The sequence below is a fragment of the Rhinolophus sinicus genome, linkage group LG11, assembly GCF_036562045.2.
Source record: "Rhinolophus sinicus isolate RSC01 linkage group LG11, ASM3656204v1, whole genome shotgun sequence".
NCBI lineage: Eukaryota > Metazoa > Chordata > Mammalia > Chiroptera > Rhinolophidae > Rhinolophus > Rhinolophus sinicus.
Window position 1 is genome coordinate 57,834,314 of NC_133760.1, and position 232,352 is coordinate 58,066,665.

The 232,352-nt window shown below is 46.9% G+C and overlaps 3 protein-coding genes, 5 long non-coding RNA genes and 2 gene segments (V, D, J or C); 2 read left to right on the top strand and 8 right to left on the bottom strand.

Moving 5' to 3' along the window:
• The first annotated feature begins 12,734 nt into the window (after positions 1-12,734).
• On the top strand, positions 12,735-27,362 carry TRPV6 (transient receptor potential cation channel subfamily V member 6). 2 transcript variants are annotated; one of them, XM_074315258.1, is made up of 15 exons: positions 12,735-13,126; positions 20,841-20,938; positions 21,102-21,224; positions 21,579-21,716; positions 22,001-22,099; positions 22,218-22,393; positions 22,848-22,994; positions 23,079-23,291; positions 23,602-23,688; positions 23,775-23,851; positions 24,107-24,272; positions 24,603-24,669; positions 24,983-25,251; positions 26,349-26,455; positions 26,622-27,362. In XM_074315258.1, the coding sequence occupies exons 1-15, from the start codon at positions 12,879-12,881 to the stop codon at positions 26,896-26,898; spliced, it is 2,292 nt and encodes a 763-aa protein (XP_074171359.1). In that variant the 5' UTR covers positions 12,735-12,878; the 3' UTR covers positions 26,899-27,362. The 2 variants fall into 2 exon arrangements, with proteins under 2 accessions (XP_074171359.1, XP_074171360.1); XM_074315259.1 differs by lacking the exon at positions 12,735-13,126 and adding an exon at positions 19,498-19,623.
• A 53-nt stretch (positions 27,363-27,415) lies between these two features.
• EPHB6 (EPH receptor B6) lies at positions 27,416-41,995 on the bottom strand. 4 transcript variants are annotated; one of them, XM_019715366.2, is made up of 17 exons: positions 41,702-41,995; positions 34,292-34,489; positions 33,946-34,010; positions 32,921-33,677; positions 32,072-32,227; positions 31,498-31,848; positions 31,269-31,393; positions 30,914-31,076; positions 30,585-30,699; positions 30,286-30,338; positions 29,969-30,088; positions 29,604-29,851; positions 29,193-29,366; positions 28,556-28,705; positions 28,101-28,294; positions 27,821-27,976; positions 27,416-27,741 (listed from the first exon to the last, which is right to left on the bottom strand). In XM_019715366.2, the coding sequence occupies exons 2-17, from the start codon at positions 34,389-34,391 to the stop codon at positions 27,633-27,635; spliced, it is 3,036 nt and encodes a 1,011-aa protein (XP_019570925.2). In that variant the 5' UTR covers positions 34,392-34,489; positions 41,702-41,995; the 3' UTR covers positions 27,416-27,632. The 4 variants fall into 4 exon arrangements, with proteins under 4 accessions (XP_019570925.2, XP_074171358.1, XP_019570926.2 ...); XM_074315257.1 differs by having other exon boundaries at positions 31,269-31,381; positions 41,702-41,981; XM_019715367.2 differs by having other exon boundaries at positions 29,193-29,363; positions 41,702-41,981.
• Positions 40,667-231,713, top strand: LOC141567572 (uncharacterized). 3 transcript variants are annotated; one of them, XR_012490335.1, is made up of 5 exons: positions 40,667-40,733; positions 53,454-53,548; positions 228,808-229,005; positions 229,215-229,394; positions 231,372-231,713. It is a non-coding gene; the product is annotated as an uncharacterized LOC141567572 (long non-coding RNA). The 3 variants fall into 3 exon arrangements; XR_012490333.1 differs by having other exon boundaries at positions 229,215-231,713; XR_012490334.1 differs by lacking the exon at positions 40,667-40,733 and adding an exon at positions 42,189-43,363 and having other exon boundaries at positions 229,215-231,713.
• Positions 79,212-84,710, bottom strand: LOC109436619 (T-cell receptor beta chain C region). The segment is given in 6 exon segments: positions 79,212-79,430; positions 79,649-79,755; positions 79,910-79,927; positions 80,346-80,738; positions 84,054-84,171; positions 84,657-84,710. Coding segments are annotated over 6 exon segments (711 nt in total).
• On the bottom strand, positions 88,116-148,625 carry LOC109439431 (T-cell receptor beta chain C region). 2 transcript variants are annotated; one of them, XR_012490330.1, is made up of 9 exons: positions 111,992-112,091; positions 111,580-111,867; positions 106,821-106,837; positions 102,793-102,800; positions 94,442-94,476; positions 89,395-89,787; positions 88,957-88,974; positions 88,696-88,802; positions 88,116-88,375 (listed from the first exon to the last, which is right to left on the bottom strand). It is a non-coding gene; the product is annotated as a T-cell receptor beta chain C region (long non-coding RNA). The 2 variants fall into 2 exon arrangements; XR_012490329.1 differs by lacking the exons at positions 94,442-94,476; positions 102,793-102,800; positions 106,821-106,837; positions 111,580-111,867; positions 111,992-112,091 and adding an exon at positions 148,562-148,625.
• Positions 93,108-94,432, bottom strand: LOC109439429 (uncharacterized). The gene is made up of 3 exons (XR_012490336.1): positions 94,307-94,432; positions 93,708-93,938; positions 93,108-93,133 (listed from the first exon to the last, which is right to left on the bottom strand). It is a non-coding gene; the product is annotated as an uncharacterized LOC109439429 (long non-coding RNA).
• Positions 99,243-102,567, bottom strand: PRSS2 (serine protease 2). Its single transcript, XM_019719730.2, has 5 exons — positions 102,485-102,567; positions 101,337-101,496; positions 100,094-100,347; positions 99,594-99,730; positions 99,243-99,451 (listed from the first exon to the last, which is right to left on the bottom strand). Exons 1-5 carry the CDS (start codon positions 102,522-102,524, stop codon positions 99,299-99,301), a joined length of 744 nt encoding a protein of 247 aa, XP_019575289.2. The 5' UTR covers positions 102,525-102,567; the 3' UTR covers positions 99,243-99,298.
• LOC109439427 (uncharacterized) lies at positions 159,533-161,399 on the bottom strand. The segment is given in 2 exons: positions 160,909-161,399; positions 159,533-160,781 (listed from the first exon to the last, which is right to left on the bottom strand).
• On the bottom strand, positions 164,309-167,201 carry LOC141567570 (uncharacterized). Its single transcript, XR_012490331.1, has 3 exons — positions 166,954-167,201; positions 165,093-166,857; positions 164,309-164,994 (listed from the first exon to the last, which is right to left on the bottom strand). It is a non-coding gene; the product is annotated as an uncharacterized LOC141567570 (long non-coding RNA).
• Positions 224,053-225,513, bottom strand: LOC141567571 (uncharacterized). Its single transcript, XR_012490332.1, has 3 exons — positions 225,225-225,513; positions 224,983-225,059; positions 224,053-224,802 (listed from the first exon to the last, which is right to left on the bottom strand). It is a non-coding gene; the product is annotated as an uncharacterized LOC141567571 (long non-coding RNA).
• Positions 231,714-232,352: the final 639 nt, after the last annotated feature.

Below are 232,352 nucleotides of genomic sequence, written 5' to 3' on the forward strand. Positions count from 1 at the left end.
GACAGATCACACGAGCATGCCTGCATACACACAGGTACATGGGTGGCAGGGTTTCTAAAAGTGCCAGCCACTGTGATCCCTCTTCTTTTCTTTCACAACGGAAGCACTTCCTCTCCTGCAGAAACCTAACCTCCATCTGTGTTCCAGATGCAGTTTTCTTTCTGTCTCTTCAGTCAACTGTGTCCATCAGTGTCTTCTCTACTCTTCTCAAGTGTGTATCTTCATCCTCTCCCTCTCCACTAGCTTTAGTCACATTCTGTTCATTTCCATCTTCAAACAAATTGCACACATCCTCCACCTCACCCCCACCTCTCCTTTCAGGGACAACTGCCCCATCCTTGTTTTGCTTCCTCTTCGGGGCCAAATTTCTTAAAAGGGACTCCATGGTCCAGTGACCTCACACTGAGTCCTCAAGGCATCTGACCTTACCTGTCCATGCTAGTGCTATGACTCTCACCAAGGTTATCTACCTACCTGGAGCTGAGTCCACTGAACGCTCACAGTCTTGCTTGAGCTCTCTGTAGCTTTCGGATGAGAGTCAATCACTCCTCACGTCACTACTTGCCTCCCGCCACACACTCCCACCATTCTCTCTGCTTCTCTCCTACCAATCCCTTACATATTTCTGGTCTACCGGCTCTCTGCTTTTCTAACCCTCAACTACCATAGATGGCATTAAAATGCACGTACTTGTGCTTCCCAATGCCCTATCTTCAGTTTAGATCTGTCTCCTGAGCGCCAGGTATGAACAGCTTGGACGCCTATCTATTTGTTGGACAGCTGCACCTGGATATTCTACAGACACCTCAAGCTCAACATGTCCCAAACTGAACAGCGTCTCGTCCTCACCAAACCTGCTTCTCCACCAGTGTTCTCAAGCCAGTAATCGGCAAAGTTGCCTCAGCCAGACTCCTGTAGGCTTCAGGTACACGTCTGTCCCAACTCTCTTATCCAATAAATCTCAAGTCTTGGGGATTCTATTGCTGAAAATGTCTCCTTTGGAAAAGAACTTATTTTGATTAAGAATACATGACATGATTGAAAATTCAAACAGCACACAAGATGTATGGGGAATAAAAGCTTTCCTACCTCTGTCCCAGCCCTTCAGGGATATTCACTTAGGAAAGTTTGTTACTTATGCTTCCAAAAATGCTCTATGCATATCTAAGCATATGTATGTATATATTCCTTTTTAAAACCCCTCTAGTAGTACAGTGTACTAGAAAAACAGTTCTTGCGTGTTTCACTTAATATGTTTTGAGGACTGTTCCATGCTAATATAACATGAAACACACAAAACAAAAACCGAAAACCAGCCTTGCCTTTGTCTCTGCCTCTTTGAACTGTGTTGCTGTTCTAAAACGGACCACCGTCATCTCCTGCCTGAATTACCGAGGTAGGTGCCTACCTACTGTCTTTGCTTGCAGTCTTGGTGCGCTCCAGTCCATAGTCCACACAACAGCCTAAACAATCTGCTTCAAACGCAACTCCTGCCTCAAACTGTGGTCTTCTGAAAGCCCTTCCATGGGCCGACCGCTGGCAGCCCCCAGCCTCTTGCACTCTGTGTCTCCCAGCTGGATTAGTATTAGTTGTTCACCAGTGCAATAGCCTTCTTCTTCTTGGCCCTCACAATTGCCAGGCCTTTCTACCTTTTTGCACCCATCCCCCCTCCCATTCATTCTATTGTTCTCAACTTAGCCATCATACATTGGGTTGTGTGGGTGGGGTGGGGGGGGAGGTGTCCCTGACCCATAGGCCAGGTGAGAATCCACCTGCTCTGTTTCCAGCCCACCTGTATTTTCTTTTTGTTGCACATCCTGCACTTTATTGTACTGACTTGTTGAAATGTCCATCTTCTTTAGTAGACTTTGAGCTCCAGAAAGACAAAGGTGACGTCCATCTCATTCATCACTGTGTTCCCAGTGGGTGGCATAATTCCTGGTACAATGTAGTACGTAATAAATATCCATTCACGGAATCCATGAATGATTGACCTGTCTTTATTCTAAGTTCTCCCAGTGGCCACACTTGGTTGTTTTCCCACCTGTCAAAGTGGTAAAAAATAAAAAAATAAAAAAATTAAAAAAAAAAAAGCCTGCCTTTGAATGGGGTTGTAATAACTAAAAATGGGCAGAGAGTATGGGTGAAAACTTCTTGGATAGGAATAACATGAATCTGTGTATGTGAGAGAGACAGACAGAGAGAAAAGGAGGAGGAAGAGGGAGAAGAGAAGATGAGGGATATTATGAGGAAGAAGACAAGAAGGGAAGAACCCCAGCAGCAGAGCTCTGAGCCAGATCTTACCAAACCGTCTGGTGTGTGTTATCTTCTGAAAGAAGCGTTCGAGGCAATCTACAGGAATCGACGTCTGCCCTCAGGAGCCTGGATGAGAAAAGAGAAGAAGCAAGCACAGCCGCTCCGCACCACACGCAGACAGGGTAAGGGAACCCCGTGCCAAGGGGTTCAAGTGGCTGGCAGATGTCCTGGTCCTGACAGGTTTACTGATGGGACTCTGGAGACGAGGGTGGGGAATAGAGAAAACTGCTGTTCCTGCCGCAGGGATCCCCCAAACGGTTGCCGGCAGCTTTGGGAAGGAATGGCAGGGGTCAGTGTCCCTCTGCACTGAAGGAATGCCGGAAAAGGTCTGGGTCCTGAGACTGAGGGAGGGCAGAAGCGACAGGAGAGGCTGGTGAACAAAGGACTAACGTTGTAGGTCCCTGGGTGGAAAAATGGAGCTGGAGGGAAAGTAAACCATGGCGTGCTCAACGTGCCTTTGCACACCTGACTTCACACAGTGGAAATCGGAGAAAACACCTTGACATGGGCTCAAAGGTTTGACCCCACTTCTCCAGGTCAGGCCTACCTGTTTCTTAAAAGCGAATGGGGAAAAAATTGAGAAATGTGCAAGGAAAGAAATACTTTGACAGTAACACTGAGTGGGTTGTGTAACGTGGAGGGCAGCCAGGCAGGAGCCACCTGGGGTAGGGCTGGACACACCTGCTTCCTTTGCTTGTACCATTTCTTTGTTATCCTGGTACTGAGGAGGCGGTGGTTATAGCCATGGGGCCCCAGGGAGCGGGGGCTTGTGCAAGGCCAGGCTGCAGCTGGAGGGACTGACGGTGCACGTCCCCACTTACCTGTGCAGCGCTGGGCATCTGTGAGAGTGGGTCTGCTTGTATGTGCATACGTGCATGCAAATGGCTCTTAAAGGGCTGCTCCCTTTTCAACAGTGCTTTCACTCCTTCCTGCCTTCTGCTGGAGTGAGTTGCTTGCTTAAGTGCTTCCTGTTCAAGCTGTGGAATCAACTGAGGGGTTTGGCCCAAGGTTCCTCCAAGGACACCATCAGTGCCACCCCCTCCCACCACTGACTTCATTGGCCACTGGCTCTCTTGGGTTCCGGGCTAACCTGAGGACCACTCAGTTTGCCTCTGCCAACTCTCATTTCCATCAGCATCCCCCTCGGACAGCCAGGGCCCTTTAGGTGTGAGGTGTACAGGTGAAAATCCAGGTTCAGTTTGCTGCTTTGCTGTGCTATTAGCTGATGATTTCTGATTTATCTACCCACCATGGTTATGAAAAACTAGTAGCAGCATGCACACGGGTCACTAACATTTTACCGATGGAGGGAGTTGTTTTCACAGTATCTCTGCCTTCCCCTGGTTCACCTCTGTTATGCTTTCACTTCCTCTGCTTTCCCTCATCCCTCTCCAGGCACTGCATCCCTGTGGCATGAAGGTGACCTCTGACACAGTCCTTTGAGATGCTCCTCTGCCCTGGGTCAGAGAGTGACCCCCAAATGCATGGCTGGTCTCTTTCCCCAGAACCGTCAGACTCGGTCCCTCCTCTCCCCATATAAACCAGGTCTGGAGAGGACAGTGGCCAATTGTTCTGTCTTTTCCTGGGCAAAAGGCTCGGTCTGCCTCTTCATCTTCTGTATCATTCCATGTGTGAACCTGGTGGGCAAGAAGGAGACAGCTCCCGGGCCCTCCAGGCCTTAGGTCAGTGATCACCTCCTGGCCCTGGGTCCCAGACCAGCCAGGAGGGGGGCTCAGGATTCAAGGGCGGGATGGAGGGCGTGGGTGCAGCCACAGGTGCCTTTCTGCACACACACACCACACCCTCCCGTTCACTCCAGCTGCTTCTCACCTCCCACCTTCAACAGGCCAATTAGTCTTTCAGGGCAGAAGTCAGTGTCTCTCTGTGTGTGGGCTGGGGATTGACAAACACCCTCCCCCATCCCAGGACACACACATGCACACTTGCCTGCCACCTCCCGTTGTTCCCCTGTCACCTTCTGGGCCTCTCTCTTGTACACTGACCCACCTTTGCCTTTGGGTCTTAGGCAAGGAAATGCACCCACGAAATAGCTTGCAGTTTCCTGGGCACAGATCATTCTCCATAGAACACTATTTAACGTACACTTCACGCCAGGAACTCTGAGAGGGAGAAAGAGGAACTCCAAGGGGTTTAGCCTCTGCCTCTCAGGGTCTGCCAGCGGGGGAGACGGGCAGGTACAGGAACATGTTGAGGCAATTCTCTTCTTTACACGAAGTGCATGGAAAAAGGCAGGTGGGAGCGCAGAGGAGGCTGGCACGAGCCCCGGCTGGGTGAGGATGGTTGCAGAGGGAAGAGAGAGCATGACATTTGAGCTGAGCTTCCAGGGACGAGCTGTATCGAAGTTTATACACCAGCTACTTCCTGTGAGGTACCTTCCTGAACCAGGCCGGACGACGTGGTTACCGAGCCTGATGTGGGGGAATGCCATAGAGCCAATTTCCTGCTCGCTTCAACAGCGAACAAGGGAGCTGGAACTCAACAGTGTCTTTGGGAAGGAAAGAGGGTAAGGGCCTTGGGAGGAATGATACAGAAACCCACCCTGTGGAGGTGTTAAGAGTCTGAGGTTGGATCTGCTCTGGGCTCATGGGAGGATTTGCCCACAGGAGGGTAAGCTGGTCATTGAAAGGTCCCCAAGACCCCCAAATAGCAGCCGACAACAGGACCAAGGGAATAAGAACACAGGCTGCCTCCCACACCTCTCATCAAGTTCTCACCACCAGCCTGAGCAGAAGTGGTTGTTATTCTCCTTTTCCAGACTGGCACCGAAGGCGTGAAGAAGGTGAGGGCCCAGCACAAGGTCAGGTAACTATGACTTGTGCTCATTCTGTAGACGGGAAACTGAGGCTCAGAGGTCTCTTGACTGGCAATTACCAGTTTGACTTTGAACCCCAATTGTCTGGCCTCAAGGCCAGTGCTGCTTCCACTCCAAGACTCGGGGCCCCCGGGACAAGACAGCTCCAACATCTCTACCAGAAAGCTATTTCCTGGATGTGTTCAATTTCAAACACTCCCACCCACGCAGATACAATAAAGCCAATGACTTGCATTCATATGATGCTGTACGGCATATAAAGTCTTGTCATGTCCCGTATCTTTAACCCTAACAACCACCTGTGGAGTTAAATAGGGCAAGATGGCTGTTCTCAGTTTACAGACAAGGAAGCTGATTCTCGGAGAGATTGTATGGTTGATGTCACAGATGTCATATGTGCAGAGCAGGACAATAACCCAGAGCCTCTGGGCACCTGGAGAGACCTGTCACCACAATAGCTCCCTCACCTGCCTGTATGGACGGATGGACAGATCCCACGTAGCCGGGGCACCACCCTCTCCACCAAGTTGGCAGCGAGGGCCAGCACAGAGGGTGGAATTCAGAGATACGTGTGCCATGCTAGCTCACAGGCACCTGCACACCTCTGACACTAAACGCTTTAGTCCACCCATCAGCCACCCTTAGTGAGGGCACACACCTCAGCCACAGAATCACACGCTGGCACCTGCAGTGTAGACGGTGGTGGGTGGCCCTCTGCCCTGCAGTTTCCTTCTGCCCTCTCTGGTCTGCGCGCAGGGGTTTGAAGCCCAACCCTGACTGCCTAATGGTTCCTGACTTCCCTGTAGCTTGGGGACACATGTAAGTCAGCTCTTGTTTCTGGGAACTTCAGCCAGGCCAGAAGAAGGGGGGAGGAGTCAGGGAGGGGGAGCCAGGACACAGCATGTGGGTAACGGGCTGATTCCTATCAGGAGATCACAGCGTGCGCTATCAAATGCTGAAATACGCCTGACATTTACACTCTGACCTGCACGGGGTCCCACTCAGAGGGCACTGAGTGCAGACGGCCTGTGCAGGGGGGCAGGCCAGGTGGGGGAGGTGCATGCAGGGTAGTGTCTCGTACTTTCTTTCCTAATGCGTGTTATTGTAGTGGCTGGCCAGGGACCTCCTGCTCCTGCTGCCTAGGTAGGTCCAGAATTGCCCAATAGCTATCTGGAGGACACATTGTTTGGCTCCAGCCCCTCCCTTGTACCCAGGTGGGGCACCACCTCTTGGCCCCCTGGTTCCCGGCCTCTCCACCCTCCTCTCAGCTCCCACCACGCCCTGCTTAGGCATCTACCACAGACTCTGCCCGGCCCCTTGTGTCCCAGCCTGGCACTGCCTGCAGTCCTGGGGTGGCCCACCCCTTCCCGCAGGCTGCTCTGTCCCTCGGCAGAGCTATGTATAAGCCTGGCTGTGGGGCCAGCCGCCCCAGGTCTGCCTCTTGGGTGTCAGGCCCCAGGCCCCAGGCCCCCAGTGGTTGCTCCTTCTCTGTCCTGCCCCTTCCCTCCTCCTGAATGCCTTCCCCTGCCTCTCAGCCCCTGCCATCAGGAGGAAGCGGCTGCCTGCTCCCCCACCCCCACCCCACCCCACAACCCCAGCTGTCTGCAGTCAACAATTGCCCCGACTTTTAGCACAAGTCTGGCATTTTGCTTGGTTTTTGTGACAGCAGTAGTGGAGTGTCTGGGTGAGTTCTTGTGCTAAACAGATAGAATTTGAAAGAGTTCTTCTCACCACCCCGTTGCCCTTTCATTGAGTTTGTTGGAGTGGGGAGAGGAAAAGAATAAGAAATGCAGGAGGGTACAAACTGAGGAAAGGTGGCCGATGAAACGCTGCCATTGCAAGGCTCCTGCTGGAGGAAGCTGTGGTTTCCAGTTTGAACACATGTTTTTGGAAAAGGGTTTTGCTTTTGGTTTGGGGTTTTAATAGCGATGATCTGATTTGGGATTATTATGGCTAAATCCTGTCTCCTCAGCCACAAACCAATCTGTTTACTCTAGGCTTAGTGGTCTCACCTGCCCTGAGCCCAGCATCCCAGTACGCAGAGCAGAATGGACCAGACTGGAGAGCCAGCCTGCTCCCGCCTTGTCAGAAGGGCCACACACCTGGTCCTCAGCCCTGTCTCTGGGGAGACCCCCATGGTGGAGGGCTGTGGCTTCTCTTTACCCAGAACGACCGGGGTCACAGGCTAGAGCATGATCAGAAGCCTTGTGTCCCCATGTTCTGCTTGCCTGCCTTCTCGCTCTCCTCTCTGCTTGATGGAGATCTGCCCTTGTGATGCAGAGACCAAAAAAGATGGAATTCATCTGAGAGATAAAAGCCCTTTCTGATATGAGGTGCCCTGAGCTCCAGCCTTTCCTCGGGTAGAAGCAGAGGGAGGCTGCTTGGGGTTGCAGAGCGTGTTCAAAGGAACAGGGACACGTAACGGTCCTTATTTTTGCAGATCGGGAAACTAGAAGGTAAAATGACTTGGCCAGGGCCAAACAGTGGTTTCTGGTCGCACCGGGGTTGGAATGTAGCCGTCCTGATCACACACCGTTGCTCTGTTTGTTTTGCCTCTTCCAGAAGCCAGCCTCATGGTTCATTCACCATATTTGGCAAGCTCTTTGGCGTCTGTGCACACTCAGGCTTAGTTCCTGGTAGACTTCTTTGGTGCCTGAAATAAAGGAGTTTGGGATGAGGTAAGTTGGGATGGAAGAGACTGGGGGAGGCAGCAGAGCAGAGGGGTCCAGAAGAAGGCCTCGGGGTCTGGGAGGAAGAAAGAGAAAGGGAGGAAGGGAAAAGAGGTTTGGGAAGCATGGCTGTGGTCTTTCACACCCTCCTGCACACTGTCCTATCTCCAGAGGGGCCAGGCTGGGACTATGAGCACAACTCCAGCCTACGGAGACCTTGAGAGAGAGTCAGAGTCAGGTCAGAGCTCGGTGGGGCTCTCTCCAGCACTCGGTCCCTTTTCTGTCACTTCCTAGATGTGAAGATATTGGGAACAAGATGCTCAAAATAATTGAGAGGGTGAGAGAGAGACTGCAAATCGAGGGAGACCTCTCAAGGCCGGATCAGATCATCTTCCCTGCAGAGGTGGGGCGGGAAGGGAGGGGTCCTGGCTGATAGGGGAGGATGCTCCCTTACCTCCTACATCCCACACATCTTACACCCATATGCCCATCTATGTCCTTAGGCACATTCTGCAAAGGGGTAAGCATCCAGAAGGACCAATGCTTGTGAATTTTAAAGCCTACAGACTCTTAGGACAATGCCAGAACACAGACACATGTGCATACATCCCTATTTGGACACAGTGCTGTGATACACTGATTTATTTCACATAAAACATGCCATGCATACACATATGTTAAGTAATGTGCACACGCAGAGGTGAGAATGTGCAACTGGCTGCATGGTTCCCTTTGTCATGGTCCCTGCTGTCCCCCACTCCCCACCCCCCATGCCCCAACCCCATGCCCCATTTCCACCACCAACTCAGCTTCTCAACCATCTTCCTTTTGGCTGTCCCCAGATCTTTTCAAGAAAGCCTGGAGAACCTGAGATTCCCCCATGATGTGAGCGCTTAGGCGGATTCAAGAATGAGGCTGGAGAGGCTGGAGGAAATGAGGGCAGAGGGATGGAGCTACAATTAGGAACTGGGGAAAAGTGCATGATCGTTCTGCAACAACTAAGTCCTGACCTGTGAAAGCTGAAGGGCCTGTGTGTGCACATGTGGCTCGTAGACCTTTGGAGTAATGAGTTTCAGTTGCAAAGGACCTCGGAGTTTCTAGGACCAACTGTTCACCAAATAGCCAGCACTAGGGCTCCCAGTCAGACATCTTAGCAGTCTACCATCCTCCCCGAGCCCCCAGGCAGTGACGTAACGTGTGCTTGCTCCCTGGTGATCTGTCACCGCTCCTGTGTAGGCTTTATGAGCTGGCACACGGGGCTCGTGAACCCAGTGACTGGAACAAACTCCAAGCTGAGTGAGCAGTGGTTTTGACCTCACTGCCCTGTGCCAGCTCTGTCATCACAGCCCCTTGGCCTGCCTAGCCAGCCCTGCTCAGACAACGGAGCTACGGAGACACCCTCCAAGAGGGGGTAGGGAGCAGGGATGGCGTGATGCAGGAAGCTGAGCAAGGAAACAAAGAGACAGCGATAAGGGAAAGAAGAAAAAGAAACCTAGGGTTCTATAGAGAGACCACTGAGAGCCATGGACGCAGATACAGACACACCCCATATCATACCCACACAACTATGCACATGTGCATACACACATACCTCACACACATAGACCACAACCACACACACACGTACGTGCACACACACATACCTCACACACATGCACTAGCACAGAGACCTTAAGACCAAGCGAGCAGACACAATTGCAGAGAGGTGGTGAGAGAGGAAAACTAGAGGGAAACATAGAAAGACATGGAACAAACAAAAAGAGGGAAAAGACCAGCAAAATAAATAAATAAATAAATAAATAAATAAATAAATAAATGTATACATATACATATATATGCAATTTTTTGCCCTAAATCAGTGGTTCTCATAGAGAGTGGGTTTTGCTGACCCTCCCCACACCCAGAGGAAATCGGGCAATGTCTAAAGACATTCTTGATTGTCACAACTGAGCCAAGGGGGATGCTATTGTCACTCAGTGAGTGGCGGCTAAACATCCTACAATGCATAGGAACAGCCCTCACACTAGAGAATTATTTGTTCCAAGATGTCAGCAGTGCCCAGGTTGAGAAACGGTGCACAAAATGCAGAATCAGCATCAGGCAGCTCCTACACCCCCAAGGCAGGCTGTGCCCGGTCCTGCAGAGACTGACACACACATATGTGGCATCTCCCTGACGCCCTTCAGCCCCCGCCAGTGTGGCCCTCAGAAGAGTCCAGTCCTAATCTGGCTGCCCCGCTGCCCCTGCGTTGAATCCCGAGGACCTAACTTTTGCTTTGAGTTCGAGCTCAGCCCAAGGCAGGAAGAGCTGGTCAGAGGCCTTCTGTCATTCTTGACCTCGTCCAGACCCAGTCCAGGCCAACCCTCCAGGCCTTCTTCCCTCATGGACACTGACCTCTTCATTCCCCCAGGGCTGGGTCAGAGACCAACTGCCATGGGGTCAGGGACAGACTGGACATCAGTCACCTCAAGTCCATCTGCTCGTCGTTAAGAGATGGGACGATTGAGAGGGCAAATGACTTGCCCAGAGTCATAAAAGTCTCCTTAAATTTGGAATCTGGGCAAGGGGCCTTGGAGAGGGTGTGATGGCAGGTCTGACCCGATGAGGCGAGCAACTGTGACCATCGTCCCATGGGTTCCAGTCTCGCTCTCACTCCCCTCGTCCCCTCACCTACAGCCTCCTGTATTTGGACACTCGAATCTGGGCCTCTGGGTTGCAGAACCAACCGAGTCCTCCCCTGTTGGGAGGTGCTGCCCAGCACAGCCGTGGAGTAGGCCAGGGCGCCATGCCGAGCTCCTCAAGAGAAGAGGAGTTCCAGGGCAGCCAGGACCGCTCCTGTCCCCTCAGAGCCAGCAATCCTGGAGGTCCAGGGAATGTGGCTGTAAGGTGTGACGGGAGCTGTGGGAGCAGTGTGACGCAGCGCGTGGCCCCTCTTCCCCACTGTCCAAGCACACGCTGTTGGAGCCAAGAGTTGAGAGGGCACTGTTGGCAGAAGCTTGTGTCTGGCAAACTGCCCCCTCCCCTCCCAGCCCTTCACACCCATTTTGAGTCTGTTCTAAATTTCCCATTTGTCCTGGTGACGCACGCAGGGGCCGCAGCAGGTGGCAGAAGCTGGGGAAGGAAAGGGAGGTTTGGAATGACTGTGTCCACCTGTAGCCTTCCTCCTCCACGTGCAAATACCTCATTGCCTTGTCCTCGCGCCCACCAGGGACTGAACTGGGGTCTTCAGCTGGAGCCCAACAGCACAGAGAAGGTGGGTGGGTCAGCAGGCAGACAAACGCTGGCTTAATGGGCGCAAAGGTCCTGGGTTCAAGGTTTGGGTTCTAGCACCTTCCCGTCAACCAGCCTGAACCCACTGACCCCAGGGTGGGTGGGGAAGGCAGTGAATCAAGTTGCACTGTTTGCTCAGGGTGCTATGGCCTGGCCTTGGGCCCAACAGCTGGAACAGGTGGCCTGCTTTCCCTTCAGATTTGAGGGCGGCCCTCCTACACCCCACCCACAGAGACGCCCCACCCTGCACCTAAGCTTCTTCTTTCCCCTACACACAATCACACTCTCTCACACACACACACACATGCTCACACATGCACATGTCACACACACATACACACTCTACTCACTGGGTCCGTCAGCCCTCTGAATCAGGGACAGGTAGGACAAAAACAGACTGGTGCTAGTGGGTGTCCCACGCGTACCTGGGACTCTAAATGCCCACTCAGGCCCCAGGCCACCAGCTCCTGGTTGCCATGGGACTTTGCATAAGCCAGGGCCTCTGTTTCTTTCCAGTGTACCGTGTTTCCCCGAAAATAAGACCTAAGTGATCTTCACACAGCCTCCCAGCTCGCTCATATCGGGATTGTATGTCATCAGACCAGGACGGGCTGTGCTTTCTGCCATCCTCCTTTGCCGTGACTGAGCAGGTCCCTTCCCCTCCCTGGAACTCTATTTGCCAGTTGGAATGAGGGAGTGAGTCTGAACCTGGCCTCTGCCACTGAATGGCTGTATGACCCTGCGTGATTCACTTTGCCATTTTGAGTTTTGTTTTCTTCCCTTATCAGTAAAATGCAGATAATAATACCTGCCTCACAGGTATGACGTGAGCTTACCTGGGAATACTTAGTAGTTAAGGGCCCAGCAGGCTATCGCGAGCGGAGCGGACGAATTAAGTGTTGCTTCCACTAAGTATTTGCAATTTAGTATAACTTAGCAGAGTTCCTTGTTCATCTGAAATTCAAAGTGAACTAGGCACCCTGTATTTTTTTTTGGCAAGCCACTACATATATGCCATGCTGGGGAGGGTCTTTAGACGTTCATAGGGTCTGCAACGTGTCCAGGGGCCAAATCCTGCCCACAACTCCATATTACGCACTAGCCCGTGAGCTAAGAATGAATTGTACATCTTGAAAGGGTTGTGAAAAAGAAGAAGAATGTTGTCAGAGACTGGATGCCTGGGCTTGCAAAGCTTAAAATTTTTACCTTTACTATCTTGGCCCTTTACAGAAAAGGTTTGCGAACCCAGGGTTGATGAGGGGACTGAGAGTTTTCCATATTTGTATACGTGTCCTGGGCCAGGTGAGAGATTAAACTGGAAGAGTCAAGAGAAGCTGATTCCCCACAGGAAAGGGGGGAGGGCCAGGTGAGAAAGGTGGGCCCACTCACTGCTCACTCCCCTCAGACTGACTCCTCTCTCCCCACTCACTGCCTTGAGTCTCTCAGCCTAGTCTGATCTGTCCAGGTCTTGCTATAAATGTCACCAGTCCCAAAGTCCAGGGGAGGTCTCTCCAGTCTCTTTGAAGGCCTCCCCTCCCTGGACTGGCCTGGGGGCAGGGAGAGACCTCAGGAAGGAGTTTACGCAAGGCCCAGATGGCAGGCAGCTCTGCTGGCCTGTCTCTTTAAATCTCAGGTAATTTGGGAGGAGGGAGGGGAGTTTGTCTGCACAGCTCCTGCAGGAGGAGCCCAGAGAGGGAGTCCCAGCTCTTCCAAGTGTAACAAATTCAGAGTCCTCTGCAGTCTGATTGGGCGCCTTCGCAAGACTCCTGTGGGGGCCAGGGAGGTAGGAGATGGGCCCGCTACAGGGAGAGGGCAGGCCCGCCCTTGGGGAGGCCACTGTGGCCCCAAGGCTGAGTCCGGTCCAGGTGTGGCCTCGGCCTCAGCCCCACAAGGAGCCCGCTCTACAAGACATGGGGTTGCCGCTGCCCAAGAAGAAGGGGTTCGTTCTCTGCCTGTGGAGCAAGTTCTGTAGATGGTTCCAGAGACAGGAGTCATGGGCTCAGAGTCGAGATGAGCAGAACCTGTTGCAGCAGAAGAGGTAAGCCTCAGTCTGCTGCCTCCCCCCCCCCACCATGTGTGTTCCTCACCCCCTTCCCTTCCTTACCCTCCCGCCTCCCCCCTCATCCCTCTCTTCTTTGTTTGGCACCTCTGTCTGGACAAACTGTGCTTCCAGGCCTGGCTCCTTGGGAGCATTTTGTCTCAAGAGTCTTGGCCTGTGGGGCCCCAGGATACCAGGTGGAAGAGGAGGGGCTGGTCTGCACACAGGTGTTTGCTATCTTAAGACCCAGTGCAATTATGCAGGCTTCTTGTGAATACAGTTGACCCTTGAACAATGGGGGGGTTAGGGGCACTGAGTGTGTGCAGTGGAAAACCCACGTATCACTAGGGTCAGCCCTGTGCTTACGCAGATGCCCAACGGCCAGCTGCCCCGGGCAGTTCAGGCTTCAGCTGTGAGGGTCGACTGGACAGGGGTCAATTGAACTGAGTGGGGCAACTGAAAAAAAAAAAAAATCCAGTTGTAAGTGGTCCCACACCATTCAAACTCAAATTGTTTAAGGGTCGACTACTCCCCTAAAGGCCAGGCTCCGTGCTGGGTCTTGGAAGCATTGCAGCATCATGGAACCTCCACCAAAGAGGTGATGGTGGGTCAGAACAATGCTTTATATCTCTACTCCCTGCCGTTGGGGCAGTCTCTCCAGCAGAAACATGTAGCACATATACAGACGCATGTGGGAATGAATGAATGATTGAATTAAGCAGAGAGGATCTGCAGACTCTAGAAACCCCCCCAGAAGACAAAAGGTAATCATGGTGATCATTCCATGTATGTATTGCATCTGCCATTGACCATGGTCCTGCTATAGGCCAGACCCAGATGAAGACGCACAAAGCTGAGTGAGACTTTATTATTGTCTAGAACTTATTGTTGTCTATTGGGGGAGAGGGGCACGGGCAACTGGCCAAAATATGCTTAGGACAGAGGCTCACCCACTCCTGCATCCAGGCTGTAAACTTTGAGAGGCTCTAGAGTTTGAGCCCTAAGGAAATCTCACGTGTTGGTTTCCAGCCCCTAAAAACTTCCCTGAACTCATGTGATGCTCTCCCTGCCTCCACGCCCACCCCACACCCCCTTGGCAGCTTGGAGAGGGAGGGGAGATGGAGAAAGCTTGAAGCCATCCCTGTGTGTGGTCTCCTCTCCAAAGTCTCTATGGATCGCCCCACCCACGTGGGGGTGAGCCTGAAGGGAGTCCTCCTCTTGGGGTTTTCCCTGGGCCCCTAAGAGGGCAGACACTATGTTGATTCATAGGGAAAAGCCTAAGATTTTTGTGTCTGAGGGGCTTTCTCCACCTGCAAATGCAGGGGCTTGCTTGAGCTCCACCCGGAGGGAGGCTAAGAAGCCACCTGCAGCTCCTGTGGTTTTTCATTTCTCAAGGATTCTGGGCTGGGGATATGCTCCTTTTCTCAGTTTTGGCTTCCTGTCTCTCACACCAGCCACCCACCTCTGTCCCCCAGGCCTGGGAGAGTGGGGGCTGAGCACATGTTTGGCTGATGACATCTTGAGGAAACAGAATGGTATTGTTGTTGCAGACTAGGCCCTCACTGGCCCCACGCATCCCCTTCCCACTCCTAGGACCCCAGGGCTGGGGAGCCAGGCGCAGAACACAGAAAGGCCTAGGGGCTTGGAAGGGGTGGTAGAGGTTCCCTGTGTGCCCAAGTGAGGCGCAGACAGAGTGAGGGCTCACAGGGAGTGGGCGGCTTTCACGTGCCTTTTCTGCTCTGTTTCTTCTTAAGACCAGCTGGTGGGCCTCCTCTTGTGCCGTGGGCTAGAAAGGCCTTACGTCACCACTTTGAGGGATCCCACTCCATTCCCTGAGCTCTCCCCTGACTCCATAGCTCCTCGGCCCTTTTCTTCCCAAACACCAGGAGCCTGGAGTATTGTCTGCACTCTGGGCTGGCAGTCCCAGGAAGGACCCTGAAATGGCCAGGAAGGGGAGTGGTCTAGGCTGGGCAGTCACCCAGCCTAAGGGGAGATGCGGGCAATTAGATACATATGAGATAACCATGTAGTGTGAGGACAATATGGTCAGGTCAGGAGGTGAGCTGATGGAAGAAAGCAGTAAGCCATGTTACCGGCACCAATCTTATATAATCCCCAACCCAGCTGGGGGAGGGAGGGCCTTTATCCCCTGTGAAGGAGGCAGGCCCAGAGGGAGCAAGTGGTGAAGTCAGGATTTGTGCCCAGGGCTCAGAGGGGGATTCTGGTTGGGGCTGGGGGGATTGCAGGGGCATGGGACATGGTCCAGGGAGAAGGGAAGACTTTATGGTCTCTCCAGGATGGCGTTCCACTTTCTCGCTGGTAGGCTTTGCTGGGGTCTCAGTCACGCAGCCCCCTCTGCACAAATCAGCATCATTGCCATCCAAGCTGAACTCTCTCCCCTTTCTCCAGCATCAGCTCTCCCTGGGTTCTGAATTGTCTTCTTTCCTGATGTTCAGTGCACTGAACGTTTATTGTGCACTAAACGTTTATTGAGCAGAAAGCTCTCTGCTAGGTTTCCAGGACATGAATATGCCACCTTCTCCGCTGTCTCAGAGCTCACGTTCTCATGGGCGAAATACACCAATACACACCTACTTGGTGATGCTTGGTGAGTGTCCTAAGCTGGGAGTCAGCTGTGTCATCGTTGCTCAGAGGAGGACGCTGCGGTATCTGATTGCGGCTGGTGAGGGGTGTGCTGGACAGTTTCCAGGCACTGGCTCACCTGAGCTTCACACCTGACCCCCTTGCTGGCACGTTCTCCCTCCCACTAGTCGACAGGAAGGCAGTGACACTGGAGGTCCTCCTCTGTGTAGATGTACATGTATGTGAACCGACATGTCTGTGAAAAGGAAGCCCTGGGACTCTCCAGCATATTAGGACTCCCTGGCTTAGTAAATGCACACACATGCGTACTTGCAGGCACAAGTGTCTACCTACGCACGTGACAGAGTTGTGGCAGGTAGAAAGGCAGCCCTGCTCCAAGTCTGGAAATAGCCACTTTCCTGGAAGCTTTGAACCTCATCTCATTGCCAAGAACTTGACCTGGAGGGGGGGCGGCCCACCGGTAACCAGTGTGTTCCTCCCCACGCATGGCTGCTGCTTCCGTCATCTGTGGTCACCGCTCTGGGCTGGCCCCCTCCCCAGAGAAAAACTGGGAAGAGTCATGAAACTAGAAGAACCACATAATTTAGTGGTGAAAGCCTGAGGCTAGGTTCTTGGCGAAGCGTTCTGCCTGTAACTCTGTGTGATCTTCCAGCAAGGATTTGGCTATTCTGCCTCAGTTTCCTTTGCTGAAAAACAGAAGAATTATTCAGCCTGTGTGGCAGGGCTGTCAGGAGCAAAAGGGATAATAAGCAAGAGGCTGATTTAGAAGCTGAAAAGCACATTTAACCAATAGGATTACTGTGATGGAAAAACGCACAGTAGCTAAAAGGCAACTGCCATGATGGCGGGAGCTAGAAGGGGCTGTGAACTACCTCCTGTGAGAACCGTATCCATCCCAGAACCGTACTCTGAGCTGCCATGTTGTCTGAGCCCTCCCCATCCCAAACGGCACCCTCCTCTGAGAGGGTGCTTATGGAGAAACCAGGAGGACCCACACATGTCTATCCAATCTCCTGAGCCTCTTTTAACACCGTTTCCAATCTTGATGAACACAAGAATGGGGACAGAGAAATGACAAGTGAGGCACTAGGCCCAGCTCTGCCTGTGACTTGTTAGGACAAGTCACTTCAGGACTCCAGGCCTCTTTCTCCATGTGTCATATGCACAGATTAGACTCGTTTTCTAGGGACTTCCCTGCTCTAAAATTCTGGTTTGATTTCTCCTGCAGACACTCTTGCTCCTGCCTAGTTTCCCAGCGACCTCGTGTACCCTGCACACACACAGGCATATACACATGCTCAGGAATGGACGAAACGAGGATGGGGTGGCGGGAACTATGAGAAGAAAGTGAGAGATCCTCACTCGGTGGCCAGAGGGAAACCTGAGGGAAGATCAATGATTTGTTTACGCCACACACAAAAATGTCCTAGGTTTTATGCCAGGAATCCTGTAGTAGGGTTTCCACCAGTCTAATATGGAACTAGACCGTGCTATTTGATTAATAATTGCCCAGCAAAATGAAAACAGTCCAAATCCCACAAACATCTTTCATATTGTTATAATTTCAGGTTTGCACTATAATTTCTTGTTGCTACTTAATGAGTGGGCGCTTCAAAGGCTTCACCATTTTGTTTCATGATTTTTTTTTTTTAATAATTTAAAAAATTTTTTATTGGGGAATATTGGAGACCAGTCTGTTTCTCCAGGGCCCATCAGCTCCAAGTCGTTGTCCTTCAACCTAGTTTTGGAGGGCGCAGTTCAGCTCCAAGTCCAGTTGCCATTTTCAATCTTTAGTTGCAGGGGGCACAGCCCACCATCCCATGTGGGAATTGAACCGGTGACCTTGTTGTTAAGAGCTCGCGCTCTAACCGACTGAGCCATCTGGCCACCCCCTTGTTTTGTAAGAAAACATGTATAGGGCATTTCTCACTCTTTTTAATATGAAGTACCCATTTTTTAAAAAAAGTGGATAATGAATAATTATATCTGAGTCAATATACCTTGGCACGATTGACAGGTTGGGCAGGGAAATTCTTTGTTATGGGAGGCTGCCTGTGTGAGATGCTTAACAGCAAACCCCCCACCCCTGCTACCCACCAGGAGCCAGTAGCACCCCTTCCCCCAGCTGTAACAATGGGAAATCTCTCCAGACATTGCCAAATGTCTTGGAGAGGGGTCCAGGGATCACCCATGGTAGAGAATCACTACTCTACACCACTTTTGTAAATAGGGGTTCCTGGTAGTAATGTGAAGTGTTCTATTAAGTAAAGTGAGGTTTTCCCCTGGAAAGGAGAGAGTATAATCTCACCATTCAAACAGGAAGATGTATCTCCCCTTCTTCCTGCCCTAGGGAGGTATCTGGCGGAGATGTGGTGAAGATGTGTAGATTTTGCTCCAGCTCTAAACTTCTGTGCTGAGTTGCTATGGAATAAAATACCAGTGCCTCAGGCACAAGAATCATTGGATGGGTCTGTTCTTGCACCTTTTTTATGAGGGCCAAGAGTAGTCAGGGTTCTGGGGTCCCCCTTACCACCAAGAATGTGAGCAAGGGCTTCCTCTGCTGTCCCCTTGTGGCCCTATGGTGCTATTGCAAGTAATGGCTCTGCCTGATCCCCTCGGAACCATCCACGTGCCGCCCACCCTTTTGCTGGATTCTGGAGTTTGCCAACCAGAGGAGATTTTGCAGCTCTCTACAGACCTTGCTGGGTTGGGTCCTAAGCTGGTTCTCCACCCAGAGTGTGGTCTGCCTTGGGTTGCCAGATAAAATACAGGACACTGTGTTAAATTTGAATTTCAGATAAACAATAAGTTATTCGTGTAAGTATGTCACAAATATTGCACGGGACAGACGTACACTAAAAAACAGTATTTCTTTTGTGTCTAAAATTCAAATCTAACTGAGCATCCCGTATTTTTATTTGGTAGATCTGGCAAGCCTGGGTTGGACTGTAAGTAGCGCCTTGGCCCTCCAAAATGCACTAGGGTCATCAACAGAGGCAAGAAAAGAAACACAGAGAAGGTTTGTGGGGGACATTTACTGGCTTTCGTGATGTGTGGGGACCAAAAGGGAGATATATATATATATATATAATCTTGGCTTGCCACCAACTAGCCTCCCCACTCATACCCTAGGAGGCAGGGAGCTATTGACAAAGCTGGAAATATGACAAGGATCCAGCTCTAGCTTTGCCATTCCGTTTCACACATTTAGTCCAAGTGGGGCACAAAACTGGATGCTAATTGGAGGAGGGCAGGGAAAGGACACAGTGATGAGAAAACGGCTGATCTCCGCCTTCTAGTACCCCTGGTACAGAGGACGAGGCAGACACCAATGCTTCCTGGGGAGGGCTGTGCGTGTGCTTGTGTGTGTGTGAATAGTGCTGGCTCTAGAATATGTACAGAGGAGACTTTGGGCCAAAATGTGAAGCTGCTGCTGCTGGTGGTGCTGGTGGTGAAGGGGGGTTGGGAGGAAGGTATAACAAACTTGTTTTGCAGCTATGTTTGCATACCAAGCATACTATTTTTTACTTAGATTATATGTTTGCTTAAGGTTGGCTTAGGGGGTGGCCAATGAAAATAATAAGGAGAGACGGTAAAGCCAAACCACCTTTTGGCACTGCTACTAATTCATTCATTTTACAGAGGTTGGGAATGTCTACCATATGCTGGGCACAGATCCCAGGAACACAGAGGAGACAATGAATGGGGTGGGGGTAGGAGTTAAATTTCAGCCGGGAGGAGCGTTATGGCGCAGGCACAGAGTGGCAAGCTCTGGGGCAGAGAGGCCACAATGCTGCGTGGGAGGAGGAGAGCGCGGAAAAGTAATTGTGCAAAGACTGCGAAGGACCTCTGGGTTCCTGCTCCTGGACCATTTGAGGACCCGCTGGACCTTCGTAAGCTGTGATTGCATTTGCCAGCTTTGGGAAGGATGGTCTGGGGGTACACAGGGTATGGAGAAACTAGGTACGAGAGTATTTTGCTAACTTTGGGCTGGAGAATAAGGACATTGATTAACAAGGGGCAGACAGGATGAGGAGGTAGGGATTGAACGGAGAGATAATTAGATGATGAATTGGCAGGGCTGACATGGAATGACGGACGCCCGTATTCTGGGACATGGGACTCTCCGATCACCCTCCTACCCCCAGTGCTGGAATTGATTTCCTGCCACGACCATATGGCAGTGTGTGAGCTCCTATCTGGGTCTTTTTATTTGTCACATAATTGGCCATCTCTGAATAAGTAGGGTTATTTCATTCGCTCCTATCGAAAGACCAAATGGCTCTGGGCCGAGAGAGAAAATTGAATGGAAGGGGTCTCATGTGTCTTGGTTGGAGTAAGTTTTGATTTAAAAAAAAAAAAGGTTTTTATGTTCATTGTAGGAATAAAACTCGAGAGAGGATTTGGAGAGGCAACAGAAGAACATTTTTGCTGAAAGCAAGTGAGAAGCAGCTAGGAAGCAGGAAGAGACTAAGGGGCCAGGAAAACAAAAAAGATGCTCTGTTGCTTCTGGATTGAGGCCTGAAGCTGCTGCTGTCGGGAGGAAAGGGCCAGGATCAAAGGGTTTTGTTGAGGTCTAGGAAGGAGAGCATCACAAAACAGGGAGAAAATCTGCTAACGTCTACATGTTGACTTCCTCCACAAATAAGCCAGAGGAATTCCTTGTACTTCTAGTCCTTGAAAACAAGGCTTATCATGGAGGGTAATCTCAGGACACTTGGTGAAGCTGATTCAGGGCTGTCCAGAAGTCAGTAGGTCAGGAGGTGAATGGGTGTTTGAGTAAGACTTCTCCCGCGCATACCTGATATGCACAGATAACACATTCACACACATTCTAGTGCCCGTACCTGGGGGTAGGGAACCATTCACTGACATTCTCCCACACAAGTGAAAAGGGGGAAAGTTGGTTTGGATTGAACGAATGGTCAGGAAAAAAGAGATCAGGCAACCCATTTGCACCCCAGTGACCTCACTTCCCTGCACCAGGGACCTTGGGGTTCATTGTCACCGAGGTACATGTATTTGCATAGGACGGAGCAAAGCCATCACCCCTTGTTCCACCACTGGGCATGCTCACTGTCACCCCCTTTCTGATCCCATTCCCTTGTAGGATCTTGGGGTGTCCTCTCCTTCTAGCAGCCAAAGAGAACGATGTCCAGGCCCTCAACAAGCTGCTCATGTACCAGCCCTGTGAGGCACACCAAAGAGGTAAGGAAGCAGCAGAGCCTGCAGTGCCACCCTCCTCCTGGGCCGGCCCATGCCCGTGGCTCCCCAGCACAGCCCAGAACCTTCTGCTGTGGGCCCCCAATCACTATGGTCCCTATTCCCCTGCTCAGAGGCACCCCATGCCTCTTCTTTCTGTCAATGCCAGGAGCGCTGGGGGAGACAGCGCTGCACGTAGCGGCCCTCTATGACCACCTAGAGGCGGCCATGGTTCTGATGGAAGCAGCCCCAGAGCTGGTCAAGGAGCCCATGACGTCTGAGCTGTATGAGGGTGAGGAGCCAAGGGGCTGGTGAGGGAGGGAAGAGGAGACCTGCTGGGTATTTCAAGCCGAACTCTGTGGTGGGTAATTTGGGGAAACCAAAGGGGGGGATCTGAGCCCCCCTACTCTTTATATCCCTTCTCCATCTCCTTTGTCCTCCTTACTGTACGTCATTAGGGCACCGACCCCCTGAAGTGGAGAGGCCTGGAGAGTGGGCAGCAGCTGGATCCCCTGGGCACCTTGCCAGTCCCAGGGCTCTCTGTCCCCACACCTCAGGCTGCCCTAGTGTAGGACCATGTGTAGATGTGGGGCCCCCTGCAGGATCCTGGGGACAGACCCATGACTGAGGGCTCCCCCTGAACCAGGTCAGACTGCACTGCACGTAGCCATCGTGAAACAGAACATGAACTTGGTGCGAGCCCTGCTTGCCCATGGGGCCAGCGTCTCTGCGAGAGCCACAGGCACAGCTTTCCACCTCAGTCCCCACAATCACCTCTACTTTGGTGAGAGCCAGGGCCAGGACCAGGGCCGGGAGGAAGGGGAGGTGGGCGGTGGGCAAGAGCCAAGGGAGGGTGGGCTGAGGCGGGCTCCGTGCTGGGGACGCTGGTGTGCGGGGTCAGCCCTAACAGGGCTCGAGGCCAGAACGGCCCTCTGCACCCTCCCTGCCTGTGCTTCTGCTAACAAGTGTCCCCGGGCCCAGAGCTGAGATGTGGGGAGGAGGAGGCGGTCACTCGGGGAGACTGCCGGCCCTGCCTGCACTCACGCCATGGAGCCTCTGCGTCCCCAGGGGAGCACCCGTTGTCCTTTGCCGCCTGCGTGGGCAGTGAGGAGATGGTGCGGCTGCTCCTTGAACACGGAGCTGACCTCCGGGCCCAGGACTCCCTGGGTAGGTGCTGGGGGTGGGAGACAAGGGGCCGGGACAACGGGCAGGCATAGCCTGGGCTGGGCGTGGGGAACACCAGGGCCTTGGGTCCAGCGGCCACGTGACCCCCGTGTCCCCCCAGGAAACACCGTGCTCCACATCCTCATCCTCCAGCCCAACAAAACCTTTGCCTGCCAGATGTACAACCTGCTGCTGTCGTACGACGGGCGTGGGGCCCACGGGCAGTCCCTGGACCTGGTGCCCAACCACCAGGGCCTCACCCCCTTCAAGCTGGCCGGAGTGGAGGGCAACACCGTGGTGAGGGACCCCGAGCCCCACGCTGTCCTAATGACCCGCATTCTATACTTCTAGCCCTTTGAGGAACCAGATGTGAACGCTCATCCCATTTACAGATTGGAATTCCTGTCTCAGCCTGTCTCTCTTGACCTGTCTTGCCCGTGTTCTCTCCCCTGAGGTGTTGGGGGCTGAGTCTAGGTCCCGCCCTGGGTGGTTTATAACGGCCACGTCCACCTGCCCTTCACAGAGCAGAAGCCCTCCAGCCTCTCACCTGCTCCTTCCAAGCTCTGGAAGGAGTTATGGGGGAGACAGAGAGGACCAAGGCAACAGCGTGTATAGGGTTCTTCTGCCCAAAGGCTGGCCATTGAGTCAAGAGCAACTATGCTCTTCAGGGGTGCCGTCCTCCCGGACACAGTGGCTTTCTGTGACCCCTCCCTTCGCCTGCGCCTCCTGACTCAGCTCCCCCCTCCCTTAGATGTTCCAGCACCTGATGCAGAAGTGGAAGCACAGCCAGGGGACATTTGGGCTGGTGACCTACACCCTCTATGACCTCACGGAGATCGACTCCTCAGGGGATGAGCCATCGCTGCTGGAACTTATTGTCACCACCAAGAAGCGGGAGGTATGGGGGTCTTCAGGTTAGAAAGCAACTGGGCAGGGATGTCAGCGTTTCTGAGCCGCTTGCCCTGTTCTCCTCCGGCCACAGGCTCGCCAGATCCTGGACCAGACGCCCCTGAAGGAGCTGGTGAGCCTCAAGTGGAAGAGATACGGGCGGCCCTACTTCTGCTTGCTGGGTGCCTTGTACGTGCTCTATATAATCTGCTTCACTATGTGCTGCATTTACCGCCCGCTCAAGCCCAGGACGGATAACCGCACCCAGCCTCGGGACAACACACTCCTGCAGCAGAAGCTACTTCAGGTGAACCCCCAGGAGCATCAGAGCTTTGGGGCAGGGCCAGCTCTCTGCCCGTTGTCAGACTTGTATCACTTTCCTGTCCTACAACCCACATCTCTTCCCTCACCCAGGTCTCAAATACATAGGCACAAACTACATGCACACAGAAACACTTGTGAACTCAAAGGGCAGAGGTTGAGATGGGCAAACCTAACGGGTTAAAAACAATTGGACAGGGCTGGTGACCCTCTACAAGGGACAATGCTTTCCATCCAGGGGCAGGTGGGGCAGGTACATGGAAGCCCTGAATGCTCTGACGATGTGTCTCCCCCAGGAGGCCTACGTGACCAGACAGGATGGCGTCCGACTGGTGGGGGAACTGGTGACTGTCATTGGAGCTGTGATCATCCTGATCTTAGAGGTGCGGTGTGCTCAGGGTCTGGGATGGGGCTGTCGGCCCCACGGGCCCAGCCTGAGCCCCAGCTACAAGTGCCTGTGTCTCTCCAGATCCCAGACATCTTCAGGGTGGGGGTCACTCGCTTCTTTGGACACACCATCCTTGGAGGGCCGTTCCATGTCCTCATGTGAGTCTCCTTCCTCTCGCCCCCATCCTGTCCCTCACTGGGGCTCGTCTCGCTCCCTGGCTTCCTGACCCCTGAAGAACCTTAACCCCAGAGGTGCATCTCCTGTGATGTGTGTGTGTATGTGTGTGACCCTGTGTATTGAGCTTGCGAAGGCTGAATCTGACTGTGTGGGTACTATCTCCGTCCCACGCTTGCTCTTGGGTGCCCAGGAAGATCCCAGACCCACTCACTCTCCCCTCCCTGCTCTTCCCCCAGTGTCACCTATGCTTTCATGGTGCTGGTGACCATGGTAATGCGGCTCACCAACACCACCGGGGAGGTGGTGCCCATGTCCTTCGCCCTGGTGCTGGGCTGGTGCAATGTCATGTACTTCGCCCGAGGATTCCAGATGCTGGGCCCCTTCACCATCATGATCCAGAAGGTCCGTGCCTCACCCCAAGCTTCCTAGATAAATGTCCTAGAGAAGGGGCTGTGAACATTTCTGTAAAGGGCCTGATCTAGGGATCTCAGGCTTTGTGAGCCACACTTAGTCTCCATTGCTTACTCTTCTTTTCCTCCTTCTCTTCTTTTTTTTAATCCTTTAAAAATGCAAAACCATTCTCAGTTCAAGGGCCATACCAAAATAGGCCATGGTTGGCCAACCTTGTCCTAGAGGGTAGCTGTGAGTTCTCATGGTTTAGACCTGTTAGAGGCTTGAAGGGGCTGTGACTCAAGTGACAGGTGTGTTCTCCCTCCCCTCTCCCCCTTCTAGATGATTTTTGGTGACCTGCTGCGATTCTGCTGGCTGATGGCTGTGGTCATCCTGGGCTTTACCTCAGGTAAATCATCCATTCAGGATGGGGGCCGTGAGAGGGAGAGGGTGGAGGAGCCTAGAGCACAAAATGGCTCAGATAAGCTTGGGGAAGGCAGGAGGGAAGGGAAAACTGGGAATGTTAGGGAGAGGTGGCTCTTGGGATCAGGATGAGCCATCTAGAAAATAAGGCAACATGAGAGCCCAAAGTTGTTGAGCGACGAAGGGCTGGGATGGTGCTATCGGAGGTGAGAGAAACAGGCAGCGGAGAGCTGGCCTGGGTTCAGTCATGCCCATGGTTCCCCTCAACATGGTAACTCTCACCCCCTTGGGTGGAGCAGCCTTCTATATCATCTTCCAGACGGAGAACCCCGATGAGCTGGGACATTTCTACAACTATCCCATGGCTCTGTTCAGCACCTTCGAGATGTTCCTCACCATCATCGATGGCCCCGCCAACTATGACGTGGACCTGCCCTTCATGTACAGCATCACCTATGCTGCCTTCGCCATCATCGCCACGCTGCTCATGCTCAACCTCCTGATAGCCATGATGGGTGACACGCACTGGCGGGTGGCCCACGAGCGGGATGAGCTCTGGAGGGCTCAGGTGCGCCCCCTGGTGGCCGGGAGACTTAGTGCCAGTCATTCCCTTCCTGCTGAGGACAGGGACACATTCAGGTAGAAGCAGGATATTTTGACCCTACATCTGTTTGGATGGCTATTGCACAGTACACAGAATAAGGCAAAGTGTACAGAAGAACTGGATTAGCAATACCACCAAGCAATACTGGGATAGCTGAAAAGATCCCTCAGTTTGCTCAAAAATTAAAAAACCCTCAGTCTTTTCTAGAATAATCAAGAAGACATAAATCAAGAAATAAGGCTAATAGGTATGCAAGTGGCATTCAGTAAATTTTGTGGCTGAATAAAAAGCTGGAGTACCACATCTTTTTGGCAATATTTAAGTCTTCAAAATTTGACCCAGAAAAATAACACGTTAAAAATAATGCCACAAAAACTCCCTATAGCAGCAGAAATCATGTTCAGCCAGAGCATCGTGATGGGGACAAAAGACCATTAAATGCATCACATCATCATTTAAAAATATACGCAGAAAATAATTTATCTCAGCAAAATAATTTCAGCAAAATAAAAATGGAAATGGCACAAACTGGATGGCACTTAAGGGTGCTTTGTAGAAAATGGAGTTTAAAAAACCCAAACTGGCTAAATGGAATTTGCTCAGGAAAATATTTTTTCCATGCAAATGTACTATTAGATTTCTCAGTAGGATGCTTGCATTTATAAACAGTCAGTATGTCTGTAGGGTCAAAATATGCTGTAGCCCCGAGGACCTCTCTCTGTTTGCTTTGCTCACCTTCCTGTTCTCCTTGGAGTGAGGTCGCTTAACCTCTTGCAGGACCCGCCTGGCATCAGCATGGGTGTCGGGTCACTGGGCAAAGAACTGTGGGGCTCACGTCCCATTGACTCTCCCACAGAAAGGGGTCGACAAAGATGACACCACCAGCACCACCGTCAGCTTAGGGGTGCTGTTTGTCACCTCTGTGAAACCATGAGCTCCTGTGTCTCCTAGCTGTTGCTTAAACTGTCATCCCTCTGTCTGGCACCCTCTCTTCTCCCAGCCCTTCCTCTCCGTCCATACCCAGCCTGGTCTCTGACTTTCCCTTCTGTCCCCCCACGTAGGTCGTGGCCACCACGGTGATGCTGGAGCGGAAGCTGCCTCGTTGCTTGTGGCCTCGCTCGGGGATCTTCGGGCGAGACTATGGGCTGGGGGACCGCTGGTTCCTGCGGTGAGTGAGTGTGGGGCTGGCCTCTGCTCAGACCCCCTCCTGCTCCCGGGCCCTGTGCCACACTAGCAGCAGATAAGGGAAAGGCCCGCTGTGCTGGGGATGCCTTACAGGCAGCAGACACCCCCCCCTGGCCTTGGCTACCTCTCAAGTCCTCTGCTCTCCACAGGGTGGAGGACAAACAGGATGTCAACCAGGAGCGAGCCCGGCGCTACGTACAGGCTTTCCACAAACGGGGCTGGGACAACTCAGACAAAGATTCCGAGAAACTGCAGCCCCGCCGCCCCTCCGGCCCCCACCTGCCCCTTCCTGCCCCCTCAGTGTCACAGAGCATGTCTCGAGGCAACACCCACTGGGGGAAACTTCGGCAAGGGACCCTGAAGACCGAACTGAGGGGGGTGGTCAACAAGGGCCTGGAAGAGGAGGGCTGGGAATATCAGATCTGAGCCTGCGTTCTGGCTTCGGTTCCCAGCAGGCGCTCTCCTTGTCCTGGGAATGTTACAAAAGCGAAACCCAAAATACCTAGATATCTCACCCTCCCAGGTCGAGGGGGAAAGGAGGAGAATAGTTGGGAAGACCTGTGCCCCAGGTCTCCTGTACTCCTTCAGCTCCGGAGCAAAGGGAAAGCCAGAGGGGTGGCCGGCACCCCCTCTTTGGCCCTAATGAAGGCTCCCTGCACTGTCAGAGCAAAGCACTTTAAGGGTAGGCTTGCCACCTCTGGCATCGTCTCTACCCCAGTGTCAGAGCGGGAAGGGGGAGAGCCCTGCCCCATGGGGGGGGCCTCCAGAGAGTTGTGGGGGAGGTTTGTGGAGGACGTGTGTGAGTGAGGGGACAGATACTACTCTGGGGGTGGGGTGAAGCTGGTGGAGTCTTGTCACCTTCTACCTTCCAATAAACGTGTTCCCTGCTCTGTGGTGTCACCTTCCTAGCCTTTCACTGCAGACTGAGGCCTCACCACACCGCCAACTTGCAAAATCCTTTCTTTCCCTTTAATATGGAGAGGGAGGGAGGGCAGGAAAGGGGCAGAGGGCAGGGGAAGGAAGCCTCCAGAGGGTTGCGTTGAGTGTGCAGAGCACGAGGGGCCAAGATGGAAACTGGCTCCCGTCTCCCACGTCCCTCCTTGGACCTGTGTCCGGGGCTGGGTCCTAAGCATTGTCAGTTCACAGCTTCCTGCCAGGGCCTAGACCTCCACTGAGCCTGGCTGCCTCAGGTGCCGCTGAAGGAGCTGGATGTTGTGTAGTAGCTTCTTCTGGTGGCCGGCGAGAGTGATGCCCAGGGCAGGCAGGTCTCTGGGGGGAAGCAGTGGATTAAAGCTGGGCCAGCAGCTCCAACATCCCAGGCTCCCCCGGCCCGTCTCTCCCTGCTTACTCCAGGCTGAGCTGAGCCACGTCACTGAAGGTGCAGAGACCAAACCTGGAGAAGTTGTCCTGATAGCACTCCAGTCCGATGGCCGAAAGCCAGGCCTGCGGTGAGTCCAGAGAAGGAAAGTCCAGGGCCACAGGGTTCAGAAGGGCCTGAGATGGTCTAAGGGGGGAGGGGCCGGCAGGTCAAAGTCCCCTCTTTCTTCTAGCCCCCCATTCCTCCGTTTTCTTTTTGGTTTGCATCTACCCTCCCTGGCTTTCCCAGGCTCCAGCCCTAAGCTCCAGACCTGTCCTGGGGGCTCCCGCCAGCCTGCAGAGTGTCTGGCTTGCGGATCATCTTGTCAAATGCAGCCACCAGCTGGTCAAAGTGAGGCCGCTGGATACGGTCCTTCTGCCAAGTGTCCAGCATAAGTAGATGTAGTCCAGGAGGACAGCCTGGAGGCGGGGGCAGCCGGAAGTCCTGCTCTATTGCATTTAGCACCTGGGAGTTGGAGGAAGAATATGGTGAGGGGAAGCTATTGCAAGTGGAAGGGAGTATATTGTTAGGTAAGAGGGTGGGCTGGGATCAGGGGGAGCAGGAGGTTACAGTGGAGAAAGAGCTTAAAAATACAGGAAACAGCCATGAGATCTTAGGGTGGGAATGGATTAGTGAATGGAGGTCTCAGAATGTGTGAGTCTATGAGGCTGGAGGGTTGGAGGGATCGCGAGTGGGGAATCACCAATGTCTAGGTCAAGAGCTCACCTCCTGGTCACTCATGTCCCAGTAGGGCCGTTCTCCATAACTCATCACTTCCCACATCACGATCCCAAAGCTCCAGACATCACTGGATGTTGTATGTTTTCCGTGGGCAATGACCTCTGGGGCTGCCCAGCGAAGCATACAACCTGGGCCCTGAGGGGTAGGGTCAAAAGTAACAATAGCGAGAATCCCAGCGATAGTCACATTTATTGAGCAACTACTTTGTGCTCAGACGTGAATCAAGGGTTTCACATCAAGCACCTCTCTGAATCCTCATAACAACCCTGTAGGGTAGATATTATCTCCAATATTAGATGCAGAAGCTGAGGCACAGGGAAATGTGAATGTGGGCAAAGTCAGAGCTTGGGGGACACGGTCAGGATTTGTACTCAGCTTCTCCGACTGGAGTCTATGGTCATTAGGGGAATTGCAGGAGATGGCTCTAGGTTTTGGGGGGTCTCCTGCCTTCCCCAGTTCCTGAAATCCTTCCATGTCCCCCTGGCTTCTATCCTGGATGGAGCACAGGTGAGCTCCAGTCCTTCAGACACAATGATATGCCATCTGAGGTCCCCACCCCAGGTTCCGGTTCACCTTCCAGCACCTGATGAAGGATGCAGAGCCCCTGGGGTTGTGTTCTCACCTGAGGGCTGTGGCCAAGACGGGCTACTTTGCACACCAGGTGGCTGTTCACCAGCACGCTGTGGGCAGAGAGCATGCGATGGACGAAGGTGAAGCTGGACAGGTACTGCATGGCAGCAGCCACTCCCCGCTGCATGGCCACCAGCTGCAGGCTGCTGAACTGGCCCTCCCGCTGCTGAGGGGCAGGAGTCAGAGGTCAGCAACAGGGTGGGGAACCTGGACGCATGTACAGCAGACATTAGCATGAAAGGGCGAGGGGATCTGGGACTCAGAAAATGGTCTGGGAATGAAGGCTGAAGACCACCGAGGGTGGGTGGGAGGGAGCGAAGATACAGGGCCATGCGTCTGGAATACCTGAGAAGCACGCTTTACCAGACCCCAGGGCCTCCTCCTTCCCCCGGGTGGGACTCACCCTGAGGAAGCTGTCCAGGGGGCCCAGCTCCATGAGCTCCGTCAGCACCATCAGGGGCCGGCTCTTGGTGACCACGCCCTCCAGCCGCAGGATATTGGGATGCTGGAACTGACCCAGCAATGCGGCCTGGCCTAGAAAGGTCATCTGTAGGCTCTCGGCACCTCCGGTCCACAGGGCCTGGATGGCCACAGCCTGCTCCCGCCGTCCCCGGGGCTGCAGCCGGCCCCTGCGCACTTCTCCAAAAGAGCCTGGGAGGACAGGTGTAGGCTGGGGGTGGGTGGTGGTCAAGGAAGGACCATGGGCTCACGGTATCCGGCCATGTTTACAAGGAATGCTGCTCAGCCCTCCCTTTGCCCCCACAATACCTGCCCCAATGACCTCCTCGATCTTGATATATGCAGGGTCTACCTCCCGGGCAAATTCTCGGATGGCCTGGCAGGGGTCCTCGTATGTGGATGGGTCGATGTAGTACTTCACCCCAAGCCCTGTAGGTGTATGGTGTGCGTTAAGAGGGTGTGGCACAAGGCTGGACTGCCCACACACCACAGGCATGCCCTCTTACTTGCAAAGACGGTGCCAAGGAGCTCCCCTCAACCTTGGGGGATCCCAGCCTTGCCTGGTGTGCTCTTGGCCCGAGCCCCCAGCTTTTGTCTGTGCACCCCCCCCACCCCAACCGCCTCACCTGGGCTGCTGTACTGTTGCAGTTGCTCTGTGTAGCCTGTCTGACGCCGCTTCCTGCGGGACAAACCAGTGTCCTGGAATGACACTCCCATTTCCTCTCACTTCTGCCCCCCACACAGGCTGCTGTCTAGCCAGGAGTCTGTGCAGTGAGGGATATCAGGCTGGGTCCCTCCTTCCCACCCCCACATGGGCCCGGGGAAGGGGCTGGGTGGTGGAGGTTTCTCCAGCAGCCTTGGAGCTGCCAGGACTGGAGGTCATGAGACAGAGTGACGGGAGGGGGCATGGCGGGAAGGGGCTCACCTCTGGAAGACAATAGCTAGGACGGTGATGGCCGCCAGCAGGAGGAAGGCCAAGGCCCCCAGGATGGACCCAATCACCAAGGAGAGGCGCTCCGGAAGCTGGGCAGACAGCTCACCTGAGGAACCAGCCACCCAGGATCACAGGAGGGCAAGGCCTTGCATGAGCACCCTCCCACCCATCCACAGAGCCGACAGTCAGTGCTCAGCTACTCGGTCTCTCCGCAGAGTCTGTACTCTGGAGGGTTCTGGGAGAGGGTGCAAGGCCTGGAAGGCCCCTGGGCCTCTCCTCACGACTCCAGTGTCTCCCGGTCCATCCAGGCTTCCTCTCACCTTGAGGCAGCGTCTGGAAGTAGACCTTGCCCCCGTAAGGGCCGTGGCCTGAAGCGGTCCTTGCCCGCACCTGGAAACCATAGATGTGGCCAGGGCTTAGCTGCGTCACAGTTGCCGTGTTGGTCTCGCTGGTCAGGGTGAAGGAGTGGGATTCGTCTTCTGCCTGGGGGTGACAGCCACTCACTCCCTGCCAGCAGGTCCCAGCCCTTCACCCCTGCTCCTACCCCCGACTGCTTCCGGGACCTCCCACCTTGTGCAGGCCTACTGGGCACCTCTCCTGATCCCACCACCTGTAGCCTCACTATACAGCACTGCAAGCTCCCCGCAGCCCGGCTGGGCTGTCCCATCCCCCCACCTGGTCATAGTAGCGCAGCTGATAGTCCAGGATATTCCCGTTGGTCTGGTCTGGCTGCGGCCAGGACACCGTGATGCTGTTGGGTGCCCGGCTTACCTGGTGCACCGCGGGGACTGCAGAGGGAACTGAAGTTGGGGGTTAGTAGGGGGTTTCCGGGGACCAGGAGGCAGGAGAGGGGGAGGGGCCCTAAGGAGGCGAGGTAAGGCCTCAGGCGGAGGAAAAGGCTCACCCGCGTGGCTGGTGCTGACATTAATGGCTGCAGCCTGGGGAGGGTCGGGGCTGAGCTCTGACACCCCGTTGACAGCCTGCACCTCCAAGATGTAGGGTACGTGTGCCCGAAGTCCCCCGACTAACACTCGGCTCTCCGTCAGGCCCCTCTGGCGGGGGTCGAAGTGCACCTCATCCCTGCAGCGGCGGCAAGCGCCCCCGCTCCGGGGCTCCTGGGGGCTTCCACACTCCTTGCACACGACGTTGAAGAGCAGGTCCCCTCGGCCCCCCAGCTCCTGGGGCAGGCGCCAGTGCAGCATGAGTGCTGAGCCTTGCACCTCGAACCAAAGCTCCCGGGGAGCCGAAGGAGGGCCTGGGGAGGCGGGCGGGTGCGAGGAGAAACGGCCACGAACAAGGGAGTTAATAGAGTAGGAGTGATTGCGGAAGGGAGGGGACAGAAAGAAAGGGGTGGAGCCAGGAAGCCGAGGAGACGAGGCGCGAGGCAGGTGAGGCAGGGACGGATGGGGGAGGACGCCAAGAACTCAAGGCCCCACTCCCAGCCTTGTTTCTACCTCTGGGGCAGGTGGGGGACTCACCAGTGCAGGGGGCCTCTGGGGGGTCGGAACTGGCCCGGTAGAAGCCCCCAAGGCAGGGGCACATGGGGGCCGCAGGGTAGGAGGCGTGGCTGCGGGCAGGGCACGGTGAGCAGGGGGCATTCCCAGACAAGGCCTTGTAGGAACCCTCAGGGCAAGCTGAGGAACAGAGTGGAGGCTTGGCTCACTCCCCCCACCCTCCCCTGAGCCCCACACAACTCACAAAGGGTGAGTTCCTCATTTCTTCCCGGGATGCAATCCTCACCTGTCTCTTCCCTCTTCCCCTCCCTCGGGCAGAGATTAGTCTGCCATTTCACTGGGGGTGGAATTGCATTTCCACTGATGGAAAAAGTGAGGTGGGCGGGGGCTACGGGCAGGTCAAGCACCAGATGTAGGTGTCTGTAGGCTTGATTGCATAACCTCCCTCTGCAGAATCTGTCTCCTTAGCCCAAAGCCAGACCCAGTGCCTTCTGCCTGCCTCCCAGTCTCACCTGCCCTGGGACGACCCCCACCCCAAAGACAGGGCAAGTGCGGACAAAGGACCGAATCCCAAGATCACCCAGGAGTTCAACTCCTTTTGATGCCCTTCACTTCTCATGCCTGCAGCAGCCCTAAGAGCGTCAGCGATGGCTGTGGAAGTCTGCAGAAGGTTTTAGAAATTTCAGATGAGTGGATGAGAGCAACTTTGTGTGCTTTAGGAAATCAATCTGGAAAGAACGGGAGTCCATTCCTAAAAGAGCTTATTCCTGACCTTTTGGGGATAAAACTGAAGCTTGGGGTGTGCAGGAAAGGAGCCCTAAGGTCGAGGCAGGTGGGCAGATCCAGACCAAGAGCAAGGAGATGGGCTCTCACCTTGGCAGGCCTTGTCTCCACGCGCAGGCTGGTGCCCGGGCTGGCAGCGGCAGCCCCCAACGGCTACCATCCACTTGCCCTCCCCGTTGCAGTGCAGCCTGGGGGAGCTGCTCCCTGCCTGGCCCCCACCTCCATCGTCCTCTGGCTCTGCATGAGCCACACAGGTGCCCACGGCTGCCACCAGGGAGGCACCCCCGGCGCCACTGGCCTGTGTCTCAGGGAAGGAGGCGAAAGTGCGGAGCACAGAGGGGCAGGCGTGGGAGAAGAGCTTGACGGCCACAAGAGCCAAACAGGCCCCAGTATCCTGGAAGGCCACATAGAAGCCCCGCTGGGTCAGGGGGCCAAAGCTTCGCTCTTTGACGTTCAGCTGCAGCCCAGCCCGAGGCCCAGGCCCCCCATGGGGCCCCACGGCCCAGGCCGAGGTGGCAGGGAAGCTCTCATCTGCTGCAATGGTGTCCACCTTGGTCCAGTGTTTGAGATGCCAGGCTGAAAGGCTGTCGGGGCTGTCGGGCTCCTCGGCTTGCCGGTAGTAAAGCGTGAAGGTCTCCCGGCAGGTGCCCCCTGCCACACCCAGGCTGGAGCATGCCCGCACGGAGAAGTGGAGGCGGATGTGTGCCCTCTGGGCACCTCGCCGCTCCACAAAGTGTGTCTGCAGCCAGTTGTCCTGCCCGGTGCCTGGTGGGGCCCCTGCCACGTGGCAGGCCTCAAAGGTCCGCGTCAGGCGTCTCTGGTCGTCCAGAACGCTCACTTCATCCCACTGCAGGGAGGGCAGGGCCAGGAGACTATGTTAGCTGCTCAGGGCTTGGAGGGTGCAGGAAGTTGGGGGGGAGGCATATCTCTTCCACTGAGATTTAAAATTAATGACGTGCAGAGCAGGGTGAGGATACCCCCCAAAATCCTGTTCCTCTGGAGGAAAGGAGTGTTATTCCATTAGTCCCTACCCAGGGTTTCCTTCCTGAATTCTACAGTCTAGGGAGCAGGGTGAGGGAGGGGCGATGGGTTCAGAAATGCAAGAGTGCACTCACCCCACCTGGTGGGTAGGTGAGCCAGCCAATCTCAGATGTCTCTCCAGTGGTGTCCAGCAATACCTCTGCCCAGAGATAAGAAGGGGCATGAAATGGCCAAGGCGCCCGCCAGGTCTGCTAGCCCCCACCCCGTTCCCATGAAGAAGAAAGAATTTCCCTCCCTGGTCTATGTAATTCACCAGCAGGAGCACGGCTGTCCATGGAGAGCCTTTCTCTGAAACCGTCCCCACTCCTTTTCCCCTTTTGATGTCTTCACTCTTCTGCCTTTTCTGAATCGTTCCCATTTCCCACCCATGTTGAGTCTCTACTGGCAGGTGGTGGTTCTCTGGTGCCCTCTCCCTCTTACCTTCCAGTGCCAGAACGGACGACACCAGGATGAATACCCAGAGACTCCACACCATGCCCACTACTCCGCTCCCTGACCGGGCAGCACCCTCAGCAGCCATGGGGCATCTTCAGGGCTCCCACCATTGCTCTGGCCACCACCCTGCTCCCAGGCAGGGCGGCTGCTTCACAAGATTGGGGCCTGCACCAAGCTTGCTTCCTAGGGAGACACAGGACCAGAAGTTGCTGGTGGAAGGTAAATGCATTGCTTCATAGATGGCCCAGGCTCCAAAACCTGACCCTGTGCCTCCTGTTATAGCTCGCAAACGGTCTCAGCACCAACTGTGGGGTGACAGCCAAGAGGGCCCTGACTCTCTCCTGGCCTGTGCCAAGTCCACCATCTTGGAGGGCCATGTGCAGGGTTGCTCCCTCCCTGCATTTGTTCCTCATGACCCTTTCTCTAGAGCACAGGGCAGTTAGTTCTGGGCCAGTCTTACCCTTTTCTTCTGGAAGGAGCTATTCTAATTCTTTCTCTTTATTTACTCACTTCTTTTCCTCCTACAGCCACCTGTATTGAAAACCGGGAGCTTCTTCTCATTAAAAGCAAGTGGGTTAAAAGCTACTCCTTCCCCGGGGACACATGATCCCCCCTCTCCCCAACACCCCTGGACACTCTAGACATTTCAGAGAGGCAGTGAAGCAAGAGGGGCTGCAGAAGGAGAGCTGTGGGTTATGACGAAAGGGTGGGTGCAAGAACAGATGCAAAGAACATAGGTGTAAAGATTCCATCTGAGGAAGAGTCAGTATTGAGAAGGGACAGAGCTATGTAGGTCTGGCATACCTACATTTCAGGAACAAAGGTCCTCGCTCCACAAGGGGCACATTTTTTTTCCTGGGGCTTACAGAAAAATAAATGTATGTCTTAAATAGATGCAAAGATGCTTCTCGATTGCTCACCAGGAAAGGAAGTCATGTTGCAACAAACAGTGACATGCTATTTTGTCCTATGAGATTAATAATGCAGTGGGTTAGAGAAGGTGTGGAAACATAGGCTCTCTTACATTCACTGTGCTTACAAGTTCAAATTGGTACATCTTTTTGGAAGGACAACTGGTGATGTCTGTCTAGCAGCTTCACTTCTAAGAATATGTCCTTTGGGTACCGTGTACTTGGATCTGTTTGCACAGATGTTCAAACAAGGATATTCACTGTAAAATTATTTGTAAAGGAAAAGACTGTAAAGTAACTATTCATCGTTAGGAAGATAGTTTATAGGGCTGTAGAGTACAGCATAGGGACAATAGTCAATAATATTATAATAACTATGTATGGTGTCAGATGGGTACTGAACTTATGGGGGCTTCACTTCGTAAGGTATATAAATGTCTAACCACGATGTTGTACACCTGGAACTAATATGATATTGTATGTCAAGTATAATTGAAAAATATTTTTAAATTATAAAAAAAAATTTTAGTCCTATTCCTTTTGAAGGCACAACCATCAAAAGGAATAGGGCTACTGTTTATGCACTGAAAATAATTTCCGAATGAAAGTCCAGTGCAGAACAGTGTAAGGCATGTTCCTGATTGGTTATTTAAGGACACACATATCCATACTCATGTGTGGGTCATTATGATGGGTAGATAAAACCTGGGAAAAAGGTGAAGGGACAGGACGGGAGCTGGTGCAAAGAAGGTTCACTGTCAGTGTAGTCCCTTTAATTTTTGTATTTTAAAAATCTTGGATATATAATTGAGACCTCTGAAAAATTGCTTTGAATCTGTAGATAATTAACTGTTTAGTAAAATGAATCGAAATGGTATTCATGCTCCCAAAATGATTTCTCCAACTATGTAATAAGCTATCCTTTTATATAAAATGCCCCCGAGCCTTTAAAAGTAAGTAAAGCCTGCAGGCTACAAGCACATGACTGGGAGGCATGGCTACCTCACGGTCACAGGGACAACAAACAGGCTCAGTCCTCCTTTTGCTCCTTGGTCTAGAGATTAGTGGTGACCTATCTCTTTCCTGGTGACTGAGCCTCAAAAGTCCGTTGCGTGGTCAAGAGCAGGAGATCGCATTTATTTCTGTTGGGAAGAAAACAAGCGGCATGTTGCTCAAAAGGCACAGGACTGAGAGTAAAAGAGAAAGGAAAAAAAGAAAGAAAGCCAGTTGAAAGTTGGAACCCTTTTCCTTCTGGATACAGTTGAAAACGACACATTTCACAGTGAAGCTAAAATCAACCTATTAAACTATATTTAACTTTGATGAATATGAAAATCATGATTTGATTTCTACTAATCTATTTTTTTCCTGGTAATGCTGGCTATACTGTAAGATGAAGCCTTCAGTGTTATCTCCACGTGATTACCACGAAAAGATACCGTTTCTACATCTGTATGGGCTGACGTGAGGTGGGTCTCTGCCTACTAGCCACTGACATTTACCTTTCATGCTTCTAGAACCCTATTTGGGAAACAGAGAGTTCAACTTAGGGCATATGGAGGCAGGAAAAAAACATTTCCAAATCATCACATGGTACCCCTTAAACTCACACAATGTGATATGTCAACTATATCTCAATAAAGCTGGGGGGGTGGGGATAAAGCATTTCCATAGGGCAAATCATTCCTAAGAAACATAGGTTCTTTGCTAATACTGTCCCAAATGCTACTAGAATGATTCACAGATTAAATACATGCTTCCAAGAGACACAGGGAGATCATGAAGTGAAAAGCACGGCCCCATCACCAAGGACTGTTTAATAAATATCCCGAGGTAATTCACATTGTAGGTGCACCCCCAAAGTCTCAATGGCTTAACTTAGAGACATGCCTGATACACCAAAGCTGACCAGATTCTGTCCAGAGCTAGAGTCTTTAGGAGCGTGCTTTCAAGAACTGAAAATGCCAGCACAAAGTCTTGAAACAATGAAGACTATTATACCATTGGCCCAGCAGATATTCTTTAAAATAGCCTCTTTCAGTCAAAGCATGGATGGATTCCGGAATCTGTACAAAGGAGAAACTATTAAGCGTTGTGTTTTCCTAAAGTGACAACTAGACAAATGATCATGGAGAAGGAATAATAAACATTTTAGATACCTGTCAATGAATTGTTGGAAGGGCAGCAAAATATGAGAGAGAAGATGCACTGCAGATCATATCAGCGGTGCAGTAATGGAACATTCTAGAAGATGAGGATTGGCAAAGCATTAGCTTTGATGACCCACAATACAAGTAGCACCGTGGCTTGTGGCTGTTATAGGGCGTGCATGCATAGCTTTAGCAGGCATCTCAATGACAACATGAAGCTGGCCTCTCTCCAGAAGTTCCAGAAAAGAGCAATTATGAAGTTAAAGCCACTCGGCTTCTGTTGTCAAGAGGAATCAGAAAGAAAAGAATAAAATGGAGACATTGCCTGTGGATTGCCACTTTAGCAATTTTCAAAAATTTTACTAAGAACAAAGATATTCATTAAAAAGAAATGGTTGAAGACCATAAAGTACCCAGAAATGTATGTTTGCTGTTTGATGAGGACATATTTTAGATTCGGATCCAGAAGACTGAAGGTTATAAACAGGTTTCTTCAGAAAAAAATTGTGGCTGAGTAAGAGGAGGCAGTTAGGTCCATTCTCACTCATCAAATGAACCAGATACATTCAAATCTTTTTGTCATAGAAAGAATCTGAGTGTATCTCTACGGCTAAAATAAAAATATGGAAAGAAGAAACTTTATTAAGCTATGAAAGAAATTTCTGTCAACTAATTCCTACCACTGCAGATTCTTTTGAAATGAGTTTCAAAGGCAGAAATATAAGTGACAAGAACAGAGCTACTCCACACACATGTCTGAAACACTAAACAAGCAGGACTTAGAACTTATTTTCAAAGATGCCTTCAGTGGCTGAGGACTAGGGACATCTTCCGGCATTTGGTCCAGGAGTGCACTCTGGGAGTAGCCAAACCCATCCCTACGTCCACATCCACATCGAGGGAGAAAGGCCTCTGCAAAGCAGGGTCCCTTGCTCTTCCTTGTGGCCTGCTTGAGATTCCTCTATCTTTTCCAACTCGTGAAAGGAATTGGCAAGTGTTTAGAAATCCTCCAACCCATGAAAGAGCAGAAAACTTAATCAGGAAAACTGTCAAATTTCAGATGTGTACATGCTTTTAAAATATAAAACACCAGAAGCAGCAGAAATGTGGATGTAAAAGGATAGCTCAGAAAATGAGACTGATTAGACAAACTTTCCTACGACAAAAATTGCATTCTATGACTTCCCTTTTTTTTTCTCTGCTCCTTTTCTGGATGTATCATTTTGTATCTTCTTTATACAGTTGAGACACTTACATCTACAAGCCTGTTACATTTCTTTGGTTTACAAAAATATGACAGTTTCTTAGGCATCAAGATTGTATTTTGTTTTCAGAAACTGGCAAAGATTAAAGATGTGTGGAATCGCAGCTTACAAATCACAGCTTATGAGTTTAGTTACCTATAAAAATGCAAGATTTAAAAATAAGTAAATCTGTAAGAATTTCAAAAGTTCACTGTGCTCAAATCGAAATGCTAAATATGATCATTTTTATGAACAAACCAAGCTGACGTAATATAGTTTATGAACCACAATCCACAGAGTGAATTTCTAAAAAGTAAATAATATAAGCCAAATAAGCTTGGAAGGAAGTATAGCAGAAATATCTCAGGCCATTAAAATTGGTTACTATAAGAGATAGAAATGCAGGAATGAGGAGCAAGGTATTAACTTTGTCTTACACATATTTAAATTGTTTTTCTTGTTACAGTGAGCATATCTTATTTTTTATAATTACTAATCTTTACAAGCTTTTAAAATTACTCATCTTTAAAAATAGAAACAAAAAAATGGAAATATTTATAAAACTTCGACTAGTATAGCATGTATTCAAAATATCTAGAAATTTTCATTTATAAGAAGAAAGCAGAGATGGAGAGGTAGTAGTTGATGGAAATCAAATGAGCAAAATATTGTCAACCATAAATGCAAAATAACTTTTATCCCTGGATTTTCTTTAAGCTTCTCTCCTAAGAAGTTCAAGTTGTCTCACTGATAACATCATGTTTCTTTTACAGGATGTCAAGCACAGAAGTGTGACTTCAAAGGGAAAGAGGAGACCAGAGGGGACTGGACACCCGGAACACACACAGGAGGGGCAGTGCTGCAAACTGAGCCCAGACAGGAACATTCAATGAGGCAAAGTAGGTGGTGGGGGACAAGGGGCGCGGGAAGGTCCCAAGGGCAAAGGGGCTGATGGTTTTATGTCTGGTGTGGTTGCTGAGCTGGTCCTCACACCTGTTAGCCACAGGATCAGTGTGGGAGGGGTCAGGACCACAGGCCCTGCCCTCTGTCCTGTTCTGCAGCTGTTAAACGCCCAGGAAATTCCAGTATAATCCTTGCTCAGCTTAATGCTGCAGCCTCTCCCCTTTAATCTTCACCTTGGACATGGTCTCAGAAGCTGTCTCCTGGAGCTCTGGCCTCCTGCCTTGAAAAAGATCCCACTGGCCTTTACAGGGGCATCCAGAGCAGACAGTGAGGAGGTGGCTGTCCTCTGGCGCTTTAGCTCCTTTGCCTGGCTGGAGACGATAATTTGTGGATTACCTTGTAGAAGACACTCCTGTATCCCGTGAGGCCTCCAGCCCCTGAGAATGTATCCCGGAGTACACAGATGCTATCAAATGTGCCTCCCTCCCACTGTAGAACTGGGGGAGGCTCTTAAGATACAGGCAGCGTCTGGGTTTAGCCCGACCGCCACTTAGAATGAGCCATTCTGGCTGTGCACTGACTGGGGACATGCGTGGCTCTGGAAAAGAGCATAAGGGAGGGTGTTGGGGCAGTCGGTACATGTGCACAAAGGATGAGTAAGTGGAAGATGGTGGAAGACAGCCCATGAGTGCCAGGACCATACCTGGGAGAGCAAGTATGAGAGTGTGAGGGAGTGTATATGAGGTGAGATGGGTGTGGAGCAGGACGGTGGATGCTGGGAGGTGTGTGTGCAAACATGCACCTCTGTGCAGAACACAAATGGTCCTCAGACACCCATGAGCCCTCACCCTGGGTCTGTCCGACTCCACCCCTGGTCTGCCTGTGAACTGCTTTCTACCCTACAAATTGCTTCTGCAGAAACACCTGGGCTGGGAGGGGGAGGTAAGCAGGGAAGTCAAGGAAGGCTGCAAAAGCCCCCAAACCCCGCCACCCCCACCCACTCAGTGAGGAGTGCTGTGTGGACAGGGCCCAGGGCCTAGCTCAGGAGATGGTGATGAGCTCGGGGAGAGCAGCTGGCCTGGGGGAGGAATGGTCCTGCCCTTCCCATTCTCAGCCCATCACTGCCTGTTGTTCCCCAGCATCCTGGTGACACAGCCATCTTCTTGCATCCTGAATGAACCAATAGACTTCAAAGGAGTCCTCCTCCCTAGGCCACTAGGTAGGTACAGAGAAGCCCCCACCCTAATCTTCCTGGGACAAAAAGGGCCATTGCCCTGAAGGAGCCCAGTGGCCCCTCTGAACAGTACTCAGTGTGTCTCAATCCCCCAGTGCCCCATTACTTGGACAGTTTCCCTGCAGTGCCCACAGTCCCACGGCCCCTTTCCCACTGAACGGGCTTCTCCCCTTCCAGAGCCTGAGTCAAGTTCCCCTGGCGATGGAGGACCTGGCCCAGGTTAACTGATTGGGAACAGGCCCAGCCTCTTCTCCCCACGGGCACTGCCAGGGACATTACAACATCGGCAATGCTGGGCTCTCGCCAGCTCCCCCAGGGAAGGGAGGAGAGAGGGTACCAGACAGCCAAGATTGGTGGGTGGGGGTGTGGGGCCGCCAGGGCCAAGCTCCCAGACGGAACGAGAGGGGGCGGGGCTGGGGCAGCAGCAAGCAGTAGACTTTGGTGCAACTTGGGGAGCACGAACCAAGCCTTCCCGCCACCCCCAGGCTTACCTGTGGTGATGGGGGTGGGGAGCAGGAGAGCTGTGGAAGCTGGGGGCAGGGGTGGGATTAACCTCCTTGCTTCCCCAGCTCCACCAAAATTGGAGAGATGCTACTGGCGGGGTGGGCAACCCTCTTCAGAAGGCTGGGAGCCTGGCCTCGGCAAGGGACCCCTATAGCAGGACCGCCGAGGGGTGTCTCTGCAAACAGTGGGGATCCAAGCAGCAAGTGTAATGGGGGTGTCAAGGAGGCTGCTCGGAGGGGACGGCGGAGCCAGGAGGGCCAGGTCCACACCCCTCACGAACCCCGCTCTCGCCCTGGAGGGGTACTCGGCACTACCCCAGAATGCCCCCTAGGATCTGCAGAGGCCCTGTCTGGAGGGCCCCACGACTTTTGCAAACCTTAATCCCTCTGTCCCCAGGCACACCGCCCCCCCACTCTCCAACACGCCTGCAACCCCAGGGCTCCCCTTACCGTCGGCCACAGGTTCGCAGGTCTGCGCCCCCCGAGGCCCCGCAATCGCCCGGCGCCGCCCACGTCTCTGCTCGGGTGCGGTGACCCAGCTCCCCGCTGCCCAGGTCCTCCCGCGCCACGAGTCTCTGGGGCTCCCGGGCGGTGGCTGGCGGCCGGAGCTGCTCTGGAGGCGGGGCGCCGGAGATAGTCCGGGGACCGCGTCGCGCTCTCCGTCGCCGCGCTGGGTCGCGGATCCCGCCGCCCGCGGCTCTGCTCCGGAGCGGCTGCTGGAGCGATCGCAGCCCGGCCCGCCCCTCCGCGTCCCTCCCAGCCCGGCCCGCCCCTCTCCGGCCCCCGCGGCCGCCCTCGCTCTCCCCTCTTCCGGGGAACCGAGCCCGCCTTCCCGGCCCAGACGGCGAGAGCGCGGGGAGAGTGAGGTGGCGGCGCGGGGCGGAGGGACGTGGGCACGGAGGGTGGCACGCGCGAGGGGCCTGGAGAAGGCGGGGATCCGAGCGCCTGGGAGATGCGTTTAAAACCCCTGGGATGAGCGCGGGCTCAGGACCCCGGGAGAGCAAGAGGTGCCCAGAGCGGGGCGGGGCAGGACAGCAGCCGGCCCAGACACCGCGCCCTCTCCCCTCCTTGCTTTTCGGCTTCAACTCTAGGAACTAAACCCACTGTTTTAGTTACTCTGGTTTGAACTCAGGTGGGCGTGAGCTGAGAAAAAAAAGGAAAAGCAGGGGGTGGAGAGAAAGACAAACTGAGAAATCGCGCAGGGTACTGGGATGGTGGGGGTGCAGAGGCAGCAAAGAAGGGGGCGTCTGGGGATGAAAGTGTCTCTGATCTAGCGTTCAACTCTTCTCCCTGTTCGTGACCTTGGATCTTTGTCATCGTTGGGGTTTCAGACTCCACCCTCCCCAAAGGGCAGGGAAGCCTGGGTACCCACTAGGAGGGGAAGTCCTGAGGTCGGTGCCCGGATTTGCATGGCCCGGGCAAGTCGCTGCACCTCTGCGTGCCGCCTTTCTGGCCTGCTCCCCAGAGAGAACCGCCCCCACAGGAATTAGAGGCGGTGGAAGGGACTCAGCGGGTGCCTGGAAGGAAGGATTGAGGAACGACGGGGGCGTAGCGAGGCAAGATGTTTCCGCCCACCCCTAGTCTCTGCTCAAAGCCGGGGCAGGATTGGGGGTCTATTGTTCGCGTCCTACTGCGCTCAGCTGGAGCGTTCCCACGAGGTGTTGCTACCACCTGCTGGTTCTTTCTGGGAACACAGCCACCTGGTGGAATTCCCTCTGGCCTTTTCTTCACACTCCCCATATCACCCTGGCCCATCTTACTCTCCAAAGTCCTTCATTTAGTCAAGACACGTTTATTAAAGGACTAGCTGCAAATGGGCTGATCCATACTGGTACTTAGGGAGCCTTCGGAAACCGAGGAAAATTGTGAAAGAGATCTGTGAGCCAACAAACACGATAAACAAAACAATGAAACTCATTAGGAGGCACCTGGGAGAAACAAACAGGCGTTAATGAATTGGCTGAATGAGTGATAGAGGGGAAGATAAAGGCGGCTGAACAAGTCCACACTTGGCAAGGAGGCTGTTCGCTCCCAATATCTGGAGTTAATTAATAAACCTAATGATGTTGGATGATTCTGCCTTTGGACATCTTAATAAGTCCATTTGCACTGGTGAGTCTAATGATACTTTGTTTCTTTTATTTGCTCTGAGACTCAGTGGTAGAGAATTGGCTTCATTTCCAAATCAGTTATCTCCAAGGCTTTCACAGACTTTTGTGAAACCTGAATTTACATTACATACGGTATTATATAACTTGTGGTCCTAGATGTATTAGCAATAGGATGATTGCCAGAAAGCTATGGGTATATTGAGACTATTTTTAAAGCATATATAATTTATGTTAAAAAATTAAAGTATCGACCAAACCAAAACATAGAAGTTATTAATACTTTATAAAATCCAGAAATTCCAGTAGTGATTTGCAACACATCATGTATTGACATGATAGTAAAAATATCTCTACTCCTTTCTAATGTCTGACATATCTCATTGTTTGCACTACCTATTACATGCCTATAATATGATATTAAGTTTTTGTTATTAGAGACTTATGTAATTAGTTATTTTTCTTTGGTTAATAAAATTTGAGAGGCATCCAGCCCTCAAAGAAAGCTGCATTGTCCTCTGGAGGGAAAGAGGTTTAAACTTGTGATTATAATTGGCTCTGTATCATAATTTCTTACGCATTATCAAACTGAATTTTAAAGGTAGGTGGATAGCACAGAATGCATTGTGATGTTATGCTTCCTGCCATCTGCAGCTGTTAAAAAGCAAAGGAATGAATTCCTTTTGAAAGTGGAACATAAATCTTCATTATAATCAGTGCCTGGCACGTATTAGGCATTTAGAGGTGGTTTAGAGTAAGTGAATAAAAATAATAGTATTTAAACTTGTTCTGTGCTGAAGGACAGGACTTAATAAAGTTTGTGGTCCACGAAATTCATTGTCTTGGGACACACCCACCTATAATGTAAATTTGGAACCAAAAGAGGCTCCCTAGTGGAAAACTCCAGGTGCTTTGGGATGGCTCTGATTGGCTCTTCTCCTCCTCATCTTTATTTTGTTTTCGTTTTTTCCTGTTTTTTGCCTCTTTCTTGGGCTTTTCTCTCTTCAGCATCAGTCACTCCCCAAGGATACACCATGTCTTCTTCCGTATTTCCCTTTAGAACAGCTAATGCAAGCTGATGTTATTATAAACAAGAAACTTTATAAGTAATTTCAGTGCTAAGAATTCTAGTAAAAAGCAATAAAGGAATTTGCTTTATTGCCCCAGACCTCTTGTTCCAAAACATTAATTATAGCTCTAGATACACAAACCCACAGGGGCCGGGCCCTTCCCGGAACTGTCTGGAGGCCCTATGGCCTCCCGGTGCTATACTTCCCCAAAGCTGGAGGCTGGTCTCAAAATATTTTATCCAATAAAAGTTCCCAATGCCCATTTATACAACTGAATCTTCCCCCCCCCCCGCCCCCATTGTTTAGAAGCTTCTGGAGTGTGCTAGGGTTCTCCCACAGTAGTGGCTTGTTTTGAGGACAACGCTCGATTTGTAGATGAATGGTGATTGATCCTGAATGCTCAGTGGATATGAGCAATCTTCACAGTTTACCATGAGAGCCTTCGCTTTGACATGACGTTAACCAAGCAATAAGAAAAAGACGTTTGGAAGTATTAGTGCACAGAGAGAAAGAAGAGGGCTCCTTTGTCATAACAGAATGCGTTGTCAGTTAGAGATTGATGTCAGCTGCGTGCAACAGAAAAGTTATACAGCAGTGTGTTAAACAAATTGTGCAATCCGGGAATGTCATGGAAGCCCCAAGTCCACAAGACTTAGGTTTCCGTCCCTCCATCTTTAGGATGAGGCCTTGTTCTCAGGTTCTCAGCCTGTCAGCCCGAGCTCCAGATGTAATGTCTATTAGTTTCAGTCAAGAAAAAGATGGGCACAGAATGAAGGGCATGGATTCAGCTGAGTTAACACCCCTTAAAGAACCTTTCTGGAAGCTCCACCCAGTAACATATCCTTAGATATTTAGGCCAAGACTGTGTCACATGATACTCCCTCCCTGTGAGGGACTGGGAAATGCAGGTTGCACTGAGCAAAATTAAAGTTCAGTTAGTAAGAGGAGAGAAAGAATATTCCAGAGGCAACCAGCAGCCTCTGCCACAAATTACCTAGCACGATCACAATGACCTACATCTTTTCCTGCAATCTATGAGGATGAAGGCTTTTCACAGGACATCCTTGCCAGTATTTCCACTTCCCCACACCATCATCTTTAATACGTGTTTTTAATGTGCAAAGATGATTCCTAGGGAGTCAGTGGAGTGAATGGAAACGCTAAAAGCCTCCTCTCACTAAAATAACTATGATGTCAACTCAAGAAAAATAACAATCCTTCTGCAGTTACTCATATCAACAATAAGGGTTGAAAAGATCCTAGATCTTTCTAGGACTTTGGCAGGACAGGGTTGCTAGTGACCCATACCACTCTACTTTTTCCCTTGACTGTGCTGGGTCTGCTCCCTTCACATGCAGACAGGAGATGCGATGATGTGCTACATGGAACAGGTGGTCCCACAACCGGCTCTTCTGTCACACGCAGCATGTGTTCCATCTCTGGTCCTGGATAGTGTTCTCTGAAACATCTACATTGCCCCAGACAGGAAGGGTGACCTGCCTTATTCCAAGGTCTGCCTCTAGCTCTAGATGTGGCTCGATCATTTCCTGGTTCTCGGCCTGCCGGGTATTTCCTTGTTTTAGTCTCTCTCTCTCTCTCTCTCTCTCTCTCTCTCTCTCTCTCTCTCTCTCTCTCTCTCGTTCTCCATTCATATAGGATTCTGGAATCTATCCCATCAGACCTGTAAGCACCAATATCAAAGGGAACAAGTCAATATCAAGAACAAGTAAACAACAGCAACAAAACTTGAGCTCTTTTAAAAATCTGAGGCAAAGTGGAAATGGAGTAAAGACACAAGAGTTTAAAGGAAAAGTTCCACTTTATATTCTTAGTGAGTTAAAAACAGATACGGAAACTATTTATAAAGGTTGGGGGATAAAAGGGAGTGAAAAAAAACCAAGAAAAGCACAATGGCCATAACAAAACCTTAGTCGTGCAGAAAGAAAAAACTGACAAAACTCCAGGAAAAATAAACCGGTGAAATATATCATGAACCTGGGAAAGATATTTAAGATGTGAGACATGCATAGATTATTTTTTTAAATAACAAAGTAGGTAAAAGTCTGGACAATACAATAGGGAATTCTAACCTTAAAATGACAATAATTCCAGAAAGAAGACAGATCAAATACACAAAAATAAAAAATAAAAAGGCAAAATTAAAGAAATTTATTTTATCATCTGGCCCATATTAAGTACTCAAAAAATACGCATTAAATGGTGGAGCTAACTAAAAGAAAAGTCAGGAGACTGAAAATTTAGAGGTTTTGTGATCTTCTAAGAAAAACTGATAAGCAGAAATCAATGCCAAGATATAGTCTGGTAAAAGTTTTACAGTCATTGCTGTGTAAGTTTACAAATAACACACAGTTTACTTTTAATAAGAGTTAAAAACACATTCGTATTTCTTCTCTGGGGCACTGATTAATAAATAATGCCCTCAGGGTTTTCAGAAGAAAATGATAAAACACTATTGACCAGCTTCTGGAAAAGCGTCTCAACTCTTCTCCTTGGCTACCCCAAATGTTGAGGCTGAGAAGCTGAATAATTGCCCTCCTAGCCTTTCTCACAGTTAGGAGTGGATACCAGACTTAATTTTATTGCACCAGAAGAAAATAGAATTCTGTTGGGGGAGCTTCTGGATTTCTGATAAAAAGATACAAATAAAAAGATACTATCTCCTTTGTCTTGCTTTGTAATCATACCTTGGACATTGTACTGGTTTCTTATCAATGACACACACACACACACACAAACAAGAAAAACCCATTGTAGTGGCTTTAAACAACACAAATGTCAGAAGTCCGAAATGTGTCTAAGTAGGCTCAAAAAATCAAGGTGTAGACAGAACTGCGGATCCTTTTGGAAGCTCCAGGGAGAACTATTTTCCTTTCTTTTCTAGTGCGACCTCTAGAGGCCACCGCATTCCTTAACTCATAGCCAGCAATATTGACTTCTGCTCCCTCTTCCACTTATAAGGACCCTTGTGATTAGACTGGGCCCCCCCAGATAATCCAGGATGATCTCTCCCTCTCAGGGTCAGTTCAGTAGCAACCTTAATTTCCCCTTACCACGTAAACTAACACAACAGATTCCAAGGATGAGGAGGTGGCCATCTTTGGGGACCATTATTCTGCCGACCACAGGCTTGTAGGCCATATTGGCAGCTGAGCCAAAGCCTGCAACTACATACACTTCTTGTTACGTGAGAAAAATAAACATCTGGAACTGTGATTTTTGTTTTGTTTTGTTACCTGCAGCTTCATACTTCCCTATTGGAGATAGACTCAAATATTATCTCCCCAGCCAAGGGCTTATTCTTTGCAAAAGGCAAGATGAGGTCATTCTCAGAGCTGCAAACTCTTAGAGCATTCATCACTCAAGTCTGTTTTCCAGCAAGACACAGTACAAACGTTCTCTGAACAATTAAGAGATGAATAAGCAATTGCATTCTTTATTAGGGAAGTTGCGATTGAGGAAAATTGGTTATAATCACGGAAACTATCTAAAATTGTAGGATAAATAAAATAAAAAAAACAAAATGCAAGCCTGCAAATTACTAAGAAATAAAAAGAGGAAAATTAAGTTAGTGAAGGTAATTGTGGAAACAAAAGTAACATACTCAATGTAAATATAAAATGAAAGTCTTTTTTTTTCTAATGAAGATTTTATTTTCTTTACTTTTTTTAAAGAAAATTTTAAACTCCAGATTAGTACAATGCAAAATACGAAAGGAAAATAGCAAAGATGAGCATGTCATCAGTAGTACCGTCTTTGACTTCCATGAAAGGAAATCAATAGTTATTGTTGGCATAATTGGGTAAAAAGAATTTCAATGTTTTAAGATAATCCTGTAAGATTATCTTTAAAATAGGGTGTTAACCTTATAAATCATAGATAAAAGCAAATAGATATAGTCGATTGCTCCAAAGGCAAAATAGATAAAAGATAACAAGAAAGCATTAAAATAGAGAAAGTGTAATTAAAGTGACAGATGTAAAACGGGGTACAATGTCTTAATGAGCATAATAGTCTAGAATAATTTCTATGGTAAGTCAGTAGCATAAGTATGTTGTGAAATTTCTTCATGTAGCAAGTAACAAAAAGGCTCACATTTCATAATATACTTAAATGAATTGTCTTTTGCATTTCTAGATATGCTTGTATAAATGACACAGTATTTGGGGGACAGTTGACCTTTTAGTTTCTTACATAAAAATGGGACCATCAGTGACTGTACAAAATAACACTGCTAAAATTAAATATGTAACTTTGAAATATTTAAACGTGGAGTTTAAATAGTCATACACATACATAAATACGAACACATCCACATACAATTGGAAGGAGAAAATTGCCACCTCTCTTCCTCTTCTACCTGTCTTTCTCCCTGTACCTTCACAACCCAAGGAGAAATGGGAAGATGATGTTGACATATCTACAAAATTGATTAGGCTCTTATGAGCGGTACTTTCAAAGCTTCACCTGAGTCTTTGTGTAGCTAAAGCAGCAATCATGAAAAGGGATGAAACTTAGAAATGAGCTCGCTTTTTATTTATTATTAACCCAAGGGAATGTGGTATGAAAGTGGGAGATGATTTTTAAAAATCATGGATTATCACATTTAAATTCAACAAAAATATAGGCTTAAAGGCTTTAATCACTTTAAATGAAAACATGAAACGGTTTATTTCCATATTGGAAATCAGAGTAAATTTCTTAACTGGATCATGTTCATTCATTCCATTCAAAGTAGATTAATGAAGTAGAGACATTTGACAGATAATGTAAGATGTTAAATAAAACTAGTATAAATTACAGAAATTTCCCATGTTAACTCTCATTACATTCTTTCTGACAACACTAATTTCCTCCTTTTCTCTCCACAAACCTTTTAATTGCCTAGAAGAAGCTTTTCTAACACTGCTCTTTATAATAGTGTAATTACTAATTTTATTATGGGCAAGGTGGGCTTCACTAATTAAATAATTAGGTTCTTCCTCCTTATTGTAATTTAGTTCTGTACTATCCATGAGAATTAATGTTTGACCTTGTGAGTTGTGCTTTTCTGAATCACTGCTACCAGCTGGATACTAGAAGAAAAACGGCATATTTATAACTCTCACTGGTTGCAAGATGAAGAAAGAGAATGGGTTTAATCCCACCGTATATTATTCTGCTGGAGACCCCAGAGTAAAGTAAATAATTCATTATCTCCCCCAACAGAGATTTTAAATATCAGATGAATGTAATGCAGCATGTATAAGATAAACAGAAGAATGAGATTATGCTACATTCTTGAAAAGAAAGTCAATACTTACTATGGCTCAAAATCATCTTTCTACTTAGAGGGATTTCTCTCTCTTTTGTCATCTAGGTAACTTCTGTTCATTCTTAAAATCTCAGCTCACAGTTCAGATATAGACCTTCACATATTTGGTCCATTGATTTTTTGACAAATGTGCCAAGAACATTGAGTAGGGAAAGGACAGTCTTTTCAACACCTGGATATCTACAAGCAAAATACTGAAGTTGGATTCTTATATTATACACAAAAAGTAACTCAAAATGGGTCAAAGACCTAACCTTACTCCTAGAAAAAAGCTTTGGGGAAAATCTTCATGACCTTGGATTTGGCAATGATTTCATGGACATGTCACCAAAAGCACAGGCACCAAAAGAAAAAAATAGGTATGGACTTAATCAAAATTAAGAACTTTATTTATCAATGAATACTATCAAGAAACCAAAAAGACAACCCACAGAATGGGAGAAATTATTTGTAAATTATATATCTGATAAGTGATTAAAATCCAGAATATATATATTTAAACAACAACAACAACAACAAAAAACTTCTAAAACTCAACAACAGAAACCAAAAAACCCAACTCAAAAATGGATGAGGGAATTGAATAGACGTTTCTCCAAAGAAGATATACAAATGTCCACTAAGCACAAGCAAAAATGCTCAACATCATTTTTGTCATTAGGGAAATGCAAATCAAAACCACAACGAGATACCACCTGATGCTTACTAGAATGGCTATAATTTTTTTTAAATGGAAAATAACAAATGTTAGTGAGGATGTGGAGAAATTGGAACTCCCATGTATTGCTGGTAGGAATGCAAAATGGTGCAGCTACTATAGAGAACAGTTTGATAGTTTTCTCAAAAGTTAAACATAAAATGACCACATGACCCATCAATCTCACTCCTAGGTATGTATCCAAAAGAATTGAAAGCAGAGACTGGAACAGATGTGTGTACACCCATGTTCATAGCAGCATTACTCACAATAGCCAAAAGGTGGGAACAACCCAAGTGTCCATCAACAGATGAATGGATAAAAAAAAATGTGGTGTATACATATAACGGAATGTTATTCAGCCAGAAAAAGGAATGACATTTTGATACATGCTACAACATGGATGGACCTTGAAAATGTTATGCTTAGTAAAATAAGCCAGATGTAGAAGAGCAAATAATGCATAATTCCAGTTTTATGAGGTAGCTAGAATAAGCAAATTCACAGAAACAGGAAATAGAATAGAGGTCACCAGGCGCTGGGAGGGAGGGAGGGTTATTGTCTAATAGAAACAGAGTTTTCATTGGGGAAGATGAAAATGTTTTGGGTATAGACAGTGGTTCACAGTATTGTGAACATATTAAATATCACTAAATTGTGGTTAAAATGATAAATATTAAGTTATGTATATTTTACCAAAAGGAAAAAAAGTCTCAGCTCACAGATGGCTATTTCGGGGAAACCTTCTGAAATACTCACAGAGACTGTGCTTTTTCTTTCATCATATTTATCTTAGTTTGTAAATATGTATATATTTTGTGTGGTTTTTGAGGAATGTCTTTCTCTTCCCCCAGACTCTCCGCTCCATAATGATTTCCATGTCAGGTTTGCTTATGTATTTTCCAACAGTGTCTAGCCCATTGAAATCATTTGGTATTCAAGTTTTTATTGAATTAATTTTTCCAATATTAAGGAAACCAAAATACAACCTTGAGCTTCACCCACATTGCAATATCTAAATGTTTCCTAGCCATGATGTTTATAGAGTTGACTAATTTTAATAGGTCATTTAAAAATATAATTTAGCAAATGTGGCATGACTAGGCCACACACAAATAGATAGAGAAACAAATCTAATTATTCTATTGTTACAGCATGTAATTATCCATGGTCAAATTATAGATTGTAGAAAGGATAATTGTTTCTAATGGTCTCCAAGAGCCATCATTTTCTTTAATTTGAATCTGGTAGGAATTAAGTGAGGTAGCTGATTAGAAAGGGTACAGCGACACATTTTGATTTTAGGTAATTCATTCTGAAGACTAATAATCATGGTAAATAAACAAACTTGTCTATGAGAATCTACATATTTTGTAGGCGGCTGCAGATAACTAGCAGAGTGGGTTAGTATTATGGACTTTTATATCTAATAATTTGCAATAACTTTTTGTGCAATTGCTAATAAATAGTCCAAACGGTGAACAAAATAAAGAGAGTGAGATTTGCTCCTAGCTTTCTTTTTCTTCTTTTTCTCATTTGACTAGAAAGTTTAAGATTTTAGGATAGCTTCTTCAGTGAATACTTTAGATTCTGAATACCCAGAAGAATATTGGCAAATTTTTATTCTGTAAGCATTTTTATTTTTATTATTATTATTATTTTTTTTTTGTAAGCATTTTTATAATGCAATTCTCCTTCCAAAGGCAGGTTGACCACCCCCTTTTTATTTTTGCTGATTATTGTATGTATATGTAAATTTGGGTCTGGGGGCTTGAGCAGTGTTCAATTGCTTTACGTACTAAAGTGTTGAATGTGTAGGGGTTTGTGTTTATTTTTAAATAGCAATGAGATGGAAATGTTAGGATACCAAAGGGAAAAAAAGCAGTCAAAAGGGATCACAATTTCCTGTCAATAAATTGTACTGGTCAAAAGAGAAGCAGCTGTCATCTCCACTACTTCAGGACTCTTGTGTCATCGGTGACTCTGGTGGGGGTTGGGGGTAATAACAACAGGGGCATTAGTTAGTGGTGGCCCCAGAGCTGGATCTCCCAGGCTCTTATTTTACCAGGAAAGAGAGAGTGTATCATGGTCATAATGTTACTTTGCCTGGGATAGAACGATTATGTTTGTTTCTCTGGGAAAATCTACCAACAATTCTTTTTTGTCTTACTTGAGCTATTAAAAGATCACTTCCTAATTTACTAATGAAGCAAACGTGTAAACTAACAAGATTCTTAAAGAAGGTATTGGTACAAAATGACATGTATCTTTAAGGAAAGGATGCATGAATGAGTTACTTTCTTTATATCATGGTCATAATCTCTTCGTACCTCTGTTCTTTTTTCCTAACATGTAAAAAATGTTACCACATGGAGGGCCACTTGGAGATTTTCATGTAGAATCTGAGCTAGAAGGGCGAGGATCTGGAGAAATAGAAAAGACACAATAAAGCTAGAGGTAGAGAATGGGACGGGGGTCTACGTGACTAGGTTCCCCCAGGGTTTGCAGTTAGAGATAACCTGTGTCATATCCAGGTCAAGAAGCTTCATAGACAGGTGTGCTTTATCTGTGTTCTCTTTTCTTTTTACTGAATTGATATAGAAAAGTAGAAGTGTTAGAAGAAAAGAAAAGAGGGTCTTTGGCGTCAAGTAGGAAAGAATTCAAATCTGAGCCGATATAGAGTTTAAAGTGAAAGTACATTTATTTAACAGAGAGTAAGTAAGAAAACAAAGAACACCCTTAGACAGAGTGGCCGTCTCTGGTCGCAAATAATACAGGGAAGGGGCATGAGGATTCTTTTAGACAATCCCAGAACACCATCCTCGCTGGAACCTTGAAGATGGAAAAAATTGGCTAAGGATGGGTCACTTTCTTAATTGCATATTGGAAGGAATGAAAAGATACCAAACTAAACTGATAAACTATAATAAAGTAAAAAAAGATGACTCAGAAAAAGGATACAAGTTGTTTTATTTTGTTTTCTTTTTATATAAAGGCCAGCGCGTATCTTTGTGGTCAAGAAGCTCACCTGGGCAGCTCCTTCTATGTGAGAGACCTCAGACGACCCAATGATTCTCATTGTCACGAAAGGTAAGGAATGGAAGGATCGCGTGTGACTTGGTATTTTTGGTCAAGTCTGGAAGTGACATATGTTTCTGCTCACATTCCACTATTCAGAACTAGTTATCCGGCCTCATCTAGATGTGAGGGAACTGGGAAATGTACTTTTCTTGCACTCCTAAGAGGGTGATAAAATGGTTTGATAAATCTATAGCATTGTCTTTGCCACCGCTGTTTTTTTTTTAAATATCGCCTGATATTTGGTCATCCGATCATATTTATGAAAAAAAATATGTTGATTGTTACCTGTAACCGACAACATTGCCTCTGATAGCAGGGGCCTCTTCTCTGCAGGAGAAAACTAACTCAAGCACCCCGTTGGTGGGTGTGGTGTGTGGATGGGCAAGCTTTCTGCTCAGATAAGCAAGCTGGCAACCTCTTCTCTGGACGCCACTGCCCCTCCTAGGTTAACAGTTTCATTCCTGTGGAAGGTGTTTTGCCAGCTTCCTGTTATAGACATTTTCCTTAAACATATTCAGACATGTGGGAGGTCAGAAGGGAGGCTCTGACTCAGCAGCCGTTGAACATGCATGTAGCTTTCATCCCACTGTCTTGTGTGGAGTCTTTCTCACGCTGTCTGCACCCTGTGGCTCTGAGGGCCTCTGGAAGACAGCACTGCCTCACCTGCTGCTCTCTCCCCCTACCTGTACTGAGCTGTGTCTCTCTCCACTCTGATTTATATATCACTTCGGCTGGAGCCACCTTTGGTCTTTCTGAAACTCCTAAAATCTTGTTTGGCTATCGATATTCTCTGTATCGTTAAATAATCTTAAACAAGTTTTTGCACTATGAAAAACGTGCCGTTTTGCAGTACACTGACTAACTGGTTGAACATGTAGCTCATTTCAGTATTGTTTTTGGCAATTATAAACAAGTCTGCAGTACACCTTTTTGCACCTGGGGTGCTAAATGTCTGATGATTTTCTTAGCTCAAATTCCTTGAAGTGGAATTGCTGACTCAAAGACTGTTTGCTTTTTCAATGACTTCATATATGTCTAGCAAATTGCCCTCTGGAAATATCATGCTGTCTTCTAAGCCCATCAGCAGTAGGTATTATCATTAAAAATATCTTTACTAATAATATATTTATGCCAGTAGCACTTACGAACTGGGTATCTTTGTTTCCTTGACTGTAAAATACGGCCTGGGTATTAAAGTCTTGTAAAGATTACACATGTACCTCATACATGCCTATCACAAACTAAAACGCGGGCTCGGTTTTGTTTTAAAAAATGATAAATTATTTAAAAGATAAAAGAACCGGCTGGTTGTCTCTCAGGGTCCATTGAACATGTTATGGGGGATTAAATGAGATAATATATGTAAAAGTACACAGAAGTGGTATATATGTAATATATAAGTGTTAAAGATCATTGTTCTCTCTCTTAATCGGAGCCCCTTGAATGCAAGGGTATTCTAAATCCAAAGTCCTAGCTGGGACACAGGGGAAGCATGTGGATAGCATCTGAGCTTGGGGGCAGATGGTAGGACTGACCCATTACTGAGGAAAATCAAAGAGACCAACAAAAGATTGACCTCCGGGAATTTACTTCCCCTTGGCCAAGCATTCCGATTTTCTTTTGATGACAGATTTATCTGAGCATCTGTGTGTGAGCAATTTATTTGTAAGACTGCTGTCATCTCCTCCCTGTACACCATCCCTGTGGCTAAGTGATTTTCTGCTCACCCCCACTCTCACGCCGTGTTTATATGAATTTGACCCAGGTACAGAGAGGACACGTTTCTGGTTCACGCAAGAGCTCTGGGAATTTTGAGAACAAGTTGGCAGGAAGGAGGGGACAGAGTTTTGAAAAAGAATAAAGAGAAAAGAATGAGCATACTGAGTTGTGAATATGTAAAGGGCTAAACCTGGCTATGGAAAGCTGAATATAAAATACTGGAAAGTTAGATCCAGAAATCATAGAAAAAAGGAAAATTTGGGTTGAACAGGGAGAATAATTGTCCAGACGTGCCTCTGCCTTGACCTTTTCTGTACATGTAGGATCTTTGGGATGAAATACTGGCTACAGAAAGCATTTTACATTAAGAGCCTTATTTTTCTGCTTTCTCTTTTCTTTCTTTTCCCTCTGCTTTTCCTGTCCCGGAGTGCACCCTAGGCAGTTAAATGAAGCCATTGTTTTACATCACGTTCAGCTCTAAAATACATTTGATTGTCACCAGACCCCACCCCCCCCCACACACACACAGTCCTTGCATTCTGCTTTGTTTCCCCCACCTGTGGCCTGAAATCAACTCTGAGCATTTTCCATGTGCTGCCTTATGAAGTAAATGAGCCAGGCAAGGGTCAAAAAACACGGCTGTCCATTCTGAGTGTACACCAATTAGGTTATGCATTCTTCTGCTGCTAAGAGATGTTAAAAGTCATAGCTTAAACCAAAAAAATAAAAAATAAAAATGTTTTTTTCCCATTTGAATAAAAGAAGCCCAGAGTGAAACTGTCTAGAGCTGGTAAAAAGCCTGGGCTTTGGCAAGATGGAGGTTCATTTCTCTTTCACGTAAAAGCCTGAATGTGAGTAATTCAGGGCACTTTAGAACTTGCGTAATTACAAGGACCTGAGAACTCCTTCCCTCCCTTCCATCCTTCCTTCTTTCTTTCTTTTTCCTTTCTCTTCCCTATCCCTTTCTGTCTATATTTGGCACATTCCAGCTGCATTTATCTGGTTGTACATGTCTCAGAGATTATTAACTTATTTATCTGTATTTAGCATCTTATGAATGTTGCTCGCATCTACACTTAGTTTCTTTACCCTCTTTATTTGCTTTCTTGTCTCTATAACAGATTCTAACTTTCTCATGTAACAATAGATAAATGTCAGGTATGTTGTTTATGTAAATAATATGGCATATGCACGTGACAAACATCTTTTACTTTCTTCTCTCTTGGTTTTTCATTACATCAAAATTTTTGAAGTCTAGACCCGTTGTCCTATAGCAGCTTTTTACTTTGATCTTTATCTTCTCATTCTATACTATCCTTGGACTTGGGACATTGTCAGGAAGAAATACGGGCCTTCCCCTGACCTAGACAAACCTTTGCAGTTAGTGAAAATATCACAATAGGGGCTTCTACTTTGTACTGTTGTTTTCTTTCCTAAGGATAGTCGTTAAGCCTGGGGGTAGTGGCCACACCTTGGGCTTTTATGAAACACACAGCAGCCAACTCTTTCTCTGTGTGTGTTTTCCACATGGTGACACAGCCTTCTTGTGGATCTTTCCTCAGCTATGACATCAAGGACATGAGGGACCGTTTCAAGGAGAACTGGAGGAGGGAGACTTTATAACTGGTATCTTATTGATGACCTTACTCACCCATTAGGGGACCTTGCCTCATCTTCACTCTGCTCACCTTTCAAAATCCTTAGGAAAGGATGGAGCGTTACTTCTGCAAGATCAAACCCCCGCAATGCAGGAACTCCTAGGTTACTCAAATTTCTTTACTTGGCTTCCATCAAGCATTGGGCCGTATTAAATGTAATATTTATGTCTTTATGGGTAGAGAGGTATTGTATTTAAATATACTTCAAATATAAATATTTTAAGGAGTGAGGTTTCACAGACATACTTAGATACTATGCTCGTTGTTTTTTACCACTGTGATCAAATGAAGTAATGATATCTTTAGGAGACTTCTAGCTTAAGAGAAAAAAGCAGGAGGAGGTTCTTGATTGAAATGCATATCCTAGGCCTTATTTGGGCCCTGAATATATCTTTGACTGACTTCTAGCAGCATCTTATGCTTTATTCAATCAACCGGTTTTCCTTGGACAATGTTCCTAGAAATCTTGTTTTTTCACATCCGTGTAACCCTGATCATATGCTTTTTTCTAGCTCCTAAATTCTACAGATGCAGACCGTGGATGTCTTCTGCCTAAGGGTGTGTGTGTGTGTGTGTGTTTGCTTCTCTTGTTTTGTTGTAACAGCTCTCCAAGCAATTTGTTTCTCTGGGTATGCTCTTGGAATCTTATTTTATTTCTAGAATCATAGAATCTAGAATCATTCAAAGAATAGGCCCATGTTTACTTACATTTAAAAACAAATTTCATTTCAAAAGATATGATTGGTCATTCAGTCCCATCTTCCTTCCACTGGTTGATGACTCCATGTTCTGGGACATTCTGAGTGCATTTATGGATCATTCTAGCACCGGAAGCATGCTTCTATTATATAACAACGTCTGGTAACGGTAAATACTCATTAAGTGTTTATTCTTCTTATTAACATTATTTTTGTACGTTGATTCAACTTTGGATTTATTTTTCTTTTCATATTCCCTGATCCCTTCACAAGTTTTCCTTTGATCATTTTTGTCTTTGCTTACAGGCCCTTAATTCGTGGAGTCCTTTGGGAATCCTGAAATTCTCAGTTTCTGTGAAATTCCCATTGCCTTTCAAATATTTGAAATTCTTAAGACTGCAAATGTACATGCTAGCAAAAAAAAAAAAAAAATACCAGTTTCAATTTTCCTTTGTTAAACACTCTTGTGAAGAGGAAAATTAAATTTTTCATCTCTTGCCTCCAATCCTAGCTTTTTCCTGTTTCTCTATCCATGGGGGAAGCAAAAGATGGTTCTTTTCCCTGATACGACACACCATCATTAAGAGCTCTGGAGCCAGACCGCCTGGGTTGGTTTCTTGGCTCAACTAAGTACTTGCTAATCTAGTGACCGTGGGCAGAATTATCTAACCCATCTGTGCTTTCTTATGTGTGGAGTCAGGGTGATAATGAAGGTCTCCTCAGCAGAGGGTCTCCGTCAGGATTAAGTCGTTAAACATTTCTCCACTCAGAACACAGCCTGAGGAAGAAAGAGTCAGCACTGATAGACATTAGGGGAACCACTGTGGTCTGCAAAGCAGCTGTGATAATCCCCACTGTTCTCGGTTTACGACGAGAAGTAATGGAGTGGAGTACATTAAACACATGAGCTTCGTTGTCGGTCCACATTAGATGGAACCCAGAGGTTGCCTGTGTTGTGTGACCTTGGACATGTGATTTAGTTTCTCCAAGACCCAATGTCCTCATTTGTTAAATGCAACAAATACCCACTACTTCTCAGGGTTACACAGCTTCTCCTTAGTGGTGATAATGTATGAAAACAACTAGATTGCATCTGGACACAACTCTTCCTCATATGTTATCTGTTAGAAAAAAGAAATTGCCCATTCCTTATATCTCTTCAGCCCACTAATTTTTAAACTTGTCTTGGGAATTCCCTTGTCATTGATTTTCAATTTGCATATGAAGTTGATTTTTTTTTTTTTTTTTCATGAGACACTTTCTTTAGCAACTGTTTACTTCCCTGGAACTTTTCCGAACTGCTTCTTCTCAACTTCCTTTAAGGAAGAGAGAACTCAATTATAATCTAGCACATAACTTTTAACAGAGCGCAGCAAGATTTTAAACGAAGATATAAATGAAGCTTCTCCTATCCTCGTTGCTCTTAGTCACATAGTCAAGAATTGACATACCTGACAGGTCAAATAATTGTTGCTATTGATGTGACTCATTACCATCTTACATTCGGAATCTTAGGGCGTGCGCGTGAGAGAAAGTGTGTGTGTGTGTGTGTGTGTGTGTGTGTGTGTGAGTGAGCGTGTATGTTCATTGGCCTCTCCCCTCTTGAACTTGATTTTCCCGCTTTGAGGCACCTTGCTCTGGGGATGGCAGCAACCGGACACCCCAGTTCTCATTTTGACTTTCCCCCGAATGGCTCTCCTTTTTGTCACCTGCCCAAATGTTTTCATTATCCCAATGAACCACACCCAGAGCTCAGAGCACCACCCTTTCTTTCACCCTGGTGGTTTTGCCTCGGCTCTTTGCCATCTTGGTGGTAGCTCCCAGTCTCATCCTGTGGTTGTTGACACCATGCAGTTGGTACCTGCTCTGTTGTACATACTGTTTTGTTTTTTCCTCAAGTTTTTTCTAGCATCACATCCTTGCCCTGTCTAGCTCTCCCCTTTCCAGACTGCTCCTCCCCCTCTTTCAGGCTCTCCAAAACCAACACCATAGGAGGGGCCCTGGTGGGTGGCGGTCGGACTGGCTGTACTTGCGGCCATTTTCATCACTCTTCCTCTGCTCGTCATTATTTGAAGTCCTTGCCTTTTATGTCCACAGCCCTCCTGAAATCTATAGCTTAGCATCCTCTGCTGACCCATTTTCAAATCCTAAGATGACTCAGTAAGTGATTCATGTTCTTTTCTCTAGTCTGCTCCCGCCCCCATCTGGCCATCATTTATGGGCTCAGGCTGCCTACTGAGTAGCCCCGCCAGAGCCTAGATCTTATACCACTTGGGCAAACACCGAATGCCTTTGTCGTCTTACAACACGATTCTTTCTCAATATCTTTTCTGTCACCATTTCCAATCCACATATTCTCTCTTCCTCTCTCAGTCACTCATAACATTCCTTCTGTTTCTCTCTCTTATTCGTCCCTCACTGGACATCCCGAGTTTCTGTCTGTCTGAACTGCTCTGCACATTGTTTGCTGCTGTTCTCAATAGGTATTTACTATGAACTGAAGAGAGGAAGATGGAGTTTGAGTCGAATGACCATAATTCACTTAGTTACCTGCTCAAATAAGTGAAGTGGGTTGAGCTGCGGCTCGGTCGACAGTACTCAACACACATTATGTGACTACATCTACCTAAAAAAACATAAACACTGCAAATCTAACAAAGCTCTCTCGATACTTCCCTCACCTGCTTTATTTCTCAGAAATAACCATTATTATCAATCCAGTGTGCATTTCTTCAGCCCTTTTTCTTTCTCTATATTTGCATTCCTTACTAAAATAAGCTACTTTGGAATGGAGAGCAGGCACCCACCCGATTATTACTGGCTGAATAAATGAATGTGTATGTGTGTGTGCACGTACACACACACACAAACTGCTCTGCATATGCATTTTGCTATAAATCACATTGCTTTATACATATTATTTGGCAGCTTGCTTTTTTTACTTAATAGCATATCTTGGGAATATTTTCATGGTACCACATACTGCTCTATTGCATTCAACAGTACTGCTGCTTCGTATTTTATGTGTATAGATATTTGTTTGTCCATTCCTTACTGGTGGATATTTACATATTTCCTATATTTGCCATTTACAGACAATGCTATAACATTAATACTGGCAAAATTTTCTGCCTCCCTGTACATGTATTTCTATGGAATTGTTTCTTTGAAGGGAATTGCTGATTAAAATATCATGTGCATTTTTAATAAATGTGGCCAAATTACCTTCCACAAAGACTGTAGCAGTTCATATTGTAGTTGTGGGTGAGAATATGTATTTCCCCACATGCTTACCAATGTCAGATGTTATGGATTCCTTTCATTTTGCTGATCGGATGGGTGAAATGGTGTTTGCTTTTAAAAATATTCGTATTTCACTGATCATTAGTTAGATTAATCATCTTTCAGTATGTTTGTTTTGGCCTTCTTCATTGTGAGTCTGACCTTTATACATTTTTTGTTCTTTTTCTCCTATTTCAGAGGAAGAAATTTCCCTTTGTTGGTGTCCAGGAATAAATTCCTCGTGCTTCCGTCTGTCTCAATTGTCTTCACTCTTTGACATCTCCAGTTTTCCTGTTTTCACAGATTTCTTCCTCTTGGCTTTCAAGCACAATCAGATTGCAGTCATGTGGGGATAAAAGACTTTACTCAACTCTACTGTTCCCTTGAATGCTTCTCTTATCCTCTGCACTCCCATACTTGTCAAATGAGTACTCCACGTCTGCTGCTCTCACGGACTCTAATCACGGATACTAGTGATTTTACTCAGTCCTAATTTCACTGACCTTTCTATATCTCTTTAAATCCTGTTACTATTTCTTTTGAGTCACAGACGTCTCTTAACTTCCAGGTGCCACCCCATTTCTCTTCTTACCTCTAGGATTACCTTTTTTCTTCACATTCTTTTCTTCCTTTGCCAAAAAAAGTTGCATTTTCAGCAATTCCTAATTTTAGACTTTGTTCTTTACCTTCCTTGTGACTTTGGAGATCTCATCCATTCCAAATGTTTCAACTATTATCTTTATAGAAAAGACTCCCAAGTTCGTATCCTAGTCCTGAGGTCTCATTAAAAATCTGTTTTTTTTGTGTGTGTTTTTTTTTTACTTTACTTTTTCCCATTGAATTGGACCACTGTAACTTCAGGAACAGAATACTAAATTATATTTATTGTTGCCCTCTGTCCCAAACTAATTCTTATAATTTTACCAATTTTTGTGGATAACAAAAGGGAGAAAACCTTGTTTTCTAAGTAGCAGAATTCTCCCTAGATAGAGACTTATTTTGTCTATAAAATATTTTAATGAGTCAATTTTGGTGAAGGGGGATAAGTGAGAGGGTGACATCAGAAAAAATCAAGCTTATATACGAAGAGATGGTCGTGAACTTGCTTTCCAACTGGGGCTGATCTGCTATCACACTTTTGTTTTGCTGGATATTCTCTTCAAGAGCTGAATTGTCTGGGACAATAATGAGGATGGGAGTGGCTGTGGAAAGAAAGAGGAGGAAAAATGTAGCTGGCATCCAGAATGGAAATTTGGCAAAATACCAGGCGTGTTTAAGAAGGATTTTATGAAGCTTTTCACTTGGTATAGGTTGACAATATTTTCCTTTCAGAACCCTAAAGCTATTCCTTCACTGTCTTTGTGCTTGTTCTGTTTTTATCAAAAAACCTTTTATCTTCCTTGTTCCATTGTACAAAACATGTCTTTATTTTCTGCTGCTTTTAGGATCTTCTCTCTGACAATACTTTTGAGTGTGTGTATATATTTCGTGTGCTTGGGTTTTGTCAGGCTTCTTGGATCTCTGGGTTTAGAGTTTTATCAACTTGGAAATTTTTCAGTCATGATTTCTTCTAGTTTTTTCTTTCTTCTCATCTCTCTCTTCTTCCTCTGAGACTTCAACAAATGTATTAGACCATTTGATGTCCTATAACTCATTGGTGGTCTGTTCACTTTTCAAAATTTCTTTTTTCCTCTATTCATTTGGGTTTGTTTTTAATGCTATACCTTTGCATTCATTAACATTTTCTTTTGCATTTTCTAATCTGCCTGTGTCGCTGGGTGTCAAATGCATTGACAACTGTTGTTTTATATATTTTGTCCCTTACTTCATTTTGGCTGGAAGTAGAAGATCAATTATTTTTAAAGAGATTTAAAAAAGCAAAACAAAATGCTGTTTTCATATTTATTACATACTTCTTGATATTCCATCAGTAATAGCCTATAGCTGGCTTGTAGCAACTCAAGAGACCCAATTGTTCAATATTCAGAAATTTTGTGAGCCAGTTGTTAAACTGTTGGTAGCTGTTTCTCTGTTGTAGAATTTCCCCATACGCTGATATTTAAGCTTTAGGGAATTTTACTATACCCTATATTCATGCATTATCTTCCACTCTCTCTAAACTAACCTTCCTATTATCCTTTACTTAGTATGTCCTAAACTCTTAGTCTCTCTACCTTTGCTCATGCCATTCCTCCTTTCTTGCTTTTTGCTATATGATTTTTTTCTCAGCCTAAAGCTCTATGCCAACTCAGACCCTTAAATGAAAGTTACACTGAGCATTGTAACTGGAAGTCATGTCTTTCTTGACCATACTTTTTAGGGCTTTTCCTGCTTAGGTTTTGCTAAGCTTCTTGGATCTGTAGGTTGGTATTATTTATCAAATCTGGAACATTTTGGCTATTATTTTGAAAACTGTTTTCAAAATAAACAGTTTTATTCTCTTTCATGTTCTTTTCTCTAGTCTGCCCCCACCCCCGCTATCTGGCAATCATTTATAGGCCCAGGCTACCTACTGAGCCCATAAATCTATCCTGTATTTCAGAGACTCCAATTAGAAGTGTCTTAGACTGTTTGGTATTATCCAAGAGGTCACAGAGGCTGTTTTCTTTCTTTTTTATTTTCAGCCGTCTCCCCCTCACTCCTTGTGTTTTGACAGTTTCTCTTGCCCTGGTTTCACGTTCACTTTTCTTCCGCAGTGTCTAATCTCATGTTAAGCTTATCCAGCAGTTGTTTTCATTTCAGATATTTTATTTTTCAATTCTAGAAGTTGTATTTAGTTATTTTTAGACTTTCTATTTCTCGCCTAATTATGTTGTATTTCTTGTTAGATCTCCAAACATATGTATAATAGCTATTTTGAAGTCTTATTGTTCGAATTAATCATGTCTGGGTCAATTTCTATTGACTGATATGACTGCTGAGTATGGTTACATTTTCCAGCTTTTTACTATATCCAGTACTTTTTAACTGGATGCTTACCATTTGGAATGTTACATTTTCTGTGGCCTGGATCTTGTTTTCGTCTTTCAAATAGTGTGGAGCTTTATTCTAATAAGGTGTTAATTTACTTGCAGATCAGCTTGTCTGCTTATTCTTTTCAAGGGTTGTTCTAAGCTCTGTTAGGGAGAATATAGATTAGCCTCATTGCAGATCTAGTTGAGTCCTACTCTATAGGCTCTCTGGGGTCTCTACTCAATGTTCCCGGTACTCACCGGGGTCTATTCTGGTTGGACATCTTGAACATCTCTCAGCCTGTGCAAGCTCTAGTAATTGGCCGTCCCACATTTCACTAGTAGTTGTTAATCCCCCAATAGTTATTCTTTGCCTGGCCTTGTGGAGTTTTCCTGTATGCACACACAGCTTAGTATTCAGTCAAAGACTCAAGGAGATCTCTGTGCAGATTTCTGGGACTCTTTCCCTTCTCTCTGAACTGTCCTCAGTTCAGTAAGATTTCAAGGGTGCCATGCTCTTCCAGGGTTCCTTCTCCCCACAAGACAGCCCAGACAGTGCCAGGCAGAAAACTGGAATAGTCCTCGCTTCGTTTGTTTCCCATCTCGTATGGATCATAGTCTTGTACAGTCTCTTGTCCAATATCAGAAAACAATTGTTGCATATAAATTATCCAGTTTTCTAATTGTTTATGGTTTGGAGGCTATAAATGGGCCAAATTGTGTCCCCCTCAAAAAAGGGATGTTGAAGTCCTAATCCCCAGCACCTCAGAATGTGACCTAATTTGGAAACAGGGCTATGTACCCGTGTTCATTGCAGCATTACTAGTAATAGCCAAGCTATGGAAGCAACCTAGGTATACATCAATAGGTCAATGGATGAAGAAGATGTAGTACATATATACCATGGAATATTATTCAGCAATAAAAATGGATGAAATCTTGCCATTTATGACAACATGGATGGACCTAAAGGGTATTATGCTCAGTGAAATAAGCCAAAAAGAGAAAGACAAATACCATACGATTTCACTTATATATGGGATCTAAAAAAACGAAACAGGTGAATATACAAAACAAAATAGAAATGGACCCATAGATATAGAAGAACAAGCTGATGGTTGCCAAAGGGGCGGGGGGTGAGGGGACGGGGAAAAATAGGCTAAAAAAATAAATAAAAAACCATTTTTTTTTAAAAAAAGAAACTAAACCAGAAGAAAACAAATGACATATTTGATCTCTTATAGTTAGATGAGGAAGACGAAAACTTTTAAAATATGTCTCTCATGTTGGTATAAAGCATAGTTGGGCTTCATTAAAAATACTTCTTCAAGTATGTTCTAGAATCATCAGAGTCTATTCTCATAACTAACTTTTCTGGGGGAAAAGAAGACTAGTTAAGAGTAGTTATTCTCAGTGTAAAAACACTTCATGTGCCTATTCCTGTCAGGTACTTTCTAGTTGAAGATGATTAGACTTGAATCTCACCTGTGAGATTATAATATATACGCAACCCAAAACAGCAGAAAGCTATAATGTGTAAATGCAAGGTTAAGTATGGGAAATTGATGTATCTGACTACATTATGTGTTCACTCAGATGCCAAAATATTGCCTCAATTTCTTTGTTTAATTGTCAAGAAGCAAGAGTACAGTGTTTTCTGTTGTTTTTTTGTTTGTTTTTCTGGAATAACATTATGAGTCATTTGGCCAGTAGAATGAGAAATAATTTTTCAAATAAATAAATAAATATGAAAAAAGATTTCCCAGAAACCTTCAGTAGTTGTTTCATTGATTGCATATTATTTCATACTAGAGATGTAGCACAATTTAACTAATCCTGGGGGGTAGATTTTGTGGGTCTGTTATGGTACCCACCTGGGGAATAAAAAACATGTTAAAAGAAGAAACAATCCAATAGCTGATGTTGACTTTAGTGTTTGTCAGGCCACTTTTGTTTCTAGTAAACAAATAAAACAAGCAAACAATCAAAAAACAAAGTGGAAAGGCATTGTGGGAGAGGGTACTTGGTCTTGGGTTATTGTTTATTTTTTCTTCAGAATTCTCATTTGTGCTGGTTTTCGGTATCTGTCCCACTGATATGTGCTGCCTCCATGGTGTGTCTGTCTGTTCTTCAGTCCCTGTTGATCCGTGCAGGATGCTGTGTCCTCCACATCTCCACCAGGAGGCCTCTTCAGGCCTGATGGCATCTCTCAGTTCAGCTGTTTTCACATAATGAGAACATGGCTACCCCTGGTCTATCCTCTGTTCCTTAGAGATTCTTGAAGACTACCTCGGGTTCCCTTGTCAAGCTAATACATTCTAGAGCCATGTATTAGCTTTCCACTGCCACTAAAATAAATTACTACAAATGTAGCAGCATAAAACAACACACATGTATTGCCTTCTAGTTCTATAATTCCGAAGTTTGACACAGGTTTCACTGAGCTAAAATTAAGGTGTCAGTTGAGCTGTATTTCTTTCTGGAGGTTCTAGGAAAGAATCCATTTTCTTACCTTTTGTGACTTCCGTCTGCATCCTCAGCTCATGGTCCCCTTCCATCGTCAGAGCCAGAAACACAGCATCTTTCCGACTCTGCTCCCATTGCCACACCTCTTTCCCTGACTCTCTCCTGCTTTCCTCTTCCATGTTTAAGGACTCTTGTGATCCCATTGGGCATACCTGCATTCCCTGTTTTTAAACTCAGCTGATTAGAAACTTGAATTCCACCTTCAACCTTCATTCCCTTTTGCCATGTAACCCAACATAGTCACAGCTCCCCAGGATTAGGACATCAACCCTTTGGGGGTGGGGTGCATTTTTCTGCTTCCCACAAGCCATTTCTACTTCCTGATCTCTAGTAGGGACTCAGGACCTTGTTCTCCCCACCCTGGAAATTAGCACAATTTTCCTCTGCCCTCAGAACTTTGAGCTTCCGATTCTGCCTCTTCAACTCTCTCTTATCTCTTTCCCTGTTCAGGATGCAGCCAGGCAGAGGGCAGAGGGCAGGGAAATTCGGGAACATCTCCTTGGCTGACTCTCCTCTCTTTCCATCAGCCCAGGTAATTTTTAACTCTTCTGTAGAAGAAAAATATAGACCCTGCAGTTCTATTCCAAATCTACTGTTTAGGGATAGATTTCAGTTTGAAAATTAAAAAGAGAAGAGTTAAATGTATGGCCATTCTCTTCATGTATACAGCTTTATCTTGTCAGTAGTGATTCTTTAAATATGTTGTGTGGAGAGAGAAACCCAACATGGTAACAAAAGAATTTGAGGGGAAGCTTGCCAGAGAGGTAGGCACTCACCTAAGAAAGTGCCCAGAAGAAGGGCAAAGAGAGAGCAGAGGATGGTTCAAACCAGCTGTCAGTTCCGCTTGTCTGCCAACACCCCCTCATCTGGCCAGAGGTATGGCCAGGCTCCTCCCTCTTGGAGATCAACTGCCACAGAGTAGAGGAATCATATCCTCGCCAGCATTTCAATATATGAATGGCTTGAATGTATTGAATGAATAAGCAATATTACAGCTGGGGACAGAGAATGAGGAGCTATTTTTCGTAGGCATCAGCCATATGGAAGGAGCTCCAAGCTACTGCGTTGTGACAGTGCTCAGGGAACCAGGAGCCAGCTGGCTACTCTGATCTGACTGACATGTCTCTTCACCCTCCAATCTGCTCTGCCATCGCTAGGGAGGGAGAGTGCATTGGACTCTCTGCTTGGTGATGACGGCAAGCCAAAGCAGCTGAGGAGTTACATTAGCTCTCCTGATTATGCAGGACCCACACAGCCCTCGCTGGGGTGACAGTCTGCCAGCCTAATGGAGCAAGAACGTTTCCCTCCTCTTTGTATCTGCTGCCACCTGCTGTCCACCCTCCCTCCCTCCACATCTCCACTCAGGACTAAATAAAAATTCCAGGAGCAAAGACCAAGGAGGACAGAAAGGGAAAGAAAAGGATAAAAGGGGCCGTGTGTGTGCATGTGGGTACATACATATCCTGGGCTCGCTCCCAGCAACGCTGCCATGCATAGGTATTGTATTGAGTCCTATTATAAACACTGAGGCTGAAGCACCATAAAACATCAGTGGCTTCTTTAGTTGGCCATAGTTATTTTTCCTCATGTTCTAAATGTTCACAAAACACACCTTACGCTTACCACTTGATTTGTCATCATTTAAGTAAACAGTATAAGAGGATTCATTAAATTTGGGAAGGATAAAGAAACCCAAACACTCGCCCTTAATAGAGTGCATTCAAATGCAAACAAAAAATGGGCTACAGCCGAAACTCTATTAGAAGCCAGAACCCCAACATTAACTTTGAATTGTGTTACCACAGCCTCAGCAACAACAATAAACACATTACATCACTAGACCCTGGTGAAATGGGAACGTGTCACAAAAGCCTGATTTGCTTCAGGCTCATTTCTCCCTGTTAGGCCACCTGTGCTGCTGCCTTTCACATGCTCTCACCTTAAACCACTCCACCCCATCCAACCCAAACTGAGTAATTGATTTGAAAATGAATCCTCAGAGGACAGAGCCTGGCAAAGACAGAGAGAAGGGGTGGTCCCAAGGGACACGTGGGCTGTCTTCCAGGCATCGTATGGTCCTATGTCTCATTTCATCAGAATGAGGTTAGACCAGCTGCCCAGCATGTTCTCAACCTTAGCTATTATGAACTGATGGCTTGGGAATGCCCCTCAGCCCCCACCCACCTCCCCATCCCACTGTAAACCTTTCACTCTTTGCTGCAGGCAGACAGTCCGAAAATCAGCCAACACTTGTAAGAGTGCGTGCAGTGCACCAAGCAAAATGCATCTTTCCACCATTTGTAGGTATTATAATCCTTTTCATTTCACAGATGAGAAAATCGACGATCAGAGTTTGCTGAGGGCTCCTAAATCAGCAAGAAGCAGAGCTGTGATTAGAACCCAGGTCTCTTTCATCCCAAGGCCCCGTGATGTTTCCTCTACCTCTCGTTGCATTTAGAGGCTAAATCAGATCTAGCGAAGCCTTTCAAGGCACGTGGAACCCAGCGTCCAGCTCTGGTCAGTTCAGTGGTTCATCTGCCTGGGCTGTCAGAGCAGGTGCCTTCCCTCAGAGCTGAGCTCTTTTGCTTTGAATACACTGAAGACCTAAATCTCCTGAGCCTTGATCTGCTTTTATCTCCTTTCCGGCTACCCAGGTGACATGTCCCATAGCTAGTTTCTAGCTTTAGATAGACTAAAATCCCTTTTCATCATCCTGCCAGTATCACGATTTCTCTGATGGTTATAGAGACTCTTGATGGTCTCCTGGGGCGGGGGGGCAGGGGGAGCAGAGAGTCGTCTCTTGTTTATAGGTAACTAATGAGTCATGAAATATATTTACATACCAGGACTTCAGCAGGATTTCAAAACAGATAACTAGTGCTGAGTGAAGCTGGTTCCCAGGGAGATGGGGGTGATTCATCCCGCATTTAAGAAAAGACCAGCCTCATTTCCTCCCCAGCTTGAGGGGAAATGATCTCTCCACTGGGTGGCGGCAGGTCTCCAAGAGGGAGGGGCCTGGCCACCTGTCCTGCCAGATGAAGCTGTGTCTACCACGCTAGTGGGCTGAAGGCTGGGTTGAACCATGTTCTGCTATCTCCTTCCCCTTCTCCTGGGCACTTTCTTAGGTGGGTGCTCTCCTCTCTGGCAAGCCTCTCCTCAAGTTCTCACCCTCACCCAACCCCATGAATCCACAGCCTGGGCTGTTGGATTGACTCTCTTTATACCGTTCCTTCAATTGCCTGGAATGAATGGGGGACTTTCATCTTAGAGGCTGGTGCTGGGTTTTGGTTTCCTCTGTCCCCTGGGGAGGAGTTCGCTCTCTGGGTCTCCCCTGGCCCCGTGGGCCTCTGCTCCTGTGGCTGTTCCAATCTCCTCCCCGTGACTGATCCCATATGCTTGAGCCATGGAAGGGCTTGAGTCACCGCCATGTCTGACAGAAGGGAAGCTGGGTGGGATTCTTTGCTCTAAATGGCCTTTTACACTTCCCACAGGTGTCGGTGCTCAGACCATCCATCAGTGGCCATCTACAAGGGTGCAGGCTGTGGACAGTCCACTCTCTCTGGAGTGCACTGTGAAGGGGACATCAAACCCCAACCTGTACTGGTACCGGCAGGCCACCGGAGGGGCCCTCCAGCTGCTTTTCTATTCCATTGGTGTTGGCCAGGTATCCTCTGAGGGTGACCAGAACTTGAAGGCCTCCAGGCCCCAGGACGGCCGCTTCAACCTGACCACTGAGAAGCTGCTCCTCAGCGACTCGGGTTTCTACCTCTGCGCCTGGAGTCTCACACTGAGCTGGGTGGGGCAGACATCTGTGCAAAAACCCCACCCTCTCCAGGAGCCCTCACTGAGGGCTGGGTGGAGCGTATTTGTCACTAGGTGTCTGACTGCCAGCCCATGTGAGAGCAACTGAATCAAGCCAGATTCTCCAAAACATGACTAAGGTCTCAGGGAGAACAAGGAAGATTCATGGGTGCAGAACCTGTGAATTGTGTCGAGTCAAAGTGCCCCATGTCTGGATGTTTAGTCCTAGGCTATCATATTCCAGCCTTTGATGCGTGCTCTTCTCCCCAATTCCTGATGGTCTACGCTGGGGAGTGGGTTTGTGCACACATGGGTGAGAGAGGTAGCAGACACCTGTAACTGGGTATGGTGTGGTGGTGGTCTGGTGAACAAATATGAGGGTGCCAATTCCCGTGACTTTCCTGGTTCATTTTCACCAGCCGGAGAGTCTCCTCTGATTTAGACATCTTGTGGAGGATGGCAAGATGTTTGGTGGACTGTTCTGTGGGGGCAGAAGTGTGCTTCTCTTAGTATCAGAAACATCCACTTAGGGATTTTGATTATTGTTTTGAATTTTAGGTTTTTGTTTGTTTTTATTCCTGTTCTACTGTTTCTCATCCCTCCCCCTGTAGCAGAAGAGAGGGCAGAGAAGCAGATGGTGATCAAAGAGATCTGAGAGACAGGAAAGAGAAAGGGCTTGCCAGTGCAATGGCAAAACCCTAAAAAAGGAGAGATTACTTGGATGGGAACAAAGGAGAGACGAAGGCTTCTGGGGATGGCTGGGAAGGGAATGCCGTGGTTACCTTGGCAACCGAGCCTCCTTCCTCATCCCTCAGTCCCTTGTCCTCTTTATCCTTAAAAGGGTTTTCTTTTCTAATGTTCCGTCTGCTCCACGAGGGGGCACAAGAAGCCTTAAAATACTCTGTTCCTGGCATCGCTTCATCTGGGACCATTCAGACTTGTTTATTTTCAGTATCATTGAATCTGCAGAGGAGAGTCTGAGACAGAGGCACAAAGTGATCAAGGCGGTGTTTAATAGCACGCAAGGGTTCCTACCGCCCCTTCCGGATCAGCTGTGTATTAAGCAGCTCTTACGTGCTGGGCATTCAGAGCCATCACAGGGGTTAAAAAGAAAAATGAAATATGTACATTCAAGATGGTGCCGGGCAGGGTCACAACATGATGGAATCAAGGCACTTGGTTTGCTGTGGTTTTTAAAATTTTGTTTACTAAACCAATCAGTAGTGCTACGGCCATAGACATAAAGGGACATGCACAACTCATGTAGCAGTAAGCCACATCTCAAGCTAATGTTTGGCTAGCAACTGATTTTTGAAGATTAGCAGAAATAGATCCCTCCCTGAAATAGTGCTGTCAGAATACTTTTAGTTAGTAGACTGTTTAGAACAGTCTTAGAGTAACATGGAAATGGAGTGGTGTGGGGACAGAGCCAGGAGTGCAGTTTCCAGGCCCTTGGCCTCACGTGGAAAGGTGCTGGCTCCGGTAGTAGATGGCCATCAGCTGTGACTAGTCGGCCATCGACTGTTACCGGTTAGACATTAGACGTTATAACTGCCATGGCTGAGCTAGCAAGCAGAGATTGCAGTTAGCAAGTGAGGTTGTTTGGCAGAAAAGTGGACTGCAGGTTGCAGATTGTGTGGCTCCTGCTTCCTGTGTCTCCAACCCTGCCGCCAGCGAGAATATAGTGGTATGACTCCCCTATCTATGGCTCCGTGGGTGTTCCTTTTTGGCCTTGCCATATCCTATGTTCTGACGCGGGGAGCCAGAGCTGAGACCCCACATGACACCCTGCGTGACAAGTGGACAAGAGAGAAATTTCTCACCTATGTCCCTTTCCTCCCTCGGCCTCCCTTACTGTTAACATCTGATATTGGTATGCTGTGTTTGCGACTGTTAATGAACTGACATTGATATATTATTACGAGCTAAAGTCCATGGTTGATATTAAAGTTTACTCCGTTGTGCATTGCTATGGCTTTTCACAAATATATCATGTCTTGTCCTCACAATCACAGTGTCACAGAATAGTTTCACCACCCCAAATCTCCTGAGCATCATCTGCTAATTTATCTCCTCTTTCCCTGGAAACCCTGGCCACCACTGATCTTTCTGCTGTCTCTATATTTTTAAGGCACTTGGTTTTCCAGTCTAAACTGACTTGTTGTTATGACCTTGGGCTAATTATCTAATCTCTCTAGGCCTCATTTCTCCCGCCTGTCAACCTTCTCTTATTGGGGTGGGAAGCGTATTAAATAAGATGGGGTTTATGTTATAAAACCCTATGACTGAGTCTGATTTCCAACACATAGACATTATTTTTCTCTCCTTAAGTTTACCAGATATTTTCATTACCCAAAAGAAAGACTGATTTTTAAAAATTAAATATTAAACTATGTAGTAAATCTTTAAAACTCTTGGGGCCGCTGGACTGCTCGAGAAACATGGAAATACCCAGGGCCAGGAAGCGGGTGACACTAAAACTGGGCTACTTTATAATTTTACTGGGATTGTAAGCTTGGCCTATTTTATATCCTGTTACTCCCTGCTCCCTCCTTTGGGGTGTCCTGCCTCTCTGGTTTTCCATTCTCTCCTGCATTGTGTCTCCGTCCTCCTCTTACCCCGATGGCAGAGAACATATTCATTACACAGACCTCACAGGTCTTAGCAGTGGGGTGTGTGTGTGTGTGTGTGTGTGTGTGTGTGTGAGTGACGCTCAGAGAAACCCAGTCAACACAGCAGAGATCCAGCTCGCACAGCCAGGGACTGTTCGTTTTCCAGTCTGTTGATTATCTAGGGCCCCCTTTTCTGTGACTCATTAGTGCCCCTAATTAGATGAGTGGAAGGAAGTGGGAGGGTAAGTGTGGGGATGTGGAAGGGCGTTTAGGGTACAGGTGGGACTAGGGAGCTGCCTGAGTGATGTGGGGGCAGAAGGGACCCCAACTGGGTCAGAGCAGTTACTGCAGCTGTTTTCAATTCCTCACAATCTCCAAGGTGCCGCTGCACGCCTCTGATGTTGGATGTGACCTCCAGCAGGTGTAGAAGTTAAGTTGAGGGGGAGGGTGGTTTGCACATGGAGCTGAGGTGCCCAGATCGCTCTCCAGAGACCCTCTCCTCTCCCCTTTGTCGTTCTAGTTCCATTACCAGGGTGCTCACCAGAGGCCCAGGTAGGAAGCAGCAGGAAGAGGTTGGGGCAGGATGTGGTGATGTGGTTCTGGTCGTGCTCAGAAGGTGGGTGGGGGGCGGGAGTTTCACAGGGACCCAGAGGCAGGACCTGGTAAATATCAAACCACATCCTGTTGTGAGTCCCCGAGATGGCGCTGGGGGCAGGTGGGTGGCTGTTATCCCTTGTGCTGATGTTACTCAGAGATAAACCGCCCGGCAGCCAGCGCTGGGCTCAGATGCCCCTATCCCTTCCCCAGCTGTCTCCTAAAACACCCTGACGTGCAGCTCCTTACTTCTTGGCCTTTGATTCAAGGCCACTCTTCTTTAAACCCAGTTTTTGTCTCCTCATTCATGGCCCTGGACCTCTTTCCTGGAGGAGGGCCAGGGAACCAGTATCAGGCCTCTGCGTGCCTCTTGTTAACTCTGGCATCCGGTTCAGCACTGTCCCCCTGACAGCATGGCCACTGCTGAGGCTGTGTCATAGGTGTCAGTGATTTGCAGCTGGGACGAGCTTGGATTCCCAGTGGCTTTTGTCATAGTGATTTGGGCCTTTAGATTTTGAATCACTGAATCTGAAGAGCAGGCCTGCACCATGCCTTAGAGGTCACTTTTCCCAACCTCCTCACTTCACAAAGGAGGCTAGAGAGGCCCAGAGAAGAAAAATGAGTTGTCCAGGGCCGTGTAGCTGTGGACAGAGAAGGGCCAGAAGCCATTCTGCGTGTTTCAGCAGCTCCTGGGTCTCTGAGCGTAGGGAACATGGGCTTTGTGTTGAGCTGAGATCTTGCTATGAATTTTATCTGTGAGAATAAATAAGGCACAATGGACATATCCGATGTGGCCTGAGGATGGAGGGGTAAATATGATGAACTACAGAATCAGAATCCTGCAGAAACGAGGTAGGTCGCAGAGATGCGCTGAAGAAATACGATAAAATGAAATGCACACTCCCTGCCCACCTCACCCTCCAAAAAAAGAGAAAAAAACCAACTGTCTGGACACAGGAAGGGGAAGTGGCTCACATATTAAACACATTGCAGACATGTGAAAAAGACCAGGGTTGGAGTAAAAAGTGAACTCTGTGAGTCAGTGGGGTGATGTTGGTACAAACGTTGAAAAGTTGTCCTGATGGATGTGATTGAGAAGGTGAAACTCCCTTTTTCTTCTCCGTAGGTCGGAGTGTCCTGGTCTGGACAGCACACTTTTGGAAAGATAGGAGGGTAAAAATAAATGTAAGTGTTTGCAGAAGAGAGTAGCTGGCCTATGGGGAGCAGGAAGTGCTCAAAATTGTGCCATATGAGACAAAAAAAACTGGACATGTTTAGTCTGAAAAAATATCTTTAGGCTAATACTAATTATTATAATAGCAGCTGATATTCACTAATGCTGTGATAACAGCTTTACGTGTTGTGTGGATTGAATAAGGTGAAACCATCTTATGAAATTGTGGTTGCGATGGAGCCCATTTTATAGGAAGGAAAGCTGAGTCTCATCGGTGGTCACTTGCTCAAGGTCATATAGCTGATAAGTGGTGGAGCTAAGGCTTGAACCTAGGTCTCTTTGCCTTTAAAGTCCACATTCTTTGTTATGTTATCATAATGTCCTCACCTATCCACTGCATGCTTTTTTCCGTTCGGCAAACTCAAGCTTCTAAACCTTCTGCTTATTCTGCCTCTCATAGATTTGTGGACTCTTGGCTGGCGGAGGCCATGCTAGCTGTCTTGGGAAGGACTCTCCTAGGAATATAATTATGACTAATGAGGGACGTTACAAAGAGTTTTATGGATACCCAATTAGGACAAAATCTTCACAGAGCTGTCCAGTGATGACCGACCCAGACAAGTCAAAGAGTTCTGACCCAGGACAGGCCAAGCATAACTGGGGAAGGGGAAGGTGTTGGAGACTCCACCATTTATGCTTCTTTACCACCCAGAGCATCTATGAGACCAAGATCCGGTCAAGATCTGGCCCCACCATGGGAGTGAGGGTATAGAAGGCCAAGTAGTCATTGCTGAAGTGAGCTAGAACTTGGACAAGACGGGTCATACCCAGGATTACCCTCAAGTCACTACTGTAAAAGCCACTTCCTATATCAGCAATCTGGTCAGGATGTGGTGGGGAGCTGGGTCCATGGGAAGCCCCGGAATGCAGTCTTCCTGTCAAGACCACCCCTCACACTCACAGAACAGCTGAGCTAAGTTAGAGCAAGCTGCTGAAACTTCTGAGGAAAGAGGCACAGCTGTGGGCTCATTTTCGGGCCCTTCTTGCTGACGTACAGGTCCATTCACTTATCTCTGGGACCCCATCTTCCCCAAGAAACCCTCCAGGAGCCCAAGTGCAACAGAGGGAAAGACAATGGATGGAAATGGAGGAGAAAGACACGTAGTTGGGACTGAGGGAAAGGGCTGTGGTGAGCAGAGAATGTGTCGTCTGTTGGAGGGAGGTGATTCAGGGCACAATCAAATGCTGTCACAATAACCCATAAAGAGAGGCAGAGAGGCAAAGTGTGTGAAGGACCCATAAGCACAGCACAGGAAAAGAAAGTCCTCAAGAGGGGAGGGGGAAATATCCCACCGTAGACTGAGGCAGAGAATGCTTTGTGTTTGGGGCCCAGATGGGATGGATAATGTTTCATATTATGGGGTGCCAAGGCCCAGAAGTCACCTTTCTGGAAACCGTGGGAGTCTGCCACAAGTAATGGGAATGAATTGTAAATGCCCACGCTTGGTGGCCTTCTGTACTGTGAGTCTTCTCTTATGGACATCGGGTAATTTCCATGAACATGGTAAAGGAAACTGGGTGCTGAAAGCTTAAGAGGTCAGTGGGTTTGCAGACAACACATTCATCCATATGTGAGTGGCAATGCTAAGACCGGACCTGGGGTTTTTAGCCATTGCTGTGATCTCTACCTGCGTCTCCTAACATCCCCAAGTGTAATACATGAGGTATAAGCATGCTTTTCTTGTACACATATAGCTTCAAGAGAGGCTGCCAGTACCAGTTCTCCCTTCCCACATCCACCCCGAAGATCGACCTCGTGAAGTTTCTCCTCTATGGGACATTGGGGCTGTGTGTCACACAGACTGCTAGGGGCTGACGTCACTCAGGCTGCCCCTCACTATGGAAGAAGAAAAATGGGGAAATGGCTTAAGGCAGGAAATGGAGATATTAGTCTCCGTCAGGATCCATGGCTTTTATCTCATCCTCTCTTGTTCCAAAATCCTTTTTTTTCTTTCTTTCCATCACTCTTCTGTAATCACTTATGTAAGGGAGAAAAAGTCTTCGTTTCTGGATGGTCCCAATCTCCTCTACCCACCATCCCCATGGCCCAGCCTTGTGAAGCCTGGTACAGAACAAAGGGTTGCGGGTCTGTGGGTACTGGTGCTGATAGGAAAATTTTTCTTCTGGGCTAATGACATTGGCTTGTCTAGCCCCGCCCCACAGGAATCCCATTCCCCAATCAGGAAATTCCTAGTATTACATGACCGGTTGGATGCCTTCTTTCTCCTCCTAATGTCTGAATAAGTCTCTAAAGTTCACAAAGTTCAGATTCCTCTCTTGGGGTGCTACCCATGGTGAGTGCTGCTGTGCCATGAAATAGTGAGAACTTGGGGGACCCCAGGCATTCTTCTAGAGGTACTTGACTTCTAAGTCCCTTCAGTCAATAAGCATGCTTTGTCACTGGTGTCACTTGGGAAGTCTGCATTGGTGTCACTTGGGAAGTCTGTCCCTGCACTGCATTGGGGAGTCTGTCCCTGGACTCCATGCGGCCCACAGATTTCCTTAATGGGATGAAGCTTGACAGGCCCAAATTGATGAGGAATTGTTTTCATGTCCTTCATTGCAGGAATACTTCGAGACCCAGAACCCCCTCAGGGCCTCTAACTGCAGTGGCTGTGTGTCCTGGCTTGTGAGGATGGTCCTGATTTATTCCTCTTGCCCCAGCATCCCGTTTTCACTCTCAACAGTATCCCCCTTTGTACAATAAACAACACAATTACTCTACTTCTAACCCATCCTTGCTCAGTTTCACCTGAGGAAGCATGGACGGGATGCCCAGAATTGGTCCAGAAGGATCCACTTAGATTCTAGAAAAAGAGGCAGAGGAAGAAGAGATTAACTTCCCAGTGCCTGTGAATTGAATGTTGGGGCTGGTGTTGTCTGAAAGACAAGGAAATGGCTGTAGAGATTTGGGTAGAGGGGCACTCCCTGGGTCAAGTGGGGCGTTGGGTGGGGACCAGATGGGGTTTGTAAGATTCTCCATCTCTATCATGCCTCCTGTCGAGTCATTCGTCCTGCAGAGGACATTCCTTCCTTCCTCACCTTGGCAAACACCAGGTGCCGACCAGCAACTCCTTCCACATCCTCCCACCTGCGAATGCCTCTACTTTCAGAACCCCAAAGATAGCCATCAGCAAGCCCACAGACCCCTTTTCTCTTCTGTGAGGGTAACCCTCCTCTCCCCACCCCCACCTTGATCTTTGACCTACTTCTACTCAGCTTCCTCCTCAGGGCTCTGCTCGCACAAGCACCTGTCCCTCAACATCCTGTCCCCCCAAACCTCTGCCCGCCAACAGCTTTGTCACTCAACCTCCCTGTCCCAGTCCATTCTGGCCCACCCAACACCCTGTTCTCTCTGAAGCATTTACTGTCCCTTCAGCTGCTCATCTCCCCGCCCTCCCCTTGTGAGGAACCACCACACATATGTAAAGAAGGGGAGATGCTGCCTTTGTGGGTGCTGGTCTGGGGCCTAAACTCTGTCTCCTTTGTTTTGGGACATTTTTAGTCATAACAAAAATAAGCAGCAGCAATAACAAATAAAAAATTGTACTGCAGTTAGAGAAATCTAGAGATAATTATGACTAATTGGAGGTTATAAGCTTGTGATCATTTTTTAGGCCACCCCTGCCCTGGGCCACATCCTTTCCTGGCCTGTGTGAGCTGGTCAAGAGAACCCCTTCATTTCCAGTTCCTGGATACTCAGGTCTTTCAGTGCCAAACCCCAAGTCTGGAACAAAGCAAACCATCAATAAGGGACGCCATCTTCCCCACGCTTTCTCAGCTTTCCGACGTCCTTCTCACCCTGACATTCTGCCTCAAGTAATTGAGGCTTCTCTCCCCCCATCTAGACCTTCTTCCCTCTAATTGCCTCCCTCCCCTCCCCCAGTACACTGTTCTATCACAATGAATGCAGAGTTGACCTGAGTAAGCCGCCTGGCTCTGCCCAAGTGAGTGTATTCAACATGCTGCCTTTGGGGTGGCCTGGTCTCCATCCCATCAAATAAAGGTGCCTGTCGGAAGGGCTGCTTGAGTGAAACACCTCATCCCCCACTGGCCACTGCTTCCCTTCCGTAGTCCTTCCCCAGGGCCTGACGCCATGTTCCCGGCCTCTGGGACGTCTTCAGGCTTCCCATGTCAGTTATTTTCAACTCTGTGCCTTCTTTAGGATTCTAACCTGGATGTGCAGAGTAGAACTACACCTTACACTGAAACCCCAAAACAAGATAAGATGGAGGTGTTAAGAATAGACACAGATAAAACCCTAACGCATAAGAAATGCCACTTGAATCTGGAAGTGAGACGTGAGCATTGTAACCCACAGGTGTGTCCTGTCCTCGGCCCTGTGCTGAGGTGGGGGTTCTGGTTCACCTACGCTCATCCTTGTGTAGGTTTACCAGAGCCCACCTGCACATGGGGGGCCCAGGATGCCTGGGTATAGACAATGGACTCCACCCTCCCTCAGGATGAACAGGAGGAAGAAGGCCTTGTCAAGGCAGAAGGTCAGTCACTACACATGACCAAGCGCTGGTGCTTTCCCCAAAGCAGAGGTCAGTCTTCGAAGGGCAGATCTCCACAGACACCCTGAGACACAAGCAGGCCCAGTATGACATCTTTATTGCTTTAGTCTATTTCAGATGAGGCTTAAGGAGTGCAGTCTGCAGAGCAGCAGAGAGAAGGGACAAAAAGTAGTGTAGGAAGGAGGTAAGATGGGGAGAGAGATACTTCTTTAGGAGCATAGGTTGGAAGCACATAAAGGAGGATGGAGAACGACTCAGGATACACTTTGGAGCTGGCCTCAGGAATCCTTTTTCTTGACCTGTGGAAGTGAGGACATTGTCAGGGTCCCAAGGGCCATGAACAGTAGGAGTGGGTCAGACGAGGCCGATTCTGTGCCTCTATAGTCCCGTTACTAGTTCCCTGAGGTGGAAGGGTATATGACGGCTGAGGCCAGCCTCTGAGATCCCCCCATGTATGATGTTCCACTGTCTCCCTCCAACAAGCCTAGTCCCCCCCGCCGTCCTCCTGTCCCCTTACCATGGCCATCAGCACGAGGGCACTGACCAGCACTGCATACAGGGTGGCCTTCCCCAGCAGGATCTCATACAGGATGGTGGCAGACAGGACTCCTTGATTATACGATGCTATTGGCAGGAAGGGAGAGCAGCTAGGTACCTGTGGGCAGGTATCTCCGGCCTCCACACACCCCATCCCCTCCCCAGGTGGGTGGGTTCTCTGGTCTCTGGGTCCGGAGCAAAGACCGTGGGAGATGGAGAGAAGAAGGCGAGGGTCCCTTACCTGAGGAGATGCCACACTCTGAAAGAAAAAGGAGGGAAATGGATGAGCAGATGAAACAGGTCAGCCTGTCGTCAGCACAGACTTCAGGCCCAGACGTGAGGACACCTCGCCCCGTCTGCCTCCTGTTGTGCCAGCGGGGCCACAGCACCCTTGCAGTTCATGGGCCCTGGCAGCGAGGAAGGGGATGATGGGGCCACAGCACGCAGCCGCCCGGCCGCCCAGGCCAGCAGGAAGGGGCCCAGCTGCAAGGCTGTGCTGGGCAGAGGCCCTGGGGAGGAGAAACTAGCCCCAGGTGCCCTGTTCTCCTGCATGGTGGGCCCTCGTCTTCCCGCACCCTCCCCTCTGTCCTGGACCTGGTCTTTCTAGTCTTCTCCTTGGAGCGCCCTCACCGTCTGGTCTGCCTCACGCCTTCCTGACCCTCCCAGGCCCCGCTCACCTGCTCTGCCCTGGGTCTCGGCACTGATGTTCTGGGTGGCGGGGAAGGAGCGGGTCAGAGTCCAGTTTTTCCGGTCTTTCTCCTCGAGCCCGTGGAAGTGGACTTGGCAGCGGAAGTGGTTGCGGGGGTTGTGCCAGAAGGAGGCAGAGACCCTCAGCCGGCTGCTGAGACGGTAGCTGGAGGTTTTCTGGTCGGGGTACTCCTTGTAGGGCTGAGGGTCCGTGCCGACCCCACTCCGGACCTCCTTCCCGTTCACCCACCAGCTCAGCTCCACGTGGTCGGGGTAGAAGCCAGTGGCCAGGCACACGAGGGTGGCCTTCTGCTTCTCCTTGATCTCTGCTTCGGACGGGTCGAACACAGTGACCTTGGGTAGTTTCACCTCGCTCAGGTCCTCTGCAAGGGAAGGGGGCGGGGAGCAGGCTTGGTCTGAGAGCCGTCTGGGTTTGGTAGGGGCTGTGTGTTGGTGTGTGCGTGCACACGTGTGTGCCGAGAAGGGGGTCATCATAAAGCAAAATTATGTAGTAAGTCCTGCTTGTTTGGGGGTCACCATCTACTGTCTCTCCACCCCCCTAAGGTGGTAATAGGAATGGCAGTGCCTAATATTTTCAATATGTCATTTGATTTCTTCTCCAGCAATAAAAACTTACCTGTCTACTTCTCACCATATTAAGCAGTAATTTAAATGGGTCACTAAATTGGAATCAGGATAACAGGATCCAAATCTGAAAACTGGCTTTGCTCACAAATGTGACTTTAGGACTAAAATTTCTCTGCATCGTTTTTCCTGCTCTAAAGGGAGAATCACAAGGGTATGCAGAGTGGGTAGGGAGATTACGTGATGTAAGGTTTCAGAAAACCCCTGTCCTCAGCAGGATTATTTGTATCTGAATCTAAAGGGTGAGGAGTGAAGGGGAGTTGGGGATGAGGCGGTCATTTTTGGGCTGGGGTTGTCTTCAGGTGACAGCATACAATGGCATATTTTTGTGCACTCAGGTGAGGGCACCCTTTTGTGTCAGTGTGCTCGTGAGAATGTGAGGTTGCCTGCCTTTTTGGTGGTTCATGGAATCATCCTAGCCATTCCTCTGCCTCCAGGTACCCCCAGGGTTTCCTCAGCTCTGACAGAGGGCAATCACCTCTTATGTCAAATTCAGAGCTTTTTCAACTTTCTCTGCCCCTTTGTTTCCCAATGTCACACCTTTCCCCACCAGCAAGCTTCCCACAGAAGCACCTGAGACCCCAGAGCAGCATCTCGCTGCTAGTTGTCATGATACAATATTTGTGCTAAGCCTTTCTGCAGCATCTTGAAGGGCTAAAGGTGAAGGCATTCTTGGTAATATCCCTGTAGCCTTTCTGTTGGCTGGCTCATTTCTTCTGGGCCCGTTCTCCATTCATTTTATCCTGTTCTGTGCTTCCCATTCATTTTGTTTGCTTCTGAGCAATTCTGTTACCATGAAGAAATCTCATTTTTATGAGACTAGGTTAGCCTGGAAGATGGAGAAAAACGCTCTCCTGACACATTTCTCTGAAAGTGTAGGTCACACCCATAGGTCACACAGGACCCTACATTTAGAAGGGCCACACACTTGGTTTAATGGCTGTTGTCACCATTTTGAAGTTCAATCCTTTTTTTACCCAGAGCCCCCCGCCCTTTTATTTCAAGCTGGTTCTGCCTCTCATCGTGTCAGCTCCCCATTCCTGTAACTCCTACCTGCTAATTGCTACTACTATGTCCCTAGGACTTTTCTGGCTGACCCCACCTGAAATGGTAACACCTCAGCTAATATCTGTAGTACTGGCTCCATCAATGTTTCTGCTTGGAGCCCGGTCATTGCCCCCTCGTCTCAAAGACCCTGCCTCTGAGATGCCACCAGCCCTCCAGGCACACTACAGATGTACCCCTCTGACACCTCACCCAGCAAACACTCTGTCCTCATTGTAGAAATTAAAGATGTCCTTTGCGCCATGTGAGAGGCTCCCCACAGTGTTTATTGATGTGAAGCGTAGGTAGGACAAACAGAAACAGGACCTTCCTTACGCTCTGCAGCACTATCTACACGGCCCTGTGGTGAGGGCAGGGCAGTTGTTCCTCCATGTCTGTGAGCCCCTCTGGGGTGTGGGTGGGCTTGCCTCTGTGGGCATAGCTGTGTGTATTAGTGAGATTTTGTTTGTGTCTGCTCTGCTTGTGAATTGTGAAGTTTACCTTTCCTGTTTCCGACCCACCTCTCTCACACACCCACCCTTCCATTCCATCATTCACAGGCCTCACCCTGGCTGTCCTATGGCACTGGGCTCACCCTCTCCCTTCCCTTCCCAGGGATCACCTAGGGGCGTGGTGGGCAAGGCAAGCACTGAATCACAGCAATCCACCCTCGGCTGATACTGTCCAAGGGGCTTCCCTTGTAAGCCTGGCAGCAATGCTAAGTGGTAGGCTTTGTTGATGGTATTTATAGTAGAGGGAACTCAGGTTCTCACAGATTCACTTGCCCAAGGTTAGAGAGGCAGGGGTTGGGCCCCAGGTTTACCTGGTTCTAAAGTCATGTCTGTTCTCCACCCCAGCTGGTCACAGGAAACCAGCATTTCCTCTGGGCACTCTGGAGCTGAGCCCATTGGCTCTAGCTCAAGGAGTCTAACAACAAATGACCTTCCTGCACCATCCACACTGTTGAAGGTAGAATACTTAGTGTGAGGACAATGGTTTCAGGCTGGGGGAGGGGGACCAATCTGGGGGTGAATGCACCCCCTCTAGGACCAGCCACGGGTGGAGTGGGTGGTGTACACCCCCCCCGGCCCTCAGGAATCTTAGACCTAAGAGAGACAAGCAGGGGCTTAAAATCTAATTAAAAACCCACATTTCTAAACAGTAAATCAACAAGGCCGGCTTGTTTTGAAGCTTTCCCTCACTGACTCATGTTTATCTGTCTATCTTCATGGCCTCGCTCTTCCACTCGTTTGTCACCCTTTTTCTCCCCCTCCTTTCAGCCGCACCCTCCGTCCACTTCTCCCAGGAGCGGGGTCAGCAGGGAGCCCGCCTTCTGCGCTCACCCGGCTTTCTCCTGCCGCTGCAGCTCTGCCCCCGGTTAGCCGGCCTCCCACCCTTTCCCCAGCCCAGACTTTCCCTTCCCAGCCTGTCTCCAATGTAGTAGCTCCGCGTTCTAATAAATCCTCTTCTCCGCCGTTCTCCCCGTCCCTAAACACCTCAGAAACAGAGACGCAAAGCCCCCCTGCCCTCCGCCCCTGTTCGCGGACCGTGAGTACCCCACCCCCTACCCCCGCTTGCAGAGCCGACCCCACCGACGGACAACTCACCGCGCACCAGCTCCAACCCTTCGCATCTTTCTCGGGGGACCCAAGGGCTGGGGCTGGAGGGCGGGGAGACGTCGGAATCTCACCTAAGACCGTGAGCTTGGTGCCGGGGCCGAAGAACTGCTCATAGGAGCACAGAGACCCAGCTCCGCACACAAACCCGGCGGCGCCGCAGCCGCGTCCCGCTCGCGGGTCTCAGCCCGGCTCCCGCGCAGCGCAGGACCAGGGGCTCAGATGGGAAAGGGCCCTGCGTCCCCGCCTTCCATCCCGCCCCGCTGCCGGCTCCCGCGGCCACTCACCGAGCACGGTCAGCCGGCTGCCGGCCCCGAAAGTCAGGGCGGCGGCTGCAGAGCACAGCCCCAGGTCTCCCCACCAAAACCGGCCCGCGCCGCCCGCGCCGCTCACCTAGCACCAGGAGCCGCGTGCCGCCCCCGAAGTACTGGGTGTCCCCGTCACGGCCCCCGAGCCCCGCACAAAAACCCGCCGCGCGTCCTGCGAGTCCCTGGCGGGTGTCCCCGCTTACCTAGCACTGTCAGCCGTGTGCCCGGGCCGAAGTACTGCGTGTTTTGGCTGTCACAGCCCCAGGGCACAGCACAAAAACAGGCCCGCCATCCCTGACATCCCGGAGCGTCCCCACTGCTGCTCCCAGCCCCCCGGGTGCCCACGCTTACCCAGCACGGTCAGGCGGGTGCCCGCGCCGAAATACTGAGTGTCTTGGTCACAGCACCAGGACACAGCACAAAAACAGGCCCCGCCACCCCCGACGTCCGGTAGCGTCCCCACTGCTGCTCCCAGCCCCCCGGGCGCCCCCGCTTACCCAGCACGGTCAGCCGGGTGCCTGCGCCGAAATACTGAGTTTCTGTGCTCACAGCACCGAGGCCCAGGACAAAAACCCGTCGCTGCCCTCTGCTGCTGTCACGGACTCAGCCAAGTACCCAGCCAACCCTGGGTGCTCCATCGCTCACCCAGCACCCAGAACCTGGATCCCCGGCCCAGGGGCCACCCCACCTCTGAGCACAGCCCCGAACGGAGCCGGGCAGCTAGCTGCTCCGCTTTCTCCATCCGCCCCCACGGACCGCTCCGGGGCCCCCAGCTGCCTCCTTACCCAGCACAGTCAGCTTGGAACCGTCCCCAAAGTACAGTTGTCCGGTGTTTGCACAGCCCTGGGGACCCAGGCGCAAACCCCGCCTTCCCTGACGAGGGGCCCAAAGGGTCCAGCTCCCACTCCCCCCGGAGGGCCAAGGGTCAAGGGTCGTCAGGCTGAGCACCCCACCCTACCTCCCACCTGGAGCCGTCATCTCACCTAATACCGTGAGCCGCGTTCCTGGCCCGAAGTGTTGCTCATTATAGGAGCACAGTGGGAAGGGGCTGCCAAGAATTCCTACCCTCCCCCACCTCCCTTGGCACGGACTGGGGGCTCACCCTCCTTTTCCTTCCTGGCTTCTCTCTTCCCACCTCCAGAACTACCAGGTTTCCCCAAAAATAAGACCTAGTCGGACCATCAGCTCTGATGTGTCTTTTGGAGCAAAACTTAATATAAGACCCTGTATTATACCATATATCATATCATGTCATGTCATGTCATATCATATCATATCATATCAGACCTGATATTACATTAATTATGTTATACCAGGTCTATATTAATTTTTGCTTCAAAAAATGCATTAGAGCTGGGGGTACGGCTAGGTCTTCTTTCCGAGGAAACACAGTAGCTGGACATAGTAATCTGGACACTGCATGGGGTCCCCCCAGTTTGTAGAGGTTGAAATCAGCTTGGCTTGGGGCCAGTACAGTGACCTTCAAATCGGAAGGGGTATTGGCCGTAGGGGTTCGGCTGGAGTTGGGACGTGTTCCAGGCTAAACCCTGCCTCGTGCTACTACTTACAACCTCTCTGGCCTTAGTTGCTTCATCTGAAAAGCGGTGTAATGTCTTTCCCACAGGGGTGTCGGGAGTTCTTAATGAACAACACATGTGCAAGTCCTTGGTCACAGGGTAGGTTTCATGAATGGCCATCCCACTTTACTGCTTTGGCCCTTGACATTCGGGGAAGTTGAGTCTGGAGCAGGGAGATGCAGAGGTGTTCGGAGTCAGGGACCCTGCAAGACTGCATAGGGGACCAGCTCCAGAGATATGTCCCAGCTACTCTTCCCATCCCAGATCTGTGTTCCCTGGGCTGGGTGGGGCTATTTTCTGAGGCAGAGCTTTTTGTAAAAGCATGTCCTTTACTTGAATCATCGTGCCCCCCCCCAGTTGCCACAATGCTACATCATGATACAAAAATGTTTCCTCCCCTATGGTGCCCTTCCCCCAACCACTGGGCAAAGGCAGGAAGCACAGGTGGCAGAGGCTGGTCTGTTTGAGGGGGTTGGGGAAAGGCAGACTCAGAGTACATTTAGAGTGGGGAGGGGCCTGGGGAAGGTCATGGTGCTAGTGGTGGTGGGGGGTGGGCAGAGAGGCCCCTCCCTGGGATGTGTACCACTCTGGGGAGGAGTATGTCATCAGGTCTCCCCTCTGGGACTCACCATGCCCACCTGCACAGACTGACATTTATAGTCAGGCAGGGTGGGAGGAGCGAGGGGAGGCTCCATAGAGCAGGTGATGGCAACGTAAGGCACCAGGTCAGACAACGTGGAAACCTCTGTAGTTCCCCATTGCTTTCTGAACAAAGTCCAAGCTCCGTGTCCTTAATTTAGTCCGCATATTTAGCGACCACACTGTGTGCCAGGCCTCATGCTGGGTGCGAGGACACCAGTCCGTCCTCAGAGTGACATACCTGTACACCAACTTGCCTTCTCAGCTGTCGTGTTACAACTCCAGTCTCTGAACCTTGCACTCCACTACACGGAAGTACCCAGCCATGTTGTGTTGGCTTTTGTCCACGCTTCTGCCTTCATGACCACTCTCCCACATGGAGAATTGACACCATGTCTTCCTTTGAAGAGTTTGCCAGCTTCTCCTGCTCTTTCCTCATGATCCCACTCAGAAATTGAATGTTAGCCTCTGGCTGCATTTTAGTAGACAGCTCACAGTGCTATTGCCATGCCTCACCTTGTATTTCAGCTGCTTCTATTTATGAATTATCCCCCTTATGAACAGGTAAGCTTCTTGGGGACTGTGACATGGATATCTTTATTTTCTTGAAAATTAATAGCAAAACATCACAATATAGGTGCTCATTGAGTGAGCACACATGTGTATGTAAATGTGTATATATATATGCACATATATGTGTGTATATACGCTCACATATTTGGATGTGTGCATGTGTTTCAACAGAGAGGGAAGGTTGTGTGCTACGGTCTTATAGGAGGCAGGGCAGATGGCTATTTCTGGCAGGCCTTATGGTGATATCTGCTTCCGAACTGGGTCACTTTGGGTTCACTCACTCATTCATTCACTTATTCAAAGATAGTTTACTGTGTTCCTACACTGAACCAAGGTCCTATGTCATATCCCGGGGATACTATAATAAGACACATCCATGTCATCAAGGAGCTGACAGTCAAATGAGGTGTCAGACAAATGAAGAGATAATTTCCATCAAGTGTGCTGTCATGAAGGAGTGGACAGGACCCTATGATAGCAAGATACAGGGTGCACTTAACTCAACCCTGGGGCAGTGAGGGGCGAGAAAGCTTCAGACCAGGCTTCTTGCCGGGGAAGATATCAGCACCAAATCTTGAAGGATAAGTAGGAGTCATTCTAGGTAGAGGCGTGCAAAATGGCCGGGAAACTAGTATCTCCAGAGGTTTGGGGAAGAAAAGAGTGAGGCTGAGTGTGGAATTAGGAGGTAGAGGACAATTGTGGGTGGGTCTGACATGCCATCGGAAGGACTTAGGACTCCATCACCATGGTGACAATGAGACCGTAAAGAGCTTTTGAATGATTTCTAGAAGTAGCAATAAGGCTATTGCCTGGTTTTAGGGAAACTTTATTGTTTATCCTCCCAGGAGTGATCAGGGGACATTTACACACCCATTTAATTTACTAAAGAGACATTTATAAACGGATTTATGACTTAAACTGGAAGACGAGGATAAATTTCCAAGTCAGTGCATTGTCTTCAAACCTAGTTGGTGACGGATGGAGATGAGTAGGGTACCAGTGAGACAGCAGAAAAGCACAGGGGTGGTATACATGACACCAGGCTTTGTTAGCCAGGGGGACATGACTACTGGTGGGTAACACACGTGTTCTTCCTCAGAGCACCTTTGTCCACGTAGGACAGAAAATTCCTATGGTCAACATCACCGTTGTTCTAGGGTAAACCTCCTCACCGCCTATCACCACCTTTCACGTGTACTTAAATTCTCGGTAAGGAAAAGCAGTGCCAGCCACAGGCTGGGTTCTTGGGTACCTGAGGCGACTGTGCTTTCCTTGACAACCTCTTAACTTCTATCCTTATTGGAGTCAATGAGAGTTCAGAGGTGAGCAAAAGAGATATGCAGACACTCAAGGCAGAATCAAACCAGAACAGGCCATTTTTATTGGTTCAGTCAATTTAGGCACAGCAGGGTCCCCCTGGGGTTAGAGAGATTGCGGTCATGAGTGTGCAGCTGTGCAAGCTCATAGGGGATAGATATCGGGGGTGAGTAGAGAGAGGAGACAGCTCTTGAGAAGCACTGGCTAGGAATGGAAAAAGGAGAATCCCGTTTGTGGCAAAAACAGGCTGGAAACCCCTGGCTCTGCCTCTGACCTGGCTTCAGGAATCCTTTCTCTTGACCTGAAGAAAAGAAGGTTTTGGGGTTACCACAGGTGGTGAGGATTGAGAGAAAGCATGCTGGCCTCCTAGCTAGAAGAACAGGGCTCCTCGCAACCTCCATTGGGCTTCAGACGACCCCAGCTGCTCCTTCCTCCCTGGCTGTCCCACAGCAATCCCAGAGGGAAGGAGTCTACTGAGGCATGTGGGCGACCCCTTCTTCTTCCCTGCCCACCTCTGGCCCCGGCAGGGTCTCCACACTCCTGGCTCCAAGTTTCTGTGTTTCGAGTATCACCTTTAACCCATCACCCTCCCCCCGCCCCGCCATCCTCCTGTCCCCTTACCATGGCCATCAGCACGAGGGCACTGACCAGCACTGCATACAGGGTGGCCTTCCCCAGCAGGATCTCATACAGGATGGTGGCAGACAGGACTCCTTGATTATACGATGCTATTGGCAGGAAGGGAGAGCAGCTAGGTACCTGTGGGCAGGTATCTCCGGCCTCCACATACCCCATCCCCTCCCCAGGTGGGTGGGTTCTCTGGTCTCTGGGTCCGGAGCAAAGACCATGGGAGATGGAGAGAAGAAGGCGAGGGTCCCTTACCTGAGGAGATGCCACACTCTGAAAGAAAAAGGGGGAGGGAAATGAATGAGCAGATGAAAACCCGTCAGCCTGTCGTCAGCACAGACTTCAGGCCCAGACGCGAGGACACCTAGCCCCGTCTTCCTCCTGCTGTGCCAGCGGGGCCACAGCACCCTTGCAGTTCATGGGCCCTGGCAGCGCTGAAGGGGATGATGGGGCCACAGCACGCAGCCGCCCGGCGCCCAGGCCGGCAGGAAGGGGCCCGGCTGCAAGGCTGTGCTGGGCAGAGGCCCTGGGGAGGAGAAACTAGCCCCAGGTGCCCTGTTCTCCTGCATGGTGGGCCCTCGTCTTCCCGCACCCTCCCTCTGTCCTGGACCTGGTCTTTCTAGTCTTCTCCTTGGAGCCCCCTCACCGTCTGGTCTGCCTCACGCCTTCCTGACCCTCCCAGGCCCCGCTCACCTGCTCTGCCCTGGGTCTCCGCACTGATGTTCTGGGTGGCGGGGAAGGAGCGGGTCAGAGTCCAGTTTTTCCGGTCTTTCTCCTCGAGCCCGTGGAAGTGGACTTGGCAGCGGAAGTGGTTGCGGGGGTTGTGCCAGAAGGAGGCAGAGACCCTCAGCCGGCTGCTGAGACGGTAGCTGGAGGTTTTCTGGTCGGGGTACTCCTTGTAGGGCTGAGGGTCCGTGCCGACCCCACTCCGGACCTCCTTCCCGTTCACCCACCAGCTCAGCTCCACGTGGTCGGGGTAGAAGCCAGTGGCCAGGCACACGAGGGTGGCCTTCTGCTTCTCCTTGATCTCTGCTTCGGAGGGGTCGAACACAGTGACCTTGGGTAGTTTCACCTCGCTCAGGTCCTCTGCAAGGGAAGGGGGCGGGGAGCAGGCTTGGTCTGAGAGCCGTCTGGGTTTGGTAGGGGCTGAGTGTTGGTGTGTGCGTGCACACGTGTGTGCCGAGAAGGGGGTCATCATAAAGCAAAATTATGTAGTAAGTCCTGCTTGTTTGGGGAACACCATCCCAGTCTCTGTTGTCATTTTCCCTCCATTTTGCCACCTCCTTCTCAGTCACCCCATGGATACACCCTGCAACTATATCTTCCATCTCCCTAAGGGGCATTTTGTCCCTATTTTGGGTATGCAAAGTCTCATACCCAGGGCCTTGTTCGATTATGTGTCAGGAGGGTATGTCTTTCTATTAGGTTGGTGCCAAATTGCAGTTTTTGCAATTATTTTTAACCTTTTAAATCGCAATCACTTTGGCACCAACCTCATATCTTTCTTCCTTGTTCCAAGCCCTCTTTGGTGCACGATGTAGTAGTTTAGACTCAGAAGCTGTAATAACAGTGTTGAATGAGCGTGGATTGTGAGGCAGAAGATTCTCACAAGTAACATGATCCTAGAAACCAAATTGACTTTTTAAATTATTATTTCCCCCTTTTTTTTCTTGCAAGGTAATATGTTTATGTGTTTGGGTGATAGCGCATATTAGAATTAGCCTTTCTTTCTTAGAAGAGTCACTTTTCCTATTGCATCTGACTATATCCTTTTCTATATACTATACTCCACTCATTTTTCTTCCTCCCTTCCTCTCTCTCTCTCTCTGTCTCTCTCTGTCTCTCTCTGTCTCTCTCTCTTTCTCTTTTCATGTAACCATCTTCGAGGAGCCAAGGCGCCTCTGGCTATTATCTTCTCAGATGGTCCACCTTTCTCTCTACACTGGGGTACATGGGGTACATGGTGGCTCGCCCAGGCTGACTGTCACCCTGAGAAAGACATTGCTTGTGAATTGAGCCCGTTCTCCCTTTCAGGGCCCAGCAGACCTCCCTGCCAGGTCTGGAATCCTAGGGCACAGCCAAGCTTTGCATTCTTCAAAGCAGTAAGAGCTTGGTTGCTGGATATGAACAAATCCCAAAGGCTGAGGTCCATTTTATCAGCGTGTTCATAATGTCAACCTCTGGTCCCTTTTATAGCCTGATGGACGGGAGAGAAAGGATTTCTGTAATTGTTTGAAAGCATCGCCTCATTTGAAGACACAGAGGGATAGAAGAAACCACGTTCATCTTTCAAGCACCCTCCTTTTTGTCAGAATTTACTGTGCCCTGTATCTGGCTCTGTTTTGATTATGGGAGTGAATTTTTGGAGTGAAAATGTATCAAACCCAGATATCTCCACCTTGTCCAAATTTGGGACATATTTCTGATTGAGACACAGGTTTGGCAAAAAGGCAAACTCTGTGACGCAGTGATGATAAGCAACAGGAATGAAAAGGACAGTCATGAAAGGTCCTTTACTAAGGACTTTCACAGTTAGTCCCTCACAGTTTAGGGCTGGCATTGTTAGTTTTGTTTTATACGTCTCAGAGAGCCTGAGACAGTTAAGTCACTTTCCAATTGCAGGAGCCCCCTCCCCCTTGAACCCAGGCAGTTTGGAACCCTATAATTTGAACTTTCCGGTTTTCATTACACTCCCTGGCATGTGCCCCCATCTGCAGGACAAAGCCTGATCCAGCCAACCAGTCTGGTAGGACCCATGTGTTCCCTTCCTCCATCCTAGTCTCTATGTCCAGCCCAGGCCCATCCCATCCTGGCCCCACTCCTCCACCTGCCTGCTTCCTCCCAAGCCTGGTAGTGGTGTGCTAATGTTTCATGATGGCCCCCTTACCTATAATCCCAGCCTAGATCCTGAGGTTTGGGAAAATGGGGCCTCCCGCCTATTTCTCTTCTTCATATCTTGTCTGTTGCTAAGATGGTATAAGTTTCCAGTTGTAACGGTTTATTCAGACCTATGTCCTCTGACCCCCAGCAAGGACAGTGTTTCCCAGAGACCCCCCCCCCCCCCCTGCAGCACCCATAATACCATGGCATGGACTTCTGCCCTTAGGGCTCAAGACCAAACCTTAAGCCATCCAGTCTCACCAAGCTGGTCCCTCACTGCCTCCTGAGCCCTTGAACCACTGCAGGAAGACACACATAGGTCTCTGGAGACTAGTCGAGACTGAGAAGGAAGGTGACAAAGATGAGGAGAGAGTTCTGAGCAGAAGGCAAGTGCTGGGAAGGATGTGAACACAGAAGACACAGCTATTCACCAAAACAGAGTGAGCAACGCAGGACTGGAGTTAAAACGGGAGGGAAAAGTGGAGCAGATCGGAGAAGATAGGATAAGAAAGGGACAGTAAACGACACAGCCACTGAAACAGTAGAGGCGAGAGGACTCCTGGAGAACAACGGAACGGAACATAGGGTGAGAAAACACAGAGCCCGAGGACGAAGCATGGAGCCCAGTGCCCAGGACCTCACAAACACAGAAGAGAGCGCTGGGGGAGTGCGGGAGGGAGGGAGAGGGCGCCCGAGCTCCAGGGCAGCTCTGACCCGTCCTTACACCCCACTCCCGCCCCAGGGACCCATCATTGTGGTCAAACACGGGAACCCACCAGTCAAGAATGGGGCTCCATACCTGTCACGGTGAGTCTGGTGCCTGTCCCAAAGTGGAGGGGCGAATTATAGGAACACAGCTGCGGATGGCTGTGGTAAAACCCGCCCAGAGGTCTCCTGCCAGAGGCCAAGTCTTAGCTCCCCGGGAGTGGGGCTGGCCACCTTTCCCTGCCTGGATTCATGGCTCTTCCATTAGGAGGAAGGCCTAAGCATAGAAAGGGGAAAGAGAGGGAAGAGGAAGCGGCTTAGGAGGGGCAGCTCCACACATGTAAGAAGGGAGGAGGAATGAAGAAGAGGGTGAGGGGGCAGATTATAGACTGAAGGCTGGACATCAACCAAGCCGCACCTAAGGGAGGCAGGGAGGGAGGCAGGTGTGGCTCCATTGGAGCCCCGCAGGGATAACAGAGTTTACTCAATTCCCTTCCACAGGGCTGGGAAGAGAGAAAGCAAGTCCAGGTCCAAGGGACACTGGCTCTACCACCCCGGTCCTGCGCCTTACCTACGACAGAGAGTCGAGTCCCATCTCCAAAGTGCAGTGGTTGGTTGGTCCACAGTGCAACATGAGTGTGGAAAACCCCAGAAATGCTGGTGTGGGGCTCTGCCTTCCAGAAGCTGGCATCCACCCAGAAGTCCAGGGAACTCTGCTCACCACACTCTCTGAGCCTTTTCCCTGCTCTTTTCTTAGTTCCTGGCCCCTCCCAGACGTCCTTCTGGAACTCCGACCTCACAACCCAGGGACGCCTTTCACTTACCCAGAACAGAGAGCTTGGTTCCACTGCCGAAGAATAGTTTGTCGTTACTGACACACCACTAAAGCCTGGTAGAAAAACTGCCCCTTCTGCCTCCCATTCCTTCCTCCCCAAGTCCACCTGCCAACTCTCCTCTTTCTTTAGCAGAATTTTAACTCCCGGAGGTGGGGGTGGGGGGGGAACTGTGCCACTTGAAATGCTGGGGTCAAAGGACCAATGGGGCCCTGTGCAATCCCCAGCCCCTATTCCTGGGTCCATCTCCTTTCTGCGTGAGGGAGAAAGATGACAGGGAGAAAGATGACAGCTTTAAGTCCAGGGCCCTCCATCTATCATGGCCATGACAGGGCACCCTTCAAGGAGACAGGAGGGTAAGGTGACCCCTTCCTAGCTGAGACTACTTGCCTCCGGTAGGGGACCGTGGGCTTGGCACAACAGTCATGAAATTACTGGAGAGAAAGCCTGCTCCTCCTGTCTGCATCAAGATGAGAATTCAGATCTTTCTGATAAAAATGTGCTTTAGCCTGAGCCCCCAAGATAAGCTCCATCTGGATCCCTGCCCCTCCTTGCAGGGTCCCAGCCCTCCAGCCCCTACTCACTTACCTACAACAGTCAGCTGGCTGCCCTCCCCAAAATAGAGGGTGTTTCCAGAGCACAGCCTCCGAGATCCACTTAAAAACACCCCCTTGTCTGCTGAGCACCGCTGGGATTCAGGAAGGGGTTGGGGCTGGCTTCCCTCACAGAGCCAGCAGCCCTGCTTCAGACACTCTGCCCACCCTTCCAGAGCTTGCGCAGGGCTCCGGACAGTGGGGCAATGAGGCACCAGGTGGCCTCCTAGGAAATTCAGAGCTAGGACAGATATGAGCCTCTGTCAGCGAGGGAAGATGGACCAATGTCAGAGATCAGGATGAGCTTCCGGGCCTTCTCCCAGCTCCCCGGTCTCAGGTAATTACACAGAGGGGCTTCACCATCGCCCCTCCTGCTCTGTCCTAGTCACTGAGGCTCCGCTTAGAGTTTATGGAGGACCTCTGGGTGGCTGGGTAAATGTGCCCTTACAGGGACTGTCCCCTGAACTCGTTTGCAGACATGGAGACGGTGTCTCCTCAACCAGGACCCGGGAGCTGGGTCATCCTATGTTTCCTGGGATAGAGTCCTCCCTCATCGTACCCCCCCCACACACACACCGGAGACTCTAGCCTTACCTACAACTGTCAGCCTGGTCCCTGGGCCGAAGGTATAATCATAGTTAGCACATCAGAATATGACCACTCCAAAACACACACTTTGGACGCGCTGTCCCCTGCGAGGAGCTTGGAGAGACCTGGAGCGTGTCTTACCTACAACCGTGAGTCTGGTGCCTTCTCCAAAGTAACTTTCAGTGTTCACACAGTGAGAATGGGCAAGGAGGAAAACAAATTTGAGGCATGGAGAGGAAGGGGCCCTGGCTGGAGTCTGGAGGGCTCTGGGATGAGAGCTCTCCCCCTGTGCTTTACAGATAATTGCACAGATTATTTTTAACTTTTGACTCCTGGGGCCACAGACTCCATCCAGAGGGCCCTATGGCCCTTTCTCGATTGTTTCCGAGGGTCCACCAAAGGGATGTGGGCCTGGAGAGGAGGGCAGGGTGCTAAAATCAGGGCTATCTCTGGCTTCTTCCTTTGCAGAATGGGTCACCTCCCATGTACCTCCACTGACCTTGTCCCCGGTGCGGTGGGGGTTGGAATGAAGGGGCCTCCCTGAGTCCTCCCATGAGGCCATTGAGGCATCCTTCCAGCTGGGCTCTCTGCCTGGAAGCATCAGCTCCGATCCAGGCCTGATCCAGGCCTGTCCTTACGCATGGCCTTGGCTTGAAGAGTGGACGGGGTAAGGCAAAGGCATTCTGAACCAAGCCACCCTTGGGCTTGTGACCTGGCAGAAAAGTGGAGAGATTGTGGAGTTGGGACAGGCAGGAAGGTTTTTGTAAAGGTTTCCCATAGAGTTGAATCATTGTGGCCCCCTGTCCCCACAATGTTACATCTTTGTACAAAAACGCCCCTCCCATGGGCCCGCCCCTCAGTCGGAAAGAAGCCATCAGAGCAGCTGTCCTTTGAGGGTGTTGGAGTTAGGGGGTGGTGGTACCCCACTGGCCCCCATGGTGTGAGGTGGTGTCTGGGTCCACACCAGGTCAGGTCCTCCCTCCTCACCCCATTCCTTCTTCAGGACGTCCTTAGCTCCTCAGAACTGTGTGTCTTTGCAAGGATGCCTGCCTGAGGGGCAAGTTTTACCCCCAACCTGGTACCCGCCCCTTTGCTAGCTGTCGTCATAGTGGGGAGCCGCCCTTCTAGGAAGCTGAAGCCCCTTTCTCCCCCGGGCCACCCCCCCCAGGCCATGCTACTCAGAGGTCACACCTTTCATCTGAGAATGAGACCCCCTAACACCCAGACTCTGTCCTTTGGCCCAACTCCTAACCTCTAGGCTGGTCTGGAGGAAAATTGACCGTGAGTTGCACAGGCAGGACTTCCCTAGATAGGGACACAGTGAGAGCTCAGTGTATTTCTGAAAGGGTGTGGGTGAGACCACATGTGTCCTTATGGACTTCAGATGTCAGAGGGAGGTCAAGGGCATGGGGACGTGTGGACTGGATATGGAGAACTGGATATATGACCGTGCAATCATACTGTCACGTAATCAGGGCCAGTCTTCTCATTGTTAACTGGAAAAAGCCAACTGCAGGATATAGTTCCTGTATGCTCCGTTTGTCTAACAAAGGGGGGACAGTAAGAATTACATGTTTGCATGATTCTGCCTAAAGAAACACTGGAAAGATACAAAAGAAACGGATAAAAATGACTACTGTTAAGAATGAGTAGGGCAGACAGAAGTAGAGTGAACATAAAAGTAAACTCAGTGTCAACTTTATTGTGTTGTTTTGATATTTGAGCCCTAGTAGCTATATTATCTATTTAAATAAAACAAATTTTTAAAGAAAAGAGAAAAATACTGCTTTCAGTAGTATTTTGAAATCTGCTACTTACAAAACCTATTTGTTTGAATTAATTTGTTTAATTAAGTCATTTCCCCCCCAAAGATCTGTTTATATAAGGAGCTGTTTTGTGGTCCAGAATTTGCTCAATGAGTCTCCAGTCACGTAGGAAATGGGTGAAAAATGCATGCTTCTGAGTAGTCCTGGGATCTTTTGAGTTAAAAATCTCTAGGATTGGGTGTATTAATTTGTATTTAAATAACCAATCAAGCCCTAAATTACCCTGAGGATTTCCCTTTCAGCCTCAGGCTTGGGACCCCCTGCTTGTTCCCTGACTAGGAAAGGGACAGGTGTCAGAGTGCTACCTGGTGGTGTCAAAAGCTGGGTGCGACGGTGTGGCTCTTAGAATTTAGGGACACAAGCAAAAGGGAAGATAGTCTGTTTAACTCAGGTATCCCTGTGGTTTTTCATAACACGCCACCAAAAGCCAGAATGAAAGGTCATCGATTATTTTGATCACTTGGACGGTGGCAAGAGCTCTTTATTCCACACTTAGGAACACTTTCATCAATGTAATGATTTCTTTTGTTCTGTTTCCGTATATTTTCCTGTCTTATTCACCCCCTTTGCCTCAATAACCTACACTCGTGAGTAAGTTCCCTTTGGCTCATCTAGTTGGGTACGCTCACCCCGACTGGCCTTACAAAAAATCATGCCACTCTGTCTTACAAAGACAGTATAGCAGCTGCTTTTACTCCTGATGGAGCGTGTCCCAGCTTTGTCACTCTGTCACGTTGTCAGTATGCCCGGTGCACGTGCAGCTCCGCCCACCCCCTAAAAGGGGCTTAGACCCGTTAATGCTCAGTGGGGTCATTCATCCGCTTGGGCAGCAGGGGGCAGCCTTTCCCTATTTTTTTTTTCATACCTTAGTAACTGCAATCTCAGTGTGGCCACTTGAGGGGGTGAGAAGAATGTGGATGGTGCTCGAGGGTTCTGGAAGGGAAAGCTGGCTTGTTGGTGTGCCTTTCTAGAACTGTGTGTTGGGATGTGGGGAGGAGATACACAAATAACACCTGATAGACGCACAATTCTTGAAACCTCTCAAGCACATAAATACCCTCATTCGAACCCAAAATTTGCCTCCCAATTTCCCCAGATGAAACCAAAACCCAAAGAGGCTAAGTGAGTCGCTAGAGTCATGCAGGATGAAGAGACAGAGCTGGAGCCAGCACTCAGGCCTCCTTACTGGGGGCTCTGGGAGGCCCCGTTGTCCCTGAGGCTGCTGAGGGCCTGCCCCTCGGGGAAGACTACTTCCTGGAGCCAGACTGCCCAGGTGCCCACCCATGCCCCCTACTTGGTGTCTGTGAGATCTTGGGCAAGCAACCAAACCTCCTGAAGCCCCAGTCTCTTTATCTATGAAATGGGAATAATAATACCACCTACCTTATGGACTTCTTGTGAGAACTAAATAAGGTAACACATGTCTCATGGATCCTGAAATGATTAGTAAAAATGTTTTCACTATTGTTTTCACAGAGGGTATGGCCTAGGAATCTCTCTACCGCGTTGATTCTCAAGCTTTAGCTTACAGTTGAATTGAATGACTTGGAAGTCTTGTTAAAATGTAAGTCGCTGGGCCCCGTCCCAGAATTTCTGACTCAGTAGGTCTGGGGCCCCCCAATTTGCTCTCCTCCTAAATTCCCAGGTGATTCTGCTGCTGCTGGTCCAGGGACCCCACTTTGAGAGCCATTCTTCTGGAAGGCTCTTCAGTACATTTCCCTCCAGTCTAGGTAATACTCTGTTCTTTCAGTCACTGGGGGCCTATTATATTCTGGGGAGTGTTGGATCACCAGAGACACCAGGGTGAGCAAGACAAGATGTCTTCCCTAAGGAGCTCCCTGTCGAATGCCAAGCTGGACACATCCATCTTTACGGATCAGCATGAGCACACCTGTGACGGAAGGCAGAGGTGAGGGGAAGAGGGTGGGGAGCAGGAAGGGTCAGAAGAAACTTTTCTGAAGAGGATGAAGGAGCGGGTGGGAAGCCCATCGAGCGAGATGGACCAGTATTGTCCAGAGCTAGAGGTCAGAGGTACATGGCTCGTTGCAGGAAACACCAGGACTTCTGAGCATCGGAGCATAAGCAGGGGAAGGGAGTGGGGAGGTAAGGCAGGGGCAGAGCAGAAAGAACACTACGTCTCTAGGCTAAGGAGCTTGGGTTTGATTTTGGAAGCTGTGCGAAGTCAGGAAAGGTGTGAAGAATTGCTGGAATGTACAGGGCCTCTTTGTATGCAGTATAAGAAGATGGGCAGGGGACCAGGCCCCTCAGGAAGTGCAAGGAAGCAGGGAAGGGCTGGAGAGAGGCTGAAGAGCCGAGGTGATGGACCATGGTTGCAGCAGGATAGACCGTGAGGTGGGGTAGAGAGAGCATGGGCATTGGAGCCGGGCAAATCAGGAGTCCGACCCCAGACCTACCACTTTTTGGATGAGGGACATGGGTAAACTAACTGCTCTCTTTTCTGCACCACTGGAATGATAACCACTCCAGAGGGGAGGGCAAGTTCACCATGAAAATGTTTGCAAAGCCCTCGGTACGGTGTATCCATATTGGTGTTACTAGGTGGGGTGAACAAAAGGCAGATTTCTTTGGAGCTTTAGGAATGCAGCCCAGGGGGCTCTCTTGTCTCCCTCAGACACATGAGCAGGTGGTCAAGAAACAGAGCCCTGTGGAGCTTTCTGCTGCCAGGAGGGAGCACGAACTGGGTGAGTAAGAGCACGTGACAAAGGGACTCAGGAAAAGCCAAGGTGATTGGCCCCCATGTCCCCTAGATTTGTTCACTCTGGGTACAAGTGAAAGGAGGCAGCAGAGCCCTGCACACCAGGCCCGATGTGGGCACAAACTAGCACTGCACTCAAGACCCGGAGAGGTGCCAAGGTCAAGGAACCTCGAACGCAGTCTTTCTGAAACATATTTCCCTCTCGAAAACAGCCCCTCTGGACCCCCACTTATTATATTTTGGATGCTGTCTCTTCATATGCTGCCAAACGAGTCTTCCGTGGAGCACATTTGGGAAGTGGGCACTCGGCTCACCTGTGAGAGGCAGGGCCCTGTCTGACGTCGGGGGAGGATGATTCCGAGATCCAGTGGCCGGAGGGAGCAGGCACAGACACAGGCAGTTGGAATAGGGTCATTTTATTAGCATAGTGATGGCAGAGGGATGGAGGTAGAGGCTTTAGTTGTTGGCAGCTATGGTCTCCTGAATCCAGTCCACAAAGTTGCAGACCCTGGTGTAGACACCAGGATTGTTCTTCTGGGCGCAGCCATAGCCCCAGGAGACGACTCCCTGGAGCTCTCCATTGCAGACCACCGGGCCACCAGAGTCACCCTGGGGAGGAAGAAGGTGGGACAGGTTTTGTAAAATGGGAGAAAAAAGGGACTATAGCCCCACAGCCTTGGGGGTTCAAATCCCACCTCCAGGTAGGCCATGTAAATGGGCTGGGGTCTCAGCATGTGAAGGGGACAGTCACCTGGCAGGAGTCCTTGCCTCCCTCGAGGAAGCCAGCACAGACCATGTTTTCGGTGATCTGTCCGGGGTACGCCTCTTCACACTGGTCCTGGCTCAGCAGAGGGGCATCCAGGCACTGCAGCAGCTCGGGGTAGTTGTCTTTGGGGATCAAGGAAAGAAGAAATGTGGGTCAGGCCAGCTGTAGGATGGTCATCCAAGGTTAAACACTGAGGGCAGCTGGGAGAGGACCCCAAGAACATAAGCCCCAGCAAGGAACAACGGGATTTAGTTCCCAGAATGATCACTGCTGAACCCCTCCTTCGAAGTGACCCAGCGAGTGCTGTATTGGTCCTATCTTTCCATTCTGGGGTCAACCCCTTGAGAGTTTGCACCTCTCTGGTTCCCACACAGAGCCTGTGTGGAGTGGGCACAAGACATGATTGCAGACTGGAGGCTTAGGGCATGCTCGGTTATGGGAAACGTTCAGAAGTCGGAGGGTGAAGTCGCGAGGGCCCCACTCACAGCCTGAGCTCAGGGTGTTGCCCCAGCCGGAGATGAGGCACTGGGTGCCAGCGGGCGCGCAGGCTGTGGGCAGGGAGATGGTGGACACGCGGGCACTGATGACCGCAGGCGAGGAGAGCTTGATCAGCATGATGTCATTGTCCAGCGTCCAGCTGTTGAAGCGGGGGTGGCGGATGACCTTGGCAGAGTTGATGAACTGTTCATTGCCCTCCAAGACCTCGATGTTGTGTTCTCCCAGCCTCACCTGGATGCGGCTGTGGGGAGGGAAGCACGAGAAGGCCTTGTCTCCACATCCCCAGTTTCCCCCCAGATCCCGGGCTCCCTGCTCACGATGGGGGTGTGGGCAGTACAGTGTGACACCAAGAACCTTTCTGCTTCAGAGGTAGGTGGGAGTGGAGCGGGGATGAGGTGAAGGGGTCCAGGAGGCCATAGCTTCTCAATCTGCTTTTCCAGCCACCTTTCCCGACACCTCCTGCCCCATGCTTCCAGGGCCACCGGCACAAACAAGCTACTTGAAGTCCCCCAGCATTCGTCATCCTCTGTCACTTTGCTAATAAAGCAGTGACTTTAACTTCCGCCCTTCCTAGTCTAGTAAGCACGGCCATTCTGTATGATCTAATCCAGTGGGTCTCAAAGTGTGAGAACTATTAGAAACACAACGTCCCCGTTCCCACCCCAGATCTACTGAATCAGAAACTCTGCGGGTGGGACCGGGCAACCCCACCAGGGGGCCCTTCAGGTGATTCTTACACACAGCTCTGAGAACCTGGGTCTAGGCAGTGACTCTTAGCTCTGCTGTAGAGTAGAATCACCAGAGGTAGAGAGTGCTGACAACTCACCCACATTCAGATCCCTCTTCCTGAAAATTCTGAGTTAATGGCTTTGGGATAGGACCCAGGCATCGGTATTGTTTGAACATTTCTTTGGTGGTTTTAATGTGCAGCCAACTGACAAAGTTTACCTGTGAAGTCCTTGCCTGTTTTCCTCCCGAATAGCCTCTCCCTGCTTTTATGACCCACAACCCTGCTGTTTTATCTGGTTTTTCTTTTGGGGGAGGGGGAAGTGAGAGGCTTCGTACGTGTGCCTCTCTCTTCACCTCCAGCTCCTGGGCATTAGCTGCCATTGACAGCTCCTCTTCTCCATCACTTCCTGTCTGTCTCACCCTACATTCCCCTGGATTGATCCCCACTCCCTGAGATGGCCGGCCGAGCCGGGCTGCGGGCTTTGCAGTCAGGACACTTACGACTTGTAGCAGTGAGCTGCAGACACCACCCACTGGTCATTGATGAGGGAGCCACCACAGAAGTGGTAGCCAGCGTTCAGGGACACCTGGTAGGGGACGGAGTTCTCCCGGCAGGTGTAGCCTCCGACGATCTTGTCATCGTCGTCAGCGGGGAAAGCAACTTGAGTGGAGAGAGGAGGGAGAAGCCAACTTAGCAGGATGTTCAGGGTGGAGCCCGGAGCACGGTGGCTGGATCGGGCTAATTGGGATTCCTCCACAATCACAGCGGTGGTGGGCAGTGAGGAAGCAGTGCTATCCCGTCAGGAGCCGTGCGTGTGGTTCTCCCCCATCTCTGTGGGTCTGCAGGGCACATAGCTACGTACCCTGCGGGGATCTGGCCCACACCTCTACTGAGGGCACCAGGGAGAAGAAGGACACCAGAAACGCCCCTCCCCCCCAGTGCCCTCAGGGCGATGGGGCTCAGAATGCGGTTTCCCACCCACTGAATGCTTCTCTCTCTCTTCTTGGTCACTCACCTGTTCCCCGCGGCTATTTGAGCCCCTGGTTGTCAGGAGGGGCTGCTAGCTCTGACTGTACCCAGCTTCTCCCATAGCTCAGATCTGGGCAGCACGGCCCCATGAGGCAGAGTAGCCCCAGGCCCGTAGGCAGGACAAAGGTAGGCACTTATTGGCCAATAGAACAGTGATTCTCACCCTAGGCTGTATACACCTGGGAAGCTTAAAAACTCAGTGCACCCCAGGCCAAGTGAGTCGGAATTTCTAGGACTAGGCTAGGACTCTGGCATGTGTTTTTTCAGCTCCCCTAGGTGTATCTGGGGTTAAGAACAGCTACAGCGGAGCTGGCCCAGAGTTGTCAGGGCTACGCCTCAACTCTACGGATTTATTTCATGGACCACCTTCACCTGGTCTCTCTTTCCTGCCTCTCCAAACAAAGCCCCGAGGTGAATGAATGATGGGGCTGGGAGCGGGGTCAGGCAGAAGGTGAGAGAGGCAAGACTTAAAAAGAGCCCGAGAACAGGAAGGAGGGATGCTACACGGGGGAGATAGAATTGCAGAGCACAAGTCAAGTAGGAGAGGCAGCAAGAATGGAGCTGTCATCTCTGCCAGGAGAGAGGACAAGTGGGGCCTGAAGCAATGCAGGGGACTCACCAGCGACTCCCACAAAGGCGAGGAACAGGAGTGGATTCATGGCGGCAAAAGTATCATCGGCAGGTGGTAGAGAGCCTTTATACCTCCAAAAGTGAGGGAGAGAGAGGCTGGGGGTGAGTGTGGAGGGTCACCTCTCCTCCCAGTGCAAACACACCTGCAGCTTTCCCTTTCCCAGGGTCTTGCATATCTCTGCTGTTTGGCCACTCTGTGGGTTCGTGACCTACAGGTGATAAGAAAACTTACCTTCTCTAGGCAGAGAGGAAGATTAGCTGATTCCTAGAAGGGGAAACCAAGCCCCAACATATCACAGCTGGGCCTTCTTAAGCTGAGGAGACGAGGGTTACGAGGAGGAAGAAGGGCCGAGCGTCCTAGAAATCCTCTGACTTCAAGGATATGCATTTTACTTACTTTAAAAAAGGGCTGATATTGGTAGCAAACTTGGCTGCTCAGTATCTTAGAGCCCACTGAGAGGAAAGACGTCTTCTCTAAGTCTATACCTGTGAGCATGAAGACCCTTCTCTCAACACTAAACCAGTGGGCAGGAAGGTCAAATCCAAGGCATTGGGGAACAGGGATCCCAACATCAAGAGGTGCTGAGAAGGCAGAAGCAGAGTTCCTTGGGACTCTGGGCTTTTAGCTGGCTCTCCTTCCTACCAAGGCTTGGGGAGGGGGGTTGTTTGGGAAGCAGGAGAGGCAAGGGGTAAGTAGATGTCTCCCTGATATATTTGGGGGATGGAAGACCAATACCATTCTCTTCCTCACCATCAGGACCATAGTCTTTCTCATCACTCATGCTGTCATGGGGTGTCTTTCAGCAGCCTCCTGGTAGCCCTGGGAATCTGCACTAGTGATGATGAAAATTGCCCCACTTTCTAGGTGCCAATAGCCTGAGCTAGAATTATATGCTCCAGGTCAGATATTAGAAAGGGTTTGGACGACGGTAAATTTGGGTTCTGATCAGGGATTCGGCACGCGGTAAAGGGGCCTAGTACCGGGTGATGCAATGGGACTATTGTACTGGGTAGACTAAATACAGACTGAATCTTTCCAGAAAGGATCATTTTGAGACCTGCCATGGCCACCATACACAGCCCTGTGATTTATTGAGGTACAACTTGGCCAGAAGGGTATAGAGATGCTAAAGTCTAATTATGAGGCAAGTGGGGGAGCCTTTGATGGGCTCACATCAAGGTGGGAATACTGCCATATTTGTACAGTGCCTGACAGTTTTTAAAGACCTTTCACACACACACACACACACACACACACACACACACTCACAAACAGTACTACACTGATTTTCATTTGTGTTGAGTTTCAAGTTTAACTTTTCACACACGTTTTAATTATGAGGTATGCAGCATAAAATTATTTCCATTTACAGAGGCTGAGGCTGAGAATCAGAAAGGTTCTGTCTTGCCTAAAAATACAGATCTAAAAATGGCCTCAAGGCCACAGGAAGCCACGGAAAGTGTGAAGCATGGGAATCGCTGCGGGTGGCATCTCAGAGCAGGTGTATTTGGGATCAAGTCAGAGGACAAACTATATCCTGTTCCCTCCTGATGCTTGTCTCCCTGGCAGAAATAGAAGACTGAACTAATCTTCTGCCTGGCACCAGGGCTCAGAACCTCACCTTGCCATGACCTTGGACTCTTCTAGGTCACCTCTGAGGCATGGATGACATAGCTGTCAGTGCTCACAGGTAGCTGTCCCAGGCTGTGGAGCCTCAGTGATAGAGGCTTGTCCTGTAATGTCACCAAATATAGTATTTTTGGTGCATCACTAGTGCAGATTCCCAAATATACTATTATGGGTTTGTGACCTACAGGTGATAAGATAACTTCTATAGACAGAAGGTTGTTGTGGGGTCTTTATAGGAAGTCTTGCTTTAGAGGATAAGGAAAGGCTCTTGCTGTAGATACCAGCGTGCCCTGGACAGGTATGGGGAGGGGATCGTTGGTAAAATACAGGAAATTCTTTTGGGATAAGGGGGACATTTTTTGGATGGGTGCTTGTGCCTCAGGCGCTCTATAAAAGGGAACACTGAAGAGCTTAGGGATTTCTGTGTCTAAATACTAGCCTTCTCCTGATAGTTTGTGCTCCTTCTTAGAATGAACTATCATGCCCAAAACTATGGGCAAGACTAGGAGGCCAGTTTTCTTCAAAGTAGCATGAACCACCTTATAGGCAGAGAAGATAGCTGTAGGTGGAGACCATTATCTCATGCTCTAGGCTCTGATGTGTAGGATGGATTCAGGCCCACCTTTGCCCCCATTCAATTTGGAAGAGTCTATGTAGCTCTTGGTTCTCTTTAATCTGAACTATGGATTCCTTTGTCTATTTCTCTAAGACATTCTCCTGGTTCATAGGAAGTGCATATCAAACCACTGTCTTTTAATTATAATATCGAATAGTTTCTGTGCTTACTATGCCAAATATTGTATAAGTCTCTCATGGACCTTTGTAAAATTTTATTCTCACAGCCATGTATGGGGTCGCCCATTTTATAGATGACAAAATGAGCTGCGTAGAAGTGAAGTAATTTGCTCAAGGCCACATAGCCAGTCAGTTGTAGAGATAGGACGTAAGCGTGGAAATCCGGCTCTAAAACCTGCATGCTTGACCATAGAAATTTCGGCTTCCCTTCCTCTTATTTGATCCTCAGTGCAGCCTCACGAGGTGGGCAGCAGACACTGTTACCAAGGAAGAATTTGGAGCTCAGAGGTTAAGGGACTTCTCCAGGGTCATCTTGCTGAGGAATGAACAGATGACACCAGAACCTCTCCCTCTTCAAGCTAAGTTCATTCCCTGTTATGTTGCTACATATTAGAGTCTTTCAGACCTCCCAGTGGTCTGAAAAGTAGATTTTCATCAGATTCCAAATCACTTATTTATTTTTTTAAAAAATACCTTCCTCCCCCAATCCTCTCATCTCAGGTACTTCTCCTCAGCTCTTTGTCAACTCCGCCTTGGGCCCCGGTGGCTTTTACCACTCTCCAACCAGACTGTCAAGTTCTGGGCCTTCTTCCCTCTAAACTCCAAGCTCCCTTCCTCCTCCATTACTTTTTCTAAGTTGCATATTTTCCCCATGGGACAATTTCTATTTATCCAATAAGATTTTTCTCAGATATCTTAGCCTGGGGATCACTGAATCTGGATAGTGAAGTGTCTATCCACTCTCTGTCATCCAGAAAAACTGACGAGTGAGCTGGTGGCGTTGAGGCATTGACTGGTCATGGCTGAGGGGCTAAATGGAGTAGCCTCTGTTCCTCCCCACACCCCCTTCTGCTCCCCACCCTGAAGCCAGGGAAGACATGTGCATTTTATGCCCAGAGAGAAGCCCATTTTCATAGTTTATCTGTTCTTCCAGTTTCCATAGAGGGGTGAATGGGGAAACCTCTAGCAATGGAGGCTTTTTACCTAAAGATAGATTGGTTCCTGTAATGTACTGATCTTTCTGTTCACAATTCAGTCACTTCTTGTCCCATCCCTGGACCTACTAGAGCTGCTTACGTGACTTCTGAGTCTATTGGAGGGTAGGCAGAAGAAAGCCAGGCGAGAGCCCAGAAGCACTACTATGTAGGCTATTATTGTAGCAGCCTCGACTACCACGACTCTCAGAGTTTAACGAGTGACATGCGTATTTATTTTTCTAAGTCATATTAGATTCAGACTGAGCTCCACAAGCCCAGTTCAGTGATAAGCCAATTAGGCTCTCTACTCATTTGGCTTATGAAAACTCTAGACTGTCTTGTCCATTTTGAAGGCAGCCAACTGGTCCGTCCACTTCCGATGGACCAACCTGCCCAGAGGATCTACAAAAGGATCCCCAGGTTCACAACTGAGTGCTCAGTCCACACAGGCACCAACGCAATTCCAGTGTGAGGTCCATCCATTCAGGGCCAGGGTTTGAGCAGGTTCTGGGCTTCCATCTCTAGGGTTTGGGGAGGGCAGCAGAGGGGGCTGGCACAGTCGTTGGGCCTCCTTTCCATTCAAATATCAAGGCTGAGGCTTCTGTTTGCTTCCTGTTAGAACAATCTAGTTCATTTCCTCATGGACTTACATGATCTAAACTGAAATGCTTTTGTAGAGTTTTTCTCCAGGGAAGTCCATATTGCTTGGCCAGTTTTCCTCTTTTCTGCTGAATCTTATTTCTCTACTCAGTGTATTAGTTTTATTGGGCTACCATAACAAACTGCCAATGCCTGGGTGTCTTGAACAACAGAAATCAATTTTTTTTACAGTTCTGGTAGCTAGAAGTCGAAAACCAAGGTGTCGGCAGGGTTGGTTTCTCCTGAGGCCTCTCTTCTGGGCTTGCAGATGGCTTTCTTCTCACTGTGTTGTCACCTTGACCTTTCCTCTGTGGGCACAACCCTGGTGTCTTTCTTTGTATGTCCTAATCTCTTCTGATAGGGACACCAGCCAGATTGGATTGGGGCCCACTTGAGTCGTCTTAGTTGAACGTGGCACTTTAAAGACCATATCTCCAAAATAGTCACATTCTGAAATACTAGAGGTTAGGACTGCATCATAGGAATTGAGAAGGAACACAGCTCAGTCTATAACACTCAGTAAATACTTACTGAATTCCTGTGATGTTCCTGTGGTTTTTCTAAGCTGTAAGGAAACAACAATGAAGAAGAAAATGGTCTTGTTTTCATGGCATTTATGTGTATTTGTGTGTATAGCAATGGGAGACAGACAATAAGTATGAATATATATATGTATATGTGTATGAATATATAAGAATAAATAAGAATATATATACATATATATGCATGTATATATATTGGACAATGGTGATTAGGTGTTAATAAATTAGGATAAAATCAATAGATAAGACTGGTAACTGGGTGAATAATTACAATATTAGGTAAGGTGATCAGGAAAGATCTCTTTGGGGAAATGATATTTGCTTTGAGAGCTGAATAAGAAGGAACCAACTATGTGAAAATGGGGTAAGGGGGGCTTTCATTATTTCCTGCTGAGTCCATGACAGAAATAAAGTGACACGTACAACCAGTGGTCTTTAAATTAAATAACCTTGTCATCGGGCATATGGATTTTTACCTTGCCGTTGATTTTGACTGTAAGAACTGACATAAAGGATGGTCATCAATACACTGAACTATTCTTATAAAAGTTAACATGAAGTATATTGGACATGACATAGTCTTTATGAAATATTGTTGGATTCAGAGAACAAATGAGAAAACAGTATGTATTGTGTGATCTAACTTTACTTAAATGAGTGATTTTTAATTTTCCTCAAATTAGTCATCTGTGTACATATTTTACAATAACATGCATTATGTTATAATTAAAATCAGAAACTGATCTTGGCACTGGAAAGCAAACTATATTTGATTATCTTTACTGAGTGTTTCTAAACAGCCTCCAGTAGCCACTCTTCCTGTCTGTGGATGGAACCCTCCAGCTAGTCCTATAGATTCTCCCTCCATCCCCAGTCTGCCCGTTCATGCTCATACCCAACCACAAACACACAAACCGCTGTCTCTGCCCCAGAGCTGTGGTTTCCTCCCTCCAGCTTGCCTGACAGGCCCTTCAGGCTCATCTGGATGGGAGCTGGGGAGGAGGGAGCTGAAGTTCTTGCTCAGATCTTTGATCTGTGCCCAGCACTGTGTCTCCAACGCTGCAGAAGTAAAGGCTGCTGTCTTCGGGGCGCACGTTGGTCACAGTCAGGTTGGAGAACATTAGGTTTGGGCGGCTGATGGGAAATTTGTCCTTGGTAAATCCACTTTCATAAGTGGCCTCGGAGCCCTGATTCGCAGTTGCAATCAGTGTCAAGCTCTCTCCTGGGAGCTGACGGTACCAGAACATCAAGGCCATTTGGCTATCCACTTGACACTGGATTGTCATGGAGGTCCCGCGTTGACAGATGTCCCTGCTTGGCTTTTGAGAGACGAGAGCACCAAACACAGAGCCTAGTTCCAGAGAGACAGAGAAACCCATGAGGGCTGACCAGCTTGTCCCCAGGTCTTTTTACTATTTGCTCCAGTATCACATTGGTTTCCAAAGAACCCTGTAGTGCTGCCTCCATTTTGTTCTGCCAGCTGTTGCTCTGTCAGAATCTTCTAGTCCAACATCTCCCCTGCCCCATCATCCTCTGACTGGTTGCCTTAGACCCTCTATTCCTCTACTCAGCATTTTCATTAACCCCAATCTTCCTCACCCAATAAGTCTCATACCTTGTCCCAGGAGAAGTAACAAGAGAATCATCATCTTTAGGTGCTAGCCTCTCTTCCCTGAGAAAAGGCACTAAGAAGTCAAACTCAAGTTCATCTTTCCTCTCCACTGTGGAGGTCCTTCCCTACTGGCTCTCTGTTCCTCTCCTGTAGTGAGAAGTTGAGTTTCTGTAGAATGTGGACAAAATTCTTCTGCCCTCTAGTGGAGCTGTGTGGCTCTTCACTGAGGATGGATCTTCATTCACAAGGCATCTCCGCCTGCAACTGCCATCCATCCACTGTTCGTCCAACACCTCCCCATCCATTCATTTTTGAGCACCACATATGTGCTATACCCTTTGGGTATAAAGCAAGAATGGGATGCAGCATTGACCTCCAATAACTAAAGGTAAAAGTTTAGAATATGAGGGAATCTTATAACTCAGAATACCTGTTATTCCTCCCCAAACACAGACTCCAGTAAACTGGCTTCTGCTCCTGAATTTGTCCATCCCAACGAATGGCATCCCCATTCTTTTTAACCGCTAGGCTCAGAAATTCATTTTTATTGCCTTTCCACCCCCCGCACCACTTCATTTATCAATTCACAAATTAAATACATTATATTTCTGTTGTCTCTCATATCTCTTCCCTCATTTTGGTCATCACAGTTATAACTAGTTGGCTCCTCTTTACTTAATCTATGGTCGTTAGCAATCGGGTTACTTCTATTCTAACTCAGCTCAATGTGGCCTAGAAAACACATCATCCTGTAATATTTGACCGTGGTGCTGAGACCACTTTCTGTCACTTGATTTCCTCTCTCCTGTAACTACCTAAAAACACGATTTTTGCATAAAAGCGGAGCTAATTTTTTTGAGCACTTACTTTGTGCTATCCATGTATTATTTCAGTTTATGAATTAGGCTACTGTTATCCCATTTTTACAGATGAGAAAATTTTACAGATATGAAGATCTTCAAAAACCTATCCAAGTTCACACAATCCAAGAATAAGTGACAGAGGCAGGACTCAAATACATGTCTGTGTGACCCCACACCCAAATGCTAACCTCCATGCTATGAAGGATTGCCTCACTTTTGCAGTTGCCTGTGGCTCCGTAGAGTAGAATCTGGTGGATGACTGAGAATGACAGGCCTAACACCCTAAAGGGAACTCTAGAAAGATCTCGTTACAAAACAAACCTACCTTATTTCTTTGATTCTGAGATTCCATCTCTTATAAGATGCATTGTGTTAAACACAATTGTTATTTTTGGGTGGTTAATAACAATTAATAGGACTTAACCATATTCCAAAAAAATAAAACTGAAAAACAATTTATTCTATAATTGAGAAAATGTGGCATGTTAGGCATGCAATATTCCAAGAACTCTTTCCTATGGTGTGTGTGTGTGTGTGTGTGTGTGTGTGTGTGTGTGTGTGTAGCCTCTCCATCTATGGGAAGTGCCATATTATCATATAATTTTAATGTATTTATTTGTTGAATTAATACAAGCACATGATTAAAATGTACAAAACAGAGAGCAAAAAGTAAGTTACCCTTTCCAGAAGCAACCGCTCAATAAGTTTCTTGTATATGTTACTAGACATATTCCTGGCTGTTCAAGTTGTATCTGACTGGTCCATTTTTTTTTACACAGATAATAACACACAGCTCAAATCTTCCAGTATCTTGCTTCTTTTATTATTGACAATGTATTCTTATCAATATATTTAAAAGTTTAGTTCATATCGTACATACAAATGTGCCTCAGTATTATTTCCCATTTTATTATGAGAATTTTCAAACATCTATTGAAGTTGAACATATAACAAACGTGCATGTGTCCACCACCTAGATTCTACCACCTAGATAAAGCTGCATATTGCTTTATCATACCCATCTAATTTTTTATACTTTTAAAAGTTAATTGAAGGCATACTTCACCCATAAACACTTCAGTCTGTGTATAATTAACAAGAGTTTAATATTTATTTATGGGTTTTTTTTTGTAGGTAAAATTTGCATACAGTAAAATACACAACTCTGAAGTACCATTAAATAAGTTTTTACAAATGCATATACCTGTGACATCTTCCAAGATTTCTAATACCTTTTACATTTCTCTTGTATTCCCAAATGGGAATAAGCTCAATTAATATTTACGGACATGATAGTAGATGTTTCATTCTTTAAAAAAATCAGATTCTTTCTTCAGGTCACTGTGAGTACAGATATAACCTGACTAATTCTTACCACTTCCGCATAGTTTATTCCTTTCCTGATAAGAATTTTCCGTTAGTGACCATTGAGAGAACCCGGAGAAAGATTTGTTTTTATCAGAGTGTTTGTTTTTAGATTGAATGAACAGAATGCAAATTCCACAACCTTTCTCTTAAATCAGCACATGGACAGTAACATCTATCTCAAGGAGTTTCGAATGTGTGAGTGCCCTCTAGTGAAAGACCAATTAAGAGCACAGACGTAGAGCAGAGTGGCTAATGTATAGTAAGAGGGACACGGATAGAAAAGGGAAGAAAAAATTGATTTAAAAACAATGGTAGAAAAGGGCTCCTGCAGTGTAAATATGTGTGAGGACTTTACTTCCTGGTTGGGGTAGAGTCTCATGAATTTAGATTGGGGAAAATACACAGGGCTGGGCAGGTTAATTTCAGGATGGCCTCTACCTTGGAAGCAATGGTGAATGGGGCCTGAAAAATATCCTGTGGTCTCCTGGCCACCATGTGTGTTCGTGGGCATGGTTCCTTGTAGCGGCTGCCTTTATTCTAATTGGCACAAATGTGCCACAGGAGCCAGAGTAACTCAGAGCTGAGTTTGGGTCATTTCCCTCTGACGTTTGCCCTTTTTGTGTGGAGAGGATGTGGCCATGCAGCGCTGTGGATTCACTGCTGGCACAGAAGTACACAGATGTCTGGTTGGTACTGGCTGATTTCATGGTTAGGGTGAAACGCTCCGTCTTCTTCCTAGAGACACTGTACCCATGAGGCAAGTCTCCTATCTCATTACTGTCAACACCATATGAGAAATGGAGCAGCCGCAGCCCCAGACCTGGGTCTTGTCGATACCAGAACATTCTGTCATGGTTCATATCCTGTAAACATTCCAGCAGCACTTCCTCTCCCATTTTTTTGACCAGATATCTTGGGGTTTGGGTTACGTCTGCATTCACGAGACCTGTGGAAGAAGGATAAAGGGGGTGGGGAAGGAGGTCATCAAGAAGCCTAATAAGGGAAAAATTCTTGTATCCAGGGTCTAGAAATAATAGGATAGGGGTTTGTCATCAACTCCGCAGACTTACCTACTCCAAGGAAGCAAAAGGCCACACCACAGAACAGCCTGAGTCCCATGGCAGGTTCGAGACAAAAATGGGTTTCCCCCAGTCCCTGGCTATAGGCTGGTTGTCTCTGATGTCATTGTCCCTGGATGTGTGAAGGGGAGGAGACTTTTCCAGAAATGGGGCACATCTACACTTGATAATAGCATCATCCAAATAAAAAGCTTGCCTCTTAGAGACTTTATCCATCAACGTTGTTATCTAAGAGGCTGATAAAAAGGACTCTTAGCTGGCACAGAGACATAAGGAGGACAAATCCTGGTTAAGATTCTTGAAGACATCTTTGAATCCTTGCATCGATATTTATTGAACACTTGCTATATGCCAGGCGCTGGGAATACAGTCATGGACCACAGAGCCATGCTCCGTGTCCCAGAGCTTCCATTCAATGCATCGTCCAGTGCATCATGCGTGATGGGCGTTTGCTGATGCAAAAATGGAAAGGCACATTACCTTAAATCAAAGAACAGACAGCCCCAAGGAGCGGTTTCTATCAAACGACAACAATACGGTAAAATTATTGCAAAACTGAAGTGTGTAAAATGGGTGTTGTGTGTTCAGAAAATGAGCAAGACCTCCTGGGGAACATGAGAATCTATCATGAGATCTGGAGGGCAAGAGAGAGTGCGCCAAGTGGACCTGGCAGAGGAAAAGGCATATGTAATCGGATGTGACCTTGGTTGATAGGTGACAGTCACCACTGAAATACAGTTGTAAAATAACTCCATATAAGGTTTGAGCCCTGAAGAAGTGAAACCCAGGGGCCAAGACCTGAAATGAGAAAGGCAGTTTGCATGGAGGGGTCTAACTGGACAGTCGAATGCTGTCGCAGATGACGGTGGGGAACTGGGAGCTGTAATGGGCCACACAGGCTGTGGGGCCCTGGCGAGGAGCCCTGAAGACCACAGACAGAAGCTTCCTCTAGCAGATGGTGTCAGGGAAGCTGGATTGATAGCAGGTGAATTCTGTAAATGGGTCTGGGCTGAAGAAGCCCTATGGAAACAACAGAAGAGAAGGAAGGGAAAGAGGATGGTGACAGCTCATTCACAGGTACTATTCTTCCCTGTGACCTGGGAATGGACTTTTACTCTCTCCAGTGTGCGGAGATGGGCAAGGCTGCTGAGTGCTTCTGTGGGGGCAGTAGCTTCCCCTGGTAGCAGCGGGGCTCAGGAAGGCAGAGCCACCTCTCCCCTTGTGACAACGCTTTCTGAGAAGAGAGGAAGTGGCTGTGCAGTGTTGTGGGTTAACTGCTGGCAGAAGTGTCTGAGAGTGGCTGGATGTCTGCACGTTGGGAGAAGCGCTCAGCCTTATTTTGAGAGATGCCATATCTCTTACAGACTTCCCATCTGTTGGTACCCCTGGCACCAACTGACCAATAGACTCATTGTAGCCCCATTCCTGGCTCTTGTCTGGATAAGCATACATGTATATAGAGCATAGTACATATCATGGCCACATCACAAAGACACCTTCTCTTCTGATCCTGAAACCTAATAAACTGGAATTTTAGTGACGTCAGCTTCCATGGGCGTTGTGGATGAAAAGGTTTGTGGAATTCTACAAAGTGTGAAGGCGTTGGTCTCCATCATCATTGTCCTATAGGCTCCCATGGGAGAGTGGGCACTTGTGATGACGTCCAGGAATTAAGAATAAGCCATGGGATGGTGGATCCATTTCACAGGAAACAGTTTTTGGTCTTATAACCTCTTTACACCTCTGATTTAATTAGTATAATTGTTTATATAGAGGATGTGATAAAAGGTGTAATGGAAACTCAGCTTAGACCTAAGAACCAGCAATTTCTGTAGTTCAGAAATAGCTGAGTGAGTCTGTCAAAAAGGAGAGACTGGTCCACTGGAAGCCCATGTGTATGACAGCGTGAGATGTGCCCGGGAGACAGCTGTTCCTGAAGGAAGGGGTTAGGAGCTGGCAGGGTCGACTGACTCAGTAATACAGCCATAGTTCTTGGAGCGATGAGTGGACTTCGAGCTCAGCTAGATTTCTGTTGCCAGAATTTGTATCCTGGATGAGGCTCTCTGCAGTCCCTTATTCCAGGTTATAATGACTGTTTATTTGTTGGTGAGGAATGTATGTGATTCAATGAGACCTTGGGCTAAAGTCTCTGTGAGACATTGGGGATCAAGAAGCAGAACTGCAGTCTTGCCCCTCCAACACAGGGAAGGAAAAGGAAAAGCTTGAGCAAAAGGTTTCCTCTTGTACGTCATGAACAGAGGTGCCAGTTTGCAGGAAACTCTACCTGGGAGTGATGATGGAACCCATTGGGAACAACATTGGGGTCTGCCTGGTTGTATTGCCTGAAGAACAAAATGGTACAGATCACAGGCGTCAGCAGTAGCTGGAAGGTAGCTTAGGGCCCAACAGAAAAAGAAAAGGATCCCTTGGGTACAGTGGTACCCAAGAGAGACAACAACATCCTTGTTGGGGTGACATATAGCACAGAGTAAACACAGGGCTGGAATAGAGGAAGGATAAACTCTACTGGAGTCATTATTTGTCTTGTTTATATGCACATAGGAAAACCCCTGGGATCTCCCCAAATGGTGTGAGAGAAGAGTTTGCAGAGACTAGTTGGAGAGGTGTTGGGGAGCTGATCTACGAGAAGACTCATTCATTCATTCATTCATGTGTTCATTCATGAATACTACTCTATTCAGGCACTCTGGTAAGTGTGAAGATAATAGAAAAAAGTTAACAGTATGGGCATGACCCCTGCTCTCATTAACCTCAACATCTATTCATGTAAACTTTAAAGAGCAAACAATTGAGTATGTTAATTGCCCTGAGGATAGACGTTCAGCCTGTTATAAGAGCACCTCTCAGAGGAACTAACCCAGTCAGGAATTGCAGGAAACCTTCCTGGTGGAAATGATTTCTCAGTTGGCATGTGGAGGAATCATTAGTTAGGTGTCCAGATAAATAGGGAAAGGAAGGGGGTTCTAGGTAGAGTGAACATTACAGGGGAAGACCCAGGGGTGCCTGGGTCATAGGCCATACTTGGGCACCTGAGAGAGGTGGAATATGTCTGGTGGGATGGAAGGCAGTTGTGGTAACTGAAGGAAATAGGATGGTCACGTTAGGAAGGGTAGCTAGGTATGCAAAGGCCACATCATGGAGGGTGTTGAGAGACTTGTAAAGTAACACAAACTTGTGACTTTAGCTGGGGTGATAGAAGACACTGATGGATTTTAAGCTCAGAAGAATGATTCATGTGTGAGGATAGGTAGCAAACTGGAAGGGGGAGTGACTACTTGGAAGGTGGCTAAGGAATCAGGTAAGAGATGGCGTGCTGGCCCATGGTGTTTTCAGTGAGGTTAGAAAACTTTGCAAGGAATTTAATACCTAGAAATACGTAGGGGGTGGCCATGGATTAGGTGTGGAAGGGGTGCCCATCTCTGGCTTGGGCATTTGGGTGGATGGCAGGACACTTTGCTGACATGAAGAAAATGGGAGATGTCAGATTTAGCAAACAACTCAGAACGTGACAGAACATCCAGGTGACAGAACATCCAGGAATCGGGTCTAGAATATGGGACCAAATTTTGTTGAGTGACGGGATTGAAATGAAAAGTTCAGTTTGGGCAATGATGATGCTCAGTAAAGAGAAAGGATTGCCGTGTGTGTAAAATTCCTTTTCTAGGAAAGGAGTTCCTTGCCGCTGGCACTAGACGTAACAGTTAGTTGTCGTGCCTGAACTTTGACAAACTCCTCGGTACAATACATTAGAGGGGGACACACTGCAAAGGGCCTGCATCGTTCTGAGTCCCCGAAGTTGGGGAGCCGGGGAAAGACTTCTACGGGCACTGATGGTGGGGAAAGTTTTTCCTCCTGCTAGGGGTGGGGCCTCCAGATGGAGGAGTCTCCTTGCTCTTGTGGTCCCTTTTTGTGCGGAGAGGATGTGGCCATGCAGCGCTGTGGATACACTGCTGGCACAGAAGTACACAGAGGTCTGGTTGGTGCTGGTAGACTTCAGGGTCAGCGGGAAATCCTCCTTCTTCTTTCGAGAGACCGCGTACCCATCAGGGATGTCTCCGTCAGCAACGAGGTTAACATTAACAGAATAGTAGATCAGCTTTAGCGCCTTCCCTGGGTCTTGCCGATACCAGAACATAGCCTCATGGTTCATATTCTGAGAACAGTTCACTGTCAATTTCTTTTCGGTCTTTGTGATGAGGTATCTTGGGGTCTGGGTCACTCCAGCTTCCGTGGGACCTGTGAGGGAAGGAGACCGAGCTAGAGAGAGCAGAGGAGGGTACCTGATACTGCACGCAGCCTTTAGGAAAGGGCCTGCATTAAGACCTGCAAGCTACAGCCGTGGGTTGCCCAGGTGTTGTGGGACTCACCTGCTCCCAGGAGACAAAGCACGACACAGCCCAGAAGCCATAGCAACATCACACAGCTAGGTGTCTGCCAGCTCTGAGGGCTCAAGTTGGTTCCTGGAATGTCTCCATCGCTGCAGCTACTTGACCCTCATTCTCAGAAGGAAAGCCACTCCCCTTTCCGCAGAGGGCTGACGGGTAACCCAGACGACCAACACTGGCCAAAGCAGGCTGTGATCACTGCCAGTTTCCTCGCTCTCCTTTGAGGTGTCTTGTTTCTGTGCATCTGACAATGTCTTGTTAGTATATTCTTTTCAAACTTGGCAAGTATTTCTGTATTTCTTTATGATAAAAATTGGTATAACATATCTGATTCTCACTGAGAAGTGTGAAAACATGAAACTTACACTGTCCGCAAAACAGCACTTTTATGCTGTCAAAGTCCCCATTTCTACTCTGACGAAAAATTCCAAGTGCATTCCTGTTTTTGTCCATCCACTGATCTATATATAGCCATGGCCTTTGAAAAGGGTCATATGTGTAAAAATGGTCAAATCCACATCCTAGATTATTTTGTTGGTCTGTATCCATTTCAAAATTCTAGCAGTAGGACTCTGGCCTTATCAGATTAGACGTCGTCCTGGATGCTAGCACCAGCTTTCCTCGAGGTCTGGGTTTGTATCTTTCTTCCTTCTCCTCTTCTCTCTCCTTCTAAGCTGATGAAAGGCAGAGGTGACATCTGCCTGCTTTGGTAACTTCCCATTTTTACCAGCCAACTCCGTTTCTTTGTCTGCTCTTGGCATCTGGCTTTGCTTTCTTGCCTTCTCCACCTGGAAGGTTCCTGGAAGGATTTGGTGTTGCAGCCAGGCTGAGTTTCTGCTCTGGATCTTAGTCATGGGAACTCTGCCTATGGCTGGAGGTGTCGGAGCATCTCTCTTTACTTCCTCCGGCAGCTGCACAGATTGCGCACTGTTCTGGGTCACTATGTCCTTTCTTCTTGAGGTGACTTTCCTGGGGTTGCTCAAAGTGTCTTCCTCCTTGGACACCTTTGAGATGTTCTTGTGATTTGTTGGAGCCAGGATATTTTTGGGGGAGGGAGGAAGAAGAGAGAGAGAAGGAGACTGTCTCCTAATTACTTCCAACCACAGCGAGAGCTTTCCAAGGGCCCGTCTACATTTTGCTAAATCATTATCATCTCCAGGCAAGAAATCGGCCTTCATCCCAGTTTGGGGGCTGCCCTCAAACCTCAGAGATGGCTTTCTTGTCCCCAAACCTCTTCATAGTGGAGGTTTAGCTCCAACAGTCCCTATTCCATGCGAGCGAGAGAGACGCAGCTGCCCTCATGACGTTAAATCTGCTCTAAGGAGTGTACTCTCTTTTGATATTTCTGTACCATTCCTTTCTGGAAAAAGCTCTGGGGAGCAACCTTGACTCTCTTTAGTCATAAATGTTTGTGTTCTCCTGGCAAGTGCCCCATATCCTAGCTATGGGTGCAGGTATTCTCAAGGGAAAGAAAGCTGTTTTCATCCCAAGAACTCACCTCAAGCAAATACGTTTGTATTACTTAGTAAACCTCATCACCCTAAACTTCGTGTTTAGAAATCTTCCACAGTTTACCCACAGCCACGAAGCGAAACGCACTATCTAGTATTTATGGTCCTGTCCATTGGATTTCCCCAGTTCCCATGGTTCTTCCAATCTCACAGAGGTGGATAATGGCCACACAAAGATGTATAGCTTGTTCCAAGCACGTTCCGTATTAGATTAACCCAAGATGTAGGAAGCAGCTGATTCTGTATTCCTATCCCCCCACCAGCTCATTCACTCATCTCAGCCACATGCTTCTCTCCTGTTGACTGTGAGACTGCTCTGGTCTCTTCTTTTTTTTCCTCTACCTCAACCAACACCCTCAAGTGTTGCTGTTAACCTGCGTCTACAATGTCCTCACATCAGGAGCCACTGCTGTTCCTTCTCGTCCTCCCTTCCTAGAACCTTCCCTCTAATCCCATCTCTCCTTCCCAGGGTCATCACATTCAAGAGTTTTGGGAATTTCACTTCCGCAGTATGGGGCAGGCGCCAATGTCCCTAACAAAGGGGCGGGGAAGAAGAGAGAACCCTCTAGTTGACCAGGACCTCTGAAATATCTCCGTCCTTGGCACTTTAACGTAATGCGTTTCCTTCCATGCTGTCCACCCCGACCTGCGTTTCCCTGTATTTCTCGCACTCAGCCTCCTCCTCTGAGGCTCAACTCAGTAACGCTGCTGCCTCTCTCATTCCTCCTCCCTGGGCCTAATACCTTGACAACAACAATCTCACCTGCCTCTACCCAACTGAGAGCCATTTCCCTAAAACCCCTGTAGGAGAACACACATTGTATCCCTTTCAATGTATGAAAATCTTTTTTCTGTGGGTGATCCTGAGCCCAGATACAGACTATAGAGTTTTATCCCCCTGTCAAATCCTATTTTACTTATGCTCAGGCCATTTTGGTTCTGAGAAGCCACTCTGTTTTCCTATACTAGATGATTAACCTTCAAAAGACCTGGTGGGAGATATTTGAATATTGAGTTTTCTTGTAAGTATTCAAGAAAATTGAGTATAAAAGAAAATTGAAGACAGTGTTCATTTTTATCAAACTTTCTCCTTTATCGTTATCTGAAATGTGATGTTTCTATTAAGAAATATGTTAGTGCCCTCTAGTGGAATACTACGGCAGTAGGCAGAATAATGCCTCTTCAAGGTATTTTCAAGTCGTAGCAACCTGTGAATGGTTAGATGGCCAAAGGGAATTGACAATGTGAATGCAATTAAGATTGCTACTGAGCTGACCTTGATCTAGGGGAGTAGCCTGGATTATGCAGGTGGGCCCATTCTAATCACACGGGTCCTTAAAAGCCAAGAACCCTTCCCAGCTGTGTTTAGAGGAACAGGCTGGCTTTGGAGACAGAGGAAGGGAGGGAGCCACAAGGCGAGGAAATCTGACTCTCCAAGAGCCTTCAGAAAGAAACGTAGCCCTGTCAGCACATGAGTGTCAGCTGTCTGCGACCTGTGTGGGATGTCTGACCTCCAAAACCGTAAGATACTCCATTTCTATTGTTTTAAACCACTAAGTGCGTAGTATTCTGTCATAGCAGCAACAAATACAATCGCCGAGACTGAAAATTTGTGGCAGGATGTGGTTAAAAAAAGGGATTAAGATGGCAAAAGCAAAGGAAAGCATGATAAGTGGGCAGGGCAGGGTCTCTCGGTGACTTGTGGGGGTGTTGCCTGGGCACGTAAGGGCAGGGTCACCGCATACCTTGGGTTTGCCATTTTTGTGCAGAGAATGTGGCTGCACAAACTGCTGGTACAGAGGAACTCAGTGTGTGGTTGTCCTGATTTTCTTGGCGTTTGTTCTCCATTGTTGTGGCAGAAAGAATTCTAAGAATGTTTATAAGAATGCCCATGTATATCATCCCCCCTCTTGTGAGTGTAGGTGGAACCTACGGCTGTGATGAGATATCACTCCTGCGCTTGTGTTATATGTTTTGGCAAAAGGGCTATTACCCAGGTGGATCTATTCTAATCACACGAGACCTTTAAAAACACAGTGTTCTCCAGCTGGTCGCAGAAGGGGAGGTCAGAGAGCTTTACGAGGCATAAGAATATAATGAGCATTATGGCTTCGAAGATGAAGGGGACTGGAGAGAGGCTGCAAGGAACTGAGGGCAACCCCTGGTGACAGCCAACAAGGAAACTGGGTCGTAAGTCCTGCCATCGCAAAGAGCTGAAATCTGCCAGGAATAGGAATAAGCTGGGCTCCAAAAGAGAAGGCAGCCACATAACACCTGGATTTCAGCCTTCTGATGAGGCCTTGAGCAGGGAACCAGCCCCACCATCCTAGTATTCTGCAGAACCGTGAGATAATACGGTGGTGGTGTTTTCACCCCACTTCTTCTGCTGCTTGGGTAATCCTAAGCCCACATCTTGTCTGCAAACTTCACACACCCCCTGCCTCCACTTTTCCTCATCCACAGACATTGCACACTACCTATTTTCCTACACAACACAATTGGTCATAGAGAGACTCCACTGAAGAATCCTTGGAGATCCTTTCAAATCGAAGGGTTATTTTTTCTTTACTTGATCAGAATTCAGTTTCATCCAAATGTTCCTACATGTGTATCTGGAAACTGACGTTTGCCTTAGAAAATATTCCCTTTGGCTTAACGTCCCCTAGCCTAATGGAAAATCAACCAGGGGCAAAGAAGTTGATTACAATAGGTAAGGAGCCTCTGAGGGACAAGCATAGGGACAGGGAGGTTCAGGCAGGGCGTTAGTGTCATCTTGTGAGGAAACATCTCATGGGGGTGAGGAATCTTGAGGGCGGTGGCCCCTCACTCCTTGGTTTGCCTCTATTTTGTATGGAGAGGATGTGGCCGTGAAGTGCTGTGTATTCACTGCTGGCACAGAAGTACACAGAGGTCTGGTTGGTGCTGGCTGACTCCAGGGTCAGGGGAAAAGATTTCAATTCCTCTCGAGTGACATGATACCCGGCAGGGACATCTCCTTTTTCAATGGTTTTGACACCATTTGAATAGTAGATCAGTTGCAGTCCGAATCCTGGGTCGTGGCGATACCAGTACATAGTGAAATGACCCAGATCCTGTGAACACCATAGAGTTAATTTCTTTCTTGTCCCCGACACCCTGTGTCTTGGGAACTGTGTGACTCCAGCATCCTGGAAGCCTGTGGGAGGAAAAAGGATGATCAGATAAAGACAGAGCCTGGGGAGGGGAGACCGATGCTACCTTTCTGAGGAAACGTTTTGTAGGTGGAGGCTGGGGACTCAGTGAGGGGTCCCTGATCTGCACCTGGGACTCACCTACTCTGACGAGACAGATAAGGACACAGCAGAGGAGCCTGTTGCTCATGGCAGCGTCAGACGAAAAATGCTACCTGGGACTGTGATGAATTTAGTCTCTGATACCAACACTTGTCATCTCCTTCCAGGTCAGAGGTCATACCCGCCTGCCTTATTGCTACAGAAAGGAATTAAAAGCCCCTTAGACTTAACAGAATGTGGTGGTTTCATCTGCCCAGGTCATCTAATTGTTTGTGGGGTTCTTGTGAAGAATTAGCATGGAATTGAATTTCCTCGTTTCCCTTATCTGACCTGTCTTCTTATGACACGGTGGGTCTTTTGACTTTTGATGAGACTGTTGTGGTAAATTGCGTAGTGTGCCATGGACACGTGAGTGTTTTATCTGAATACTTCCCTTGGAATGCTTTTCCATGTTATCCCTTTACCTAACCTCAAATTGCCTTCTGAAAGTACTCTCATCTCTCTAACCAGCCTAATGTCATTCATTTCAGCGAACGCTATGCAATCTGCATGCTTTCCATGTAACGCCTATGTCCCTTCTCTTTCCGTGGCTGACTCTTAAGGGAGGGAAAAAGTGTGGTGGATGGAATGGAGTAACGAAACATATACAAACTTAGGAAAACCTAGTAGGTGCCTAGAACATGTTCAGTGACGATTTGGATCTGTCCTACCAGAGGTTCCACCAGATAGAACTGAGTGTGGACAAATGTTGAGGCAAGAACTTATAGCAGCTGTTGCTCTTCTACTAACTGCTCTGAAAAAATGCTTGCTTTGGGAGAAAAAGCATTTTAGGGAAACTGGGGGAGGCAAGTCACCACAGAGCAACTGAAGCTCACAGGGTACAGATGTGGCTTTCTGCTCTTTAATATTTCTTGGGGGATGGATATTTTTTCTCTCAAATTCCGGGTTACCTGAGGATGTGGCTGTGAATCCTGTAGATAAACTGTTGGCTCAGATGTGCAAAGACGTTTCCGGTGCTAGGAAGAAACTCTCCTCCTTCTTCTGGGAGGTACTGTGCTCATCAGGGAGTTTTTCCACAGCCAGTAGTGAGCAGTGGGTTAGCTGTAGCCCCAACCAGACTGGGTCACACCAGAACATTCTGTCATAACCAAAGTCCTAAAGAGATTCAAAAAACACTCCCCCCTACCCCCAGATTTCTCTGTATATCTAGGTTCTGGGTTATTCCGACATCCAGGTGACCTGTGGGAAAAGGAAGCAGAATTTACAAGCAGAAGCCCAATGTTTCAGCCATGACCAACCCCCCCCCCCCAAAAAAAAAAGCCATGCCGAAGCCTAGAAATCTGATTTCCCCTGGTGCTCCATGAGCTCATCCACTTAGGAGACAAACACTCTGCTCCTCAGAGGGGCCGGATACCCACGGCAGGACAGGATGAGGAACGGGTCTTTTCCCAGCTCATCAGCCTGTGGGTTGTTTGCCTGTGAGGTCACTGTCTCTTCCCATAGTCTCACATCCTATGGAGACGGAGTCTTCCCTGCCCTTCCCAGAGCACCAGCAGTCATGTGACTTTCGCGGACAATTCCGGGAAAAACAGTTGTTCCTTTGGGATTATACCGCGATTCCTTTGCCTTCTTTCTGAATCAGACTTAGTTCTTCACGTTAGTCCTTAACAGCTACGACTGTGTAAGGTTAGTCGTTAACATGGAAAGCTCTAGAGAGACTGGATTCGCATACCGGTTCTGCTACTTACTCTCATTTTAGGCAAGTCAATAAAGTGTTTTGTGCCTCAATTGTAGTCTCTGTAATTTGTGCTAATAAAAGTACCTGCCTTGCAGAGTTGCTGTGAGGCTTACAGGAGTTGCTATGTTACGTGGTTCTAACAGTACGTAGTACATCGTAATCATTCATTAAGATTTAGCTTTCAAAATGGTTAACTAGTGATATTACTGCTACTAACATCATCACTTATTATGGAGTCTAATTTTTGTGCTGGGGATTATGTTAGGCAATCCATATCTATTTTTTTGACTAAATAAATCCTCTGGGAGCCACATATTATTGATTCCATTTTCTAGATTAGGAAATGATCTTTAGAGAGGTTAAGTAGCTTGACAATACATGCTGGAATGTGACCAGATAAGTCTAATTCATGTTCTATTGGATGTTTAAGTAATAACTGATACCATGGTAAGGAGATTAAGCCAAGATAAAGACTCTGACTGGCTTTACTCTCTGGAAGCCTCAAGACAGAGGTTTCACTGCTGAGCCCAGCACACACCTCTTCTCAGGAAACATAGGGCCCCCTGGCTGACAGCTGCACTTTTGTCCACGGCCTGTGGGACAGTAGATCTATTCAAGGTCCCAGGTCTGGTCTCGTGTGGACAGAGACCAATGTCGTTAAGATTCAGCATCTTCATGTAGGAAAAAGCATCAGTCTATGGAATAGCTTCCCAGTGGTCAGGGACGTCTCCAGAGATGCAGGGCTGCATACAGGGCATTTGTTGCAGAGTTTTCTTTGCAACCAGTTTCTCTTCCTTGTGTCACATGTAGACTTAATTAAAATGCCATTAATTTGGAGGTTGAGTATGGGAAGTAATCAGTTCAGGTCATTCTATTATTCCAAACTCCGAAGGCTTGGAATGAGAACCTGAAGTTGTGGGAAGAGAGGTTGGGACTCGGAGACGCTCAGTGTGGAGTAACTAGTTTTACATGAGGAAGGAACCATTAACCAGAGGCAGAAACAGCCTGTGCAGAAAGCCAAAGGAAACTGTACTGTTCCTGCTTCTTAGCTAGCAAAGGCTCTCCTGCAGGTGGCCATAAGGCAACTGCCACATAATATCCCGCTCATCTTTTTAAAAAAACTTTTATTATTAGTGTGTTTTTCTAGGACCCATCAGCTCCAAGTCAAGTAGTTGTTTCAATCTAATTGTGGAGGGCACAGCTCACAGTGGCCCATGTGGGGATCGAACCTGCGACGTCGGTGTTATGAGCACCGTGCCCTAACCAACTGAGCCAACCGGCCACCCCTATATCCCACTCATCTTGAAGGACAGGATTTGTTCCAGCCTGATTAGATGGGCCCTGCGATTAGATGCAGGGGAGAAGTCAGCCCTGACTGTGGGCTCAGCCATTCCCCAGCATGGGGGAGACTGACCCAGGGGAAGATTTCTGCTCTGATGTGGCTCAGATCACACTTAGGCCTGAGGAGTCTGGGAAGATTGCAGTGGTTTCTGTAGTTTGAGATTTTTGAAGGTCAGACGTCCTCAGCTTGGTGCCTACGGTTTTCGTGCAGGCTGTAGGTGCCCTTGTAGTGCTGTGTCCTCACTGCTGGCACAGAAGTACCAAGAGGTCTGTGAGGGGCTGGTAGAATTGAACGTCAGAGAAAACTGCTCCTGACTTGTTCTGGAGGCAGTGGCCTCAGAGGACTGCTCTTCTTTCTCCACGGATTTAACAGCATAGGAATAGTAGATCAGCTGTAGTTCCATTCCTGGGTCTTGTTGATACCAGTACATATAGTTATGGCCCATGGTTTGAGAACATTTCAGAGTAATCTTCTTTCCTGTCCCTGTAACACAGTGTCTTGGGGTCTGGGAGACGTCAGCTTCCATGAGGCCTGAGAGAAGGAGACAAAAATTGTCCATGGTGTCCAGGATAGTCTCGCTGCTGGATCCAGGTACAAATCCTGAACAACAGGGAAAAGGGTTCTTTCCTGATTTTAGAGAAATCTATGTCTTGACTTACCTGCCCCCAGAAGGCAAAGGGCCACATAGCAGAGCGGCCTGACAGACATGGCACAGTCAGGGCAAGAAGGGTGTCTCCCAGTTCTGGGGAAGTGGGATGGGTTTTTTCTGAAGTCGTTGTGTGATGACAAGTCCCTGCAACCTTTCTGGGACTCACAGACATCCTGTTGCTAGAGTAGTGCCATCGATATCCCTTTCCCCATCAAAGGACTAATATTTTTGTTCACTTCGTGCATCCAAAGTAGGTTAGATACTCGGCTTATTTATCTTAACTCAAGTCTCTACTCTTTTTACAAAACGTCAACTTTTTATAAGCTATTTTATAAGCTATGACGGTGAGGACTGCAGAGCTTTCAAAGGCCATACAGGAGGATTCGACCTAATTAGGAAGGTTGGGAAGAGGCAATGGTGTTTGAGGTGCATTCTGAAGGACGAACTAGAAAGAATTCAGCAACGCTGACAAAGAACATTCCAAAGAAGGGCCCGGGGACCCGAGTGGCTCAACCAGGGCACTGGAGACCATGTTGTGAGGACTAACTGAGGCAACCCATTGAGATGACGTGTGTGAAGGGCTTAACGCAGTGGCTGTTCTTCCCTGAGCTCTCAGCAATGCACTGTTATCATCGTGGGGGAAATTACCCCACTTTCTCAGTGTTAATTCTCGCTGTCTTGGCATTCAGATTTTACCAACGTTACCAATGTAGGCTCCCTGATACATATTAGGTTCATCTTTCTTTTCATTGCACCATCAATCATGCCAGTGCAGGAAATTCAGAGCTGAGGCTCTTTTCAACACATGCTTTGGTTACACTGGCCAAACGTTTTTGGGCACTGGTGCAAGTAGCACCCAAACCAAGTACTAGGCTCTCTCCTCTCATTTCCCCATTTTGTTTCAAGTCTTTAGCTTTGATGTTGAGTCTCAAAGATGAATCTCAGGATCCCCTCCCCCGTCATCTGCTCTGTTCGCACTAGTTCAGTGGGGATCCACAGTTGACATTTAGTAAAATTCTTGCTTACATGCTGCTGACCTTGGATTTTGGGTTTCTCTTTCATAGCTCCACTGTTTGAGGAGTCTCTCTTCAGTCTTTAAGTATGTTTGATAGATGATAGATAGATAGATAGATAGATAGATAGATAGATAAGCCCCTGCCGTCTCCTGCTCACTCTTGGTCTCTCCTATGTCCTGAAAGAATATAACAATTAGGACTTAGCAAAGCTGGAAGTACTCTGGTCCCACTAGGGGCTCCTTTAAGACAAAGGGAATCATTAAAGTCATTAATGAAAGCTGGTCTTAACCTTCATAGGATGTGTTGAGGAAGGTAAAATAAATGAAATTTGACTGCCCCCTGCTGAAACAAAAAAAAAGGAAGAAGAAGAAAAGGGTGAATAGATGCTCAGAGATTGGGGGAGATTCTTTCTGATGAATTTTAAAGAAACAGGAAGAAAAAGAGAAGCCCCGAGTGGTTGTAAGTGTAAGAAGATTGAAGGATGAATGGTGAGTTGATGAACGTCCTCAGCAGTGATGGCATGTAGGTCACAGTAGAGGTGATTACAGGAAGAGGGAAGACTGAAAGAGGTAGATCTTGAGTTGGGAGTAGACATGAGAGAGGCTTAGGTCCTACTCGGATGGAGGGGTACTTGAAGGCCGAGGTTAACTGTCCACCCCTTGTTGCTCAGCGCTGGACTAGCCCCTGTATGGCCAGGAAGTCTGTGGAGCAGCTGCTGAGAATTTCTAAGTATCAGTAACTAAGGATACAGGAATTATCACAGACCATTGTTACATAGGTCTGTACACATTTTCTTTTTGGCCGAGTAAAACACCCTCTCTCACTTTCCAGTCTTCTTATATAATTATGCTTAACCAAACATATTTTCTTTCTTTTAAAAGGACTTGTAGGTGGGGGGGCGGGGAGTGGAGGCCATAAAGAAACATGCACCAAAACTCAGGGAACATGTTATTTGGAAGAAAATCCTGAAGAACTAACTACTTGAAAATATATTTGAGTCTATTTTTCTTCCCTCTCTCCTCCCTTCCTTTTATCTTTCCTTTGCTAAGTCAGACATTATACTCAGTTCTAGAGATATCAAATTGGAGGGACATCACTCTTAAACAAAAGAATATATAATGTTGGGAAGAGTTCACTGGCTCTTAAGAGCCCCCTCCCCCACCCCTGCAGGGGAGCCAGGAGCTTATTCCAGTGCCTTGGAAGAAAGGGGAATCTCCATACTCCTAGCTGTGGCTCCATGTTAGGGAGCAGACAAAATTTTGACAAGTCGGTACATGCAGATAACGAGACAAGTCTAGCTGCCCCTGTAGGTTCAGATTAATCTCGGCAGAGACCCAAGTGTGGGGCCGTGGATGAACGATAACTTTTATAGACCACAGTCTCTAGTACTTGAACTTCCCCTTCTGTGTCGTATTTAATGGTAATTAAATTTGCTTAGAATGAAGATTTAGACAACCACCTAGTTAGTTTGTTCTTGGTATAAAGACAACCAGCTACAGACCTGAACAGTATTGGAGCATGGAGGCACTGGGACCCAGAAAGGGCTGGCAGGATAAAGGTGCTGTCCGCAGGATCAGAATGGAGTTGGGGGTGTTGCAAAGTGGGTGGAGACAGAAGCAAAAGAACCATAAAAAACCGCATTGCATTTGTGATAGTAAGAAACACTGTTATTGAAAATCATGATTGTGTTGCCAAATGCTCAGGCTCATTCTTCTAGGAGGACACTCTTGGGCCAGCCCCACTAGAAGAGATAAAGAGGGTCGGTAGGTAGGCTGGAGAGATAGGTTCAGCCTAGTCTGTGGTTTATGTCATCACATGGGCTGGGGACGTTGACCCAAGGTGGCCTTAAGCTCGGACTGAGGCTCACTACTCAGAGCTCTAAGGATCCCCTATCCCACATCGAGAAAGCCTTCTGAGCAAGAAAACTCACACATGTGCCTGTCTTTCTGTGTGGAGAGCAGGTGGCCAAGAAACACTGTGCAAATCACTGCTGGCACAGAAGTAAAGAGCTGTCTGGTTGGGGCTGGCAGTCTTTAGAATGAGGGAGAATTTCACCAGCTCCTTTCGAGAGACGCTGTACCCATCCGAGAACTCTCCTGGGTTAATATCATCGATATTCATGGAATAATAGATCAGCTGTAGCCCCAGTCCTGGGTCTTGTCGATACCAGTACATATAGTCATGACCCTTATTCTGAGAACATTCCAGAACAATTGTGCTTCCTGTCTTTGTGATGCTATTCCTTGGGGTCTGGGTAACACCAGTATCCATGGACACTGTGAAGAAACAAAACAGAAACTGGAGACAGAGCCTAGGAAGGGTCCTCTTGCCACGGTCTTAAGGTAGGACCTGGGAAATTTGAGGCAGGGATTTCCCACCTGTTCACAAACTCACCTGTTCCCAGGAGACAAAAGGCCACACAGCAGAGGAGCGTGGAGCCCATGGCAGGGAGAGGCAGGATGCAGGCGTGTCCAACTCTGAGTGTTGGGGGAGACAGGGCATAGAAACAGGAAATTGTAAGGATTTAGTCAGTGATGTCAGTTGTCCCTCCCAACTTTCTAAGTCTCAGAGAAAGATACAGCCATACCCTCATCCCGCAAAGGTCTACCCTTCTCTCCTCCTTTATTGATCAGGCAGGTGGTCTTGGGTTTACTTATTGTGTGTCCTTCCTATCAGCAGAGGTGGAAGCTCTTCCTCCTCTTCTCTTCCTGGTTCTTCTCTGGCATCTTTCAGAGAACCCTCCCCCTCCCTCTTCCCAGGACTTACTATTTCAATCGTTCAAGGAAGCATCGTTCTCCCAATCGAATAGGCAATAAGAAAATTCAGAACCCTTTCAAATAAAGGGACTCTACTCTCATTGGAAGGTTGTGACATTTCTCTTCTTCTTTCCTGCATTTCTTTTTTTTTTTTTTTTTAAATAATCCAGGTGTAGGTAAACTGTACAATTGGAATATATTTGTCATAAAGTTTGAACGCTTTTTTTTTTTCTTTTTTCTTTTTTTAAGAGTAGCAGCGTTAGTAACTTTGTTCCAAATTGCCACCGTTCTTTAATGGCTGCGGCTTTTCTGGTCAATGTTTGCTGGATGCAGATCGTTACTGAAATTATTGGCTCTTTGCAGGAAGGTATTCATTTAATGTGGGCATGTATTTCAAAGAAGAACTTAACACTTTCACTCACATTTTGAGTTACGTGAGAAAACAGTTAATTAAGAGGTGATTTTTAACATAGCATAAATATTGTTCCTGACTTTAGAAGGAAAGTGTTCAATAGTTCAATGCAACAAATTACAAATACAGCACAGCTACAATGATCGTGGGGAACCCTGTTTGATGTAATTAACCAGCGTTCATCCATGGATGTAACGTGGCACCCTGCCCTGATCAGTCCTGCTACGTATCACAGTGGGGAAGTCTTTTTTAAAAAATATTTTTCTTTTGATTATAAAAATGTCTAATCTATGCAAATTAGATGTACCCCATGAGTTGGATAATTGCCAACTCATGGCCTCTCTTATTTATTCCCCATCTACTTCTCTCCCTCCTGTGTTATTTTGCAGAGTTGCTGCTTTATGTAGGCGTACCCAAGCACGTTTGACACCCACTGTAAACATTCTACATGACATACCCTCCCTTTTTCTCTCCCTTTCTGGGGAGAGTTCTCCATTAATAATACCAATAGAAATGTGGGTTTATTACAAAAAATTTCTTATCCGCTGGCTTAATTAATATGAACAGGATAATTGTAATGAAGATTCTTATTTCGGGTTTGTCCTTAATGGGAAAAATATCATTGCCCTAATTTGCAGTTCTTAGAGTCAATATGCTGTTTTGCTGCCCCCTATTGTAGGCAGTGATTTGAGTGGAAGAGGGATTTGGGAGCTGAATGTAAAGTAATACTTGGGGGTCACATGGTTTGAGAGAACAAAGACTCAGGTCCATGGATGCCTACAGGAGAAGTTTGTGGATGCAGAATGAGGAGAGGAGAAGCAGAAATCTCTCTGGGAGCAGACTCTATGCCAGAGCAGGAGTGAGACGCTATTATCAGAGGAATGAATGGAGGAGACACATAATTGGATGGGAATGGAATTGAAAAGACACTCCAATTTCTGGACAACTAAGAGGGTACATGGGCCAATATTCTCCCTACTCTGGGAGAATACGACTCACATGGCTCTCAAATCTGTTTAATGGGTGACATTTCCTCTTCTCATTTGTGAATTCTTGATCTGTGCAACGAGAATCCATTCTGGCACAAAAGCTGTCAAAGAAGGAATGATTTTTTACTGCTGGTTAGTGCTTTCTGTGTCATAAGAAATCTTTGTCTGCCTTCAACTCACAAAGACGTTTTCCTATGTTCTCTTCCAGAAGATTTGTAGTTGTAGCTTTAACACTTAGCTCTGTGATTCACCTCATGTTGGTTTTTATTTAAGTTATGAGATATCAGTAAAGTGTATTTCTTTCCATGTGATCTTCCACTGGTTCCAATATCATTTGTTGGGAAAACTGCTATCTTAATGCATTAAAATTTCCAATCCATAAAAATGTATCTTCTCATTTTAAGTGTTTTCTTTAATTTCCTTTTGTGATGTTTTATAGTTTTTCATTGAATATCTTTGGTTAAATTTATTCCTATTATGGATACTATTGTATGTGGTATTGTTTCCTAAAGTTAATTTTCAATTGTTTGCAACCAGTAGAAAAACACTTGATTTTTTTCTGTTGACTTTGTATCCTGTGATCTTGCAAAATTCACTAATTATGTCTACTTGTGGTTCATTGATTGCTTAGGGTTTTCTATATAAACAATTATGCAATATGAAATAGTGATAACCTCACTTCTTCCTTTATGATATTTAGGACTTTCGTTTCATTTTCTCTTGGCCTATCACATTGGTTAAGACCACCAATATAATGTTGAAGAAAATAACATAATGTGAGAGAAAACATCATGCCTTTTTCCCAATTAGAGGAGGAAAGAGTTCAATATTCACTAGTAAATAGAATGTCAGTTGTACATTTTTCATTGCTATCGTCCATCAGATTGAGAAGACATTTTTCTACTCAGTTTACTGAGAGTGCTTAGATTTTGTCAAAAGTTTTCGCAGCATCTGTTGAAATGGTCAAATGATTATTCTTCATTATTCTGCTAATATGATAAAACATGTTGGTTTTTGAAGCCAACCCATTGTTAGTCGTGCAGTAAACCTACTTGGTCATAATGTGTTATCACTATATACATATATACACATACACACAGGCATATGCACATATACACACTTGAATTTGGTTTGTTACTATGTTGGGAAGGAGTTTTTCTCATCTGTGGTCATAAAGAATATTCTGTAGTATCTTTGTCAGATGTTTGCTTCAGAGTGTTGTTGGCTTTGCATAAGGAGTTGTGAAGTATTTCCTTCTCTTTTATTTTCTAAATAAAAGTTTATGTTAAGTTTGTATTATTGTTTTCCTTAAATGTTTGATAAAATTCCCCAGGAGAGGAATCTGGGTCTGTAGTTTCCTTTGAAGGAGGTGTTTTTGATAAGTAGTTCAATTTACTTCATATCTTTTTTTAATATTTCTAATTTCATCTTGAATCAGTTGGAAAGTTGTGCTTTTCAAATAATTTTATTTCATCTAAGTTGTAAAATGTATTGGCAATCCTTATTTTATGATATTCTCTCATCACTTTGATGTCTGTTGTACCTGTAGAGATATTATCTTTTTCATCACTAATATAGTAATTTGTGTCTTTCCTTTTTGTCTTGATTGCTGTGGGTTAATCACTTTTGTCAACTGATCAAATTATGACCATATTTTCCTCTTAAATCATTGAACGTATTTTTATAATAGCTACTTAACAATCCTTGTGCGAAATTTCCAGCCATCTGTGTTATTTTAGGGTTGATTTCGAGTGCCAATTTTTCCACTATGTATGGGTCATATTTTCCCACTTCTCTTCATAATACTTTTTCATTGCATGATTGAAATTGTGGAGCATCTGGGTTTTGTTTGTTTGTTTTTTGCCTTTATTTAGAGAATGCCAAAATATTTATCTCTCTCTTTCCCTATTAAGTTCTTGGTTTTATTTATTTTTCTTAAATTGTCATCTGCATCTTTATGGTAAACACTGATGGCGTTCTGGGAGAAGGAAGGTGGAAGAGAGATTGGAATCTCTTTGCATAGCTAGACTGGCAACAGTCTAGAAAACTGGATAATTCCATGAGACGAAACCTTATGCACTTTTAAGTGGGATTTTAGATTTATACAGTAATTCTGTACAGCCCTCTGGTGGTATTTAGATACATAAAATAACAGATACATATAATACATTATGTCTCAGCAATCATGCTGGGTATATAAGCCTATGATCTTGGGTACGTAAAAATATATGCACAAGCATTTTCAATGCTGGCAGGAAATTGAAGGAAAATTAGGTGTCTATTCCTGGAGGAGTGGGTGTGGAGTAGTGTACATTGTTTAAAAGCAACATACTACATGTTCATACAGAAAGATGAAGTGTTTCACTCACTTTGACCTGAGTGGGAAAATCTAAGAGACAGAATTGCATGCATAATAAGGTAGATTTACATGATTTTAAATACATGGCAAGAGATGCATAGTCCAGGAGATGGTTCACGGCTGGGTCATGTCCTGCCTTCTGTTTCCCCTGGGATTTTAAACTCAGGTTTACAAAGAGCTGGGCTGGTCTTTATCACTGTGGTGGCATGATGACAACTGCATTGGTGACATTTAGTGACCACGTTATCTTCGTCATGAGGAAAAGAGAAAGACAGAATACATGGAGAGTAAAACATAAAGCAGACAAAATAAGAGAAGAAGAAAATGAGAGTTAGAGAGCCAGCCATCCCAGACCCTGACCCAACTGGCGTTTTTCTCAGAATTGTCTGTCCATCACTACTTGACTGCAACTGAACACTCATTAAATTGCACTGTGGCTTAGCTAGCTCCAGTTAATTTCTGTTACTTCCTTCCAACCTAACTCATCACCTGCTTCCTGAGTTGGGTCCAAGATGAGTTTGTGCACTAAAAGGAACTGACATTTTAGTGCTGTGGATTGGCTGCTGGCACAGAAATACAGGGCCGAGTCTCCAGGTTCAGGGGACAGGATTTCCAGGCTGCAGGGTGAGTTTGGGGAGCAACTAGCAGAGAATCGCTCCTTGACCATCTCGATTTGGTCAAGAACTTGGTCGTTCTGAAAATAAATCAGAAACTTAAACTCTTCTTTCTGGATATGTTGGTACCAGTAAACAACAGGGTGTTGTTTTTCAGGGATACACTTCATCTTTGCTTTCTGTCCTCTGCCTCTGATCAGATGTCCTGGAGTCTGGGTGACCTTGGCATCAACCGAGCCTGTAAGAGGAAGATATGGAAGCTACAGACAAAGCTTGGGAAGGACCGGGCTTTGACAAAGGGGTTGGCCAACCCAGAACAGGCTTTTTCTTTTGTGGTCAGCACTCACCTGCTCCCAGGAGACAAAGGGTTACACAGCAGAGGAGCCTGGCGCCCATGGTGACATCAAGTAGCAAAAGGATGAGGCTTTTTTATGCCCCTTCAGCAAGCCTCTTGTGATGTGATCACTTTGCAGACTCGTAATCGTCACGTTACTGCTTCATGCTACTGGGCAAAATCACTTCACGGTATCAGAAGGAAAGCTTTTATCCAGTTCATTAAAAATAACTAGTATATATTTGATTCATTTACAAATATTCATTGAAGACATATCTATTTTTTACTAACATGAACAATAGATATATATTTTAGAAACTTAGAAAATAAAGATAAAACACCATATCATTGCCGAAGATGATCACTGTTAACACCTTAGTGATATTCTTTCCAGATCTCTCCTCCCTATAGGTAGGCAGGTAGGTAGGTAGGTAGGTAGGTAGATAGATAGCAGTTGTCTGAAAAATGTTTTTTATTACTGATTTGAACATCAGTCTTTAACTCAAAACTGGGCATTGCTTTTGATGATTCATTATGAAATTATATTTTAATATAATACAGATCCCTGCTGTTATTGTTGTTTTTATGGTTCTGAGATTAGCCACTACTTTGCAGAATATTTCACCTTGTTGATATTTCTGGTATATTTTAGCTTGGTTATTTATTAGTGTTTATTTTTGATAAACTTTCTTTTGCTTCCTTGATTTTTCCATCACCTTTTATTTTAAATAGTGCACTTCTTTTCTTTTTTTTTGCTTACTTTCTTCTCCCGTCATCCTATCTCCTTGTAAGTAATGTAACAGCTTAATGTGTATCTTTCCATGAATTTCTCGTTACTCATTCAAGTTGTTCAATGAGGTGGTTTTCTCCATATCAAAATATTGACATTGAATATATACACAAGAATTTGATCACATACCAATAAAATGAGCACTTGAACAAATAACTCCACTTAAGATATAAAATATCGATGAAGTCTTTGAAATCTCCTGTTTCTTTTCTCAGCTCTCATGTACCCCGATCCCCTGTTCTCTAACTCTATTGTTTGTTTTTATCTTTCTTTGCTTTTAATTTATGTTTTAATACATAGGTAGATAACTAAAAAATAGTGTTTAGTTTTGTGTGCTTTAAACTTGATGCAAATGGGACAATTCTGTACATGTCTTCTGCAATATAATTTTTCATTCAAAATTATAAAATTCAGTGTGTATAAAATTTGCATCAAAATCAAAATATTGACGTGGGCAATTTCTTCATAGTAATATGCCATCATTTATTTATCCATTCTTCTTTTGGTGTACATTTGGGTATTTCATAGTATTTTGCTGTGACAAGGTAGTGTTACACTGAATATTCTTGGGTGTGTGCCCTGGTTTTTACATATAAGAATTTTTCTAGGCAAGAGCTTCCCAAGGGTAGACTTGCCAGATAGTGGGTACCCACGTCGTTTTTTTTTTTTTTTTTACAGCTTTAATGAGGTGTACTTGATATACAAAAAAAATTGCACATATTTAATATATAGAATTTGATGAGTTTGGATATATGCATGCACCTGTGATACCATCACCACAATCAAAGTAATAAACATAGCCATCACCTCCAGAAGGTATACACTCTGAACTTTACTAGAGAATGCCCAATTGTTTCCCATAGTATGCAGATTTACCAATTGACCCCTTGTCTAGTGATTCAAGAGAGTTCTTGATGTCTTGCCTTGTCAAATAGTGCATTTTTTCCATTTTGGCCATTCTTGTAATATATTTCATTGGGGTGTTCGTTTGCATTTCCTTGATTAATAATTAAATTTATTTAATTTAATAACCTATTAAATTAAATTAATGTTTAATGGCCTATTACATTTCCTCTTTTGTGAGGTGGTTATTGAAAATTTTACCTATTTTTCTATTGAGTTAATTTTTTCTCATTAATTAGTAGAGCAATTAATTTGTCGGTGTTCTTTATAAATTCTATGTACTAGCCTCTCGAGTATATAAATATAGATAAAGATATGCATTTGGATATGGATATATACATACATATATATGTATATGTAATCACATCTCACTATATAGCTTTCATTCTTCTATGGTTATCTCTGGTGAATGGAATAACTTGGTTTTGATGTAATCTTTTTTATCAATCAGTTCTTTACTTATTAAGAGGATTAAAGAGCCCTTCTCTGCCTTGAGGCTATGAAGATATGCTCCTGAGGTATATTCTTAAAGCTTTGCGGCTTATTACATGTGTACTTCTAATTCAGCTGGAACTAATTTTGAATATGTTGTGAGATAAGCATCCAATTTCATTTTTCGTCATACAGATACCTGATTTTCCTATCAATACTTGTTGAAAATCTATTCTTTCGCTTCTGTAGTACCACCTTGCTGTGTATATGTACATATGTATTCCCCCCATGGGTCAGTTTATGTATCACAAAGGTACAGTTTATGTACCTTTATTATTGTGGTTTTATAATAATTCTTGGCATTTGTTAGATCCTCCACTTGGTTCTTCTACTTCAAGAGTGTCTTAGCTATTCTTGGCCCTCTGCAGCATAATATACATTTTAAATTTATCTTATCAAGTTTTAGCAAAAACCTGTTGGGATTTTGATTGGATTACATTACATGTATAAATCAATTTGGAAAAATGGATATTTTAGAAACATTGAATTTATCCAATTTATAAAGATGGAATCTTTTAAAATAATCTTTTCTCTTATTTAAGTCTTCTTTAATGGCTGTCAGTAATACTTTATGTTTATATATTTACTTCAATGGCAAAGGTCTTACTCACCAGAGTAAACTAACATAGGACCCTTCCCTTACTTCTATCTCTTACCCAAGAAATTTGTGTGGATTTTTCTGCTGCGGTTACCTTTATTTTTTCTTGTTTTTTTATATACAACATTAGACAAGCCAAAAACTCTCTCTCTAAACTCCCTCCTTTGTTTTCACATTCCATACCTTGATCACTCCCCACTCAATCGGATGTAACAGTCCATTTCTGTGTTCTTTTATTTCCTTAAAGAACCACAGTCTATGTTTCTGAGCATTTTATCTAAAATCTGAGCACATTATCTAAATCTATATTTTGGGTGGAATTTTTTAGCCCCATAGTTTAATCCGTTATATGCTGAGTTCTGCAGAATCTATATCTCTAGTCCAGCTCTATTGCATCTCAATTTCAGGTCTGTATATACAACTGTCTACGTCCAATTTTCATCTGGTTTTCCCGTAGGCAATTCAATCCCTACTGTCCCAAATGGGAACTGAGACTGCTAACAAGATCCCATATTATTTGAAGTTGTGGCCTTTGTAAGGAACCAAAGTCATATAGACGCACTTGAAAAATTGTATTGATCACCTGTCTGCTGAGGACAACCGAATGTTCTTCTGAAGCTTCAGCTTTCCTTCGAGCAACAGCCTGCAATGAAACTAGGAACTCAAGTTATTCATAAACTCCATTCTGTCTATTTTCTCAAACTTGTTCAGTTGGATTTCATTCATATCAGTTGATCAACTTCCTTTTCTTTGTTAATTGTCCCCCTAAGTGTCACTCTCTTTAATATGCCTTTGCAGAAGTTGTTCTCTTTGTCCAGAATGCTGCACCCACAATCAGGTCCATCTGGTGAAGTTCAAATGTAACCTTCTCTTAGCTTTTGCTGATCCAGCCAGACATAATTGGCGTGTCCTTCTCTGAGCTCCCAAAGAACTTGATTAGAGTATTATATTATGTTGTTAGATTATGATATGACATGATATTACAGTGTATTATATTATATTTCATTCTATCATAATTACTTTCTTACTAGACTGTTAACTCCTTGGAGAGAGGGTCTATTTTCTATTCAATTTTGTATCCCTCATATTTGGAAAAGTGGCAGGATATGGTAAAACCTCAAGAAAAGATATAGAGAAATGTAAAAGGAGGGATTAAAAGATTGGAAGCACAAATAGCAAAGTGTGTCCTGGGCTGATTAAGATTTCAGAGAGTGTATAGAAGGTTACTGAGCAGAGGGACATATTGAAAACGTTAAAATAGAGGCTGTAGGGGGCGCTGCGTGGCTGGCGCGGGTTTGTGCGCAGGTGGGCAGTGGCGGTGCTCTACTGTGCCTGCGCTGCCAGAGCAGAGGTACAGGGACGTTTGGTTGGTGTGGGCCAACTTCACAGTGAGAGGAAACAGCCCCTTCTCCTCTCGAGAGACACCGTAGCCTTCAGTTAAGTCTCCTTTCTGAACATCTTTTTCAACTGTTGAGTAATAAATCAGTCTCAGACCTTGTCCTGGATCCTGCCGGTACCAGTACGTGGCATTGTACTTCAAATTCTGTTTACACTCCAGGGTCACATTCTGTCCAGCCCTAGTGAGATGGAATGCTGGTGTCTGGTAGATTTCAGCATCCGTGAGTCCTGTGAAACAAGGATACAAAAGCTGGGGACAATGCCCAGAAAGGAGCGCGATGCTACTGTGAGAAGGTGCTAGAGCAGGGGTCTGCATACCCCGCTGGACAGGAATTTACCGATCAGGTGGTGACTCACCTGCTCCCAGCAGACAGAAAGCCACATAGCAGAGAGCCCAGCTGCCCATGGCAGAGACAGGGTGTTTGTGAAGCTTCAGACACAGACTCTAAGAGGCATAGGGGAGGGCCTGGGATGTAGGGCTCCCCCTGGCTCAATGCTTTAAAATGACGGCCACAGCTGATTTTGCAGATGGGGAGACTGCAAAGGAATCCAGTCCCTTGTCTTCTGCCTACAGAGCTCCTTATATCCCTTCTAAATGGACAAGTGCCCGCATGGTGAGAAGACCGCATCCCCCTTTTCCTGATCAGAGACACACTCAGAATGCCACGTGCTGTGCTCTAGCTGTGATGAGAACTAGGAAAAGAAGTACCTGCGATTGTCAGTCTGTTGCCTGTCTCTCAGCTGCTGTTTCCCATCAATACTGTTAAGTGGGGAAGCGCCAAACACATCGGTTCCCTCTGTTCTCTGTATTTATTATGACTAGATGGAGTAGAGGCTACTGCAGAAATTTTAGCAATAGCAAAGGGCCCTAGCAATGGTGGGTTAGAGCAGGGATTTGGGAGAGGGCTTAGGCTTGAGTCCTGGTGCTGCCATTTAGCAGCTATGTATCCTTGGGCAAGTGTCTTAACCTTCCCTTGACTTGATTTTCTCATCTGTAAAATGGGTACAATGAATATCTACCTCAATAGTTGTTGTGAACATTATATAAGTAAAGAATTTAGAACAGTTCTTAACACAGAATGAGCACCACATTTACGTTAGCTGTTATTATTTTCTGGACCTAGTATTCTAATACACAGGATTTAGGAAGCTGACACTAAGTCAAGGAGAAATCAGATATTTACTGATATAGGATTGTGCCAGCTAACTAAAATATCATTTTCCAGCATTGAGTTGAAATGTATACAACGAGTGAAAATTCATTGCATAACATAGCTTTTTCTCAAGAGTCTTAGATAAACTAAAATTCGTTCATCAATTAATTATTTCCTAATGAATGTTATTTTGGTAGATATATGTTTTATTGTTATGTCTGAGGTTATCTGCATCGCTTTCATGATGATGAAATTTGTGGTTGGAATCTGTTGGCTTAGAAACCATTGCTGCCCTGTCCTGGAAGAAAGGGGTGTGTGTGTGTGTGTGTGTGTGTGTGTGTGTGTGTGTGTGTGTGAGAGAGAGAGAGAGAGAGAGAGAGAGAGAGAGAGAGAGAGAGATGTAATGACGTAGAATGAAATCATGACAAAATACAGCCATGTAGGTAGAACTCTGAGGAAGAGTGCTCGCTGACAGCTTGCTTCCAGCAATTGGGTCAAGGTTTCAGGTTCTCAATCACACCTGCGAAGTGGAGGATCTCATTTCTCATCCAGGGGCTCTTCACCTTGTTGATACCATGTACCCCTTTGTCAGTCTCATAAATCCGAAGCACCCCTTCTCAGAATAATATTTTAAACCCATAGAGTACATAGTATTACAAAGGAAACCAATTATTGTGACATGCAGTTATCAAAGTATTTTAAAAGAAATTTATGATATATTAATATATGTGCATCTTTAAAATTCATGAAATAAACTAAAATATATCCTGGTGAGCCTGAAAAGTGCCATGATTTCAAAGTTGTGATGAGAGTAAATGACATTTACTCTATGTAATGTGGTAAGAAAGTATCTGTGACTTTCATAGCATCTGTAATATATGCAAATAATTCTGAGGGAAATAGTCTGTATCTTGATTGTCATGCTGGTTAACACGGGTGTAAAAATTTGTCAAAGCTAATTGAAATACATACGTAAAATGGGCACGTTTTATTGCGTGTATGTTACACTTTTATAAAGTTCTTTGCAAAGTTGCATGATGGTGCATTCTGGACGGAGAGAGTTGCTGAGTTTCTGCTAAGTTTCTATGGCAGGGACAGCTGTGAGAAGCAGTCCTGATACCCTCGAGACATCTCCGCATCTGGTTCGATGGAATGTGCTGGGCCAGATGGTCAGGGTCCAAATGAAAGACAGTTGACCTGCCCATTCTCCTTATTCCTAAACGCACAGTGTTGCCAGGTGAAAAGCACAGAATGACATATTGCTAAAAAGATGGTTAAAAATCCATCAAGCTCACGAACGAAAAAAGGTATCTTGGGTCTTTCTTTGCCGGATATCCTGCAAACTGGGGAATCTGGGCCCCTTTTACACTTTCACTCCCCTTCCTTGGGTTTCTGGCCCCACCAGCTGTGTTCAACATCCCTTTCTGTTCAACTGGAGTTGCCATTTACGAAATTTTCCTTCTGGTGTATGCTCTTTGAAGTTGGGTATCTGGTGGTTCCTACCCACCAAATATCACTTATTTCCTGAGCTGGGCCCATGACGAGTTTGTGTTCAAAGAAAAGCTGACATTCAGCACTGTGGATTGGCTGCTGGCACAGAAATACAGTGCAGAGTCGCCTGAATCAGTGGACTGGATTTCTAGGCGGCAGCGTTCGTTTTTGGGGCATTGAACTAAAATTTGCTTATCAATCTCTTCCGTTTTCTCCATAACGTCATCATTCTGGAAGTAAACCAAAAACTTGAGCTCTTCTTCCAGCTTCTTACGATACCAATAAACATAACTGTGTCCTGGTATGGGGACACACTCCATCTTTGCTTTCTGCTTTTTTCCTCTGACCAGATGTCTAGGAGTCTGTGTGACCTCAGTGTCCTTGGAGCCTGTGGAAGAGAGAGGCAGAAAGTGAAGAAATCCGGGAGGCAGCCAGGTATTGCAGCCACAGGAGAAATTCTTGCCACTGGAATCTGACAAGTTCACAATAGAAACCTACCTGCTCCCCAGACACAAAGGGCCACACAGCAGAGAACTTTGAGGTACATGGTTGGCTCGGGGTGAAAGCAGTGGCAGGTGGCCTTTTCTCTAAGGCTCCCTCATCCCTCCTCAGCAGCCTCTGTGTGATGACCTCACTTCCCATAGTCGTCAGTCACCACGTACGTGAGACTAAAACATTTAGTAGGAAGTGGGAGGGCAGGGAGAGCTGCTAAAAACAATTAGAGTGAATTTCAAATTGCTTGTATCTTCTTTTTCCCTGACTCTGCTCTTTCATTATTTTCATTGTGACATCACTTACACATCGTTTGTTTATTTGCTTGTTTAACCTGCCAACGTGCCTCCTTTCCTCGTCCTTTCATCTCAGGCAACGAATCATGCAGCTTAGGGTATAGCAATCATAGCTTTCGCCGCACTTGTAAAACCATACAGCAGCTCCTTTCCATTAAAATTTTAAATGTTGAACTATACAAAACAATATTTATGACAAATATGCAGTACATCTAGGGAATCAATAAAATGAATGGTTTTGCCCGATCCAATCAGCTCAGGACACAGATTTTCGCTGAAAATTTTTAAGCCCCTGTGTTATTCTTCTAGACTTCTTTGTTCTTTCTCCACATGTCCAGGTAACTGTAACCCTGATGTTTATATATCTATTTTTAAAACATTATTTTTTCTCAGTTACAGTTGACATTCAATATTATTTTATATTAGTTTCAGGTGTACAGCACAGTGGTTAGACATTGATAGAATTTATGAAGTGATCCCCCCAATTAGTTTAGTGCCCACCTGGGACTATACACCGTTGTTGCAACTTTATTGACTCTATTCTCTATGCTGTGTTTCATGTCCCGTGACTGTTTTGTATCTACCAATTGATACTTCTAATCCCTTCACCTTTCTTACCCAGTCCCCTGACCCCCCTCCCATCTAGTAACCATCAGTTAGTTCTTTGTATCTACGAGTCTGTTCCTGTTTTGTTTATTTTGTTCTTTACATTCCACATGTAAGTGAGATCTTATGGTATTTTTCTTTCTCAGTCTGACTTATTACACTTAGTATAATACCTTCTAGGTCCATCCATGTTGTCGCAAATGGCAAGCTTTCATTCTATTTTATTGTGGCTGAGTAATATCCCATTGTATGTATATATGTACCACCTCTTCTTTATCCAGTCCTCTATTGATGGGCACTTAGGTTGCTTCCATATCTTGGCTATTGTGAGTAATGCTGCAATGAACATAGGGGTGCATATATCTTTTTGAATTAGTGTTTTGGATTTCGAAGTTTATATTTTTATTCACTTGCTTTTCCTTATAGTTTTTAGCACTTATGTAAGAATCTGTAAATTATATATTATGTGTGGGCATAATCTTACTATTATTTTCCATTTGTCTATTTATTTATGCCTTTTTCACTATCCTAAATTATAAAACAATTTGGTGATTGGTAGGGCAAGTCACCTCACTTTGTACTTCTTGCCTATTCCTGTCCCTCTTTTTCACTTAAATTTCAGATTGCTTTTGTCAAATTTCACAAAAAGGTATCTTTTGTGATTTGGGTTCGCGCTGCATTGAATACACAGATGATACTGCAGAAATTGGAATACTCTTACTAGTGGGTTTATTTATTCATTTTCGTGGTATATTATCTCCACTTAGTCCAGATTTTTAAAGTGACTTCCTCTGAAATTTTAATAATTTGTTGCATTAAGGTGTTGCTTATCTTCTAATATTTGTAGATTGGTTCTTATGTTTCATATTTTATGTTACTATTTGTAAATGGTCTCTCTTTAGAAATATATCTTTTAACTGTTTGTTGCTAGTACATGGAAATACAACTGGCTCATATGTTCAATTCAGTAAACTTATTTAATTTTGTTATTAATAACTAATGCTTCCTTAGATTCCTTTGGGCCTTCTAAACGTGTCATCTGTCAACAATCACTTTCCCCCCTTTCTTTCTCATTCTTACCCATTTTTCCTTGTTCCACTGCACTGGCTGAAAATTCAGTACAACATTGACTAGAAATGATGGTGACATTCATTTACTGACTTATCAATAATGTATGAATCCGTTAACGACAGGTACTGGATATGTGGTAAATGCTATGGGGGTTACAAAGTGTAAGGTTTAATCCTGCTATTTCAAGGACCTATTGGCATCTAGAATACATGCCAATCATTCTCCCAGCCAGTACCTAGTGTACCTCACCTGAGGTACCTGAGGTATCTAACAACTCCTCTCAGATGAAGGAAGATCTACGCAGAAAGACCCACATCACCCCCTAGTGGTCAAAGGGGCAGATTCATCAGATGCCCTCTGATCGCACTGTCTTCACCTTCCCTGAGTTGTGCACACAAGTGCTTTCTGCATATTTCCAGTCAGACTCGGTCTCAAAGCCACCCCCGATCTGAAGTATCATAATCTTCTTCCCACGTGGTCCCCCTAACCCATCTGGCTATGGCAGGCATCTTCAGCCCTCCCTATCTGGTGCCTCTCATGTCTAGCCAATCACCAAGTCTGTTGCTTTTACTTCCTAAACACCTTTTCAATCTCTCATTTCCCTGTATTTCTATTGCCACTACAATCGTCATCCCAGCTACATTGTCACCAGCCTGGGCACCTGTATTAGCTGGTTCTTTTCTTTGCATCAGCTTCTACCACACTGCCCATTATTTTTTCACACAGTAGCCAGAGTGATTAAAAACCATGCAGGCAGGCAGGCACACACACAATACAACAACAAGGAAAACCACTAGTCTGACTACCAAAGACGTCAAATGCTTAAAACCTCAATGGCAGGGCAAGGATTATCTGAAAACTCTCTGTACCTTCTCCTCAACGTTGCTGTGAATCTAAAACTGCTCTTTAAAAATCTGTTAAAGAAAACTCAATGACTCCTATTAAGTTTTATGTTAAATTCCGTATCCTCTACTTTGATTGACAAGGTCACGAAGGGTCTGATGGCTGACGTCTGCCTAGCTCTCTCCAGTCTCACCTTGCACTTGCCCCCTTCCTCACTCATTGCTCCTGCCACATTAATTCATCTTTCCTTTCATTCAACATACCAGTTTCTTTCGTGTCTGAAAAGTTTTGCACTGGATCTTCCAGCCAGGTCCGTGGGTTCACTATCCCCAGTCCCACTTAATTAACTCCAGCTCATCTTAAGGATGTGCCTCTGTTGAATGTGTGTGTGTGTGTGTGTGTGTGTTGGGGAGGGAGAGATAGAGTCTATCTCTTACTCCATCCATCACTGACTCTCAAAGGTTACCTTGGTTTCCAATACAACATAGCCCAGAGAGTAGAATATAGACTCAGAGCACAAAAAGGAAGTAGTATACTTCAAAAAAAATCACTCACTTACATCATGAAAAATTGGGGGGAAATGTAGGACTTCATTTTGGTGGCCCTGGACTAAAAAGGACAAGACAAATTTGGATTGGGTTATGTTCAGTGCTCTTGCCGTATTCTCCTAAGATAATGCATATGGACAGCAGGCTGTGTCTCTAACAGTCAGCTGGGCTAGAAACGCCAAGTTTGGATACAGCGTCCATCCACGCTGACATAGGAATACTATACTCTTAAGCTTAATGTACAGGGGGAAATAAATGGCTGCTGGAGATAGGCATGTTATCACTGGCAGGTTGCATGCCAGAACCTAAAATCCTCTCATCTTTTCCTTGCCATTGGTGAAAGAAGTGATGGCATATTTAAAAAGTATTTTACTCGCTCTCTTTTCCAGGCTGAGAATGCTGGCAGAGTCGGGGGCTGCAGTTAAAACGGGTCACTGGTTTCACTGGTAATGAACACAGTCTGAGGTTTCAGTTGAAACCAGGTAGGGTATTTCATCACCAGTAACAAAATGGACAGGGTCATCACGCGGCTATAACGTGGCAGCGTGTCTACTGCTGAATTAAGGTGGTTCCCATCTTAACTTTGTTCAGTTCTACTTCGGTCGGGGGCAAGGTCTTATTTCCACACCTTCATTTTCACACTTGGTGTGTAAGGCCCCATTCCCTGGTTCTCGCAAGACAATACTCCCTGTCTTCCTCTTTTACAAACTCTAATCCCTTCAGTTATTGTGTCGTGTTCTCTCCGTTTTGATCTCCTGTGCATAGGATTTGATTAATCTGAATCCTTGGTTCATAACGCACAGACATTGTTTGTTGATGCATGGTAGTGACTTATATAAAAATATAGTAGGTACTTGTGAAACATCTCTCCTCTTCATCCAAAAATACAAGGTAGATCTTGACAATATTTAAAGCCATCCCATCTCCTGCCACTCCCCATCCGAGTCCCCTATCAAGCACCATCCTGAGCTCAGGCCATCGTCAATCCTTGCCACTGTGTGTTGGTAAATGTGTTTTCAGTGCATACGTGGCTTGGCTCCATGTTTTGCTATTGTGCTTAGAACTAGAATATTCTAGTGCTTAGAACATTTTGCATTCATGTCTTTGGATGAGGATATTCAAGAGCTTGTCCTGATTGAGTGGAATTGCTGGGTCATGCAATATAGGAACAATCAAGTATACGATGAGATACCAAACTGTTTCCAAATTGTTTGTGTCACTTACGCTCCCACCAGTAATCCTGTGGTCCACACCCTCTCTGGTAGCTTATATTTCCAATTTCGAAGCTTTTCTATTTGGTAATCAAATGGATATAATGTTACAGACCAATGTATCTTGTTTCACATTTTCCTGGTCACCAGTGAAGTTAATCATCTCCTCATCTGTTTATTGGTCATAAATGTTATCTCTATTAACATATGTTGCCGTCTTTTGCTTATTTTTTATTGGGTCATACATGATTTGTGGTCCATGTAATTTTTTGGCTTTTCCTCAGAAGGGATTTTTCTGAAGGGCTTATACTCACTGCTCCACTTACTTTTTGGCATCTCACAGAACTTTCCAGTCTGTAGATTAGGCATGTTGTCTGAAGTCTTTCTTATATGCTCCTTTTGACAGCTTTCTTGAGAGCCAGCTAAACCAGCGCCTTCTCTATGAAGGTACCTCTACCTAGATATAGAGGATGCACGTCCTCCTTTGCACCTGGTCTTACCCTATTTATTCACCAATCAAAACACTGTACATCACCAGCTTCTTCCATGAGTGAATAGCTCTGCTTAGCTTCCTCATGACTCTGTATCTCAAGGGCCTAAGACGGTGCCAAGATGTCGCTGACTAGTCTTGGGGAGCCAGATGTTAAAGTTTATTATAGAAAACACAGTGTTTTATAGAAGCATTTCGAGATCTACCTAGAGGAGCCTGTGTCGATTTAGCTAAAAACATATGGTCAACATATGGCAGAGTCAGGAAAAAAAATCCAGATTTTACAATTTTCGGCTCCGGTATCTTTTCATGTCAGCTGGCCACTTTGTAGGCCCAACTCCACTCCCTTTTTGCTAGTTCTCAAACACTGCACTGTCTCCACACTCCATACTCAGGTCTCTCTCTGTCTCTCTCTCTCGCCACACATACACACACACACACACACACACACACACGCATGCACACACACATGCACACACACACAGATGTCTCCATCAGATGAGCTGTGGTTTTTCTCCCTCACACCTCCTTCCACAGGGCTTCCCAGGTTCAGTGGTGGGAGGAAGAGGGGGCTGTTGCAAAGGTTCTTGACTGGGTGTCTGCTCTCTGCCCAGCTCTGTGTCACTAGCACCACAGAAGTAGAGGCTGCTGTCTTCAGGATGCACATTCGCCACCGTCAGACTTGCGAATGTTAAGTTTGGATGGCTGATGGGAAACTTGTCCTCCTTAAAATCTTGTTCATATTTGGCGCTGGAGCCCGTATTAGAAGTCGCCAGCAGTATGAAGCCCTGTTTTGGGAACTGACGATACCAAAACACAGTTGTGGCCTGGAAGTCCACTGAACGACACTCGATGTTCACAGAGGCCCCACTCGTACGGATGGCTCTGCTGGGATATTGAGAGACGCGAGCACCAAGCCCGGAGCTGCCTGAAACAGAGGTCAGAGAGGTGAAGGCGGCCAGCAGGACTGGTCAGACGTGACCACAGGCGGAAAACTCACAGCCTCACTCCCTCGCCTTTCTCCCAGCGTCCTGTTTGCTTTGTGCAATCTTCCGGTCAGACTCCCTAGGATCATAACTCCTGAGCCCCCCCATCTCCCTGACTGGTGACTTCTCACCTTACCCTTTCCACCTCCAGAGGGCATGGACGTCCCCTCTCATTTTGACCAGCATAAAAACATCCACAATCTCTGGCCACCCCTTCACTCAAACTAACACACACGCACATTCGCCCAAGCTACTCAGATAATAAGGCTCATACTGGACCCCAGAAGCAGCAGAAGCAGCAACATCTTCAGGTGCTGGCCTCACACCACACCGCTCTCAAGAGTGTATGGCCCAGCTTCATCCTTCCTTCCTCCACCCGTAGAGGATGGATGACAGTTTCCATAATCCCACGGATGCTCTCATCTGCCCCCTGGTGGTGGTCTGTGCCAATGACATAGGAACCATCAATCTCCCTGCCTGGGAAAGAACCATCCACTGCTGAAAGGGGCCTTGGGGATGATCTTTCACTTCATATTTAGTTGAGGTGCTTAGTTTCTAATGAGCAACATTTTGGGGGCATATCTGCCTCCCAAATTCCAGACAAATGCATCCAACTCCGTTTCCACTATCTCTGGGATATCCTGTAGCAGGAGATTTTAATTCTGGCATCTACCGATACCTACGCAGGTACTAGGCAACAAAACCAGATTATTCCAGAAAGAATAGGCGTTAGCACAGTATGGCATAACACAGACCTGGGTTTATACCCTCTCTCTCTGAGTTTGAGAAAGAAAAATGAACTAATGAACTCCTGGAACCATATTTGTCTCATGCTGAAAATGAAGACATTTCTTTTGCTTGCTTATCTTGCTCTTTGAATAAAATTCTATATTTAAAGCATGTAATAGAGAGCTTGAAATAGAGTATGAAGTAAAGGAAAGAGAACTGTTAGGCAATACATATTTAACCTGACAAATGATGTCCAGTTCTTACACACGTTTGTCTTTCTCGGGTGGCAGTCTTAGTTTGTGAGCAGGGGCTGGGATAGTTCATGCTATGTCTATTTCCACCTTCACCCTGCGAAATGCCTCAAGCTGATTCGTTCACTAATGAGACCATGTGCCCTCCCCCAGCCCTCATCTGTTTCCGAGGCGGGGCCTGGAGGACGTTTGTGCATTGAAAGGATGTGACTCTGCATTGCTGTGGATAAGGAACTGGCACAGAAATACACTGCGGAGTCTCCCGGCTCTGCCAGCTGGATCTTAAAGACGCTGGGTCCCTCTTTGGGAAATTCAGCAGAAAAGCGTTTCGTTGGCATTCCCGACTCATCCAGGGTTTCTTCTTTCCCGAGGGAAATCATGAATTTCAGCCCTTCCCCTGGGGATTGCTGATACCAGTTAACGTAAATGTGGCTATTCATCGGGTAGCATTTCAACGTTGCTTCCTGTCCTCTCCCCATGACCAGCTGTCTTGGATTCTGGGTAGTGCTGGCACTCGTGGGACCTCAGAGGAGAAGAGATGGCATGAGACAGAGATGGCATGGTGGAGGACGTTTGTAACTTATAATGAAGCCACCCAAGGCGAACTCAAATACTAGCTTTGAAGTCTCCTGCGTTCATTTAAAAATTCACCTGCATTTTCTTTTGACTCCATAATGCAATTATTTGTTTTATATGAATGTCAATACCTTTCAGAAAAATCTTTGGGCAACATGGAAGTCCAGGGCACACCGGGACATAGCAAAGGAACCACAGACAAAGCCCAGTGTTGAAGATCCATTAGCCCAGTACTTACCTGTCCGCAGGAGCCAGATGACCACCCAATAGAGGAGTCTGGTGCCCATGGCCGAGTGAGGTGTGAGGAGAGCCCATGCGTAGGGCAATCAGCCCATGCATGTAGCAGCTCAGGGAACTAGACTTCACAGCCACCTCCTATGAGGCGGGTCTTCCTGTGAGGTCACCATTTCCAGTGGATCCTCTTGTCTGTAGAATTGATTTTGTACGTCAGTTGAATGGGACATCTTTTGTTCTGAACTATACACACAGCCGGGCTTAGAATGTGTTAGTACGGAGGCGCGTGTTGTGCAGGGAAAGTTGAGAGGTCAGAACCTTGATTACTGGACCTTAGTTTCTGAAATATTAATTTTTACCATGTACCTCTCCATGTTTTCTGATCTTTTGTTCCTCTATTTTCCTTTCATTGACTCATGTCAGCTTTTCATGTTCTGTTGCTGAGCAGATATCTAGGTCCACATATTGACAGACAGGGAAGTAGAGACCTGGAAGGATGGGGGCAAAACCTAGAGACAGGAAATGGGTTGACTCAGTTTCCTTCTTTTCTCTACCACCTCAGCTAAGCAATCATGTCAAGCATCGTGAGGGAATCTTATTTTATGGTTTATGATTAATTTTTCTCATCTTGTGTTATTCTACTTGAATTTTTAATATAAATACGTAATTCGAAGAACAAACATTAGAAAAACTACACTCTCCCTCTCACCTCGTGTTCCATGATTCTGTTTGGCTACCTGTGTTATTCTCTTTAATCATGGATGAATTACCTATGTTTAAGGGATCGTTCTTTCTTCCATTCTTCTGTTCTTCTTGCTACCCTATGGCATTGAATAAAAATCATGTGAAAGCCTACTTGTTCTACGCACAGTGAAAGGAAGGCACAAAGAAGGCACAACCCCACCCTATTAGAATCTACAGCTCCCTGGAGGAGATGTAACCTGTACACCTAGATCCCTCCAGGCTTTGAGTAATAAATAAGAATATGTCAACCTTTAGTGTCCAAACAACAATGGCACCAGGCCGTGTCTTATTAGCAGCAGGATCCTAAAACCTCCCTCAAAGGGTTTCCATTATTTTGGGGAGTGTACAGTAGGCCTCCCCCAATGTACACTTCAATCAAAAGGCAGCTGCCATCATCACTTGGAGTCAGCTCGGTTATTTCTCCTGGAAATACTCCCAATTGTCCACCATTGATTTTGATGAAAATGCCATCACGGAGCACCCATGCCTAACCCAAAGGGACTTTTCTTGGGTTCTGTGAGATCCATTGATCCGCAGGCTGCTAGGGCAGTGTTAGTGTTGGCATTTACATAGACATGGGGAAATGAGTTGTCTCATCATCTCTGAGGTGACCTTATTACTTAGGGCCCAAAGCAACTCTATTTATGTGCAGAATCGCACCAAGCAACGTGTGCATGGTTCCATCAGCTGCTGGTTACTATCTTCTGCCTCTAGGCTGAAACCCATCAAAAGATTTAGACAAGAAGCAAAAGCTTTACATTTTTACTCTCTCCTGTTCTTTGCTCCGTGTTCCATACCAAACCTTGTCCCCCTACCCTGAGCTATCAATCAAACATCATAATGAGCGGTGGTAGATACAAGCAGTAAAGTGAGTGTTGGAATGGGAAGAGTTAAAAAAGCAGTGATGCTGATTTTCTTGTCAGAGTGACAGTGATGCAATGGTCTGTGCTGGTGGCATCAGCAGCTCAAAGGCTGTGGGACAATGACTACAATGTTTGTAATTGCTTTTGGCCCTTGAAACTTACCTGGCCACACCTCCACTTTCAGACCTTCAAACTTGGCCCTTCTTACAAAACTGCAGGTCCCTTCCCTCCACCATGAGGGTACAGAGAACAGGAGAGTCTTTCCAGGGGCTAAAGTCTCAGAACGCAGCCCTCACTTTTCCTCCTCAGCCCCTCTGGTTGAAAGCCCTGGCCATGTGCCTGTTCCATGGTTGTGACAATTTACACCTGTGTTTTCTTCTAAGGATTTTATACTTTAGGCTCTTACATTTAGGTCTTTGATCCAGGTTGAGTTAATGTTTATATGCGGTATGAGGAAGGAATGCAACTTCATTTTTTTTGGGCACGGATATCGTTTTCCCAGGGCCATTTGTGAAAAAGACCATTCTTCCCCAGTGTTATGGTGTTGGCACTCTTATCTCAAATCAATTCCCCAGGAATGTATGTGTTTATTGAGGGCTCTCGATTCTATTCCATTGATCTTTGTCTATTCTGTTCCAGTACAACTCTGCCTTGATATCTGTAGTGGTGTAGTAAGTTTTGAAACAAGAAAGTGTGAGTTGTCCAACATTTTTCTTCTTTATCAAATTATTTTGGCTAATTTTGGGACCTGGGACTTCCATGTGAATTTGAGCCTCAACCTTGCCAATTTCTGGGAGAAGAGAGGTACCCGGAGTCATCTGTAGATCAGTTTGGGAAGTTCTGCCATGTCAACCATATTATGTCTTCCAGTCCATGTTCGTGGGATGTCTTCACACTCGCTTAGGTCTTCTTTAATTTCTTTCAAGAAATGTTTTGCACTTTGCAGTGTTTAACTCTTTCACTTCTTTTGTCAAATTTATGCCCAGGTATTTTTTTGATGCATTGAGGGCCCGAGACACACTAATTGGCAATTGTATGCTTCTTTATAGTAAAAGGGAAAATATGGATTTGCTGTTCCTTTGCCTGACTGTAGTTTTGTTATGTATAACAAGATTTAGGTAAGAGGGGCCAGTAATAAAACAAAATTGTTTGTAAAAATAAAGATTAGGCTGCTTTTAAAATCTGATACTGCCCTCTGCTGGGGAGGAGTGGGGGGGAAGCGGATGTGTGTCTGCACCGATGTCTTAGTAGGTGTGTGTATGTATATGTATGCACACACGTGTGTGTGCATGCGTGTGTGTGTGTAAGCCTTGAAATGTGGGGCAGCAGTGGGTGAGGCCACTGGCCATGGAAAAAGGAGAAAAGTAATTTCTTTTAGTTATAAGGATTTCAAATGTACCTTAATTTCAAAATGACACGAACTAAATTCCTCTGTTTAGCACTCTCTTTGTTGACCATTTTGTTATTCTTGAAATCTAAGGGTCGCCTTCCTCTCTTTAATCTCCCTCGCCTTTTACAACAGATAAGTTAAAAACCCTGTTAATTTTATATCTCAAGAACCCAGTTTCCTCTTTTTCAGCCAGGTTCCGTTCTTGGGGAGTCCTCAAAAACACAAATTTTAGCAAGAATCCTACTAAGTCAGTTAGCCAGAATCCCTCACCCTCAATATCTGAGTACCCTTGATATATGACCAAATTCCTCATCCCCCATCGTTCCCCAGGTGATGTCTGATCACCCACATTGCCTTTAGCAAGAATCCTGTTAGCTCAGATTACCCAGAATCCCTCCTTACACCGGATGTTTCCTCTCAGTGATTCTCCACCCACTGCCCCCTCTCCCTCCCCATCCTTGGCTATGAATCCCCTTTTCCTTACTGTATTCAGAGTTGATCCCAAGCTGTCTCCCCTTTTCTCTGTAAGTCCAGGAATAAGCTCTGCCTTATTAAAGAATAACATTTTCTTTAACAAAACTCACTGCAATATTAATAAAAATTACTTTTAACAGAAAGATACTATAATTTGTGTCATGATTTGCAATGCCCATATAGATTATTGTCCAAACCAGCACCCTTTAATATGTGAAAAAGGGTGTTAATAATTATGCCAGGTCAACAGGTCTGAACCAGGATGGCCATTGGTAAACCAGAGCGTTTGATCACCTTGGTGGTGGACTTTCTGACATGCTCTTTTACTGCCATCTGGCGGCAGTGGGGGAGATTGCAGGAACTATATACCATTTTCTTTGACCTGCCCATATTCCAAGTCAGCGTCAATGTTGAGGCATATAGAAGTGATCTATAATGTCCCTGTCAACCAGATGTCCTCTGGATCTGTGTTATTCCACATGTGCAATGATGCTCAGTCATTGCCAGATGGTCGTGGCATGTCATGCGTGTGGGAAAATGGAGCTATATCCTGAGTCAAAGAATCACAGTCATGTGGGATATTGGAGACCAAATTGTGCAAGTCTCTAATTTTAAAGAGAACACCGAGTCCCAGAGAGGTGAGGGAACTTGCCAACAGCTTAAAAATAAAAGCCAGAACTGGGATGAGAAGCAGGTTTCCTGATTCTAATCCCAGTATCTGTGGATCTGGAACCTACAAGAGAAAGAAGGGTGTTGGAATCATAAATAGAAGTCCATGCCCCCTGGGCAGCTGTCTGAGGATTTGAGGTTTGAATTTCCTGGAATAATCCCAGAGTGGGGATTATTCATCAGTTTTTTCTTCTTCCCCCCTCGAGAGGGTTGTGGTTGCTGCACCCTCACAGTTATTTCTGTTTAATCACTGCCCTCGAGGGACTGTCAGTCTTGTGGAAGAGGCACACCTGTGGTAAAAGGACTATAACAAACCGTGTGAGTCACCTTTCTGTTGTTCCACAAAGAATTTGTTGCCTCTCTGGGGTGCATTGGTGGGGAAAGAGTTTGCAGGGTACTGTATCTGAGGTAAAATCAGTAGGAATGTCTTAGTGTTTGGTAAGGTAAAATCAACCTCAGAAATCTGATTTTTTCTGAGAAATCAAACTCAGAAAAAATTGGGGGTCAGGGGCTGTATTTATAAACTTGAAACCCATGGACTGCCTGATTCTGCATTATTTGGAAGGCTTTTCAGAAGGCCAGAAACATACCCATCGCAATCATTGAAGAGATAATTTATGGCCTTACTCTTTCCTGGTAGCAGCTGGAAACACAACAATCAACCTGCTTCTTCCTTCTGAGGCAGGAAGAAGAGGAAGGGCCTTTTCAAGTGTCTCCCTGAGTCGGGGGGAGGGGAGGAGAGAAGCCAGTGAGTTTGCGCCCTGGAGGGAGCTGGCTAGCGCCACTGTGCCAATGCCCGCGGAGGCACAGAGATACAAAGCTGAGTCCCCCAGCTCTGCGGGCTGGATCTTCAGGGTGGAGTAGGTTCCAGTAGGTCTTTCAGCTGAGAATCGTTCCTTGGGCATCCCCGACTTAACGGCAATGTTTTGGTATAGGAAGGAAATCAGAAACTCCATTTCGTGCCTCAGAGTCTGTCGGTACCAGTAAACAAATATGTGACCAGAAATTGGATCACATCCCAGAGTCACTCCCTGTCCCACCTCTGTGATCCTGTGGCTGGGAGTCTGGCTAACACCAGGGTCTGTGTGTCCTGCGGGAGAACACAAAGCCACAGAGAGTGATGGGTAGGCCAAGGAATGCATCTTCTACCCCAATTTCCGGGCACTGCTGAGCTCACCTGCCCCCAGGAGACAGAGGGTCACCCCGCAGAGGAGTCTGGTATCCATGTCAAGATCAGAGGCAGAATGAGGATTTGCCAGCAGTGGTTTCTGATCTACAGCAGCAAAGAGTCCCCTCAGCCCCACAAGGTGAGCTCTGGCTGTGACATCACAGTCCTGGAAACACCCACAGCGGTAGGGGCACCTCCTACACCAGACGGAGAATCCTTGGTCCAAATGTTGGCCTCCTGTTTATTATGTTACATGGACGATGCCAACAGGCTCCAAACCTGAGGGTTCTTTGGGAAATTGAAGTTTCAGGAAAACATAAGAAGAAGTGGAAAAGGGAAAAAGAGTGAAAATAAACAGAGAGAGCAAGAAGAGAATGGTAGAAGACTACGGTAGAGTTGCAATTTTATCAATCTTATAAAGTTCTCTTGGTAGATGTTCTCAAACTTCAGCAAGAATGAAAATCACCAGGGGTCTGGCAAAATTATATGCATTCCTATAACCCACCTCCAGAAATTCTAACTCTGACATCTGACCCTATCCTAGAATATACCTGTTTAAGCTACACCTCAGGGGATACTGAGGCACATTGCCTTAGGCCACGCTTAAAAATTTTTTTTGAGTAGAGATTTTAATTAGGTAAACTAACAACAACAAAAAAAGACCAATTAATGCATTAAATTGGAATGTTAAAATTTCAGTAGAACAAGAGTAATTTTTCTGAGGAAGACAGCATAGATTTATTTTCTACAACTGGATTTAAAAAATTAGATAGGAAACATGAAACCTAATTGAAAACGATGTGAATGGAACTGAAGGCAGAGAAGTTTCCAAGACTTTAGGGTATAAATAGTGTCAATAGCTTCAAAGAGATCAAGCAAGCAGAGAAACAAAAATAAGACTTTGGTCTCGTAAGTGTATAATTTTCATCTTTAGGAGAATAGTTTCCTAAGAATGGAAATATTCCAAGGAAAGCTGAAGATGGCATTCAAAGGAGTGACTTCTCTGCGGCAATAGCAAAACTGTGTCACCAATTTGATTGGGAGAGGAACAAAAATGGACACTGGAGGCATGCTCATGGTTGGGTGCTAGAAAAGGAACTTGAACTAAGAAACCATAACATTAGATAGACCAGAAGAGTAAGAGCTTCTGTTTCCAGGCGTCAAAATGAAAAGAAGTAAATTTGGACTTCTGGGAATATCACCACTAGATTCAGCTTATATTGAAATAAGAGCAGCCGTGACTAGAAAGAGTATATAAACTTCTCTAAAGCTGAGTGGCAGGTGGTATAGAAATGACCAGTTTTGTAAACAGAACGGATCATCAAATTTTAATGTAGGTACTTTGAGCTCTAGATCTGCTCTAAGTGATGGCAATCACCTCCCTAGGTGGAGTCAATGCCAAAATGCCTCCTTTCACTTACACTGATGTTCCATGAATATATTGACCCTCATTACGATTTGGATCACATACCTGAAGGCTTTTCCATTATCTGCATCAACTTTTGATTGCATTGAGAACACATTAACCTGTCTCTTCCCTCGGCTCCATAGACACTAACTGGTGACTTTGTAGGGTCTCAAGTTGTCCCACTTAACATTAACATGCATGTTTGTTACCTGGATTGAACTCCTTAAAAAGATATTCACCAGAGTCTTCACTTGATCTTTCATTATTCTAAAAACTAAGGATTTCATCGTCTCTCTAATTTCTTCGCTTTTCCTAGGTTCTCTGTATCCAGCAAATGTATTAGTAATCCTTCACTCCTCATTTGTGGACACCTACTGGGTGTCCTGGTCCCTAGTTAGAGAATGTTTCTCTTTAAAATCCATGATCCACAAGGTCAAAGAGACAGGCCCTCAGCTCCCATGTTGTTCAAAATAACCCCACCCTCTTGGCTAAGGTCATTCTTTCAAGAGCATATTCTTAGGTAAAACAGTATCTTTTTTTTTTTTTCTTCCTGTTTTCTGTATTGGTAATCTAGCATGAGAGAAAGTCAAGCTGGTCCTTCTCAATGCAGCTGGAGGGCTGACATCTGAATCTGTAACCTTCTACTCACTCTGAGATCTAAGAAATGGAGAACACAGTAAATAATGAGGAAGAATAATGGGGCCAACAAGGCAGAAAAAGAAATGAGTTGCCAAGTCATCCGTGTCATGATTCCAGGACTTCATTCCAGTTTGTTCTTGAGAAAGTCCTGTGTTCTTGTTTTGGGGTCCCATGGGCTACACAGTTAGCCTGCAACAAATTCCCCATCGGCTTAACGAGCTCTAGTTAGCCTTTGTGTTTCAACCCAGTGTACCACCTGCTTCCTGAGCTGGGCCCAGGGCAAGTTTGTGCATTGCAATTAGCTAATGTTTAACACTGTGTCTTCACTGCTGGCACAAAGATAGATGGCTGAATCCTGTAGCTCCGTACCCTGGATCTCCAGGCGGCAAGCTGAGTCTTGGGGACACTCAGCTAAAAATCTCTCCTTGGGCATTTCTGTTTCATAGACTTTGTTGTACTGGAAGGAAATCAGGAACTTGAACTCTTTTGCCAGGATCTGTTGGTACCAGACAACGTATCTGTGTTCCTTTATTGGGACACAATCCATTGTCACGTTCTGGCCTTTCCCTTTGACGAGGTGCCCTGGAGTCTGGATGACTTCTGCATCAAGGGAGCCTGCGGAGAAAGCAGGCAGAAGTTGGAGACTTAGTTCCTGAGGGACTGTGAGGCCACAGATGAGAGGATTAGAGCCGGGGCAAGTTTAGAACAGGGACTCACCTGCTCCCAAGAGACAAAGGACCATGGAGCAGACGAATATGGGGCACATGGCAGAATTATGAGAAGAACAGAGGCAGGTAGCTTTCTCTGAGGCTCTTGCATCCCCGGCAAGCAGCTACTCTGTGATGTCATCACTTCATAGAATCCAATAGTCTTTCTACAAAGACACCTTTGCTTTTGTCACCGAGGACTCACTCCTTTTGATGCCATCTTCAGCTTTCTCATGGAGTATTTCGATGCTATGTATCCTTATGAAACTATTCTCCTCAAAATTAACACTAAATACTTACTAGAACACACACTTATTTGTTTCTCTGCTCGTTTGATCTCTTTGAAGCATTTATCAATATTGACTGCCCCCTAAATCCTGGAAGTTTCTCTTCCCTCAGCTTCATTCACATCTTTTTCAATTAGGTTGCATGTTTCCTATTTAGTCTTTTTTAAAATGCACTTTCCAGACCCTAAATCTATCCATTACATTTAGAATCGTGCTCCGCACAAATAGAAAAAAAATAGAACCTGTGCAACAACTATACTCAGCCATTGGAAAATAGCCCACGTCTGTGATTCTTCTAAAGCAGGAAAAAATGGGGCCATGTCTACACACAGTGAGGGGGAAAACAGAGCACGGAAAATTGACTAAGTTGAGGAGATGAAGGTTATAAGATAGAGGAAACAGAGGCAGCTAGAATTTGTGAGGAAGACTACCAGAGAGGAAGAAGCCACATGAAGAACTCCAGAAATCTTCGTAAGGATCAGAATGAATTTTTGTCTCAACAGTAATCTGTGCCTGTGTAGGATGGAACTTTAAAAAACATTAGAAAGGCAGCACAGAAAAGATTCACCAGACTCTCCAGAATGACTGAGCTTTAGTAGTGGGACAAAAGGGACACAACTAGGCTAGAGCAGGAGTAGGCAAATGACAGCCCAGGGGCTGGCCACCTGTTGATGTACAATAGTTTTCTTGGGGGTGAGAAGTGCTTCCAGAACGACAGCATGGGGAATTTTGAATACCCTCTTTCCAGAGAAAAGCATAACTGCTGAAAATTTAGAAACAACCATTTAAAGCCTCTGAGAAAGGTCTCAAGAGCATACAGTAAGTGGAGAAACACTTACTCAAGAAAATCTATGAAATCTCAGTCAGAGCAGCAAGAGTCTGGGGCATTTGAGCCACCACTCCCTGACTCCTGCGTCACCCCCAAGCTAAGGTGTCAGAGGCTCATGGATGTGTCCAGAACACAGGGATCCATCAGCTTCCCCAGGGAGGGCCAGGCCACCAGCACGTCTCTCCCCCACCAGTTCCATGGGGTAGAAACTTGACTCCTGGCAAATGCAGCCCAGATGTCTAGGCTCCCTTCCTCTATCCAGCACCCACTGGTAGGGTGGACCCTCTATTCCAGAAAAAATATGCCATGCACACCAGGCCCCCATTCTGGCTTGCTTGGAGGGTGGACGTTCCATGCTGGGCAAGTCAAGAAGACCAGGGCATACCATCCCACCCTGGACCCACTCAGCAGGGGTGTCATCCAAGAGGAGTGAGCCACTGTCTCTGGCTTTGCTCTGGGGCCGTGGTGCAGAGGTTTTGCCCATGGAGAGAGGCAGGCCCCAGGGACACAGTGCATCACAGCTTGTCTTTGACTTAAGGATCCCTCAGGCCTTGCTGACGTTTTCTTACAACCACACTGCGGCCTAAGTCCTACTTTTCTTCCTTCCTTGCTTCTTTCCTCCTCTCTTCCTTCCCTATCTCCTTACAGGGGTCAGATCTACATCACGGTCTGATGGCTCCCCCAGCCTCCTCAGCTTCCTTCCCATTTTCTTTCTGAGGCATTTTCTAACCCAGACTTGGCATCTACTTCTTGGAGGACCTGACCTAACGCATCTTTTTAGGGTGGGGTCTGGCCTCTCTAGAGGGGTCACAATCAACATTACTCTCTGCTGAAGTGACTGTCAGTTCCAGAAAATAGCTGGTTCCTGACAGCCCTGGACCTTTACAGAGCTTCTGCTCTTACAAGGTGTCCCCGCTTGGTTTTTGGGAAATGAAAGCCCAGAATATAATAAACGAGAGATCAGAGGGAGCTGAGGCTGGGATGAGACATAACCCCAGGAAGAAACCATTCACTCCTGCGTAAGCGGAATCACACTGTACCATCCTGTGACTGGCTCATTTCACTCAGCATGATGTCCCCAGGTTCACCCAGGTTGTCACACATCGCAGCGCATCTTTCTCTTTTAAGGCTGAGTAATAGTCCATTGTGTTTACATACCACACTACACTTGAGATTTTGTGAAGAGGGTTGATCTCATGCTAAGTGTTCTTACCATCATAAAATAAAATTTTATTCTTGCTTCCCCGCCCCTCCAAACTCCTAGAGCAGCCAACATCATGACCTCGTGTTTGTTTTCCACTTTTTTCTATCCGATTCTCCTAAGATTTTAATTCCCTCCTTTCCTAAATGTGTCTTCACACTTGTAGTGACCTTCATACCCCCTGGAGAACACGGGAATTCTTTGCTTCTCTGCTTAGCAACAGCGAACCATGCCCCTTTCCAATGCCTTGTCCCTCATCACACCTTCCAAAGCCATCCAGCTGTAAGAACCAGGCAGGGTACTGAGTAGCAGAAACACCTGCACGTCAAGTCCTGGGTCTCTTTGATTTTGGGCCTGGAAGGAGATGAGTCTGTGCTGGTCGTTTCTCTTCTGCCTTTCTTCAAAAGGATGTCCAGTGTTCACGTAATCTAGAGCTCTAATGTGCCCCCTGGTGGAATTCTTTGGTCATTTCACTCAAGATTCATGTTTTTCTAGACCATCTATATCACGGAACCATAAAATATGAGAAGAGCTCCCCAGAGAAATCTAGCCTCAACATCTCATTGTACACAAGAAAAAATGTAAATATAGGCAGGTGAATAAAGAGACAAAAGTTTAATCATTTGTGTGGGAATAAAAAGGGGGGTGTAGATGTGTGGTGAGCCAAAGAGAGAGGAAAAACAGAATTTTGAAGTTAGATGGTGAGTGGCCCAGTTTTTAGCGTCTCTGATTTTTACTTAAAATGACCAGAACTGGGTCTTGGGTAGTATTTCTTGGCCTCTTGATGAATGAGATAGAAGCATGTGGGGTTGATGGCTATATGTGGTGACGTAATAATACACTATTGCTTAGTCGGAAGAGCTACGTGTTCTTCAAAATTAAAGTGAGGATACATTCTCACCCTCTGAAACAGACATCTCATAGCTAGTAGATGGCAATTCCTTCTTGCTTTGGTGAACTTTATTCATTCGTGCGTCCATTTATTCTATTGGTCATCATAAACATTTCAGTCTCATAGTTGAATATGTTGTGAATAGTGCATGCTCCAGAAAATACATTTATCTTCAAATCTGGGACAAGCTTTTAGCAGTTCTAACTTTCCCTACTTGATAAGAAAACTCAGATATGGCCTCCACATGTCTGTGAGGGCAGGATCTTCTCCTTAGGGCAAAGATTCATGGGAGTGGAGCCACCTCTTGCGTGGAACTGCCCTTTCATGTATTGCTAAGTCTCCAACTTAGATTAAAAAAACAAAATTTTTTTAAAAAAGTTCCTATTTTTCTGCTGAAGAGAACAGAATGGGCGATTAATTCCGGGAAAATACCACAAACTGAATGTTGGGTAAGTAGGTGTAACCACTTTTCCTCTCTTGGCATAACTGTCAATGCTTTTTGTAGGTTTATGCCCAACTTCTATCTACAGAGGAGATAATGAAAGCCGTAAAGCCACTTCCTATTGTTGCTGTAGGCGGAAGGGTGGTCCAGAGCAGGCACTTGGGTCTGGGAAATAGAGGTTTATGAGCAGAAGGGTGGTAACACTCTAGCTCTGTGTCTCTACTGCTGGCACAGAGATACATGGCGGAGTCCCCCACGCCTGGCGAGCGGATGCCAAGAGAACAGAAGGAAGTATTATGCCGTTTGGGTTGGAAGTTGTCAGAGGTGTCTGTTTCATTGTTAAATTCTTCATCATAGTAATAGAACAGCAGCTTGGGGGCTTGGCTTAGCCTTTGTTGGTACCAGTACATGGAGTCATGATTCATATCCTGGGAACAATGCAGGGTCACTGGTTTTCCTATCCTGGTAACCTGGTATCTTGGGTTTTGGGTGACGATGGCACCCAGGGGACCTGCACAGAGAGATGGAAAATGAGAAACAGAGTCAAGAAGGAGACGGATGTTGCTGCCAGAAAAGACAGGCACAGAGCTGAGAACATGATGATTTAGTCCAAGTTGTCCTTTCTGAGCAGGACTTACCTGCTCCAAGGAGACAAAGGGCCACATAGTGGAGAAGCCTGGGAACAATGGCAGGGCTAGAGCGGGACTGAGGCATGTCTGTTCCAGACTCCCGCTTGGGCGGTTGGAGTTCCGAGATTGCCTGGCCCCTGATAGGTAAATCTGCCTGTGATGACGCGGCTGCTGTGAGGTCACCAGGGCAAGAGTCATTTCTTGTGATGTTATACATAGCTTCTCAGTTAGCAGGGGAGCCTGCTGGGCGTGGCTGGTCGGGTATGAAGCAGATGTGGTGTTCCCTTGTTTGTCTCTTCCTTTATCCACCCCATGTCCATCCAGGCCTCTCCATCCCTCTCCTCGTTCCTTACATCCTAGAAGGCAGTTCATAGGTTCCTCAACACATGAGTAGCTTTTGCTGAGGTTTCACTTACAAACCTGTTGAGAAGTCTTTCTGTTTTGCTTTCCACATCACGGATGGATGACTGATGTCTGCCAACTAGCCCCACTCCCTGCTCCCCCCACCCCAGCCCTTAATACAGAAATCAAGCCCTGGAATTGTCTCTGTCTATATCCACTTTTCAGGGAGAATCAAGAAAATCCTCTGCAAGTTTTGGCTGTCAGTGACACCACAATGCCCCCTGGTGGCCAAATACAAAAGTGTCTAGAAGTAGCCTTCCTACTCTCCTGAGATCTGTGGTGAGACAAAGCAGGGCTTAGAAATGTGTCTAGTCCTTCGTTCTGCTCCTACCAGGTCGGTACCCCTCAAACCAGCACAACATCAGGGTACTGGCAAGACTCACTAAAAAAAACACGGCCCTATTGCGGCAACTGGAAGTGACCTCAAAAATGTTCAGGATTGACTGACACACATCGACATATGCTGCTGACCCACTTTTTTTTTACGTTAAATAGTCAGACCTGATGGAGAAAGGAAAATTAGCTTTAATCTATATTCGTGGACCTGGCTATTGCACTCAAAAATGAGATTTTTAAAAAGTACTCGGAAATGGATTTGTGTTGGACAAATGTAACGTACACCTATCACCACCGTTACCACCATTATCAGTGAGCAACCTAGAAACCCGTAGGAAACACGTTTTTATCCACTATTCTGATTTCCATCAGGAGACTTGTCAATCTTACGATAAAAAGGGATTTGAGATGTGGCCACAATCGGAGTCACAATTCCTTTCAGATCAGAGCAGCGAGGTGGGCAAGAAACAAGCGTTCTGTGTTTTCTACCAGGATAACACACACACACTTAAAAAACAGATATGATAGGTTGAGTTCTGTGTAAGGAACCCCAGGAATGCCCCAGATCACAAGTGTCCCCATCCATATTTTCTTGAAACACGCTTGCTGGTACTGGTTCTCCCCGTCCTCCCTTCCTTGGGGCAGGAAGCACAGGGAAAGACGTCTGTTTAGGGCTGTCGGGTTGAGAGGAGAGGGGAGAGGGCACAGTTTTGCCCAGGAAGGACGTGACACTGAAGCACTGTGGCAGGCTGCTGGCACAGAAATGAACTCCAGAATCCCCCAGCTGTGCAGTCTGGACCTTCAGGGTGGAATACGTCTCTTCAGTTCTTTCTGCTGAGAACCGATTATTGGGCCTCCCAGATTTATCCTGTATAATCTCTTGCAGGAAGCAGGTCAGAAATTTCATTTCTTTCCCCACAGCATGTTGGGACCACAAAAGACGTTCATGTCCAGGAATTGGGTCACGTCTCAGAGTCACAGCCTGCTCCTTCTCTATGACCCTGTGTCTGGGGAACTGAGTGACTCCAGCTGATATGTGTCCTGTGGGAAAGGACACAAACATAAAAGACATGACAAAAGTCAGCTGGGAAAAGGCAAAGTGGAGATATTCCGATGTCTAAGGACTCACTTGCTCCCAGGAGACCAAGGGACACTAAGCAGAGAAGCCTGGAAACCATGGCAGGATCCAGTTAAACATAGGAACTTTTCCAAAGGAGAGAACTTGTAAGTATGAGCAGAAATGAAAGCAAATCCAAGTCCCTTTGGCTCTATAAGACGTGGGCTGGCAGTGACATCACCATGACAGCCAACGTCTACAGTCTCAGGAGCTCCCTCTAGGGAAGCAGAAGCATAGAAGAAAGAGTCATATTTCTCTGAAGTTTGTCCCTTGAGGGATGATGCAGAATTGATGCCAATACAATTGACCTGTCCATGCATTTAAATAGATATTAACCCACATCTATGTTCTTGAAGGAATTGACCAAAATAATGTCATTTACTCTCCTAGTCATGATGACCAGATCAATAGATTTTCATCCTTTTAGAATAAAATTTAAGGCCTTAAAATGTTCCTGAAACATAATAGATGTCTGCTAAATGGTTCTTCTTTTTAATTATGCGGATTAATTAAGACGTAACTTGGGTTCTGTTTATATGAACCTGGCAGCTCACGAAGGTTTCTAGGACGGCTCACGAAGCATGCAGACAGCAGCCGGCAGTGATCTGTGCGTAGGGTGAGATACAGCAGCGCTTAGAAACGCGTCCAGTCCTCCGTTCTGCTCCTACTAGATCCGTACCCTTCAGATCACCCCACCCTGGGGTACTGGCAAGACTCACTAAAAATAACACGGCCCTGTTGTGGCAACTGGAAGTGACCGCAGACCCCCAGTTAGATAAGGGATAAAAAGCAGGCAAATGCTTATGAACAGAAGAGTTCAGAAACATCCAAAGAAAAGAGTGTCTGGATCTGCCGTGTTTCTATTCTTTCAGCTATCTGCATAATATGTTGTGGAAATGATAACATGGAATATTACATGTAACTTGCAATTACTAGTATTAAAAATGAATTTCTAGGGATGTAAAATGGGTGGTGTCTTTAAAAGATAAGGACACGCTTCCCATATAACCTACCAATCTCACTCCTGAGCATCACTGTATTCCAGAGAAATGGGAATTTATGTCCACGCAGAATCCTCTACGCAAATGTTTATATAATAACCACTTAACTTGTGAAAGTTGAAAACTAGAAACCACCAAAATGTCCTACCAGAGGTGCACGGCTAAACAAACTCTGTTACATCCATGCTATGGATTACTACTCAGTAATGAAAAAAAGAAAAAAAAAGAACTTTTGATAAATGCAACAACTCAGACAAATCTCAAGGGCAACATGCAGAGTGAAAAAAACCAATCTCAGAAGATCACCTATGTCTTTTAAAAAGATCATAACACAGATCAAAGGAAAAATAAATCACCTACTGAATGATTCCATTTCTGAAACATTCTCAAAATGACATTACAGATACAGAGAATACATCAGTAGTCCCCAGAGGGTAAGGATGGGGTGTGTGTGTGTATGGTGTGTGTGGTGTGTGGTGTGTGGTGTGTGGTGTGTGTGGTGTGTGTGTGTGGTGTGTGTGTGTGTGTGTGTGTGTGTGTGTGTGTGTTTGATTCTGTAAACAGCTAAGAGTAAAAACAGAGTGATGAGGGCTGAGGAGCCATTCCTGGGGACCCCTCCCATTCTGACGGGGATGGTAAATGCAGGAAGGCTGGAAAATCAGCAGTGTGGGGACCTAAAGTTCATCTCACATGATGGTGAGTTCTGAGCCCACTGAAAAATTGTGAGGAATCCCTGAAGGCTATTTCATGCATTAATTCCTACGCGAGGTTTTCTGTGTGGATACCTTAGCATTTCTGTCCCTGTCCTTCCCCCAACTGACTCATTTCTCTTGGTGAGGGAGGAGCAGGGAGACCTTTACTCAGGAAGGCTGAGGCTGGATGGAGAAGGGGAAGCAGAGGGTTTCTGTACAGGGAGGGGGTGTCTCCGCAGCGCTGTGGCTAAGCTGCTGGCACAGAGGTACACGGCTGAGTCCCCGGGTTCTGTGGGCTCGATCTTCAGAGAGGAGAACGATCCATTAGGCATCTGGGCTGAGAATCGGGTCTTGGGCATCCCTGAGTCGTCTACAGGCTGTTGACTGCTGAAGTAAATCAGAAACTCCAGTCCCTGCAGCGAGGTCTGTCTGTACCAGAATAGGGCATTGTGGCCTGACATTGGCTCACAACTCAGAGTTACTGCTTGTCCCGTCCTTGTCACATTGTGCCTGGGTTTCTGGGTGACTCCAGCAGCATCTCTGGGCTCTGTGGAAGAGGACAGAGTTTGGGAACAGGATAACAGACATAAATGGACTCATAAGTGGGAATATCCAAAAATGTAGATTCTTCTTCAGGAGACTCACCTACTCCCAGGAGACAAAGGGCCACACAGCAGAGGAGCCTGGTGGCCATGGCAGGGAGGGTGTCGGGGGCAGGAGGAGGCTTCACCCAGATGAGACCCTTGTGGGCATGAGCAGAGGGGCAGGGCTTCTAGTTCCTCTTGTCTTCACAAGGTGGGGAGTGGCGTGGCAGTGACATTGTTCTCTGTCACTGCACAGAGGACCTCCTCCCAAAGGGGAACATGGATCCTCTGCAGTGGAGGGACTGGGGTAGGTCAGACTGTTCTGGGATGTGGCAGCCCCAGCACCGAGGACGGGCTCTCTCTGATGGCAAATACCAGTCACCTCTCTGGCCTTCACAGCCCTTTACTGCTCTAGGTTGAACCACCTGGCTTCATATCTGAAATTTTTCTGTTTCTTTTTTTGCTTTCTTTTCTTTTCTTTTTTCTTTTTTAAAGGTCTCCTATGCCCTGGAAGAATTTTGAGGTGTTATATGTTACAAATTACCTTGGTAGTGAGACAAAGTTTTATATAACACAAAGGTAGGCATCACGGCCCATCCTGCCATAATACCACTTTGTAGAATTACCAGTAAGAACAACTTGCTCTCTATCTTGCCACAGATTCATCCTGGCTCATATGAGTGTATGTTTTTTTAAACGACTGTTTATGTAATATATGCTTTTACTTTTATTGAAGTAGAAACATTCTCTAAGCATTATCTTGTAATTTCTAAAATGGGGCAAAATATATAAACTGTCCTATACGGCATGAAATGAAATATATCTCTAATTATTTATTCATATATATGTTATTCCATACGTGGCATCATATATGATATATTTTGTGCGTCTTTGTTTAATTATTATATAGCTACAAAGTTTCTGTTACTTAATAAAAAAAGTACAAACAGACAAGGTAAGAGGAAATAGATCCTTTGAATGTAGAGAAAGTATCCTGCTGACCTATGCATTTACCTGGGCACACCTGGAAGCCTAACACCTGCTCTTCCATGAGATCAGAGAATCGTGTCAGTGATGAGGACGTAATCATTATAGGAATGCTGTGTGTGTGTGTCTGTGTGTGTGTGTGCGTGTGTTTCATTCTGTGAACAGCTGAGAGTGAGAAGATAGTGGAGAGGGCAGAGGAGCCATTCCCAGGGGCCCCACCCATTCTGATGGGGAAGGTGAATGCAGGAAGGCAGGGAAATCGGCAGTGTGGGGACCTAACATTTATCTCACATCATGGTGAGTCCTGAGACAACAGAAAAATTGTGAGGATCCCTGAAGGCCATTTCCTGCATTAATTCCTACGCGAGGTTTTCTGTGTTGATTCCTTATCATTTCTGTCCCTGTCCTTCCCCCAACTGGCGCATTTCTCTTGGTGAGGGAGGAGCAGGGAGACCTTTACTCAGGAAGGCTGAGGCTGGAGGGAGAAGGGGAAGCAGAGGGTTTCTGTACAGGGAGGGGGTGACTCCACAGCGCTGTGGCTGAGCTGCTGGCACAGAGGTACACGGCTGAGTCCCCGGGTTCTGTGGGCTCGATCTTCAGAGAGGAGAAGGATCCAGTAGGCATCTGGGCTGAGAATCGGGTCTTGGGCATCCCTGTGTCATCCACAGGTGCTTGATTTTGGAAGTAAATCAGAAGCTCCGGTCCCTGCACCGAGGTCTGTCTGTACCAGTAAAGGGCATTGTGGCCTGACATTGGCTCACAAGTCAGATTTACTCCTTGTCCCATATTTGTCACCTTGTGCCTGGGTTTCTGGGTGACTCCAGCAGCATCTCTGGGCTCTGTGGAAGGGGACAGAGTTTGGGAACAGGATAAAGGACATAAATGGAGTATAAGTGGGAATATCCAAAATGCAGGTTCTTTATCTTGGGACTCACCTACTCCCAGGAGACAAAGGGCCACACAGCAGAGGAGCCTGGTGGCCATGGCAGGGTAGGGTGGGGGGCAGGAGGAGGCTTCACCCAGATGAGGCCCTTGTGGGCATGAGCAGAGGGGCAGGGCTTCTAGTTCCTCTTGTCTCCACAAGGCGGGGAGTGGCCTGGCAGTGACATTGTTCTCTGTCACTGCACAGAGGACCTCCTCCCATGGTGAACATTGATCCTCTGCAGAAGATGGACTGGGGTAGGTCGACTGTTCTGGGATGTGGCAGCCCCAGCACCAAGGACTCTCTCTGATGGGAAATACCGGTCGCCTCTCTGGCCTTTGCTGCCCCCTGTTGTTCTGGTTTGAACCTCACGTTTACATATGAGAATTTTCTTTTTGTTTTGTTCTTTTCTTTCTTCTTCTTTTTTTTTTCTAAACTCCTATGCCCTGGAAGAATTTTGAGGAGCAATGTGTTTTAAATCACTAGATAGTAAGTGAGGCAAAGTTGTGTATAACTTAAAAGCAGGCATCGCAGCTCATCCTTGATATAACTCCAGTTTGTAGAATTACCAGTAAGAATAATTTACTGTACATCCTACCACAGATTTATCCTGGCTTATACGACTTTATATTTTTAAAAAGTGACTGGTATCAAAACGTGTTTTTGTTTTTATCGAAGTAGAAACATTCTCTAAGGATGATTTTGTAATTTCTAAAATTTCTAAAATATATAAACTGCCGTATAAGGCATTACATTGAAATACATCTCTAAATATTTGCCTGCTTTCTTTACACATATGTATGTTTTACACAAATGGAATCATATCACGTATTCTGTGTTTCATTATTTAGTTATTGTATAGTTCCAAAGTTTGTCATATTTAATAAAAACAAACACACTAAGTAAGAGGAAATAGATCCTTTGAATGCAGAGAAGGTATCCTGCTGACCAATGCATTTACCTGGGCACACCTGGAAGCCTAACGCCTGCTGTTCCATGAGATCAGAGAATCGTGTCAGTGATGAGGACGTAATCATTGTAGGAATGTTCTGTGTGTGTGTGTGTGTGTTTCATTCTGTGAACAGCTGAGAGTGAGAAGATAGTGGAGAGGGCAGAGGAGCCATTCCCAGGGGCCCCACCCATTCTGATGGGGGAGGTGAATGCAGGAAGGCTGGAAAATCGGCAGTGTGGGACCTAACTAACATTTATCTCACATCATGGTGAGTCCTGAGACAACAGAAAAATTGTGAGGATCCCTGGAGGCTATTTCTTGCATTATTTCCTACGCAAGGTTTTTTGTGTTGATTTCCTATCATTTCTGTCCCTGTCCTTCCCCCAACTGACACATTTCTCTTGGTGAGAGAGGAGCCTGGAGACCTTTATTCAGGAAGGCTGAGGCTGGAGGGAGAAGGGGAAGCAGAGGGTTTCTGTACAGGGAGGGGGTGTCTCCGCAGCGCTGTGGCTAAGCTGCTGGCACAGAGGTACACGGCTGAGTCCCCAGGTTCTGTGGGCTCGATCTTCAGAGAGGAGAAGGATCCAGTAGGCATCTGGGCTGAGAATCGGGTCTTGGGCATCCCTGAGTCGTCTACAGGCTGTTGACTGCGGAAGTAAATCAGAAGCTCCAGTCCCTGCAGCGAGGTCTGTCTGTACCAGAATAGGGCATTGTGGCCTGACATTGGCTCACAAGTCAGATTTACTCCTTGTCCCATATTTGTCACCTTGTGCCTGGGTGTCTGGGTGACTCCAGGAGCATCTCTGGGCTCTGTGGAAGAGGACAGAGTTTGGGAACAGGATAAAGGACATCAATGGAGTATAAGTGGGAATTTGCAAAATGCAGGTTCTTTATCATGGGACTCACCTACTCCGAGGAGACAAAGGGCCACACAGCAGAGGAGCGTGGTGGACATGGCCGGGTCGGGGAGGGGCAGGAGGAGGCTTCACCCAGATGAGGCCCTTGTGGGCATGAGCAGAGGGGCAGGGCTTCTAGTTCCTCTTGTCTCCACAAGGTGGGGAGTGGCCTGGCAGTGACATTGTTCTCTGTCACTGCATATAGGACCTCCTCCCAAAGGGGAACATTGATCCTCTGCAGGAGATGGGCTAGGATAGCTGGTAACTATTCTGGGATGTGGTGACGCATTTAGACTCTGGGCACCTTCATTAATTGTCACCTGTCACAGACCCAGTACTTATGCCGTTCTGCCTTCTGTGATATATCATACGCCTACTGTCTGCTGGCTATTTCCACGTGGATGTGCCATCAGCACTGACAATTCGGGACTCCATAAAGCATTTTCTAAATCTCAGGTCACATGACTCCTTCCAAAGCAATCGCTGTGTCTGAGACACAAAACTCAAAACATTCCCTGCTGAGTTAGGACTTTGCCCAGATCCCTCCCGAAAGCATTCTGACTTGGCCTCCATGCTTATTATGAAGGGACGGAAACAGATACCTTGGGAAGAGACAGTGGGATTTCTCCAAGGTAGACTTTATAGTGCCTTGAACTGTGGTTATTCATTGTGAGAGTGAAGAACATAGGAGAGTCACACATGCTCCTCCGTGGACGAGGCTCAGTGGCCAGAAGACCTGCAGGGGTAGGGGTGGTGGACTTAGTGAGGTGGAAGCAAAGGAGGACCAGGTAGGAGGATGGGAAGGTCGCAATGACAGTGGGGCGGATCTTACCTGTTGTCCATTACGTGGCCTGTGATCGTGGACACGCACACATCTATGAAATACAGAAAATCACTGAGAGTGAGGAGGTTGAGAACTGAGAAGACAAGCCAGTGTATAAATTGTCTACATGACGGTGGGTCACCACTGGTGACAGGAATCGTGGGGGGAAGAAGTGAAGGAGGAGAGATCTCACGGTAAGGAAGTAGGTACAAGAATAAAGGGTAATAGTCCAGTGCCATGTGCGTGAAGGAGTTGGGGTTTAAAGCAGGAGAGAGGAGAATGATCTGGAAGCATCAGTGAGGAGCCAGAAAACAAACAATAAACTGAAACTGGGTGTGGAAAAAGATCATGAACTTGGCTTAAATACAATAGAAATCTTATTCTTCACTGTTTCCATCTTGAAGTTCAAGGCCCCTTTTGACAAAACAGGACAACGACCATGGAACTTACCTGTATGACAGAACTCAGGTAAACCTGCATTGCCTTGGGCTCTCAAAACACAGCATCTTTGGCACCGTTTGCCAAAGATGCTCGATGAGGGCCGCGAAGGGATATAAACTAAGACCGTAGAAGTGGGCCATTAGGATCCGTTCAGAATGGACTGAAGGTGTTGAGTGGAAAAATCTGGCCCAAATCAGAAGAGAAATATATGTTTGGGTGTTTTGGACAAATGGTCAATGCGGAAAGAGGGCTAAGTAAGACCAAATGTCTGCATGGTTTTATTAGGTTGGTGCAAAAGTACTTGTGGTTTAAAAGTTTACAAATAATTGGAAAACCCGCAATTATGTTTGCAACAGCCTAATATCTCCATGTGGCGTCCACAATTACTGTTCCCGAGCTGCAGCTGACGAGGCCTCATAGTATTCGGTGAGTCCCACACATGCCTTCAGCTGGCACTGTCCTCTGCTGTCTGTCCTCAGGCCTGGGCTCTCCTTGGGCGGGACAGTGACAGACAGATCCCAGGTCCCAGGAGTGGTAGCTCACATCTAACGGATTACCACATCTGCTTTCCCGCATTTGAGAGACACTTTGAGTGTAATGAAAAAGGACTTGTAAATGTCAGGATGATATGAACACTATGGGGGATTGTCCACTCTCATGGAAAGGAAATTTCTGGTACAATGTAGGAAATTGTGTGTGTGTGTGTGTGTGTGTGTGTGTGTGTGTGTGTGTTTGATTCTGTGACCAGCTGCAAATGAGAAGAGGGTGGGGAGGGCCAAAGAGCCATTTCTGGGAGCCACTCCCATTCTGATGAGGATGGTGAATGCAGGAAGGAAGGAAAATGGGCAGTGTGGGGACGTAACCTTTATGTCACATAATGGTGAGGTCTGAACATACGCTCAAATTGTGTGGAATCCCTGAAGGCCATTTCCTGCATTAATTCCTACGCGAGGTTTTCTGTGTGGATACCTTATCATTTCTGTCCCTGTCCTTCCCCCAACTGACTCATTTCTCTTGGTGAGGGAGGAGCAGGGAGACCTTTACTCAGGAAGGCTGAGGCTGGAGGGAGAAGGGGAAGCAGAGGGTTTCTGCACAGGAAGGGGGTGTCTCTGCAGCGCTGTGGCTAAGCTGCTGGCACAGAGGTACACGGCTGAGTCCCCGGGTTCTGTGGGCTCGATCTTCAGAGAGGAGAATGATCCATTAGGCATCTGGGCTGAGAATCGGGTCTTGGGCATCCCTGTCTCATCCATAGGTGCTTGATTTTGGAAGTAAATCAGAAGCTCCGGTCCCTGCACCGAGGACTGTCTGTACCAGAATAGGGAATTGTGGCCTGACATTGGCTCACAAGTCAGATTTACTCCTTGTCCCATATTTGTCACCTTGTGCCTGGGTTTCTGGGTGACTCCAGCAGCATCTCTGGGCTCTGTGGAAGGGGACAGAGTTTGGGAACAGGATAAAGGACATAAATGGAGTATAAGTGGGAATATCCAAAATGCAGATTCTTTATCTTGGGACTCACCTACTCCCAGGAGACAAAGGGCCACACAGCAGAGGAGCCTGGTGGCCATGGCAGGGTGGGGTGGGGCAGGAGGAGGCTTCACCCAGATGAAGACCTTGTGGGCATGAGCAGAGGGGCAGGGCTTCTAGTTCCTCTTGTCTCCACAAGGTGGGAGTGGCCTGGCAGTGACATTGTGCTCTGTCACTGCACAGAGGACCTCCTCCCATGGTGAACATTGATCCTCTACAGAAGATGGACTGGGGTAGGTCGACTGTTCTGGGATGTGGCAGCCCCAGCACCAAGGAGTCTCTCTGATGGGAAATACCAGTCACCCTCTGGCCTTTGCTGCCCCCTGTTGTTCTGGTTTGAACCTCACATTTACATATGAGAATTTTCTTTTTGTTTTGTTCTTTGCTTTCTTTCTTTCTTTTTCCAAAACTCCTATGCCCTGGAAGAATTTTGAGGAGCAATGTGTTTTAAATCACTAGATAGTAAGTGAGGCAAAGTTGTGTATAACTTAAAAGCAGGCATCGCAGCTCATCCTTGATATAACTCCAGTTTGTAGAATTACCAGTAAGAATAATTTACTGTACATCCTACCACAGATTTATCCTGGCTTATACGACTTTATATTTTTAAAAAGTGACTGGTATCAAAACGTGTTTTTGTTTTTATCGAAGTAGAAACATTCTCTAAGGATGATTTTGTAATTTCTAAAACTTCTAAAATATATAAACTGCCGTATAAGGCATTACATTGAAATACATCTCTAAATATTTGCCTGCTTTCTTTACACATATGTATGTTTTACACAAATGGAATCATATCACGTATTCTGTGTTTCATTATTTAGTTATTGTATAGTTCCAAAGTTTGTCATATTTAATAAAAACAAACACACTAAGTAAGAGGAAATAGATCCTTTGAATGCAGAGAAGGTATCCTGCTGACCAATGCATTTACCTGGGCACACCTGGAAGCCTAACGCCTGCTGTTCCATGAGATCAGAGAATCGTGTCAGTGATGAGGACGTAATCATTGTAGGAATGTTCTGTGTGTGTGTGTGTGTGTTTCATTCTGTGAACAGCTGAGAGTGAGAAGATAGTGGAGAGGGCAGAGGAGCCATTCCCAGGGGCCCCACCCATTCTGATGGGGGAGGTGAATGCAGGAAGGCAGGGAAATCGGCAGTGTGGGACCTAACTAACATTTATCTCACATCATGGTGAGTCCTGAGACAACAGAAAAATTGTGAGGATCCCTGGAGGCTATTTCTTGCATTAATTCCTACGCAAGGTTTTCTGTGTTGATTCCTTATCATTTCTGTCCCTGTCCTTCCCCCAACTGACTCATTTCTCTTGGTGAGGGAGGAGCAGGGAGACCTTTACTCAGGAAGGCTGAGGCTGGAGGGAGAAGGGGAAGCAGAGGGTTTCTGTACAGGGAGGAGGTGTCTCCGCAGCGCTGTGGCTAAGCTGCTGGCACAGAGGTACACGGCTGAGTCCCCAGGTTCTGTGGGCTCGATCTTCAGAGAGGAGAAGGATCCAGTAGGCATCTGGGCTGAGAATCGGGTCTTGGGCATCCCTGAGTCGTCTACAGGCTGTTGACTGCGGAAGTAAATCAGAAGCTCCAGTCCCTGCAGCGAGGTCTGTCTGTACCAGAATAGGGCATTGTGGCCTGACATTGGCTCACAAGTCAGATTTACTCCTTGTCCCATATTTGTCACCTTGTGCCTGGGTGTCTGGGTGACTCCAGGAGCATCTCTGGGCTCTGTGGAAGAGGACAGAGTTTGGGAACAGGATAAAGGACATCAATGGAGTATAAGTGGGAATTTGCAAAATGCAGGTTCTTTATCATGGGACTCACCTACTCCCAGGAGACAAAGGGCCACACAGCAGAGGAGCGTGGTGGACATGGCCGGGTCGGGGAGGGGCAGGAGGAGGCTTCACCCAGATGAGGACCTTGTGGGCATGAGCAGAGGGGCAGGGCTTCTAGTTCCTCTTGTCTCCACAAGGTGGGGAGTGGCCTGGCAGTGACATTGTTCTCTGTCACTGCATATAGGACCTCCTCCCAAAGGGGAACATTGATCCTCTGCAGGAGATGGGCTAGGATAGCTGGTAACTATTCTGGGATGTGGTGACGCATTTAGACTCTGGGCACCTTCATTAATTGTCACCTGTCACAGACCCAGTACTTATGCCGTTCTGCCTTCTGTGATATATCATACGTCTACTGTCTGCTGGCTATTTCCACGTGGATGTGCCATCAGCACTGACAATTCGGGACTCCATAAAGCATTTTCTAAATCTCAGGTCACATGACTCCTTCCAAAGCAATCGCTGTGTCTGAGACACAAAACTCAAAACATTCCCTGCTGAGTTAGGACTTTGCCCAGATCCCTCCCGAAAGCATTCTGACTTGGCCTCCATGCTTATTATGAAGGGACGGAAACAGATACCTTGGGAAGAGACAGTGGGATTTCTCCAAGGTAGACTTTATAGTGCCTTGAACTGTGGTTATTCATTGTGAGAGTGAAGAACATAGGAGAGTCACACATGCTCCTCCGTGGACGAGGCTCAGTGGCCAGAAGACCTGCAGGGGTAGGGGTGGTGGACTTAGTGAGGTGGAAACAAAGGAGGACCAGGTAGGAGGATGGGATGGTCGCAATGACAGGTGGGGCGGATCTTACCTGTTGTTCACTACGTGGCCTGTGATCGTGGACACACACGCATCTATGAAATACAAGAAAATCACTGAGAGTGAGGAGGTTGAGAACTGAGAAGAGAAACCAGTGTATAAATTGTCTACATGACGGTGGGTCACCACTGGTGACAGGAATCGTGGGGGGAAGAAGTGAAGGAGGAGAGATCTAACGGTAAGGAAGTAGGTACAAGAATAAAGGGTAATAGTCCAGTGCCATGTGCGTGAAGGAGTTGGGGTTTAAAGCAGGAGAGAGGAGAATGATCTGGAAGCAGCAGTGAGGAGCCAGAAAACAAAGAATAAACTGAAACTGGGCGTAGAAAAAGATCATGAACTTGGCTTAAATACAATAGAAATCTTATTCTTCACTGTTTCCATCTTGAAGTTCAAGGCCCCTTTTGGCAAAACAGGACAACGACCATGGAACTTACCTGTATGACAGAACTCAGGTAAACCTGCATTGCCTTGGGCTCTCAAAACACAGCATCTTTGGCACCGTTTGCCGAAGATGCTCGATAAGGGCCGCGAAGGGTGTAAACTAAGACCGTAGAAGTGGGCCATTAGGATCCGTTCAGAATGGACTGAAGGTGTTGAGTGGAAAAATCTGGCCTAAATCAGAAGAGAAATATATGTTTGGGTGTTTTGGACAAATGATCAACGTGGAAAGAGGGCTAAGTAAGACCAAATGTCTGCATGGTTTCATTAGGTTGGTGCAAAAGTACTTGTGGTTTAAAAGTTTAGAAATAATTGGAAAACCCGCAATTATGTTTGCAACAGCCCAATATCTCCATGTGGCGTCCACAGTTACTGTTCCAGAACAGCAGCTGACGAGGCCTCATAGTATTCGGTGAGTCCCACACATGCCTTCAGCTGGCGCTGTCCTCTGCTGTCTGTCCTCAGGCCTGGGCTCTCCTTGGGCGGGACAGTGACAGACAGATCCCAGATCCCAGGAGTGGTAGCTCACATCTAACGGATTACCACATCTGCTTTCCCGCATTTGAGAGACACTTTGAGTGTAATGAAAGGACATGTAAATGTCAGGATGATATGAACACTATGGGGGATTGTCCACTCTCATGGAAAGGAAATTTCTAGTACAATATAGGAAATGTGTGTGTGTGTGTGTGTGTGTGTGTGTGTGTGTGTGTGTGTGTGTTTGATTCTGTGAACAGCTGCAAATGAGAAGAGGGTGGGGAGGGCCAAAGAGCCATTTCTGGGAGCCACTCCCATTCTGATGAGGATGGTGAATGCTGGAAGGAAGAATAATGGGCAGTGTGGGGACGTAACCTTTATGTCACATAATGGTGAGGTCTGAACATACGCACAAATTGTGAGGATCCCTGAAGGCCATTTCCTGCATTAATTCCTACACGACGTTTTCTGTGTGGATACCTTATCATTTCTGTCCCTGTCCTTCCCCCAACTGGCGCATTTCTCTTGGTGAGGGAGGAGCAGGGAGACCTTTACTCAGGAAGGCTGAGGCTGGAGGGAGAAGGGGAAGCAGAGGGTTTCTGTACAGGGAGGGGGTGTCTCTGCAGCGCTGTGGCTAAGCTGCTGGCACAGAGGTACACGGCTGAGTCCCCGGGTTCTGTGGGTTCGATCTTCAGAGAGGAGAAGGATCCATTAGGCATCTTGGCTGAGAATCGGGTCTTGGGCATCCCTGTCTCATCCATAGGTGCTTGACTTTGGAAGTAAATCAGAAGCTCCGGTCCCTGCACCGAGGACTGTCTGTACCAGAATAGGGCATTGTGGCCTGACATTGGCTCACAAGTCAGATTTACTCCTTGTCCCATATTTGTCACCTTGTGCCTGGGTTTCTGGGTGACTCCAGCAGCATCTCTGGGCTCTGTGGAAGGGGACAGAGTTTGGGAACAGGATAAAGGACATCAATGGAGTATAAGTGGGAATATCCAAAATGCAGGTTCTTTATCTTGGGACTCACCTACTCCCAGGAGACAAAGGGCCACACAGCAGAGGAGCCTGGTGGCCATGGCAGGGTGGGGTGGGGGGCAGGAGGAGGCTTCACACAGATGAGGACCTTGTGGGCATGAGCAGAGGGGCAGGGCTTCTAGTTCCTCTTGTCTCCACAAGGTGGGGAGTGGCCTGGCAGTGACATTGTTCTCTGTCACTGCACAGAGGACCTCCTCCCATGGTGAACATTGATCCTCTACAGAAGATGGACTGGGGTAGGTCGACTGTTCTGGGATGTGGCAGCCCCAGCACCAAGGAGTCTCTCTGATGGGAAATACCAGTCACCTCTCTGGCCTTTGCTGCCCCCTGTTGTTCTGGTTTGAACCTCACATTTACATATGAGAATTTTCTTTTTGTTTTGTTCTTTGCTTTCTTTCTTTCTTTTTTCTAAACTCCTATGCCCTGGAAGAATTTTGAGGAGCAATATGTTTTAAATCACTAGATAGTAAGTGAGATAAAGTTGTGTATAACTTAAAAGCAGGCATCGCAGCTCATCCTTGATATAACTCCAGTTTGTAGAATTACCAGTAAGAATAATTTACTGTATATCCTACCACAGATTTATCCTGGCTTATACGACTTTATATTTTTAAAAAGTGACAGGTATGAAAACGTGTTTTTGTTTTTATCGAAGTAGAAACATTCTCTAAGGATGACTTTGTAATTTCTAAAATTTCTAAAATATATAAACTGCCGTATAAGGCATTACATTGAAATACATCTCTAATGATTTGCCTGCTTTCTTTACACATATGTATGTTTTACACAAATGGAATCATATCACGTATTCTGTGTTTCACTATTTAGTTATTGTATAGTAACAAAGTTTGTCATATTTAATAAAAACAAACACACTAAGTAAGAGGAAATAGATCCTTTGAATGTAGAGAAGGTATCCTGCTGACCAATGCATTTACCTGGGCACACCTGGAGCCTAACGCCTGCTCTTCCATGAGATCAGAGAATCGTGTCTGTGATGAGGATGTAATCATTGTAGGAATGCTGTGTGTGTGTGTGTGTGTGTGTGTGTGTGTGTGCGCGCGTGCGTTTCATTCTGTGAACAGCTGAGAGTGAGAAGATAGTGGAGAGGGCAGAGGAGCCATTCCCAGGGGCCCCACCCATTCTGATGGGGAAGGTGAATGCAGGAAGGCAGGGAAATCGGCAGTGTGGGACCTAACATTTATCTCACATCATGGTGACTACTGACCAACAGAAAAATTGTGAGGATCCCTGAAGGACATTTCATGCATTAATTCCTATGCAAGGTTTTCTGTGTTGATACCCTATCATTTCTGTCCCTGTCCTTCCCCCAACTGGCGCATTTCTCTTGGTGAGAGAGGAGCAGGCAGACCTTTATTCAGGAAGGCTGAGGCTGGAGGGAGAAGGGGAAGCAGAGGGTTTCTGCACAGGAAGGGGGTGTCTCCGTAGCGCTGTGGCTAAGCTGCTGGCACAGAGGTACACGGCTGAGTCCTCGGGTTCTGTGGGCTCGATCTTCAGCGAGGAGAACGATCCATTAGGCATCTGGGCTGAGAATCGGGTCTTGGGCATCCCTGAGTCGTCTAGAGGCTGTTGACTGCTGAAGTAAATCAGAAACTCCAGTGCCTGCAATGAGGTCTGTCTGTACCAGTAAAGGTCATTGTGGCCTGACATTGGCTCACAAGTCAGATTTACTCCTTGTCCCATATTTGTCACCTTGTGCCTGGGTGTCTGGGTGACTCCAGCAGCATCTGTGGGCTCTGTGGAAGAGGACAGAATTTGGGAACAGGATAAAGGACATAAATGGAGTATAAGTGGGAATTTGCAAAAAGCCAGTTCTTTATCTTGGGACTCACCTACTCCCAGGAGACAAAGGGCCACACAGCAGAGGAGCCTGGTGGACATGGCCGGGTGTGGGAGGGGCAGGAGGAGGCTTCAACCAGATGAGGACCTTGTGGGCATGAGCAGAGGATCAGGGTTTCTAGTTCCTCTTGTCTCCACAAGGTGGGGAGTGGCGTGGCAGTGACATTGTTCTCTGTCACTGCACAGAGGACCTCCTCCCAAAGGGGAACATTGATCCTCTGCAGTGGATGGACTGGGGTAGCTCGTAAGTATTCTGGGATGTGGTGACGCATTTAGACTCTGGGCACCTTCATTAATTGTCACTTGTCACAGACCCAGTACTTATGCCGTTCTGCCTTCTGTGATATATCATACGTCTACTGTCTGCTGGCTATTTCCACGTGGATGTGCCATCAGCACTGACAGTTCGGGACTCCATAAAGCACTTTCTAAATCTCAGGTCACATATGACTCCTTCCAAAGCAATCCCTGTGTCTGAGACACAAAACTCAAAACATTCCCTGCTGAGTTAGGACTTTGCCCAGATCCCTCCCGAAAGCATTCTGACTTGGCCTCCATGCTTATTATGAAGGGACGGAAACAGATACCTTGGGAAGAGACAGTGGGATTTCTCCAAGGTAGACATTATAGTGCCTTGAACTGTGGTTATTCATTGTGAGAGTGAAGAACATAGGAGAGTCACACATGCTCCTCCGTGGACGAGGCTCAGTGGCCAGAAGACCTGCAGGGGTAGGGGTGGTGGACTTAGTGAGGTGGAAGCAAAGGAGGACCAGGTAGGAGGATGGGAAGGTCGCAATGACAGTGGGGCGGATCTTACCTGTTGTCCGTTACGTGGCCTGTGATCGTGGACATGCATCTATGAAATACAGAAAATCACTGAGAGTGAGGAGGTTGAGAACTGAGAAGACAAACCAGTGTATAAATTGTCTACATGATGGTGGGTCACCACTGGTGACAGGAATCGTGGGGGGAAGAAGTGAAGGAGGAGAGATCTAACGGTAAGGACGTAGGTACAAGAATAAAGGGTAATAGTCCAGTGCCATGTGCGTGAAGGAGTTGGGGTTTAAAGCAGGAGAGAGGAGAATGATCTGGAAGCAGCGGTGAGGAGCCAGAAAACAAACAATAAACTGAAACTGGGTGTGGAAAAAGATCATGAACTTGGCTTAAATACAATAGAAATCTTATTCTTCACTGTTTCCATCTTGAAGTTCAAGGCCCCTTTTGACAAAACAGGACAACGACCATGGAACTTACCTGTATGACAGAACTCAGGTAAACCTGCATTGCCTTGGGCTCTCAAAACACAGCATCTTTGGCACCGTTTGCCGAAGATGCTCGATAAGGGCCGCGAAGGGTGTAAACTAAGACCGTAGAAGTGGGCCATTAGGATCCGTTCAGAATGGACTGAAGGTGTTGAGTGGAAATTTCTGGCCTAAATCAGAAGAGAAATATATGTTTGGGTGTTTTGGACAAATGATCAATGTGGAAAGAGGGCTGAGTAAGAACAAATGTCTGCATGGTTTTATTAGGTTGGTGCAAAAGTACTTGTGGTTTAAAAGTTTACAAATAATTGGAAAACCCGCAATTATGTTTGCAACAGCCTAATATCTCCATGTGGCGTCCACAATTACTGTTCCCGAGCTGCAGCTGACGAGGCCTCATAGTATTCGGTGAGTCCCACACATGCCTTCAGCTGGCACTGTCCTCTGCTGTCTGTCCTCAGGCCTGGGCTCTCCTTGGGCGGGACAGTGACAGACAGATCCCAGGTCCCAGGAGTGGTAGCTCACATCTAACGGATAACCGCATATGCTTTCCCGCATTTGAGAGACACTTTGAGTGTAATGAAAAAGGACTTGTAAATGTCAGGATGATATGAACACTATGGGGGATTGTCCACTCTCATGGAAAGGAAATTTCTGGTACAATGTAGGAAATTGTGTGTGTGTGTGTGTGTGTGTGTGTGTGTGTGTGTGTGTTTGATTCTGTGACCAGCTGCAAATGAGAAGAGGGTGGGGAGGGCCAAAGAGCCATTTCTGGGAGCCACTCCCATTCTGATGAGGATGGTGAATGCAGGAAGGAAGGAAAATGGGCAGTGTGGGGACGTAACCTTTATGTCACATAATGGTGAGGTCTGAACATACGCTCAAATTGTGTGGAATCCCTGAAGGCCATTTCCTGCATTAATTCCTACGCGAGGTTTTCTGTGTGGATACCTTATCATTTCTGTCCCTGTCCTTCCCCCAACTGACTCATTTCTCTTGGTGAGGGAGGAGCAGGGAGACCTTTACTCAGGAAGGCTGAGGCTGGAGGGAGAAGGGGAAGCAGAGGGTTTCTGCACAGGGAGGGGGTGTCTCTGCAGCGCTGTGGCTAAGCTGCTGGCACAGAGGTACACGGCTGAGTCCCCGGGTTCTGTGGGCTCGATCTTCAGAGAGGAGAATGATCCATTAGGCATCTGGGCTGAGAATCGGGTCTTGGGCATCCCTGTCTCATCCATAGGTGCTTGATTTTGGAAGTAAATCAGAAGCTCCGGTCCCTGCACCGAGGACTGTCTGTACCAGAATAGGGAATTGTGGCCTGACATTGGCTCACAACTCAGATTTACTCCTTGTCCCATATATGTCACCTTGTGCCTGGGTTTCTGGGTGACTCCAGCAGCATCTCTGGGTTCTGTGGAAGAGGACAGAGTTTGGGAACAGGATAAAGGACATAAATTGAGTATAATTGGGAATATCCAAAATGCAGATTCTTTATCTTGGAACTCACCTACTCCCAGGAGACAAAGGGCCACACAGCAGAGGAGCCTGGTGGCCATGGCAGGGTGGGGGTCGGGGGCAGGAGGAGGCTTCACCCAGATGAAGACCTTGTGGGCATGAGCAGAGGGGCAGGGCTTCTAGTTCCTCTTTTCTCCACAAGGCGGGGAGTGGCCTGGCAGTGACATTGTGTCTGTCACTGCACAGAGGACCTCCTCCCATGGTGAACATTGATTCTCTCAGAAGATGGACTGGGGTAGGTCGACTGTTCTGGGATGTGGCAGCCCCAGCACCAAGGAGTCTCTCTGAGGGGAAATACCAGTCACCCTCTGGCCTTTGCTGCCCCCTGTTGTTCTGGTTTGAACCTCACATTTACATATGAGAATTTTCTTTTTGTTTTGTTCTTTGCTTTCTTTCTTTTTTTTCCAAAACTCCTATGCCCTGGAAGAATTTTGAGGAGCAATATGTTTTAAATTACTAGATAGTAAGTGAGACAAAGTTGTGTATAACTTAAAAGCAGGCTTCGCAGCTCATCCTTGATATAACTCCAGTTTGTAGAATTACCAGTAAGAATAATTTACTGTACATCCTACCACAGATTTATCCTGGCTTATACGACTTTATATTTTTAAAAAGTGACTGGTATGAAAACGTGTTTTTGTTTTTATCGAAGTAGAAACATTCTCTAAGGATGATTTTGTAATTTCTAAAATTTCAAAAATATATAAACTGCCCTATAAGGCATTACATTGAAATATATCTCTAATTATTTTCCTGCTTTCTTTACAGATATGTATGTTTTACACAAATGGAATCATATCACGTATTCTGTGTTTCATTATTTAGTTATTGTATAGTTCCAAAGTTTGTCATATTTAATAAAAACAAACACACTAAGTAAGAGGAAATAGATCCTTTGAATGCAGAGAAGGTATCCTGCTGACCTATGCATTTACCTGGGCACACCTGGAAGCCTAACGTCTGCTCTTCCATGAGATCAGAGAATCGTGTCAGTGATGAGGACGTAATCATTGTAGGAATGCTGTGTGTGTGTGTGTGTCTGTGTGTGTGTGTGTGTGTGTGTGCGTGCGTGCGTCTGTTTCATTCTGTGAACAGCTGAGAGTGAGAAGATAGTGGAGAGGGCAGAGGAGCCATTCCCAGGGGCCCCACCCATTCTGATGGGGAAGGTGAATGCAGGAAGGCAGGGAAATCGGCAGTGTGGGGACCTAACATTTATCTCACATCATGGTGAGTCCTGAGACAACAGAAAATTGTGAGGATCCCTGAAGGCCACTTCATGCATTATTTCCTACGCAAGGTTTTCTGTGTGGATACTTATCATTTCTGTCCCTGTCCTTCCCCCAACTGGCGCATTTCTCTTGGTGAGAGAGGAGCAGGGAGACCTTTACTCAGGAAGGCTGAGGCTGGAGGGAGAAGGGGAAGCAGAGGGTTTCTGTACAGGGAGGGGGTGTCTCCGCAGCGCTGTGGCTAAGCTGCTGGCACAGAGGTACACGGCTGAGTCCCCGGGTTCTGTGGGCTCGATCTTCAGAGAGGAGGACGATCCACTAGGCATCTTGGCTGAGAATCGGGTCTTGGGCATCCCTGAGTCGTCTACAGGCTGTTGACTGCGGAAGTAAATCAGAAACTCCAGTCCCTGCAGCGAGGTCTGTCTGTACCAGTAAAGGCCAGTGTGGCCTGACATTGGCTCACAAGTCAGATTTACTCCTTGTCCCATATATGTCACCTTGTGCCTGGGTGTCTGGGTGACTCCAGCAGCATCTGTGGGCTCTGTGGAAGAGGACAGAGTTTGGGAACAGGATAAAGGACATAAATGGACCCATAAGTGGGAATATCCAAAAATGTAGATTCTTCATCAGGAGACTCACCTACTCCCAGGAGACAAAGGGCCACACAGCAGAGGAGCCTGGTGGTCATGGCAGGGTGGGGTGGGGGGCAGGAGGAGGCTTCACCCAGATGAGGCCCTTGTGGGCATGAGCAGAGGATCAGGGTTTCTAGTTCCTCTTGTCTCCACAAGGTGGGGAGTGGCCTGGCAGTGAGATTGTTCTCTGTCACTGCACAGAGGACCTCCTCCCAAAGGGGAACTTTGATCCTCTGCAGGAGATGGGCTAGGATAGCTGGTAAGTATTCTGGGATGTGGTGACGCATTTAGACTCTGGGCACCTTCATTTATTGTCACCTATCACAGACCCAGTACTTATGCCGTTCTGCCTTCTCCGATATATCATACGTCTACTGTCTGCTGGCTATTTCCACGTGGATGTGCCATCAGCACTGACAATTCGGGACTCCATAAAGCACTTTCTAAATCTCAGGTCACATATGACTCCTTCCAAAGCAATCCCTGTGTCTGAGACACAAAACTCAAAACATTCCCTGCTGAGTTAGGACTTTGCCCAGATGCCTCCCGAAAGCATTCTGACTTGGCCTCCATGCTTATTATGAAGGGACGGAAACAGATACCTTGGGAAGAGACAGTGGGATTTCTCCAAGGTAGACATTATAGTGCCTTGAACTGTGGTTTATTCATTGTGAGAGTGAAGAACATAGGAGACTCACAGCTGCTCCTCCGCGGACCGAGGGTCAGTGGCCAGAAGACCTGCAGGGGTAGGGGTGGTGGACTTAGTGAGGTGGAAACAAAGGAGGACCAGGTAGGAGGATGGGATGGTCGCAATGACAGGTGGGGCGGATCTTACCTGTTGTCCGTTACGTGGCCTGTGATCGTGGACACGCATCTATGAAATACAAGAAAATCACTGACAGTGAGGAGGTTGAGAACTGAGAAGACAAACCAGTGTATAAATTGTCTACATGACGGTGGGTCACCACTGGTGACAGGAATCGTGGGGGGAAGAAGTGAAGGAGGAGAGATCTAACGGTAAGGAAGTAGGTACAAGAATAAAGGGTAATAGTCCAGTGCCATGTGCGTGAAGGAGTTGGGGTTTAAAGCAGGAGAGAGGAGAATGATCTGGAAGCAGCGGTGAGGAGCCAGAAAACAAACAATAAACTGAAACTGGGCGTAGAAAAAGACCATGAACTTGGCTTAAATACAATAGAAATCTTATTCTTCACTGTTTCCATCTTGAAGTTCACGGCCCCTTTTGGCAAAACAGGACAACGACCATGGAACTTACCTGTATGACAGAACTCAGGTAAACCTGCATTGCCTTGGGCTCTCAAAACACAGCATCTTTGGCACCGTTTGCCGAAGATGCTCGATAAGGGCCGCGAAGGGTGTAAACTAAGACCGTAGAAGTGGGCCATTAGGATCCGTTCAGAATGGACTGAAGGTGTTGAGTGGAAATTTTGGCCTAAATCAGAAGAGAAATATATGTTTGGGTGTTTTGGACAAATGATCAACGTGGAAAGAGGGCTAAGTAAGACCAAATGTCTGCATGGTTTCATTAGGTTGGTGCAAAAGTACTTGTGGTTTAAAAGTTTAGAAATAATTGGAAAACCCACAATTAGGTTTGCAACAGCCCAATATCTCCATGTGGCGTCCACAATTACTGTTCCCGAGCTGCAGCTGACGAGGCCTCATAGTATTCGGTGAGTCCCACACAAGCCTTCAGCCGGCGCTGTCCTCTGTTGTCTGTCCTCAGGCCTGGGTTCTCCTTGGGCGGGACAGTGACAGACAGATCCCAGATCCCAGGAGTGGTAGCTCACATCTAACGGATTACCACATCTGCTTTCCCGCGTTTGAGAGACACTTTGAGTGTAATGAAAGGACATGTAAATGTCAGGATGATATGAACACTATGGGGGATTGTCCACTCTCATGGAAAGGAAATTTCTGGTACAATGTAGGAAATTGTGTGTGTGTGTGTGTGTGTGTGTGTGTGTGTGTGTGTGTGTGTTTGATTCTGTGAACAGCTGCGAATGAGAACAGGGTGGGGAGGGCCAAAGAGCCATTTCTGGGAGCCACTCCCATTCTGATGAGGATGGTGAATGCAGGAAGGAAGGAAAATGGGCAGTGTGGGGACGTAACCTTTATGTCACATAATGGTGAGGTCTGAACATATGCACAAATTGTGAGGATCCCTGAAGGCCATTTCCTGCATTAATTCCTACGCGACGTTTTCTGTGTGGATACCTTATCATTTCTGTCTCTGTCCTTCCCCCAACTGACTCATTTCTCTTGGTGAGGGAGGAGCAGGGAGACCTTTACTCAGGAAGGCTGAGGCTGGAGGGAGAAGGGGAAGCAGAAGGTTTCTGTACAGGGAGGGGGTGTCTCTGCAGCGCTGTGGCTAAGCTGCTGGCACAGAGGTACACGGCTGAGTCCCCGGGTTCTGTGGGCTCGATCTTCAGAGAGGAGAACGATCCATTAGGCATCTGGGCTGAGAATCGGGTCTTGGGCATCCCTGTCTCATCCATAGGTGCTTGATTTTGGAAGTAAATCAGAAACTCCAGTCCCTGCAGCGAGGACTGTCTGTACCAGTAAAGGACAGTGTGGCCTGACATTGGCTCACAAGTCAGATTTACTCCTTGTCCCATATTTGTCACCTTGTGCCTGGGTGTCTGGGTGACTCCAGCAGCATCTGTGGGCTCTGTGGAAGGGGACAGAGTTTGGGAACAGGATAAAGGACATAAATAGAGTATAAGTGGGAATATCCTAAATGCCAGTTCTTTATCTTGGGACTCACCTACTCCCAGGAGACAAAGGGCCACACAGCAGAGGAGCCTGGTGGTCATGGCAGGGTGGGGGTCGGGGGCAGGAGGAGGCTTCACCCAGATGAGACCCTTGTGGGCATGAGCAGAGGGGCAGGGCTTCTAGTTTCTCTTGTCTCCACAAGGTGGGGAGTGGCCTGGCAGTGACATTGTTCTCTGTCACTGCACAGAGGACCTCCTCCCAAAGGGGAACATTGATCCTCTGCAGAAGATGGACTGGGGTAGGTCAGACTGTTCTGGGATGTGGCAGCCCCAGCACCGAGGACGGGCTCTCTCTGATGGGAAATACCAGTCACCTCTCTGGCCTTTGCTGCCCCCTGTTGCTCTGGTTTGAACCTCACATTTACATATGAGAATTTTCTTTTTGTTTTGTTCTTTGCTTTCTTTCTTTTTTTTCAAAACTCCTATGCCCTGGAAGAATTTTGAGGAGCAATATGTTTTAAATTACTAGATGGTAAGTGAGACAAAGTTGTGTATAACTTAAAAGCAGACATCGCAGCTCATCCTTGATATAACTCCAGTTTGTAGAATTACAAGTAAGAATAATTTACTGTATATCCTACCACAGATTTATCCTGGCTTATACGACTTTATATTTTTAAAAAGTGACTGGTATGAAAACGTGTTTTTGTTTTTATCGAAGTAGAAACATTCTCTAAGGATGATTTTGTAATTTCTAAAATTTCACAAAATATGTAAACTGCCCTATAAGGCATTACATTGAAATACATCTCTAATTATTTGCCCTCTTTCTTTACACATATGTATGTTTTACACAAATGGAATCATATCACGTATTCTGTGTTTCATTATTTAGTTATTGTATAGTTCCAAAGTTTGTCATATTTAATAAAAACAAACACACTAGGTAAGAGGAAATAGATCCTTTGAATGTAGAGAAGGTATCCTGCTCACCTATGCATTTACCTGGGCACACCTGGAAGCCTAACGTCTGCTCTTCCATGAGATCAGAGAATCGTGCCATGATGAGGATGTAATCATTGTAGGAATGCTGTGTGTGTGTGTGTGTGTGTGTGTGTGTGTGTGTGTGTGTTTCATTCTGTGAACAGCTGAGAGTGAGAAGATAGTGGAGAGGGCAGAGGAGCCATTCCTGGGGGCCCCACCCATTCTGACGGGGAAGGTGAATGCAGGAAGGCAGGGAAATCGGCAGTGTGGGGACCTAACATTTATCTCACATCATGGTGAGTTCTGAGACAACAGAAAAATTGTGAGGATCCCTGAAGGCCATTTCATGCATTATTTCCTACGCAAGGTTTTCTGTGTTGATACCTTATCATTTCTGTCCCTGTCCTTCCCCCAACTGATGCATTTCTCTTGATGAGGGAGGAGCAGGGAAACCTTTACTCAGGAAGGCTGAGGCTGGAGGGAGAAGGGGAAGCAGAGGGTTTCTGTACAGGGAGGAGGTGTCTCCGCAGCGCTGTGGCTAAGCTGCTGGCACAGAGGTACACGGCTGAGTCCCCGGGTTCTGTGGGCTCGATCTTCAGCGAGGAGAATGATCCATTAGGCATCTGGGCTGAGAATCGGGTCTTGGGCATCCCTGAGTTGTCTAGAGGCTGTTGACTGCTGAAGTAAATCAGAAGCTCCAGTCCCTGCAGTGATTTCTGTCTGTACCAGTAAAGGTCATTATGGCCTGACATTGGCTCACAAATCAGATTTACTCCTTGTCCCATATTTGTCACCTTGTACCTGGGTTTCTGGGTGACTCCAGCAGCATCTCTGGGCTCTGTGGTAGGGGACAGAGTTTGGGAACAGGATAAAGGACATCAATGGAGTATAAGTGGGAATTTGCAAAATGCCGGTTCTTTATCATGGGACTCACCTACTCCCAGGAGACAAAGGGCCACACAGCAGAGGAGCGTGGTGGACATGGCCGGGTGGGGGAGGGGCAGGAGGAGGCTTCACCCAGATGAGGACCTTGTGGGCATGAGCAGAGGGGCAGGGCTTCTAGTTCCTCTTGTCTCCACAAGGTGGGGAGTGGCCTGGCAGTGACATTGTTCTCTGTGACTGCACATAGGACCTCCTCCTAAAGGGGAACATTGATCCTCTGCAGTGAATGGACTGGGATAGCTGGTAAGTATTCTGGGATGTGGTGACGCTTTTAGACTCTGGGCACCTTCATTTATTGTCACCTATCACAGACCCAGTACTTATGCCGTTCTGCCTTCTCCGATATATCATACGTCTACTGTCTGCTGGCTATTTCCACGTGGATGTGCCATCAGCACTGACAATTCGGGACTCCATAAAGCACTTTCTAAATCTCAGGTCACATATGACTCCTTCCAAAGCAATCGCTGTGTCTGAGACACAAAACTCAAAACATTCCCTGCTGAGTTAGGACTTTGCCCAGATCCCTCCCGAAAGCATTCTGACTTGGCCTCCATGCTTATTATGAAGGGACGGAAACAGATACCTTGGGAAGAGACAGTGGGATTTCTCCAAGGTAGACATTATAGTGCCTTGAACTGTGGTTTATTCATTGTGAGAGTGAAGAACATAGGAGACTCACAGCTGCTCCTCCGTGGACGAGGCTCAGTGGCCAGAAGACCTGCAGGAGTAGGGGTGGTGGACTTAGTGAGGTGGAAACAAAGGAGGACCAGGTAGGAGGATGGGATGGTCGCAATGACAGGTGGGGCGGATCTTACCTGTTGTGCATTACGTGGCCTGTGATCGTGGACACGCACACATCTATGAAATACAGAAAATCACTGAGAGTGAGGAGGTTGAGAACTGAGAAGACAAACCAGTGTATAAATTGTCTACATGACGGTGGGTCACCACTGGTGACAGGAATCGTGGGGGGAAGAAGTGAAGGAGGAGAGATCTAACGGTAAGGACGTAGGTACAAGAATAAAGGGTAATAGTCCAGTGCCATGTGCGTGAAGGAGTTGGGGTTTAAAGCAGGAGAGAGGAGAATGATCTGGAAGCAGCGGTGAGGAGCCAGAAAACAAACAATAAACTGAAACTGGGCGTAGAAAAAGACCATGAACTTGGCTTAAATACAATAGAAATCTTATTCTTCACTGTTTCCATCTTGAAGTTCACGGCCCCTTTTGGCAAAACAGGACAACGACCATGGAACTTACCTGTATGACAGAACTCAGGTAAACCTGCATTGCCTTGGGCTCTCAAAACACAGCATCTTTGGCACCATTTGCCGAAGATGCTCGATAAGGGCCGCGAAGGGTGTAAACTAAGACCGTAGAAGTGGGCCATTAGGATCCGTTCAGAATGGACTGAAGGTGTTGAGTGGAAATTTTGGCCTAAATCAGAAGAGAAATATATGTTTGGGTGTTTTGGACAAATGATCAATGTGGAAAGAGGGCTGAGTAAGAACAAATGTCTGCATGGTTTTATTAGGTTGGTGCAAAAGTACTTGTGGTTTAAAAGTTTAGAAATAATTGGAAAACCCGCAATTATGTTTGCAACAGCCTAATATCTCCGTGTGGTCACAATTACTGTTCCCGAGCTGCAGCTGACGAGGCCTCATAGTATTCGGTGAGTCCCACACAAGCCTTCAGCCGGCGCTGTCCTCTGTTGTCTGTCCTCAGGCCTGGGTTCTCCTTGGGCGGGACAGTGACAGACAGATCCCAGATCCCAGGAGTGGTAGCTCACATCTAACGGATTACCACATCTGCTTTCCGCATTTGAGAGACACTTTGAGTGTAATGAAAGGACATGTAAATGTCAGGATGATATGAACACTATGGGGATTGTCCACTCTCATGGAAAGGAAATTTCTGGTACAATGTAGGAAATTGTGTGTGTGTGTGTGTGTGTGTGTGTGTGTGTGTGTGTGTTTGATTCTGTGAACAGCTGCACATGAGAAGAGGGTGGGGAGGGCCAAAGAGCCATTTCTGGGAGCCACTCCCATTCTGATGAGGATGGTGAATGCAGGAAGGAAGGAAAATGGGCAGTGTGGGGACGTAACCTTTATGTCACATAATGGTGAGGTCTGAACATATGCACAAATTGTGAGGATCCCTGAAGGCCATTTCCTGCATTAATTCCTACGCGAGGTTTTCTGTGTGGATACTTATCATTTCTGTCCCTGTCCTTCCCCCAACTGGCACATTTCTCTTGGTGAGAGAGGAGCAGGGAGACCTTTATTCAGGAAGGCTGAGGCTGGAGGGAGAAGGGGAAGCAGAGGGTTTCTGTACAGGGAGGAGGTGTCTCCGCAGCGCTGTGGCTAAGCTGCTGGCACAGAGGTACACGGCTGAGTCCCCGGGTTCTGTGGGCTCGATCTTCAGAGAGGAGAACGATCCATTAGGCATCTGGGCTGAGAATCGGGTCTTGGGCATCCCTGTCTCATCCATAGGTGCTTGATTTTGGAAGTAAATCAGAAACTCCGGTCCCTGCAGCGAGGACTGTCTGTACCAGTAAAGGGCATTGTGGCCTGACATTGGCTCACAAGTCAGATTTACTCCTTCTCCCATATTTGTCACCTTGTGCCTGGGTGTCTGGGTGACTCCAGCAGCATCTCTGGGCTCTGTGGTAGGGGACAGAGTTTGGGAACAGGATAAAGGACATAAATGGAGTATAAGTGGGAATATCCAAAATGCAGATTCTCTATCTTGGGACTCACCTACTCCCAGGAGACAAAGGGCCACACAGCAGAGGAGCCTGGTGGCCATGGCAGGGAGGGTGTCGGGGGCAGGAGGAGGCTTCACCCAGATGAGGCCCTTGTGGGCATGAGCAGAGGGGCAGGGCTTCTAGTTCCTCTTGTCTCCACAAGGTGGGGAGTGGCCTGGCAGTGACATTGTTCTCTGTCACTGCACATAGGACCTCCTCCCAAAGGGGAACATTGATCCTCTGCAGAAGATGGACTGGGGTAGGTCAGACTGTTCTGGGATGTGGCAGCCCCAGCACCAAGGAGTCTCTCTGATGGGAAATACCAGTCACCTCTCTGGCCTTTGCTGCCCCCTGTTGTTCTGGTTTGAACCTCACATTTACATATGAGAATTTTCTTTTTGTTTTGTTCTTTGCTTTCTTTCTTTCTTTTTTCAAAACTCCTATGCCCTGGAAGAATTTTGAGGAGCAATATGTTTTAAATTACTAGATGGTAAGTGAGACAAAGTTGTGTATAACTTAAAAGCAGGCATCGCAGCTCATCCTTGATATAACTCCAGTTTGTAGAATTACCAGTAAGAATAATTTACTGTATATCCTACCACAGATTTATCCTGGCTTATACGACTTTATATTTTTAAAAAGTGACTGGTATGAAAACGTGTTTTTGTTTTTATCGAAGTAGAAACATTCTCTAAGGATGATTTTGTAATTTCTAAAATTTCACAAAATATGTAAACTGCCCTATAAGGCATTACATTGAAATACATCTCTAATTATTTGCCCTCTTTCTTTACACATATGTATGTTTTACACAAATGGAATCATATCACGTATTCTGTGTTTCATTATTTAGTTATTGTATAGTAACAAAGTTTGTCATATTTAATAAAAACAAACACACTAAGTAATAGGAAATAGATCCTTTGAATGTAGAGAAGGTATCCTGCTGACCTATGCATTTACCTGGGCACACCTGGAAGCCTAACGCCTGCTCTTCCATGAGATCAGAGAATCGTGTCAGTGATGAGGACGTAATCATTGTAGGAATGCTGTGTGTGTGTGTGTGTGTGTGTGTGTGTGTGTGTGTGCGTGTGTTTCATTCTGTGAACAGCTGAGAGTGAGAAGATAGTGGAGAGGGCAGAGGAGCCATTCCCAGGGGCCCCACCTATTCTGATGGGGAAGGTGTATGCAGGAAGGCAGGGATATCGGCAGTGTGGGACCTAACATTTATCTCACATCATGGTGAGTCCTGAGACAACAGAAAAATTGTGAGGATCCCTGAAGGCCACTTCATGCATTATTTCCTACGCAAGGTTTTCTGTGTGGATACTTATCATTTCTGTCCCTGTCCTTCCCCCAACTGGCGCATTTCTCTTGGTGAGGGAGGAGCAGGGAGACCTTTGCTCAGGAAGGCTGAGGCTGGAGGGAGAAGGGGAAGCAGAGGGTTTCTGTACAGGGAGGGGGTGACTCTGCAGCGCTGTGGCTGAGCTGCTGGCACAGAGGTACACGGCTGAGTCCTCGGGTTCTGTGGACTCGATCTTCAGAGAGGAGGACGATCCACTAGGCATCTGGGCTGAGAATCGGGTCTTGGGCATCCCTGAGTTGTCTAGAGGCTGTTGACTGCTGAAGTAAATCAGAAACTCCAGTCCCTGCAGCGAGGTCTGTCTGTACCAGAATAGGGCATTGTGGCCTGACATTGGCTCACAAGTCAGATTTACTCCTTGTCCCATATTTGTCACCTTGTGCCTGGGTGTCTGGGTGACTCCAGGAGCATCTCTGGGCTCTGTGGAAGAGGACAGAGTTTGGGAACAGGATAAAGGACATCAATGGAGTATAAGTGGGAATTTGCAAAATGCAGGTTCTTTATCATGGGACTCACCTACTCCCAGGAGACAAAGGGCCACACAGCAGAGGAGCCTGGTGACCATGGCAGGGTCGGGGAGGGGCAGGAGGAGGCTTCACCCAGATGAGGCCCTTGTGGGCATGAGCAGAGGGGCAGGGCTTCTAGTTCCTCTTGTCTCCACAAGGTGGGGAGTGGCCTGGCAGTGACATTGTTCTCTGTCACTGCACATAGGACCTCCTCCCAAAGGGGAACATTGATCCTCTGCAGGAGATGGGCTAGGAAAGCTGGTAAGTATTCTGGGATGTGGTGACGCATTTAGACTCTGGGCACCTTCATTAATTGTCACCTGTCACAGACCCAGTACTTATGCCGTTGTGCCTTCTGTGATATATCATACGTCTACTGCCTGCTGGCTATTTCCACGTGGATGTGCCATCAGCACTGACAATTCGGGACTCCATAAAGCACTTTCTAAATCTCAGGTCACATGACTCCTTCCAAAGCAATCGCTGTGTCTGAGACACAAAACTCAAAGCATTCCCTGCTGAGTTAGGACTTTGCCCAGATCCCTCCCGAAAGCATTCTGACTTGGCCTCCATGCTTATTATGAAGGGACGGAAACAGATACCTTGGGAAGAGACAGTGGGATTTCTCCAAGGTAGACATTATAGTGCCTTGAACTGTGGTTTATTCATTGTGAGAGTGAAGAACATAGGAGACTCACAGCTGCTCCTCTGTGGACGAGGCTCAGTGGCCAGAAGACCTGCAGGAGTAGGGGTGGTGGACTTAGTGAGGTGGAAACAAAGGAGGACCAGGTCGGAGGATGGGATGGTCGCAATGATACGTGGGGCGGATCTTACCTGTTGTCCGTTACGTGGCCTGTGATCGTGGACACGCATCTATGAAATACAAGAAAATCACTGAGAGTGAGGAGGTTGAGAACTGAGAAGACAAACCAGTGTATAAATTGTCTACATGACGGTGGGTCACCACTGGTGACAGGAATCGTGGGGGGAAGAAGTGAAGGAGGAGAGATCTAACGGTAAGGAAGTAGGTACAAGAATAAAGGGTAGTAGTCCAGTGCCATGTGCGTGAAGGAGTTGGGGTTTAAAGCAGGAGAGAGGAGAATGATCTGGAAGCAGCGTGAGGAGCCAGAAAACAAACAATAAACTGAAACTGGGCGAGAAAAGATCATGAACTTGGCTTAAATACAATAGAAATCTTATTCTTCAGTGTTTCCATCTTGAAGTTCACGGCCCTTTGGCAAAACAGGACAACGACCATGGAACTTACCTGTATGACAGAACTCAGGTAAACCTGCATTGCCTTGGGCTCTCAAAACACAGCATCTTTGGCACCATTTGCAGGAAGGTGTAAACTAAGACCGTAGAAGTGGGCCATTAGGATCCGTTCAGAATGGACTGAAGGTGTTGAGTGGAAATTTCTGGCCTAAGTCAGAAGAGAAATATATGTTTGGGTGTTTTGGACAAATGATCAACGTGGAAAGAGGGCTAAGTAAGACCAAATGTCTGCATGGTTTTATTAGGTTGGTGCAAAAGTACTTGTGGTTTAAAAGTTTAGAAATAATTGGAAAACCCACAATTAGGTTTGCAACAGCCTAATATCTCCGTGTGGCGTCCACAATTACTGTTCCCGAGCTGCAGCTGACGAGGCCTCATAGCATTCGGTGAGTCCCACACACGCCTTCAGCTGGCGCTGTCCTCTGCTGTCTGTCCTCAGGCCTGGGCTCTCCTTGGGCGGGACAGTGACAGACAGATCCCAGATCCCAGGAGTGGTAGCTCACATCTAACGGATTACCACATCTGCTTTCCCGCGTTTGAGAGACACTTTGAGTGTAATGAAAGGACATGTAAATGTCAGGATGATATGAACACTATGGGGGATTGTCCACTCTCATGGAAAGGAAATTTCTGGTACAATATAGGAAATGTGTGTGTGTGTGTGTGTGTGTGTTTGATTCTGTGAACAGCTGCAAATGAGAAGAGGGTGGGGAGGGCCAAAGAGCCATTTCTGGGAGCCACTCCCATTCTGATGAGGATGGTGAATGCAGGAAGGAAGGAAAATGGGCAGTGTGGGGACGTAACCTTTATGTCACATAATGGTGAGGTCTGAACAGACGCACAAATTGTGAGGATCCCTGAAGGCCATTTCCTGCATTAATTCCTACACGAAGTTTTCTGTGTGGAAACTTATCATTTCTGTCCCTGTCCTTCCCCCAACTGACTCATTTCTCTTGGTGAGGGAGGAGCAGGGAGACCTTTACTCAGGAAGGCTGAGGCTGGAGGGAGAAGGGGAAGCAGAGGGTTTCTGTACAGGGAGGGGGTGTCTCCGCAGCGCTGTGGCTAAGCTGCTGGCACAGAGGTACACGGCTGAGTCCCCGGGTTCTGTGGGCTCGATCTTCAGCGAGGAGAATGATCCATTAGGCATCTGGGCTGAGAATCGGGTCTTGGGCATCCCTGTCTCATCCATAGGTGCTTGATTGCTGAAGTAAATCAGAAGCTCCAGTCCCTGCACCGAGGACTGTCTGTACCAGTAAAGGTCACTATGGCCTGACATTGGTTCACAAGTCAGATTTACTCCTTGTCCCATATATGTCACCTTGTGCCTGGGTGTCTGGGTGACTCCAGCAGCATCTGTGGGTTCTGTGGTAGGGGACAGAGTTTGGGAACAGGATAAAGGACATAAATGGCCTCATAAGTGGGAATATCCAAAAATGCAGATTCTTCATCAGGAGACTCACCTACTCCCAGGAGACAAAGGGCCACACAGCAGAGGAGCCTGGTGGCCATGGCAGGGTGGGGTGGGGGGCAGGAGGAGGCTTCACCCAGATGAGGCTCTCGTGGGCATGAGCAGAGGGGCAGGGCTTCTAGTTCCTCTTGTCTCCACAAGGTGGGGAGTGGCCTGGCAGTGACATTGTTCTCTGTCACTGCACATAGGGCTTCCTCCCAAAGGGGAACATTGATCCTCTGCAGGAGATGGACTGGGGTAGGTCAGACTGTTCTGGGATGTGGCAGCCCCAGCCCTGAGGATGGGCTCTCTCTGATGGGAAATGCCAGTCACCTCTCTGGCCTTCACAGCCCTTTACTGCTCTAGATAGAACCACTTGTGTTCATATCTGAAATTTTTCTGTTTCTTTTTTTGCTTTCTTTTCTTTTCTTTTTTCTTTTTTAAAGGTCTCCTATGCCCTGGAAGAATTTTGAGGCGTTATATGTTACAAATTACCTTGGTAGTGAGACAAAGTTATATATAACACAAAGGTAGGCATCACGGCCCATCCTGCCATAATACCACTTTGTAGAATTACCAGTAAGAACAACTTGCTCTCTATCTTGCCACAGATTCATCCTGGCTCATACGAGTGTATGTTTTTTAAAAAATGACTGTTTATGTAATATATGTTTTTACTTTTATTGAAATAGAAACATTCTCTAAGCATTATCTTGTAATTTCTAAAATGGGGCAAAATATATAAACTGTCCTATACGGCATGAAATGAAATATATCTCTAATTATTTATTCATATATATGTTATTCCATACGTGGCATCATATATGATATATTTTGTGCGTCTTTTTTCAATTATTATAGAGCTACAAAGTGTCTGTTACTTAATAAAAAAAGTACAAACAGACAAGGTAAGAGGAAATAGATCCTTTGAATGTAGAGAAAGTATCCTGCTGACCTATGCATTTACCTGGGCACACCTGGAAGCCTAACGCCTGCTCTTCCATGAGATCAGAGAATCGTGTCAGTGATGAGGACGTAATCATTATAGGAATGCTGTGTGTGTGTGTGTGTGTGTGTGTGTGTGTGTGTGTGTGTGTGTGTGTGTTTCATTCTGTGAACAGCTGAGAGTGAGAAGATAGTGGAGAGGGCAGAGGAGCCATTCCCAGGGGCCCCACCCATTCTGATGGGGAAGGTGAAATGAATGCAGGAAGGCAGGAAAATTGGCAGTGTGGGGACCTAACATTTATCTCACATCATGGTGAGTACTGAGCAACAGAAAAATTGTGAGGATCCCTGAAGGCCATTTCCTGCATTATTTCCTACCTAAGGTTTTCTGTGTTGTTTTCTTATCATTTCTGTCCCTGTCCTTCCCCCAACTGACACATTTCTCTTGATGAGGGAGGAGCAGGGAGACCTTTACTGAGGAAGGCTGAGGCTGGAGGGAGAAGGGGAAGCAGAGGGTTTCTGTACAGGGAGGGGGTGTCTCCGCAGCGCTGTGGCTGAGCTGCTGGCACAGAGGTACACGGCTGAGTCCCCGGGTTCTGTGGGCTCGATATTCAGAGAGGAGGACGATCCACTAGGCATCTGGGCTGAGAATCGGGTCTTGGGCATCCCTGAGTCGTCTACAGGCTGTTGGTTGTTGAAGTAAATGAGAAACTCCGGTCCCTGCGCTGAGGTCTGTCTGTACCAGTACAGGTGGCTATGGTCTGACATTGGCTTACAATTCATAGTTACTGGTTGTCCCATCCTTGTCACCTTGTGCCTGGGTGTCTGGGTGACTCCAGCGGCATCTGTGGGTTCTGTGGACAGAGACTGAGTTTGAGGACGGAATAAGGAACATAAATAGTTTCAAAACTTGGAGAATCAAAAAACACGGATTCTTTATCTGGAGACTCACCTCCTCCCAGGAAACAAAGGGCCACACAGCAGAGGAGCCTGGTGGCCATGGCAGGGGTGGCAGATGTGGAACCTAGGGCCCTTTTGAGCATGAGCAGAGACTTACCATTTAGGATGCTTTACCTCCTCGTGATATGTCTGTTAGTGACATCACTGAATGAGTCCCCAGCCACAACTCAGGAGCTCCCTTGAGAAATGGAGGCTACTTCTTTGGGAGGTAGGCAGGTCTGAACACTATTATCACTGACCTGGGCTACAGACCTGTGCTTCTAGTGGTTCCCTGCAGATATTATCCACTCGTAATGCTTTCTCTGTACTCTCTCTCATCTGTAGCCTGCCAACCATTGCCACATAAACCTTCAGCTCCAAATACGTAATGATGAATTCATTGTTTCATCGCAAGTCAGCTTCTCTAGAAACTCCTGTTGCTGTCACTGGTGGCTCATGGTGGCTCGTTTGCCAGTCATATACACACAGGCAGCAACATCCATCAGTTAGTTAGGACCTGAGCTCTGAGCCGTCCTGGAAGAACCAGAATACCAACCGCATTGGTACTGCTTCAGGGGTTGAATCGATGCCCTGAGAACTGACTCAGTTTGAAAGCCGTTATTTGCAGTGAAAGACCTCTGTGAATTTATTTATCCTGAGCTGTATCAAACTCCCAAAGCGCATCGCACACAATCTCAGACATTCCTCACCCCCACCATGAAATAAGCAGAGGATTTTCGTGTTCTTGAAGATTTGCAAATAAAATGCTCTAGAGTTGACTTAACTCTCCGTCTTACTCCTAGAAGAAGCCCATGTTTTTCATCGTTAACATGTGGCCTTTTCCCTATAAAAGGGGCTAATGCCACAAACCCACTTCCTCTCATGGCGGAGGTTATAGAGTGCTGAGAGAAGCCCGTTTCTGGGGTTGGTCATTTCAGGTATTTGTTAACCAAGAAGCAGGACCGTTTAAGTCTGTATTTTGTGGTTCACACAGAGACATATTACTGAGGCTCCTGAACCGAGGCACACAGGCCAGTTTTAAAGAGCTGATACTTTGCAGGCTGGATTGCATGACCCGAAGGACCCATTCCCCTTAGTGGGGTCCGTCCCGCCTTTGGTTTCTGTTGCACCCAGAGCATGAAACTATGGCCATTATTCTGTTTTCAAAAAGATCAGTTGTTGGTTCCTCCCCTGTTACCAGGTCGCTAGGTGAGGGAGGCAGAATGATGGCTCCCCCCACTCTACCCCCACCGGTGCCCATGTATAATGTTGGGAATTGTGGATGTGTTATGTTATGTAGTGAGGGGGAATTAAGGGTCTGAATGGAACTCAGGGTTCTCGTCAGCTGAATATATAACAGGAAGGTTATCCTGGATTTTCCAGGTGGGTCCCACGTAGTCACGAGGGTCCTAGAATGTGGAGGAAAGAGGGAGATGGAGTGATGTGGACGAGAAAAGACTCGACTGGTCACTGTTGGCTTTGAGGATGGAAGGGGTCCATTAGCCAAGGACTGTGGGTGGCTTTTAGAAGCTGAAAAATTCTCCCCTGAAGGCTTCAGAAGGAACACATCTTGGCCAACACCTTATGTGAACCCAGTTAGATCCATTTTGGACTTCTGATGTCCAAAATTGTAAGAGAATAACTTTGTGTGTTTTTTTTAAGCCACAATAGGTATGGTAATTTGTTAGAGCACCAGTAGGAACCTAATACATTAGAGTATCTGTGGGACTCAGTGTCCGTGGGTGAAAGAGGCAGAAACTAGATACAGAGGGAAGACAGTGCCCAGTCACACGGAAATAACTCAAAATCAGGCCAAGGGAAGACAGAAACTTCTTGTCTCTGCCCAGACCTCATCTGCTTCCAAGGGACACACAGGAGTCTACAGCAAGTGGCAAAGTCAGAATTACATTGTGGCATCTTCCTGCTGAGAGCAGAAGTTCTTGGGGGCAATTCTGTTGTTCTGGTCCTTGCCTGAGAAGTGGGTTTGCTGATGGTGTCACTGTGATAGCTCCCCCTGATGTGGCCCAAGGTAGAATTTGCCCTTCTCTCTGCCCTCCCCTCTGCAGTACAACAGAGCAGGTGGACTGGCCTGGGCTGGTTTGGGTCAGGCTCCCTGAGGCCCCTCTGATACTCAAACTGCTTGTCTGCCTTCCCTAACGCAGAACGGGCAGGCTTCACCACCCAGCTCCTAGTTCCGCGCATCTTAAGCCAACTTGGAGAAATGCCCACTGCAAGCATATCTGCCATTCAGAGCTCAGTTCAGAGCAAAGCCTATCTCCACAATAGAGCAAGAAGGGTTGGTGTCTGATTCCTGTATTCTCACCATCATTCAAGATATCTGTAACTCCCTAACTCTAAGCCCCACCCCAGGGTTTTCCTCATTTCTCTTCTTCCGGGAGCTCTCTCAACACTTCCTCGTTGAAGCTAGTCGACAACGCAGCCACAGTGCCTCCTAGTGGCCCGTGGGCAGAAGCAGCACAAAAGGTCTCTTGCCAGGACGTAAGGGGAGGTTTGCTTTGTTTCACTGAGTACAGAGGATATAGGGTATTATTATTTGTTGATGTTAGAGAATCAATAAATAAAATTATCTTATTATGGCCTAAGATGGAACCACCTGAAAATTAGGCCTTGGAGTCAGGCAGGTGGAGATGACAATGTCAGTTTTAATATTGGGAAGTAACAGGGCTCAGATGCGAAAGCAAATGAGCTGCCTAACGCTATGCTGACTCAGAATTTAACTCATTTTCTCTCCCCTCCGAACCACGGGCTGGCCTGTAAGAAAAGCACGTTCCCCACTAATCTTAGTGCATGTTGAGGAAACACAAAATAATCTGTCTCTTCTCGAGGCAGCAAAGAAGAAAGCAAGAATTATAAAAAGGGACTAAAGATGAAGAGATTAAATAAGATAATTTATTTGCCTTCCCATAGAGAAGATTCAGCAAGCAATAGGAAGATTAGAACAGGAGGATTACCTTAGAGAAGTCCCTCGAAATGGGGAATGTGGAATAAAGTGTTATCCCAGGAGACGGAACTGAGTCTTAGTGGGGAAAGACAGATAGCAGCGTATCAGTTACTCTCCCCAAATCCAACCACTTATCTTTGGGCATACACATTAAAATAAAAAATAAAGTAAAATAAGAAACACAAAACCAGGCACAAATGTGTCACAATACCGTGTTTCCCCAAAAATAAGACTGGGTATTATGTTATATTATTTTATATTATATTATATTATATTATATTATATTATATTATACCTGGTCTTATATTAAAATAAGACCAGGTCTTCTTATATTAATTTTTGCTCCAAAAGACACATTAGGGCTTATGTTCAGGGGATGTCATCCTGAAAAATCATGCTAGGGTTTATTTTTCCAGTTAGGTCTTATTTTCGGGGAAACATGGTAGCAACTAAATGATTTCCAAGTCTATTCTGTACTCTCTGACCAAGTCTAAGTAATCTCTCCCTGTCTTATTTCTCGTCTTTCCACACGGTCCAATGGAATGTGAGAGATTATGCAATAGAAGTAAAAAAGATAATCAAAATACTCCAATAATAAGCCAAAAACAAGTAGATATCTCAATTTGATTATAAGTGCCCTTTAAGGTTTTTTTTTATTTTGTTTTATTTTGGTTGAAATTAAAGTGTAAATCTGTATGACATTTAAGTTAAATATTAAAGAAATCGCAGACTAAGAATCTAATATTAATTTTTATTTAAAAATTCCACATACAATTCTTTTGACCTCAATCCCAGTCATTATAAATGAGAACACGCACATCAACTCTTCTTGATTATCTAAATAGTTGGACGAAATAACATCAAACATTTCAATTAGTGTCCTAGATATATAATGAGGGACTCTAGACAGGGGTCTTAGAGGGGTTGAATGCCTAGAGGGGACACAGCAGTTCCTTTGCCCTTGGGGACGTTGACCTACCCTGACTCAGTGCTCCTGGAGCTGACTGACAGACCAGGGGGACAAAAGTCAAAGGTTAGAATGTACCAAATCCAGATAAACTCAATGTACAACTTGCTTATACCTCCCTGCACTTGGCAGAAGCAAAATTAAATTTTCTCTGGAGGAAGATCGCCCATCCCAGACCAAAAAAAAAAAAGATCTCTACAAACCTAGTGTCTGGCATACAGTCAAAGATAATCAGATTCATAAGAAAAAATACAAATACCATGAAAATACAAACATCGTGACTAAGAAGCAGCAGAAAAAGGAAATCAGTGAAAATAGGCCCCCACAAAAATCTCAGGAGTGAAACTCATCAGACTAAAACAACCGCTTCCTGTGTTTGAAGAGATAAAAGATAATCTAGGAAAATATTAGGGAATTAGTTACCACAAAATGTGACATAGAAGACTGGAAAAAGAAGGAAATAAAACATCTGGGAAGGCGATGGTGGATAGTTGTATTCTTCAATGACAGAGGTCTGTCAGACAAGTAAACTGGATGGAGACATGGGCAGAGGACGAGATGTGTAACGAGTACATGGACATATATTACGACTTGCAGTCTTGTTTGGATAAGAAGGGAAGTGAAGCTAGCAGGAGCTCAGGGACCCGGACAGTGCCTTCAGGGGAATCTCAGGAAGCTACTTTGCAAACAGTTCCAAGCAATGCTGCAGAATGACTTCCAGCATTATCTTAGCGAATCCAGGCAGATGTTAGAGAGCAGGATATGGACCTCGACACAAAGAGTGTATTATCAGAGGGGATAATGGGCTCAGGGGGAAACTGGTTGTTTCAGAAGTTCTTCCTGAGGAATATTTTAGTGCACTAGGGAACCATTTTAATGTACTAAGGCAGGTAGCTGACAATGTCCTCAGCAGCCCCTGAACTGGCCGGCTGGAGCCTAGATGTAGTGTCGAGCTGTGTTGGTTACACTGAGGAGTTAGACCACTCTGGAGTAAGTAGAATTAGTTTTGAGCTAAGATTTCGGACTGGTTGTCAGAATATCCATTTGTGTGTATTCCTTTGAAGTTAGACGAGGGCTGAATAAAATAGCTGAAATCATCACCATTATCATCAACATCATTATTACCAACACATTTCCACAAAAACAGGAAAGACATGTTTTTCCAACACATACCATGTGTTGAGACTTTGATGCAAAAAGTTTGCTAAGAAAGGCAGAGAGGAAGCCAGAGAGCAAAGGATATTAATTAAAATCGCTTAGACGGTAAAAAAAAAAAAAAAAAACAAGCACAGATGGAGAGCCTGTTGTTTGCCACTCTAATAGAATCACCATCTGTATTATTATTAAAGTTTATTGTACATGTTTCCTGATTGCACATTTTTTTCTAATAGAAGAACAACCATTACTAGCTCCTGAGGGCTGAGTCTGTGATAAGTCGCTTTCAGTTTTGCCTCCTTGAGTTGTCACCAAGAAGTGCTTCAAATCTCCGAGTCACAATTATTTTCAAACATTTTCAGCCCTGATATTTCAGGAAATAAGTCATGTCCTCCCTTCATAGGAATCGTAGCTAATCTCTGCAGACCCACGTCTTCACCTTGCATGAGGAATAAGGCCAGGCCTGTGTTTAGAGCGGCTGTGAGCTGAATGGAGAGGAGAATCCTAAGGCTTTGTGCACAGGAAGGAAGTGTGTCTGTGACGTTGTGGCTAAGCTGCTGGCACAGAAATACACGGCCGAGTCCCCCAGCTCTGCACGCTGCATCTTGAGAGTGGAGTTTGTTCCTTCAGGCCTCTCAGCAGAGAATCGATTCTTTGGCAACTGGGAATCATCGATCGCAGCTTCATTCTCAAAGCGAACCAGAAGCCCCAGTCCCTGTCCCAGGGTCTGCTGGTACCAGTAAAGGGTTTGGTGGTTAGGAATAGGGTCACACCAGAAAGTCACAGCGTGTCCTTTTCCTGTGATTTTATGTCTGGGGGACTGGGCGACTCCACCTTCTGTGAGTTCTGTGCGGCGGGGAAAAGATAGAATTTGAAAATAGAAAAAGGAAATGACTGGAATAGCCACTGGAAAGATAAAATACAGAAATCTTGGTGTTCTGAGGACTCACCTATCCCCAGAAGACAGAGGGTCACCCAGCAAAGGAGCCGGGTGCCCATGGCAGGGTCAGGGCAAGAATGGGAGGTTCACCAGGGCAGAGTTCTTCTGAGCATGAGCAAAGGACAAGGGACGTCCCTTGTCCCCACAAGGCACTTCCCACAGTGACATCACTGTCTCTGCAAATGCTCAGCGCTCCACGGCTCGAGTGATGGGATCTCCACTTCACCTCGACACCGCCCATCACCATCCCCTGACTCTACTGGATGGTTCTGCTTGGTTGTGTCAAAGGCGGCTCGCAGTTGAGACATCAATGACCTCTCTGTGTTATCTAATTATCCTTCTCTGTGGACATTTCTCTTTTCCGAGATTCTCCATTCTCCCAGTGGTGTGAACTTAGACAGAGTGGAAGTTGGGGTAATTGCCACGGCTTTATCCTGGAAGTACCTTGAACTAACGGACACACTTGAAGGTAGAGGGATAAACGGATGCCCTGAGCCTAGATGAGTTGGAAGGTTTTATTTTGTCTGAAGGTCAAAGCTCAGTTTCCCCTTTAAGTGGCCTCCGTGGTGCATTACGTACCAAAGCCTTTATCACGGTGTTGCTTGTGCTTTGAGATCATAGAGGTAATATCTTATATCTTATCTGGGAAGAGAAGAAAACTCTCTTTTCCCTGAAAAACCCAGGGTGGATACAGCAGCAATTAATACAAAATTGAATATACCTTCTGGAATACTAAAAAATGTATGGCTCTAGCATAATTTACAATTGAATTTCAGTGAGTAGTATCCGATGCTTTTTTTTTTTTTTTAATGGGGCAACATTGGTTGTGAACACACTTCCTTTCATTGTCTGAGTGATGAGTTCCAAAGGGTTGGAGGGTTGGAGAGGCCCTGGAAGTTGGCATGGGAGAACAAAACAAGGAACTGTGTGTCCAAAGAGGTGGAAACGGTATAGTCATGTGCCGTGTCTCAAAAACCGAGGGCTTGCATGTCAAGGTTCTCAAGCGAAGACGTGTAGGTGTAGAATGATCAGAACGACCTATTTCCCACATAAATTCTCTGTCATTGAGGTAGAAAAGCTGTTGGTCTGAGTCTGACTCATGTTGGCACCAGTTACTAATTCCACGATGGGACATTTCTTTACATCGAGGTATCACTACTCTTCTGTCCTTGTGACCAGGGGTTAACGGTTCTGAATGACAACAGCACCAAGGTGGGTGGTGACCGAGCCTTGACTGGTGACAGGTGGGGCCAGTCAGGCTCCATACAAAATACCTGAAATCGAGGCGTGTCAATTCCAGGGAAGACACGCCCCCTGTGTTCCCAGGACTTACCTGTTTCCTGGGAAGCATAAGTGAGGAACTCCATGACGAGATCCATGCTGGGGCAGGAAGGAGGCATCTTGCTGATTGAGGGAGGGCGGGCTGGAGTTCTGGGAACTCTGATTCTTGTTAAGGATATTTGCAGTGTTACTGCAGCAGTTTGAGACAAGCCCAGGCAAGGTCTGGAATGATTTCCTCTCTTCCCCTACATTCGCCTTGTATTGTCCTCTACAGCATAAGGCACACCACCAAGATGGGTTAGGTCTGGGGTACAGGTGCCTGTCTCAGGTTTCTCTGATGGTCTCCCAAGGCAGGTGTGTCCCATTTGCAGGGTCTCTGAGTATCTCCTGGCTCCCGGCTCTCCTCTGTCTGCACTCATACGGGCTCAGAAGGTTTGCCACTCAGTCTGCATACCCATTGTTGATATTTGGTAACATTTGCTTCATTTCTTTCTGTCCATTTTACCCTTAACGATTCAATAGGTGTCTCCTATAAAAACGGGCATTCTCCTGTATAACCACACATGCCATTATTACAATACAAAAATGAACATTCGTATAATATTATTCTCTAATATGTATATGCTTCATGAACAGCTTTCTTCAGTATCATCAAATTATGGTTCAGTGAGCTGGGCTGCTTCCATATTATAATTAGGTGATCTGTAATGGGTACCTCCCAAGTTCACCAAGCCGTGGAAAAAGAGAGTGGAAGGGGTGCCTGTGCAGAAAAGACTTAACACAGCGGGCCTAAGACTTCTGTGCTTACAAAGCCCTGCTTGTAAGACTGGCCCTGGCCTTGGCATCTGGGAACTTGGCTGGTAACCAGTGGCCTGTACTGATATCAACTTTTCCTAACTGAGAAATGTGCTCGTTGTTCCTAGCCTGTTAGTGCAAACAGCATAGTTAATGCCAACACCAGGTTTCCTTCTGGGAGTCTAGATTTTTAGTACCTGTATGCAGTGGGTGCCTATGCGATGAGCTCCTAATAAAATCTTGGGCACTGAGTCCTTAACGGGCTCCCTTGGCAGAAACATCACACCTGTGACCTCTGTGTGACCCCTCCCAGGAGGAAGAGAGCATAAGGAAGCCTGCCTGGGGATTCTTCCAGATTCCACCTCATTTTCCCTTATGATTTGCCACTGAATACTTACCATGTCACTGATAAATCTGCAATTATGTGCCATCACTGCAACTATACGCCATATTCTGTGGGGCCTTCTAGCAAATCTCCAAACATACTTGGGGACCCCCAACAAAGTGCCACAAGAGGAAAGGCTTGGAATTGGATTAATAATTTTTAGCCACATCCCATCGATCAGAACTTGGTCATAGATTCCTAACCCTCCAACTACAAGTGAGACTGGGAGTCACAGAGGAGCCCTGGGGATTTGGCGTGCGTGAACGGTCTGATTCGTCATCGTGTGTTTCTATCCCTCCTGTCTCTTCCAGCCTGTAATTTACCTTTGTATTTTTTATGGTGTGTTTTGATGCACAAGAGTTTAATTTAATGCAACTGCAATTATAAATACATTTTTGTTATTTTTAATATTACATTATTTTTTATAAATATTTATATATTTTGTAAATATTTTTGGGTTCTTTTGCGTCTTTGCTAAAAATACCCTCCCTCACATGAATGCCTAAATATATTTTCCTTAATTTCTCCTAGTGAAATTTAAGCTTTACTTTTCACAATTAAGAGAGTCAGTGTGCCTGAAATATATTTTCACGTAAGGAGCGAAGCAGAGATCTAGCAATACGAGGGACAGACATACTTTCCATGCAGAATAGCTTGTAAAAAAGACCCCCTGAGGCAGAGAAGAACATGGCACATACGAGGAAGTACTGAATGTAGATGAGTGAGGCTGGGCAGAGAGAGCAGAGGGAGACTTGTGCAAGATGGTGGTGAGAAGATGGGTGAAGGGCAAACATGATCGGACCTTGCAGAGGTATTGCCCCACAGAAGAAAGGCAGCAGGGCAGAGACCGTCTGAGTGAAGGTTTATGTCTGTACGTGGAAGGGTGATAGAGGGTAGAGGGTGGGGCAGAGGTAGATGAATGAGTCACTGAATCCCCTAGAGGAGCAGAATGTAGGGGCTTCGAGATTATCAAAGGAATCTTCATCTGTCTCAATTGCAGAGCGATTTTCCTCTCTGTGAGCAGAAAGAGAGAGCTGCAGAGGAGACAACCAGCCAGCTCAGGGTGTTGGGGTGACCTCCAGTCAGGCTGAGACTGGCATAGGGAGTGACTTCAGCCCTGAGGGTCATATTGCCCAATGCTGTAAGGCCCCACGCTGGCAGGGCTCCCTGGGGTCTGCACCAGGCCTCGTGACTGTGGTGCAACCTCAGTCTTTCTAATGACTCTTTTTTGTGCAGAGAGGAGGTGGCCGTGCAGCGCTGTGGAGTAACTGCTGGCACAGAAGTACACAGATGTCTGGGAGGGGGAAGCCGACTTCAGCGTGAGGGGGAAGTCCTCTGTGTTTGATCTGGAGACATTGTACCCCTCGGGGACATCTCCTTCGCTGGTGGTCCCAGCAGCGACTGAGTAATGGATCAGCCGCAGCCCATGGCCCGGGTCTTGTCGATACCAGTACATGCTGTCATGATTCTCAGTCTGGTGACATGTCAAAGTCACCTTCTTTTCTGTCCCCGTGACCTTGTACCTTGGGCTCTGGGTGATTCCGGCATCCATGTGTCCTGTAGAGAGTGATAGAGTCTGATGTCATCCTAAGGGGAAAGCTTGTATTGAGGTCTGGGAATTCCGGGGTAGGAGGTCCACCTGAACTCACCTGCCCACAGGAGACAAAGAACCACACAGAAGAAGAAAAAGCTGGTGACCATTTCAGGTCCAGGGTAGAATCTCATGTCTTCCAGTTCCGTTTTGAGGAACTAGGACTTGGGCTCTCCGTGACTCAGTGATGTCACTCTCCTTGACAAGTGTTTGAGCTGCAGAGCTAACCGGCCACACCCCTTCCCCACAGGAACAAAGCAATAATATAAAGTTGAACAGCTCAGCATGGAGAGAATTTGTAAGTCTGTTTTTCAAAGAAATCTTATAAGTATATATGTGTTTCCCCTGCCTTTTAGTAAGGAAATTTGTGCCTCTGTGTATAATGATACAATTCCTTATTTGTATGCTGTTCTAATTTTTCATAATTTTTCTGTAGACTAAGAAACATTCTCATGGCACTCCTGGTACTTTTGTGACTTCTCTGCTCAAAATTTACCTCCAAACACCTTTTACTAGTTTTTCCCTTTGCCTAAACTCTGGATAATTTGGATGTCAGCCTATAACGATCCTCTTGGTTAAAAGAACCACCTGATATCCAGCAAGTTTTCAGTCTCAAGGTCAGGGGTCATTGGAATTTGATGAATTGTTTTATGTTGTCTCACAGTTCACCAACTGATGCAAGCCCTGCCATCTGTGCTCAGGTGTGTGTGTGCCCCTGCGGGACGAGTCCTCCCTTCGTTTCAGGAGAGGCCACGGAGGACTGGGCCACGTGAGTCCCCGTGACTGAGCTTTCTGTGAAACAGAGAGGAGGCTCGTCAGCAACGTGGATGAGATCTCTGCCCTGAGATACCCAGGTCTGATGCCTCCAGGATCACAGGAAATGCTCTGTGTCTGCACTCAGAAGGTCTTGCGCCCACCGAATAGGAAACTACTGATGGAGGCATACAGGTGTTATAGTTAGTGTGAAGCTTACAGCTAGTCAGTATCAGTACGTGCTACTGTTTCTTATACAAGTCATACGTCGATGTGAGACTTCTCTACTTGTGTGACCGCATGTCTCGGTGTGCAACTATGATCACACAACAGTGAGAAAGGTCATGGAGTCAGAAATCAGCGGTGAGGAGGAAACTGATGTAGCATCACATGGAAAGGCTCATGGCTGGGGCCTGGCAAACCCAGGAAGGGCCTTCACATCTACTGAGGGTGCCCCCAAAATGCACACACCTTTTAAGAAAGGAAAAACTGTATTAAAATTGTAATACACAATATATACTGATAACAAAAGATGAATACAAGTCAGGTGTATACATTTTTTTGGCACCCCCGGTATATCTAGGACTTGGGTCCCAGGAGACCAAGAGCCACATAGCAAAGTTGCCTATTGCCCATGGCTGGGTTAGTGCAAAAAAAGGGGGGGGGGAGTTTTTCTGCTAGGACTTACATTATTTGGGGTAGGGCATGTGGAATCCCAGAGATCTGAGGCTTGTTCTCATAATAAAGTATGATCTACCCAGAATATTAGTATTCTCAATAACACTCTTGATTGCTTTAGGAAGATAAAGATTTACCAGGAATATTTCCTTTTTAATGTATTTTTAAATTAATTAATTATTGAGTCACACATTTTGTTGTGGCTGAAAACATGCACTTCATCTCAACGGTTTTTTGTTTGTTTTTGTTTCTTTGCACTGTTGTTTCCCAAGCACCTGGAATAGTACCTATACATGGTAAATAGTGAAGGGTGGATTGGCCAGGCAGGTGATGAAGAATAATTTCAGGCCTTCTCACTTGCACAGAATCTTTCCAAGATTTTCTAAACTTTTTTTCTATTCTCTTTTTCAAAGTGCCCCCTAAAATTGTATAAGCTTTCGGCCCCACAAAACCTGGATCCACTCTGCACTTGTGTTCAGTTAGTGTTTGCTGAATGGAAGGATGAAGGGAATGAATGAATCTGAGTCCAGGCAGACTCTACGTCTGTAAACATAACCAAACGTCTGTAAACATAACCAAGTCTACTCAGTTACAAACAACGTTCAGAGTTTAACAGGAGCAGAGACCCCTGTGAGTCTGCTGGGAATTCAAAATAAACCAAAATGAACTGGAAAAATATCTGTTCATACATGTCATTCTAAGACTTTTTGAATGCATGGATGGCAGAAGGAATGAAAGAAAAATGGCGGTCCCTTCCAAAGGGAAGGGTCTTCTGCTGGTCACATCATCCCATCACTGTGATGGTTTAGTTAGGCTCCCACTAGGAGGATTAGCAGCCCTGCAGCTCTTACTGTCCCTGTGTTCAAGTCCTGAGGGCTCCTATGACATAGAGAAGACCCAGGGCAGAAAGCAGAGGGACGCCCACATGCATGGGAGGGGGCCGTTGTCAGTACTAGGGGAATTGACGCAAGACTTCACCTCTAGTCTCACTGCAGCTGAGACTAAAATCAGAGATGGGCTGAGCATGTGATGGAAGGAACTAGAGGCTCCACTGTGGTGGTCTCTGTTCAACTGAAACCGACCCTTCTTCTATCCGCTCTTTTGTGTGATCACCAGTCACTTTGAAGCCACAACTTTCTGGAAGCCCCACACCTCCTTGCATATCAGACTTACTATCAAACGAGAAGTGCTGTCGTGGGTCCCATTTTCATTTTCCCTTCACAGGTGACTCTTTGTAGTGAATTTCATCTAATAAATTACCAGATGACAGGATTTGCGTTTCAGATGACTTTGTGTCTGGAACACAGGTGAGCGAGGCAAAAATAATCCGTGCCCGCCTTTGAGCCCAGACTTGCACGTAGTACATAATTGTGCTAGATGAGAGATGAGTCAGAGTTCACAGGGAGCTAAGATTTCTTGAGCCTATACTTGGTAGGAGGTAATTCGTTTCATTGGCTTGTGTAAAATCTCTGCAAGGCACATCTTGACTGGTGTCAGCGCCAGCATTTCTGAAAGGGACATTTGGGTCAGTGTTCCAATTTTGAAGATGTCTCCTTCTACCAAAATGTGGAAGGGCGGAGTGGTTTAAAGCAGGGATGGATGTCGGTATGGCCTGTGTCTGCGTCCCAGTTCCGGTACTTGCTAGCTGTGCCTCCTTAAGTAAGTTAGCTAAACTCTCTAACAATCAGTGTTTTCGCCTAGACTGTGGGAAAGTCGTGCTACCTCACGGAGTAACTGAGCAATAAATCAGGGCACAGAATTAAGTGCACAAAAGGGGTAGAATTAAAGCGGTCTGCGTTCGTGAGTAAACTTGTGCCTGCTGTGTGTAAATGGCTACACCGTACATTTAATGACTGTGACGCTCGGCTGTTTTCTGCAGTTCCTGGCCTGGGCAGAAGTAGCAATTTCAGATTTTCTGATTGAAAGTGGTGGACCTGAGGGCAAGCTGTACCCTTCGGAGACTCTCCCTCCTCCACACCTTCCAGTAGCTTAGAAGCACGATTTCCCTGTAGTAACTCCCAGAGTTCCGCTTGAAATTCCTAGAGGGTTCTTTCTTCGGCTGAATCCTCTGATAGTCTGGAAATGCCCCTAGTCACGTAGCTCCTGTATTAGGGGGGATATCATGGCCCTGCTCTATGAACTGTGACAGGACAAACACACGTTCTCTGGCTTGAAGTTCTGTGTCCTAGAAGTGGTAGGCAATCAGCTGTCATGACCACACACCATGAAGTGTGACCCTCCCTCCTGTCCCCCATGCAAGCTCAGCTGGTCTTGAAATGGAAGAGACAGTGCTCTGTTATCTCTATGGACCAAGGCCCAGGAAGCACCCTGGAATTTTAGGGGAATGCTGACTTTGGAAGCATGGAGATATGGGTTTGACTTCTGCTTCGATCCTGTGAGAACTTTCAGAGATGCTCTGGCTGAGCTTGGCAGGGCAGAGAGAAGGTTAGAAAAGAGGTAGAAGTGTCCCTAGAGCTTGGCTAAGGCCCCACCCTCTCCCTCTGACATCCTCAGCTGAGACAGGAAGGTTTAAGTATAGAAAACCATTCATCCTGCAGGGCTGTGTCTAAGCTGCTGGCACAGAGATACACGGCCGAGTCTTCCAGTTGCAAGCTGCTCTTGGTCAGCTCGGAGCTGTAGTCTTTGAATAGTTTGAATGAGAACTGATCAGAGATTTTTCCTTTTTCTCTCTCCGCCTTCTCATAATACTCAACGAGGAACTGGGGACCCTGCCCCTGAGTCTGCTGGTACCAGAGCAAACTTTTGTGTCCAGATATGGGATGGCATTTCAGAACAGCCTTCTCCCCACGGCCTTTGATTAGGTGTCTTGGAGACTGGGTGACTCCAACATCCGCTGAACCTATGGAGGAAGGAGACAGAAGTTGGAGACTAGCACAGGAAGGAGATGGATACTCCAGCAACCGTCAAAAGGTTTGGGTTCAAAGGAGGTCCCACCTGAGCTCGGGACTCACCTGCCCCCAGGAGACAGAGGGCCACACAGCAGAGGAGCCAGGTGCCCCTGGAAGATTGAGGCAGGGTAAGGCTGGCCATCTCCTTACTCAGGGCTCTGGTCTTTCCAGTGAGAAAGCAGTTTTGCTCCTCTCTTTGCTCTGTTTGGAGGGCTTGCCTGTGATGTCACTGTTGTGATGTCAGCATCCTTGTAGGCACCCGCAGGCACCCTGCACCCCCTGGACAGGCTCCGCTGGTCCAGGCCACCCCCATTCTGTCCATCTTGCTATGGACAGGTGTAGCTGGCTGTGCAGAGCTGGACCTGGCAAGGTTTGGGGCAGGGTGGCTTCTACCCCACAGCTTCTCTTTCTCTCCGAGCAGCTGCCTCTTGCTCTACACCTGGCTTGGATTTTCCAGGCTGCCCTACGACAGCCCATCACACTCTCCATGAAACGTAGGCTCCAAAAGAGGCCATAACTCCATGTGAGGTGAAGTTCAGGGTTCCACGCTGTGACAAACACACCTGCATATCAGTTGATGTGAGAAGACTACCGTATGATCAGTACTAATTCTGATTCCTCAGATAACCCCCCTGATCACAGACCAACCCAAGACTCGCTCCCTTAACCCTCCCTCTCCCGCACGGGTCCAGCCGCCCTCTCTCCGTGGGTCCACAGCGCCCTCAAGCGGCCAGTTGTGCAGTTGCTCTATTGACAGTGCCCAGGCTGGCCCCGTATTGTCTAAATGAGGTGTCAGGACCTGCCAGGATACAGCACAGCTCCTGCTGATTTGATGTTTACCTATCTCAGGCTCACCCTTTGCAAGTGGTAGTGAGGGAGGCATGACGCATTTTTCAAAAACAGGAATCAAAAATTTAAATCTCATCAATTAGTGTTCTAGGGAAGAGGATGCCAGCCAGTCATTAGATGCATCTGCCCTGGGAAGGGGGTGGGACCTTGGGCAAAATCCTCTCTTTAACCAAAGGTGATTCCAGGGGGACGCCTGACAGTGGGGTTCTATCAGCCGACAAATCTCGTAAGCAGCTGGAAATAAACCCATCAATTCCATGAAGAGGGAACTGTCCACTCATCTCTCTCTCTCTCTTTTTTAATACTCTGTGCAATTATTTTGCTCTTTTTAAAAATGGAATTGTCTTTTTATTATTGATTTGTAGGAATTGTGTCTATTTTCAATACACACCCTTTCTCAGGTATCTATAGATAGTCTTAATATCTTTGGATCTCTTTTAACAGAATTTTAAAAATTTTGATAAGGAAAAGTGTACTTTCAAAGATGAGAATAGTTTTCATCCTTTTTTTTTTAAAAAAAAATATTTGCTTGATCCAAGCTTATGAAGAAATTTTGCTGTCTTCTTTCAGACGTTTTGCGGTTCAGAAGTGTTATAAATCCATGAGAATGTTGCTCCATCTCATATTCATTTTTGTTTATGGCAAGAGTCAGCAAACTTTTTCTGTAAAGGGTCAGATAGTAAATATTTTCTGTTTTCTGCCCGACTCTGCTCCGGCAGTGCCAGTGCAGCCAGAGACACTACATAAATGAATGAGCGTGGCTGTGTTCCAATAAAACTGTGTGTGTGTATTCCAAAATCTGAATTTTGTATAATTTTCATAGGTTACAACCATGGTTAGCTTCTAAACCATATAAAAACAGGCAGAGGCCAGATTTGGTCCATGGGCCTTAGTCACCAACTTCTGGTTTATGGGGTGAGATAATGATTGAGATTCATTGTTTTTCCATATGGATACAGATTTTCCAGCACCATTTGTTGAAATGACTATTTTTCCTCTCTGTCTGCTACTGTTAGTGTTTGCTCTAGGAGTTACAATATGAATCCTGAATTTATCATAGTCTACCTGCAAAAATATCTGTTAACCATAGATTTTCTGTAAATGCCCTTCATTAGGGGAAGGAAGTTTCCAATCACTACCAATTTGCTAAGAGTTTTTACCAGGAATGGATGTTGGTTGTATCAAATGTTTTTTGTGCATCTATAGAGAGAATCACCTGATTTTTCTTTTTTCAGTATTTGAGATGGTAAATTACATTGATGGTTTTTAAAATGTTAATTACTGCACATTACTAAGATAAACCCCACTTGGTCACAATGTGTTATCCTTTTTAGATGTTATTGTATTTGATATACTGGAATTCCGAAGGGATTATTAATCATGTTCATGAGAAATATTAGCCTATCATTTTGTTTTGGTTTTTGGTAAATCTTTGTTTGATTTTGGTATCATAATAGCGCTGGCCTCAGATTGCGCAGGGAATTATTCCCTGTTTTTCAGTTTTCCCCCTAAGTATTCCTTTAGTGGCATCTGATAGGTTATATTTTCGTTTTCATTCCATTAAAATCCCTTTAATACTTGTAATTTCCATTTTGGTTTGTTCTTTGTCTCATGGGTTATTTAGAAGATTGTTATTCATCCAAGTATTTGGGATTTTTCCAGAGCTCTTTCTGTTATTGATTTCTAATTTGGTTCCTCTGTGGTCAGAGAACATGCTTTGTATGACTCGAATTGTTTTCAAAGTATCGATACTTATTTTATGCCTGGAGTCTGTAGTCCGTCCTGGTACCTGGTCAGTATGCACCAGAAAAGAATGTGTTTTCTGCTGCTGTTGGGTGAAGTTTTCTATAAACGTCAGTTAGAATAAGAGTGGTTAGCAAGGTTATTCATGTTGTCTATATCCTTACTGATTATTATGATTATTTTTGGGTCAAGTTGTTCAATTACTGAGAGGTGTTAAAATGTGTCTGACTCCAATTATAAATTTGTCTACTTCTCCCTGCAGTCTCCCCCTGTTGCTTCAGTATTTTGAAGCTCTGTTTTTAGATGCAAAAATGTTTATGATTGCTATGCCTTCTTGATAGATTGGCCGTTTTATCATTAACATGTGAACTTGTTTATCCCAGATATTAATATTCTCTGCTCTGAAATTTCCTTTGTCTGATATTAACACTCAGTTTTCTTTTGGTTAGTGTTAGCATGGTACACCTTTTCCATCATTTTACTTTTTACGTTCTGAGTCTTTATAGTGCATTTCTGGTAGGTAGCATACAGGTTTTTTGTTTTTGTTTTTGTTTTTTAATTTATTTACTATCACAATCTATGCTTTTTAATTGGGGCATTTAGACTACTTAGAGTTGAGATAATTATTGGTCTGGTTAGTTAGCATCTATCATATGACTATTTGTTCTATTAGTTTCGTCTCTTCTTTGTCCCCTTTTCATTCTTTCTATGTCTTATTGTATATAATTGAATATTTTCATAATAATTCCATTTTCTCTCTTTTGTTGGCTTATTAGTTATAACACCGAATTTGCTATTTTAGTGGTGGCTTTAGGGTTTGTATTTTATATCTCTGCTTGAACAGAGTCTACCTCTAAGTGATATTATGTTGCTTCACATAGATTAGGAAAGTCTTACAATGGTAAGATATTTATCCATTTATCGGCTCCCTAGCTTACATTTTACTTTTACACACAGTAATCTCCCTTTGTCTGCGGTTTTGCTTTCTGAGGTTTGTTACCTGAAGTCAACCATAGTCTGAAAAGGAAAATTATTAAACAGTAAGTTTTAAATTGCACACCATTCTGAGTAGAAAGCGGCATGTGTGACATTTTGCACACTCCTGCTTTGTCCCACCGCGATGTGAACCATGCCTGTGTCCAGCTGTCTCCATGTTGTGCACACAACCAGCCTGTTGGTCACTTAGTAGCCGTCTCGGTGATCAGATCCACTGTCATGGAATGGCAGCGCTTGTGTTCAAGTAACTCTTATTTTACTTAATAATGGCCCCAACGCACAAGTGTAGGGATGCCGGCAATTTGGATGTGCCACGGAGAAGCTGTAAAGTGCTTCCTTTAAGTGAAAGGAAAAAACAGTGTCTGTAGGGTTAGGTACTACCCATGGTCTTAAGCTCCCACTGGGGGTCTTGCAACATATTCCCAAGGATAACTGTTCTTCAGGTCTTCTTTGGCTCACTTCCCTTTAACACCTTCTCAAGTGGGGTTAGATTTTATTAAATTGAGATGAATTTAAATCTCTATTAAAAGTAGACTAGAGAATGAGGAAATTAAACACAGAATGACTGCAGGATTGTCAAGAGAAATAATAAAGCAATATATGGACATACGTCAACATGCGTCATTGTGGGTGACAGTTGCTTCTGGGTAATAATGTCAGTGACAATCCTTACTAAGGATTCTATTTATTTTTAAGGCTGGTGGCTGCATATGACCTAACAGTGCTCTGTATTTGCTGGCCCACACCTGGGTACAGTACGGTTTGATCTGGTCACACTCAGTTTCTTATAAATGTGCTGAAACGTTCTAGTTTTCGGAGAGAATATTTCACTATGTCTGAATATTTCACTAAGCTCTGATATTCCATCTCAATGGTAGAATCTTGAGTTGTATAAAGGAATCCCAGGAAACCACAAGCCAAAATGATTCCTGCCCAACCTTACCTGTTCTGGTGTTTCAAAGGCTCTTTCCTGAGCTCCACTCAGAAGAACAGTGGAAGTCACAAGTGTTCTTACTCCCCTGACACAGGAAGAACAAGGCAACTCCTTTGGGGATTCTGAGAACTAGGAGGAGAGGTGAGCACAGGAGGGTTTGTGAGCAGGAAGGAGGTGACAGTGCCACGCTGTGGCTAAGCTGCTGGCACAGAGATACACGGCCGAGTCCTTCTGCTCTGCACGCTGGATCTTTAGAATGGAGTACGAGCCCTCTGACCTCTCAGCAGAGAACCGTTCTTTAGGCATCCCTGATGTGTCCCCGGCGTCCTTGCCTTGGAAGTACATAAAAAACTCCGGGCCCTGCCCCAGGGTCTGTCGGTACCAGTAAAGCGCAGTATGACCAGAAATTGGATCACACCTGAGACTTACATTCTGGCCCTTCTCTGTGACCCTGTCCCTGGGGGACTGGGAGACTTCAGTATCTGTGTCACCTGTGAAGACAGAAATTGGAAACAGTAGGGGGAAAACAACTGTAGTCATCACACACACACACACACACACACACACACACACACACACACACTGAAACTGCCTGGTCTTCTGAGGACGCACCTGTCCCCAGGAGACAGAGGGTCACCCAGCAGAGGAGCCAGGTGCCCATGGCAGGGTCAGGGCAGGAATGGGAAGTTCACCAGGTTAGGGGCCTTGTCAGCATGCGCTGAGGATGAGGGACATCCCTTGTCCCCACAAGGCAGTTCCCACAGTGACATCACTGAGCCTCCGGATTACCTGACATTAATTAATTAATTGCATGTAAGATGCCAGTAACTCTGAGATGCACCATTTTGTTAAGTATATATTAAGAAAAAAATATTGTCACTCATAATCAGAAATGTTAAAAGGTGAAACATTGCAAAGCACAGAATTAATGAAAAATAGTAATTCCAAAGTAGACTCAAATATACACTGATTCTGTCAGACTCTTTGGCTGTCACCTCTCAGAGCTCCAGTGTTCTGTTGCCCAGACCCCACACTCCCTATCTGGCCAGTCTCCTCATTTCTCTCCTTCTCATATTGTCACCTGGACATCTCCACCTGGTTTCAACAGCACTTCAACAAAGCTGAGGTATAAAGTGCTGACTTTGTCATCTTCCTCTGAGTTCTCCTACCTTCTATCTCATTCCTGCATTCGCCTGGTCCTATCCATGGATTGGGCAGGAGTGGGCTATGTGGGCATGGAGGATGGGAGAACTGCAAGTTCTGTGTCCTGAAAGCGGTTTGAATTCACCGTTCGAGGCTGCAGGGTTGAAAGGGTGCCTCTGGTGGGTACTGATCTAAGTTGGGAAGTAAAGCAAAAAACAAAGAACAATTCCCTCTAGTAATTCATTAATCTCCATACTGATTTTTGTCCTCAAGTCCTTGTCACGATGCTCCTGTGTTTCTAAGTCATTTTTAAAATAAGCAAGTGTAAATGAGCACCCTCTCTGGTGCCTGCATCTCCCAACTCAATAGAAAGAAGTTATATTTCACACATCTTTTGTTTCCAATTCAAGTGGCAGTATTGTTACAACGTTGATTGTGATGGCCTTCCTGGGTTTATGAACAACAGGTCACTGGTTTCTCAAATGCGGTTTTCACAAACGAGTGGAAAGAAATACTGTGCCAGGAAAGGCGTTCTAAGTCCAGTCCTTTTAGGGTTGGACTCTTTGAAATCAGGAGTCTATTTTTGGTCTTCGCCGCCGAAGGAGATGAAACTACATTCGTCTTTAAAGCATTGATCTGAATCCTTCAGGCAAAACTGGGGCTTTGGTCTATTCTTGGATGATTTGATTACTTGTGCCCAGAAAAGACTCACAATTCTTCAAGGCCTGATGCATGGCGTCCGTCCATAAATGTTCTGCTGTCACGAGCAGCTTTTCTTCTCTGGCAAAGGAGGGAGGGCCCGAAAAGCACCGAGCATAGCGTCCTGAACCACAGCCAGGGTGTGGGTACAGGTGGAGGTGACCCTCAGCTCTGTGCTCTGGCACAGTGGGCATCCAGGATACAGTCTAGAGCATCAGGCCTCGAGGCCTCTAACTCAGCCAAGAGATATTTGTGCCCTGGGAACCCCCCGACCCCTGCGACAACCCACCAACGTAATAAAGAAAACATGTAGTTTCCTTCTCCATAACCTTTGGATTCCACCTCTTGACGTTCTGCTTCTGATCATCTGTTGGCGATTCGGAGCCCCGTGTTCAGTGCCTCCAGAATCCAGGGGACAGGGAGGCGAAGAGACTGAAGGAGAGACAAGTTGGGGAAGCTGCTGGGAAGATCGGAAGCCGTAACCCGGCAAAATGGCTTGGGTTACAGTTGCACAGTCCAAGAGAGGGCCCTCTCAGCATTCACCTGATTCCAGGACACAAAGGGGTGGGAGGTCCCAGTTGATGTGGGCAGCGTGTGGGGTGGCCTGAGGGGGAACCTGGGTGGTCGTCCTGATTCAGTCATTCCCTAAGCACTCCACTGGTGCCGGAGCTGCGGTGGGGACTGGCAAGGACACGGAATAAGGACGTCCACAGGCCCACATGCTGAGGTTTCCAGTCTAGGAAGTGACGGGGGTTTCCACGGAATAGTCACCCAAGTTCATGTAAAATGACAACTGTGCTAAGTGCTACTAAATAGCTATGAGTCCTTATAATAAGGGGATTGGACCTAGTAACTTGGGGAAGGCATGCTTTCCAGGGAGGTGGTGGTTAAGCTGAGGGGAAGCTGAAGCTGGACGTAGTGCCAGGGACCCCAATACTGCAGACAGAAAGTAATGGCTTACATTAGGGCTTACTGAGCCCAGGAAAGGGCTTTAGACAAGTGACCTGACCCAGGAGATAAAGGGCCACATAGCACAGGAGCCAGGAGGCCATGGCGGAGTCGGGGCAGAATGTGGGGGGGATGGAAGGGTGTTTCTCCAGCGTGTGTGATGAGGAAATAAGACTTGGCTGTCAGTGGAGCTAATCAGTGATGTCACTGTCCCTGCCAGCCAGTGACTCTTTCATCTACCTCTGCCCCTCCCTCTATCCTCTATCACCCTTCCACATACAGACATAAACCTTCACTCAGATGGTCTCTGCCCTGCTGCCTTTCTTCTGTGGGGCAATACCTCTGCAAGGTCCCATTATATTTGCCCTTCACCCATCTTCTCACCACCATCTTGCACAAGTCTCCCTCTGCTCTCTCTGCCCAGCCTCACTCATTTACGTTCAGTACTTTCTCGTATGTGCCATGTTCTTCTTTCTGCCTCGGGGTCTTTTTTACAGGCTATTTCTTCTGCATAGAACCTGTCTCTCTCTCTCTCTCTCTCTCTCTCTCTCATATTCCTAGATCTCTGCTTCATTCCTTACGTGAAAATGTCTTTCAGGCACTTATTCTTACCTGTGAAAAGTAAATCTTACATTTTACTAGGAGAAATTAAGGAAAATATTTTCAGGCATTTCTGTGAGGGAGAATTTTTTCATCAAGAGACAGAGAAAAACTACTGCTGAATTAAACGCTTGCACATCGAAACACACCATAAAAAAATGAAAGCATTAGCTACAGACTCAGAAAAGGCACGAGGACGGCACACAAATGAGAGTGAATCAGTGTGAACGTGTGTGTTTCTCAAAGTTGCCATGGAAGAGGCGACAGCCATGACGACAGCGACGTATGAGTTTTCTGCTGCCTGTAGGACGTGTGAAGACACGGCTGGGCCTCCGTTCTGAGTGGCCCAGATGAGGTTAACGATGGAGCAGCTGGGCACGTGGAAGATGTACAGTCTTTATAACATGGACAAATTCGTTTCCCAATTCTGCTTCTTCTGAACCACGAGACCTAGGGAAAATGACTCCATGTTTCCTCCACAAAGTGGGTATCAGAGTATTTGACCTGCGTGATTGTTGCAAAGCTTTAAAACACAATCTATACAAAACCTAGCATGCATTAGGGGCTCAGTCTGGTCATAATAGTTGAAGACTGGAGCCCCCAGTTATCCACCCACAGGAGCATGAATCAACAAATTGTGATATAGAATGGAATACTACTCTGTAATGTGAAGCATAAGCTACCGAGATAAGCAACACGTGTACATTTCAAACATATTAATTTTTGAGAAAAAGAAGTCAATCAAGTAAGAGTACTTACTATCTGGTTCCATTTATATGAAATTCAAGAATAGACAAAACGATGGTGATAAAAATCAGAAAAGCAGTTAGCCCTGGGGAATAAGCTGATTGGAAAAGAGCACGAGGAAATTTCCTTGGGTGATGGAAACATTCTTTATCTTAATGTCGGTCATGGTTCCACTGGTGTATGCATTTGTCAAAATTTACCAAGCTATACCTGTATTAATTTGAGCATGTTACTATTAATTATACCAGAAGTATTATTAAAACATGTCTAAATGAATTGCATTAAAAATGGGAGTAATTTACAATTTTATGCTTTTATTATAGTCCAATTTAGAAATGAATCCCACGCAAATAAGAGAAGACAGGAACATTCACACATATAAAATATTGAGAATGTGAGAAGTTCTCAGTGACTGAAATATACAACATTCAAATTTGGCATTAGAATCAGCTAAACTGACAAGTTGGCCAAGAAACAGCTGAGGACCGGCTGCAAGAAAGCATAGCCAAGCAAAAACTTAAAAAAAAAAAAACAGAAAAAGGGAAAGTTCTCAAAGGCTGTTAAAATCATTCCATGAATTCTGCACCGCTGTAAACGCCATAATTTTGGCAAATGGGTCATTCATCATTTTCAGCACTTCATCTTCCATGTAGACTTTCAACAGATTGGCCAGTTGGTGAATGGAGATTTTGCCAAGTAAGCAGCGTGCTCCCCTCTCTGGGAGCAGGTCCTGGGTGAGCCACTACCCACCTTGCAGGCCCGAAGGGGCACATAGGGGCACAGCAGGGGCTCATGGGGCATGTACTTCCTGGGAAGCCCAACTATACACCTCCTGCCCTCAGAATTAATGGATCCCAAGCTAAGAAACCTTGCTTTTGGGTGCAGACTTTCACCTGTACGGAGCCAAGGAGAAATACGGGCTAGGGGAGCATAAAATTGTTGCCCAATATCATTTTGTAAAACAGTGGTACCTCGGTTTTCGAATGTCTTTGTTGATGAACATTTCGGTTTACGAATGCCATAAATTTTATAGATCTATGGTATCATTAGGTAGTAAAATTCACGCTAAATTGCTGTTTTAGGGGTTGATTTTACAGGTCTGGAACGGATTAATCCATTTTGCATTACTTTCTATGGGGAAATTACGCCTCGGTTTTTGAACGTTTCAGAACTCGAACGGTCTTCCGGAACGGATTATGTTCGAAAACCGAGGTATCACTGTATTTTACAAGAAAAAAAATGAGGTGCTCACAGATTTTAATCCAACCCAAAAGAATAGTAAGAATTAGGTTCTTTCCTAATTTTCTCCATAACCTCAGACGACTCAAAACACCGCTCTATGACCCAGGAAGGGACTTAGTTTACTGTCTTGTTTTTGAAAATTCTATTAGTCGATCATCTTTGGGTCTAAAGCTGCTGTTTGATGTACCAACTAACAATTCCCCTCGGTGGCTTGTTTACTTGTATGTTTTATAACTTGTTACTGAGAATTTTATTTCCCTCCAGAGAATTCTGGCTTGGTATTCAATGGCTTTGAAGCCCAAGGCTGCTTTATGTAATAGTTTTAGACTCAGAGAATCCCAGATCACTCAGGGAGTTTAAAGCTGTTTCCAGCTTTGTTCTTCTCCACTGAAAAGCAAATGAAATATAAATTTCATCTTGGATGATACTGTTCCTCTGCATTACTCAATTACCAGAATATTCCGAGTCGAGGGAATAACATTACGTGCTGTTTGCACTTAGACACATGCACACACTGTGATGATGGACCTCAGTTTACACGGAGGGCCATGCTCACCAAGGCCCCTGGGACTGAGAGACCATTGCTGGGAAGTCTGGTGAAGCTTCAATAGAGGCAGTTTTTCCTCCTGGTGAGACAGGGGCGTCAGGAAGGAAGCATCCCTCACGCGTGTGGCTGTCCTTTTTGTGCAGAGAGCAGCTGACTGTGCAGTGCTGTGTATTCACTGCTGGCACAGAGGTACAGAGAGGTCTGGTTGGTGCTGGCGGAATTCAGGGTCAAGGGGAAATGCTCATTCTTGTCTCGGGAGACGCTATAACCTTCTGTGACATCTCCTTTGCTGATGCTGCTGGCACTTCCTGAATAATAGATCAGCCTTAGCCCCTGTCCAGGGTCTTGTCGATACCAGAACATTGCAAAATGGTTCATATGCTGAGAACATGTCAGGTTCATCTTCTTTCCTGTTTGTATAATATGGTATCTTGGCGTCTGGGTGATTGCAGCATTCACGGGGCCTGTTGCAGAGGCAGACATAAGGTAAAGACAAGGCTGAAGGAGTAACCTGGGTCTGCAAAGGAAAGGAAAAGGCTTGGAGCTGGGACTTTGCAGACCCATGGCGGAGGTTTCCGACTGAATCTAGAACTCACCTGCCACAAGGAGACAAAGAGTCACGCACAAGAGGTTGGGGCTCATGACTGGGTCAGGGCGAGAGCAGGCTTTGACAGCTAAATGCTCTGATCCACAGGACCGAGAGAGGGAGCTCAGAGGCCCTCCTCCAATGGACAGACAGGTCTGTCTGGGATGTCACTGCCCCCACCCCTGCAGACGCTCCCCGGCCCAGGGTCCCTTCTGACTTTGCTCAGGCTGAATCAGCAACACCTCTCGTAGTCCTAGCTAAGCATGGTCGGCAGGGGAGATGGGTGTGGCTGGGATGCACTGAGCTTAGGATGCACCCCACCCTCTTGGTTTCCCACCTTCCTCTGGGACAGTTGCTCCTGTCTGCACCTGCCTCTGACATCAAGGCTTGCTTTGCCCAAATCCTTCAACTGTGGACCTCATTCAAGTTCAGAGAAACCTTCCACCTCTTCCGTAGCTGGAGGTAGCCTCGCAATAACTGAAATTTTCTTCAACGGTTGCTTAATATTGGATCCATGCCTAAGTTTTTAACCCTTTCCCTCCCAGTCTGCTCTCCCAGACACTCCCCAGAACCCCTTACGTCTCAGTGGCATCCCAGTGCCATCTAGTGGTCAATCACTGAAGTTTCATCATTCATTTCTTCTGCAGTGGTTCAAGGGATGCTGGGAAGTGTCTGCACGGTCAGCAGGGAGAATATACCAGAAGCAGCATCCTGCAAGCTGTGCGCTCAATTTCCTTAAACCCTAATCCCAACACTAATTCTAACCTTGACCCTACTCCTTTGAGCTACCATGCTTAATACGCACCCTCATCCTACGTAGTTACTATCACATTATCTGGCAGCAAGAGTCTGAGATCTGCTTCCTTAAAACTATCTTCTGAAAGGAGGAGAGAGAGAAGGGGGTGGGGGATGGAAGTAAATACTATTTAGCCTAAAATAGGAAGAAAAACACACAACTTTAGTATAATGACTTTCTTTTATCTCCATGACTTAAAAAAAGCAAAAATGTCCCCTGCTCCCCGCCCCCCCCCCCAAAAAAAAGACAATCAAAATATGGATAAGCAAAGGACTCGGCAGGAAATGAGGTTACCACCAAGATGGGGTCAAATGTGTATGAATAAAAAATAGAATTGGACCATAAGAAAAATATAGGATATCTTATACAGCAATAAGCAATCCTGGAGGAAACATTAATAATATCTATCATATCAGGGGAAAACAAGGATGGCTGGAAAGAAGGCAGTCTGCACTAAATGAATTAAATCATACAGTGTACATCTGCTGATTTGAGCAGTAGTGAGGTAAGAGATGATTCTGGAAAAAGCAGAGGAGTTGAGGTAAGAAAACACTGGTGCAAAATAGTATTATAAGGAAGCTGACTCTGCCAGGGTCATGTGGAGGGAGATGGCAAACACAGGAAGGAAGTGTCTGGAACGGCATTCCAAGGACAGGGAATGCCCATCTGTTCCCTGGGCTTCTGCACTCCCAGGGGATACAGGGGAACAGAGCAGGACTGCTTTGCTGATGCCACACTTAAAATAAGACCAGAAAAACTCTCTGCCAGGGGCACTTATTCTCTGGAGAAAGAATCTGGTGTCCTGAGCTGCCACAATTTCTGATAAGTGAATTTGGAGGGGCTGTCACTCCCCTTCCCACTGTGCAAGTCTCAGGGCACCTATATCATGGCTGAGTCTGTGCCATCCAACCTGCATCTTGGAGCAGCGGGTGATTTCTTAGGACTCCCAGAAACCATGATCCACAAACCTGTCCTCTGTGACCAAGGCTTTAGATTTAACAGATACGAACTGTGGCTGCACCCACAGACAGGTAAAATATGTTATTTCTAATATGATTGTCTATATTTATATAAACAATGATAATATTGTATAATATAAACAAATACTAGAGAACAACATTTAATACAGTGAACAAATAAAAAGGAATAGGCACGTTATTATCAAGAAAATACCCCATCTTCTTGAGTTAAAGAATTCAGGGAAATTATTTCAAATCAAAAGGCTAGGACACCACATAAAACACTCAGTCTCTAGAAATCAGATTTATTCATGGAATCAAGATGAAACTGGAGAACTTGTGAAACTATGCTTCAGTCTAACCGTCAGGATGGGAGCAGTGGGAAAATGAAAACAAAACAAAGAAAACAGGTTGCTTCAACTATGCAGAGGAAAGGAAGTCTTTGTGTTTATCACTTAATAGGCACAAAAGCAGTGAGGACATTACTTCAAACAGGAAGCCAGGCTTGATAATATACTGCAGAGAGCTGCCAGTGGAACAGCGACAGAAGAGGCTTTAGAGAAACAAGACCCAGGGGAGGCAGTCACAAACTCTACAGACACCAACAACAAATGCAGAGGAGACGGCACCGTCCACGACACAGAACCAAAGCTGTGTGAGGGGGCAGCAGCCCTGGGGTCCTGCAGGAGGCTGTTTGTGTGCAGGACGCTCGCTCAGTCCCTGCCTTGGAGCTCTGAGCTGGCTCTGGGACTCCTGGAACCCAACAAGCCATAGTTATTTCCATCCACCAAGGTTTACAGCCACAGCGTTTCAGCAGCTAATTGATGGCCTCTTTCTACCCAAAGGACAGCAGACGTCCAAATCTACTTCTTTTCGTTGGGGCGTGTAGAGCAATGAATGACCCATTTACGGTCTTTAGGAGCTGCAAGGTGAGAGAAGGATGAGGTTTGTGAGCAGGAAGCAGGTGACGGTGCCACGCTGTGGTTAAGCTGCTGGCACAGAGATACACTGCTGAGTCCTTCTGCTCTGCACGCTGGATCTTTAGAAAGGAGTACGAGCCCTCTGACCTCTCAGCAGAGAACCGTTCTTTAGGCATCCCTGATGTGTCCCCGGCGTCCTTGCCTTGGAAGTCCGTCAAAAACTCCAGGCCCTGCCCCAGGGTCTGTCGGTACCAGTAAAGGCCAACATGACCGGAAATTGGATCACACCTGAGACTTACATTCTGGCCCTTCTCTGTGACCCTGTGCCTGGGGGACTGGGAGACTTTATCACTTGCATCACCTGTGAAGACAGAAGCTGGGAATGGAACGAGGAAAAGAATTGTAGTCATCGTCATTTTTCTCTCTCTCTCTGTTTCTGTTTCTGTCTCTGTTTCTCTCTCTCTCTCTTTCACACACACACACACACACACACACACACACACACACACACACGAAACTGCTTGGTCTTCTGAGGACTCACCTGTCCCCAGGAGACAGAGGGTCACCCAGCAGAGGAGCCAGGTGCCCATGGCAGGGTCAGGGACAGAATGGGAGGTTCACCAGGTTAGGGGCCTTGTGAGCATGAGCAGAGGATGAGGGACGTCCCTTGTCCCCCCCCCCCCCAAAGCAGTTCCCGCAGTGACATCACTTCCTCTATCAATCCCCTCAGCCTCAGGGATGCAGAATTTATATCACAGCACACTCAGATGACTAAATGTAAAGATTCATAAGCTCCCCTTTCAACAAAATCAATGCCTGGGCTGCCACTTCCAGCTCCAATGCTGTCCTTATGCAGAGGTCTCCCACTGCATTTCCAAGTTCATCTTCTCATTCACGAATCACTCCTCTGTGTGGACATTTTCCCCAGGAATTCCATTTCCAATGGAATTACGGAACCCGCGGTTGGGTGACTGTCTGCGCCTGTAGTTCTGGGAAGTAGGTAGACAGCAACTAGTGATTTGGTTATGTTCCTATTCCACATATTCTCATTTCTTTCTAACTTAATGACAATTTTCATAGTATTCTCTTACAGTTTGAGTTCTGTTCTATTTTCAGTTAGCCCTTCTTTTTAATTCCTGTTGTTATTTATTTACCACCTGCTTATCTTCCCCAGTCCTGCTTACAGTGTGTGTATTTTATTAGTTTCCGAAACGGTAATTGTCATTGTTGAGTCTCGTTAATATAGTTTGCTTTATGTTGCATCTATTTTTGTTCTTTATGTCCCTGTCTTTATTTATTTCAGATTTGGGGCGGGGAGATTATTATGTACTTTTTTCTACATCCTAAGCTTGATACTTAGATTGTTATTTTTCTGAACTCACTAGTCCTTTACATCTATGAATTTCCATTAAAGTACAGCTTTAATCGAACACTTATTTATTGATATGTATATTCTCACTATCTTTTATTTCTAAGCATTTTAAAATTTCTATTCAGATTTCTGGTTTAGGATTTATTTGAAATTATGTTTCTACGTCTATAAAGTTTTTAAAAAAGTTATCTTTTGTTGTTTCATTTAATCTTTAATGTATTAGTCAGAAAAGGTTTTCTTTATGATACCAGTACTTTAAAACTGAGACCTCCTTCCTATGCAAATCAATACTCATTTTGCATAAATGTTCAATGTCTAATTGAGGATATTCTTTCTAACTTGGGTGTGCAGGATTTAATATTTTTTCCTTACATTGGTCTCATTAAAGGTATTATCCAAATGTTATGTATTTTTACTAACGTGTTGTCTATTGATCTGTCACTTACCAAGGAACTCTTGTTAAAAATCTTCCATCACAATGGTACATTTGTCAATTTCTCACTTTAATATTGTCATTTTTTCAGCTGAAGCAATATTTTTTATACATCCACGTTTATGTCGCATGGAGAAGAGCTAGCCTCTGATGCCTCTGAGATGGGAAGGGACGTGACACAGATGAGGGACGAGCAGCGTGCCTGGCTGGAGTAGGAGAGGGCAGGGTGAGCTGTGCAAGCTGGGGCCAGGGAGGTGGGCAGAGAAGACCCAGCAGGGCCTTGTGGGCCAACTGCCCTGGCTGGACAGGGAAGACGGACAGGAGCAGAGACCAATGACAGCGAGGGCTGACGGAGGACCTTAGAGAGACAGAAAGGAGGTGCCCAGGGGGATACACGGGGGTCTAGAGGGATCTGAGTTACCAGTGATTTTCCATCCTGGAGGCGTCATGATGGAGAAATATTTTTCCTGTGATTCCCCAAATGATGTAGGTGATGTTGGATCTGCCTGCAGTGTCTGGGTGAAGGCCGGGATCGCATCTCGGAGAGGCAAAGAGTTTTAAAAAGAGGATAGTTTATTGAAAGCAAAGGGTCAGCGCTCCCAAGCCGGAGGGGGTCCCAAATGGGGGTGTCCCGTGAGTGAGGCAAAAGCTCTTACTTTTATACCTTCCCTTGCCTGTTTGGGGAAGGGGAGCTGTTTGAAGGGAACTGTTTAAAGAAGGGAACTGGTGCCTTCTAATGAAATTCCTCTGCCAGGTTTGTTCTGCTTGCCCATCCTAAAGGAATTAGCAAAGTAACCCACTCTTATGTATCGGATCTGTTCCATTTGTCAGGCCAAAGGGACTTTTATGATTAACCTCAAGGCCTTGTTACATTTTGTCCTGGAGTGAAGGAGTGATTTGATTTCAAAACCTAGAGTTTTAGGATATGACTGTCTTTGTTTATTCTACTAGGGACCTCCCTGTCCACCTAGGGACATGCTAACTCTCCTGTATCAGTCAGACTCAGACTAATGACTAGAAAAGTTGGAGCTGGGAAGCCCCTTCCTGGCTAATGGGCAGCTGTAGAAGACAGACAGACAGCATCGGTGGAGACATGTCAGCCTGCGGCCCTGGGCCTGGTGCAGGCCTGGCAGACACTGTCCTGGAGACGGACCCCAGCACACACCGAGTTTCACTCTGCATGACAGGCCTCTCAGGGCTCCGAGGCTCCCAGGGTGGGAGTTGAGGCTGCACAGGTTTCACTGAGTCCAGGACACAGGGCCTCCCCCTGCCTTTTTGTGCAGAGAGGAGGCGGCCGTGCAGCGCTGTGGAGTAACTGCTGGCACAGAAGTACACAGATGCCTGGGATGGGGAAGCCGACTTCAGCGTGAGGGGGAAGTCCTCTGTGTTTGATCTGGAGACATTGTACCCCTTGGGGACATCTCCTTCGTCGGTGGTCCCAGCAGCGACTGAGTAATGGATCAGCCGCAGCCTGTGGCCCGGGTCTTGTCGATACCAGTACATGTAGTTGTGGCTCATATCCTGGGCACAGGACAGTGTCACCATCTGTCCTGTTTTCCGGATCTGGAATTTTGGCTTCTGAGTGACACCAGCATCCACCAGACCTATGGAGAAGGACAAGAAGCTGATACAGCAGCCACCACGGAAAGGCTTAGGCTAGGACCTTCCAATTTTCACCCCTGGAAGGGACACTGCCCAGGACTCACCTGCCTGCAGGAGATAAAAAGCCACACAGTACAGGAGGCCGACACTCATGGCAGGGGCAGGGCAGACAGAGGGGTCTTCTAGGTCTGTGTGTCGATGAACGGGGGATGTAGCTTTCCAGGGAGTGACCCTGTGATGTCACTCTCACTGCCTGGACCCCAGAGCCAGCCTGTCACAAGGGACCACGCCCCTTCCAGCAGAAGGCCGAATCAAAAATAAATGAACAAATGAACAGCTCAGAATGGGAAGAATGCTTTTGTCTGACTTTGACACACGTCTTATAGGTAGTCCTTAACCTTGTTGTAAAGAGTGTGTAACTTTAGGTATATTTTATCCCTTTGATATAAATCTTCATTAGTATCCTGGTTTTGTGTATCTTTATATTTCTGTACTTCTGTGTCTTAGGGAAAATCCTGATGGCTTTCTGATACCTTGTATGACTCATGGTCCCAAATAGCCCTTCAGGGATCCTTTATTACTTTGCTTAACGGCTGCCACCCTGCAAACATCCTTCCGTCCACAGTGAGCCCCCTGGTCTCTGGTTGCCACACCTCAGGGGCAGGCTCGTCACCACGTGAGGAATTAATTATTCTGCTGTTTCTCATCAATTCACAGACAGATAGGACACCTACCAGAGCCCCTGCGAATTCTCCAGGACTTACGTCCCGTGTTTGGGGTGAGAGAGCAGCAAGCAGATTGCCTCACGCCCGTGGCTGACCTTTCTCTGCGGCAAGATGACGGCTGCTCGGCTCTGCAGGTGCCCTACTGGCACCAACCGCTAGAGTGTCTTGAGGAGAAGTGGCTGAGTCCAGTGTGAGTGAAAAACGCTCTTTTTTGAGACATCTGTTCCACAGGGGACTATCTCCTTAGGAAGAATCACTGACATTGGTTAAATAAGAAATATAATGGCACTTTAAAAACATGTATCTAATGTGCACACAATCCCACGCTTAGAAGGACCTCATATTTGCTTCAGGGCTCTGCTGTCACCATGCTTATGTTCTTAATGTTTTGAACCACAGATGCTGCAAATTACGGAGTCGGTCTCAAGAATACGATTTCCTGTTTCACATCTGTGGTCCCCTCCCGATGTGCTGGTTCCCCTTCAGCACAGACTCATGTCTGGGGGCTGGGTGACTTGGCGTCTCTGGGCCTGGGAGAGAAGGGCGCAGAATCTACAGTCGGAACCAGAGGAGTCTGAGGTGGGAACCACAGTGACATGCCTTGAGCTGGCCAGCCCACCAGTGAGTTCCACGTCTGTGCCCAGGACTTCTCTGGTCCAGGAGAGAAAACTTGAAACCACGCAAGACACCTGATGCATGTTAGGGACAAGTCTACGTGGAGATAGATGGTTTGAGAAAATGACCGTCAAAAGGCCTTTCCAGCTCGTAGAAGCTGTTTTTATAAAATCACCCTGTGTGCTCGGGCTGAGTAGATCATGGGGCCCAGTCACTTCACTGAGAGATCGTTTTATATCAGGAAAAGAGTTCCCTTCATCTTGGCCCCAAGTGTCCAAGCCATAAAACCGAAGCCCCCCAGACACCTCCCAAGGGAGAACCACTTGGTTTTGTGCTAACCAGAGTCTGTGCCTTGCACGTCCCTCTGTGTTGGCCAGAACTTAGCCACATGACGACACCTGGCTGCCAGGGAGGGTGGGAGGTGGGGCCTCTATTCTGGGCAGCCATGTGCCACCTGAACGCTGTTACTGGGGAAGAAAGGGGATCTGAGGCCCGGGCACCACGAGCCAGGTTCTCTTAGAGAAAACAGCTCTGAGGGAGCTAGGGCTGTGTGCAGTGCTGGTGTTATTTGTGGCCCACGTGGTGTGGAAGTGAGCGTGCGATGGGGGTGGCAGGTGTGTGACACCAAGGCTGGCTTGTGGTGTGGGTGATGGTGGCAGCTGTCATGGGTGGGGGTGTGTGTGGCTGTGGCAGTGGGGGTGGTGACAGTGTGGGGGGCAGTCTAGGTTAGGGAAATGCAGGGATTAGGGGAATAAGAGCCTCAGCTTCCGGTCCAGACGCTGCAGCTGCAGGAATAGGCCCTGAGGAGCCAGGTGGGGGCATAGCTGCTGACCTGATGATGACACGTGAGTGTCCTCCCCCAGTTCCCCACGCCCCCCCCCCTCCACCAGGGCCAGAAGCTGGTGATCAGCTGCCTTCCCGTCCAAGGCCGACTTAGGGCGAGTGGCCCCCCTGACAAGCACCTCCCCCCTACTTTTCCTTTCTCCTGCGCTCTTCCTATTTCCACCTCTCTGTGTCCTGGTTGCCTCTTCCTTGTTTTCTCTCTTTCCTGCCCAGATCTGTTCTTAGCGCTGCTGAGGTCTTGCTCTTGCTGCCTCCTTTTTTCCCCTTCCGGAAGCTTCCTACTCCCAGAACCAGGGAGAGCCCTGGAGGCTGAGGTCTGCACAGTGCCGAGCACCTGGCAACCAAGGGCCTCGGGTCACGTTTCCCTGACACTGAGAGGTCCTGCTCGCCCCCCACTCCCTCTTGGGGTCATTCTGACGTCCTCTGTTGTGAGGCCCCAGCTCCGGCCTTGGCCGGGGGCTCAGATCAGGGTGAACAAATGAGGTGAAGAAGAAACCTTGGGATGTGAAAGGGATGATTTTAGGCAGGGAGAGCCTCTCAGCCCCGGGTCCACGAATGATGTCCGTGATTTCCCGGGCAGCACAGTGCTGGGTGTTAAACACTGGGGTTATTTGGGTCCACCCCTAACCTGCCAGGTAATTTAATTCTGCTCCTCTCTGCTGAGTTCTTCCTGTGCTACGCTGTGCCATAGGGGAGCCCGCTGTCCAGGAGCTGACCGTCTGGGGCTGCTGGGGACAGACAGACACAGGCCCCTGGGAGGCTGTGATGTGGTGCCCCCGGGAGCAGGCAGGCTACTGGGGGAGGCAGGGTGGGCAGAGGGGGGTCCCCAGTGACTGCTGCTCAGGGACGAGCGAGCTGACCTGGGAGGATGTGGGAGCAGATGCAGAAGGGCTGTGTGCCCAGGAAACTGGGGCATCGGCAGGGTGGCTGGGGCCGTGGTGCACAGAGTAGGGAGACAATGCAGTCCCTGCTAGAAAGGTCTTGGGCTGAATGTTCTGGAAGGTGACTGTAGAGAGAGGGGCCGACCCCACAGGGCCCGGCGGTGGGTGGGCTGTGCGCCAGGTCGTGAGCACCTGGTCTCTTCTCTCCCGGCCACAGATTCCCTGTCGCGGGCCTGGGGGAGTGTGTCTTCGTGGAGCCCACCGGGCTGGTGTCGACGGAGTGTCTGATGACCCGGCCCTGGGTGTGCAGCAAGATGGCCTACACATGAGGTGGGTCGGCCCGTGGCGCCCTCCAGCGCGGCCAGACCTGCTGCCCCAGTCTCCTCCGCGAGGCGAAGCAGTGAGGAGGGTGGCCTCCACCCTGGGCACCTGCAAGGCCCATGGCCCTGGTTCCTGGTCTCCTTGGCCCCAGGCAGGTCCTGTGGCTCAGCAATGCCACATGCTCAGTAGTGTAGGCACCTGGCCCCCAGCACACACACACACACACACGCACACACGTGCGCACACAGGCACACACACCACACACACACGCGCACACACACGCGCACACGCGCGCACACACACATGCACACACACACCACGCACGCACGCGCGCGCACACACACACACACACGCAAGCCCGTAGTCCCCTGGTGCTGGCAGTGCGTCACTGTCCACACACACACTGCACCTGCCCTGCAGCCTCCAAGCCATTTCTCTCCTGGTTCCTGGGGAGGCAGAGGGAAGACTTCCTCTCACCTGGGTCCCTCTTCCTGTCCCCCGTGGTCTGTCTGGGGAGGAAAGGGGGGGGGAGGGAGGAGGCTGGCAGTTCCCCTGGGCCTGGGGAGGCTCCGCATGCCCCCTCCTCCAACACACACACACTTGGAGCCCCAGAGCAAGCTGCTGGGGGGCGGGGGGCCCAGGCCTCCCCAACCTCTTCTTGGTGCCCCTGGCCGGGTGAGATGTGGGCGGCCTGCCTGGTAGCTGCCTGTGTGAATTTGGGTCCTGGCCCATTTTCAGAAAGTAGCTCAGGGAAAGCAGGTCCGGCTCTGCTTGCTCAGATCTTTTGTCAGCTTTCACACAAAGCCATCAACTTGGTTTGGTTGACCTTTTCGAATGCTTTCCAGATTTTTATCAAAATATGGGTACTTTGTGGTTT

Excerpts from the sequence above, each read along its gene's own strand:
- EPHB6 (XM_019715366.2), bottom strand. The coding sequence starts at position 34,391 with ATGGCTGCTGAGGGTGCTGCCCGGTCAGGGAGCGGAGTAGTGGGCATG. Across the intron at positions 32,228-32,920 it reads TGGAGACAAGGCCTGCCAAG|CTTGCCCTGAGGGTTCCTAC; the intron begins GTGAGAGCCCAT and ends TCTGTTCCTCAG. Across the intron at positions 27,977-28,100 it reads GGCGGGAGCCCCCAGGACAG|ACCATCTCAGGCCCTTCTGA; the intron begins GTCTGGAGCTTA and ends CTCCCCCCTTAG.
- TRPV6 (XM_074315258.1), top strand. The coding sequence starts at position 12,879 with ATGGGCCCGCTACAGGGAGAGGGCAGGCCCGCCCTTGGGGAGGCCACT. Across the intron at positions 23,689-23,774 it reads TGATCATCCTGATCTTAGAG|ATCCCAGACATCTTCAGGGT; the intron begins GTGCGGTGTGCT and ends GTGTCTCTCCAG. Across the intron at positions 26,456-26,621 it reads GGGGACCGCTGGTTCCTGCG|GGTGGAGGACAAACAGGATG; the intron begins GTGAGTGAGTGT and ends TGCTCTCCACAG.
- PRSS2 (XM_019719730.2), bottom strand. The coding sequence starts at position 102,524 with ATGAATCCACTCCTGTTCCTCGCCTTTGTGGGAGTCGCTG. Across the intron at positions 99,731-100,093 it reads CAACACCCTGAGCTCAGGCT|ACAACTACCCCGAGCTGCTG; the intron begins GTGAGTGGGGCC and ends TGATCCCCAAAG. Across the intron at positions 99,452-99,593 it reads GAGGCAAGGACTCCTGCCAG|GGTGACTCTGGTGGCCCGGT; the intron begins GTGACTGTCCCC and ends CTTCCTCCCCAG.